General features: G+C 39.9%; 5 protein-coding genes across 9 annotated transcripts; 2 read left to right on the top strand and 3 right to left on the bottom strand.

The window, feature by feature from the left end:
- Window positions 1–66,361: 66,361 nt before the first annotated feature.
- Window positions 66,362–90,781, bottom strand: ZBBX (zinc finger B-box domain containing). Of its 3 annotated transcripts, XM_051626869.1 has the most exons (20): window positions 90,752–90,781; window positions 90,217–90,287; window positions 87,137–87,219; window positions 86,436–86,549; window positions 84,826–84,910; window positions 82,492–82,540; window positions 82,244–82,353; window positions 76,152–76,319; window positions 75,519–75,693; window positions 74,757–74,877; window positions 74,110–74,234; window positions 73,776–73,879; window positions 73,340–73,464; window positions 72,410–72,441; window positions 70,887–71,116; window positions 69,926–70,085; window positions 69,276–69,431; window positions 68,124–68,360; window positions 67,531–67,666; window positions 66,362–66,554 (listed from the first exon to the last, which is right to left on the bottom strand). In XM_051626869.1, the coding sequence occupies exons 3-20, from the start codon at window positions 87,202–87,204 to the stop codon at window positions 66,479–66,481; spliced, it is 2,271 nt and encodes a 756-aa protein (XP_051482829.1). In that variant the 5' UTR covers window positions 87,205–87,219; window positions 90,217–90,287; window positions 90,752–90,781; the 3' UTR covers window positions 66,362–66,478. The 3 variants fall into 3 exon arrangements, with proteins under 3 accessions (XP_051482829.1, XP_051482830.1, XP_051482832.1); XM_051626870.1 differs by lacking the exon at window positions 90,752–90,781 and having other exon boundaries at window positions 69,926–70,079; window positions 90,217–90,509; XM_051626872.1 differs by lacking the exons at window positions 82,244–82,353; window positions 82,492–82,540; window positions 84,826–84,910; ... (2 more) ...; window positions 90,217–90,287; window positions 90,752–90,781 and adding an exon at window positions 79,452–79,626.
- Window positions 90,782–153,681: 62,900 nt separating this feature from the next.
- Window positions 153,682–166,071, bottom strand: PDCD10 (programmed cell death 10). Its single transcript, XM_051626042.1, has 8 exons — window positions 165,957–166,071; window positions 159,897–160,108; window positions 159,208–159,261; window positions 157,810–157,927; window positions 157,231–157,357; window positions 156,234–156,312; window positions 155,838–155,920; window positions 153,682–154,166 (listed from the first exon to the last, which is right to left on the bottom strand). The coding sequence occupies exons 2-8, from the start codon at window positions 159,990–159,992 to the stop codon at window positions 154,085–154,087; spliced, it is 639 nt and encodes a 212-aa protein (XP_051482002.1). The 5' UTR covers window positions 159,993–160,108; window positions 165,957–166,071; the 3' UTR covers window positions 153,682–154,084.
- Window positions 166,072–166,270: 199 nt separating this feature from the next.
- On the top strand, window positions 166,271–211,423 carry SERPINI1 (serpin family I member 1). 2 transcript variants are annotated; one of them, XM_051626040.1, is made up of 9 exons: window positions 166,271–166,345; window positions 190,789–191,056; window positions 192,711–192,941; window positions 195,607–195,801; window positions 196,670–196,874; window positions 203,267–203,364; window positions 208,740–208,826; window positions 210,105–210,194; window positions 211,132–211,423. In XM_051626040.1, the coding sequence occupies exons 2-9, from the start codon at window positions 190,807–190,809 to the stop codon at window positions 211,206–211,208; spliced, it is 1,233 nt and encodes a 410-aa protein (XP_051482000.1). In that variant the 5' UTR covers window positions 166,271–166,345; window positions 190,789–190,806; the 3' UTR covers window positions 211,209–211,423. The 2 variants fall into 2 exon arrangements, with proteins under 2 accessions (XP_051482000.1, XP_051482001.1); XM_051626041.1 differs by lacking the exon at window positions 166,271–166,345 and adding an exon at window positions 166,539–166,636.
- Window positions 211,424–215,936: 4,513 nt separating this feature from the next.
- Window positions 215,937–237,373, top strand: LOC127387808 (protein tilB homolog). The gene is made up of 5 exons (XM_051626592.1): window positions 215,937–215,954; window positions 232,624–232,722; window positions 234,230–234,372; window positions 235,058–235,255; window positions 237,210–237,373. The coding sequence occupies exons 1-5, from the start codon at window positions 215,937–215,939 to the stop codon at window positions 237,319–237,321; spliced, it is 570 nt and encodes a 189-aa protein (XP_051482552.1). The 3' UTR covers window positions 237,322–237,373.
- Window positions 237,374–256,234: 18,861 nt separating this feature from the next.
- On the bottom strand, window positions 256,235–288,031 carry GOLIM4 (golgi integral membrane protein 4). Of its 2 annotated transcripts, XM_051626460.1 has the most exons (16): window positions 287,310–288,031; window positions 274,153–274,227; window positions 272,933–272,982; window positions 272,173–272,226; window positions 271,523–271,673; window positions 270,120–270,202; window positions 269,463–269,546; window positions 266,466–266,633; window positions 265,349–265,678; window positions 263,873–264,111; window positions 262,583–262,662; window positions 262,044–262,156; window positions 260,723–260,890; window positions 260,005–260,073; window positions 258,474–258,554; window positions 256,235–258,152 (listed from the first exon to the last, which is right to left on the bottom strand). In XM_051626460.1, exons 1-16 carry the CDS (start codon window positions 287,494–287,496, stop codon window positions 257,994–257,996), a joined length of 2,091 nt encoding a protein of 696 aa, XP_051482420.1. In that variant the 5' UTR covers window positions 287,497–288,031; the 3' UTR covers window positions 256,235–257,993. The 2 variants fall into 2 exon arrangements, with proteins under 2 accessions (XP_051482420.1, XP_051482421.1); XM_051626461.1 differs by lacking the exon at window positions 269,463–269,546.
- Window positions 288,032–288,358: the final 327 nt, after the last annotated feature.

The raw sequence follows: 288,358 nt of genomic DNA, 5'->3' as shown, positions 1-288,358 counted from the left end.
TGTTTTGGCTTCTTAATTCAAATGCACACCAATGTTTTCTTGAAGCAAACTGCATTTCTTGAAATGAAAATACTTCTACAACTCCCTTTTTCTTCCTCCCCCTCCTTTTTTCTTTACTGATGTTGGCACACACTTATTATCAGACATCCTCCTCTCTTTGATCCTAACAACACAAAGAAGCCCTCCTCCCAGATGAGGAAAATGAGGAAAAGAAAGCTGCTGAAACAAAACCCAAAAAAAGGTAAATTAAAAATATTTCAAAAGTAACACTTCTTCCCATGTAGGATTATTATTCTCCTTCCTCCACACAGCTCCTGAAGCTCTGTTGACCTTTGCAGGGTGGCACCAAGCAGCACACCATGCATATGCATGGCAGTTCAAAAATAGCATTGCACTGAAGGTAATGGGATGGAATTAGGGTGTATTTTGACTTCAGGAACTGCAGCAGACATAAAGAGAGGCCTGGAACTCTGAATCCTTCCCACACAGTGGCCCTTTGCTTTGCTTCATGCCTTAGAAATGCTACAGGGAAGGCAGCAAAAATAAAAATGACAGTTGCTCAGCTTTTCCACTGTGGTTCAGTCAGATTTAAGGCCTGCCCTTTGTTTTTGTGGCAGGAAAATAAAAGGGGTAACATGCAGGAGAATTCTCTGTCCTACCATGAGTGTACTTGTGTGCTGGATTTGATGGTGCTGTGCTCCCTGGATGCCATGTCCCTCCCCAGGAGCAGAGCACCCTGAGCTCTGTGATGGCAGGACCTGCTGGCTTGAATTGCTTTAAGGTCACTGAATGGAAACGTAGTGGCTGCAAATGTCACTCCTTGTTCCAGGCAGCAGCAACAGGGTGTACGAGTGAGGGGAAATTGCCAGCACCCAAGTACCTTTGGTGATTTTAAAGCCAGTTGAAGCTCTATTTAAATTAGCATCAAAAAGTAAAGCTATTAAAGGACGAACATGCTGATCTTGAGTTGTTTTCCACTGCACTCACAGCCACGTCTACAAGGAATCACTACAATATAGGGAAAAAATGTCCTCAAGCTCTTTATATAACCTCAGATTAGATACTCCCTCTCCTTCTGATGAACCTCATCTATCCTTCTTCCTTTTATTAGGACAAATTTTCAGCTGTCCATGAATTTAGCAACAATCCTCCTGCTGCCAGATGATTCTTGAGGAACATATTTAAGCCCTCACAGACAAATCAAGACCAACCACTCAACATGGATCTCAGCACTTCTGACTTCCTTGAGAATTCCTCAGGCACCTACACCTTTACCCAAATAAAAAAGCCAGGCACATTTCTAATCATAAATTTTGTCTTAGCAATAAAGCACCAACTCCCTTTTAATACTGAGAAGCACAGTGGCAGTTCACACTGAAGGTGAAGGTGAAATGCCTCACCAAGCCACAAACACTGGAATGTTCCAAATATTAAGATAAAAACTGAGTACATAAAATCTGCCATAAATCCAGGGAGGATGGGGGGGGGAAACCCACACTCAGAAATAACTTTAATATTCCTTTTCAAGAATTTGAATTCATGTCATTTAACTTCAACTCCAATTATACAAGCAAGGGGTTGATGTAATTTCTTCTTAATTTTCCAGTGTAAGAACTTGAGGTTGGGTTTTTTTAACTGAAAAAAAAATTCCAGTCTGTCAACTGCATGAAACATTTTTCAAGATGGTTGACTGGAAAAATAAATCAAAATAAACTGGCTGTCATCAGCAATTCTGTTTTGACAGATCATCCCATATCAACAAATTTCATGGGAAATACCTGTTAAATTCCCCTCTCTCAGAAGCATTTTTTTCATGGGAGAGAAGTGAACAAGATAAGAGAAGTAACTGATGTATTATCCATTATTATCTTCCATTATTTTCATTCTTATTTAAAATGGCTTTCCTTACTGCTGTTCTGAGCGATTCAACACACACACAAATCACTGATGTCTTCCCCAAGATACCCATCTTTATAAAACCAGAATCATTCAGTAACAGCATATCAGATAGAAAAATCTCAATAAACACCAGCAGGTTTTTGGAGTATGGTAGCTCTGAAAATAAGCTGTTTAATAGCAAGCTTTCTGCTGCTTTGCACCTTCTGAAATACAAGTTAAACACATTTACTGAGTCTGTAGCTGGCAGGGCAAGGGAGGTATTCCAATGGAAGATCCTCACATGTTCTTACTCCATGTAATTCCTTACATTTCTCAAAGTCAGCAGCATGCACACAGAATACTGTTGATTAACTTTTGATTGCACTCTATTAAAAATGACATCAAGGAATTAAAATTCCCTGAAAATAAGACTGTTTTATGCCAGCAGGTCTCTACAGTAGTTTGGTGGCACTTCAAAAACCAGCAGTACTACAGAGAAAGGTTCCAATACAGCTAAACACAAATTTAAAACACAATAAGAACCTGCCATTTTATGTACCAGTTCAAAATCTATAAGCTTATAGATCCCAATGAAAAAATATTATTCTTTTTCCTTTAAAAAGGCCATCTGAAATGAAGCTTGCTTTTAACATCTGGCAGTCTTACTCTATCCTTTTAGAAAACTTCAATAAAAAGAAAAAAGCTTGGATATCTTCTCTATGCCCACAAAGCAAAGGTGCACTTTCTGTTCCCAGCCTTATTATTTTAGATAAAAGGGAGAAACAGCAGGACAGGAACCAGAAGTCCATGAACAGTGTGTGGCTGCACCTGGGCTTGCAACTCACTTGGCTACCAACACACTCAGGGTAACAGTTGCAAATGGATACTCAAGAAAGTGAGCAAAGGCAAAGATCCTGCCCCACTCCAGCATGTTACAGGTTTCTATGCATTTAGACACCTTTGTGCTGCTTGTTGTTACAATTAAGAAAGCCAAAAACAACAATAAAAAATCTCCAAAAAACTCCCCTCACCTACTGAGAATAAATTCATTTGTAAATCAGTGAAGACAACACAATCAGATAAAAAGAATTCTATAAATAAAAAGGCTGTTTCTTGTTAAAACATCAGCCCACCTTTCACTATAAACAGATTTTTTAAGGCCTTGCAGTACAGCCAGGAACCTATATAAATATCTCAACCTTCTGGAACTTAGTGGGATCTAACTGCATTTGAAATTCCCTTGACAAGTGCATAAAAAAAAAAATAAATCTAGACCTGGATGACTTGAGATTAACTGTTCCATTTAAAGATCCAAATCTTCATAGGCATCTAGAGATTGTAGCCCAAGGAGCAGTAAAGATAAAACCATCCTCAAAATGTTGCCCTTCAGACATGTAGTACCTCAACGTATTTAACATTCTGAACCTGCTTAAGTTGATAATCTAATATCATAGCTTTCAGAGTTTCTTCCTGATAATAAATAATAAATTATTTCAGATCTGCTAGACTCTGGCACTGCAGAAAAAAAAATTAAGAAATCAGAAGGAGCTGATTGGAAAGAAAAAAGGTAATGTTGATTTGAAATTTTAAGTTTGCAGCAATCTTTAAAAGTTTGTATTTTCACCAAACCCCAATAAGAAATTAAAAACTAATCAGAGTGTTACCACAGAATTTGTCTCAGGTACTTAAAATTCTTGTCTGAGGAATGGAGCTCATTTTTATATTTAGAAAATGCCTCAGTCGAGTGTGTGTCTTGCAGCTTGTCACTATTCAAATTATTGAGTGATTCATCCAGTTCTGCCACCACTCACTCACATGCCCTGCAAATGTAACCAGTGCAGGTGGAAACCACAAAACAGCAGTTCTAGGTGTGTTAAGGTACTGGTCTGCTTAACACTGGAGGGGCTCTTACACCTCATCAGGTACAGAGTAATTTAATGGATCTTTTACCTTTTGAAATACACAATCTTTAAGGCAGGTGTGCATATATGCAGAGTAGTACTTACACTGTGCCATGAAATAACCAACTGTACAGAAACTATGTGAAATTTCTTGGTGTTTTTATTCTCTTTTTCAAGCTTAGCTTTTTTATCTGAACCTTGGCATTGTGCTTAGCAATATTCCTGACTGACCAGGAAACTTACATGTGGTTTTAGTTCCTACTCAATAGATTTTTATATTCAATTTTCTTTTTCTATTCCAACACCAAATAATTGCCTGTGCATGCATGTGAACAGTTGCTATTTAAATGCTTGCAGAGAGCTCAATTTCTGGCCCATTTAATTGCCTGAGGCTATTGGCTAAGAAGATCTAAGGAGTTCTGTATGACTACATAATTTATTTTGTCTGCCCAGAATGAACCTTCTGGTCTCCTTTGAGACAGTGATGGTGTTTGTCATCATTCCATAATTCTCCAGTGCCATTAATTGTGTACATGCACATTCCCCTTTGCAAAAATGTGCATTCCCATCCCCTTGTCTCTCTCATTTTATTAGCTGCAGAACACCCAGCCTGCTGGCATTAGGAAACATGTCTTACTGATGGATTGCTGGGTCCCACCTGTATATGCTCATCCCTAGTTCATAACTGTGCCAAATACAACTTTTGCTGTGCTGTACTTCACAACATCCTTGTTATTCCCACACTCATGTTACATCAGCCCGTTTGTACAATCCCTTCTAAGCAGGAATAATGTGGTGCCTACACTGACAGCAAGCACAAGGTCCAGGGATTGTGTTTTAAACATCTTTCCTGCTGAGATAAAGATGTTTTGCAGCGAGGATCCCAAGGGGGTTGGACAGAAGGTTTAATTTGGGGCTTTTCTCTGGGAGGGTTAAGCTCATGTCAGTGTAACCTGCCTCATCCTCACCCACCCCTCTCCAGCTCTTGCAATGATTGCCACAAGAGCAAACTCTCCAATCTGGAGTTTCCAGTGCAGTCAGTGAAATAAACCACTCTACTCTGAATGCATTAATCACTTCATATTGTGGCCTACAGTTCCCCCACAGAAGAAAAAGCTGCAATCAGGAAGCAAAGATAGAACAGGGAGAGCCAGAAAGGAAATACCAGAGAAGGGCAGAGCAGCCCTGCACAAAGAGTGCAAGAGAGCTTCAGATTTCCTACCTGACTCCTGCTCATATCCCTCCTGTCAGGGTACCTTGGACTAGGTCAAGAATTTCACAGCTCTGGTTATGAAACTGGGGGTCATCGAGGGTATTCCCAGGATGGGCTTCTGCTCTTCCTACAGAAAATGTTGGCGTGGCTCTGAAACAACAACAAACCTGCCTGGTGTGCCTGAAGTGGGCACAGGATGCTTCAAAAGATCAGGGCTCTCCATCCCTTGTCCCATTACAGTCTGGATCAAACCCTTGTCAACTGCAAGGGCCTGTGGAAAAACAGGGGGGAAAGAGGTGGGGGAAGAAATGAAATGGCAGTTTTCAGATTTAAATAAGAGTTACCCCACAAAAGAGCTTTCCCATCAGGCTGCATATGGTGAGATTTGGAGTTGGTTTGTACCTGTGTGTGCTTAAGCAAGTTATCTGAGGAAAGCAGTAGCTACCTGTCCATCTCAGCTGCATTACCATGTAAGTCATTTAGCAATACTTTCTTAAAAATAACAAAAATAACACTTCTGCAGGTAGTTTTGTTCTGAGTTTGTTGCTCAGCTAGTCAGGTATTTCCTCTAAGTATTGTTTTAATTTCAGATATTCTGACATAAAAACACAGGAAAAATTATCAATCTTTGGCATGTTTAAAAGTGTGTTTTTCTGCTATTGGGGTATTTGGTAGTGTGCACCAATGGACTTGTCACATTATTTTCAGAAAGTCTTGAAAATTCCAGTAGAAGTTACATTCTTACATGTGTTAAATGGTGAATGCAGCCATTTTCACTGGTTTTCTCTGACATGGAACTCTCCGTAAGTTACCAGCCCTTAGAGCAGCACAGGAACAATCAAGATAAATGAAGGGCTGTCTCATTGCCCTTGCTTAAAAACAAACTGTAACCAGGGATCTTCTATTTTAATTATATGTGTTGGACATGGATAAATTAATTATCTTCACAACATGTTCTAAACTTAACTGTATTGCCAAAAGGTTATAAGGAGGCATCAACCAAAAAAAAAAGCATCTGCCTTTTATCCTCATCATTGAAGCTTATATTCTAAAATATTTGTTCACATATAAAGCTGCAGGAACAGGGACAAAATCCATTTACCCTTAGTGAGGTGAATGGTCCCTGTGCTGTGCTCAATCACAGTTCATGCCCTGTCCTGCACCATGTTCCCTATTATGGGACTGAGAGGCTGTGGAGAAAAAATAACACAACATACAAATTCATTTCTTTTGGCCTGTGCAGACAGCAGACAGCTCAGAAGATGGAAAACTTTCTTCTGCTTGGTTCACACTCTTTAGAACTTGCACTTTCCATTTGCCTCTAAAACAATGAGTTGATCCAGGGAGAGCCTGAGCCTCCTTCCTACTCCTTCCACTCCCACAGCAATCAGACCATAGCTATTGCAGGCACTTGGAAATATTTCCTCTGTATTTCCATACTATTTAGGAACTATGCTCTACAGAAGAAACATCTGGGACCAGGTTAAGTATTTATATGTAAATAAGTTAGGGTTTGATAGTTTGATTTCGCCCTCTGCTCCAGGCAAATGCAGTGAATAATGACTATCCATCTATCAGAATAACAAAACCACAAGCAAGCTGAATAGTTTTCATTAAAAGATACTTGAATAAAAAGACTTTGTTCTGAATGGAAGCAGTGCTCTCCTATGAAGCTTGTTTTCATGACTTTTTTTTTTTTTTCCTCTTTTTAAACAGAATTCACAATGTTTCCATTTTCTATTTCTTCCTCCAAAACACTTTAGATTCCCTGAAATTGAGCAACTGAAATAAAAATTAATTAAACTTTGGACTAAAGTGAGATTGTCAGGCTTTGTGAATTCTTTCCTTTGGGATGGAGGCTTCTGTTCAAAAATTTTAAAAGAAAAAAAACTAAACCTATCTCCACAGTGTTTCTTCTGTTAAGCTACTTATCAAAAGCTTTTGATGGAGGAAAGAAATGATAATGTTAAATGAAGCTCATGAGTATTGGTTATTCATTTTATGGAAAAGAAGAAAAAGAGAAGCAGCTGGGTCATATGTGATACACTTTGTTCTCTCTGATATCACTCAAGAGATCCTCCAGATGGAATAAGTTAAATTATTTAGGCAAAAAACATCAAGATCTTGTACACTGGAGTCATTCATCTGCATCTTTCCTCGTTTGCACTCTCAGAGACACCATCCATGCACAGAATACAAGCTAAAAGCACTAACTGTGGAACAGGCCATGGGATTTCCCTGAATTAATTCATCATACAATGACCATCTAGAGATCTCACTGACAAAACAGACATTCCAGTCCATCTCCTAGTGTATAACTGGGACAAAGGACCCATGTACCAGTGCTACCACCTGTGCATTTCAACCTGACAGCTCACCCAAAAAAAGAGAAAGCTCTTTTGGTCTGGAGCCAGTCCCAGTCCAGTCTGGACCTGTACACATAACACAGACTGTACATTGCTAACTACATAAATCTTTAATCTCACAGCCTCTACAAAACTGCTTCACTCCCCTTATTCCAGGTCAGGGTCTGCAAACTGGATTCCTCCACCCAACTTCATCAGAATTCAGCTCGGCTCTCAAAATTTAGAATCGTATTGTAACATGTCTTCTTTCTGAGGCATACAGATCAAGCAGAGGTAATCTTCATTCAGAGACTGTCATACCAAGTTTAATCTGAATAATCTGGCAAAGTCTAAAAATGAACTTGTGGTTCACTGAAAAGCCTTAGACTATCATCTTATGTAACTGGCTGGAACTGACTTTCAGTGTGAGTTGCACATCTGACCTCTAACCTCAGATTTTAGAGGCTGTGAAACTGCCTTTTGCATTGATTCTTTGCTTTTCCATCTCATTCCACACTCTGCTGGTCTTACTAAAGCCAGCAGCATTTACAGTTCAATTTTCCCTTTGCTCATCTCTGGCCTCCTTTGCGAGAAAACACTTTTTTATCTTTAAGTTAAGATATGGTGAATAACTTCAGTCGCTACAACATAACATGAATGTGGATGAAATTGGAATCACTTCGGCAGAAAAGAAACACTTCAGGGATAAGAACCAAGATTCTGATAAGAAAAAAAAAAAAAGCATATGAACCTTGTGTATTTATACAGACACAGATGTCTTTCTTCCTCATTCCTTCCAGATATGTCCCACATGGGGGGAGGACAAGAGCCTATCAAGAACTTTGCAGTAAAGTTTTGAGAGCCTGAAATTCAAAACAAAACATTCAGAATCTTGTATTTTGAAAAGACCCTCATCAACAGTCATCTTCTTCCCACCCACCCCCCCTCCCCCTTCATACATTACCTGATGTTAAGGATATTCTTTTTTTCAATCTGCTTGCTTAATTTCATTAAGTTTTGAGTTAGAACTCATCAGCTAGAGGCCCTACCAGCAATTTCAGAAAACACATCACAGGATATCATTTTTAGTCCCTGAAGTACATCACTATTTTCATCTAGAGCTGTAATTGACTCTGCTTTTAAAGGAGGTGATAGAAGAGTTGCTGCAGCACCTGTAGGTAAGCAGCCCTGCCAATACATAAGGGAGAGAGCACTGCCAATGGATGAGAAAATGGTTACAAACACATTAGAATCATCCTTTGCCACATTCATCTGTAATTTTACTTTATGTTATCTATGAGTCTCTGAACTGTATGTTCTGAATCATACCCAAGGGAACTGCATCCCTGGTGATTATTGCTCAAACTCCCCTCAAGTCAGAGTCAACTCAGCACCATGCCATACATTTTGTTTCTGTAAATACAACGGGCAAAACTTGATACTGACAAAGACAGCCGAGGAAACGGGGGTGTTATCAGGGCTAATACTGCTTCCTGCTGTGTAAGATAAGGAAGAACAGTTTCTACCCTTTTTCACCAACCAAGCATCATGTTTGGTGACAGCAAACAAAAATCCTCTAAAGATACAGACCGGTTCCAGGGCTGAAAGCTGTAGGGAAGGTCCAAAGCAACAGTGCCATTGCCACAGGAATTCAGAGGTACCTCCACCAGTCACTTGAAACCAGGGAGTTTTTGTAACCACTGGCAAAGGCAATTGTGGTGGGAGAAGAGAGAGAAATAGAGAAATGAACAGAAAGTTCTCTAATCCTACCTAATCCATAATTGTGTCACTTTCTGAAACGGGATGTTCTTACTTGCTTCAGCACCTGCTAGACTAGAAACCTGCCCTTTGCATCACAGCCATGGAGCATAACTTGTTGACCTTTACATTCCTCTTTTCCATGGATCATTTGAAAATCACTCAAAAATTAGCAATTATTTCAGCAGGTCAGGGAGGACTCATCTCTTCTTAATCATTTCTATTCTGTGAGGCAAAGATTAATTTCCTTCAATGAGAAAAACAACACACCACAGGAAGGTATGATCTAATTCCAATAGTATTTCCTACTGAATGCCACAGATTTCTAGGAAATGAGGCTTAATTAACACTGGTCCTCTTGAATTTCTTTATTCCTAAACATTCCCAGCTGCTATGGAAAACTAATTAAGGCTTAAATCTTGTGGTTCTGTCTTTAGCACTTGTTGGATGGCTTCATTTTTATGTATGAGCTTCTTTCTCTGAAATATAAGTCTTACCCAAAAGATGAACTGTTAAAGTCTCAAGACAGATATTTGGACATCTTTGTTTCATTTTGTTGGGTTTTTCACCCATAGGACATGAATTACTCGCGGATATGAGAGATTGTAAAGCTCTAGTTGGAGGCATCAGTAAAATCAGTCATGGCAGAGGATTCAGCTGGCTTTTTACCAGCAAGTTCCACAATGGTTTTTGAAGAATCTCCACTGAGGCAAGCCTTGCTGGTTCCCAACAGGAGACCTCAGAAGACTGTGGTGTCACTTAGCCACTCAGATTACAGCACTCCAGACCAGACTGACTCTGCCACTAAGCAGCATGGATGCACCCAGGCACTGAACATCCACAAACACACCCACGTGGTGCAGGTGACTTCTGTTGAAATTCAGCTCTGCTTTGTATCATCAGCATTATTTTCCCTTCAACACCTGAAGACCTGCAATGAATGTATTTTTCATCAATTAACTCTCAATATGCTGCAGTTATAACTCTTTTTCTCCCCTGCCAGTGCCTATTTTGGAGGATTAAAAATTTGACTACAATAAAAACAGCTACTAAGAGAAATAATTGCCACCATATTTTCTTTCTAACAAGCTACATGAGTTCATATTCCATAAGGCTTAAGGTTTCTGACTGTGGATTGTTTAAAGCTAACAGAAAAAGCATTGGAAAATCCATAGACCCAAACTTGGACCTAGAAAAATGTGAGCTAAAGTATATATTTTTCATAGTAACTAACAGTGAAGACTGCTGCAGACTGTCTCTCACTTTGAAATCTTTAAACTGCCATTAGATATCTTTCTGAGGTTCCAGTTCATCTGGGAGATAAAGAATTGAACTCACACAGTAAAGCTTGGTGGGTTCCACTTAGTATGCAACAAACTGCCAAACCAGTAGATCTGTGAAATGCTCAACTTTTCTTACCTATTGATCCTGTCTTCTCACTTATCCTGCTATGGAGCAGGAAGGATCTCAGAAGAAAAGCAGACTTCTGCTCCAACTATAATAATAGAATCACAGAACCATTCAGGTTGGAAAAGCCCCTTGGGATCACCGAGTCCAACCATCACCCCTACTCTACAAAGTCCCCCCCTAAACCACGTCCACCAACACCACATCCAAACCACACTTAAACACATCCAGGGATGGTGACTCCACCACCTCCCTGGGCAGCCTGTTCCAGTCTCTAACCACTCTTGCTGTGAAATTTTTTTTCCTAGTGTCCAGTCAAAACCTCCCCTGTTGCAGCCTGAAGCCCTTCCCTCTTGTTCTGTATCGTGAAATCAAACTTCAGGTCTCATCATGCTTAGGTTTATGCAATGATCCTTATGCAGAGTAAAAGGCAGAAGACCTCAGACCACTGATTTTGGAAGCAGTAATACATTTTAAAGAAGACCAGGGATTAATGGAGCATTCAGCTGTCTCCTCTTCTCGTAGTTTCCACATAAACAACAGTTAGGTGCTATTTTCTCTTTTGTTTTTAAGAAAAAATAAATTTTGGGCTTCTAAAAAAGAAAAATAAAGTAATATAATAGTTCATATGAAATCACCTGAAGTAACATGGAAAGAATTATTAAAAATCCAGGCTGAGAGGATATCACAAAGTTCAGATAAAAAGACACTTTCCTAGCAGAGCATGTACCAGCTTGGAGTTTTACCTACAGCTCTGAACAAGAAAGCTAAGGAATAACATCAAGGTGACAGAACACTTCCCTGAAAATTTTTGTTCTCTTGTCACAGCTTAATTTCAAATCCCACTGCTTCATGGCATCACCTAAGATGACTATGAAAATGTTTTAATGCCATATATTATCAAAAAGATCCCAGGAAGATTTAAGGAGATGGGTTTAAATTCTACATAAACAATTGTTAAAGTGATGATGACCTAAGTAAATTTACTAAACAAAATTAGGAGTGAAAATATAAGACATTTCTAACAATTCTGAAACCAAAGAAATACATTCTATTAAAAACACTGTACTCAAAAGGTATTACCCAATTTTAAAAACAAAGAAGTAAACAGATCACACTGAACTGCTCCTGTCTCTTGCCATTCCATAGTTAAGTATTGTCATTTTTTGCAAACCAATTGTGCACTAGACAGGGAACACTCTCCTTTCTGTTCTTTCTTCTCCCCATATATTAGACTTTATTAAGAGGCACAGGTCCAGGTAAGTGGAAGGTTTTAACAACTACTATCCTGAGCTTTTGAAGCTGTGCCAAAGCTTCTCTATCAAAGACCTACATATATTTCAGTCTTCAAAAGGACATTGCATTCCTCTGTCTGGGAACCTCTGAGCATCAACACCAGAAATATGACTTTAGACATTAAAAAAAGGTAATATTTCAAGTGAAAACAGATTTCATAAAGCCATGGAGGAATGCAGTAACAAAGGAATTCAGGTCTAATTTTTGATGCCAGTTCAGGTACTCCAAGACCACTCCATAATGTTGCCCACAGCATGAAAAGAAGGGAGTATTTGCTTCAGAAGAGCTCCCTGATGGAAGGGTGGACACTCCTGCAGCTGCACCCACAGCTTCCTCACTGATCAGCACCCACCAGAAAAAGCTTGCAGGAGATGAGGACAATCACTCAAGAAAGCCCCCAAAAACCCATTTCCACAAAGAAACTGCTGAATTACTAAACTTATTCTATTCTGTTCTCATGATCGAGTCTTTTTTAAAAGTAAAATATTTTTTTGTCTGTCAAAACAACAGTAATTTCTACTTTGCCTAATCACTGTTTCCCTGTAAAATATTGTTTCCTTAATATTTGAGTGAACAGTAATTGTTTGCACTGATAAAACTGTTGTATTCAGAGGAGAAAGGAACAGCTAATCTCTCCTCTCAAAGTATTGTTATTCAAAAAGATAAACTATGGATATGAAGATGTTCAGACCAAAAGTGTTTGAATTTCAGGTAACTCCCAAGTACCTTTTCCTGTTGGTTCTTCAGAATATTTCAGAATTATGAAAACTGGAACCAGCCCTAGAGAAGGTGCACACAGTGCATACACTTGTTTAACATGATCTCTTTTTGTCTCACTGAAGCTTTAAATGTCCAGGAGTCCTTGGCATTGAGTTTGTAGCATCACCAAGGAAATCTGACCACACTCATTCCAACAAGTTTCACCATCTCTGTCCCTGCTAGTCTAAAATAATAAATTCAGACTAAAGGGGAATGAATTATGTGCACAGAATAAACAAAAATAAGCATACCAATGCTTCCATATTCAAACATTCAAATCAAGTGGGAAAGAAAGCTCCTGCTGGGAGTATTATTTTTTTTGGTATTTGAATCACTTGACCCACACCAGTAAAATCTCCATCATTTTCAAAAGGACATGTAAACAAGTCCAGAAGTACTGAACTTGCCTGGCACTCCAAACCAGAGCATGTCATACTCATCTATCATTGATGGCAACACACTGAGAGCAGCTGGGAATGCACACTGACAATTTACTTAGGACAATGTAATGTAACCAGAGAGGCAAATCCAGGCTGCATTTCCCTGACAATTACATGTGGAGACAGAGAGCTACCTGCTAGCTGAGATATTTATGGTGACATGCAGCTTAAAGCACAGCTTACCAAAAAGGTGGCTAATTTGTATTACCTTGTGGATGACACCTATTACAGGAGAGCCTTGTACTTGTGAAACTCCCAGGACATGCCACAGCAAGCACTGTGTGTTAGCCAGCAACACCAAATGCCAGGTAGGCATTAATTTGGAGGTGACTAGCACCTGCTGGTTTATTTGTGAATAATGTATTGAATGGAGCAATCATTTATTGATAATTTACAAATGGAAAATACTGCACAGCTCTGCTTGCTCTTCCTTGTTTATGTGGCACAAGCAGCTCCTGAAAAAGGTACCAGAATGAGGAGAGACCACCTACCCCAACCAAGAAAATGCATTCCAGGGCAAAGAAAAAAAGATGAAGGTATGTGTATATAGCAATAAAAAAAACAACAGTTATAACATTATTTTTTAAACTGTGAAGGACAAAACAAATCATATAAAAGACAAAAATAAAGAAACAAGATGAGGCATAATTAGTAGGGACTAAGAGCAAGGACAAGTTACAGGTCCCTGATTCTGTATCAATTTACAAAGCAGGTAGAAACTAATGTCGAGAACTATTTATTCATCTCCATTATGGGAACAACTTCAGGCAAGGACAATAATCACAAAGCAGGAAAGTGTCCATTAATTAAATGGAAACAAATCAGAATTGTTCAAAGGACAGCTTGCCAAGGAAATGTTTGGCAAGCAGAGATATGCAATGTTATTCATTGTGGTCTGAACTTTGTGTGACAGGAGCTTAAAGAAAGTTTATCAAGGCTCCTGGCTGCACAGGTAGCTGTTTGGCAACCACATGAAAATATAAATCTAGATTATCTATACATATCAAGTCCTTAAAAAAAACACAGCAGTACTGCAGACATCTGTGAAACCCACGGCTTCCCCACCCAGCTGTGAGCTGTGTCCATAACTACTAGATTATCACATCAGGCTCTCCCTTCTTGCCTACCTCCTCCTGACCTCATCAGCTCCCATCCACAGGGCACAATGTCAACAGCAGCTACGTAGGAAACCTCCCTCTCTCTGAACCCCTACTGTGTAGCCTAATAATTAACATACTCTTCTAGAACAGCAAGACAAGTTTCTGTCTCAGATAAGAAAAGGAGATTGAAAGCAGATATTCCCTTTATTAGAACAGGCATCTTGTTATTATCAAGCACTCCAGAAGTTTTCCTTGGTGGGTCTCTTTGTGCAGAGTCATCCAACTCTGAGCAGAGCTCCAGATCCAGTCCTTCAGAGACCCAGGTGCCGCTGCATGCAGACACACTGTACCCTGTCCTGTACATTTCTGGAGCAAAGACCACTACTAGGCACTCAGAAGAGGCATTTCTGGAGGCAAGCAATGTCCAAGCTGAGGGCTCAGGTTGTGACTTGGAATTCCATTGCCTGTGGATAACAAACTTGTGTCAGAGTTGAAGATTTTTGTCACCTATGTACTTTTTAGATCTGGCCCTTTGTGGGTTCATTCATCACCACAGCTTCAAAAAAGGCTTAATCAACTGAAGCCATTAAAAAAGCCATGACAGTCTGCAAACAGAGTGACAATTTATTTGCCAGGTTGCAGCAGATTACAAAACAAGGAGGCTGAATTATGAACTCCTGAACAAGTGGCTGTACAGTGGGAACCACAACGAATCCTTAATTACAAAACCATAAAATGATGCCATAAACATGACTTTGCCACAGCAATAAAGGAATGGCTCTGCTATAATTTAAGCATCTTCCATTAAATGCAACAGGGTTTGAGTTGGGTTTTTCTGGTTTGTTTCTTGCTTTTTACTACTGCATTATCACTATACTTGTTTTTCCAAGCTGGTAACTTCAGTGCAGCACCAAGTGCTGTGCTGGTCAGGGCAGGACACATCCCTTAGAGCTCTTTGTCACCTGCTCCCAGACAGAACAAGTCACACCTCGTGCCTTGTTATGAGGATCTGCTGAAAAAAAGTCAGGAAGAATTTGATGTATATTTACAACAGCAGCACTGAGATCTTTTCAGAGGAAACTACACATGTGAAATCCTTCAAAACTTACTTTACCTTTTGTCTTGGTTACTGACCATTGTTTCAGAATCTAGGGGTTTTTTTTCCCCTTTCCAGTTTTTTAACTTAAACACAAACTCCTTTTTCTCCTTCCCTCTGGGTAAATATGTAAAGCAAAGAAACCAAACGGGGGAGAATACATCAGATATTCAACACATCAAAACCCCTCTGAAAAAAAACTAACTAAATAAAACTTCACTTTTTGCAAAACCCATTCTGAGCAGAAGCCCCCCAGGCTTTCTTTACAACATGAGCTGTTTCAATCAGCTCAATGGCTACTCTGCAACCAAAAAAATAAGTTGAAAATTTTAAACTACCAGTGTTGTGAAGTCACTTCAAGAGTTTTTATAGAAAAACTCATTTCTGAAAGGTGAAATTAATGTCATATCCACGGGGTGATGCTACAGACCATGTTCAAAGAAGCATAAAATTTATCTCCCTATGACTGTCAATTAATTTTGACATTAATTTTGGTAGCACAAGTTGAACCATTTTTTTCTCTACCCATAACAATACACACAAAGCAAATTCTAGGAAAAAATATGTGAACATTTGCAAACTGCAAAACAATTCCATTATTCTTTTAATTTACAAGTGATCTAAAACATCACTAAGTACCTTCATATTATTCCAAGTTCACACAAGCAGCATGTGCTTGCACATTCCTGTTCTTGAGATTGTGCCTGGTCATTTTGCAGGAGTCAAACTAATACCCATTTAGGAAAAATGCTTAAGAAATTGATGGAAATTCTAAGTTATGTTGATTGAAGCACTGAAAGCCATAATGAAGCTGCATTTCAAATTAACTATACTTTTTTAATCACACAAGGAGATGCAGCACATATTGAAACAAAAAAAACAATACAGCAGATCTAAAGTAAAAATAATTATTTCAAGGACTTGCAGAGAAGACAACCAACTTATCCTTCTGCTTGAGAATTTCATTTTCTACCTTAAAAAAAGATGACTTGCCAAACAAATCCAGCAATGACTGGAAACAGACGAATTTTCACAAATGAACGTTTTTGTATTTTCAAGTACACTTCTGTTAATTAAAAAATTATTTGGCCTTGAAAATACTGAAGAGACTGTTTCCCCTCCCACCCCCACCCAAGTTTATGGGGGGATATTTCTAAGCCAATCTAATTCTCTGGTCTGAGAGGAAGCTGCAGGAAGTAGCATTAGTAAATTTTAAAACAAACAACACACACAAAGCAGTTTTAGTATCAGCACAAAACTGCTGTGTGAGGCTCTAGGATGATGTAGCTCCCACCAAGGAATATGGGAACATGCATGTGTTGAAACTTAAAAACAACAGTGTCAGCACATAGTTTCTCTCTCACAGCATTACAGGCCTTTTAGGACATTTTCATCAATCAAATAAAGAAATGTTCATAATTTCCCAAAAGAAGAAAAGCTGCAATTCAAGACTAACTCTGAGCACTGTTAGTGATGTTTTCCTAACCAAGAAATCCCCTCCTGGGATTTTTGTGCTTTATCTCAGTGCTACTCTGCCCAAAGCTACATTTTCATTCCCACTTCCCCTGTGCCACACAGAATACCAGATGTTTCCTACAATTCTGGGAAAACAAACTTGTTCTGTTCCTTTCATAGGATGCTAGGAGGTGAGAAGGAGCAAGAATGGCTTTGAGGGATTTATGAATACTTTTTACAAGTGAATAATTTGTGGATCCCTCTCCATAAACAGAAATAAATATAAAGGATAATTTACCATTGCTCAATTTACCATAATCAGCTGAGGGAAATTCGGCCTTGGCAGATGGTGCTTCTGATCAAGAAATCCCATTATTCCTTAAGATGCCAACATTAAAGTGTTCTCATGCTTATATTAGTAATGATGTCTCTTTTCTCATGTCTTGTCAATTCCAATCTCAAAAGAAGTTATATTTGGCAAAAAAATGAAAGTCTAGAGCAGTCTTACCCCCCAGCCACGTCCTGAATCAAAAAAAAGAACCCAATTATTTGGCCACTACATCTGCCAAGCAGATGGCATCAGAAGGATGCTCCTCAGCCCAATGCCATAGTCTCCTGTGCCCTACCCAGCCTTTCCTTAGGGAATCTCAGGGCTGGTTTAGTTGCTGACACATGTCCCTTTATTGCCACATAAGATAGCCTGTGGAACCACAGGCAGGCCTCCTGCTGGAGTATCAGAAAGATGTCTATCAACAGCCCCATGTCACATCTATCAGCCCCATGCAGGGTCCCTCATTCAAATAACATCTGGCTTGCAGCTGGGCAGCTGAACTCAACCCTCAGGAACTTTTAAGGGGAAGAACTATGGAACTTACAGACTTAATAGCAAGAAAAAGAAAAATGTATGTTTCATACAGATACACTTTTCTATGCCTCTGTTTTTACTCAAATAGTAAATTAGAGCCAGTGAATGCTGAACAGCCCAAGAAGCATTGCTGCTTAGGAAACTTTATTTTTACACAGCTACAACTTCTGTTGGCTCTGGGGAAATTCCAACATCTGGTTCTTCTGGCCAAGGTACTCAGCATCCTGCTGCCAAGTCAATGCTGCTTGAGTCAATGGCCTGTGGTTTGCACCCCCACAATCTTCTGCTGGCTGGGAAAAAGCAGAACTGCAGGTTACCCTTTTCTACCTTTTTGTGCAAGCATTGGCTGCAGTGTATTCTTGTGCTATTATTAGCTTGCCCTGCTTCATACTGAAAGTCCTCCTACAGTTCCCAGCAGGATGCCAGTTGCTGGCAAGCTCCAAAGCCTGTAGGCTGTACATCTGTTCAGAGACTGACAGGTAGCACAGCAAGTTAAAAAGCCTATAAATTTGCAGCAGGAGGCTTAGCCTAGACAAATAAAATCCCTGCTTTGCTTTGTTTTTCCAAGTGCCAGGTCATGTTATGCCCCTGTTTTCGTGCAGGGAGCCACGTCCCAGTCAGGTGCTCAGGTTGTCCCTTCTGAGGACTGTGACAGACACAGAAGAACGTGGCTGTCAAGTTTTGTCTCCCAGGCACTGAGCTTTCTGCAAGTATCTTCTTGTTGCCTTCACTGTCTGCAGCCCAAACCTACAGTATGGGGCTCATACAACTCTCCTCCCCTGAACAAATGGACTATCACAGCAGGCCTGATCCAATCCTCACCCGTAGCCAGCACTGAGCTCTGAATTCTCTTCGAGAGGCAGATGGTCCCTTGGGAGGGACATCCAAGCAGGTACATAAAGGAAGCCTTTCAAGGTTCTTCAGCATCTGGCAACTGAGATTAATCTACTCTGCCCACTGAAGAAAGCCCAAGCTTGGCCCACAAACTCCCCCTATCACCCAGCCCCAGTGGAGCAAAGCCTTCTGTCAGGCAGCACAGACCTGCTTCCAGACCTCTCAGATCTGCCCCTGCAGAAGCTCAGACCAACAGCATCTCTCCCTCTCCAGCACATGGCAACATTCCTCTGTTCCACTGCTAATGAGAAACTGCCACTGAGACAAGGACTGAAACACAATCAGCATTCTTCTCCTCTCTAGCTAAAGGAATCTCTTTATGATGCACATTTAACTTTTCTGCAGCAGTCACAATGAAGAACAAATAATTTTGGTTAAAGGAGGAAGCAGCACACAGTTTTATCACCAATATTAACAGTTCTCCCAATATGCTACATTTTGGCTCCATGGAAACAGATGCTGTTATTAGAGAGACAGGACACGTCAGGATACATTTTAACTAACACTTGTTGAGCTCAGGTGACATTAGCTTCTCTGTTGAGCAACCATTTCAGATTCTACAGATTATAGAGCTCTCTTAATTCAATGGTACTAGCTGTAGACACTATTGTACCCTATAGCTAAAACCACCTTACCTAAAAATGAAATAAAAGTTGAGGACAGTTTCCTAGGATGACACCTGAACAAATAATAAAAAACCACAAACAACAACCCACAAACAAAAATCCAAAACACCAAACCCCTCAATAAGTATAAATGTACTGTCTCTCATTAATGTTCTTTTTGCATTAAATAAAATCCATCACTCTGCTGCACTATCCAGCTCTGCTGCTGATATTTTAGGGGTAGGAGAGCAAAAGCTGCAACTCTTTAACACTAAATCCTGTCGACAAGCCCAGAATAATGATCTCTAGCAAGCTTGGTTTTACTCCATTTTTAATGCCTTTTTGATTCAAAACTTCATGAACATTTCCTTTTTCAAAACCATGCCTGAAAATCCTCATGTTAACCTGACAAAACATAGAGAAAAATTAAACTTAGAGCTTAGCCTTCCAAAATCAGCATCCCACTGGGATGAATGATGGTAATGCAGATTCCTTGTAGAGTTATTATTTCTATCACACAGAGACTGAAATTTTGCCTGTACTAAGGAATGTTTCTCAACTCCTCGTGGGCATTTTTTTCTAGTTCAGACTCCTCTAATGTTAGCAACATTTGGACACAGACTACCTACAGACCACACCAGTCACCATCTGTGTTTAAAGCAGCATGCCATTCTCTTCTCAAAGATGACCTAATAAAACAGCATGGAGAATATAAGAGTTAGATCATTGTCCTGTGATTAAAAGTGGAAAAACTTTTGGGTCTCACAACAACCAAGACTAGGAATTAGTACTTTGGAAATACACCCCCCAATTCAAACTGAGGTGGCTGTCAAAAACCTGTTGGGTATTACTGCTAACTTCATCACTCTCTTGACTCTCATTCATTCAGCCTTTGATTAGGTATTTTTCAGAAGTGTTTCTGGGCTGTTATACTAATTTTATGAGAGAATTTCAATAGACACCAGTGCCAAATATTAAGCCTTCACAGTATAGGCCTAACTCACTTCTTCAGAGTGGCATATACCAAATAACTGGTGATTTTTATAGTCTGGGATGTGTATGACTTGAATGAAAGGTGGAGAAGGGATAGAAACACCAGAGCAACATCTTTCTTCTGCAGTGTCATGTCCCTCCCTCAAGGCACAGGAAAATGCAATTAGAAAGAAAGATCCAGCTTCTGTGGGTTTCACAGCTAACCCAAATCTACAACTTAGCCTCAAACTGCTCCATCCATGCCAAGAGCAACTACTCTGCAACAACCCACCAGTAGCCAATGGATTGAGTAAATCTGTAATTACTCAATGAGTAACCACAGTGCTGAGTAGAGAGAATGGACAGGAAGACCTTCAAGCAAAACAGCAGAAGTCTAGAACCTGGTGCCTCAAATAAATGTGCAATTCAAATAAAAATCAGATCTTAAATAGTGCCTAACTCCCTGTCCCCTGAGGTGTACTATATGAAACTCCTCTGAGAGGAGTTTCTTATTCTGATATTGGTATTTCATAAAGAAAAAACAACACATACTTTTAGGAGCCTGGATGCTGCCGTTCTGAAGGTGATCAGTTCATGAACATGACAGAAGTGGGCCAAGATATACCCACATCTGTTCTAACTCACAGAATTTCCCTGTCTTCTCTCACACATTGCAAACCAAGAAATACAGGATGATTAGCTGGTTTGTGAAGAAATAAGAGTATCCAGGCAAGGATCAAAATCATTATATGGGCACTTCCCTAACACTTGGTTCACATTCTTACACCACAAATCAATTCATAGGCTTCAAAGGCAGATAGATGGTTATAATCATCTAATTGACCACTTGTGTAATACAGGGAGAGGAATTTCAAATGAGAATTCCTTCCAGTCTCATAACTGCTCTTCAACCCATAAATCATATTTAGAAAGTTATCCAATCTGGATAAATCACAGCCAACCAACACTTGAGAAAGTTCTGAACAAAAACCACAGAAAAGGTAAATATTTCACTCTACTTGGAAAAGTGAGAGCTTTCTGAATTCTACACACAAACCTAGAAATCTGTGTGTCAGTATGAAATAAGTGGCTTCAGGTCAGTGTTGAACTGACACAGAAGAGGACAGGGAACTGCTTTGATTTCTGTGTCTTCAGGGTGGGGTTTGCTGGGGGCCACCAGATGAGGCTGGGGATGGGAGAGGCATCAGTCTGGACTGTAGTCTGCAGGTAACAGAAGTAGGATTCCTGCAGCTGCAATTCCATATAAATTACCACACCTCTTCCACTGTTCCCCAACTAAATTCTTTACTCTTCCATCACATAGCTTCTCTTAATCAATTCCTCTTACCTATACTCAAGAGAAACTTATTCTCAAACTGTTCCTTAATTTAAAATTGACATGATTGGTTGGTTTTTTTCAGTTGCATTAAGCAGGTTTTGGACCTGGCCTCTCTTAAAGCAGTTTGAACTTTTTGTTGGTTTTTCTTCTTTGGGTTTGTTTGTTTGTTTTGCTTAAGGCTAGCTATAAATTAATCTTTAATAATTAGTATGAAAATACCTTTTTATTTGTTGGTCACACATCTGTGTGGTTGTTGTGGTTGATTTCAGGTGATTCCTTTTTCATACAGCTATTATGCATTAACTTGGTTGTTTTTTCTCCATTCTGTCACAAAAGCACTTCATCACTGGCAGCATCACTCAGGCTGCAGATTTCAGCCAACTGTTCCTCTGTGGGAACTGGTGCCTGGTACCAGGAGACACTGTGCCTTCTGCTGCATCTTTAGAAAGTTAAATCTAAGCAGTTATTTGCAGTTTATACCTGTAAACCTTAGTAATGCACTCATGCCATCTATTGGCAAATGGCATATAAATCACAGTTCAGATTTCTGATGGGCACAGACTAAGTGTTTAGTTACAAAGTTGTGTATTCACAAGGGATAATAGATATGGGGAGAAAAATCAGGAAAAAAAAAGCTAACGTTTTATTTACAGCAGTTGATTTTCACAGGAAATGTGTCTAACCTTTGGCTAAATACATCATAGACTATCAAAAGGCTTGAGTAGAAAGAATTATTTAGTAGTATCACAGATAAGCCACAACATCTGCTTCAGTTGCACTCGTTCCAATATTGCTAACCAGCACTTTGCAGCAAAGCTAACAGAACAAACTCTTTTTCATACACTGTGGAAAGATACGAGAGACAGGCAGAGATAACTGATGTCTCTGCAAGTCTCCCAGGAAAAACTGCACGATGGCTTTTTTGATTTAGAAAGTTTTCTAAAATTAGCCAATGCATCTTGGAATGATGTGTTTAAACTTCAATTGCTCTAGTGCACAAGAGTTTAAAAAGCAAACAGACAAAAACATGCAACAAACCAAAAAAAACCCAAACCCATGGATTCCCTGCTCCAAAACAGCCTACAGATTTCCTCATCCTCCACAAAAGCCAGGAAAGCCCACAGTGAGTCCTCCAGGGTTTTGAAAACATTCTGCTGAGTCAAATTTCTCATTTCTTAAATTTCTCCTTTGCAAAAATTAGAAGCACATCATCTATTGGCAGAAGCAGAGTTCAAATGTGTTCAGGTTTGGTTATTTCTGTCCAAATCTTTGTATTTTCGAAACAGCATAAGAGAATAGGGATTCTCAGACACAATATAATAAGCTTGTCAAATAGAGCAAGGTTCTCCAACTGACAAGAGAATCTCTTAGAACAGTTTAAACTCTTAGAATAGTTTCTTGTAAAACAAAATGCAGACTCTGCTCAGCTTTGGGAGCACTGCCATTAAAATGGCAACTCTAAACACTACAGGAAATATTTACTGCTGTCAGCAGAGGCACAGATACTGCTCTCATTACCTAAAGCTAGAAAATGAGACTTTTTTTTCCTTTGAGATAAAATTTTTTCTAGTCCAAAAGGCTTATACCAGAATGCAAATACATTTATGACCACAAGTTTGATAGAAATACTGTGTGCAGCATCTCGCAGATCCAGAATCTGTAACATATATGCCTTCCCTCCCACCCCCCCCCCCCCCCTTTTTTTTTTTATAAAGTAAAGCTGGCTTAAAACCTAGTGCTGCGTGTGGCTGGCTTCACTCTCAGCTCTTTTCATCTTCAATAGAAGCATTTCCTTCTGCACAGGATGGTCACTCATTTAATTGCATGGTGGAGAGAAAAAAGCAAAGGAAAACTCAGCTGTGGAGATAAACCTCAATAGAAATGTACTGAGCACTGCTGCCAAGAATCATTTACTAAACTTCCTATTCAATGCTCACCATCAGAAGTGGGACATCCACAATCCCATCTGTGAATCTGGAGATAAGAAGCTGCTATTCAACCCCCAAAGCACTCTCCTGCTGGCCAGCAGCAAATCCACTACTTCAAACCACCAGTAGCATGACCCAGAGTAGCATTTTGCACTGCAACAACTACAGCCCCTAGGCTAGTGAACTCCCTGCCTCTGGGCCCTCAGATCTGCCCTCCTGTGTGAGCTTAACATCATTCATCAGGCTTGGAGTGGAGAAAGGCAGAAACTGGGGCACCAGCTCAGCCATCCTGATGCTTTACTGAAGCAGCTTCTATCAACATGAGCCCAACTGAGCTATAAAAACACTCAGTGAGGCTTTTCCTCATGGCTGCATTTTTGACTTTTAGAACTGGTGAGCTGAAGGGCTGACCAAGCAGACAGGCAGAAAGAAGGGGGGAATCCAGACTGAGAACCACATCTTAAAACTTCTACAGGATGGGACCACAGAACTGAATTTCAATTATGAACTGAGGACACCAGGGTAGAAGTGCAAGCCTTTTTAATTCATTTCCTCCCAGCTAAGAGATGCTTTTGTTTATGTCTTTAAATACACTTCAGATTGCAGAATACTCTAGGCATTCTGTGCTCTTTTCAGGACTTCCAAACTTCCTTTAGGGCTTGGGGGAAGAAGGAAAGAGAGAAGTGACTCTGCCTCCAGCAGGAAGACACTTTCCCCTCGAAGTATTTTCCCCATGTCCACCACATGTGCATTATGGTCCATTCTGAGCCAAGCAAAGCATTCTTATATTAAACAACACAACTCTGGGGAAGAAAATTTATCTTTGCTCTGCCCTGATAAGGCCAGCAAACTCCAAGCAGACATTTGTACTCTTCCATTCACTCAATGATCTTTCATCTGCTTCTACTTATGCAATGAGAAAACAAATGGCAGCACAAACATTACAATAACAATCAAAAGAAGATCACTCATCCAACGTACACATAAAAATGCACAGCTCAAGGCAGTCTGAGCCATTCCTCTCCCTGAGACACTCCACACAAAATCACTGCAGCACTCCACAAACTTCTGGCCCACGGGCAGCACTGCTGCATTTAAACTGTAGGTGAAGACAGTGAAACAACCGCCCAAATCACTTCTCAAGAAACTTCTATCAAGCCAAGTGCTCAGTCTGTGTTATGATCTGCTCTAGGCAACACTGCCACACACCTCAAACTGAAGTGTGGTCTATAGTGCTGTTCAGAATCAGAACACAGGAGTCTCCTTTCCCAGTCCACACGTCCTTCAAACGACCTCCTCTGTAATCCATAATGTATCTCAGTTAGGCTCGTCTCGTATTATGCAACATCTAGAATAAATCCTTCTGAAGCCTAAGGAGACATCAAGAGGGATCACATATGGCTGTGGAACATAAAGGAAAGGTTACGTGCTGAGTAATGTGGTACGGGTCAGCAACATGAAAGCTGCTGACAAAATTAGATTCTGCTGCCTGAGATGCAGGACTGATGGTAACTCTGGCAAGGTATTCTATGAAATTTATGATCATGTACTGCAAGGGCTGAGCTGAGGAAAGAAGGCTTGCTCCCAGTACAGTGGTTTGTGTGCAGCTTAATGAACAGGAGCTCTCTAATGGCAGACACAGGGTGCATCAACCTATGAATTTCACTTTTCTTAGGTATAAGATATGAGAATTATCATAAAACTAATCCAAGCAGGCTCTCAGGAGAACAAGTAGCATTCAAGTGCAATCAAGGCAATATGAAATGGACTCTGTGGAAACTACTGGTACATCATAATGTATTACACAAATATGGCAACAGATACATCGATTTTTTGTCCCTGAGGCAGATGAAGACAGTTGCTCCAAAAACACAAGAGTGCCTTCAGATCAACATGACTAGTGCTCTGAAATTAATTTTTCCAGGATGGTGTGAAGAAGCAGTGTGTGGCAATGCAAAGCCCCTCAGATCACCACTCTCTAGAGTGGCATTAAGAGGTAATATTGCTTAACAAATATATGCCCACTCAAGCAGTTCCATCCAGCATATTCCATAAATTAAAATTAATTAAGTTGAAGCATTACCTCTGATGGGAACAGAATTTGAACCTGTAAATTTAATAATGAATAAGTGTGTAATATTTTCATCAAACACCTCTACAATTCTATTAACCTTTAATTGACTTGGGGCATCTTAATTGCACATTTCTCAGACTTCTGGGAGGGGAAAACTGAAAACATAAAGGAAAAGAAAGCTTTTAAAAGTACTAGTAATTGAACTTGAATATTTTTAAATCAGAGGTAAATCAGTGCTATATAGATAGTCAGTGGATTTTCTACCAATTTTCTAGGAATTCAATTCCTTTAGATTTAGTCAAGCTAAAGCAAGACTAAATATCAAGAATACTCACTAGCCCTGGTATTTTACTGGCAAAATTCTGTTGACTTTAAGGTGCTTAATGGGAAAGTATAATGATAAAACAGAGTAGAATAGAAAAACCAGCACCTTTAGCTAGATAACTGTATATGTGGATAGACAGATGAAATAGAATTCACACCATTAAAAGATCTGAAAATTGACAGGAAAGATGAAATAAAGAAATTGTTCATATTCTTGCCAAGAAAAGTACTGCTTTCAGAAAGAATCAGAGGTTGATGCCCAGAGGAGGGGAAGAAGGGAATGCTAGGGTGAGTTTGTGGTTGGAAATGCAGCAGCAATACCACCTGCATCAGCTGAAGAGGTTTGGCATCCTCTTCCCTTTCCAACTACTTTTCACCTGCACTGTGCAGGTGAAAGCACCTATGCAGCTGCAGAGTCAGGTAGACCAGGAGCCTATCTGGCTATAAAATACTTATCAAAAGAGGATATTTTATAAAGGATGGGGACAGATCATTTGGATACAGGAGGAAAAAAGAGCAAAAAAAAGGTGAAATTACAAAAGAGACAGGAAAGCTTAAAGTCTTGTATTTGTAACATGAACTCCGATACAGAACGGACTATAATATAGAGCACCACAGAAGCAGAGAAATTAAATTCAGTGTTCCAGTAATTTCTGTGAAATCCAACTGGTTCCTCCGTATTTGCAAGGGCAAGAACTACTGAGGATGAGTGAACCCCTTGCCCTGTGATTTCCCCAGCATTCTAGCACCTCAGAGGGACACACACAGCATGGACCAAACCACTTGTTATTGGCCCTTGTCTAAACAGAGATGGGTGCTTTTCTTTCCTCCCCCCTTTCACTAGCCTGCTGACTTTCATGTCACTATTTTACCACAATTAAAAGTTATATTCCTCACCCCAGTGCGACTTCCACCTCATTACACCCATTCCTGGAACAGTCTTTAGTTCAAACATCATCTCATTCACCTTACCAGAAAGGCCACACCGAGGACACCGTTCCCCTCTCGTCCTTTCTCCGACCTTCTCTGGCAGTAGGAATTTTCTTGATGGTTACTGCATGGAATCTACTCTGCTCCTCATTTCTTTTCAAAATGCCACTTCCTGTCTCCAGCACTATTTTCAGTTTCTCTTTCACACTGCAAGCCTTGATATTTGTGAATAATACCTCTAATAATGCCTCTGGGTAACCAGAAGATTTCCATTCATTATCTCAGCAAGAACTGAAGAAAGAGGGGAAAAAACCACTATCTGAACAGAGCATCACTACCAACACACCTCCACAACAAAGCAATTGCAAAAAAAGGTCACACAAAAGCCTAACAAAATTAATTTTAGACTGAATTTATAAAAGAGAGAGGGGAGATGGAGAAGCAGAGAATATCTTCTGTTACTTAGGTATTAATATACCTTGATTTTCTTAAGAGTATTTAGACAGCCATTGCTTTTCAATTCTTTTTATTATTTTCCATTGGTGTGTAATCTTGAATTTAAAAATAAGGTCTTTTAAAGTTAATATACAATGACATTTTTGAGATAATTGGATGGCTATTATTTCAATAACTGGGGATATATATTGCATGTATTTCTGACAACAAAAGGGATCCTCCAGCACTCTTTAAGCTAGTGCTTTATACCATCATGTGTTGGACAAGATACTTCACATTCTTTTAAAAGGGGAAAAAAATGCAGTTAGTTTGAGAGCATAACATCTGGTATCATACAAAGATAATCATAAAGGAATAACATTCCTTTTATCTTTTGAGCATTTCATTATTTTTTCCACTAGTATGATTTGGAAACAAAAGAGATTTAACAGGAAACAAACACACATCTTAGAGATTGCTTTGATAATGCTAATATGCCCTTTAAAACTGACTCCAGCTGGGAAATTGAAAGGGTGACAAGTGGAACCAACTTGTATTATTAGGTTGGCATGAGCCCAGTCACTGGCATGGCCTAAATGACAGTTACTGCATCTGGGAAGAGGTTGATAAGGAAATCCTGTTACAGTGTGGTGCTAGATTAGTATTTTTTTTCCTCCTTCTTAAATTACATCTTACATGATTTTTATTTTTGTCAGTTCTTCATTTTTAGACAAAAAAAAAAATAGTGTAATCAAAATACTGTTTTGATTAAACAAATGCTTAAATTATAGCTTCCAGTCCTTTTGTTGTGTGTGAGAAAAGAAATTCTACTGTAAACTAATGAGATCACTCAAAGATTTTTGGTGGGCATCCTTCCAGTCAGTAGTTTAGAATTTCTGATAGTAGTTTACAAAGGTAAAGGGAGAGCATAAGCTCTTTAGACGACCTTGATCTCTTCAGTTTTACTCCAGATAATCCCAAGGGAAGAATTCCACCGTAGCAACGTTGTCTATTTGCAGATGTTTTAAACAGAAATCAAGCAGAGGAGAGTAACTACCTGACAACCTCAGTCTTGTGTGCAGACATGGTCTAGAAGTACATGGTGGAGAAGTGATGGATCAAAGACAGCAAGGGTTAAGAAAAAGCTACAGGAATTCAGAGTATCTTGTCAGAGCCTTCTGTTCAGTTTATCCACACTTCTGATTTCCAGTTGGATCTGTTGCTACTTTTGCTTCCTCTCAAACACAAATCTTGGTCTTTAATTAAGCTGTCCTGTGAGTTTACAGGCTTCATGAACCTGGTATGGCTGTCACAACTCTGTCAAGAGAGGTGCAGTGTTTAAAATAGTCCTCCTGCTGCTGACATTTGTGCTTCTGATGAATAAACATGATCCCTGTCACCTATGGCTTTCACGGGCTCCTCTTGATGCTGAATCATATTAGGCTGCCAATGAAGTGCTCAGGATAGATTACCTGGAAATTGATTCCCAGAATCTATAATTTCTCACCACTCAACATGCTAGCTAAAGGCAACATTAAAAATACAAGCCTGAAAGCCAACAGAAAAGAAGCTGGTAAATCACTGCAACGCATCTCAAAGAGCAAATATTGGGGCTTATTTCATCATTAAGGGTGGCTGAATTACCAAGACACAAAACATACTTAAAATATGGCTGACTTTTCTCAGAAAAGATGGTGGGTGTTTTGCAAGCAGGTTCCTGGGGAATTTTTGGAACTGTAAGCCAACTGCAGGCAGATCTGTCAGATTAGATGTATAGGAATGTAATTATCTTCTCATAAAAAAAAAAAAAAAAAACCAAAAAAAACCAAACTATTTAAAAGCACATAAGAACATTGCAGAATGTTAATGTACAGAAATCCTGTTTTGCATAAAAAGATGCAGAGCAAGTTTGCTAAAGAAGCAGAAGCATCTCAGAGTCATCATGATCTTCAGAGTCAAAGCTTTCCCAGCTCCTTAGGATCCAGCCTTCAAACAGATCCTCAGCTTCTCACTCTAACGACATTTTCCTAACTGTGTTCTGGAAAAACAATGGTCCTGGCTCCTTAGGAGCCTACTTCAAGTGTTCCTTGGAATGGCATGAACTGTTTGACTTCTGAGGATTTTAAGGAGCTTCAGAAGTAGTAACCAAAAGACCAAGCAAAATTCCAAAGTTACTTAAAGTAAAATAAAATTCAAACTCTGGTTCTGCAAAACGCCTCAGAGTCCTCCTCTCTATTCTGTTTTTTTCTATATCATATTGATTCCATATTTCAGGAAGCTGGCCATAAAAGCAGGGTTCTGTTTTGTAGCTATGTGTCATTCAGCACAGGACACTAGTGTTTCTAAAAAAGCAATCAAAACCATGGCAAAGTCACTGAGAAGAATCTGAGGAACTCCAAGCAGACTATGGGTCAATATCTTGATTCACGGGCATTTGCCTGAGCACCTACTATGATCAGCTGCATCTTCTATTAAAACTGGGCAGTATTTCCTACTTCCAATTCATTTGTGCCTATAACTCCTGCCAGGTGCAAATTAAGGTGAAATATTACCCAGCATTTCAAACAGGCTGCATGGCTGGCTCTAACTAATTTTCTAGTATGGTTTTATGTAAATGTGCATCCTAAAGCATTGACTTAGCTAAACACTTGTACAGCCAGCACCATTCCTGGCACACCACAGCCATTAATTTAATATTCATTTCATATTACTGTGAAGTAGAGAAGTTATTTTACTTAACTACAGAGATTAAATGACTGGCTCACAGCAATTCAGTAATCTTGTGAAAATGCCCAGACCAGAACCCAGGTCTGCTGATGGACTCTACAGCTGCATCTTTTATATTCAAAAGTTAATTACTTTCTTTGCTTCTCCAACACAATCTAATTTATTTATTTATTTAGAATTAAAAGTAATATTTTGTTTTAATTCACGATAACTTTCTCATTGTTAAATTCAATATTTTGTTTCAAGCAAACTTTTTTTTTAAAAAAAACAAGACCACAGAACTAGAATTCTTTTTCAGAACACCATGACCTGCTTTATATTCATGGAAATGATGGCTTACACATGTGTTGATTATTATCACTAAATACTACCAGCTGAACCAGCTTCCCAGATATTTCTCACCCCTATTCTTACCACAGCCTGTTGTCACAAAATGACCTGCCTGTAGGAGACTGTGACATGTGCCATCTGTGGTTAGACCATGGGTTTTGACTCAGAAGTGGAGTATGAGGCTGCAAAACTCAGGTGCTGTATGTTCAAGGATCCTGATTTTTGGAGAACTACCCTGACCAGCCAGATAACATCAGCATTTTCCTGCAACTGAATGGAAAGCAGCAGAGGTCATGCTGTTGTGTGAGAAGACTGCAACTCCATCTTTTCTCATTTCTGTTCACCTAACAACTCAGATTTCATGCTCCTTTTCAATAAGGAAAAAAAAAAAAAAAGCGCCTTTCTTGTACAATACAGATCTATGAATAAAATGTTAGGTAACAACTAATCTTTTTTGCTTTCCCCTAAAGAAATAATCTAATTATTCAGAAACGTCTGAAAAATTATCCTATACAAGTCAGGCCTTAAAATGAGACATCTCATATCTGGACAACAATTAAATTTCTTGATACATTAAATAATGTTCTAAAACATTAGAATAGGTCTTCTCTTTAATGTATCCTTTTCTATATATAAATATTTAAATCACCTCAATATATTCTTCCTGTCCACGACTATCACAGAGGTGCAGAAGTTACATTTGCTTTTGTTTTCAATCTGAATAAAGACAAGGCAACTGATTGTGTTATTTTCCTCCCTGCTCATTTACCAACTCATTTGGAAAGAGAGAAAGCAAACACACAAAGCTGGCAATGAATATGAAGCTTCTCACCCCCTAAGCCCGATTAAAGGGAGTTGTTCTGAAGTTAATGTCAATGGAAATATCATGGAAACATGACTGCTTGTGGTATTTCCAGTGGAAATACCAAACAAAAAACCATCCAAATATTACTTCTCCTGTAAATATCATAAGGATATTTGCTGCTCAGCTCAAAGGTAGGAGGATAAAATGGAAACGAGGAAGAACACAGCAGAAAAAGGGAAGTAGGGAAACCTGAGGAGGAGACTGTGGCATAGAGCTCTTGGAGGAGACAAACCTACAGAAGCAGGAAAAGTGCTCACAAATTCATACTGAGCTCTAAAGAATGGATAAGACTTAGAACTACACCATAAATGAGTGAAAAGGAGGCAAGACTGAAGTATTAATGTCTGGAAAGCCATGCTTCCCAAAGGGAAAACACATTGCTGGTTCTGGGATGGAAAGAACAGAAGCAGTGGGTGAACGTGAAAAGATGGGTATATGTCCTCAATTTTGAAAATTTAACTCTCTCCTCAAAATTAATTCAAGTAAGGGGACTATTACAATAGAATCTGAATTAACAGCAATGTGCATTGCTAAGGTGCATTCATGAGGATAAATGGTAATATGAGAATATTCTCTAAAAACATGTCAACAGTTTCCTACTGCTGAAAAAAATTATGACAAGAATATGGCTCTTTTTCAACTGTTAATAAATACCTTCCTTCAGCAGATTACTTGAGAGGTGGTCTTTGATTTATAGACTCTTAGCATAGGAATTTTAATCCAGTTTAGTGTCAGTCACAATTACCATTACACTTCAGCAAGTTATGCCTGCCTGAACCAGGGCTATTGTCCATCTCCACAATGGTAAGAAGCAAAATACTGTGAATCTCAAGTTATCTACTTGATTCCTATTTTACCTCCTATCCACTCTTCCAAAGAGCAGGATGATTCTAAAATAGCAGATGACAGCAAAAGTGGGCAAACCAACTACATCAATAACTTCATATACTTCAAATAACTTCAAATACTTCAATAACTAGTAGAGCATTTAAAATGTTAGCTTTCAGTTTAATGCCCAGTTTGTCTCTAGGATAAATATTTAGCAACCTCAAAGTGATTTGAATAATTCCTTATTTTTGCTATTGCATTCATTCACCTAGCAACAGCAATAACAGTATGAAACTCTGCTGTGAATAGGGAGTTACTGCCACATCTGAAGAGTGGCTCTCATAATATTTGAGCTTTCAGAATGATACTACCTTTAATTTAAAACCTATTTCTGGAGTAATTTTCAAAATCCAGTATTAATGGAGGATTAAGTTGCTACAGATATTCACTGCAAAACCTTAGCAAAAATATCCCATAGTCCTGTATCAAAGTAGCAAACCTGACCACAGGTAGGTATGCAAGCTTCCAAGAAACTGGACCCTCAGCCATCCTGCACAGCACTGACTTGCTTGATTCAAAATGAGGATTTCCAGCTCCCCTTGGAACAGGGAGTCTGAAAAGCAAAAATGCCCACAATTCTCCTCAGTTACTAACAATCATGTTATCAAGAGAACCCTTTGCTGAGACATTAAAAAAGTGCTACCTGTTGATTCCCTTAATGCTCTGCACTTCACTTCCTCTTCTCCCAAGCCTTAGAAGATGAGGGACCAAAATCTTGGATGATCTCTGCTTCCCAAAAAATACTAGAAAATAAGATACAGTAACAGTCAGACACACCACACATCTTCACTTCCCACTCGTGCCTGAATTAGAAACTCAGCTGGATGCGACAGAAAAATCCCCCTGTATGTCTGTCCTTGTGTACTTCATAGACTGACTGGAAAGTGACAAATGACAGGAAGTTACAACCTGTTAAAAAAGCCTTTCTAACACAAGAGCAGGGACTTGCTGAGGTGAGGAATCATAATTTCAAAACACTAGGACGAAGGACACGGTGGTGCCTGTGGATTTCCAGTGCTTTGCCTGCTGTATTGTCCGAATGCAAAAGTCTCTGATTCAAGGAAAATTAAGGTCACAGGCAAGAAACTAAGACACTGAGAGGGAAGAGCCACCCTGGAAATTGAGATAAGCAGCTTTTTCAAGTTTTGCAGAAGTAATATGTATTTACACAGACACACACCCCCTTACACATGTATAAGCTTTACATACATCACTAATGCAAACCAGTATATACAGTTTAATACTTTCATGCATATGTATTTTTAAGCACATATATATATAAATGTAATTGTCTTTACGGTGCTTTCTTTTCAATGTAAATATACTGCTACACTTTGCTTGATATATTCTCTGGGTAAATCATCCCCAAAGCCAAAACGTATTAATGAGAGAGACTCTACAGCCCAAACGCTTCTTGATTTTCAGTCCATCCTACATGTGATAAAATTAGCAATGGACATCTTCAGATGCATATTTAAAAGTTGCAGTTTCCAGCTCCTGTACAAAAACAAGACAAAATATGAAGGATGTGGTTATCATTTAATTTCTTTTAACATTATTTTTTTCCAGATTATTAACTCTGTATTTTTTCCACTACAAGTGTGTAAGAAGGCTAGAAAAAAATTTTGCTATGAAAAAAAAACCCTGTAGAGTGAAAAGAAGTCCCTCTCTCAAGTAAAGATTATATTGTTGTAAAAAATAAACTGAATACTTCTTCAATTTTGTAGCATGGATAAACAGAGCATAATCATGCACAAGTTGTATGGGAAGGCTTTAGTCACTTCAAAATCCTTCTAATGGTTGAACAGACTGTACAATGTCCTGGAGAAACCATGCCAGATCCAAACACCATTGATACAGAAGAAGCTTTAGATAGTACAATGAACACTCAGTTACTGAAGAATTGTTTATAACTCCGCAGATTTAACTAAGAAACAATTCTTCCTATCACAGTTCCTCCTGGATGTCTCACACATATGCAAAAATATCCTGCAACCATGGTCAAAAACTCTAAAAGACCATTAAGAAAAAAAATATAGTGGAAGAAGAAAGCAGAGACAAGGAACTTCCTGAAAGATTTCATAAAACTTGCTATAACCAGCAGAACTGAGATGTGTCTTCAGACTGTCAGTTGCCAATCCCATCAAAGAATTCTGCCTCCCAGCTGCTAACACAGGTATAAAATCTAAAAAGTGTGCAATACTTGTCTTTCTTCCTTAAATCTAGTTAATATGATGTATAAAATAAATCTATATTACAAATCGAGTATATAGACAAAATAAATATACACTATAAATGAAATACAAATTAAATCAAATCTTATCCTCATTTCCAACCTCAAACTCTACCCAAACATTGGATAAGACCATCTTGCCCTCTAAATGTTTTCAAGTACATTATATCTTCAAAAGGATTTAACTTATCATGCTGAGATAAAAACACATTTACTTCAATTATATACTTTGGTGTTTTTTCTGGCTAGTTGTCTGCACCAACTTGTGAACATAAACCAGCTAGAAAACAGCTCAGAGATACACAAGCATCTTTAGGATTCCTACCACATAATTGTTTTATTGATCCCCATGTTACGAGATACCATTTAAGACAGAAGTCATTCCATTTTCAAGTACATACTTTACCAGTTCAATAAACGTTTCTATACTTTCAGGGCCAGATTGCATACATTAAAGCAGTAGTTGCTTTTCCATATACCTTGGGGACTGAGATTCATAATCCGTTGATTGAACTGCCTGTCTCATTGATTCAGCCAAATTTTCTAATAAAAGAGATGCCTATTGACCTGATTGAACTGTGGAGTCTGATAACATGATTCACTTGGTCTGGAGGATCTTATTGACATCTCCACGTAGCTCAAGCCATGATAATGCAGCTCCCAATTAGCATTTTCTAGTGCATGTTCAGCTGCTACTTTCTCCACAAGGAAAGGGTGAATGACATGCTCAAAGAGCCAGGCAAATCCTGGAGGTGTTTCAGTTCAGCATAAGCAGCTTGGCACGTAAAACCTTCCCGAGCGTGGCTCTGGCACCCAGTTCAGAGTTCACATCTAGCATGAGCTTCTAGGCCTTCTCCTCATTGCTGCTTGCCAGGCTCAGCAAAAACTGAATTCCTTCTTTCAAATAACTTAGAATCACAGAATGGTTAGAGTTGGAAGGGACCTTAGTATCTAGTTCCAACCCCCGTACATGGGCAGGGACACCTCTCACTAGATCAGGCTGCTCAGAGCCCCATCCAACCTGCCCTTCAGCACCTCCAGGGATGGAGCTTCCACAACTTCCCTGGGCAGCCTGTTCCCCTGTCTCACCACCCTTACACTAAAGAATTTCCTCCTGATCTCTAATCTAAATCTCTCTTCCTTCAATTTAAAACCATTACTCCTTGTCCTTTCACTACAAGTCCCTCCCCAACTTCCACTAAGGTTTTTTTCTCATGTTATACCTACAATTTGGTACATCTGCTAGAACATCAGGCAGTTCTCTCTTTGATCAAATAACTCAGTCATCCTTGTATTTACTACCTGCCCAAATAGACTATATAAACACACAGATAAACATACACACACCCCAGCAATGCTCACAGATCTCTAAACTCTTAAAGCTGAGCTGCAAGATAGGATGACATTTTCATATAAGGGGACAAAATTATCCTGTAAGCCACAATTCAGCCCTCCCTCCTGTAGAATTTGACCTGAACACATGGAATCACTTCCATTTCCCACCTTCATCAACACTGTCAAATAAATTTAAAACGTGACTAGTTAATGGAATGACTAGTTGAGCTGACAGCACATCTAATAAAACAACCAGCTATCACCTATTTTGCAAAAATAAACAGCTTGACTAGAATAACAAAGGCAGAACTTGACAAGAAGTCTTAGAATGTAACCCTGAATTAAAAAAAATACATAGCAGGACAAGAAATATCTGAACACAGCTGCTCAGCTCTGCACAGCAACCAACAAACTACCTTAGTTATGCATATGTAGTTACTAATGACTTAAAACCAGCTTCAAAATAAGCTTAATTAATTAATCCTGAGGCATGATCTATTAGATAATATTTATCTTAGAATTAGCCACAGATGTTGTAATAGACAATTAGGAAGCTGACCAAACTGAGATGGAAAACTGCAACGAGTTGTCATTCCATCCATGATGGTCCCTCATTAACATTACAAATGTGTGAAGGTTTTCAGAGAACACAGAAAGCAAAAATTCATAACAGAAGATCTTGGAGATGTCCTGGTTGCTTCACCTCTCCAAAGGTCACACTCAGTCTCACACTATTTTCAGTTTATTTCCATAGAGGTTCAAATACAAAGACATCACAGGACAAGGGAAAAATCCCACATAAAAATAAATTAATTTTCCTCTTAATTTTTTTTTATCCATAGGTCTACAAAGTTTACCAGATCTAATCAATTCTCAGACAAGACAGAAAAAACAAAGCCAATGTTAAGGAGAAAATGTAAAATATATATAGAGAGAACACCATTCTTAAAAGAATAATTACATAAGACTGTGGCAAAGTTAAGCAAGAGTAAGTTAGACACATGTGCTCTAGAATTAAATCACCATTAATCCTGAAGCAGCAAAACAGTGGTGAGCACATATGGTCGTTTTTAAAAAGAAATGGTTCTTCAATTTTAATGACCCAAAATCTAAATAAGATTACAAAAACAAATCAGGACCAAGTCAAAACATTTGACTGTGCCAAGACCATCCTGCATTACTTGCTGCCCTAGTGTAGCCAAGAAATTTCTTGTGTCATGGTAGGGAGGGAGTTAAGCAATCAGAAATTTAAATGTGCCATGAAGCACATCTCCTCTATGTGAGGCTTCCAAGTTCAGGTCTCACTTTGTAATCCCCCAGAGAGCCACAGCCTCCAGTTTGTTGCTTCCTCACATTTGTTTCTGAGGCAGGAATGGTACTTTGTGGTTGTTACAGCACCTTGTAGAAAAAAATGAAATTAAGAAGTAGAAAGAACAACCTGTTCTGGATAATCTGTCCTGCCACATAATTTCCCTCTTTCTTCAGCAGGAAGCAAAAAGAAACAAACAAAAAAAAAACCCCACCACTTCCTCTTTTTATCTTTTGGAGTAAGAACCACAGTGGGGTTGCACTTGCCTGTGGTGCTCCCAGGATCACATCACACCACCAGTTCACAGCCCATGTAAATTCTGAGTTGGCCTTTCCTCTTTACAAAAGCAGTAAATGCAGCACTTGCAGGCCCAAATAGGAGGGCAGGGATTACAGTGCAAAGAGAGCAAATTTGCTTTCACAGCATTCAGAAGCTTGAGCTTGCACTCCTCGCTTTTTTTATTATTTTATATATATATATATATACACACAAATAGAAACCATGTTAACTGTGACTCATGGGTTGCTATCAGGTTGTGATCACAATACTGAACACAACGTCTGTTCTTCTCCTTGTATGGCTAGCAATCATACCAATTTCTATGCATACATACAACCTTCAGCAAATTCAAGGGCACTTTCTCCTCAAGGGAAATATAAAAAAACAGAGCTCTCCATACCAAGTATATAAACACAACTTCACATTTTCTGTAACTAAAGACACACCCTTAGTAGCTTCTACACAAGCTAGTCCTTGCTCACCCACAGAGAAGCTATTGTTCTAAAACAACAGCCAGCTATGTCAACTAAACACTTACAGGCTTGCAGACTGGGTGCCTACAAGGGAGAATACACAAAGATACCACATTTTTTGCCTACCAGCTCAAAATACATTGATAGTGCCACAAAAATAATAAATAAAAGTTCAAAAGCTACACACAACTGATCAGTAAAAGACAGTTCAGCTCCATAAGGCCTCCTTAAAACACTATTGGCCCCTAAAGATACATAACTCCGAAGTACATTCTCCTTGAGGAGCTCTAAACATTTGAGAGCTATTCACATTTTAAAATTAAAAGCAAAAGAAGTCAATGAAACAGCAGTCAGCCAATCTGGCAGGAAACTCCCATTTCTTTAAAAAAAAAAACCCAAAGCAAACAAAAAACCCCCCTATCTGGATTTTCAGCTACAATATATTCAAAGTTTACAGAACTCCAAAGATCAACATAACATCATTTTTCTTCAGGCAACTGAAGCACATCACTTCACTTTCCCTTGTAATTAATGATTTAGGAATATTAAACCCACCTGACCATTCTTAGCAAACATTTTGCTCACAATAAGTCCCTCAGGTCAAACTGAGCCATTTGGGATCCCACCTTCATCACATTTACTTTCTGATCAAGCCAGTGGATCTTTTCAGATCTACTCACTTGCTCACAAGGGGCTTTAATCCCCCATGGACAAACTCCACATGAATTCAGGAACTGCTACATTCAAGGGTTCCCTTTTCTAGAGCCTGCCATTAACTCTACTGGAAATGTTTGCAGCTTTGGTTTTTTTTTTTTGTTGTTGTTTTGTTGTTGTTTTTTTTTAAATGCTTATTTTTCTAAGACAGCTGGGAGATATAAAATGTAGATGAGGCTTCCATTCATGTATTCCCAAAGTTTGTGAGTGCATCCAAAACTTTGATTCCATTTAATCTTGAAACTGACGGCAGCTTCTTTTTGTATTTAAAAAAATAAACTTTTATTCCAGTCCTTTAGTGGTGCTGATGGCCAAATAATAGGCCATCAAGGTACAAATTAATAAAGCCCTTCATATACATGAGAGATTGTGGAACTGAGAAGGTGAAAACTCTATCATTTGCAAGCTGTACCTTCACATACTCTCTGCCTGAACAATAAACTAAAAACCAGAGGTTCATGTATCAGCAATCCTTTCACCAGTACATGCCAGGCCCCAAATTCCACACTCATGAATATTATGTAAATGAATTTATGAATAAAAAGGAAAAATACCTATTCTGATGCAAATCACACTCGGTACATAAGCAGTGGGAGTGACTGAAGCCTCTTCTGTTTTTTCACAGCACCAAAAAAAAGGTGTCCTCAGTGATGCTGACTTGAAACCATGAGAAATTTAAATAAGAAAAACCAACCCAAACCAAACAAAATTATTTAGTATTTGCTTCAGTTCCTGCTTAACATCAATATGACACCAAGCAGTTGCCCTTGTGATGATCACTGAGGTCTGATGCATAATACCTGCTGTAAGGACAAGCCAATAAACAGCTACTTGGGTCATTTTTATCACTGCTTTTAAGAGGACAGTGCTTCAGTGATGCCAGCTGAAGATGTGAGCAGTTACCTTCTCCATCCCCCCACTCATTCTGCAATGAAAAGCATGAAAATAAAACACGTGAAGGCATTCTGCTGGGGAGGGAGTCACTGCCACAGGACTCCCAAAGCAACTCTGCACTGCCAGGCACTGTACACAGCTCCCTACGTATCAAATCAGCTGCTGGAACCTCAGTTACAAGCTGAAGACACTGCCCCTTCCTCTGCCCCTTCAGCTAAAGTAAAACAATCATTTCAAACTAAATTAGGTGGAAGAAAATACAAGCCCCCAATATGCATCTTTCATACATTCATTTAAGTAACAAAAAAAAAAAAGTAAATAATTCAGTAAATATTACTGATGGCACAATTATTTTTTTCAAGTGGCATCTCAGTAAAAGAAATCACTAGTAGTAGGGAAGTAACCCTGTACTTCTCTACTGAAGAGAGCTGTGCCAAAGCACAGATGGTGTTGTAAACTTCCCAGATAAAAAGAGCAGGTTATTTTTAACTTTGTGCACCTGCGTATTTCCCTCCTAAAATTCCTGCAGAAGTGCAACAAAAACCAGCTCGTTCCTCATGCAAGAACACCAGTCCTAGTCTTTCCTTCTCCATCCACTCTCCCCATTAAATCTGCAAATCAAGAGACATGAACTAACCGAGCTATGAAAAAATGAAGCACACAAAATTTACTAGCTGAACCATCAAAGAAACTTCACTTTTCCTCCTGGCTCTGTGTCTCAAGCCAACAGCAGGGGAACACAGCAGACACCAGCCTGGCTAGTGCTGGGGGGAATAATCCAGAGGAAACTTCTGGGAAACTGGAAACTTGTAGAGGATCTGAGTATGCTGACACCACCCCGTGCAACAGTAACACCAACTGGAGTTGAAAGAACAAATGTAGGTACAGGAAGCAATTCAGCTGGAGAGGAGCATGCTGCCCCATGGATGGGTGCAGTCCTGCCCAGCACCACCAGCCGTTGCTGTTAAACCCACCTGGGCTGCAGCAGTGAGGAGACAAACAGCCACAGAAGATGCAGTCCTCACACAGCCCATGGCCACATGCACCAGTCAGGCAAAGCAAAAGGCTCCGTTTGCCTCACTCCCTCTCCCCTACGTGCTGGTTCCTCCGAGACACTGACTGGTCCCAGGTGATGGAATTCACAATAGTAGACACTTGATTGTGTTTCTCATTCCCTGTGTACTCATAAGCTTGCTCTAGCTAATTTAAGTGAGAAGGTACCAGCACAAACTCCTGTGAGGACATCTTAAATTTTAGCCTAATTTAATGGATTATTACATCTTAAGCTAACAATGTTCCTAGCTGATTTACACTAACCTGAGATAAACAGTTTATGCTGAAATAAGAGTGGCTGCACAGCCTGTTGGACTAGCTTAATGAAACTGATTTGAAATTACACCTTAATTTAAAGAGGTACAGTAATGCATATAAACAAGCCCTAAGTGATGCTCTGAATACAAAAAGAATTACTACAAAAAGCTACAGACATTGCTAGATTGTACATCTCAGCTTCTCAAAGCCCAGCTCTGAAGAGCTCAACATCAAATCTGACTCAGTTGTTAGTCAAGAAGAATAAACCCAGCATAAGGAACAAAGAAATTAATCTTAATTTCTATGTGGATTGCCATTAAATTATGCAAATTCAAAGACTCGGTAATTTTTCAAAACTCAGTGAAAAGGTGGAAGGCCACATACATGAGTCTTCACATACTTTCTTCAGTGTGATATGGGGGAAGTTGTCACTGTGGGCTTGATTCTAATGCTCAAGAAGCTTAATCTGATACCACCAATTTTGTACAGGAAAGCAGTTAAATTAATGGAAACTAAAGAGACTGGGGCCATGTGCTTACTGAGTAGTTATAAGTCATGAAATTCTGTTTTCTAGTAACAGTTTTCTCTTTGGACAAAGAAAATAAGTGTGCAACTGTAAAAGTAGGGTTGAAAGTTACATGTAAAGAAAACAAAATATTAACTACTCTGGCTCAGTTCACTTAACTTATGTTGTTTTTCAAACAAGAGAAGCTGGTTATTAGCCATTTCAGGAGTTTTTACATCCCCCAAGACCTAGTTCATTATGCTGAAATAGACTGCAAATAAAATATAATAAGGAGAAAATGATGGCATAAAACATTGAATTGTACTGGGGAGAAGCAAGACCAGAATTATCTTTCTTTTGCAATGTGCACTCCATTTTCTTCTTAGAATGGGTTCATATATAATTTTAAGAGTTTAGAAATAAAGTCTTCCATTTTACTACCTGTTTATGTCAAGTGCTCACTATTTCACAGCAGGGATTGTGCCAGTCTAAAACTGACAGATACTCATACTACCTTCACCATGTAGTCAAAGGCCATAATCACAGACTTTAAGGTTGATCTCAAACTTCGAGAGCCAACTCTTCTCTTTTATTATGTCCTTTGACTCTGAATTAATACAATCTTTAAACAACAATAAAAAAAAACCAAACAAACAAACAAAAAACCTCTTCCTCCTCCTTTTCATGGCTATATAGCAAATGCTCATTTTTGCCTGTTTGGGCAAAAGCATGCAGATCCAGAATTGAACATTTTTATCTTTCCTAGTTAATGCTGGTCCTTTAACACTGTGAGCAATAGCTCAATAAAACAAATTAAGACTCACCCCTAGATTCAGTCCATATGTCTTAAAACAAACAAAAAATCATCTTCTTATATTCACGACTCCTAGGAGACTTGAACTGCACTAAAATATAATTTTACTAGGTTGGCCAATTAATGTATGTTAGATACGACTTCTAGAAGTTTCAGAGAAGAACCAACATCACAGCAAACTCCAGTCGTCCTGTTTGTTTACTGGAGCCTCCCACTGCTCCACTGCACTAATCCAGGTTTATGGCTGCTTTGCATCACCAGAGCAGCACAAAGTAGCCAGAGCATATCAAGGAATATGGCCTAATACCCTGAGCAGAATGTTCTTAACCTGTTTCGGTGCCTGAAGAAGGGTCTGTGCAACTCAGCAGTGTATTCACTGAACACACAACTATTTGGATTAAAACTAGGTAACACAGCAGGCAGAGCTTATTAACCTCAATTCTTTAGCTCTATCAACCCAAGTTTTAGCACAGATGTTTTCTTCATTTTTTAATCAAGTTTTTTTTCCTAATTCTCTAGTTCTAACTCGGCAGATGATTACAAACAGTCATTATTGACTTCTAGCATTGTAGGACATACTAAAATCCAGACTACCAGCATTCCACATATTGTCCAAAGTCCTATACCCCAGATACCAAAACCAAACAGGATTGTCTGTTCTCCAAAGTAAAGATGGCCTTGAAGCAGTTATAAAACCTGGTTCTTTTGCAGTACAGTTCTCCAGCAGCCCTTCCAGATTGTTTCATCTACACATTAGAAGCCAAACGCCCAAGCACTTCGTTCCCACATAAACTCTGTCCAAGTTCAGAGAGAAAAGAAACTGATTCTCCCAGAGAAGTCCCTGGGGAAAGCTGAAAGGCCAAGTTCAAAGAACATCTAACACAGTGTGTGTGTTATGCTCACAGTTACACCCAAATTTAACCCATAAAAACAGCACTGAGATCCCCACAGAGTAAAGCAGAAAGAGCCACTTACCTTTAAAAGAAAACATGAGAAATGGAACTCCAAAGTGCTCCAAGTATCCCCTTCAGATACTTAGTTTTAAACCACTGCTGCATCTAACCTGGGCTCTTGCAAGGTCTGACCTGCAAAACCTATAACAACTTGGAAATGTAAATTACTTTTGGAAAAAGCACATTTTCACCCCACTCCAAACTTGCTATGCCATTTTAAAGGGCTGTTCTTTTACAAACGTAGTCCAGGTTTGTCTTTTACCAAGGAGGGAAGCAAAAAAACTTGCAGTTAGGCTTCCAAAGAGCCTTTAGTTGTTAAAGTAAAAAGCAGGAGGCCTCTGGGTGTGGCTAATAAGGCAACCATATTAACACTCATTAATGATGGCCCACCCATAAGGCTGTTACCTGGGGAACCTTTCCAGCCCTTACAGAAATCTACTGCAGGAACCAGCGTCCTCCTGAGGAGAAGGCCACCACTTAAGGGAGGTGAGAAGAACACAGCGTTCAATGGGGCAGAGGACGGAGAGTCTCCAGGCAGAGGGCAGAAACTGAGTTCACTGCAGACCTCCTGTCTCAGCTTTATATCCCTTCACAGGTTTTATCTCTAATCTCACCCAGAAAATGCTGTCTGACAACAGAGCAGTGGACAGAAGCCTACCTTTGTGTTTGCAAACTGGGCACAGTTCCACATTTACTGTCTTCAGATTTAAATCATTATTTGTACTTGCTAAATTGGTGAGGCCAATAAGAAGATCAGTCTGAGATTATTTGAGTGTTCTGCTTCAGCTATTTATATTTGGTGGCTCCTCGTTTGTTATTTCTGCCATTGCTGAGATGACAAACATTTTGAGGAGGAAAATAATTAGGGCATAAGGTAAATAATCTTCCTAGCACGTTCTCAGAGTACAACTTAAAGCCTACTCCTGTTGAAAAGCTGACACACTCTGCAGTTTAATCTGGAAACAGATCCAGCAAGGCAAAGCAGTGTCAGAAGTTCAAGGGCTTGAGCTGTAGCCAAGAAAAAGGCAAGTTAGCCAAGGTGGTATAGAAGGACATACACAGCCTGTCCTTTTGTCTGAGGGGAGGTGAGGAGAAGCAGACAGAAAAACCCCACCAGCTGTGTGTCAGCCTAGGCACAGAAGAGCTTATAACATCAGGTGACAACACATTTCTGTCCTCCTGAAGAGATATCACTTGAGACATTTGAATATTTTACATACATATGCAACATTAGATAATGCTCAGGACAACAAAACATGAAACATCAGAGGTGAAGCTAAAAGAGCTAAGCAGAAAAAACAGCCACAGTTGATAGAAATGGTTTACTCTGGAGAATCTGTGTCAGACCCCTAGGGAGGTCTGGGGTATCTAATTCTCAAGTCTTCCCAAAACTCTAGTGTCTGTCAAGATGTATTTATACACAGTTCTCAGTGGGATGATGGATGTCACTTCTATCAGAGTATCATCAGGACCTGCAAAGGCCGAGTCAGCTCACAGCTGCAGCCCAAGCGATGAGCCTTGCTGTTCCTACCAAGAGATGATGAAGGAAAGCCATGGCAAGTTGGACATGACAAGTTCTGCTCTAGAGCTCTAAGGCCATGTTAGCAATGAAGTCATGAGAAAGTTGCCACTGATACCACTTTAGGACCAAATGATGGTTTAAGTCATGAACTGTACGTATGAGACCACTCTACCAAACCACCAAGCACGTGGCCTCAGGAGATCTTGGAGGGATGTGAATCACCACAAGCAGTGTCCCTCTCTAAACTGGCTTTGTTGCCTCCTTTGACAAGTTGTTCCACTTCTGTCAATAGAACACAAAACCTCCAAAATTCTCAGTTCCACACTATTTGCAATCCAGGATTTCTTGTGTGCCCTCCAGTAGTGAAGCAGTGAGGGATACTACCATTTTCTTGTAAGAAATAAAATGTCATCTGAACTCCCAATTTTTCCAGCCTAGGTGAGTCCTCCCCTATTGCCATTTTTTTCAGGAAAATTTTTGCAGCATCCAAACAGCCCTGCTGAAGCCAGTCAGGTTCAGGAGTAGGAGCTCTGCCCTTTGATTTGAACACTGCTTTCTTGTGACCCTCTGTATACCTGGTGACACTGATACTTCCTTTGGCAGGAATAACAAATAAGATGAGGCTTAGAAAAACAACCAAAAGAAAATTTGGCTGCATAAAAAAATCTATGGAAGTTTTAAGAGGCAGCACAGAAGACTTAACATTTCTAGTTCCAAAATGTGTAAAAGCATATAAAAACATCCCACACATTGATCAATCTGATGTCTAGGGCCTTTCCTCAGTAACAGCAAATTTGGAGTAAGCCTGAAAAACATTTTACAATCACATATTTTGGATATAAATTCCTCACACAACCACAAGAGATTACAGTGAGTGGCACATTTCGGAATATAGCCCACTGTTTTCATGGAAAAAACAAAAATCTCAGATGTTTGGTTGGATGCAAGGCATTATCCAAAAGACTTTAAATGGGGAAAAGATGAACATCAGCAACATTGTTAAAGATAAAAATAGACCGTGATAATGGATAAACAAATAGAGTACCTTGGGGTTTTTTGTTATTCCTTTGTTTCTAGCTTATTTGGAGGAACTGTGGAGTTGGATTTAGGTTTCAATTAATTATCATCTGCTCGTAAAGAGGCTAAAGAAATCTTTGATCTTAAAGGAATCTTTCTATTCCAAGTTAAAGGCATGTATGATAAGAAAACAAAGTACATAAAATCATGTTGTATCTTGTTAGTAACACATGAAAGGTGTGAAATCAACAAGCCACAGTTTCATTGTGTGCCACACGCCAGAGCCAAGATTAGGCAGCTGGTTCCCCTAAGCATGTGGATAATGAATCCCAGGCACAATATTCCCCAGAGACAACCACGGCTGAGCTGTTGGACAGCAGTTTTCGTTTCCCCAACTCACACAAAGCTGAGCTGACTGCCAGTCTCAGGGCTGGAACTGAGGGCCCTAATAATGCATCACCGAAATTGCATTCATGGAATATTTCAAGAATTAAAAAAAAACAACAAAGAAACAAAATAAATAAATAAACAAACCAATTACTCAACAATCTCACCCACTAGAACACTGTGACAGGCAAAATGAAACACTGCTTTTAGCTGCCTTACCAGTGCTACTTCAAGCTCTTCAGGCCTTGGTAACACCCATTACCTTGCTTTCCTGGCTTGCAAATCCTAAGACAGCAGATCCGCTACAACTGCTCCTCACTGCATCACTCTTTGCTCTTTTCTAGTACTTGTCATAAAATCTGTACACGATACCTTGTCTACAGACTATCCAGGAGTTCACTCAGCTAACACTAGATGGTGGTGTGGTGCACGGCGTTTTTGGATGGAAAACTGATTCATTTTTCGGGGGAAAATCATAATGAGTTTTCATTCCAGTGGTGAAAATAGGTGGGACAAAAAGAAAAAAAGCACACAACACAAAACACAGCCATAACTCTGCATTCTCCAATTTCTTTAAATGCTAATTTGGTTATATTCACTCTGTCCTAAATTGAGGCTGCTAACCCTGCTAATGAACTTAGAATTGCACAATGGGAAATTAAATTACACTTTCTCTTACATCTCGCCATCCCTTTAAAGTTTTCCATACTGAAAGAATTGCCCCTTCAAATTTTGGAAAAAAAGAACTGTTGTTTTAAAAGTTTTGCTTCAAGTTTTTATTTTTATGCTGAAGACCTGAAAATTATTCAGAAAATTTTTCAGCTGTATGATAACATGGCTCTTGCAAAAGATCCATCTGGAGAAACTGCTGCCATCAGAACAACACTCCAGGGGAGGGGGGGGTGGGAAATAAAAGAGTGCAAATGCATAGAGCACCACTGCAATAGAGGACCACCCTCTTGGCCTCAAAAGAAACTGTTCCAGAGAACAATACTGCCCCAATACTGCCTCTTAGGTCTTCCTACCATCTACAGAAAGATCTCCAAAGAAGGAGCAGCACAGAGCAGAACTATGTTCCTTCCCCTGCCCTTCCTAGATGAGATATTCAAATCTGTTTGAAGTAGAAGGAAAAAAAAAAAAATCTGTCATTCCTTTGCAGTCACTCATTTAGCTGCCACTGGCAACTGAAGGAGTAAAGTCACTTTTTTAAACATCAGCTTTAGTTACTCATAGTGATCTGTTCACGGAAATTTAAATATCATTGCAGATATCGTTGTAGTAAAAATTTGAATCCAAACTATCAAGAGGGGGAAAAGTTTCATTTGACTAGTTTTTTAAAAGTTCATTTGCATGTGTTCTACTTTCTTCTTGAACAAGAAAAGCCTTAAGTTTCCAAGACTGTCAGGTCATTTTAATGAGGTGAAGAAAGTGTTTTCTTATAAATTATTAATCTCTTTCCTCTTTTTTTTAGTTTCTTCTCTTCTTGCTATATTATATTAATATTCAATATCCTCTACAACAAAATCCTTACTTCAAAATTACCACATTTGACTTTCCACCCAAAAACTGTAATAAATTAAGTGCTGTACAGAACCCTGCCTACAATTTCAATGCACTGTATACAATTTGACCCTTTTTAATGTGTCCTCTTTTTTCATTTCTTTTTTCTTTTTTTTTTTCTTTTTTCTCTTACCTGGCATGAGGAGAGAGTAAAGAGAATGAGGGAGGGAGGAATCTGAGATTGATGAAGTAGGCCTGGGAGTGGGAAGGTTCCAGAAATACCCAGGAGCTCTAACTTGTCTGCAGCACTAGCTAATATCACATGCTTCAAGTGAAAATATCTAATATTGTCAAAAAACATAAGGAACTGGCTAGTACAGAAAGAAAAATCACTGAACCCAACTAATGATCTATTCATATCCTGAAGCATGAGAACTAATAGTCTGGTAATTTTATCCCAGCTAGAGAAACAGCAGACTATTCACATATTCATGATAAATGAATTTACCCCACCAGTGATTTCGAGTCTTACTGTGACAAACAGAGATGAAGTATTTGTAGCCAACAATAAATGACTCCATTGCTTTTGGCTAAGTAGAACAGACTCACAAAAACATGTTTCCTCCACAGATTAGTTATTATAAAGACGATGGCAGATAGTGAATCTTTAACACAAAATAAGCAGCTGAGCACTTTCAGTAAATATTAATGCTACTTCTTAGTCCTTCAAAAATCAATCACATCTATCAAATATTCATTGTAAAGGTTGTACTATACAGGAAAGTGATCACATAACTCCTAGGAGGAGATGCTGAGCTGAATTACTCAAACTTGTCTTGGTTCCTTGAAATAATCAGAAGGTGTCTCAAGCTAATAATCAGTCCTGAGGCTTCAACATCTTCTCTTCTCTCCCACTATGAAAATTATTGCATCCTGATCTTTCTGGGGGTTTCTACTCATTTATAGTCTAGGGCTCATCTCTTAAGAGAAAACCCCAGCATGAAGGAACAATGAGTAGAGGATACACACTGAGAAGGGTCTTAGAACTTCACTAGTAAACTACATAGCAACCAAGATCCAAAAGTGACAAAAGGTCAGCTAGAAAAAATAACAGGGAATAAATCCTGGACAGGTTCCAGAAGTGAGGAAAAGAGATAATCGATAAAAGTGTCAAATATTGTAAATCAATGTATTATGATAGTGCTTGAAGCTCAGAGATAAGGCATAGGAAACAGGCAGCTGAAGCTCCTGAAGAGCATACACTTTAGATATTGGAGACATGCAGGGCAATGGAGTGATGAAACTTGTACAAAGAGTAAAATAAGACAAACAAAAAACCCCACCAGAACATAATGACAGCAAACTGCCCATTAAACAAACATCCTGCAAGGAGTAGTTTCATGTATTGTTAGGCTACCAAAGATACAGCCCCCAGAGAGTACCAGTATCTGGAGCAAATCACCATGAAAATTCCCTTAAAATAAAAACTTCATCTTGATCATAATGTTGCTACCTGGAGCATGTTGAAGTAGTTAAAACTATGTCATACTCTCTGCTTACCACACAAGAACATGAGAACCTGCAGAAAAGCTTGCCATAGTTTTCTGAGCCTGCCTTTATCAGGGTGTCTGTGCATCTTAGCCAAATGATTACACAAGTATTATTCTAATTCCATTTCCTTCAATAACAGTAGATCATGAAAGCTGGGAGAGAGCTCCTATGAAAGCAGAGAGACCTCTGCTCCCAGGAGTGACTATATCACATCATCTTCTGAAAACATTCCATTTCAGACTCATGTCAACCAGCACACTCTGTGCCAATGCATTTCAGACTCTCCTATGCAAGTAAAAGCTCCACTTTTATGCACAAACTGAGCTACTAAATCTATGACACAAATTAAATTTCTTTAGATTGTTCACCAACAGGTATTTTTCCCCCTCTCCATTCACTGAACACTTTTTTTTTTCTCCTCAGAAGTGGACAAAGTTCTTTCCTTAGATTTTTGCAGAGCATATACCATCCCTGGCTCTTAACATGTAATTTCCCAGTTTGCTAATAAGTGCCCAAACGCCTCCTTGAGATGATCTCCTACAGTCTGGCAGGCAGGGCTGTTCTGGTTGCTTCTGAGCTTCAGATAGTTTCTCTATTTAATTAACTTCAAGTGCTGTATTCTCCAAGGAAGCGGAGGGAGAGTTTATCAGGAGGTGTGGTATAAATTACATAGTAATTTGAACAGAGTAGAAATTCAAGACAGTTTGTGTGCAAGAAATATTTCTTTAACACACCCACTGCTTGAGAGGCTAAAGGCCAGAACTTGATTTCCAGCTCTTATTTGAGACCACATGGCAGTGTGATACCTCAGCATCTCGAGCAATTTGATCCATTAGGATGTACACAAAGGCAGGCTCCCACAGGTTCTGTACAGATTTGTTGGAGCTTAGATCAAAACTACCATCCAAGAAACCACAGTCTTACTCGTTGCCTAGGTAAGAAATTTACAAAATCTCCCCTTCTGCCTGAAAGCTTTGAAAGTTGCATCTGAAGGATGCAGCCCTTAGGAGCTAGATACATAAATCCCAAGTTTCTAATTAAGCAGAAGGCCTCTTAGCACCCTTGAGACCTCAATTCATTAAGCATGTTCCAAGCACAGCTAATAGACAAGAGCAACTGGATTGGCTTTAAATGATGGCCAGACTATCACTGCTACAATTAGATAATTGCTTAATAATCAGAACGGCCTTCCAAGGGAAGTGAAAAACAGGTCAATACAATCCTCCTCCAGAGAGGATTCAGGACCATATCACCCACAGCTGATGAGGATACCCAAGTGACCATCCTGCAGAGCAGGCTATGCAGAAGAATGAAGAGGAAGGCAAATCTATTTGAAAAATCATCCCAAATTAAGGTGCCACGAGGAAAGAGTGTAAAATTGACAGTGATGCTACAAGCCTTGTGGTTATGGCACCCTTCCAGGAGACAGAAGGGTGACCCAAGGTCTGCTCCCACTGCTGCTGTACACATTTTATGCTGCACAAGCACTGGGTTAAGAAGGAGGTAACTCAGAGAATTCTCTTTGAAAGCCAGGACTAAAACTGCAGCTTCCAACACACTCTTCAGAGCTGTGCCTTTACCACCAGACTACCAGCAATTCACTCCTTTGGAGATGTGAACTTATACTTTAGTTGAAGTATTTATCAATACTGGCTGAGGCAGGTTCAATCACATTTTAAAACAGGTAAGTCCTGTTCAACATTTCTCTAAGAAATTATGTAAATGCATGGTCTAAGCAGAGAGAGCAAATAAGACACTTAAAGAGGAGCCAAGCAAAGTTTACATCTTGAATAGCTTTGAAAAGCAACACCATCAAATCCATATATACTTACAATCTACTCTTCTCTCAGCAATCAGTTAAGCAGAAAAACAAGAAGTTTCGCAACATGAAATGGCTCCATTTTGGTGCAAGTGGAAATTCTATCAGCTTTAGTTTTATTAACCAGATTTATTTTAAACTTAATATTAACACAATGACAAAATGTAACATTTTTCGGGAAGCCTTTCTGAATTGCCAGACAGTAATTATAAATGGGGAGGGAGGGGGGAATCTCTTGCATCAGGTTCATTATTTGAAAGGATAAGTAAATAAATCTATAAAATAACTTACTCTGTTAGTTGCTGGGAAACCTCACTGTTGATATGACAACCATGGCACAGTAAACCAGATTGCAGCCTGCTTCTGAGCTGTGTGTATTCCACATTGTCATTAAGGGAAGTGTTTTCTATCTGCTAGGCTGCAGTGACACCTACAGAAAAAAAATACTGAAAATGGCTGACCTGAGAGGGAATTACATTAGAAATACTTCTTAAGTGCTGCATAACCACACTTGTGGATGCATGCAATAGGTACTGTTTATAACCCAACAAGGAAGCTTTTGAACACCATATGCCAATCTCTCAGGACCCAATTTATAAATGTTTTCGTGGTAGTCATGTCAGAAAATCATGCTAATAGCAAGTTTCCAAGCAAGGCTGATTATTATAATTGCTGGATATATTTTTCTAACACTTCTTCAGAAGCAGTAATTTTTAGCATTTTCCAAGGATCAGCACTTTTTTCCCTGTAGCTCTGCTGAGTTTACAAAAAGGTGCATCTTTAGAGTCTCTTACTGATTTTGTATTGTTGCACTGATGTTGTACAAAGTGTTTTCTCTTGAAAATGCACTCAAGACTTGCATTTGCAAGACTTCTTTTGCAGAAGGAAGAAATATCCCTTTTTTCTAGGCCTCCTTTCCTTTAATAACTCAAAATGAAATGCTCTAGGAAGTTACACAACATCTTTGGAGGCTGACATTGTCCTTCATCATCAGAAGCCATTTTCAGTACTCTAATTCATTTAATATCATACTCTTAAACACTCAAAACCTGGCACTTTAAACACTATTTTCATTTTACTTGTCAACAAAAATCTGGCAGTACAACCTCTTCTTTCTGTTCTCTTCCCAGTGGGTTGTGACACTTTTAGGTGTTACAGTTAATGAAGAGTTAAACAGCAGCATGACATCAAAGGCTTCTATGAAGCAGCCTTTTTGATTTGATAGAAAGTCCTGCGTAATTTAAAAAGCCTCAATTGCATTTCCCAATATAAAATTACAATTATTATTTTTTCAAATTAGTATCAATTTCATTGAGAGGAAATTCAGCCCTAGGGGCAGTACGAAGCTTTCTGTCCTAAACGTGCAACATCCAGAATAATCCTGCTTTTCAAGAACTACAACACATGCTTCCCTATGTATGAGACTGTAAAAGTTATCAGGTGTTAAACTACAACCTTTTGGCACATCCACCAGGCAAACTGTCCTACACAGGTATAAAGAGATGTCAGTGACATCCAGGTTCAGCATGACAGAAATCTTGCATAGGCCCAGAGATTTTAATCACCAGGGATTACAGTGAATGACCATGCTCTGGAGCTATGACAGATCAAGGGATCTACTGTTGCATTGATTTTACAGCATCCTTACTTAATAAAGGTGTCCTGGGTGTAACAAGTACACTTTGCTTATTAATCAGTAACAGTTCCACAACCAGAGGGGAAACACCACCTAAGGTTTTTTCTCCTCCATGTTCAGCGTATGGATATAATTAGAAGCAAAGACCCAAATACCTGGGCTTGGACCTAAATATAACACAACAAACAGCTTTTATAGATGCCTTTATTCTCTCCTATTCATTCAACCTATTCCTGTTCCTTTAGGACAAAATGGGTTTTCTTGAGTATTCTCATTAACTTGACCTCAAGCTGTGCTTTGTCCTAGACATACATTTGCTAAATTGTACAGATGACATTTACTTGTCAGAGCAGCCACTCATTAATCTGAGGAGACCATAAGAACTCTGAGCTGTGCTTGATGCTGGCCTTAGGACTGCAGTCATTGCAGGCTGGCAGCAGAAGCCTCTGTGAGTCTCTGAATAAATATACAGTCAGAAGAGTTTCTATCACGAAGATACTGTTGTAGCACTCCCTGCACTGAAATGTTTATACAAATTCACAGGTGGCTCTTTCAGAAGTACATTATAAACAAAAAGAAACAATAAAGAACAAAAGATGTGGCTACCCCTGCAAGAGAAAAGGATTACTTCCATCTCACTCCCTACCAAACCAAAATGGAAAAGTTGGAATAAATCAGCAAGATGCAGAGAGACATTTTGACACAGACACCACCCGTGAAGGACAAGCAAGAATTTTTTGCTGTGTACAGCAAGAGTTAAAACTAACTCCATTATCTCCTACCTCAGAAAGCTTCACACATTCCACCAAAGTTAAATTGCTCTCTGACTTAAGTAATCATCTCTTCCAAGCCCTTAAGCAATAATAACTGGCTGGAGCTAGGGTGAGTAAAAAACAAATAACACCAGAGTCAGTGGAGGTAGCACAGCAGAAGCAAAGGTATTCCTGATCCCAGAAAGTGTATAAAACATTCCCAGTTTAGAAAGAAATTAGTCCCTTTACATATTACAGACACACTGCAGCTAAACTATTAAAAACTTAAGTGTTGGTCAAGGCATCTCAAAGTTTGTTGTATGATGTAATTAACAATTCCCTGAGACACAGAATAAATAAATAAATAATACATCAGGTAAACCTGTGTTCCTGTGGAATCTCCACAGCCCAGTTCACCCAAAGCTCCCATCCAGACTCCTTGTTCTGATTATCCCATTATCTCTGCATTTCCTATGGCAGTAAAGGCAGCTTTTGGAGTCAGAGATGTGACACGGCAGGCATTTGCCCTTGGGACCAGGAATGAAAGGGCTCCTCCTTCTGCAGCTGCCAGTGCTGCCCCGTGTTTCTCCCGTATTTGAAAGCCCTTCATCATCCATCTGGCACACCTCACTGCAGCTGGATTGTGGTACTTGTGAAGAACAGCACTGCTGCAGTCACTGCAGATAAGTGGCCGAGTGGATGCGTGTACAAAGCTGTGGGTGTGAGCGTGTGCAAGATTCAAAAGCTCTGATGGCACCAGGTGTCCATCACACTTCGGGCAGTCTTGTCTCTGTCAGTAGATTTTTCATTTACTTCAGCACCTGAAGAGCTGCCACTGATTTTGATCAAATAGCAGGGCTGCTTCAGGCCCTACTTTGTGGCTTAACTCTCATGAAAGTTCTGCTGCTTCAGCTTCCATTATCTTTTCTGGCTGCTGTAATTTTGTTCCATGTATGTCACACTGGTGAGGAGCCAGTTATTAGGTTTCCTCCTCACCTCACCCTTCTCTGCAGCCACAAGAAGCAGCTTTTGTGATTGTGTAGTATTTTAAAGTAGTATCCTGCAGCAGTGATAGAATAACAGGGGCAAAATCTATCCCTAGATGTCTCACCTGGCTCTTTTGTAGCACCTTTTGAACTGATCACCTCTGGGTCTGTTTATGGCAGTTTAGTGTGTTATACAATAGGAAAGGAGAACTTGGCATCCTTCTCACGACTCTGTTGTAAAGCAAGTTTTACACTTACTTGGATTTGCTTCCCTTTGGTCTTTCTTTCATAGGCTTTGGAGAGTGGATGCCTGAAGAGGGCTGATCAAATGGCAACCAAAATTTTGGCACCTTTGGACACCAGCATCATTTCATCTTCCCACAAAGCAAATCATCTTGTTGGATGTGTTTGGTAACAAGGTTTAAAGTTCACTTTCTGGCTGTGGTGAATTTTTGTGTCAGAGCAGTATTTCAGCCAGTTCCTATTATTTTTGTCATTCAAGATAGGAATGGGCTTATTTAGTGCAGCTCATGTTCCTTTCTTTACTTCATCTTCTTTTCACAAATCAGATTCTCAAGTCCCATCTCAATATTGAAAATACACTATAAAAATAAGTAGCACTGATCTAAAGAAAATGCACATACAAATCCTGCCTCTAGATTTAACTAAGCACTCCTAAATAGTAATCTTATTCCAGAGAAGTCCAAGCATAGCTTTCAACCTCTGCTTTATATGCTTTATTTGCTATCCATATATAAACACAACATCAGCCACATCACAGGACAACAGTGCATGGGGCATAGAACATATTGCACAGAATTTGATATTATATATTAGACATAAATCTCCTTAGCTTTCAGAAGGCAAATTTCACATATCATACTCCTAACAGGCCAAAACTAGAAGCCTTGAAAGTCACCTACAGACAGATGTGTTTGCTCCTGAAAGGGGAAGTCCAAAAATGTACACACAAATTAAGAATATATTTGGCCACTAGTGCAACAGGTAAGTTCAGAGCATTCTGAGTCTGAAAAGGACCTGATAAGGCTATTCAAATAAATACTAGGACTTCCTAGCAAAAGAGGATGGAGAAAAGTTTCTAGTACCTCAGATAACCTCCCTCCCTCCGCTGCCGTTGTGCAATTTCAGCCAGTCAACCTTAGCCAAGCACTGAGGAAGCAAAAGTAGTTGAATAGTTGGAATCTGATGCGAAAGCAGGAGAGCAGTACATCACAGGCATCCCACTTGCAGTATTGTCCAGAGTCCTGGATAGCCAGTGAACAAAGGGAAAAAAAAAAAAGAATGTAACTATTTGAGCTTAAAGATCAGGGGCCTGTAACACATTACAGGAGAGAAAAGAAAAAACAATCCCCAACACACCTCTCCACCCCCCAAAAAAAGCCCAGAGCCAGTAAAAACATTTTGTCTAAATTACTACACTAAGAAAACAGTATTAATATCATTATCAAAATATAAGGACTGCTTCACTTTAGTGTCTAGAAGACCAGTCAGCCAGTTAGGTTACTTCATGTTTCATTTTCACACAGTGGGACACAACTTCACTTTCACAGGAGATGATGGTAGCAAACAGGACAGCATGAAATGCCATTTTCCTTCTAAACCAGAGTGCAGTAGTCATTCTACAGATGTATCAAAACCCCTATCAAAAATCAAGATGCAGTAACTCCAAATTAAGCACCCAGCTGTTGTGGCAGGCAGAAGATCCTGAGCCAGTCCAAGGGAATCATCATTCACAGCAAAATGGGTGCTCTCAAGATAAAAAACATAAAAATTGTTCACAGGTGGCCAGCAGTAAACTGGATATAAGTCAGATTCCAGAACTGCTAAGTGCAAGATTAACTGTTCTCTGTTGAATGGGAGAAGAAGGTTCTCTCAACAGTTCCATTTGCTTAGAAAATTACAGAAATCATATCCCTGAAAAATACACAAATCATTTATTATTTATTGAATAGCCTTAGATTAGCAAGATAATACAGCCCTCAAAAAGCAATGTAAGATAAACCACTCCTTTAGCTTGGACACAGAGTGTTTCCAGCTACTGAATTACTGGTACAAGAATTTATCCCTGCATAAACTTGAACACTGGATAGCAAGAAAATTATTTGACTTTTACTTAGGGACTTGCAAAATGTTTGCCACATCATACAGAAGACCATTCTTCTGTAGCTATTTTTATTTTTTTATTTTAGATGAAGTTGGGCTTTAGTGCCTGTCTTAAAACCTCATTATTTAAGGGACTTTAATGGAATGTTATCATAGAATAATAGAATCATAGAATGATTTGGATTGGAAAGGACCTATATGAAAGCATCAAGCTTTACTGGAGTAATAAGAAACTGTACAGCAAATTTCCCCCCAAATTTACCAATTTCTGTTGATGAGAGCTTAATTCTTTCTGAAACCATTCCTATCACTTACTTGATGCTTTGCAGTAAAATATTCCAAAAGCACCTTTTATCAAAAGCATCCAAATGGTTTCTTCTAGCTCTGCTAAACGTCAGATTTTGCATCTATGCAACAAAGAAGGAATTTTATGAGCATTATACAGGCAGTGTTTGTGGAATCTCAGAAGTCATTTGCCTCACAGTGTGGATGGCTGCACTGCATCTCTCCTAAACCATTTAGCTACATTACTAAACCATGTACCTAGCATACCTTTTCAACCCAACACTGCTGTATTGATAAAAAGGTGAATTAATCATATGCTATTATGAGGACCAAGGGGGAACTCCTGAAGGAGAATTATCTTTGAGTAGTTTAGCAAAGTACCATATTTTGGGTTTTAATTGTTGCCTCTCATTAGATAAAATGAATTCAAAGCAAAGCATTCATGGAGAGAAAACATCCATTTAAATTATAAATGCTATTAAAAAAAATATTTCTGATGGACAAATAAAATCAATAAAATCAAAGTTAATCTGGAAGTGAGATGAAGGTTTCAACTTGACTCTTAGAGCAGCAAGGTTCTGGAAGCACTTCCCAAACGTGGAACCAACAGCAAAACACAGCAAAAAAACAACCAACAATTAAAAAAATTACACACTGCCTGCAAAATAAGGATTAGACTTGCTGAGACAAGACTGCTTGTTCTAGTGCTTCTAATGGAGATTTCTTTTTTCCTAGAGTAGGCAGGGAATTTGAATCCTCCTCCTACCATGACATCAATAGTACCACTGTACACTGAACAATGTAGCATAACTAGCATCTACATAAGGAATTACATATGTGGCAGCTTGATTGCCTTTCAGCTAACATTTTCAAGGAACTATAGGCAATTATTATTTCCCAACTAACAAATTTAAAAGTCATCCTTGACTTTGACTAAGGTTTCTTCCCACCCACAGATGGTAATTTATTTATCAATATTCAATTTCCTCTGTCATTCAATCATTTCTGCAAGCTTCCACAGTCACTTTTAATTAGAATATTCTGAGTCACTCTGTAGCAACAGCAAATTGTCACCTATTTACCTCCTCTTCCAGCCTAAGTTTGTTAGATGGTGCAAGCCTTGTAATTGTCTTCCACCAGAAAACATGCAATCCTGTCCTTCAGCTCCTCTTTTTTTTAAGGTAAGTTACAAAGGAATAAAAACTCTGCTCTTTAACCCAATGCTTGTTCAATTTCCTAAAAGCTTTTTATAATTGGTAAGAGGCTTTTTGGAGAAAGCCACACACAATATGTAAATGATGTCACCCACATCAACATACTTGTTAACTTCTCCAAGGAACTGCAAGCTCCCAGATACTGTTTATCTTCATAGAAGTCCCAGTGATAACTCTCCAGCGTGTGTTTATCCATTCCTCTGACTTTTTTCTTATGCTGTACTAATAAAGCAGACTGACTTCTCTTTGAATTCAGCTACACAATGAAAGACTAAGAAGGATGGTGTGACAGTTTCTCCCTGCTATTCCTTCTGCACCAAGGCAGATTTCAGTGGTATGCCACAGCAGCAATCTGGTAATTTCACATTTTAATTCCCTTAGAAGTGTTGGGTGAGGACCATCTGGTCTTTGTGAAGTGGTACTGCTCAATTTATTGATTTGTTTCAAAATCTGAGGATTGCTACAGAGAATAAAGCTGTGTTACAAAGGTCAATTCAGTTCAACAAACTCTACAGAAAACTCACATTAGGCACAGTATCATTTTCCTTGAAAAACTCAACTACAGAGGTGGCACCTGTTTTTCTGCAAGACATTGCTTTTTTGCCACCTCTCTAGCCAGGCTAAGCAAGGTAGGCATCATAAGGGAATCTGAGCAAGGTTTTAATACTAAAGATGCTGCTTATTCCACAATCCATTTTCCTTTATCAGGCCATTGACACTGCTTTTATACACATGCACTCTGAAAACAACATGCACATGAGGTTAAGCACCTATCAATGTACTGCTGCTCTTGCAATACTTATACTTTCTATTTAAAATACAGTTCCCCTTTGAAAAAAATATGAACAGTTCCTTAGTTCCACAGCCACATTCACATACTGTACACACCCATACAGTTAACCCTGCTCTGTCTTTCTACCATTCCTTTCCCTTCTCACTTCACCTTCTAAAATACTACCTGGAATCCAGGCTTTGTCTGCTGAATGCTACACTTCTAATAAGCCCAAGTGTGATGGAAATGTACACACCTTCCCAAGTTAGAACTGGTATTGAAGAAAGGCATTGTGTGCATCTTGTGAGAGCTTTTAGTTCCTGACTGCCATACACAGAATAAAGGAATAGCAATTGATTATATTACTTTCCTGACCTGAGATCTACATAAAGTGTTTAGAAGGTACTAAGCACCATCCCTCCCTGCTGAGGGCTGCTTACCAAAGATGAACACTGATGTACAAAACAAAGGCTGGAGCCAGAGAGCCTGCTGAGGAACAGAGGTCAAGGCACTGTCTAGCAGTAGGGAATCAAGAAAACATCAGGAAAACCTTCCCTTGACTGAGCAAGGGTTGGGGTGGGGGGGATGATCAGCTGGGGGAAGAGGCCTGGATGTGTCAGCCCTGGAGACCAGAAATTTCTGTGCCAAGTGCCCAAAACAGAAAACTTACCATTAAAGAGCAACACTGCTGTGCAATTAGCCACACCATTTTCTTGTCTCTTCTTCTCTCCATTTGGTCGTTGCCAGCTGCAATGGGAAGGAAAATAAGAGATTAAGGGGCAAAGTTTGAGGAACAAGCAGTAGGTGCCTCCTTTAACAGGGGATCAAGAAGGTGAAGAAACTGTGAATGTTTACAAAATAATGGTTTGTTTGCTTTGCCTTGCAATATGTTGCATCTTGATTAACACTACTGGAACAGAAGGGGGCAAGAGTAGTTGGAGAACATGAAAAGCAAGCACAGAAGACTATGGGAGGCAACTGGGCTAGATCTCCAATGGTGTTCACCACCCACTTCACATGGAAGATTTTAGAAACATGCAGTTTATTCAGAAAACCAGGTAAGTTTGGCTGTTTACTGTCAAAGAGGATTACTGAAAAAGTAACTTCTAGTAAAAAATATGTTCTTTTTTTTCACTAAATAACACAAATAAAAACAGCTACAACATTCCTCAGTTATCTTTTCTATAACATGAACCTAAGAAGGGAACAGCTGTCACATTTGGCTGACAATTTGGTTGACATTTTGACACATCATTCAAATTCAGAGCATTTTTTTCCTTCTCTCTGGAGCAAACAGATTTTGCTTTAAATAGCCCATTTCATGCAGTGATATTTACAGGCACAAATCCTTGGTTGTCATTCATGAAAAAACTTTTGGCTGATTTGTAAATTATGAGTGACTTTCAGAAGCACAGAGAGACTTCCACATTACAGGACAACAGTATTTGAATCAAAATGAAGAGTCAAATATAGAATAGATATCACCAAAAGAAGAAGACATTCTGCTGTTCAGAATGTCTTTATTTTTTAATTAGGAAGAAGCAGCAACAGCACAGGATTCACTCATGGCCAATATAGCCTCACCATACAGAAATCAAATGCTGCCAGCTCTGTTATGCTGTTTCTGTCAGAAAAATTTCTAGAAGTGTTTCAATTTAATCCATTTGATTTCCTGTGTCACTATATCCATATTTAACTTCTCATTTTGACCCAAAACCTGTTGAACAATAATATGAAAATATTACTGTGCTTTTGAAAGTCACTCAGTATTTACAGATCAAGAATTTTCACAAGAAAAAATCCTCATGCCTAGCCTCAAAAGGCTTAGCTCCCTTCCATTTTTTGTTTACATCAATACAGAGACATTTTAAGGTATTGTAAAACATGTTAAGACATTGTTAACTTAAGGCCTTTAACCTTTGTGGAAACTGAGAGACTTTCAGGACACAGTCACACATCAAACTAGCATGGGCAATGATGGTGGAAAGAGAAGAAACATCTCCTCATCTCTCTGGCCTCTTAATGATCTTTAAGATACATCTCTTGGAGGAAGAATGCAAAGGAGTTGCAACTAGGGCTTCAGGGTTTTTCCAGTGGAGCTGTTCCTCATGCCAGCAGAGTTTTTTCCTGGACAGAACACCTGGCCTTTTTCATCTTCCTGTTGTTATCATTACTGAGCTTACTTAGTTGTTTTCTTCCTTTCCAGAACACACAGCAGAAAGCAGCAACAATCTTAACACCAAGCAGGAAAAATAACTGCATTAATCTGACAGCAACTTTCCTGTGCCTTGGCAGAGTACTTAACACACTTTATACCTTGGAGTGGCCCATAACTTTTGCTGTGTGTTTTAAATTGATGAGCTTCCTCGGCTGCTCTGGCTTCTGAGACAAGTTTTATTTTGACAACATGCTGAGAGTACAGCTGTCTGGGCAACTGAGCTGCAGCTAATAAAAGTCTACAGTGTTTTCTTTTTCTGATATTTGACTAAATGAAAAAAAGCTTTTCTGGAGCAGTAAGCATTCTGTTTTGTCTAAAAACTTGTCAGGAAAGAAACCTCATCATTCTTTAGATGCTTTGTGAAATGGAGATGCCATATAAAGTACTAATGATAAACACCCTGCAGACAGGCTGAAGTCCTATAAGTGAAAAACAAGCCCCACTGATGTGAAATAGTGTATGAAGTGTGATTTCCTAAGCCATACACAATACTTCCTACACACTATGCCACAAGCCATGGCCCTTTTGTTACACAATTCTCATTTCTGCAGCTTTATATTGTTGGAATAATGTAAATAGAAGAGAAATTCAAGTAGAAGTTGAACATCTGACTATAAAAAGTTGCAGTATAAAATGCTGAAGGGAAGTGGAAATAAAATGGCTTAGTGGAAGATTGTTGGTATATTCAAGTGTTAGACACACGAGTTATATAAGCAAACTCATAAACTTTCCCAGAATTACACTGCCAAATAAATTCAGGTAGAAAAATTAACATGCAAAATACTCTCTAGAAAGCTATTTTGAATTTCAGAACCCAGTAATCTCATGCAGCATAAGAAATGTTACTTGGTGATGCTTATCTGAGACAGTTAAGCAAGTATTAATTTGTACTGCAGAATGTAAGTGCATATAACTATAAAACACCATCTTCTGAAGTGTTCTAAGTTATGTCTGTTAAATGATGAAAAGATACTTCATGTTCCCAGTGTAATATAGGGAAAAAAAGGTAATCATGACATTTCTGTATTGGTTTTTGATGAAGCAAACAGCATTTTTAACTGTGAACTCCTCAGAACAGTAATCTCCTTACTCTTTTAAGCGGTTTGTAGAATACCAGGATGATTTTCAATACTCTTTATATACAAATTATATTGTTAGTTTAAAAAATTTTCCATCAAAATAGGTTCTTGCTAACAAGACCTACAAAGTTCCTGGCAAAATTAAAGCTGACTCAGCAACAATTGTGTTCATAATGATGAATGTTACTTACCATTACTGCTCAGCTTTGACCTGGCAAATAAAAATCAAGGTCCAACCAGCTCTTAAACCTTCAGCCTACAGAAGGATTTCATGACCTAATCAGTTTTCCAACCAAGAGCAGAAGACACCAGCTGTTGTTTCAGTACCTTTGTAGGAAAGGTTGTATCTGTAACTGTAGCTCTTCCTGTTCTAAAAAGTGGTGCCATAATTCTTTCCCTCACTCCTTTCTGGTGCTTCTGAGGTCCAACTTTTCTGAAGCACACATAGGCCAGCATACCTGCAAAGAATGTTGTGTAGCAGAATGAGGTTTTAACCTTGCTTAGCACATTCTGATGCTGTCCTCACAGATACACTAACAATCCAGAGAGGGAAAGGAGAAAACAATAAAAAAACAGTGTAATAGTAGCTTAGCCAAGAGAGAAACAATCTGTGAAAGCTTAATGGTTGGAGTTAAAGAGGACAGATGATATGGTACCTCTCAAAACTTTCTGGGATTTTTAAAAAGCTCTTTTGTTCATTCTGCTGCAGAGCTGGTGCTTTAATTGTGCACATAAAAGCTATTTTTACAGCACTTTAACAGCTAAAAGCAAATAATGCCAAGAACAGTAGCTGTGTTTTAAACAGCACATGATGGCTCTAATTAATAATTTAATAGCAATAGAGTAAATAGGAAAATGAGATACAGTAGTGGAGAAAGTATATATATGTATTTGGCAAGCTACTGCAGCCAGACAGAAACAATGCAACTGAGCATCCCTTTTCAGGACTATATATTCATAGCACATTACAAAAAGTGTTCACGTTTTTCAGAGCCACACTCAATTAACTTTTCTTCAGGTTTCCCTATTAAAATGATTCAAACTTAAAATTAAAAAAAAATGCTTTTTCAGGGCTCTGGTGCAGAAACAGCACTGGTAGAAATAGTTTGTGTGCACCACATCATGGGCCACTATGCTTCTGAAATGACTAGACTATCCTAGATGAGGTTTCTGAGCCTCTAGGTCACAGTGACACAGGCAGGCACAGGCTCAGGGACTCTTTCTTTCCAGGCCCTGTGGTCTTAAGTCTCCCTTTCCACTGGAAGGAGACTCTCATGCTTCTGAGACGTATCTGCTCAGACAAGTTGCCTTACAATTCCACCTTGCTGTGGGAAGTATGAGCCCAAAGCTACAGGGACTACAGGGGCAAAGCAAGGAAATACAGTTTCTGCAGAGAAATCCATTAGTGCAAAATCCACACAACAAAGAGGTTTAGACTCAAAGAACAATTTACGGACTACAAACACCTCCCACTCCAATAGATACTTGGGACTGATTTTGTTCATCTCCTTTAGAAAAGGTTGTCCTCTGTTTTCTGCAACCTCTATTTTCCATTGATACCAGTTTCCAAACTAGACAGGCACCCTCCTTGAAAACATTAATTGTTGAGAAACGGAAGCTGCCCCAGCAACAACTGGAGAAATGCTTTCCCTTCTTCTTTCTCCCCTCAAATTAGTTTTCTAGGAAGAAAATCTGTAAAGTGGAAAGCCACGTTGGCATCTTCCATGGTTCAATGTGGGATACAAATAATCATTTTTCTTTCCTCTGTCTCAGTCTTTTATTGCATCAAGCTCCTCCTAGAGAATGGATTTCCCACTTTACAACCATTTATGGTTAAAAACAGAATCTTAAGTAGATCTAAATGTAATTCCCAGTTCACAAGGATCACCTCTACATCTTTATGTAACTGCTTGTTTTGTTAGATCAGGTTACCAAAAGTTATCATACACAAAAAAAATGTGCAGACTCACCCTAGAAGCTCAAAAAAATGAACTTTCACTTGGTTCCCCTGTCTTTTTCCTCTTTCTCTAATGGAACAGAAAAGATCATTCTTCTGTATAAATGTTTTGACACAGATTGAGCTCTAGTCCTCCCTACAACAGGCACAGGAGAAAAAAAGAGAAAAAAAAAAAAGGAAAAGGAAAAAAACCTCAAACTATAACCATTTGCACATTGTATCAAGGCAGAAATGCAGAGCAGCACATTGAACCACATCCATAATCAGCAAGCTTTCGACACTAGATTTTTTTTCTACTTGCAACAGAAAAACAAGCAATAAATGTCACAAAACTGCATCAGTTCAGATGCTCTTTTCGGGCTTCTAGTTAGAATAATGGTTCCACCCCTCAGTCTTGAAAAGAGAAAAGCCACATAAGAAAGACACCTTGAAGGGTGTTAAACCTAGGACTACAAAATTGAGATGCATTTAAATCATCACTGACTAACCAAAGAGATTACTAATACATTGAAGTAAGCTCATTTTTAGTCCAAAAGTTTCTTAGAGGTATAAGAAGTGTTTTTTTTTTTCTTTCAAGAAAAAGGGATGGGAAGGGAAAACTGTCAGAACTGGATGCTGAAAACAGTCAGTGACTTCCTAGTTATCTCTGACAAGCACAAACACAAAGGATTAACCTGTCTGCTGAGGGCTCCAGGCACACACTACAGTGGCACCTGCTTCATTGGTTTTCTAGTTAAAAAGGGCTGGGAACAGCATGGAAGAAGTCAGCCTGTCTGTGCAAGGGAGATGAGTGTAATAGGAATACTTGGAAAAGTAACTCAGAAAGAAAGAAAAGGTCATTCATGACAGAAAAGCACTGGCCTTAATCTACAAAGGTAGAACACTTGCTTTCTGATTCTATTCTTAGAATTTTTGGCAAAGAACTATTGTAATAAAACATCAATATATGGCAAACTCTATAAAGAAAACTGAAGTGGAAAGCATGTCCTTACCTTAAAGGCAAGAAATGAGGCAGGAAATCGAACCAATGGTGTGTTCAGCTGAACGGCTCTAGTTTCTGTGAATTAGGGTTGCTGGAGTACTTTCCCCTGTAAAAGAAACTGCTGAAAAGATTAGTGTCTGTGTTGTCACAGTAGTGCACAACTGATGGAGGAGACAGGCATCAATGGCAGACTGATGACATCAGAGTCCTCTGGGGTGGGGAGAACACAAAACAACTACGTGTGCAATTGTCAGAACCTAAACAATACACTGGAATGTTGCCACTGATACATCAATGGTCACTTGCCACCTATGGGCACAGAACCCCAAGGTTTTTAAGAAGAGCACTCAAAGATATCTTTAAACATTTGAGGTTAAAAACGAAATTAATTTCTTAAAACTACCTACCATTTCCTAATTAGCCAATTTAGAGGTGGAAATAATGGCTTTTAATAAAACGCATCCAAGATGAAATTCTGTAACTTACTGAAAGGACTGAATTAGACATGTAATCCTTTCATTAAAATTGGTAACAACACAGTCAGAAGGACACACAGTTCTCTCTGAATTTAATCTCCTATTCACTCCTCACTTAAAGCAGTCAGAACACAGATGGAAGATGTAAAGCAAGATATAAAAGCTTCTCTTTCTATATGAAAGCTTCTGTGAACAATTACCATTAATTTTAGAGTGGTGTGAGGTGATTTACCTGTAAATGGCTAAGAACTGCTGCCAAAGGATTTTAATTAATCCCACTTTCAAAATATCCCAGCAAAATGAGACAGAAATCTGTGGCTGCAATTTGAGACACTTTTTTGGATGAAAACTGGGGGCGGGGGGCAAGATTTTAAGGTGCTGTGAAAGGCATCTTAAAAACCAGAGGGGAAGATTAATAAAAGGAGGAAAAAATGTGTCTAGCACATTGAAATACAACACAATGAAGGAAAAAACTTCAAAGAAAGCTGAAGCATGCTGCTGTGTATGAGAATTCTAGATACATTACCAGAAGACACCACTTAGGTATTTTCAAAGATGTATCTTTCTGCAACCTCCACAAAAAAAATACTCAACTACTAGGTACAATTAAGCATCTCCTCAAAAGAGAGCAGAAAGCCACCAAACTTTCTTTACAATCAAGTACCACATCAGTATGTAACAGACAAGACCTTTTACTGAAGTTAATAAATTGCATTTAACTGTACATTAACTGGAAAGGGGAGGAGGAAACCTCCTTATACAACACAGCTGCAGTTCAAAAGTACTGTTGAGGCATCATCATGATCAGACAGAGAAATTCAAACAGTTTGGGGAAATCAAAGCTACCCACCCAAGACCACCTGCAAACTGTATTTCCTCTTTGCTCTCCTAAATGGCCTGTAAGGTAGAACCCCACAGTACAGCTGAATTTGGTATGCTGAACAGAGATCCCTCCCAGCTGGCACATGGGATCAGTGAAAGGAGTATAGTGCCAGAAGAGAACTGAATTCCCATAGATGCTGAGCAAAGGCAGCCAGGTGTACTGCTAGGATCTGTTACCTGCTGAAATTAAGGAGTCTAGCAGAAGTAAAATATACTGTGTAAAATTGTTAACTTCTACACAGCAGAAGTCCCTTAGTGGCAAAATATATGACAAGGAGAAAAGTATCCTAGACTTATTACACTTTTTACTATGCATCCCACCACATGAACTCGGCCACGCTGAGACCCCCAATTTAGGAACACTCCATCAATACCCCTTTCAAAGTTCCCCTCAGTTTGGCAACTTGAAATTCAAGCTGCAGGCAAGGAAAAAGAAATTATAGAATAAAATGTCCTAAATAATAACAGCACAACACCAGTTTTCTTTTATTATGTTACCTGCTCATACTAATAAAAAAGCCAAAATAAATGGATTTTAAAGATTTTTTTTATTGACAGTTTTACAAAATTATCCTTAATAAATAATATTTTGAGCAGCACTCGGGGCACTTCTTCATCTGTTCTTGGTTTTGTATGATAGGCAAAAATAGGAATTGCATTACGTTCTGTGCATGTTCAGTGTAATGCAAGAACCTGTTGCTTATCCTCCAGAATTTCTTCCTCATCATCCATTTGGCTTTCATCCCAGCCCCTTAAAAGAAACACACCACAGTGATTTTCAGCAGCTCAAATTCCTCAATCTACTCTGCCTTAAGCCTTAGTGACATGTGTTCACATATGTAGAGATAAAAGGCATGAAAACAGCTTTTGCTGTATATTTTGCAAATATACATACCTTACAAGCTACTATATGCATTTTTTTAAGAAGCAGGAAGTAAATCATATTATCACTATTGTGACTTAACAGAGAAATCCCACATCCTAGTGCAGGAAAGCCAGGAAAGTTGGTCTCATTTATACTACCTGTACTATTTGTAAATATTGTATAGTTTTCTACTGACCTGAAATTTTAATATATTAACACCAACAAATAAAAAAACCCCAACCAACCACTAATCTCTGCATCATCTCTGTTCATATAGCAAGAAGTTAACCCCCCCAGTGTCTCACTGTCCCTTGCTAGTTAGGAGATGGTACAAAGAAAGCAGTGACAGAACGCAGGGGAACTTCCTTCTTTCCAGTCATCTCCTTAGCCTCCAAGGCTATATAACAAATATATCCAAGGCTACATAACAAATATATCCAAGGCTACATAACAAATATATCCAAGGCTATGGTGAGTTAAATGTTACTGGATCACCTGCTCACAACGGCTCTTTTCAACACCTTAGACTATGTGTAACAGGATATTTGTCATATGAATAAAAAAAAAAATCTCAGACCTGTGTATTAACAAATTCTAATGCATTTTAAAAAAAGAAATGTAATCCCAAAAATTAAGTTTGGAGTCTCAACAACAAAAATATATCACTTAATTCCTAATCTCAGCTGCCCAAGAGTCCTGGCTTAGAACACCAAGATATAAAATAGGTCATGCTGACCTTTGTCATCAGCATGTAAAGTACAATCAGAAAGTCAAGACTGTTTGCATTGCAGTTCTGGCAAGATGTCTGACATATTGAGCTTTTTATAATATCATAAAAACTTGCTCAGCAAATTTAACTTACTTAAGAGTATCAGCTCTGCTGTGGTCTTTTAGCTCCAGATTTTTATGGAAATCTGTACTATTTCTACTTATCTTCTCTGAACGTCTGATGGAGGAAGTTACATCTTCAGTAGTTAAGCTGTAATGATTTTCAGGACCTGAAATATTTTAGGTGATTTCAGGAACAAATAGAAACCAAAACATGCAGAATCTGCACTGTCAATTTTTTCAAACTTCACAGCATGAACAAAAACTTGCCATTAAATCACAAATCACATCAAATCTCATCAAATCACATCGAGCTTCTAACACACCCGACGTATTCAAAAAAGGAAAGGATACCTATTTAAAATAAATTTATGATCCAAACAAAATGCAAAGGATAAAAAGGAAGCTGCATGAAAGAGTTTGCTTCTACTAAATTAACAGTAGGTTAAAGTATGATCAAACGGAAATAAATCACTGTTTAACCACAAGACTCTTCCATCATCAAATGGTTTAGTACATTTTTGCATCAAAATCAATTAGAACTGAGAAGGCAAATGAAACAGCTACTTGTTTTCCTTTTGTTACTTCTAAGCATGAGGGGGGAAAAAAACTAGTATTGCCACTTACCTGTACAACTTTGTAATTCCTTTTCCAGAGCAAGTAAGGCTTCTTGGTCAGCAATGCATTCCCAAAGACGTACACCTTGTTTAGCTCTATCGAGGCATTTGTGTCTTGGTTCCTCAGCATCAGCTCTACACACATGCACAGATGAGCTCTTTGGTCTTGCCTGTGTGTTTGTTGGACAATTTCCAGTCTGTTCACAATTTAGTGTGTCTGTTGACCAAGGTCTCCTAGAATTATTCCCTGAAATAACAGAGAAGGTGACAACTTCCAATAATTCAAGATTAATGAGAATTTAATCTCAACTCATGATTGACATTAATTGTGGTTAAAACTATGAATCGATCTGAACAGATTATTCATTGTGGTTGAGACTGTGAATGAATAAATTTTAATTAAAGTTGACAATTCTATCAGGAATTAGCACCTCCTACTTCAGGGGTATCTTTCAGGAGAAAAAAAAAAACTTAATTATTAATGTATGGAACAAATTCGGGGGCAAACAGAGACTAAGAATGCTTGTAGAAAGCTTAAAGCTTTAGTTCTGTCATTTTGTTTTAATTGAGGACAACATGAATATAACCTAGACAACTTCACACGTTTTTCTGGAATTCAAAATTGACAGTTTCAATTTCCATTTGTAGCATTTTTAAAACTAAAACGCCAAACTGATTGCCTACCATGATAAAAATAATGTAAGCCACATTCCTTGGGGTAGAGACAGCTGAAATGGAGGAATGTAACTAAGTGCAGATGCAGTTATGAATCACTTGTTTCCTTGTTTCTTCATGTAGTAAGACTGTCTTTCAGCAGGATGAAGAAATATTTTATTAACTTAAAACCATATGGTACTAGATGCTGCAAAACACACAGCAATAGATATTCTTTTTCTGGACAGTTTATTATCTAAATATTCAAGCTAAGAGGGGAGTAATGGGGTGTAGGCAGGAGTAGAAACTAAGCACAATAGAAAGAAGTATTAGTGACAGGTGGAAACAGGTAATTCTAACTCAAAATGTGATTCTTATGAAAACAATGCCATTATACCTAAAATACATGGATGAATATAAGAATTACCTAAATTCAACAGAATCATCACACACAGCACTTCTACTTTTTATGTATGAAGTAGGACCTGAAAGCTCTTGCTGTCCTTACCTGGGCATGACCTCTGTGCCAGCATCGGGGCACAAATTCTGTTTTGAATCTCCAAACCACTTGAAGGTCTCTTCAACTGACCTTCCAAGACACCTTGAACTACAGAGTCATCAGCATATTCACTTAAGCTCCTTTCAGTAACCCACCTTCCATTTCCTGAAATTAACAAGTATTAGAGGAAGCGATTTGCAGGTTTTATGCTAATATGCATTTACACATTTAATGTGTGTGATTTAAAGAAGTCATTCAACAAAGTTTTTACACATAATGTAAAACAAAAATAAAAATCATATATAACACACAAGCTTAAATTCAAGTGATATCCTTGGTCAAATTAATATTTATGTTCACCAATATTTTTGCATGTTGATTCATAAACAGAATTAAAAGCATGTTTTGGTAATGAATATTATGCACAAAGAAAAAGTAGAAATTCCTACTGGAATGAAATTCTCAGGGCACATACAGCAACATATAAACCTATGGCACTATATTAATGTTAATAATCTCAAGGTATGAACTTTATTTTGCCCTTCCTCAGCACCAGTTGTATGTGTTGGCACAGATTCAAGTTGCACGGAGGAAGATGGCTTACAACAAACAGTGATAAATATGTATATTGTTTGAGGATTTTATTGGTACATTCTTACCTGGAAATGGTATATTACTGTCCACAGGGGGAGAGTCAGCACAGAGTGAAGAACGTGCTTCAGGCATTACTTGTTTAGGGCTTGCACCTCCAACAAAGAAACCTTCCAGCCCCCAGTACTGTGTGGACGCAAATTTCTGTCTTTTGGCTACATCCTGTAACTTGGATAAAACACAGAAATATGAAAATCAGGGGAACAAGAAATGTCACAAGTTGCCCTGGGAAGTTTATAGTAATAAAATGCTTACTTCATAAAACTTACTATTTGGATAGCCTGGTGCAATAGATATTCTTAAGGATGATGGGTTTGCATGATACAGGCTTTAAAAGCCTATAAACTTCTAATGCTAATATTGTGAGAGTGAGTCTGTTCTTCCACTTGCACAGGAAAAGAAGTTTTTCTTTCTTTGTTTTCCCTTATCTTGGTGTACATCAACTAAAGTAATAACTGTTTAATAATTACTCCAGATCTAATGTTTCAAACCTCTCCATGATTTTTTGCATTTAGTTTTAATTTCAGCAAAAGAAATTTAAATAGTTGAGGTTAGAGAAGAGTACGTACAATTTTTGGCATCAAAAGATGAAGTGACCTTGATACTAACATGGGAAGAGCTTCCTTCTCCCCAGTACACTTTTTTTTTTTGTCTGAGACTTGTCTATTCTTTCTTTTGCCTTTTTTGAACATCACAGAAGACTGACAACACAAAGGGAAAAGCCCAGAGGCCTTTATCCCCCATATAAAAAATATAGTAGGCAGTGGCAATGCTCCAATTAAAACTATAATCTTGATTGCTTTGGGGAAGGGATTCTGGAGGAGAATGGGGAAAAGCAGTAGAGTATTTCATGGTAACCATACAACTGTCACTCTCAACTGATTCAGGAACATTGCTGCCTCATGCTAAAATGGGAAAGTAGATTAAGCAGAGATTATCTATTTAGCAATCAAAGATTTAGTATTTTACCACTGAATGCTTTGTAATTACAGGCAAAACCAAACTCTGGTTGTTGCAGACACTGTCCAGCTCTTGTGAATCTTTATGGATTTTCTGCAGTTGTGTCTCAAGGAGGAATTTACTGCTCATTAGCTCAGCAGGGTTAGAGATCTTCTCAGGTAGTTCTCCCATAGTCTGTAGCTCACCACTCTCCTTTTGCACAGCATTTCTTTCAAGATGACTGCAGACAACCATTTTTTCTACAAGAGTAAAACAGAGTCATGAAAGTGGGAATTACTTTTCTTTAATGGAAATGAATATGAATTACAACCTGCAAGTCTACTATATTTTCTTTGTGAACTTAAACCATGAAACCTAAGCCATAAAATTATAAACAAGAACTGTTAACTTTCATGAGCTTCCTGCCCTGCCTGATTTTACCTGAGATGCCACTATACAGGGACTGGACTAGCCAGGGAGTAGCAGCAATTCTGTATCTGCTGGATGTGTTCCTGTACAACATTGTCTGTGAAAACATTAGACCTTGATAATAATTCTAACACGTTTCCAACTACTGCTTCTTGCTAATGTAATTTTTTTTACATTTACAATGCTATAATCTAACCAGAGCCAGCCTAAGAACTGCCATAGCAGCAATTCCATTACATTTCTTTAAAAAGTAGTATAATGGTTTGAAATATGTACTATCAGGCTGTGAATGATTCTGCAAGCTGTTTTCCTTTGTTTATACAAGACATAGCCATTTTATTTTTTTTATCCTGTGCCCAAAGAAGCACATAAATCACATCTCATTAGTCAGCTCTTGTTTGCTTTTTCACATTTTAACTTTAATGAGCTGTTTCTTGAACTAAGCACAAAGAGAACAAGTGATGGTCCCGAAGTGCTGAAGCAATTGTTCAGTACTTGCAAGAATAAGAAATCAGGTACCTTTAACATTCCAACTCATTTCCTAATATTCAAAAAGTGACAACATACTTTATGTAGTTTCAGGGCACAAAGCAAGATCTTTGGGACCCCTTGGAAGTGCTACAAAATAAATTTGCCAAACTTTCTTGGTGATTTCACTGACATGCTATAGGCACTGGAATACTTATACACAAATGATGAACTTTCATTCAGAACAGGTAAGTATTGAAACAGTTTCTCAACCTATCTATTCAAAAGCATTTTTTTACTTAAAAAGAACACACACCATACATTAAATCTAATGCACTAAAGATAAACAGAGATATGTGTAAGATCACTTTACAATGGGTTTGTTTTCAGTACAACTCATACTGGGGCAGTCTCTCCCTCAAATATGAGCTCACAGCTGTGAGACTGCTGTCACAGGTGACACTTAGTATTTCAAAATAACTTGCACAGCCCATGAAATTGTGGCCAGAGCACCTGCATAGCTCAGGGAATGGTACAAAATTTAACAACCTTTAACTATTTTTTTTGACAACCACCGCAGTTGACTACCACATCTCATAAGAATGATAAATCTGTGTACACTTATGTATATTGTACAGATAACTTTAAAAATTTACCTTGAGAAATTTCTTCAGAAGAAATGGGATTTCTGTCACGAGAAAAAGGTAAAAATAATGAATGTTGGATGTGGAAGTTAAATGATAAAATAACTCTCATTATGCCTACAGTTTGTCTTGGCAAAAGTTCTGGTGGTGTTCTGATCTGCAGCTGCTGAACTACTTTGAAATGGAGCAAAGAGGAGAAAGACCAGAAGAGTAAAATATAACAAAACAGATGACATCTAATCAGATATAAATTCTGGGACATCAGAAAAACTGCACGTATATCATTGATTATGAGGACTCAGTTTTGCCTTCAACTACAAGATTAGTTGAGTGAGGGCCAACTGGGCAACACTGCCCAATTATAGATTTGCCTGTATGTTAGTCCCTGCTCCTTCTCAGATAAGAGAATACAAAACAGAAATTCTACCTGTAATTCAGGACATACACATACAAAGAAATCATGGTGAAACATTGGAGTGATTAAGCAAAACAAACTAAAAACATTTAAAAGTGATGTCTCCCTAGTTACAGGCAATTAATACACCTTGGTGGCTCACTGACAAAGTAGAACACACAAACTAACTATTCACTAAGGGTAAAAGTGTTTTATGCCCATTAACTGCCAGACAGTTCTCAGAGTGTCTTACAAGTTAATCCTTAAATCCTCGGGTCATTCAAATGAAGACTTTCAAGCAGAGAACAAGCAGTCACAGACGGGATCTTGGAAGAAATGCAAAGGAAGGGAAAGTAGTAACTAAGTGTTACTTAGTTACACAGTCTGTGTCTTGCACCAAGGATGAGAACATGTGTAACCTCACCATGCCTTAAAACAATTCACAGTCAGGGATTCTCTGCAAATAAAAGTACCTGTTCTTTAGGAATATAACTAAGTTAGAAGATATGATTATTCCCTTTTCCAAATATCCTCTGCACTTCTGATACCTTTCAAACTGCTCCAGTGGTTCATTTTTTCCTTCCTTATTCATTCCCATATTCATTTCATCCCCATTCATTCCATCTTCCATCACCAAAAAGTTAGATGATTCTTCCAAGTCCTTGTCATAATACTAATTAAAAACAAAACATAAAAGCCCATATTTAACAATAGATTAAAACTCTACATCAAGTAATTAAAACCCTGTTGATTTTATTTTTGTATCATTTCTGTACAGTAAGGGTCCCTGGAAACAGCAGGAAAAAAATTACACAGAAACTTCTGAAAGCTACATTTTCCACATTTGTATAGTAAAAAAAATGCACCACTTTCTAAGTAGAGATTATTTAGCTGCTGATACTTTAAATATTTAACAGAATAACATTTGAACAAATCACTTTGGATCACAGTGAAGTCTCATGAAGTCCTTTATTATGTACTTACATCATCAAGGAACTCAATTTTCAAAGAAGATTCTGCTCTTTCAGAAACAGTGTCGGGTACATCCTCTCTAAAAACAGAAGTCCAGTATCTCCTCACCTCTTCAGCTGTGAAATACAGTAAATTTGCTCCATTTCAATTTTTCCTGAATTGTTCAAGATTCACTTATATTAACGCAAACTTTTTTATTTATAGTGAAGTACCATACATTGCTCCTTTCATTATTGTTATTTTCTTTAAGCAGAAACTGCTTAACTACATAAATGTTCAACAATCATAGAAAAAAATAATCTTAAGTATGTAATAGTCAGATTCAATGAATAGAAATCTGTTAAACCTGTTAACTCATCGATGTTATCATCTCCTTCTTCCCCACTTTCAATCACAGCCTGATCTACACTCAGTGTTTCCACAGGCCTTAAATCTTTAACACAACTACCTGAAGTTTCATCAACAGCAGTTCTAGAAAAGGAAAAGAAACCAATCTTAATGAGTCATCATTGTTTTAATATATAATAACACAGTCACTTAAAAGAAAACCAGAAGACCACACTACTTCATGCAGCAGTATTAACTGCTGGTGAAAAGCAGCAACTCTGCCTAATTTCATTGAGATGACCTCGCACCTCAGGGACTAACCAAACAACTCTGTAATGTTTATAGGTGTATCCTGAAAATCATATGGCCTTTTCTCAATAAAACTCTGTCCCAAAATCAAGCACCAAGTATCATTATCAGTCCTCAAATTCTATAATAAACTGCTAGCAAAGAGAATCCCTCCAAATACTACCTCGGCAATAATTCCAAAATACTAAGCCATCATGTCTGGTTATCATAGTTATTTCCTTAAAATAATGCACCATGTCTACAGACACCTTAACTCTTGATAGTATATCTAAAATTTTTAAAGTCACAATGGTATTTTTTTTAATGTTACTAAGTATTTTGGACTTCTTTCATTAGTACCAGCAAACTCTACAATACCTTCTGTATTTCTTAAGCAAGAGTTTCTCCATGTAGCTCAAGCCACCTTTCTTGAACTCAATTTGGACAGGTTCCTTCAGAACAATAAGATTGGTCTGTACCTCACAAATGCCCACAGATTCTGTTAGAATTATTTTTAAAAACAAAAAAAAAACAAAAAACACCAGCTATTCAGATTTATAAACTTGCTATTCAACTACATTATTTTTAAATTAATGCCACATTAGTCAGCCATGCCTAGCTAAGTCTTTGCACAATTTCAAAATGTAAATGGCCAGCAGTACTATATTTATACAACACAGTCAGTAGTGGGAGTAGTCAGTAAAAACTAATTTATTACAGCTTCTCACATAAAGGAAGATCACCACATTTGGGGGGGGGGGGCCGGACTCTACACAGTCCATGACTCTACAGATAAAAATCCCACCACATAAAAAACAATCACTATATTATTTTTTACACAAAAATACACAGAGAATTAACCTCATCCATGGACTAAAGAGACTAGCTTGCATAAATCAAATCACACCAGAGGTTTTTTTTCATATTTTCCCACAGATACCTCAACCAATTGCATCTTTTCACTGGGACAAAGAAGGTTGTTGGTCATTTATAAACAAACACAGAGAGAAAACTTAAGAAGAAACATTTACTGTTCTAACAAAACATTTACCTTCAGTAATCAAAAATCTGCTAACTCACAAAAGTGGTTCAATTTTATTTTTTTTTAATGCAATTAAAACAGAAAAAAACCCACCATACCTGGTAAGACATTACTGGGATGCAGCTGTTCTCTGTGGTCAGCATTACCTTTTCTCCATTGCAGCAAAGCTTCCTGAAAAAACTGTGCAGATTCCTCCTCGTTAAATGTACCATTTAGTAATAATCCTTTGTCCTGATTTTCAAGGCCTGTAGAGGTTGATTCTGAGGGCAGTTCCTAAATCAGTTCCACAACATAATTAATACAGCACTTCTGATGATAATCCTCTCTCCAGTTACATGCAAGAGCAACAATTTGAGTGTCAGCTATGGAAATGTAGCACTCTGTTTTCTGGGTTTAGCCCAGCTACTCTGGTAATCAAGATCACTCAATCTTTATTAGGTCTTGCTGACAACTAAATTGCAATATTCCATCAAGAGCAGAATAAGCAAAAATTGTAATATGCACACAAAAAACACCATTTAACTTAAATTCTGCAATAAAGAGCAGCAGCCCCGGGTAGCCCAGATCCGACGTGGATTTTATGTCTCCAGATAGGAACAAGGATCAGTGGGCTGTGCAAGGCTGACAGCCTGAGCCCTCACTTGGCACACAGTGGAAAAATTTAAGGCCAATCTACTTAAGATGTCGTAAAAAATAAAGAGAAATTTATTTTTCCTTTTACTGTACACTACCTCAGCACTGTCTACTGACAGTAGGCGAGATGAAAACTTGTCTGTTGTGACCTGATGTTTGCTATTTACTTTCTTCTGCTCATGACTGATTTTCAGTTTGTCCAGATCTACTTCCTTGACGAAGTGATTAACAGCTTCCAACCTTGCACCATGTGTATCAGCTTCTGTCTGTTAACAAAACATTATGAAACCTTTTTTAAAAACATAGTCAAACATTCCACCAAACACCATGTTAAGATCAGGTAGGCAACCAGATACTGAAGAGAGATGGTTACTTAAACACATAATAATTTCAATAACCAATGGTGTGCAAACGTGTGAGCAAAAATTCAGTAATCAAAATATTGCATTAGGTACTACACGGGGCAGACTAAGTGAGGCATTTTATGAAGTACATATCTAAACAAATTAATGAGCTATGTACTCTATTAATGAAGTTCTGCTTACTGAACCTTTCCAGTAAACAGAAGCACATCTATAGAGGTCAACAAGAGGAAAACATTCACTTAAGGATCTAACTGGAATATCTGTTTACACACAAAAAATAGTCTATGAAATTTCAAACTATAAAGAACTAGATGAGTTTGACTGAAAATAACAACAGAGGAGAATAACAGTTTTGCTCACACTGGGACTTTACTGATTTGCAACCTTCATTCAAAGGAAGAAAATTACTGCAAAAATGTAATATGAAAGTTTGGGTTGTCAACTCTTGAATGATTACTAAGCAAAGCAAAAAAATATTTTACATTCATTGTCTTGGTAGGTCCCCTCCCTGTCCACAGAGACCATCCTTTGTCTATAAAATCCTCAAGTAAGGAGCACACCCTTATCCCCAAAACACAAGAGCAGTAAAGGTACAGGCAGAAAGAGCCATCAGAGATGTCAAGTAGCAAAACTAGAATCTCCTCACATCACATCTCCTCCTTTCTACCTACTCCACACTATAATCAACCCAGTGATCTTGCAGTTGCTTTGCCCAATAAATGGTACTTGCCACATGCCAGGAATTAAGTGTGGAGAAAAACTGCTTTGAACAGCCCTTACTTTTTTATCCTCTGATTCTTACACTGCATTGATGAATTCACAGGATGAATAAGGTTTAAAGTTTATGGTATGAACACACTTGCTTTGTCTTCTTCATCCATCCTAATAGTCTATAATCACCCATAATTGATAGCAAGTCTATTTTCCCCAGCAGAAACGTGTAACTAACACACTTGGTGACCACAGAAGCACATGCCCTGCCATTTCCTTTGGCACACACATTGAAAAGCACATGGCTAAAGACTGTGTTGATTTCTTTAGCACCACATGAAGAAAACAATCTTAACATTACAGTAGAAGTGACATTCCTTTCAAGAAGATCATTTTATTGATGTAGCTTGATACATCTACTTTCTTTGAGCAAGCACAGTTGCGTTATTCATGCTTCTTTTTGGTAGAATGTATTGTAACAGATCAATATCTGAAAGGCTCACCCTGCTGTGTTATTTGTATAAATAACATCAACATCTTCTCTCAGATTTTGCTCCATTGCCTCAAAGTATTTATGTAAGAATTGCAAAACTGATTCTAGAGAATACCTGCAAAGCTTATTTGTTTTGACCTCATGTTAGGCTTCCAGCAGCTCAACTCAAATGCTAATTTTCTCCTACTTTGATGTCTAACCAACACAGACATCCCTCTCTGCACCCTTTTGTTAGCTCCCTTTATTAACAGAGGCAGTTTCTAATTAGCTTCAGAGCAGGACTGGAGAGAATATAGAACAGGACAAGTAAAAGGGGATGAGGGCATCAAGACAGCTTAAGATGGAATCCTCCTGATGCAGACAGTGATCACAGCACTCCAGTGATTCTCAATTTAAATCCTTGTATTCTTCCAATTAACTGTTCCATGGCCTTAATCCCCACAATAAACTTCCAACATCTCAATCCAGTTTGTTTACCACCAAAAACGAGGTAACTGGCTTATACCTTAAACAAACAAACCCTATCTAAAATAAAAAGCACTACAAATGGCAAGATTTATCATTTTTGTCTTTATATTGTAACACCCCAGTTTTCAGTTCTAGATCTAAAAGATCTGCTACAGTCGAATACAAAATAATCCTAAACACTCTGCATTTAGTGTGGCGAAATATTTTTATATCCATGTAAAACAGCTCATGGAAAATCTCTTTTATCCACTGTGTAACTCAGAATAACACATCATCCCAAAAAGATGATTTCTTACTGTTTTTTCATCAGTCCTTTTGTAACTGCCTTAAATTCTCACCAGAAGTTTTTCCATCAAATGATGTAATCTTTCTGCTAACATACTACAAGGATCATTTCAACAAAGAACTATTTATTTGACCCATAGCTTTGACAATTTATGGCAGTACTAAAAGGATTCTATTTCTGGGAAGAAAGAATGAGATCACCAAATAAATTTTAGCAGGAAAACATATGAAATATCCAGGGACATCAACGAAAAGTAAAATTTGCCTTCAGGAGAACCTCATATAGTAGAACTGAAAGTGTTAAATCAATTTACACTTAATCAAGATCCTATCTTTATTTTTCTATCCTTATGTTAGCTTGCAGCCTCACAATAAATTTGATCCTTTGTCATCATAACAATGATATATGAATCCAAACACTTTTTCATAACAAGGTCCTGACATGGTTTCTTGTTGATTCATTTAACTCCACCTATAAAACAGTTATCAACACAGGAATGAAAGAAACTGAAAACAAGCATAATAATATATATTTGGAGAGGTACTACAAGAAGAAAATCGAGGCGTTTCTCAAAAATCAAATCTGGAATATCCTTAGAAGAAAAGCAGTGTTTTTCTCTGAAAGACAAAATCCAAAATGCATGCAGAGTTTGGTCCAAAAAGAGAGTTGTTACAACCCATTTATGAAATGCAAATACAATACGTAAGAAGCTTAAGTTTGTTACAATTAAGGGTTATACAATAATTCTAAAAGAAACCTTTACTACCCTAATTATAAAACTGTTCTTGTTTCATAACACACGCAGCATAGAGCTGTATGTTAGGAACTGAGTATTACTGAGCTGAATAATAACAAGTCTTCGCTGTGCTATATTACATTTTACTTTCACCAGTTTATTCCTTTGGCAGTGGAATCCAAGTATGAAAGAGCCAGGAATGCCAAAAGTGGCATCTGACAGAACAGCCACACTAGGAATTGAGAGTTCCAAGCTTCCTTACACTTAAATTACAAATAACATAGACTTTTAAACACAGTGCCAACCGTATATAATTGCCTGCGATGAGCAAACACACACCTTGGCCATTTTTAGAACTGAGGTGTGTTTTTTTTTTTTTCTAAAGTGCTTGACATCCAACAAGTTGAAAAAGTCTCAAACAAGGCACTACTAGCAGTTATCTCCAGGAGCCTGCGGGAGCAGCCCCTGCCCCGCCACTTGCTCCGCATCTGCCGCGGGGCGAGGTCAGCTCCGGCTTCCACGCGCTGCGCGCAGCCAAAACCCACCAGGGCCAGGACGGCGTGCTTTGTTATTCAGGAGGTCCTGAATAAAACAGCTACGCTATTTGCTTCTAGGAAAAGCTGTTTTCAAACGGAAAAGCTCTCTACCGAGCAGGAAAGGCGCGTGCGAGGGTGTGAAACGAACCCCTGAGCAGCGCTAAGACACGGGGCTGCGTCACCGCCCGGCGCCAGCCACGACACGAGCCTTTCTGGGATGGAGAACGACGTATTTCGGGAGCCCAGCTCCACCTCAGCTAAAGGGTGAGGGTTAAGCAAAAGGCACATGGCAGTTCTTACTAAAAGAAAGGGGTTTCACCCGCTACTTCTGACGCTGGAGGCGGCAGCGCGGCGGGGAAGGCAGCAGGGCCGGGGCCGCTGCGAGGGGCGGGCGGGCGCTCCCGTGGGGGCGCAGCGCCCCCTGGGGGCACGGCCCGGCCCTGCAGCCCGCCCGGCGGCACAGCCCCCTCCTCACGGCCCCGAGCCCCCTCCTCACGGCCCCCCAATGGCACAGCCCCCTCCTCACGGCCCCGAGCCCCCTCCTCACGGCCCCCCAATGGCACAGCCCCCTCCTCACGGCCCCGAGCCCCCTCCTCACGGCCCCCCAATGGCACAGCCCCCTCCTCACGGCCCCGAGCCCCCTCCTCACGGCCCCCCAATGGCACAGCCCCCTCCTCACGGCCCCGAGCCCCCTCCTCACGGCCCCCCAATGGCACAGCCCCCTCCTCACGGCCCCGAGCCCCCTCCTCACGGCCCCCCAATGGCACAGCCCCCTCCTCACGGCCCCGAGCCCCCTCCTCACGGCCCCCCAATGGCACAGCCCCCTCCTCACGGCCCCCCAATGGCACCGCCCCCTCCTCACGGCCCCGAGCCCCCTCCTCACGGCCCCGCCGCCGCGGCAGCAGAGAGGTCGTGGCTGATGTAGAAACAGGGGTTTTCCGAGCAGGTGGGACCGCGCGTGAAACGCTGGCGTGGAGGAGAAAGCGCAGCCTTTGCACCGCCGGGGATGATCAGCCGGGTGACCCCACGGTATGAATTCCTAGGTGAGCGCTAATGAAGTGCAGGGGAACAGAAAAATTCCAAGCTTAAAACAAAAAGAATCAAAGGAAGCAGAATCCCAGTGGCTTTGGTGCCAGGCAATCTTAACAGAAATTTAAATTCCACAGGTATTTTTTCCTAAGGAAAAACATTTACAAGACACCCAGAAATGAAATACCTGCTCCTTTTTGAGTGTCAGCACTTCCAACTGGTTTAATTTGCCATAAAAGCAATACAAATATATCATGCCATTTATTATGGAGCCGGAGGAGGGGGAGGATGGAAATGTTTCAAGGAGAGGTGCTAGTTTTATTAAGAATAAAAATTGTTATTCAACAATGGAACTACTCTATTTGCACAGGTTACTTCAAAAATCGGGTAGTACGGGGGCTGTATCATATTTTAGAGGCTAGGTTTCTATTTATACTTGCTAAAAGGTAAAATTTCTCCATGACATATAAATCACCTCATGCTTGATAATACCCATTCCCACTGTAACACAGTCAGCAAGTGCCAGCTCAGAACGTACTCAGAATTAAGAATGTGCCCTGGTGCTTCTCAAAGTATTTAAAATTACAAAATATTCATGGACCACTCCATTTTGCCCTGTTTGCCTGCAACCATACATCTTATTTTAATCATATGGTAGTGTTCTTTAAGTAGATCAGTCTTCTTCAGTTCTGTTCACATGCTGGGCAAATTAATAAAAAGACAGCCTAAAGATACTCCCTGTTAAAGAACTGATAATAGTTCTGATAACAGAATCATTTGATCTGTTCCCTTGCCACTCAGAGGGAGATCAGCACATAAAACCTCCCTTCACCTTATGAGCACTAGGTAGTTATCACAGTGAGAAATCCTTGAATTACAGTGGTTATCACCAACAGAGTTTGGAAAACGGGTGAAACAAACACACTGCTTTAATTTCAATTCCAGTAAGATAAGACATTTAAAGAAATAGGATCAAATTAATCTCAGATATGTTTGGTTTTTTTTCTTCAAGTTGCTGCACATCCAATAGTCAATATGGCACCTCAGGCTGACCATCTTAAAGAAGTCTTAATCTTCCCAGCAGAACAAATTGCAAAAATAAGGTATTAATTTTTTTTTCAATTCACCAGAAAAGCTAAGGATGAACGTTCCAAAGAGTTGCTTCACTTTCTAATTTCCCAAGTAGCAATACTGCCATCAAAATTACTCCTTTTCACAGAAGGGATGGAGGCATCTAGCATGACAACATCCAGAGACTGCCACAGCACACCTGCACTGCACAGAGCAGCTACTACACAGAAACCTAACTTGGTATTCAGACCTGCACCTCTTCTAGGCATGTATTTTTATATATAGGTCCTTCATGAAGGAGCCTGGAAATGAATTCCAGGTCAGACTGCTTGTCTCTGCAGACCACACAGCTTGCAGCCTGGACAAACCCAAGGTAACTCATTTTGCAACACACTGTACTCTATAGTGTACATGCATCTAGATACTGCTACAAAGCTCCTAGATATGCATATTACATTCTGTTGCTACAGAGTACCTTTTAAGATACTGACTTACCAGCAGTGCACTCGTAATTTCACACACTCCACATGCCATCTCCTTCACTTTAGATTTTTCATGAGCTACAGCCTTTGCCATTTCATGCTTAAATGTTTTTTTCACTGGCTCTGGAAAAAAACAAACAAAACAAACTTAAATGCAGTACTCCAGTCCCTGATTTCTTTATTGTTTAATTGCAGCAACCTTCAAGAGCCAGATATTCTACCAGAATTTCTCAGTTTTTAGTTTAACAAATATGTCTTTACCTTGAACATGTTCTTTGAGTATTTGCAGCCTCACTTTTCCTGAAGAAACCTACATGGAAGAATATTCAGATTTAGAAACGCTAAGGTACTGGAGTATGAATATTACATTAAATTTAATAGAAGCACAGCTTTTCTAGAATTAAAATGTCACTGTTTCTTGGAGAATAGCTAAGCATGTATTTGAAGAGAAAACACGTATTATTCACGATAGCTGTTAAGTCTGTGACCAGTTTCCCTTTCCACTTGTGCAATGGCACTGTCCTTGTTTGCCCAGCCAGGTACACAGCACATGTATTCCTCAAGCATAGACCTGCAGAACTTTGACAACTATAGTGACTTCAGCTCAAAAGTTAATGAGTGAAGTCTACTGCACATATAATCTGCACATACATCTACCTACAGTTTGGGGGGGAGGGGGGCAGTAATTTGTTTTACTTCTGCTTCTCCTCCTCCTCATTTCCCTTCCATGATCTAGCACCTCAGTAACTGATCATTTTCACTCAGTTTTTCCCTGCAAACAAGTGTCCACACTGCACCTCACTTTCCCACACACATTCTCTTGGAGTTTTTATTTTACCTATTTGAAAATTGTGCCCCATGCCTCTTGTCCTGGGCCACCACCGCTGAAATCTGAAGTCTTTGAAGAAGCAGCAGCAGCAGCTCTGAGTTACTTGTCTCAGAGAAGGGGAAGGGGAGAGCGGCAGGTAAAAGAAAACCTGTTCATGCACTTCTACTCACTGGCAAGCAGGCAATTTTATGGAAATGGAGTGTGTTGGCTGAGAAGACCTTCACACCAAACTGCTGCTGCTTCAAAAGACTTCAAATAGCAACTGTGACAGCTTAGTCTGAAGTTGTCTTTGTCTGTTTCTCCAGACTTAGGAAGTTTTATTTCAGCCAGTTTCAAGTGCTCTCTGTTAATTAACAGCTCTCATTTCAACACAGCAAATGTAGCATGGCTTCCATTAAAAAAAAAAAAAATCGTAAGAGAAAACCCTCCTTCTATGTCCTACTCAGTCCAATTTGCACGTCTCTCCAGACACATTAGCATCTGCTAAGAGAACGAGGAACTATCTTTAGGTTCCATTAGTTTGGATTTGAGCATCCTCCACAGATTTTTTCATACAAATTCACAGAAAAAGTAAAGAGCATAAGCTCTGTTACTGCAATCACTATTTTACCAGCACTCGTGGCTTGCTTCCATGATGTATAAAGCCTCAAGGACAAGAGTCTAAGCTATTAAAATGATTCATTTATTTCACTAGACAATGAAATATTAAATCTAGATTATTACAGTTGGAAGTGGTAACACTCCCTACAAGGTCCAGTCTTCAGTTCCTTGCAAATAGGACTAACTTTTAGCGTTCCCATACATCTGCCTTAGCCTTAATATATTTTGAGAGTTTGAGCAAAATTGCCCTAGTTCTTTCCAGAAGGAAATAAAGGGGAAATAATCCATTGCGTTTTAAAATGATCACAATTTTTTCAGTGACTTCGCAGGAACACTCTACATGCCTCCTCCTAGGTCTTAGCAGGAATGCCACAAAACAAGTCAATTGATTAATCAAATTCACAATTTAATACACTCCAGCATTCAGTCTCAGTCTGAGAGAACGGACTGACTCCAGGCCTTGTCTAAGACAATGCTTCAAAGATCTGTTTAACCCACACTTGACCAACTACCATCAGCCCTCAGGGGATGAGTGTAGGACTTCTCCAGCTACTGTGGACAAAGTGGCAAGTTGGATTCTCAGTCTCCTTCCATACTTACTGAGAGGAAATAAATCCAAAATCATCATAAGAAAGATTATAGGACATGCAGAAGGCGGGGGGGGGGGGGGGAAGAGAAGAAGCCAGAGTCATGTGGGAGTTCTACTGTGAATGCAGATGCTATTACACATAACCAAGTTAAAGACAGAACTTTAACTGTAGTATTTTCTTAATGTGGTGTGCCTTTTTCATTAGCTTTTATCTATCAAGGTAGAAAACTTGTACTCAAAACTTCACATGAAGCCTTATATTTCAGATTCATAGCAGAGATTAGACAAGGCCTAATCAATTTGAAAGGCAGGCTCTCCGATGACTTCCATTGCTACCAAATTAGACTCTTACAATATTAAATCTCTAGAAGCAATGATATTTTCCTATTTATTGCAAATTAGAAAAAAGACAAATCATCAAACACAACGTGATGTTCCTCCAGAACAAAGGAAAGCATAAACTTGGCATGGAAAAAAAAAAAAAAATTATTTATATTATGCTTAATCTTTTATTTTTACAGTATTTAAAATTCCCATGTTCTTCACCATTATTTTTATTATCCTGATTGTTTACTACCTTGTTATTGTTTTCTTTCTTTTGTAACAAAACTTGGGTTTGCATGGTCATTGGTCCGGACTTCCAGTGATATGCACTTGATTTCCTATGGGCCAAGAGGAAGGAAGAACTTCAAAATGATGTCTGGAAGCAAGAGAAGCATCAAGGTTTCCCTTCAGGTTTTTAAATATGAACAGAGCATCACAAAAATAAAATAATTGTCTATAGGATCATCAATTCCCCAAAACACAAACACCCCCCTTCTACTGAAATTTGCCTCACATCTACTTTAATGGTAGAAAAACATCAAGTGTAGAAGAAAGTACTTAGTTTTAGACCATCAAATCAGTCGTTTTCAAATGTAAAAAAAAAAACCTCAGCAATTCTCTAAAATTGGTTTTAGAAGAATGAAAAGGTAAACAAAGTACACTTAAAGATAAATCTTCTCTGTCCCAATTTACTGTAGGGCATTCACCCAGAACAACTAAAATGCTGCATCTTTTAATAAGCCAGGAACACATACCTGCAATTAAGATTTCAGTGAACATCAGTTTAGATATTGACTACTATAATGAACACAGAAGATAGTGGGGAAGAAATTAAGACTAAGGCAGATTAAAGAGCAATTTGCAGCTTTAGCACACTGCAGAATACACTACTGCTTGGTATGTGTCAAGTGTTCAAATAACTGATCTACTTGATTTTACAAAAAAAAACAACAAACAGAACAAAACACAATAAGGCATACAAAACAAGAGGTTAGGAAACCATGTATGAGGGAAGAGGGGAGATCTCTCCACCAGTGGTGCACATGCCAATGATTCCTGCCACTTGAACTCAACCACATTACCAGGGTTTGCAGGTACAAGACCATGAGGACAGTAATCGAACAATATGGTGAAAAAAATGTCAGGCACTATCTGGAAAACATTGCATCAACAGCTCAAGCAAAAGTTTACAGAGCTGCAAACAGCAGGCCCTTAGCATTATCAAGGCTAAGGCACTAAATTAATCCAAGGCACTTGTAATTCCAGTGATATGTCAGGCAGAAGTACAAAGAAATGGAAGCAGATGTTGCAGAGATTTGCTGACATTCAGAATGAGCCAGTAACAGAGCTGAGCCTGAAACTTCCACCCTAGCACTTATTTCATTACATTACACTTACTTTCTGAGCCATGTTTTTCATCATACAGAAAATGGCTTTCTGAGAAGCTACAAGATGCAAAACATGATAAAAGCAATATCAAGAACAGCATCCTCTTTAGAAACTTCAGAAATAAGACAATTATTGCAAAAGAAACTACTTTCTGTCTCCTGCTTTAAAAGTAATGTGACACATTCCATTAGAGAGAGGAAAAAGGGATTTCTGCCACTGAAGGAATATCCCTTCCAGGAAGGATTTGTTAGTTTACTTCTGCAAAAAACAAACTTAAAATTGAATGTTCACATGGGAGTTTAAAATAAGAAAGTGGTAGGGCAGCAAGTTTATCCTTGGTAATAAAAGACTGGAGAGGGGAAATTGAACACTACTGTGAATTCCACACTTTGCAAAAGATCTCATCTGAGGGAGAGACAGATGTGGAGGGAACATCTCATTGGACTCCTTTTCTGAAAGAGAAATTTAACCTACTTTCTCTGTTCTTTTTCTCTGCTCATGTTTAACTGTAGTTGATGTAATTTCTTCTCCATCTCTTTGTTTTCTCTTTCTAACTGTGCTTTTTCCAATTGCAGTTCTCTGACAGTCCTGGAGAAATTCAAGTAGTACAACATTCATTAGGAATTACATGAAAGACAGTAAGTTACCTAAAGAAGTTAAAAGCAGCAAGGCAAAAAAAAAGGTGAAAAATTTGTCATTAAAGGCATGTCACTCTTCTCCCTCCCAGCAAGACTGAAGAGAGTTCTGGAGAACCTAGGGCAGGTCAGGTGCAAACTCCTTGGACCCAAGAATATCTCATTACAGAGAGGTAGGCTGACAGTGACATGGCTACTGCAATATAAGCTTTGGAGTGGCCAACATCAAGCTGATACAATTTTGTCTTTATTTAGAACAGTTTGTTGCTTGATCATATTAAACTAGCCACATGAATCCTTTAGTACTGTTTCACAAGGAATCTATGTTAGATATACAGAGTTATAAGACCTAAAACTTACTCAGAAAATAAGCCTAAGAAAAGTAAGGCTTAAAAACAAAAGCATAGGGAAAATACTAGAAAAACAAACATCATGATTCTTCCTGTTCTTACACAAATAAGCTCTTCTACATGATGTTGCATTTAAACATTAAAAATGGTAAAAAACCATCTCCATCACAATCAGATAAAATGCACTCACTTTACTTTAAATCTTGCTGAGGTTCCAGTTTTTGAGCCTGGAAGTGTTACAAAATCATTGATGTTCATGATTCCTAGTATAATCTGTTTCAAAAAAGAGAATTTCAATCATCTACAGTTTGCAACCTGTTGAAATAGGAATTAGACTGAAATTAAAACTGTAAAAACTGGTTACAAATCCAAAATTATTAGTGCACAGAAAGAGAAATGAAGCACAGGACTTATTTGTATGAAATGCCAATAAAATCCTAGAGCAACTACTAATTAAATTTAACTGAAAAAAACCCTTTTTATTACATTTATGTTACCAGGAAAAAATGTTTGTCTCTGAAGTTCAATGAAAGCAGTTTAATATTAAATAAAACAGCTTTCTTGAACCAGACCCATAGGAAGCAGAGAGAAGGAGACAATTGTTATCAATGGCTGTGAAGTCAAAGCATCTCAACTGATTTGGAAATACTAATTTCTTCTGTCATATACAAATTGATACAAAAGAATAAAATACTTTTCCAACAAGGAAGTTCTTACAGCACAGAGTACAAACTGAAGCTCGACATCCATACCCTCCCTGAGCTAGAATGTTCACAGGATAACTAGTACAGACCAAGCAGGCTGCTGGAAGAAATGTGCCAGCACTTGATTTCAAGCACAGTGCCAAAGCAGAACATTTACTTGGGCTGCTGGGATGCATATGGAATAGAAAAAAAACTTGATAGTCTGGGGTCTTGCTAACAGGACGTTTGGAAACAGTCCTTCAGCTGTTGGCTATCAGATTCCAGCTGAAAGCAGGACCTAACTGAAATGACGTGGAGAAGCTTAATATTTGAAATACATCAAACGAGCTCAAGATCAAGAGCTCAGCTGCCAGTTTGCTTCAGTAACCTGAAAATTACCATTAATACAGTTAAAATGTATCCAAATAATACCTGACCCATGAGGCGAAGTGCAAAACATCTGGTGCCACAGAACCCAACAGTAAGAACACTTCAGTGCTGACAGAAACATCAGATGTGTGTACAAAACCTGTTTCTTACAACAACAAAAACAAAGCAAACACTCCACTCTTGTTTATTATTTCAAAACCATTACTCTTTTAGCACATTTTAAAACAAGATTCTAAGTCAATAAAGTTCTTGTATTGGTGAATGTGTGCTAGCAGGACTAGCCAGGCAGAGATTACACTGGTCTTGATGTAGCCTAAAGACCACCTGATAGTAACAGTGGAGGTGAATGACTGAAGCCAGCTGACCGAGTTCAGGGAGGGAAAGCAGTGTACTCACATACATGATTTTTTTTTTTTTTTTAAATAGAGCTTAACATATTCCACTGGAAGCAAATATTTAAAGTAACCTAAAAGTTGTGATAGTATCAGAGATAAAGCCATCTACAGAGTTTTGGGAATAAAGTAATACTGGGTGGAAAAAAAACAAACATCGAGTTCAGATACAGACAGACTGAATGTGATCAAAAGCCTGAGTTGTTCTGAGAAAATACACTAATTCATGTAATAGGCATTTGAGCATAATTCTGTTTTTCGTGACAACTGTTAAACATCGAGACTGTAACATTCGAAGTTAAACATATCCCGTTTGGGGAATATATAAAACATTAGTTTGGAAAGTTTGTAAACATCCTTCAGTAGCCAAACTCCTGAGAAACTAACTCCGCACTTGGAAACAAACTTGCCATTTAAATACAAACAAAGAGTTCCCTTTTCCTGTGTGCCTTCTGTTTACTTAGGAATCCCTTTCTCTTTCAAATACTTCAGACAATTTTCCAGTGAAACAAACATTAAAACAACCCATCCACATAAACAAATCAAGCATTAGTTATCCACATCCTTTCTGCCAGCCCTTCTGCACACACGAGTACTCAAATTGCACCATTCCAGCAGGTTCCTCTGTGCTGATAACAGTTGTACAGTGGAGCTGAACAAAACCAAACCCGGTGTTTTTGCTATATGAAATTTAAGCCAATTGAAAGTCTGAACACAAAGCCCATACACCCTGTATCTCAGCTGAGCTCAAGTATCTTCCTCGTGAATTTGAAGACAGCTTTATAATTTAAAGACAGTTGAAGATGGCTGCAGTTTATTTTGAACTACAGGAGTTTAAGTGGAGCAAACTAAATTCCAGCAGCTTTCTCACATCAGTAAACCCATAAAATCCAAAGGGCTACTACCGTATATGTAACAGCTCACATCCAATTATCATGACCATGAACATGGATTTCATGCTTGACTCTCCCCACTTACCAATAATTCAAACCAAACTATTTCCTTTTAAGGTTCTTAGTCCGTCTAAGACTTTGTCCAGAGTTGCTCTCCACCCATTTGCTATTAATTGTATCAACTGGGCTTCTGGTCCTTCCAAACAATGCCCTTTAACGTTTCGCTAATTGGGGAGGGGGTGGGAGGCGGGGGTGTAAAAGAAAAAGAAAAAGTTACATTTAAAAAACAACAAAACCCAAACAAAACAACTTCGACTGCCGCGTAAATCTGCTGCTAGCAGCTAGTCTCAATGCAGCAATCAGGTATGTTAACGTAATCTCAGTCCCTCGGGACAAACTCACATCCTCCATACATCAACCATTTCAAACATCGCTATTTTTAGACAAATCATCCGTTTCTATGCTTACAGCATGCAAAAAGTAAGATCCTGAACACCTACTTGAGAGGTCCTTTCTAACCCCTATGATTCCTAAATTATTTTCCCATACTTCTCAACTTTGTCACGCATTTGCAAGATGTATTGTCTCAATGACTCCGACACCTGTTTCTGCCAGTTGTGCATCTTCACTGTTTGGCCAAAAACTGTAATTTCTGCTACATTTTAAGTAACTTCAAACACGAAAACCACTAGCGGAATGGGTCTGTGTCTCAAAAGAGTCTACTAAAACAAAACAAACCAAAAAAAAGTCGCATTACCAAGCATGTTTTATGAGAGAAATGCCTTATCATCCACACTACGTAGCTACAGCAGCTGCCCTGTGCACTCCTGCAGAAGCATCGCCCAGAAGTCAGCAGAGCAAGTGAAGAAGCAGGTGGGCATAAAAATAGATGAACAAGTGGTCAGTACTTGCCTTCAGTGCTTCTCTCAAGCTCTAGCCTGCTAAGCAAGGCTCACAGATTTCAGTTAGTCCAGGCGACAGCTCTAGGAAAACACAGAACAATGCTCAAGAGCAGACAAAACAAACAAACAAGGTATAAAAAAAAAAAACCCGCTGACAAATGAATGGGTTGGTTGGTTGTTTTGCATTTCGTTACCAATGGCTGGTTTTCAAGCAGGCTGGTGAAAGGTGGGAAGGACAAAGAAGAAAACTGCCTCCACCTGCCACCCCACAGCCGGGAGCGGCGGGCAGGGAGCGGAGCGGGAGGTGCGGGGGACGGACACAAGTTCCACCCGCCAGGGCGCCTGGCGAGGCCGTTCCCGGGCACCGTCCGGGGCAGCAGCACCTGCCTCCAAGTGTTCTCGGAGCCCTTCGGCACCGGCTTCGCGGCGGGCGGGGACGCGCCAGGCGGGGCCGGAGCCTTCGCCCCTAAGGCCAAAGCCCGCGGCCGCAGCGCGCCCGCCCCGGCTCGGGCTGCCTTCCCCGGCCCCAGCGTGCCCTGGCTCACCCCGCGGGGCCCGGCCCGGCCCGCTCCCGCCGCCGCCGCCCGTTCCGTTCCCCCGGCAGCGGCGGCAGCTGCGTCACCGGCACGAGCCGCCCCACGGGCGCGTCCATCCGCGGCCGCGGGGGTGGGACGCGGGGACGGGGCGCCCGGGGCTGGGCAGGGCCTGTCGGGCCCGCGCTCGCGTTTGGCGGAATTCAGGCCCCTCCGGGCGGCCTGTCGCGGTTGTGCCCCCGCAGGCTCCGGCCCGGCAGGCATCGCCACGGGTGACCCGAAGAGCTCCGCGCACCAGCCGTGCCTGAGGAGCTGCAGAGCCAGGCCTCAGCACTCCCGGTGCCCCTCGGCTGGCCGAGCCCCTCAGCCCCCCGCGCACGGGCTTCACCCCCTGCGAGCCCCCCTGCATCGAGCGCGGCCGGTGCCACACGCAGCAGCCCTGGGCACCACGAGGCGAGAGCAAGGCCCTCCAGACATCCCGAGGTACAAAACCACTCTCACAGCGCTTCTGTCCCCTGACTTTTAAGTTTTCGAGATGGACTTTCTTCATATTTTATTTTATTTTTTTGTGAAGCGACATGTGTGAAAACAAAAAGGCTTGGCGGGTATTGTGCTGCCGCTGCAGGAGGCAGCGCTTGGATGAACTGCAGCCAGCAGAAGCGATGGGGCGGGCCCTGAACAGCATGGCAACAGGGAAACCGTCTCAAGTTGTACTTGGTAAAGTTTTTCCCATGGTCAAGGAGTGTCTTTCCACACCAGCTCAGTTAGAGCTGGCTTGGATCAGCCTTTCAGTAGGTAAACCCGACTGGTACCTGGCTGTGCGGCAAGGGGAGGCCACGTTCTGCCCCTGCATCCATCCTGCTGCTGCTTGCAAGTCTTCCCATCTCCTTCCAACAGTATTCCCAAAGCCACTGCCAGGCATGCCTCTCTTTGTATCTGGGCTCTTCTATGTTTTCATTCTAACTTATTATTTATTGAGAGCTTAATCTCTGGAGGAACCCCTAAAGTCTTCCTGCGGATTCCGTTCCGCGCTCTAAGCAGCTAAATCTAAGTCAACATAGCTGAGTGATGTGAGGCTTCAAATAGCTTTTCATACAAGTTACCCAATTTTCCATTGCTAACCCTAGCCTTCAGTTAGTGCTCAGAACCCAGTGAACTACAGGGCTTCCTTGTGACATTTAATTTTTCAGAAAAGCTCTGTCTATGGCCACTCTAGATGTGTGCAGTTGTAGATCTGTGCTTGATTATTCCAGAACATATTTAGGTTATCTGCTAACAACTCCCATGCCATTCCCTCAAAGGATACCTAGAGTCCATGGCAAGGTGATAATTTTTTTAATGAATCATATTTTTTCAATGTATTTACTTCAACCCTAGCCTTTCCAATTTTGGTGGATAGACCATACTTTATAATTGATGCTCCTTTAGGCAAAAAAACAGTCTTTACAGAAAAGCTGGCATGTCAGGAGGCAGCACTCTGTTTATGATCCAATCCAAGCTTTAATAAGTGCAAACTATTATCTGTTTGAAATTTATGCACTCTAAGCTGTATTTCATTTGGAAAATTTGCATTTGTCCCATATGTATTCAAGCTAGGAGGCACAAAATAACTTACACAGTTTCTCTTGACTATATAATCTGTCTGGCAGTAATTTTCCTTCATCATCCTGGTTACAGTACAGTTTTCACCCTGACAGGCAATTTGTGTTGAGGGCCTGTGGAAACACATATGGATTTTTTGATCTTAAGAAGGAGAAGTAGTTTGCATAATGTGTATGAATCTAAAAAATATGCCCTGATGCTCACTTCTGTGAAACAAATTTGGAATCACTTTCTGTTTGACCAAAAAACGTTTTAGAGAACGAGTAGAAGTAAATCATTATCTGCTTTGATGAAGTAATTCCAAAGACCCTGCAAACTGGAGCCAACTTAGGCTCCCTTACTTACCTGGCAATAAATGAGCAGAATAAAAAGTGACATCAGGAAAGAAGTTATTTTTAGATGATGTTTACACATGCCTCACTTTTAACAAATACCAGTGGGCTGAAGACAGAGGAGGCTTTATCCTCCTAAACCCAGTGTCTGTATCCTTCTGTCCTGTCTTTGTTGTGATGGAGCAGTGTCTACACTGTAACTGTGCCATTAGCAGCAGCCAACATGTATTCCAGGCCTTATTCAGAGCATCGTTTTGTAGCATTTAACCGTGTTCTTTCCTGTAGGAAGAGAAAAAAAACAAAACAACCATGAGGTTAGCAGCCACCAAAATACAATTCATATCACATATTCTATAATAATGCCCTACTGAAAGGCATTGTGCATGGGATACTTACCTGTTATCTTTAAAGAATATAAAAGTAATACATTTATTCTAGATAAATTACGTCCCAATCATTGTTACTATATGCAAGACTACTTTTAATTACAGTGTTTTCCCTAGGAAAAATGCAAGCCTTTCCTTTTAGTTCATATGTAATTTTCTGCAAAAAAACTGGCATTCAGCTTCCAAAATGTAAATGGTTCATACTGACTTTGTGAGCTTTGGATCAGGTACTTTAGCTGGAAGAATATCAAGAGCCTGTTTTGTATGAGGTTTGGACTATTAGATTTACATAGGTGGGAGATGAAGTAATGCAGAATTTGATGCTGGCATTCTATATGTCACCATATTTATGATTAGATTATTTAAGTTTCAGCCATTTTATCTGTCCTCTCTGGTGTTTAATTCTATTTTTTGTTTCATTTACTTAAATCTTATTTTCATAATCAAACATCATTTGGGGTTTTTGCAATTAACATTCACAAATGTAGAGCGTACAAAATAAAGGAATGCATGCCTCAGTTCTCACACTTTTCTTGAAAGAAAATGTAAAGTTTATAGGGAAAACAAACAACTGAAATTCTACTAAAATCCATCTGGTGGAGTTGTGCTATAAGTTATAAACCTTCTGTGTTTCTTAAGGCTATGACTACCTTTGTTCTCATACTGATCGTGGCAGCAAGGGAAACCCGAGCTGTTAACTCTGTGAGTTCTGTCTGTTCAGTCCATAGTGAAATATTTTACACTTGTTTTTGAAGCTCTGTATTTAAAGCTACAGTTAGAAAGGACACAAGCACAGAGGCAAGAACCTCACCAAGACAGACTTCTAGGGTTTTGTACCAACCCATGTTGCTACTTTGATTTGCAATCCCTTAAATTTGGTTAAAGCTTCAGTTTCAAACAAAATAAAAGTCAGTATATTCCTGTTGTGGAATACTTGGGAGCAGCTGGATGAGGACTGAGGAACTCTGAAACTCTGCCAAATTTTGAAATGGATTCCCTCTGTAACTTTAGATAAGGTCCATAGGGCTCAACTGCCCCATGGAAGAGATGAAAGATGGAGAGCTGAAAGATGCACTGAGAAAGAAGGGGTGTGTTGAATTCAGTACTGGGCAGTTCACAAATTGAAGATCAGTCATTTGGACCTTCTTGGTCAACTCCCTGCATCCCATTCCGTGACCACATTTTCATACCCTTGAGATAGATGAAGATTACAGTGTGTGTGGCCCTCAGGCTTGATTTGGCCAATTTTCCTTCCGTCCAGCCTCCTGCCATTCCCAGAGGAGATGGGTCACTGAGTGCAGCTGCACGTCAGTGTGGAGAGCTGGGCTGGAGAGGAGAGCTGCCAGAGGAGGAGAAGAGGATCTTCTTCAGAAAAGTTAACCCGACTCTTTCTGTGTCTGTGGTGGGCTGTAGCACCAGTGTGCCTTCAGCAATGACTGATTAACTAACTGACAGGGTGACACCACCTCCTGTGAAGGTGAGGCCTCAGACCCAAGGTTTCAAGCTTTCTGAGGTTGGAGAGCTGTAGTTCCCTTAGTACTGAAAATTAAGAAGGAACAGAAAATATAACTGTTTTTTTTCTTAAGCTCCCTTTGTTCACTTTCCACAAACGTTCATGCAGTTCAAATTCCACTTTAATGAGCATTTACCAAAAGCCAGTTTTAAAATCTTATAAATCAGTATTAGCAGGAAATGAATTTTAAATTTGTTCTGGAACAGCTTTGTTCTTGTGACTAGGCAAGAAATGGAAACAACATCCATTTCACTTACCTGAGCACACGCTACTAATACACTTTTAATAAAAGCAGAGTATTTTTAGTCTTCAAGGTAGGGGACCACATTAGTTATTAGTTATTAATTATTTGTTCCATACACTGAAAACCTTGTATTCCCTCTTCTTCCACCATTTTCAGCTGCAGATACATGTGTGGAATGAAACCTACCAATCAAATGGCTGTGAAGCATGTTATACTTTTAGTCACATCAGATCCTACTTAAGATGGTCTGGAGAATTAAAGCTATTTAGATTCAGGACAACCCCTGAACAGCATAATCCCCTTTGCTTGACAGGAGAGGGCTTATTAAGCCTGCTGGGAAGACAAACCCAAGCAGGGTGCACATTCAAGGAAGGCAGTGGTGGAAACACACCAGTTATCCAAGGAGCTTACATGACCCTCGTGGTCATAAAACACTGTGGTTTATCAGCCTTTCAGTAACAACCCCGAGATCAAAGTCTCCCTTATATGTCTGGCTCACTGTGAAAATTGTCCTTCACACTTCCCAGAACTCAGGGTTACATTGTCATGTTCAATTTTTTTTTTGCATTCTTTGTAAATAGAGATTTCCTTGCTCAGCCAGAGCTCCTTGTGTGATTGAAAACCTCATGCTCAACCTTGGGCTCAGCTAAGCAGATGCAGAAATGATCTCAGAACTGCACAAAGGGACAAACAATAAAGTGTCAGCTTACCTGACAAAAAGAGGTATTGTTCACCTTGAGGAGTGGTGCAAAGACTAGGTAATTAATTTGTGCTTACAAATGCCTTGAAGAAAAACACTAATGGCTTTATTGGGCCCTCTTCACCCAAAATTCAATCTAAAGTATAAAAATGGAACTAAGTTTCGGGGTTGTTACGAGACAGGTGAGTTTCAGGTTTCATTACCAAGTTTCAGGTTTCATTACCAAGTTTCAGGCAAGCTCTGTGATCTGCAGCCTGCACCTCTGAAGGTAAAGCAGGCTGCTACCTACAAAGAAAAGCATTTTTCAGTAATAAATGGAAGGGATTATCTTCAGTGCTTCCCAGAGAATACGGCTGCTGGATAGTGTTTTATTTACTTACTTCTTAAGGATAAAAAAAATGAACTTGTCTTAAGCCATCCAGGTTGAAGACAGGCTTTATCTCCCTGGTTGGAGGAAAATATTAGCACTTCTTAGACCCTAATCTTAATCATATCCATTTATAAGTAGGGCTTCACATTGTTTAAAATATTTAAACATGATTAAATGGGAAGACTTAAGACGGCTGAAATCTGAAGAGAGAAAAAAACAACCAAATCCAAAACCTGAAGATGTATCTATGCAGATTAAAGTAGCTCTCATGGCAAAGCCCTAAGAAAATAAAAGAAAATAAAAGATCAGAAGAACAGCAGCCCATGCTAGTGTCTGTAAAAGGCAAATTGAGTTACAGATGTACTAAAATGGCTTAAGAACTTATAAAGACTTAACCTTTTAGTTGCTGTTTCATAACCAACGATGACACAACCATTTTCCTGTCTAATAATTTGTCTGGGTGGTTAGACAATCTTTGTTTTCCATATAGAAGAGTGTTACAGTATTCAGGTGTATTCAAGTATTAAAAATAGAAATGGCACTTTCCCCCAAAGTGTAGAAAAGAGAAAACATAACTTCTTGTTCATATGAGTTATTATAGTGGAAGAAGCAAGAGCGTTACTCACTGATGATGGGTGAGGCCAGGTGGCAACCACTGCCCTGAGGACATTCCACATGTTAGCCCCTTTAAATTTCCACCTCTACCCAGGATCATTCTCCCCTTTTGCTCAAAAGCTTCACCATCATAAGTGACAGTGGTCCCTTAGTCCCAAAACTCTGAGGAGCTTGGATGTGAAAGGCCTTTTATTGAAGGCTTTTCAGTAAAGAATTGGTGTGAAGAGCAGGATGGCAAGATAATCACAGCGATACCTGTTGTTGCCATGGGTTTGCTATAATGTTTAGTACCAACAATAGCTTTTTCCAGGTTTTTGCATCATGAGGTGCAGCTGCCAAGCCTGAAGGTTACCATGTCAGTAGTGTATTCAAACAGATAGACAGCATTTTCTTTCTGGCTAGACAGGGAATTGGCAGTTGGGTTTTTACGGAAAGTTGCACTGAATTTTGTTCTCTCCTCCCCAGTTACTGAGCTATGGTAACATATTTATAAATGCCCAAGGTTATACAGATGTGAGCCTAAACTCACCTTGCATCCATTCCTCTCTTCCTCAGACTCACAGCACTACTTTTCTTACCTGACATCCCATCTCTCAGTCCTGCTTTTCATACAGCCATTTGTAAGACTGTTGCTGCCTTCCCATGACTTGCCATTCCTAGCTCTTTCAGAGCAGCATTTACCCAAACTGAACAGAGCAATTCTGATGTTTGAAGTGATGAATAACCTTTTCCTCCAGATTTCACAACTGCAGCATCTCAGTTTTTCTCCACCCTGGAATGAGAAAAAAACAGGAGTCAGGAGATCGTATGTCTAAGATTATTTTCGTTTCTTAGAAGGAGTGAAACTAAGAAATCCTCACCTGAACTTAATATATAGGCATGGTTAGTTAGTGCACCTCAGTTTGGCAATTTGTTTCTGTAATAGCTTTGCAGAGCTTCTTCAAAGCCTTGCCAAGGTATTTCTATGGTATCATCAATATTTTCTTCAGAAATTGGTATGAGAAATGGTAAATGAGCAGTTTTTACCTGAATAATGATTAGCTTTAACAGCAATACCAAATGATTTCCCATAGCCCTAGTAGAATAGCTCAACTGTTTCACATATAGAAAAAAAAGTTAAAAGTCTAAGACACAAACAGGAATGTAGATCTGAGTCAAGTTTTACAGCCAGAATGCCAACATACCATCTTTAAAAGAACTTTCACTGGGATTGCTTACGAATACAAGGAAACGTTGCTTTTTTAGCAGGTCTGTGTGGGAAAGTGAGAGATGCTCCTCTAGAGAAGGTTTTCAATATAACAATTACAATAATTCCATCAGCGAACGTTTGCACTTTGGCTTTTGCTAGGCTTTGCAAGACTTCAGTCCTGCCAACTTGAGCTAGACTTTTATTGTTCATTTGTTCCAGCTCCTATATATTTAGTAGCCTGTGTGCACAATGTGATAAGGATGGTTTAGTCTGCTTGTATGAAAATCCTTTCATTGCTAAACCCCTGCAATGGCATATTGAAATAAGAAAAAAATCAAAAGTTCAGATCCTGTTTTTCTGGGCTTTTAGGAATGGATGTCAACCCTTAGCAGCACGTGTCATATTGCTGACATTTCTAACATGCTGGATAACTTAACAAGCTGTGCAGAAAGCACTGTAATTAACAGACATGTTACTGGAGCCACTGACTTTTAAACTGGTGCTAGGTGGGTCACAAAAGGTGATGGAGCAAAAATTATTTGTGTATCATCAAAGTCTTGGTTATGTTAAAAAGAGAACTTTCCTGATTCTTGTGTTTAAGTTGGAGGGGAACTTTAAATTATAAAATAACTTTACAAGTTTTTCAGTTATGTTATTAATTCTTGAATTGTTTGCAGCAAAATTCAGGAAGTCTAGAGAAGTGACTTCTGTTAGGTCTGTACAAGTTTGCAAGATGGAAACTTTGAAAATATTTCTCACCTCCACCAATTTAATAACAGATATGCTTGGCTCCCTTTAGGCACAGAGCTCCTAGAGCAGCATCTGGATCACTGGACAAGCCATCTAAATGCAGTGCACAATGCACTGGAGAGGAAAGCATCTCAGGAAGCTGATCTAAAGCAATGATTGTCCAAATTCTTTCATTCTATTGAGACTTTCTTTCTTGTTCTCATCTTAAGAGGTACAAATGTACATATATTCACCTCCAAAATACTGTACTACATATCCCTCCAAAAAAGGCGAAAACTTTGTTCCTTAATCATCTCAACCAAAGAGGTTTTTTGACCTCCTAGGAGACTCTCTTTTCCATAATTAGCAATTTAGATAGGAACATGCTTCTCTCTGCTATTAGCAAGTGGGTTTTCCCCAGTCTCCTTCAGGCTCTGCTTCTGTGTTTTGCTCTGAACTGTCATATTTGGCCTCTTTTAAATTTAATTTAATTGTGCCTGCTTTAATAATGAACAAGAGATTAAGCCTACAGATCTCAAAATGAGACAGTTTTTGGATCCCAGGTTTGCTAGGCAATTGTGAGCAGCAAGCTAATGTCACTGGGACACCTCTAAGCAGAAACTGAACTGTGATGCTTAAGGAACTTAAGTGTCAATATCAACGATCTGTTTTCCATGTTTTTGCGTTATTATTTTGGACTTCAGTACTTCAGTTCTGCCTGAATTCTGCTAGAGATTCCAAAGGTCTCTGCTAGATAGATTTCTTGCTGTGCTTTTCATAGAAACTGTTTACAGAATGGCACAATTTAATGTAATCATTGTCAACGTCAACACTGGTACCCTACAAGTGAGCCCTCTCTCCAAGGAAAATTCTGGTAGAGCCCACAAAAAATTACTGTCTCATAACTACTTAAGGGGGTGGCTGCTGCAATATAGGAGGTGGCTGCTAGCTACATCTGTGTTAAAATTGCAGCCTTGGTCGTGACTTCACCAGAATTTTAGACAAAGCAATTAGCATATGTTAGATATTTGGCTAGAAACAAAGATGTCTTTATAGTGTAAATGTTGTATTCTAGTTATTGGATCACTACCAAGAAAAGACAAGACAGAATATCTATCAGGAAATTGCTGACAATATCACAGAGAAGAAAAAGATTCAACTTGTGTCTAAAAAACTTCAACAAATAAACAAGCAAAACAGCTGTTGCACTAAGTACAAAAGAAGGAAAAAGGGAAAGTAAGCTTCACTGTACAGAGCTTCACTGCAGTCTTTTTTTGTCCCAAAAAGCAACAGAAATTAATCGTCTCTGGTGACATCCCAGAGTTACAGACTAAAACATTAGTCCTGCAAGAAACTACCAGTGAAGATCTCCCTGTCAGAACATTCATGTAAAAGTCATTCCATCAAAGGAATAAGATCAGACACTTTATTTCAATTCCAGCAAACTGATTAAAAAAAATAATTAGATATCAAGTCACAGTGCGCATTAATTAATAAATATGGATTTCAAATACATCTTCGTGATAGTTGTACTAAGATGAACAGACAGCTATTGCACAGGCAAAGAGTAAGCTGCTAGAGAATTTTTATTCTGAAATTCGAGTTTTCTCATCTTTTCAACACAATGAATAAAAACAGTACTTAACTATTAAGAGTTAGGTCATCATTTCAGAAAATTACATCTTCTACCTTTATGTGATTATTCCGTATCGCTTCCAGTTGGGGTTCTAACAGGCTTTTTCTGCATTCCCTCCCCAAAAAAAGCACTTAACTAACGTATTCAAAGGAAAGGAAAAATTACTTAATGCTAATCATTACTGTGAACTTCGTTTTTTCATCAAGTATTAAATGTCACTGGCATTAGAAAATACCACAGAGAAATGTAATGTCACAGAACATTAACAATTCCATTTTCCTTACCAATTAAGCTGGCCTTATCTACCTTTATTATTTATTTCAACAAGAAAAATCTAAACATATAATCTGTGATGAATGAAGAATTAACTTTTCTTTTTCCCTTTTTAAAATCAACTACCTGAGATTCATCTTTGGGTCATGAAGAACAGGCTGCGTTTCTAAGTTTATAAGTGGGATGTATGGTCAAGATTCAGAATCTGCCACCACACTCCATGTTCCCATCATTCTTATTGTTGATGGTGTAGCAAATAGTGACACAGCTTATTAAAATACTTTGTTAAATCACAAGTTATAGCAAGCAAAAAATTATACAGAGAAAAATCTGCCTCAGTCTTAATATGGCTGCTGCATAATGTGCATTTTCTTTAAGGACCTAGCACAAATAATCATTAATAGTAATTGGCTTGAAATAGCAGGTGGTTTTAACTTGTTCCACTCAAGACACAGCATTTCATTTTAAAGTTTATGCACAAGACATATTTTAACTATATTTTGTTTTAACTGTAGTTACTATGCAGGCATTTGGGAAATGGAAGACTTAAAATGGCCCGTTTAAATGACAATGGATATGCTCAAGAACAATGGTTTACAACTGAAAATGTGCTAGTTAAGAATTAAAATTTGATAGTGGCAAACTCCATCATAAAAATTAAGTCCAGTTACCTCCAATTTCATATTAGCATCCTTCCTAGATGTAGTAAATCACTTTTAATGTATTTAAAAAAGCTCACAGGCAGCTTACGGACCAGAAAACTAGAGCGAAAAATAACTTAAAGACAGAATTAACACTCCCAAGGTGTAATGCAAAGCAGTGCCAAGTGTCAGGGCCCAGACCAGGGTTTACTGGTGCTGTGCAGTGAAGTTCATGGTACTTGCTCCCAGTCTGCAATACTCAGAAGTCAAGCAAGGCAGGTTCTCCTTAGGTGCAGAACAGGGATTCTTGTCTTCACTAGGATGAGTTAAAGAGGAACTGGATCTTCTGCTTACCAAAACCAATGGAAAAATTCCCACTGAATTAAGAGAAGCAAGATGCGACCCCAATACCACGAGGATCTGTATAATATCCTTATGTTAAGCCTTTGACTTTTATCTAGTGAAAAACAACAAAAGGAAATAAAAGGAAGTAAGATACCAAAAATATATTGCTTAATAGAAAACTAATTTCTACCTTTTCCTCCTGAATTTCAGTAAGCCAGTCTCAAAGCAGCTGAACTGAAATTCCTTTCTTCTACCACTTCTACAGCTGTACATCATGCAGAAGTGCCAGGGATAAGCTGGACTCCTTTTTGTGGCTGCTGCAAAATCTGATTGTTTTCATGAGTGTTGGAAAAACGGCTGGAATCAAGGCAAAAATTATGGCTAGCAATTGGTAATTAAATCAATAATTATTATTTGATCTATGTGGAAAATGCTATTTATATTAAAATACCAGTTCTCATTCTCTGGGGAAAAATCTCATGTTGATACCTCAGTCAGGGAGAGCTCTTTCTTCCTCAAGCTCCTTATGAGCAGCCTCTGTGCTGACACTGTTTCACTCTCCTGGACAGTGGAACTCACCAGGACAAGCCTAACCAGACCAAAGTCTGTGCTCCGAATTATTTTTTTGTTATTTACCCAGAAGAGCTATAACAAAACTTGCCAAGATAGAGATCACAGCAGTACCAGCCATTATCTTCTAAATAAAATCTAAAAGCAGGTAGGACATGGAATCTGTCCAGAGAAGATGGTCCTATTGGGAGAAAAAAATTCTTTGCTTATGTGAGCAGAAGTGTTGACATGTGGAAATAGTTAGTGCTCATGGCACCAGTTTGTGAGAGATGGCAGTGTGTATCCTTGTAGAGCTGTAGGTTGTTCTTTTTGTATTGCTAGAGGACCATCCTTCAGAGTTTAAAACCCTTTCTAGTCAAAATTTCCCTGCTAAGATTCAGGCTGCAGTAATGGCCTTGTGCACCTTTAGAACTCATTTACAAGACAGGGGCTTTTTGCTTGGTGAGTTCCCAATATCACAACTCCTTAAGCTTTAGAAAATATCATTCTGTCTAACAGTATTAAGAAATGCCTCTGACTGCTGAGGAACTAAAAAAGATCACTGATGTTTTCAGAAAGGCTTAGCAGCTGTCCTGTCTTTTACAGATTAGCTGTGTGTGTGAACAGGCCATGGTGGTGCTGACTTCCAATTCCACTGAGCAAAGTCCTGAATCTGTCATGGATCACAAATTCATTGTAAAACGAACATTAAGGATGTAGGGGAAAGTGGGGAATAACTGGCAAGAAAATGATTCTGCAAAAGCTGGAGAGAATTTACCATCTGTTTTGTTTTCTATCCAGGTACTGCCCGGCTCTGAACAAGCTTGTGTGTCTTGGAAATTCACCAGTTTTGTAACTGTCTGAAAAAAATTTCCTCGTTGCTATGGCAATACCATTCTTTCCCGATGAATCCTGCTTGAAGGTAGCAGATATTGGTAAGATTAAATGTAAATATTTATTTATTTTTGATGGCATGACAGACAGAAGTGGCTGGAGCAGGGAGAATTCCTCACCCACAAACCAAACGTTGCTAGTATCATCTTCATTTGAACAACATAAAGCAGCTGTGATATAGCATTGTTAGCCATCCACAGAGCACATCCACAGTCCCCTGAAACTCCTGGTATAGTGCCACTGATGCTGCTTTGTGAGTGAGTTGCAGGGGTCTGAAATGTTTGTTGCCTTGATGCCTGCAGGTCTGTTTTAATGAAACAGAAAGTTGAGAGAGATCAATAGTGATCTCCCCTTACAAAGAGCTCTTTAGTGCAGTCTTTGTAAAGGTGATAGGTGAGGAAATTAGATGCCTGTGAAAACTGGCAACATCCTTGTCGAGTTCACAGGAAAGAGGACACCTTGTCATTTCATGGCAAGCTACAGCAGGTGGATGCTACTTGCAGAAACAGGCCAAGTAAGGAAGGTTGAAGAGTGTGTGAAAAGAATTTGATAGCAAAGCTCTCTTATTTTTCCCCCTTGTTTCTTTTTTTCATGCACTCTGCCTGTATACCAACACACCTCTGGGTACAGGTACCCCAGATCTGACTCTCAAGATGAGCAGCACAGCAGACAGTCAGACATGATGATGTTTCATATCCTGCCCCCTGCTTGGAGCCCTCCTATAAACACAATCTGATGGCTGCTGAAACTCTTATCGACCCTGCTTGTGGAAAATAAAACAAAGCCACCCCTTCAGCCATAAGGCCTAATCTATCCTTCTGCAACTCAGACATGTGCAGTGATTTACGACCAAATTCATTCCATCCCTCAAATGCACTTAAAATCACAAACAGGCTCAGGGACTACTCAAAAAATTTAAGCATGGCTCAGCATAAGCATGGCAAATCTGTCTGTTAACCTTATGAGTTTCTTCAAAGGGTAGGACCAAATAAAATTAATTTCAAACCAAAACATGAAAAAAAAAAGGCAATTTAAAGGTAGCATACCAATGAGATCTTTTGGTTTCTCTAATAAACTGATGCCCAGGAGCTGAAAATATGAAGTGTTTTGACTGATTGCTTTTCAGTGTGGGTAGCATGCTAGAGGTACAGGTGATTTTAAGCCACTTGTGTGCTTTGGCTGTCATTATTGAGAGCACTCATATTTTGACATCTTCAACATACTGATTGCATATTTGATTCTATTTTTTATTTTTGAAGCCTGAATCAACTGCAGTTCCAAAGCATCTCGACTGATGTCAGTAGCATTACAGCTGGACTGCTTCCTGCCAGTCAATCAGTAGTTCAGCTTATTACAGCCTAGTTTTTCCTCTCCACTTTCCTACTCTGTTCTTCTGATGTTGTTATTTTTACAACCTTTGCAGGGTATGAAATCCGTTTAGTGTTGTGGCCACCTACTGTCAGTGCTCTGCTTGTGCCATATTGTATCAATAGGCAGCCTGAGAAGAGACCTTTCTGCCAGTGACTGCAGGACACTTGGCAGCAGTCAGAGCAAGGCTGTTTAATGCAACTTGTCTGTGAAGTATTTCTGCTGCTGGGGGAAACGTAATGGTAATCACCTGCCTGAATCAACAGACCTGCATCACAGACCTCTGGTCTATGAATACATGATAAAAGCTAAGTTATCCCTTAGTAAGTTAGTATTTCTGTGAGTCTAGAAAGGGCTCTGGTAGGAAACAATGGCTCAAAGCAGCATTGCTGCAGAGTTTTTATTCTAAGTGCAAGTCAGTGACTGTACTTATTAAGATTGTATTAGAATGATGAAAAGTAATTTAAATAGACGTACTGGCTTTCTAAGTTCTGACATAGTCAGAACTTAGAAAACTCCTGCTTTAAAAAAAAGTAATTAAAAAAAATAATATTTTCCATTTAAAAAATATTCTCAGAAACTATAGAAGTGCCTTTTGAAGTACTTACCTAATCTTTTCCCATCTGTCTTACTTTTCTTAAACAAGACAGTTGAAAATACTCTTTAGGGCAGGCTGAGAATGAAGCTACAGGCAATTTCTGACAAAGGATCAGAAATTGACACCAGAAATTTTTTGTGCTAGTGATGAGTGTTTCATTCCCCCAGTAATTTTAGCAAGGAGCTCATGGGTAAAGTTTGCACCCATGGTGTCAAATTGTAACTGCACATGTGGCCATAATCCCTTCACAGGGATTCCTTTGTTTGAAGTGTCCTGGGGAGCTGCAGCTTCCCTGTGCAAGCTGGAACAGAACAAATGCAGCACAGTGGTCAAGGACTAAGGTCTCCAGCCATCACCTGCCTGCTCCCATTGTCAGCAAGGCTGTAGCTGCAGGGTACCTGCAGAGCATCAAACACATTGGTGCTATGCAACAGGAAACCCTCACCTCAGGATTTGATTTTGCCCGCACTGGAGCCAATGGCAGTGGTTCTGACTTCCAAAATGTAGGATCATTTGATTCCAGGGTTTTTTTGGTTTGTTTTTCAACAGTGTATGCAACAGAAGTGTCTACATAATCAGCATGTCTCTGAAGGTCAAAGATGATCATTTTCACAGGTACCTTCAACATACTTCTAAATGAATCTGTTTCTTTTATCATTATTTGCTACATTGATTTCTGGTTGTTACCATGTGAAAAATACTTTAAAATAATAATCTACTCCTTCACACCAGTAGCAGGACATCCATACCTTTGTTACACATACAGACAACAGCAGATGGGGAGATACTCATAATCAGTGTTTGCTTAGCCTCTCATAGCTTGTGTTAAGTGCTGTCCCTCTAACCCCCCCTGCCCCATTTCAAGAACCAGAGCCACACCAAGAAGGGTGAAGGGCTTGATGGAGATCCACCACCAGCTGCACAATGCTCAGCATGCAGGGGCAGAGCTAGTCTCCAAGCTAGGGACACTGCAGTAACAGTGAAAGCAGAACTTAGCTATTAAGTACTGGCCATTATACCATGGGTTTATTGCACTTTTCCCCTCCAAATGATTGAAATGGATTCAATCATTGAAACCAGGAAAGTGACTTATCTTCAAAGTACTGCACTTGTCTGAGAAAATTAGATGAAACAGTGCTGAGTTTTCTGAAGTTCTATTGCTCAGTGTCTTTAGCTGATATGCAAGGAGCATATGTAACAGGGCTTTGTGTACAGCAGCCCCAAAAGTAAACTTCTGCATCTGAAGGGATGTCAGATCTAATAATGCAAAAATCCATATAAGTTAGAATTCTTATTTATGGCTTTCTTACAAGTATCACTTGGCTTAAGGTAATATATTTCTTTAAATATCCCACTCACAGAAACAATGAAAATTGTTTTACAACTAAGAGAGGGTTTCTTCTCTCCTGAGAAACAAGTTCAGTGCTCAGCTTGTTTCCCCGATTTGAGCAGCTAATGCTGTGCACACAAATACTTTATCACTCTTACACACAATACCAAGTCCATACATTATTTTAATTACTGTGAAATACTCTGTTGCAAATGGAGAGTGGCTCTCCTGGCAAACAGGAACCTGGATTTTCAATGGTAAAGTGCCTCCATCCAGAATTAAGTCAAGGTGACTAAAGGTACTGGTATAAATCTGACCTTAAGTAACATTTAAAGACTCAGAATTTTTTCACAAAGCTTGGAAGCCAAAGTCAAGCTTTCCTTTAGAAACACTAGTTTCAGATACTGACTCGGAAATACACTTCAAAAGGATCCCAAACACCCACACACCCTTTTCCTCCATTCAAAGAGCTGCCCCAGCATATTTATTTTCTTTTATGGGAATCTTATTTATCACTGGACAAGCACTACACAAAGAAATAGGATATCTCTAATGTGTTAACCCAGAGTATAAACTTCAATCACACTAAGGAGCTGAAGGCAAGGATTTTAAAAGCATCTCACTTCAGCTCTTCTGAGAATCCTGCACCAAACCCATAATTCTGTTTATCACCTGCACTGTCCTAAAGGCATCATCTGAAAAGGAATAAAACCAATGGGACTCTTCCCATTTACTTTAATGGGCTCTGGATCATTGCACAAACACGTTATGTTTCAGAGACAAATATATATTTAATTCTGTCACGTTTTCCAAAATTGCTTCTGTTGGGATCAATAGCAAACTTACTGGTCTTCTGGGAAAAGAGATGATGCCCACACTCACCACTCTGCAGTTCTGCAAAAGTAACCTGGATTTAGGCAAAGGTAATACAAAACACGATTTTAAATATTTAGCTTTCCTCTGTTAACAGCTGTCACTAACTACTGCTGCAACACTGTCTTGTGTGAATACCCATCACTGATACATTAACTGTTCCCAAAAGCCTTTTAAAGGATTAACATGTAGGACTACCTGGAATACAGTATCACACCTCCCCACCATTTGGTTCTGAATTAGGTTTGCCTTGAGAGCTACAGATTAAAATAAACAATTTGAATAATGCAGCAAAGCCCATGGGAGGCAGTTGCCAGCCTTGTACCATCCTGAACCAACCAGTGTTAGCTGGGCTGCCAGGTCTGCCTTCCCTAAGAAATGAACAGAGGGAACAAGGTTTTGGTTTAATGGGACCTGAAGAAATACTGACCTCTATCCCAGTTCACCTGATATTTTTGCTTACCTTGCAACCACTTTTGAAACAGATTTCAGAGTTCTGTATTTTCAACCAGCATCTTACGCAGTGTTCGTGTTGATCTTCTCCAGCATGGCTCCATGAGGAACTGCTCTGTCCCATGCCCCTTTCCTTTCTTTCTATAGGGAAGGAAATGAAAAGCACCTTCTGAGCTCCTCCTTAGTCAGCACAGGGGCTGCAGTTCCTCTCCCCACACTATGCAAATGCAAAAAAATCCCTGGATCTATCACTAGCTGAACAGGCATGTGTGAACAAAACAGCTTTAGCCTAAAAGCAATCCAGTCTAAACCAGAGAAATATTGTGACATTAAAAGCACTGGAAATATATGATAGAACATCTAGAAAGCTTTTAATCTGGCTGAGTTTGAGATAAGGCTATTGTCACTTATTGGAGTTGTCACAAGCGCATTTCAGCTCAGTAATGTATTACCTAGTCTGTGTGTGCTGTATCTATGCCAAAAACATCATTTGTGGCTGTATTACAAACATTCATTGTCACTCTGTGTATTTTTAATGTGAGCTTCCTCCAGTTTTTAAGGAAGAGAATGCCATAAATAATGTTTTGGAAACTTCTGAGGTTGACCAGAAAAGTTTTTCTGTAGATAAAGGTGATGCTTGTTTAAAGTCCAATACATTGCCATCTCCTAAGACTAGAAGCAGGTGTTGTGGGAGGGCAGGAATCTTCTTTGTTCCAGGGTGTAAAGAATAAATTTCAAGTCCTAAAGACACAAATATTCACAAGGCTAAGTCACTGGTACAAGCAAAGCTGCTGCCCACTTGCACCTCAGACCTGCACAGCTCTGATCTGGGGCAGACGTGCAACAATTGCTTTCCATTTCAGGGAGGCAAGAAAGGGCATCGCCACAGCAGATCAATTTTTAAAAATTGGCCTCTGCTTGAAACTCCTCAGGTCTGAAATTAAGTTTAACTGATATGAAGAAGAAAATGTTTCGTGTGAGCATTGGCAGTCAAAAAAAAAAAAGTCAAAAGTCACCCTCTGCTCCTGCTGTGCTGGCAGATACATCTTTCTGTCACCATAATAATAATCTCTCTGCCTTTTCATGCCCTCTGAGCATGCAGTGGTCAGACAAAGCCCTGCTACACTTCCACCCTCCTGTTGATCTTTTACAAACCTACCTACATACTCACGTGTAAAAGCTCCTTGTTTCATTACACTCTGCCATTTGATTTATTTAATTACCTAGCTGAGTTTCTCAGAGCAAGGATAATTTTTCACCAGTTAGAAAGCATCAAACACCTACTATGCATATAACTGAGGTCTTAAAGTCATTAAGGCAACAATATAGAAGAGTAGTGAAAAATTACCAGAGAAAACATGGACAGAAAATATGAGATACAGTTCTGGGGAAAAAAAAAAAAAGCCACAAAAATTTAAAGTTATGTTCTTCAAGTCTTTGGCTTAATTACTTAACTCTCCTCAGCTTGCTTTACTTCATGAAGCTGTCCACTGATCCTTACATCCATGCCACCAGGTGCTAAAATGGCTCTGAATTAATGAACACATCTTTGATATTACCTATGGGTAATTACCTGTGCAACTATGTTCTCGTAGGGGAAGATTTGATTTTATTTGAAGTTTCCATGATACTGGAAAAAGCAATTTTTGACCTTGTAAACAACTAGGCATGTGAGATTATATTTTTCAAAGTATATGTAAACCTGAGTAGTCCTACTGCATTCAGTGTGACTAACGACTCAAATCTTTGCAGGATTTGATCTGGAAAATTACAGATGCAAATTATTCCACAACAGGATATTTTGCAGATTGACTGAAACTTGAGGATGAGCCAATATACTAACATTAAGATATGTAAATTGGTTTGAATAAAGTCCATTTTCTGGTGAGAAAATATTTTCCAGTAGAAATGATAAGACAATCAACTATATACTGCAGGGAGCAGTGTTTCCTGAGCAGAACCTGCATCTGAGGTTGGCAACCAGCTTGTTGTTTTCTTCCTATAATCTGACCTTGATCCTTAATGAATAGCAAAGCTCCCAGTGGAGAAAGAATTAGGGCTTGAGTTTTTAGAAAAAAGCACCTCTTGAAACATTTCTGTCAGTTTAGGTGAGCACTTGAATAGTCAATTACTTTCCCCAAATTTATCCAGATCAGGTTTTAAGCTGGAAAATGGAGGAAATTAGGTTGTCTGTGGACATTTCTTGCCCTTCAGGTTAAAATAAAACAGTGTCAGAATACTGGGGTTTTTTTTTCATACCCAAAGAAATACTAAATATTTTTTTTCATTTTTTTAGTCCAAAGGAAAAAGCTGTGATTGCCATGATTAGTGTTTTGACATCACCTAATCCAATCAAGCATCCAGCTCAGCTGTTAATTGTAATTTGCATATGGCTTCACAGATTCAAAGGATGTGTGAGATCAAGTTTGGGTTCCATACTTGTTGAACCTGAATTAATGAATGTCAAACCTTGGGGACAGCACATGGTTTGGAAGAAAATGCCTGCAAACCTCAGATTCTTCTCTGGCCTCACACTCACATTTCTCTTTTTAAGGTTAGAACAGGAAATTCTTACATTTCTTACATACAGAAAACCTTACATTTGGAAGAAAGTAAATAACTGACAAATAACTTCACGGGACCTAAACTATTTGGTTTAAATCAGATCTGGATTTGATGGCTCTCAGTTTTAAAACACTGCAATAAGATCTGAATGCCTAGAAGCTTCAGCTGGACCAGAGTCAGAAAAACGACCTAAAACAGAAAAAAACAAAACCCAACCGTAAAAATAACCCCACTGAACTGAGTTACTTTGATGAAAAACACAGGACAAGGAAGGGATGGTGGGATCCTAGTTAAGACCTAAGAGCTGTGTAAGGATGAGGTCCCAAGTCATGGCTGAAAATGTTGCTCCTTATAAAAACTAATAGCATGGAGCAACGGCAGTTTCACATTCTTTATACACACCTTCCTTTGTCAGAGGAGGTCTATTTTTCTTCCAGCTTTGCTTGCTTCTCATTTCTTTTTATCTTGCCTTCCCTGCACACTCGCTCACAGAGGTGCCTTGCTTTTTGAATTTCTTTTGGGAACAGACTCTTCTCAAAAAATGCAGCTTTCAGGTCTACAAAACAGAAGTGAATTTCACATCAAAATCAGTTAGACGTTTGGTGAGGTGCACTGGGAAAGTCAGGTGCTGTAAGAGGAGCAAAACAAAAGAGGCAGATCTCAAGCACTATACTTCACAGAGAACAACCCTGATTTTTCTCCTTCCCCTGCTGCTGACAAGTTGAGCTTCTTCGTAATTTTTCCCCCAGTTAGGGAAACAAGGCTTGTTCAGCCCTGAGGACCACACTGTCTGCACTGACACTTTGAGGTCATTGGCCAGGTCTAGCAAATCTGATGGAGGAGTGAAGATCTCAGAGAACTTAATTCCTGTAAAAAAGGAAAACAGATGAACTGGATGGAGAAGGAAAAGCCTTTCCCTTGGAGAAGTACAGCAAGGTAACTTTGGTGCCTATAAGAGAACAGGGGAGGACAGGCCTTCTTTGGGAATGCCCCTGTTCCTGGGAAATCCTCAGCCAGGACCAGCACCTTGTTGGGCACTGAATTCAACCTCAAAGGAGAAATCTCTGGGAATGTGCCTTCACCAGTGCTTTCATACCTACTTGTTGTATTTTATTTCTTCCCCGCTTAAATCTCTGCATTAAAAATTAGCTAGAGATCCTGAAACAACAAAGGGAGAAGTCTCTCTCCCTCCCTCTACCTGCTACCCCTACCAAAATCCTTCCAGTGTTGAGCAGAACTTGACTTCTTACTTTTTCACAGAGAAAGTTAATCCCCTGCTCAGCTTGGGGAGACTATTTTTTTTTTTTTTTTTCTTCTCCCTCCATTCCTTTAATTTATTATACCTTCTATCCTGCTATTAACACCTTAAAAAATTAATTAGATTATCCTCTATTGAAACAAGACCATTCAATCTGTTCACTGAACATCTGCATGACTGAGCAGGTTTACCCTGCAACCATTTGTTTACACACATACAGCAGCCTGATCTTCAGGGATTCCTCCAGTCCCAGATCAAGGACAAAAGTCTCTCTTCCCATGTGCGTATGTCCCTCCCCCTAAAGTCAGACTAGTTCAAGAATTAAATTAAATTCACTGAGCTGTTACTATAACACCTGATAGTATCTCATTTGAGCAGTGTAGGCTGGAAGTCTGTGCTACTTTCTTAGGGAAATAGGCCTGAGGAATTAATTGTTAAGAATTTCATACCCTCATACATATATTGTTAACGAGGTGAAGAGCGTTAGCTCATCAGAACATGGATGAGCTGCAGAGATCAAATTTGCTGCAACCATTGAAGCTGAAAGTTCACTTGCATTTAACAAGCTATGAACTGGACTGAATTTCATTCCCAAGTGATTGTTACCACTGTGGGGACCATTAAAAAAATAAAGGCATGGAATACTCAGTGAGACCTACTCCTTACTGTTCAGGCAGGAAACAACACCCTCTGAGCAGGTGGGCACCCCAGCAGCAAAACATTCAAGACAAGTCTTTTGTCCAAACTGTAGAATCTCACCTTACAGCTATAATTACAGGGACTTAGGTAGCTCTTGGGAAAGCTACAGGACTTTATCTGCTGGTTTCAGTAAGCTTAGGATGAAAGTTGCAATGATTTAAAGGATTATCATTTTCATGATGTAAGCTGCATTTCTGCCTTCAGTTAATGAAAAGGAACATTAAACTGGAAGAAAAAAAAAAAAGTGGCTAATTAATACATTACCAGGGATAATACTTAATTGGTGTATTTCAGATACAAGAAAGCAATTTAAGAATCACTTAAATGTGAACAGTTTGGCTAGGAATTGTTAAAGTTAGCTGCAAAAAGAATCTGATACCAATTTACTGGTACCCTGATCCCAAAGGCAGTAAAGTGCTGCTCTTAGCTTTAATGAGAGGTGGTTCAAAGCCTCAAACAACAAATCAGTTCCCAGTGCCTCTACAGCACAGCCACTGCAGGCAAAATCTATATAATCAGTGTGCTGGAGGCAGGGCTGTGTCCACAATACATTGAAACTGCTCAGTGGCACAAAGTGGACCAACAGGACAGTGATTTGTATTAGCCATCCAGCTATTTCTGCTCTGTAGTTGGTCACTGAGTAGCCAAGCCCAGTTAGAAATAAAATACAGGTTCACTAACAGCAGTGCTTCTTTAGTTAGGTAATGGTGATATTCACACATAGCAATTACACTTCATTCAAGGTTTGCTTTTCAACTTGCACCACCCACACTATTTGTATGGCCTTATCTCTTTTATCTCTCATTTTGAGTGTCTCACAGGGATGTGGGAAGTGCAAGACTTACTCTTCTTTTGCTTGGCAAGGATGAAATTTGGATAGTTAAAGCTCAAATAATAGGAAAGTTCTGAAATGTGGGGTTTTCTGTATTAAAAGCACAGTATTTTCTTTGTACCTTTCCTTTCACAGGAGAAGCAGAGAGGTGGGGAGAGACAGGGAGGGAGAAAGACACTGCTAATGAAATCCTTACCAAGAAATAACACCCCTTGGTCAGATGAAAACAGGCACCTGGTTAAAAAAATTAAAGCTCATACAACAGTTAATTCAGCTTCGAAGAATTTAATTTAAAGATTGCACAGCTGGCCTTGCTGAGTCAGCTGCCAAGTGCCTAACACCATCAGCTTCTTTCACCTCATTTTTTTCCATGAGCTTAGCAATTGACCTTTGTTATCCATCTCACCCAAAGCTGTCATGTCTCACAGAAAAGCACCAAATACTGACCTTCAAATAGCTGTTATTTGTACCTACAAACCATGATCAATTGAATGCTGTAACGTGCTTGGCTGTTCCTGTCATAGATCCTTCACAGCACTGCCAGACTGTTAGCTATGATCTTCTGAGAGCAGGTTTTCTAAGGAATAGAGAGAAACTGCAAAGTCAATTGCAAAGCCATCAGAAAGCCTCATCAAGGATGCAGAGACGGCAATGAATGCACAAGTCAGCTTTTTAATGATGCAAATTGAGCAGTTATACAAGCTTTACCAAGAGCCAGCTTGACTTGAGCAATGGAAAGGTGTCTCTGAAGAAAAACAACACCTTGGTAGCAAATACCTGTTTTAAGGGGACTGATGATGCTGGCATTTTACTGGGACTTGGTTTGCTTGTTTAGTAGCAACACTGACAGGAGGCTGTTGTGTCTGAAGGTGCTTGGTAAAGACAGGCTACTGAAATAACCGAGTTTTTACAGCCTGTTTTTTCTTACTACATTTACTTTCAAAACATTTCCTACTTTGTTCCATTACATCAAAAATGTCTTTTTAATGAGCAATTAACCCATCACCAGGCACTTACACATTCCACGTTGGTCAGGGAAATGAGGAGTTGTCTCCTGCTTCTGGGTTTTGACTATGCAGAGGAGAAAACCATTTCTCAAGTTTGCTGATGCAGCCTCTTGCCCAGCTTCCACTCTCCCATCCTCAGTCGTTTGGCAGTTGAATGAAGTCTATGTTTTCCAAGGGGACTGAGGGAAGTCTCTCATTAAACATAACTGGGCAGAAATCATCTAGTACAACATCCAAATAACATTTTCCTCTCATGCACTTGGATATCTGTTCACAAATTTTAATCCTTTTTCTTTGGTCAAACTCATTCAGAAGTCAGCATTTCAGACTCGTTTTTTTCAATTAACCTGTAAAAGTTGATCCAGTGCCTGTTAAAAGAAGTTCTGATTTTTCCAATCAAATACAGTGGGTTATGGAACATGCCCTTACAAAGTAAGAAGTTGTTGAGATAGGATTATGTCTTACTACTTACTTGAAGCCTCAAATCACCTGCTAAGCAATAAATTTTAGAGTTCTCCATTGCCTTCGTCTCATTTTAGCACAGATGGTAAAAGCTAGTGACCTTTATATTTTGCCTTTCTGTGCTGAGAGTTGAAGTAATGAGAATATAATGAAGGTCTACTTATTTTCCAACAGACTGGGAGGACTCAGATTTTCAGAGCAGCTCTCCTCTGTCTTTTCCTTTAAGTGTTTCTCAAAGAGAAGGAATTCAGAGTCATTTGTGCCATTAATCTCCTTCAGGGCTCCAATATTCAGTGACCTAAACACACCCTCAAAATTCAGGTGTACTGAAAAAAAAAATGCAGTTGTGCTTCTACAAGTTAACTTTTCTCAGCTAATTCTCACAATATTACTCTGCCAGGCGTATAATGTATTTGCAGGCAAAAAACTTTCAGAATCCCTAAACAGATGTGTAGGATAAATACATGATTCCTTTTTGCTCCTTAAGACAAGCCAATTCTTTACTCTCTTTTAGGGGAAATAAAAAGTTACCATTCTTTCCTAAAACCACCTTCTACTTTGGTTAAGCCAAAACTCTGCCTGCTCCAGATGGGATCCTTCCTGAAGGAAATAAACTCAGCTGGTGGAGTAAGTGCTGGGAAACTGGGCCAGCCTCTTGAAGATAACTAATAGTGTTAATTACTACTTTGTCCTGTGAAAACAAGTCTATACAGAGACAAATTCAGGTGCTATGTTTCATCTGCTGCTGAAATGTTTAGATGTCATTTGAAACAATGATAACTGAGAGAGCCTGTTGGGAATCACTTTGGGCTCCTACCAAAAGCAAAAATGCCCATGAAATAAAATGTAAAAATGTCAGCTGAAATAAATCTGTGCCTGCTCACAAGTCACATCACTCCCAGCCTCCCCAGGCCCAGCAAACTGAACACAAGCATCACCCTCCAGGCCAGGCTCACAGGAGGAAAGTGAACATATTGATCTGGGGAGCAGTTGCCCAGCATTTGCTTTGTACATGCTGTCACCTCCAGTCTTTTTCTTACCTATAGAACTGAGATTAAACTATATATTTGAAAAGCATTTAGGGGGATATAATATAAATTATATATAATGTAATAATATATCTCTTTTAATATTTATTTGTAAATATGTATGTAGCTATATAGGTATGTATATATGGCATGAAGCAGACCTTTAGGGAAGAATGCAGGATAAAAGTTTGATTGCCTGCCAGCCAAGTAGTAAGCTTTAAGCAGCCACAAGAACACTTAAGTAGTGCTCTGCTGTTAGACAGATAACATGGCTGAAGAAAGAGGTTTGAAACTGTAACTATCCTGCAGTAGGAAAGCTCTTAGTCTTTTATTTTACCCATTCTGAAAAGAAAAATTAAAAAGTGACCCCAGAATATTCTGTGCCTAGATATGCACATAATGAGGGAAATTATGTCAAAATAGTTGTGTACCACTTCACTGGTTCATGTTGTTTTGGCATTTAAAAGTTCTTCCTCTTTTTCACAGTAAAAATGAAACACTTTTTGGCTAAAACAGAACTAGGAAGTCCAGAGGGTACCATGTACTCTCTCCTTTTCCTGAGATGGTCCCTGCTGTTTCCACAATAGGATGGAGGGATGGGACACACAAATATGTTTGCAAGTCTATGCAGCTTCTGTTTCAGCAAGCAGAAGCAACAGACCTAGTTGTAGGAATTTATGATCAGATCAAAAGCCCTTTAAATCCAAGAGAAAGCTTCTTCAAGATTTTTGGAGGACTTCAGCTCAGGTAAATTGCCATTTGCAAATCATATGTGACACAACCTATTTGTGTAAATACAAGCTAAATGTTTAGCAAGTGAGCCGGAAATTCAACTTGCATAATAAGGCTCCTAATTATCTTTTTTAAATGAAATTTTAATTAAGTAAAAATTGGTAACTGATCTAGAGGTTTATACATTACCATAAATGTCTCCAAAATAGAGCACACTCTCAAAAATGCCTCACATCACTGCACGATTGGAAAGCAGGACATGCTGATGTGATCCCAAAGCGATTCTTACTAGAAACACAATTTCTGAGAAATCTGGCTCCAACAAAAGGAAGAAGCCCTCATGAGGCCAATTTCTAGTAAAATATTTACAAGAACACCCAAAAGCCAGTTTCTTCTTCATGTGCTTGTAGAAATGTACCAAAAGTGGCACAACTTCATCTGTTGATCTTTAGGCACTTTTACAACTCGGAGAGAAAAAAACCCCTCTGCCTTCCCCTCCCTACAGCAGGAGGAGGAGGGGCTGGCACCTCTCCAAGCTTGCTACCATGGCTGGGAAAAGGCAAAAAATGACAATGCCTTGGAAAAAAACCAGACCTCAACATGGATCTTACTTAGCAATTTGCCATTTTCCTATCAGAACAATAAACCCAATGGTGTTTGGCCTGATTCGGGTCTGATTTCTAACTGCTTTACAGAGTGAAATCTAGAGGGAATGCTCTGAAATTAGATTCTAGATTAAAAGTATATTAAAAATGTTTTTCATTCGGGGTTCTTTTTATCTGCTGCTCAGTCTTCAACAGATACTTTATCCCATATAGAAATAAACCCACATATAACAAAATTACCTTCAATTCTAATTCATTTTGATGATTCAGGTGGTGTTGCTAAGATTAGATTTGTGAATGTTACCTAGAAAGTATTTTCATGCTGTAAGTGTGTCAAGATTTTACGTTCAGAAAAGTTAATGCAAAGAAGTATTTTAGTATAATTACATTTTATCTGCTTGTATTTTGCATAGTCTGGGCTACAGAAGGTTATTGAAGAATGAAATACTTCAAAGCACACCTAAATTATAAAGATTAATACATCCTATTGTCAGCAGGACTAAATATTATCTTTTGTAATAGCATCTAACAAACCACACATCATTTTTGAGAAAATAGAGTCCTTAAATGCAGTAATAAAGCCACTAGATTAGCAAGTTCTACCCTTTCCATTTGAAGGAGACACTTTCTAGCAGGTAGACAAGATGCACTCTGCACCTGTCATCCACTCAATGCTGGGAGATCCCATTTGCTCTTTACACATCACATGAATCCATGTTCCTGACTGGGGAAAGGGGAAAGCAAAGCATGAAAATCTGGAGAAAGCACATGAATTTACTTAAAATATAAGTTCTGTTAAGAAACAAATTATTCCAACTGGAGACAATGTCAATGTTTTATTTTAACATAAAATCTTACAGTATTCCATCATCCTCCAGACTCTTGGGTCTGTAGTGCCCTATTTTTTTTAGCTTTTTTGTCCAATTTTGACATGATGGGTCAAAGTGGAACCACTGCATAAACCAACCTTTTTCAAGTTACTTACACCTAAAATTACTGTTCATCCTCCATACCAATATTAGGAGATACCTTTTAAAAGAAAAAAAGAAAAAAAAAAAAAAAAGAGTATCTTTGCTTTGTCTCTTCATCCTCATCAGCCTTTTTTCTTGTTTTTTGCAACATCCTTCCTGTGAAAGGCAAGATTTTCAACTTGCTGGTTTTCTTCCTAGAGGTACAGAGCAAAGAGTTGCTTGAAGTTGCTTGAATCATTTCTCCAGGCCTTCAAATAAAAGACAGATACTCCTATTTATAAGGTGTTATCCTTTTCCTCAAAGAAAAAGACAGACAAAGAAAGGAAGCACATCTCTCCCTTGAGACATCCCTAGAACTACAGTATTTATTTCTACCACAGCAGTTCTTAAAAGTGTTGTTTTTAAAAGTCAGAAGAACTACTGTACCACAGCTACTTCTTATTTGTATTTCATGTCACTACCCAAGTACTGGCTAATGAGGGAAAAGTCGTTCCCAAGATACTCCAGCCTTGCAGAGAAAGAGCTAGAACAGCTTGGCAGAGCGGGCTGCAGTCAGCAGTCCTGGTCAAAGGAGAAGGCACCTGAACACAGGCAGGAGAAGCCTGAAAGCTTCCTGAGACCCTTTGCTTGTGATCCTGGCCCTGGGGACTTGATAAGGAAATGTCCTACTAATCCCTTTCTGGAGCAGGTGGGAGGAGGAACCAGTTCTTCTTTAGCTGCCTGGTTGAACACTCATTACAGTCAGCACAAGGACTCCTGTGGACTCAGTAGCTTAGACCTGAACTTTGAAGCTTTGCTCCATTTTTCTCTTTGCTAAAACCAAACAAAAGCCTGTAAACCCTGATTCCTTTGCACTTCATAGAATCTTCATAGAATCTTAGGGGTTGGAAGGGACCTCGAAAGATCATCTAGTCCAACCCCACTTCTGCTGATCAAATACAATGGCAGCTACTACTGGATATAGATTGGAGTGGGGGGAAAGAGAAGAACTGCTGTTAGGGAGAAGAAGGAGCCAGTATGTAATCCTCTTGGGAGTGAACTCCTTTCTCCTTCTGGTGTCTAGGATAGTCTTCATTGGTAGTATGCCAAATGTACCCACATCTAGTATAGTGAGAGAATTTATCCAGCGTGTGTGGAGGGCTTCTCTTTCTCTCAGGCACATAAATGGAGATCTACCTTTCATGTTGAACAACCTGCAGTCCTTCTTGTGTCCTTCTTGTTTGTTGTTGCACTTGTCCTATGGAATTAGAGAACAAAAAGATACAATGGACTGATTTCCTTTCACACTACCTATATATTCTTTCACCTGCCTGACCTATCAGGAGCCTTGGCCTTGTCAGGAGCCATGACCATGGATCCAGCTCGGGCACCACACCCTGCCATCAGTACCCCGGGGCACTGCCAAGCTTGCAAAGGAAACACAGCTTGCTCCGTGCTCCTAAATCACGAGTGTGGCCAAATAACAGGCTGAGCAATTCTACGCTGAAGCAACCTCTCCTGTGCATGAACTTACTGTTCCAGACACTTTTTAAATATTGAATGGGACAAATCTGCAAATGAACTTCATCCACATGAAATCCACGGTGCGAGGTGGCTGCTAGAAGCATTCATTCCCCAGAGCAATGTGAAATGCAAAAGAGTTCTAGCCCAAAAAATGTTCTTTCAGAAATGTAACCTTTATTTTCTATTCATGAAAACTGTGATCCAGAGTAAATCTCTGTGTACACAGTTTTCTTAACAGGATTGAAAGTAACTGGTGAAATTGAATATAGATGGGGGGGAGGGAAATCAATAGCCCTATGAAGAGATTTCTTCAAAGTACATAAATCCAGAGCTTTTCAAATGTTTTGTAGACGTACAATGCAGGTTCAAAGACTGCCCAGTAAAACCACCAGAGAATATCTTTTACATTTGCAAGGCAGAAAATAGCTGAAGATACCAATACAAAATCAAAATGTGCTTTGACCTCTGTCCTCTGCAACCTCACAAACGTTAAAGTATATTCACAGGCTATAAATCTGTACATATTATGATTCTATACTTGTTGCCAGGCTGGGTTTAGACTATTTAAATTCCCTATCAGCATCAGTTATGATCAAATCATTTCACATAAAAAGTGAAATAGATCCATAATAAGGCTTAATGCTTTGTTGTTTGAAAAAATATTCCCACATGCAATTAAAAACTCTGATTTAACCCTTTTGCATTTTAGGAAGAGAAAATGAAAGATTCTTACATGGTTAACAAATCAGAGCCATTAATAACCCCCTCTTTTCCCTCAAACTCATTTTATTCATTATAGACAAATTGAGCCAAGCCAGTGTGCAGAAAAGTACTTTAAAACACCTGTCAATGAAATACTCCTTCTACAGTCTAGAAGCAAAAGCCTGGTGATAGGTGGCTGAGATCAGTGGCAGTCAGTAAAGTGGCCTGCAGACATGGTGTGCCTCCTGCAAGTCCTTCTGTAAGCACTCCCACTTGGCTGTTTTAGTCACTGCATGCCTACAAGAGATATTCCCAGCTTTTGTCAAGGAGCTTGTGTTTGTAAATAGGCATTACACAAACTCAAGGCTTAATTTCCCCATTTTTGTACTCAACTGCTTTATGAATCCCAGTCTCTCTTGAAGAGAATTTGCACATCCATACAGTTTTTTTTATAATGAGCTAAATTCTGCCATCCCTCATTGTGGTAAAGAGAATCATATCCTGGAGATTAATCACTGACTTTCAGTTGAGCCATTCATTGACTAATGATCAAACTCAACAAACAAGGCAGCAGATGGTGGCCATATGAGATTTCTAGTGCCTTCTTTAATGAGCACAAAACACGGGCTCTGCCTCATTTGCACATCCCAGCCACTACATCAAGGAGTTGTCTACACAGAAGCAGCTGCCTGAATAGAAAAAGTGTTGCCTAATTACAGGGCCAGATCCTCAGCTAATGTAAATTGGTCTTGCCCCTTTTAGATCAGCAGAGATGGAGAACTTGTATCAGCTAAATACTGGGTTCATGACTTCTGGAGGAGGATTTGTGGGATTGCAGGATCAGCAGCAGGCACCTTTCCCAGGGAGCTCCAGGGCTGTAACAACCAGCACTGGCAATAACTGCACCAGCTTACTCAGGATACCAGCAGCAGCCTGAAGAACAGACCCCTAAAAGCTCCGTAACTTGATTGTTCCTTTGACATATCAGTGACATTCACACTATTATAAACCTTCCTCATTTAAAATATTTAGCTCCTCTGAAGCAGTCAGACACACATCCAGGCTGGCACAGACACGCAGTAGATCACTGATTTATTTCTTACAGCCCTCCTGGGGGCTGTATGTGCTGAGACAACTGCATTCCTAGAAATAGGCATAAATATCTGCACTTATTCTCCCGTCATACTGACTGGGGAGTGGAACCCAGAATAAGAATCATACAGAGAAAATGGCTAGACAAATACACTGAGGACACTTCCTTCAGCTGCATACTTGCTATGATGTCTCCTGTGCTGCACTTGAGAATGGGCCATAATTACAGATTTCCAGTTGGCATGATGGTTTCCTCTATTAGATGTTAGTCTGTAAAGACTGTCAAACCAAGGCATTTCTTAGGTTTTGAGTAGCCTGCAGGGTAGGGCTCTGCAAGACTCAGTTTCATGAGCAGTTACTGTTATTTATAGCCTAGAACTAAACAAGGCAGAAATTAAGGGAATGCTCCTCACCGAAGGTAATGGCATGAAAATGCTGATGCAGGCCTGTCACAGTCCAGAGAAGCAAATAGCCTTGAGAATGTATTGAAATGTGGAGGTGAACATAGTGAGCACCACCTCGAGGCTGCTTTTTGTCACTCTGACAGAGCAGAGTTGTGAATAATCCCCTCTCCCCAAGTCTACACTCAATTACCAGTAATTTAGTAGCACCCAGGATATTCTATGCACAGGAAAATATAATGTCACCTCCAGTTCTCAGCAAAATCACTTGGGTGAGTTGCTTTTTCACCTGATTTGGATTGCAGAAGCTCTGCAGGACACTGTTTAAGGCAGGCATTTTCCATATTGCTATTCCAAACAAATTTTCCACTGAGGCTCCCTGGACTAAACAACACTAACTTTAAATGAATCAGCCGATCTTGAGCCAAACTTACAGGAAAAGAAAACATCCCCAAACCTAATAGGTCATAGAATCATCAAGGTTGGAAGGGACCTTAAAGATCATCAAGTTCCAGCCCCCCTTCCATGAGCATATATACACGTGCTAGATGAAAGTTCACCTTGAAAAGTTTAAGAGAACTTGCATTCCTATACGGGTGTAACACTGGCCACTGAAAAACTAAAAAGGAAAAACAAAACCTAACAGTGCTTTTTATAAAGATCTGATCATTAGCATACTGGGTAGGTTTTCTGAGGAAGAGGAAAATGGGGTTTAAGACCTTTGCTGTTCTGTATATTGTTAGCAACTCCTACTCCCCCACTACTTAACCCTAATATCCTTGGAAGGGACAGGGTTTCGCTTCAGGGTCTAATTTCAGAACAGGGCCAGCATGCATCAGCTGGGGGTGATGCAGAGTTGTGGTGTGAATGTGAAGCTCTGCAGTACAAGGTTTATATTTGGGATGTCAGAAATGCTCGATGCTGACTGCCTGTAGACTTTGAACTAGTTTCCTGCCCAGATTGATTCCTTCAGTCTTTGAGATGGGAGAAACAGGAAGGAGTGCACCTTTTCTCACTGCCCCTGTTAGGCCAGTAGTAAGGTATGTTCTCAGGGGCTTTCAGTCCTACCTCCTTAAAGACAATACAGGAGCTTTAGCTCATGTCTTCTTTCAGTGCCTGTGTAATTGCCAATTCTATTAGCAAAAACTGAACTTGCAATCCCCAGTATCAAAAAGCATCTCTATTAAAAGGCTGAAATGCTTTACCTGCTGCCTCTGCTACAACAAGCGGCCAGGGGACACGTGCCAGATAAGCCAGTGAGTTCTTTAAACAGCTAAAAACAAACTGATACAAAATGAAATCAACAAGGTGTAAAGATTACATATAGCACTAGATTTGACATATTTTTTAAATCTGTTGTGTGCACATTGTACTTTGATGCATGATGTGCTCTACAGAAGGTGTTATGCCCTGCACCCAACTGTCCTTCCTGTCCCTCCACTGTAAAGGAAACATGTCCCTATACACCTCTGGGAAAAAAAATCCCCAATGCTTGTATTTGAAGAAAACTTGTCCACAGTACACAAACTCAATATCAACATACATTTGTCCTTGACTCTTGAAATGATCAGATTTGGTCACGTCTGGTAAGTGACACACCCTGGCCAGTGCCTGGGTCTTCCCACATGCTGCGATAACAAGGGCACGTTCCTGGCTGAGCTGCTGCCAATAAACACTTTGCTGTCTGCAGTGAGAGCACGTGGCAGTAAAACACAGCACAGAGGGTATGGTACTGATAGCAGCTCCTTCAGCTTGGACAGAAAATTGCTTCGTGTTTTCAGGTGGGAGGCTGTAATTACCTTCATAAAAGATTCACAAATAAACCAGTCCCAAAGAAATGGATCTCATCACACCTTGCTGCCAGAGAAGTGTTTTATCAGTATTGTCTTAAACATGATTATTATTTCTAATAGGTTGAACTGAATTTTGAAATGAGCTGCCATAAAAATTCTGTCCACTGACAAATCAAAGGGTAACACAGAAACTGCCACAAATGCTGTTTCTCTACCAACACTGAACACTACCCCAGCTTCCAGCAGGACCTATCTTGTGAGATCTGTGTTCTTATTAGCAGACCTATCAGTGATATTACTAATAAATGTGGCTGCTGGGACACAAATAGATTTATAATCATACAAGTTTCTCGTGACATCTGTTACCAACAAAGTACAATGACATCCCAACCTCAGAGGATATTCAGATCTACAACATGGATATGTAGGTCTTAATACCTGGGGAAGGGATGTGGATCCTTTTGCAATGATCAGTGCTTAGGAAGATGTTGGTACTTACACAGAAGTGTATGAAAGCCAAGGAGGTTTCTGTTAAGCATCTCACTGATAACATTCTTTCCATTTGTTTATCTATTGATTGGAAAGAGACAAACTGAACCAGATAGCAGAATTTATATCTCCCCAAGGGACCATAACAGCAAGATTATATAGGTTATAATCCTATACAGGATACAGGTGGACATGGCAAAGGGAAAACAGAGAGCTTTGTACCTGTGGCAATTCAGTAAGACTTTGCCAGATAGAAACAGGAGGTAGAATAATGAGTATCAGTCTTTTTTAAAAAAAATTACTTTTTGCTTTTAGGAAATAAAAAAAGCAAGTCAGTCTAGTGATACCAGCTGAAAAAGGATAGGCTCGATAGCCAGGTAGAAAGAAAAATAGACTGATCTTCACCAAAACAGAGGCCTTTCAGTCCTGTCTAATGTGCAGACTACAAACAGAATTTAGTCTGTCTGCAATGATATTTTGCATAGTACAGGAATGTTTTATTGTCTGTAGGCTAACATTGACTTTCTACCCACCATGCCACATAAAACTTAACTGTATTTAAAAGAATCAAAGCCATATCTACAACTGGAAATAAACAACTCATTGAAAGGACACTGTAGAAAATAAAACTTCATCACTCTAATTAGAGCCTTAGGTGCCTGTGCAAGAACACAGATGAGTTGTTCTCAAGCAGAAGTCACCTAGGACATTGGCCTTGTAGCACACCATGAAGCCTAGAAGTTACTGGACCCAGGAAGCTCAGATAGAAATGGTTCCAGAAAGGGTACTGGCAGCTGAGATTCATTTCACCTTGTTAGTCACTGCATTTCCACTGTATCTACACAAGTTTCCTGATCTCCTACTATGGTCAGTGGTGCTCCAGAGAGTGCTTCATCCCACCCACAGAAAAGCCAAGAGCACAGTCAGCCTGTCTCTTCTGGACAGAAAACCTACATTTGGTAGAGAAAATAAATACATAAAAAAAGATCAACACAAACATCTAGATGATTGAATTTGGATGAGGTGAAGTTTAGACCCAGCTGTCAACTAAAAACAATACAATAATGAAGATTATTCTTGGTTCATTGCAAAGCTTAGGGATCCAGAGGTTCAAAGAACTTTAGCTACTTACAAGCCATGGTTACTTCACAGGCAGGTGTGAACAGCAACAGTGTGTGCCCATCTTGCAGCTGAGAGTTACTACAGAAAAGCTGTAAGTCCTATAAATACACAATGCAAAACAGACAGAGAAGTGGCAACTCTCCTGTGGTACTAAAAGGCATTTCCCCCCATTCCCAGCATATTGCCAAGGTACTGCATCATTCAGGCTTTTGGCCACTACTGGGTATTTTCCTTGCTGAATTTATATCCTAAAAGGCACAGAAAGGTATTTGTTTTGAAAGTTTCACAGGAGATAAAGACACACAAGCAATTTATCCCTTTTTATTCCTCATCTCACAGTGAGCAACTGCTGTGAAAGTCATCTCTCTCAGTAAAGCAGCGTCTGTGTTCTTTGAACTTCTGAGTTTACAAATGAAATGTTTGCAAATTCTGGGGCAGCATTTGTCATGATAATGGTATAAAAATTTAGCAGAGATGTTCCTTTCATAACTTTGTGCCTCGGAAGATGCTGAACAATTCTGCAGTGAGCTCTCTTCCCTGCTATAAAACCAAAAGAAGAAAGCCTTAGGAAGTCAATATTGTGGCAATCCTGTCCCTTAAACACCAACCTTACAATAACCTGCAATGGACAGACCCCAAGAACTGGGGCCTTAGTGTGCCACAGATATGGGAAGGAAGTGCTTCAACTCTGCTCCAGCTTTTAGAGAAATATTCAGTGATGTGCAGCCAGACTAAATCTTCCTCCTCCACTGAGTTGCCAACCAGCCAGTGAGTTACTAAGCTTTAAGAATCATAGAACTATTCAGGTTGGAAAAAATCCTTGGGATTACCGAGTCCAACCATCATCCCGAGATTAGGCTTTGATAGATTTTTATCTTAAAAAAACTGAAACAAACAATAAATTATAAAAAAAGATCTTTTCCAGCTTTTTCTTATATCATATATATTATCTGTCCCAACGTGTAGTCATTATCATCCTCTTTAGTACCAGGATCTGGGAGACATCAACTGCTCCATCCTTTCCAACATTAAGTTTATGGTGACAGTGAAATCAAACTTCTAATTACAAAAAAAACCACCCTAACAAACAATTTAGTACAGGCAAAGTAGAAAAATGCTCTAGTAATTTCAAAATCAGTAAAACAATGAAGGAATATAGCAAAAAAGTATGATCCAAGCAAAAACAAATTAAGGGACGGAAATTACCACATCACATAATACTATGAGTAAGTCACCTACCTCTCATTATGGATTTTTTTTGCCATCAAGACAGAGAAGAAAAGAGCACTGACAGTATCCCCCATGTTATGGGCAAGGGAAACAGACAAAATTAAATTACATATTGCAGGTCATAAGGTAAGACAGTAAGAGAACTGTGTATCAGAGGCAGGATATAACCCAGTGGTGAGATAGAAGAAGTACATTTTATCCAAATCCCCAAAAATGTGCTTCTGTTAGCACAATTCAATGCTTTGAAAGAAACTCTTGTGGTTTTCAGGTAATCTTCTGCATATCCAGCAATTCTGACATCTCCAGACTATGGCAGACTTGCTGCTCTTACACAGAAGCACCTGTTTCATGTGCAACAAGACAAAGGTGCTGGGTCACTGAGGTTCAGCTCGTGTCACACAGCTCACTCTGGCTACCCACACTGTTGGGGGACTGCAGGACACTGTCAGCTTGGCTTACAAGTTACAGTACTAACCAACAGGAGTTAGTGCTCTGCTACCTCAGCAGAGCCATGGAGAGGTACACGTGGCCTCTCTTCCCTCTCAGGGCTGCAGACACATCTTCAGCCCAACCCTTTGCTGCTTGTAGAGCTTTAGGGATACCTACCATTGAGTAGGCTAAGGAGCAAGGGAAAATTCAGGTCACTGATATGGCCCCTCCCAGATCAATGCTCACCTGTGCTCCAAAATGCTCACATTTTAGGCAATTATTATTTTTTTATCATGCATAACTGAGTTTTCCCTGCACTAGCCCAACATCATGCTAAAACCCAACAAAATAGGGTCCATCTGTTGCCCCAGGCTTTTCCTAGGCTGGTATTTAGTAATTTACAAGCTGGCTTCTACAGATTAAAATAGCTTTTCAAAAGATGCAGGTTGGGAAAATATTGGCAGCACATCTCATTTGAAATGCAATGTAACTCGTGCAGTGATAATTTATATTGACAGTAATTTCAGACATGATGTATTTGCCGTTGAAGATGGATTGCCTTTCTCCTGTTGGTATTCCAGCTGTGCATATTTCATGGCAGGATTCTGTTCCAAAGGTGCTGCTTACATTTGTTTTATTTGCAAGACAGAAAAGCTGAAATAAGGAATTCCCTTGCTGTGTCACCCCTGCTAGAAACACCTGACCTCAGCTTCAGGGCACTGATTTAAAACTCTGTTTCCCTCGTTTGTTCTTTGACAAGCACCATCATTGCACCTGCTTTTTTCTTATTCTAACTAATTAAAATAGGGCTATGATTTTGTCATGCTACTTCTTAACATTCAAAATGGAAGACAGGTATAATATGCAGAAGACCTAATAGACCTAATCTTTTAAGATGGAACTTTTATACTTAGACAAGTCCTAATGTAGCATCAGGAAGAGCCTCTTTATCAGGAAATGTGTTTTATGGCTTCCCACTTCTCTGAAGTCATTTTCCTCCAAGAGCCGAGAGTTTTAATTCCCAGTAAGCTCAGCATTCTGGATAATGGGGAGAGAGGTGTAAGGGCATAAGCTTGATCCTTGTTACAAGACTGAGATCAAGGAACAAGAATGAAATCTTTCAAAGAGTTTGCCATTAAATAAAGAAGGTTCTGCCTGAAAGGTACCACCAGATTCCCGAAATACTGGGAACTGGTATGTTCAGTTCAGACTGCCCTGTTTCCTGCAGCTACACAGCACACCCAACATCCAGCAAGTCTGGGGCAGACTTCCCTCAGTCCTTTTGTCCAGGCCCCGGGATAAGGCAGATATACAATGTTTTCGGAACTAAACCTAGTGAATTTTGAAAGCATGACCAAAAAAAGTGAAACAACAGCAGTGTCTAACTAGCAAGCAGTGTGCTGGGAACTGTAAGACTGTTTCCTCAGCCAGCTCAGCTGCTGAGTTTGTGCACTATTTTTATTAAGCCAGAGCTCTCTCCACGATCACCCTTTGCTCTGCAGCACTGGGAACTCTCTGCATATGGATTTACTGCTAGCATCTGCTGATATGGATGATGGGCTTTATTAAGAGCTAGTGAATGAAATTGGATGTGTCAGAACTTGCCTCCTCTGAAGAAGCCAGCTTGGTTGCTAGAAAGAATTTAGTGTGCATTCAGGTTAAAAATTAACAGTGCTGTATACTGCCCAGGTCTTTGTCAAGCTGATATTTTCACCTAGAGCATAAATGCCAAGGTCCAAGACTAAAGTCTGCTTAGCTCACGTGCTGTTTGCAACACAGCCAAATGTTTGAGATCATCAGAAACCTGTTCAATCGTTACTGCCTTTTAACACACCAGCATTTGGATACACCCTGCCAGTGCAGAAAGCAGCAGGTTATGATCCTTACCAGCATGGCTCCCATTTCAAAGTCTTGCTCATGGAGTGGCAAATGTATTAACCATTCGATGAGTCATCTCTCTAACTGATGTTTACTCCAACTTAACCAGCTGCTCTTGTTTTCAAGAGTCTCATACTCTATAGGGCATGGCATATTATGGGGACTGCTAGAAAGCTGCACTAAAGGCCAGCAAAACCCATTGAGGTCAGATCCCTGTATGGTTTCTGATACAGGCTCTCTCATTTAGCTGACTGGAAATAATTGAATAAGAAAAGCAGAATTTCTACCATATGTCACACAGCCCCCAAAGCAAAGATGCAGCATCATGGCTTGTGTGTACATCTGAGGTTTTAGATGAGCAACAAAAGCAAACTCCACTTTCCCAACAGCATTATGGCTTCTTAGCAAGGCAGTGGAAAACAACAGGCTATTGTTTTGACATGCTGTATTTGGGTAAAACTGCAAGAGAAGCCAATACCTGAAAAGGCTGAAGGAGAAGGATGGGCTTCCCTGTACCTTTATGGTTCCACTCGTGCTCCCAGTTAACAGCCTTGTCTCGCTCACAGCCAGTGCCAGTGCTCAAACTCAGCATCCCCATGACAACCAGGAAACACTTTGATTTTCTGCCCAATGTCAGCAAGAAGATAACAGTAGATCCAGTGTTTCAGCTAATTGCCTAGGGAAAGCACAAACTGCAATGAAACATGAAGTCTTGCTAGATACATCTTCATTACACTAATCTCATACATATGTGCTCTGAACTTAGAAAATACTAAAATCTGAAATGCAAATCACAGAGCAGTTGGCATTGATTTCCCCCCCCCCTTTTCATTTCATTAAAGAGATTCCTGATCCCACACTATGCAAGTTCCTGGGAAGAGAGCAGACTGGCTTCTTTGGGGTCATCAGCAGGGTGACACGGGGCATCACCACAAAGAGCCACAGCAGGTCCAACAGCAGCTGTTTGGTGGGTAGGCTGATCTTCCTCATTTCTCCTGGGTAACCAACACCTTCAGTAATAAATCACCAGTGCATGGAAAGTGAAATTCAAGGAGAATGAGGAGACAGGAGCTGTACTTTAAAATTCATCAGTAAGATCAGATTTATAAATTAGGAGAAATTTCACTTAAAATCCACCGTGACTGTTTCATTTCTGGTTTGGCCAGTGCACATGACCTCACTCAAAGACAACAAACTCCTGCTGTCATTTGCTTTACATTGACATCAGAGTCACGTCTGTTTGCCTTACTTCCATCAAGAAATCATCTTGCAGTACATCAGAAGGGGTCATTTCTAATTGTACTCTTGCAGCTATAGCCCTGTTTTCATAAACTACAACTACCCCTGCAGTGTTATTTCCTCTCTCAGGTAAAAGGTACACACAGCACTGTCCTTTCCAAAAGGAACTCAGGAATTTGGAAGCAAATGCATAATACCACCTTCCAAGCTCTTTCCACAGATGTTTCTCACTATTTCTCTGATTTTTTTTTAAAAGACAACTTTTAAAAGTTGTATTTCTTCATCCTGCAATTCAAATCTAAGAAAATAACCTGGGGTTTGCAGTGAATGCAGACAACTCAGCTGGAGAAATCTCATCTCATAAGCTAATGTTTCAGCTTAACACTTAAGGCCATAAATATGATACTAATCCATTCTATCAGTTACTGGTCAAAACCATCAGAGCTATTTTCTTGCATACTTGTAAAAAAATGTCATTGCAGTGAGGCAATGTGAGGCTGCCCTTTAGAAAGTCTTATTTAATTTATTAAACCTATTTGAGGAGCAATATACTTCATACTTACTGAATTACAAAGACTGCTTCTGCCCTTAGAAGCATCTCAAGGAAAGCAAAGACTCTAATTATGAACAAATTTCCTGTTAATATGAATATTGGTATTTTCTTATGCATTCTAAGCTCCCTGCTGGTTATTGAAGGATACAGAGAGGAAACAAGTTGCTCAGAAAGGGAAGGAAGGGGAAAAAGCAAAGAGATTCTCATATATTAAGAAATAAGGCACTTTCTCAAAAATATCCTGGTAAGGGTAAAGGGAAAAACAGAGCATAGGAGATACCACAGCTCACTACAGATCACTAATTTCAGGATTTATACATATTTACATATATCTATTTAGTGCTTTATGAGCACCCAGCAGAATCAAGAGCACTTCTACAGCAAAATTGTGCAAAAACGAAAGGACAAAACATTTTAAAAGGTTCAAAAAATTAGATTTAAAAAATCCAAGGCACGCTACAAGGGCAAGCAGCAAGTTAATGAAATTAAGAAATCATTCTGTAAATACAATAGGAGTAAGAGGAAAACCAGGGGAAAAGATGGATTCATTAGAGAAAGATTTTGGTAATGTCAAGGAGGCTGGAGTGTTCAGTGAATTAGTTTATTGAATTAGTCTTATTAAAGATGTCAAGTGGGTGGTTAACACCAGTGACAGAAGGGGAAGAGCTCTCCCTGGAACAGGTCAGGTCATATCTGGAGGAGATGGATGTTTTCAAAGTCTGACCAGTGAACCTCAGAGTCTCAGCAGTTCTAACTGAGGAATCATGGAAAAAAACTACAACAGCTGGAAATTTTAAAAGGCAGTGGTTTTCCCTGTCTAGGGAAGGGAGAGAAGAGATGAAAAGAAAAACAAGACAGCATTACTTCCATCCCAGAAAAAACTCATCAGGAATAATAGAATCATATCACTGGTGAGCAGCGAAGGGTAACAAGAGGTGAGCAGTGGCCATCACTCACTCGTCAGGAACAAAGCATCTCATTTCCTTTCTCAGCAGCACAACAGAAAGAAGCAGTTAATTCCATATATCTTGATTGTAGGCAGACATTCTCCTAATTAGTTGTCAAGATGAAACTATTATAGAAGAGAGGTAAAGCGGGTGGATGGTCGTTGTGATTTCCTGGCTACTTCACAGTGTGTCAGCAGCTTCTGGATCCATTCATGGTGACTTCATTTACCATCTGAATGATGGAGAGGATCTGGTGACACGGGTCTGTGGCAGGTATCACCTGCCAGTGGAGACAGAATTAGAAATCAAGATCATTTTAGCTGTTATCCTCTTACGAAACCCAGCAGTTCAGGATATATTTACATATCTACAACACTTGTGAAGTATTAGAACTGGTGAGGCTTCCCCTGCAATGCCAGCCCAGTGCTGGAGAGAGGTCCAGAGGAGATACAGATCAAGGAGAGCAAGGAGGCTTAGGGATGTGGTTATTTTAGCAGAGAGGGGTCTGAGCAAAGACATGATAACAACCTCCAGTGACCTGAAGGCTGTTGCACTGTGAGCAGGGAATTGCCAGCTGTCTGTAACCATGGCAAGCACTGGGGACCTCAAACTGCAGGAAGGAAAATCTCATTAAGACATGAGAAAAAGCTCTTTTTTTTCTTTTTTTTTGCCTTTTTTGCAAACATGGGTCTAGAATGAATTACTTGATAAATTAATGTAGACACCATTACCAGAAATGTAACATGTTAGAAAATGTTTATACTCCACCTCTCCTCCGTGGCCAGTGTCTGGCAGGCAGAGGCTTATGATCAATTCACCCAAGGTAATTTAAACATGAGGCATGAAAGAAAAGTTCACATCTAGTAAATAAATGGGAAAGCAAAAACAAATATCTAAAAAAAAAAAAAAGATAAAATAACTGACACCAAGAAATCTAAGTTCTGTCACTATAAATCGTATAAATGGCACAACAGACCCAGAAAACGTGGCTGTACCCCAATATAAGAGGAAGTCAGAAAGGTGGGGAAATTGGTTCAGGACTGGGCAGTCAGGGTTACAGGTCCAGACAACTTCTAGAGCACGTGGCCCAGCTCTGGCTGAGCCTCTGCACGTGGGCACTCTGTTCCAGCCTGGTAAGAAATGAACGTTTACATGGTACGAGTTTGTCTCTATCAACATCAGACTCAATAAATGTAGTTCCTGGAAGGCAGACACTGCTCAGTTCAAGAAAATCAGTATTTAAAATTGAATGGGTAGGAGACCAAATAGCAGAGGGGAAAAGAAAACACAGGGCAGGGGATATCAGACTTACCAGTGTTAAGTGAAGATGTACGTTTGCAGTCAAGAAAATGTAAGTTTTTTACCTAGGGCAGCCACCTGCCCTACATGTATTTATCTTCACATCCAAGCATGGCTCCAGACACTAAAAAGCAAAACTGACTTTAGTAATAAAAAACAAGCCACAGGGCAAGAAATGAGATTTAAATCTAGACAGTAAGAACCTGAAATATCTGAGGGAGATAAATCTGTGATGTAGATCACATCCATTTATAGATGCAAGACAGATTTGCTCTGTGGAGGAGGCTGATTCATCTGAACAGAACACCAGGCTTGTGCTTCAAGCTTTTGCAAGATGGTTGTTATCTTGCACAGGGGTATTATTTTATTACAAATCTTTCTTGAAGAAACTTTTGATTTCATAAAAATGGAATAAAAACACACCATTTCATGTCAAATCCATGATGCTCATTGCAGCCAGAATTAGCTGTGGCATTTAAGCATCTATTCCCAAAACACAATGAAGCAACATCTTGGATTGTTCCTCTGAGCCTCAGGGTGGTTACATGGAAGGCTGCAGGCAGAAATAGCAGAGAGATTGATCAACAGTACAGAGCAAGCAAACACATTTCTTACAACACATAGCCACCATTTTTTCACAACTTCAAATAGAGAATTTTTCAAATTTTGAATTGAGGCTTTATTTCACAAGGGAATACTCTTGACAGAAAGCCCAGACTATTCCAGCAGAAGGTGTTTCCATTTGGCCAGGGCAAGATTTTGTCCTTGAGTTTTGAATACAGCAGCATTCTAGAATCCTGAGTGAAGAAAAAACAAAACAACAAAACCCTTTCTCCAGTTCAGCTTCTCCATTACTCCTGTTTTAAGCCTGACAAATATCGGTAAGAGGGCCAAAACAGCATATAGTCTAAAAAGATGGAGATGAAGAACCATCACTCAGCCCAGCATCCACACAGGTTTCCAAGTCAGGGGCTGCTCAGTGCTGGTGTCACCTTCTTAGCAGCACCTTTTAGCACAAATTCCTGCCTGTGGTTTAGGTATTTAACTTTTCAATTCTGTGTGAGAACAAACTGATCATCCAAATTTAGGCATACATCTAACTTTGGGATACTGCTACCAGAAAAGGCTTATAGATGTTTGTGTCCCCAAAATAAAAGCATCCAGTGATGCTTCTGTCTTAAGAGAATTAGTCATCCTTGGCTTTTGGGTCTGATTTTGTGGCTCACAGAGCCTTCAACTCTAACAGCTAAGCTGGAAGCATATGTACCTTGAAACAATGTTCTTCTCGCTACATAACACTTTATTAATAAACAAAATTAATTTTACACTTAATTTTCAAAGTCCCTTTCAAGTTTTAAACAGAAAACATCCAGGAATTGATCTGTTGCCCAGGGAGCTTCTGCTACTGCCACAATAAATGCATCAATTTGTTTTATAGCATTAAGATAGCCAAGGAGGAACTTTCAGGCAGTTATAAATGGGCAGGATTTGCACTGGTGAAGTACAAGTCATAGCTGAAAACCAGGTAGGATACTGGTGCTAAAGACTCAGCTTTTTCACAGTGTCATCACGGTTGGAAAAGATCTCCCTTAAGGTCACTGTGTCCAACCATCAACCCCACCCCACCAGAGCATGTCCTGAAGTGCCCCATGCACACTGTTTTTGAATACCTCTGGGGATGGTGGCTCCACCACCTCCCTGGGCAGCCCATTCCAGCTCCTGACCACTCTTTCAGTAAAGAAATTCTTCTTAATATCCCATCTAAACCTCCGCTGCTGTAACTTCAGACCACTTCCTGTAGTCTTTATTTACTTGAGAGAAGTGGCCAACACCCACCTCCCTACACCCTCCTTTCAGGTACTTGAAGAGAGTGATAAGGTCTCCCCTCAGCCTCCTTCAAACTAAACAATCCCAGTTCCCTCAGCCTCTCCTCACCGAAGTTGTTCTCCAGCCCCTTCACCATCTTGGTTGCCTTTCACTGGACCTGCTCCAACACCTCAGCATCTTTCTTGCAGTGAGGGGCCCAAAACTGAGCACAGCACTTGAGGTGCAGCCTCACCAGTGCCCAGTAGAGGGGGAGTAACTTCTTCAGCCACTGCACGGAATCAGGCTGAAAAACATCCCCTTCCCATCCCATTTACCCCAACACCAAGACCCAGTCCTGTGTCTGCTCTTTGGCAGCTCAGTCATGGACTCAGTGCACGTGCTCCTGTAAGATCTCCCAGAAGGTTGCTGGTACCTCCGCTGGCTCCAAGATCACACCACTGTTGTTCTGCTGTGGTGTGATGCATCTGTACTGAGCTACAGACAAATTTCTGCTGTCATGCTGGCAAGTGACCTTTTGATTCAGCTTCCCAAGACAGGAGAAAACTTTCCAATACCGATCGCGCCTTTGGAGCTGGATCCAAACACAAACTACCCTTGGAGGTGATAAATCCAAAAGCTATTTACAAAGACTCTTCAGCTTACAATTTACCAGCGGAAGCTCCGATGATCCAAAAAGCTGGTTTAGCCCTGAGTGATGGCTGACAAAGTCTGAAGGTGTAAATGCAAACCATGCAGGCTCCTCTGAAGAGATTGCATTCCTGTTGCCATTAACGAGACAGCAAAGTAGCTTCTTGTAAATGGAGTTTAAAAATCATTTAACTTCTCTTAAATCTTAAGACCCTATTAAGAAACATTTGCTTCTTTAACCTGAAAACGCTCTCCAGAGGGAAAGGATTCTGAATTGTGCTTTCAGACAGGTGGGCACAGAGAGATGGCTTTGACAGCAAACCAGATCACCGGCTGCTTCTCTTTGTTTATTTGCTTTTCCTGTTTACAAATCAGATGGTAGCACTGCTGCCTGCTATAAACAGTCATTTGCGCCAAACAAAGCGATGAAAAAAGTCACAGTGCCCTGCATCAGAACACAATATGCTCTAAGGTTTGCATCTCAAGCAGGAGATAAAAGATGCTGCTTGGGCTGAGCTCTCAAAACGTTATCAGAGGTTCCCCAGTAGAGCAACCAGGGCTCTTCATTGAGATGCAGGTAGTGCTGTGATACCAAAGACTGCAGCGCATCATTAAAGTGCTGTGAAGACAAACAACACCCAGGCTGCATACCAAGTGGTATTACATTTAACTGAATCATTTCGGGATGAACACATCCAGGTCTGTCACTGCCAGCCACTTGTGTCAAACTGCTGGCAGAAACGGATCTGCTCTCATGACATTTCATGCAAGTTTCGGAATTAACCTCGGGGAGAGGGAAAGGTGGCGATACAGAGGAATTTTATAACCAGCTTCATTTGCAATTGGCAGCCACGTGAAGACTAACTTTCCTCAGAGATAACCCTAGAACTTCCCAGATTAGGAGTTTTATTTCTATTATGGTTGTTACACTGAAGCACAGGACACATGAAGATCTTTTTGTCTCTTTGAAACACTAAATCTTTACCAGAAACTAAACCTCTTTCAAAAATGAAAGAAAGGCTGGAGGACTTCAGCTAATGTGCCAGTGCCACTAAAGTCTGGGAGAAGCAAACTACCTGTACATCTTTCCAGGGAGTATCACAAAACAGTTAGGTTACATCAGGATGAGATATTTTCCTATCCAAAGTAAAGGGCTGTTTCTTTTCATCCCTCTGAACTTCCTGAATTCTCTTCCTAGAATGCACTTTTAAGTCTCTTTCCAGGGAAATGCAGATTGCTTTTTTCCTTTACCTGCCTTTTTCCTTTACCTGCTTCAAGACTGAATTGTTCAGACACAGGTAACAGCTTTCTCACTGACCCTCACCCTTCCACTAGGCTCCCGCTCCTTTTCCAGTGTCATCAGTTCATTGTTAAATGAGATCAAGGGACATCTCTGAGCTTCAATAAAACAGAGAGAACGGAATTTCAGATCTGTGGGAACAAGCCAGCAATCTTCTGGTTGCACAGCTGATGCTGAATGCCCCAGATCCTCAACACCTGTGAACATAATAGAGAAATCACCAATTATCTCCAGTTTTTGCTTCAGAATGGGATTCAGAAACAAATAGCTCACACTGCAGAAGGTCTGCCTTCCTTATTATTTTCCTCATTTGCCACTAAACACAGTTTGGTTTGCTTTATAAAGAACTGTCAACCACCATTTTCTATTATTATGTGTTTTGTATCAATAGCCAGGGCTCTGTTTACTGCTATGAATACACACTATATCCCAGTGATAATCCTGTTCCTGCTCTGGCATGTTGTACTTGGTGGCTTTCACGTTCCTTTACAGAAGGTGCTATGTTTGTGGTGCAGAACTGCAGAGGTGACTTGTGGTCCTGGTGGTGGTGTGGCCATGCAGGGAGTACACCTGAAACAAACCACCAAGTGCAGAGCTGCCTGCACCTGTGGGGGAATCTGCTCCTGAGCCCCCTCAGCCCTTCTGGTCATCAGTTCTTAAGACACTTTGTCTAGACAGGCTTATGGGCTGTAGGTTCAAAGGAGAAGGGGGTGGAAAAAAGCAGACAGGTGATTTATCCAAGGTCACAAAGTAGATAAAGGGCAGGGTTTGCAATCCATCCTGTTTCTGATCTCAACACAATGTCTCAGCTAATGAATCACACTCATTTTCTTCTCCACAGTTCCTGCCTTTCTCACTTGATGTCTGCCCTGAAATGTATCTGGTTTATAATCAGGCAGATGAGAGGAAGCAAAGCTGTTCTGTCTAAACCCCTTGCTCCTGCACACAGAAAGAAATTCCAGTTATCAGACAAAAGCTGAAACATCAGCACAGGCAGACCTACCTTTTGCAAGGGTCTCCAAAGACCTGAGAAGACAATACAAGCAGCTCAGCAGCCAACAAAGCTGGTCAGGAAGCAACAGGGTAAAACTCTCCTGTGGAATCATCCAGGGGCTGATGCGAGAGCTGAGCAGCTTTGGCAGAAAGATCATGGTCTGCTGTGCCCATCAGTGAAGAGGCAATTCCCTACCCAATATTTACTTGGTATGTTGAAAAGGGCTTTAAATGCATCTATGGCAGTAACTGCTACAGGTGATGGGAAACAGGCCATTCTGCAGGGACAACGGGGCTCCAGTCTTGGTAGCACTCCTGAGAACATCCAGCTGCAAGGAATCAGTACATGCAGACAAGCACAGGACACACCCTTCAAACAGGGTTCACCACAGATGTGCCCTGGATCCCCTTCTACCATCCAGAAGAGACAGAGATTTTTCCCTAATGAACTATCCCATTTCTCAGAAAATGACTGGATGATATCCCTGACAACTTAAAAATCTGAACTTAAAAATCTAAATATTCTTTATTGTGGTAATCATAAATAATATTTTTTTGTCTTTTAATTCCAATTTAAATTCCCTGAAATTCCACCAATATTTTCCAAACTGAATCTTCTCTTTCTGCAAGCAGATTTGTCTTTTGAAATCACAGCCACCATGTAACTGATGCCATAATTCTCTCTGATGGGTAATATACTTACAGGTAAAAGAAATGCTGGTACAATGCACAATTGTAGCCAGCATAATAAATAATGGTCAAGTAATAGAGAGAATTAATTTTAAATTTTTGAGCACAACAATTAAAATGACTTGAGAGTAGAAAGCAAGAGCATAAACACCTTGGGCAATCCTGAAACACAGAGCTGTAAATGACACTCTCTCTCCACACCAGCATTACGATGTTAATGACACTGGTTGCACTTGAAATAAAGGCATTTAATGAAGAACTATAGGCAACTATTAAAAAAAAATAATCAAGAATTTGATTCATACAGAATTAGGCACATCATTAAGAAAGATATTAAGCTACACCTGCAGGCTGATACCAAGCCCATTAAAGAAGCTCCCCACGTTAGAACAAATGGCATTAGTTGGAACAGGTCCCAGAGATGCTGGATCCTGCATGGGCCCCAGCATCCGTGCCTCACTTCAAGACTGCTCACAGGCTTAAATGTGTTTCTGGAGCCCTGCCAAGGTTCTCAGCATAAATGAGATATGACACTTTGGAGAACAAGGACGTGTACTTGACAACGTGTTAGATAATGTACATTTAATCCTGCAAGGTGCTCAGTGGCATCAACCCTTAGGGTTCAAAGTTGTAAGAGATCCTCTGTTTCAGAATGGACCCAGGAAGGAATCTGTGTGGTGAAACACATGGCACTGCTCTAGGGTATGTATCACTTGGAGAGTCAGGATCCATACAGAAAGAGGGAATGCTGGCAGCTGCCTAGGGAACTGCTACTTCCAAACCACTGCTCTGTCTTTCTAAACCCAGTTCTGATGTGCTTTCTCTTAAATGACCTCACTTTTGTCCACACTGCTGGGCTAGTTATTCCTCCCTCAGCAAAGCAAAGCTGGTATCCAGTGTTTACAGTAGACACTAATTCTTCTTCCAGAAAGACATGGTTACTCTACAGCATGATGATTTGATCAAAATGCATCACTACCTGAGAAATCCCCATGTTATTTTTCCTACTTAAAACCCAAATGCATTTTTAATTTTTGCTCTGCAGTCAGTATGGAAGGACAAATGAGGAAGTTTAAAAGCCTGACTGTTGCTTGAGGACTCGAATCTGCAAGGTTGTAAAGTGGCATTTATGAAAAGCTGTGTTTCATGAGCTTAGTAATTTGCAGTTGGTTACAAAGACAAACTCATTTCTGACTAAATTGTATTCTAAGCCAGGCTCCTCAGAGAATGTCTGACTAAAAGGTGATGTTAAAGCAATTTCCATAACATCAAACTATGCGACAAATTAAAAACTTCATAGAGGAGAAGACTGGGGAAAAGGAGCAAGCTCAGATGGAGCAGATTTCTTTATCTTAGTGATCAGAAGGGGAAAATCAGAAATTGCTCTGAAAGCTGCAATGCAGCACATTTGCTTTTAAGCTGCTTGACAATGTCTTGCTCCAGTCTTAGAAACTCTTTTTCAGCAGCATCCAGATACTCAGCAACATGTTCTCCGAGGAGCAGACTCCTGGCAGGTCCCCACAGCTCAGCTTCCGTGGCTTGGGAGTTTCACTGCACAGGGATCTGGCCCCCAAGGTTACCTTGTAATAAGCAAGATGAAAAACAACTCTCACATGCTAAATAATGAACTGAATCTGCCTGTACTCCAGCAATCATAGCTGCTCACTGCAGTAACATGATATTCGGAGGGAAAAGATCATTTGATCATTCTAGAAAAAAAAAATAATTGCAGCCTCCCTTTGAAGAACTAGTTGGTCATTCAAACACAGAAACTAGAGCAGTAAAGAAAATAACTTACTTGTCCCTGCGAAAGAAAGACCCAACTTGAGCAGAAAAAACCCAAAGGCTCTATCAGCCTTGCAGTTTCAAACCAGGACATTTATCAAGGTCTTTGCACCAACTGCAGCACGGAGATCCCATCTCACTTACAACCCCCCTTGATGTTCTAATATCACGGCTGAGGCTGTTTTCCTTAGTGAGAGAGAAGGGGGTTTTCTTGTGACAGACTGAGAGACCTGAACACGTACAGCTTGGGTATGTGACAAACAAGGGGGTGACAAAGTGCGAGAGTCATCGAAGGCAGCCAATGTAAAGAGAAAAACCACCTGCTCAGTGTAGCACAATGATTACAAAGGTGAGGAATGGTTTGCAGCAGGGATGAGGGTAATTTATCCTGGATATTAGAAAAAGCTCTAACAGTGAGACTGAATTCATGTTCTGTGCTGTCAAGGGAATGGACTAAATGACATGAAGGGGTTTTTTTCCTCCTGTAATTTCCATCATCTTATGATTCAGTGATGGATTTCCTGCCTCCCTTTGCACTTCATTCAGGTCATGCACAGGTACAGTATGAGAACAAACCTCCTCAGCCAGTGGGTCAGAACCTCTGATGCTGTGAGCAATAGATTATCAAGTCTTTCCAGAAATGTAGTCATCTCTCACTTCACTGCAGTAATGCCAATTGGATATTTTCTTGTTTGATAGTTTGTGTTTTCTTCTTACAGTTCCCACTGGACAGCTGGACTAAAACTAGCTGCCCTAATGATAATTGCATACCTAAATGATTCAAGGTCGATTTATGTATGTTCTTGTCCTTTCACCTGCCTACACTTTTTCCACCCCATTTATCACCTTAACATACATATGAATACCATCCCAACCTCCCTCAGCCTAGAAAGACTTAACAAAAACCCCTCAGGCTTACAAAAACTCAAATACTTTCTGCAAAAGATTATGACAAGAAGAATGAAAAGGAGTCTGTCTTCCCATTTACTCCATGAGATTTTTTCATTTTAAAATTAATTAAAAGCGATGATGGAATTCTTATCAAAAGATATTTGACATTATGTTTAAAGTGTCCAAACATCAGTATCTCCAAATGTCAGAATGCTGATCGTAAGTTTTATATAAAACCTTGTATGTAGCAGTGCTATTATTTAAACAAACCCATTTGTAATTTTTAATTATCAGCACAAAAAAAACCACATTCTTGCCAATCTTCTTTTTAAATACAGAGAGAGAGCTCTGAAGTTGACACAAAAGTGTTCAGACTTAACAGACCAGTCCTGATCTCATCATAAATACTGAAAGGTTGTGCCAATATGTAAAAAGAATGCAGCAAGATCAGTATTTAAAAAAAAGGCACATATATATTTTGATCTTTAGACAGAAGTGATATTTCTGGAGACTTCCCTGAGTTTATTCCCCTGTAAGGGATGAAGCAGATCTGCCACCACTTGCTATAATCTACAACTGCAATGTCAAGAGTGAATTTCATACATTCTACTTAGCTCCAAAAAAAAAGTAATTCCTGTAGTTTTCTGTTCCCTGGGGAACAGACAATGGTGTTGCCTTCTCTGTGGGCCAGTCTTTCTGCCCAAACTCGGAAAGGTAGAAATTAATTCCATTTCTAATAAGGGTCATTTGAGGGCTTTTTTTGAGCTGTGTACAGCAGAGACCAGAAGCTTATTTCAGCTGATCTATTGAGTAGCTGTCAGATGGTAACAATTCTTGGTTGCTGGGCTCAACCTGATCTGATGAACTTGGCTGGAAGCTTCTGGATCTTATTAGCAATCTCCTAAGCAATTAGCCTACAGCACACATCTTACCTCCATTTCTTTACTTGCCCTTTACTAGCAAGAAGGATGTATTTACTTTGTGCAGGGGGCACAGGGCAGGTGGTGGAGAATGAAGGAAGGAATAAACTTCCCTCTGTTCTATGAATATTCACTTCCCTTTCTTCCTGACAAATTCCTGTCAGTACTAGTAAATGCTGACTCTTTCATTTCTATGTTAAATAAAAAGATGAGAAATAAAATGAAATTCAGCTTCATAACTATTATGTAGAACAATCACAACTAATTCCTGTATCAATTCTATTAATATTTCCTTACTGTTCTTTCTGCCAGTCTGTATTTCACATTATCAGGAGAGTCTACCCTGCAAATGATATGTTTGAAGAATAACTTAATTCACTCAGGAGAATGAGGATCTCTGCTTTGTGCAATGTAAATACACCCTGATCCTCTCAGGTGCAAAGCAACCCACACTAACTGCTTTGCCAGTGGGACAGTAAGAGCAGAGACAGAGAGACTCATGTCACAGCTTGGTAGCTGAAATCTGAAATCAAAAGGAAACAAAATCATTTTTCTCATCATACTATATAAAAGCCTTCAAGCTGAACACTGAGTTTTCTTCTAGTATAAATATCTTAATTCAGATTTCTTTTTAAGTCAGTGCCCAAAAATTAAATTTCTAAATGCAACATTTATTCAAGAAAGGTAAAACTTACATCTGCAAGTGTTGAGTGAAGTGATTTTGATATTTATTTTTTTGAAATAATATTGCACCATGTACATTTATTTTGCTAAAATTAGGTACAAACTCTGATCTATTCTTCCAGCTAGTTTCAATCTGTCCAAAGTGACATTTTTATATCCCAAAAGTATTTTGTGGCTGAAGAAGTTCACTTAGCTTTACACAAGAATGGAGCTTCAGTACATCTCTTCAATACATCATCACACACACTAGGTCACAACCTCCTTCAAAGCAATTTTCAATCTATAACACCTCTACAGAAGGATAAGGAGAATTACTGTTGCCTTACACCCCAAAGTGCATCCCACACACCATGACTTTACACTACTCAGGTGCTTGAGCATTTACACCAATAGAACCACCAGCACTGAGGCTGGCTGCAGCCAAATTATTCAATTAGAAGGTCAGAAAAGCCCAGATATTTCCACCTGCCACACACCAAAACAAATGAAAAAGAAACTGCAGCATTCAAGGAAGGGGAGAAGTGAATTTCTGGCCCCAGCCAGTGACCAGCAAAAGCACATGATGCTACAGGGCCACTACCTGTGTGAAAGCAGCCACCCAACAGCCTTGAACCCTCTTCCCTGACATACAGCTAAGCTCAGGTATTTATAGACTTCAGCTAATTTCCTGTCCCCAGAAACTCTCCTGCTCAGTTATACAATGTCTTCCAAGAACTCAAATTCCACGTTAAGACCATTTAGGTTCTTTTTCCTCATAAGGTGTTCAGAAGGACACACTTCTTCCTCAAATAAGGCAACTCCACTCTTCGTAGCTAAGCTAACTGCAGTCATCATGCAGTCACAATAATGTGATCATACAATCATATCAGCTTCTAGCTGAAGCAGCTCTCTTTCTATGTATCACAAATATTTAAGTAGAGATTCATAATCTCTCTTCTGACCTTGATGAGATTTTGAACAAGCCAAACCCTTAATCTCCCTACACAAAAAGATTAATCAATTCCCCTGATCTTCTTAACTGCACTTCTCTGGTTCCATTCTCATCCCAAGCAATCTCTGTGAACAGAGGTAGCCAGAACCATACATGCACTTTTCCAAGTCATTTTAACATTGTCCATTAAAATTATAAAATACTTCTCTGGCTCTGAAAGTGTTGGGGATGCTTCATCTTCTCTGCTTCAGGGATGCTTTCTCATGGCTCTGACACTGGTGACCACAATCATTCTTCACTCAAGACATATCCCTGAGATGCTCTGCATGTAACCAGCCTGCCTAGACTTACCCAGAAATGAACAAAAAAATATTTGCCTCCCTTCCAGAAAGGGACTGTCAAAATGTCACCTTCAGGCTGCTTAAAAGTGTTATTCTGAAGAGAAAAACCACTAATTGTTACTACATGCATACTACAGCAAGGAAGTATTAGGGCAATGATCTCCCAAGATATGCATTCATTTTGATACTGATACATGATATACTTCCATTCTTTGTTTTCCACAGACACAGCATTCAAGCCTTCCTTAGGCAAAGACAAACAACTTGGTATATTCTAAGTACATATTGAACCATGAAGTATGTGCCAAAACAGAGCTGGGTCTGTAAGTCTCACCTATGGGGGTGCTTAATGTAAAAACATCTTCTTCTACCCCTTCTGACACCATCATCTTCCCTTCACTTTCCTCTTTTAAACTTTCATTCAATGTGATGCTGCAAGTTATGTTACTTCTGAGTGATTTTGTTGTGCAATTCTGCCCTAACAGTCTTTATCACTGAAATCAAACAATGAAGCAGGTTAGTCTACAAAGAAGTGGCATAATTCCATAGTTCACAGGAAAGAAACAATAGTTTCTACTTACATTTTGCCAGTGATCTTTGGCAAAACTCTTTCCTACTCCGTGAGTCATATTGTTTTGAAGTCCTAAGCTCTTTTACTGCTAATTTGTCTGTAACTACACAAAATGAAGCTTAACAAGACCCCACTCTGACAACATGCAGTAGTACAAAACAATAAATAATGCTGTATTTCTGGAATAAATTTGAAACAGAGACCATCTAGGAATAATTTATCAAAAAGCTTAAGAGCTACTACTACATTCTTAAGATAGAAAAGATGCTAAAGAAGATCTTTTGTTCAAACTCCTGGTCTTTAGAAAAAAGATGAAGCTCAGAAAGTCTGTTAGACAAATAAAACCTATTTAAGGATACAGGGAGGGTGGGTAAGACCCCCTTTGTGGTTCCCATTTGTCTTTGGCACAAGGGAGCTCTCACATGAGAGAGCAGCCCCTGGAGCTTTGGGTCTGGATTAAAGCAGAGTGCTCAGCCAGCATGGGCTTGGAGGAAGGGCTGTGGGAGGGCTCCCTGATACCACCACTTGAAGCCAGGAGGCAACAGGTTGGCTGCAGGATGTCCAGACAACTTCACAGCCCAGGGAACCCTAGACCAGTTCCACCTGGCACTTCTGCAGGTACTGCAGTGAGGAATGGGCCATTTAAGGCACCTCAGCCTTTCCCTGCTCTGGGAAGAAAACCTGCAGTAGGCATTTTAATGAGACAGCAAAGTTCTTTTGGCTTCCACAAAAACATTTACCTACAAATTACAACTATTCTCCCCCATATTTCCCTCTCTGATTTTCTTCTGGCAATACAATCCATGCAGAAAATTATCTGAGCACTTTAGCTGAAAGACACTGACTTACTTATTTCCCCTCCAATCTAAAATATTTAGAAGATGCCATGTAACTTTTGAATCTTCCTACACTGGAAGTGATTTGCTTTTGCTTACATTAAAATGTTTCTCACTCGAACGACTGTGCAGCACTCTCAAATGTGACAGACCCATTGGCTTGCAAACCTTTCCTTTATGCTTGGGAAATTTTATTATTATTATTACAGTAATGTTGCTGAGATCAGGGCCCCACTGTGTGTGTATTCCTTAAATAATGAACAGGGAACAGAGGCTCAGAGAAACGAAGCACGTGGGTGTGGGTCAGACAGGGGTCAGGAGCGCTGCGACTACAGCCACCGTTAGGGACAAGGCCACCCTTGTTCTCTGCCAGTCTCTGCTCTGGTGTCAAAACCTCACTGAAACCTGAGGCAGAACAACTGATCCACCACTTCAGGGAGGTCTGATGCCAGCCGTGCAGCAGCAACAGGAGAAGAATGAGAGAAATGCACAAGCCCAGTGCAGACTAGACAGGTAGGGCCCCACGTGTCTCCCAGGCTCTGTCCCAGCTGTTTCTCATGCCAGAACTGGTATGAATTCCATCTGCCCACTAGGTCCAAGGGATGCTGGCTGGCAATTCACAGCGGACATTTCCAGCCATAATAGGGTCTGACTTCATTCATTTAAAACAGAAAATAAATCTTCTGCTGCCACTAATTTGCTGGCAGTGCCAAGAAAATGAAGTTTGGTTTTTGTCATTGAGAAGAATGAAGAATGAGGTCTAGGTGGTCAGAGAGTGGCTACAAGATTTAGTATCTTCTAAAGTAAATATAAAAAGAGGGGGTTTATAAAAACCTGTAATAAGGGGCTTGTATTTCTTTCAGAAGTGCCACACTGATGGCCAATCTGACTTGTATGTTGAATACTGTGGCACAAAGGAGAGATTTTTCACAATAAGCAAATGGGCCCTCTAACACCAGTGATCCATGCACAAAAGAACCTGAATCCTCTCTGTGCCTGCAAATGATACTGGATTTGATTTTCCTTTTTAACCTAGAGTTACCTATTGAGTGATGCTCTACACATTGAGAAAAAGCTGATATACTTGGCATATATGGTGCCTGCAAAACAAAGGCACAGCTGTCCTAACTACAGGCAGACCAACACCATGTTTAAGCTGGGAAGCAGTTGTTGTGAGGCTGTGAAGCAGCATCAGGAGTCCCAGTCTTGCTAAAGCCAGCACAGATTCCCCAACCCCAGCACTTCCTGACAGAAACAGGCTTCCAGCTCAACCATGTTTAGAAATATTTTAACAGTGACAGAGGCAGCTCTCAGGAATAATCTTTCAGTGTCACACTTTTTGAAAGGAAAATTTCAATACATACTTTAATACTTAATTATGAAATTTCAAACCTAGTCTCCTAATTTTCGGGTTCCCTTCCCAAGAACTTGAATTCTTTTGTCCAACTCTGAGTTCATTCACTGAGATGGATCAGCAGAAAAACAGCCTTTTATTGCAGGGACTGTAAGACAAAGAATTTCAGGCAGATCATCCCTGAAAGATGTAGATGGCATGTTGGATTTCTGAACTCGGGGATGAACTTTATACAAAATCATCTCTTGAGTTTCTGTTGCTAATTCAACTACAAAAGTCTGAGCTATGCAGCAGCTTTTACAACTCCTCTGCTTCATCTCACTAAAGCAGTGACAGCTGCAACTGATGCTAACAAACCAACCCACACCATGGAAACCCTCCAGACATTCACCTATGCTAATACTCTACAGTCTACCATGTATATAGTGTAGGGACTCCACCAACAGCACAGTCAAAGGCAATCAGCAGAGAAGTCATGCCATCCCAACCAGGAAAGGGTACACATGATGAAAAGCCAAAAATCTTAGCCAGCTTCCACTGAGGTGAGTAGCCACACATTCATGAATGGAGATGGAAACACCTCGAGACATTATCAAAAGGTGTAACTAACCTGAAATCTCATCCCCTGAATTCCCCTTCCCTCCCACCCCCCAAAAAAAAACCACAAATCCAAACCCCACAAGACTCACACTCTCCACTTTGGATAATTTTCAGAGGTCAAGAAAAAATGTAAACATCAAGTTTTTCATTCGTTTTCACCACATCATTCTCCTCCAAAAAGCTTTCCAGAAATAGAGAAGTGATGAGAAGTTTTGCCAGCAAGGCACAAGTAGCAGAAGGTACAGGTTTTGAATTAGCTTTTAAGAAGTCAGAAAACACACAAAACTGCCAACTCCTAAAATTTAGTTCCAGGTCCTTGATTCAGAGAGACCAACCATGTAGACGTGAACAGAAGCAACAGCAGTTTGCAGCTGGACCATTCCCTTAGTAAAATCCATTTACTTCAGGCATTTTTGATGATGAACTTTTCCACTTGTTCCTCAAGTTAGGCTCAAAGGACAGTGACTAATGGCTTGGAGAAGAACTGAAATTGGAACTTGCAGTCTGAACACACAAAATGAAGCCCAGTGACTGCTGCTTTGAAAATAAATGGCAGCATGTAGGTGTACCTTGTACAAATGAACTCCATCCATTTTCAGCAGCAGCAGAGTCTGGAAACAAATAAAAAGTCTGTGCTGCAAGTTATGCCCCTGAGCTAAGGCTGCTGCCTTGCACAGAACAGCTATGGGCAGAGCAGGAACCCAGGTGGATCTCCAGCCCACCTACCCTGAACCCTAGACCCAGAGACATTGGTGCTTGCTCTAAATCCAAGAGCTCTACCAAGAGATACATTTGTGGCTTGGGGAAATAATGAGCAGTTTGGAAACAAAATCATTAAACAGTCAGGAGGATTTGTACCCGAATTTTCTTATGTTTTAGAACTGCAACACATCATGTGGAGGAAGATGTGGCAGGTGCTCAATGGCTGTTTCAAGAACTGGGCAACCCAAGCAGCAGCAGCTCAGCCTGCTGGTTCCTTCCCCCAGCACAGACAGCACAAGAACACCCATCATGTCCCACTAGGCTCCATGTCCTTGCAGATGAAGCACTGCCACAAGGTTACACATCACACTTGACACCCCAGTAAATGAGAATTGGCCAAGTGGCAGGTTTGATCTCTGATTATTCCACGGTGTCAGACCTGCTGTTTAATTTGTGTCTATCAGACATGATTACAACAGGGGTTTTCTGCACCTCAGCTGTATTTTTCTTCTGCATTACTCTGGTAATGCAAGTTGCTTCTGCATATTGGCAGAGAATTACAGAAGCACTACTGCATGTTCATGAGAAAAAGCTCCTGATAGAGGTCAAGGGGTTGAACTTCACTTACTTCAGCATCATCAGCAGTTGTTATTGCTTGTATTTAATGATATAAAGGTCTCTTCTTACACTGGAAGGAAAAAAACATACTTAGCTTTTGTGTCTTGGTGATGTGCACATTTTTTCTCTTTTGAAAAGAACATTGTAGTTTTCACTTAGGTATTTCTGATAGAAAATACTGCCTTGCACAAGGTTTTACTGTTAGAACTTTGCTTTGGTTTTGATATTTAAAACCACATAAAAGATCCAAGTAAAACTCAGTTCCAATTATATTTTCCTCTGCTCCTTAAACTATGTAATTCTTATCAAGTAGAAACAGGATTTTGCCTCCCCTTACCTGCAGCAGCCCAGGCTCTTTGGGAGGCTTCAGAGGAACCTGCATGAAATGTGAGTTGGACAAAATTCTAGTTTGTCAACACTAGTGCTGGGTCAAGGGATCACACTTTGCCTACAGCTGTAGTGTCACTTGCATGGGAATTTTCCTTGGATACAGCTACTGCAGACACTGTCTAGAGCCAGAGGAAGTTTACAGCTAGGATCGAGTTTTGCTTCTTAAGGCTTGGGGGCAATGTTTATATCCTTGCTGCATTACATCCTTGATAGGAATTTCTCATCTCCCATTCCAAGCCACTTAAGCAAATTCTGTCTGTTACTCATTAAGCAGATGTAGAAAAGCACACAAAATTATTAATACTACATGGCTGTGCTAACAGCAGTAAAAAATGGTTACCACATTTTCCTTGATAAGCAAGGCAGAATCCTTCCAATTAACATTTTAATTAGAAAATTCACTTACCATGAAAAAGTGTCCTGCATTTTCTTAAAGGTTACAACTCAGTCCACTTGCAAATGCCTCCACAGCATTTTTCACTGTGGCTCTATCAGAGATGAGATACCCAGCAGCAAAAAGGGAGTTTAAGTGAGTTATACTTGTAGCACAAACCTGATTTTCTTTATTTTAAAACTTCAGGTACTTAGGCTTCTATTTCACCAATCACTTGCCCTTGGAGACTAATATAGCTTTGGGGGGAAAAAAAGCAATTACCTACTGTGAAAAGTCTAGTACTCATCATTATGAAACAATAAAATGTCAAAGACAACTGATTTTGAGTGTTTTAAACTTTTTTAGCTTAGTGAAATACTAAAAAATATTCTCCAAAATCATTAAATCAGGAACAGTGACCCCTTTGATTGTGACACCAAATGCAAATTTACATTTACACAGCAGATCTGAATGTGCATTAGAAATCAGCAGCTGAAAAATCCACCCTTGTCACCCAGAAGGGAATTACAGCACTAAACCCCACATTTCCTTCTTGAATACTGTCATTAAGTAGAACACTTCTCTCCAGGGTGAGCAGTTTAACATTCCCAGTGCTCAGGGTTTTGCTTCCCTTGGTGCCCACGAGTGTCACAGTCCCTCATAGTCCCTACAAAACCAACTCAACTTCCCTCCACAGCCACCTTTGGCTACTGCTTAAGGAAGGACAGACCTAGGAAGCTTTTATACCAAGAGACAAATTCCAAAAGAATAACCACAGCAAAGTCTAAGCAAAGACAAAATTTTAACTGGAATTTCCTGACCAAGTTCATCTCTCCCCAACAATGCACATTTTGTGTAACGACTCCTAAAGTGCAAGTTCTCCCTGCCAGGTAAAGTCTGATCTTAATATAGTTTGGCCTGTGATAAGCAGCCCTGCAAGGTGGCAGAAAAAGGCTGCTCCTCATCCTTATGACAGACATTAAAAAAAAAGTAACGCACTGATCTTGCAAAAGCAAGATGCAATATATGCTCAATTAGAGAAGAGACTCACACATGATCACCTAGGAATCAATCCTGGTGTAAATGCCTCATAAATGGCTTTTCTCTTCCATACTATGCAAGTCCTTGGCATGATGTGTTGCCTGCAGTATCCATGGCCTGCTTCCTGAGCTGCTGCAGCAGCCCTATGCTCAGGTGAGGGTGAAGGAGAAACAGGCATAAATTAAGAAGTTATGGAGAAGATGCTTATGCCTCCAGCCAGACAATTACTACATATTGTACCGAGTCAGAAGGATTTTGCATCATCTCAGAAATCAAGCACTGTCTACAAAATCGTAACAAAGCTGTGAGACAGGAGAGAGGGACAGAGAAGGTCAGAAGGGGCATCACCCCAAAAGACATCTCTAGATGAGCCTTGGAGATACCATTGCCAATGAATTTTGTCAAACAATTCAAGTCTGTGTTACAAGCACAAGGAAAAATTATCTCAGCACCAAAGGAGCAAATTTAGCATTGCCTAAAACCTCTGCTCCTTTAGAGAGGACCAAAAATTTGGGATTATGCATTTTTACAAAGTAGAGCCCAAGAGAGTTTACAGCTCTTCCCAAGACTAAGTGAAGAAGAGTGAAAAAGAACAGTTAGTTGTAGACAAGGTTAGTGAATTCTTCATCAGAAATGGAATTTATGCAACGTATTAAACTTGGATTTTTGAAGGTGGCTTTTTTTCTTTGTCTTAAAGTTACATCTAACAAGAGGAATGAGGACAAAGAAGCTGGCTTTAAAATAGAACTTGACAGATTTATGACCAACATTCTATGGGTTTTTTTTCTCTTCTGCAAGGGGAAGCCAGAATTGATGACCCAGGAGTATCATTTGAGCTCCATTTTTTAGAACAGAGGTTTTGGCTGAAAAGTGGGTCTGTTCCTGAAGCACATGGCCTGCTATTCTCCTCTGAAAGCAACATCTGCCCAGAAGACTATGAAGACACACAAAGCAGTGGAGCAAAAAAATGGCAAAGTGAACAAATTCACCAAATCACAATGCAAAACTCCAAGAGTTCCTGCAGCTCCCAGGCAGCAGCTGCCTGCAGTGCCTTCTCCAGAGGGTGCTGGTTACTCCTGGGGCAGGTGAGCCAGACAGAGCATAGCAACATGATATTCCCAAGGAGAACAGCCAAGTGCTGTGCCAGAGGTGGTGGGTAGCATCTCACACATGGAGTCACATTTCTCTCCCCTTCCTAAAGGAATAATCTAAAACTTAGATTTGTGGCAAGCGTGTCTAGATAACCTTCTCTTCATTCCCCACCCAGTTCAGACAAGCACACAGTCTCTCTGTACAATAAAGAGATCAGATAACCCCTGCAAAATACACAAGACATGTCTGCCCTTGACATAAAAATCCAAAAGGAACACGAAGGGGAATCACTTCAGTGGCAATCTGGGTGACATTAGAGGAAAAGGTAATGCTTAATCAAGACTGACACTGCATCATCTTACAGTCTGCATAAATGGAAGTTTTGACACCAGAACACCAAGAAATTTCATACTTCACACTTTATGTCAACTCAAGATAAAAACTTGTATTGACCTGGCCACCTGGCACATTTACAGACTTTTCAACAAAACTTTTTAATCAGTATTAAAACAAGAAGCTTCTAACCAGAAATAAGTAACTCTAAGCTTTTCTCAATTTCTTCACAGGCTGAGAAAGGTCAAAAGAAGTGATTAAGACATTTCTTGGCTTCATTAACAAATATACAAAGTTTTATTTTGTTTATTAGATTGGTTTTCTGTACGTTGACATTATCATATCAGTGATAACCCACATTCACAGCAGAAATTTTCTAATAGCATTTTTAACACCAACTGCTGCATCAGAAATCCTTAGGAGAAACTTCTCTTTAGCTACTCAGGTGACTTGAATAATAAAGTGCAAAACCACAATAAAATTTGACAGACATATGCCCCAGTGCATACTGAGTGGAAAGTCTGTAAGACCAACAGATATGGATTCACTGCACACAATAGAAGACCATGACCTGAAGACATCAGTAACAAAAAAGAAGTCACAATAAGGTTACAAATAAAACGAAACATATTGGCCAGCCTACCTGAAGCTTAGCCCTATACTCTGTACCTTTATACCCCATAAAGGTTTTAGGAAGAACTGACAAAAATAAACAGTTCACTTCTTCATAGCCCCTCTGATTTTAACTTGAAGAAATCCATTAGCAGGATGTAACAGCATCTTGTTTGGGACCCAAGTAATTATTTTATTTACTACACCTGTGGACATAAACACCACACCATTCAACTCATGACTGCCAGCACTACCTACTGTCCCTCTCAATCCAAGAAGATGGAAAAATCTCAGATTTTTATTGGAATTCAGCCCAATTCACAAAGTATAACTCAAGTTTCGTGTCTCTCCTTACAGCCACTGGTGCAGTCTGCCCAGTACCAAAAACTCTTTTCAAGGAAAATGAACTATCAGAAACTTCCTCTACCTGACTAATTAGTTTTCATTAAGCAATTTGCTGTTACAGCCTAAGTTAAAATCACCTGCCAAAGAAGACTACTCAACTTTTTTGCTTACAGAAGATGCAAATTAGATATTACTCTAATTTAGTCAGACTGCTTCCTTAGTAGCTGCTAACATTGGCTCCCTCCTGCCATTTTCCAACAAATGAGTAGCACTCCAAGCTTTAGTAAATAACAAAAAGCTTTAACTATAACAGGTCTATGCATCCTTTTGTTATGTTAAGCTCAATTTGCTAGTAAACACAAAACACCACTGTCAAAACAGAGAAAAGCCTGAACAGCAAGCTTTAAGGACCAAGTCCTGTTTATAGCTTTATGTAACCAAGAAATTCACAACATACATTCCCAAGAACTCATTTTTACATAATTCTCACCTTCACATTGTTATATTTCACTACAGTCAGTGCTTTCATCAAGAAAACATTTCCATGCACAGATACACAGCAGAACATCCACTGCTACTCTGGAGGGCTGCAGACAGCATTTCCCCTTTTAGGTCATTTTAACAGGTAACAAAATTCAAGGACCCAGCTGATGTACTCTGGATAAGGCACTTGCCCCAAGTGAGCAACACAGCACCAAGCCAGTGAGCAAGAGAAGTCTGGCTGTACCTTTTCTTCATCATTCATACCTAAACCGAGAAACAGTTCTGTAGTAATTGTGTTCTTTCAGTCTGAAGTGATCCTCCTGCAACAGCTTGTGCAGCTTTAGAAGCTGCTTGACATTCTACCCTAAACTTACAGTTATGGCCATGTAAATATTTTGAAGACTTTCCAAAGTTCAGTCTATAACAATTCTCTTTTAAAATAAACTTAAGGTGCACTTCAAAGGGGCATGCTTGATACTCATTAGAATTGGTGAAATATTACCATGAAATGACAATGATAACATTTGAATCTGTCTATCACGAGTCCTTAACCATCTACACAGACAAGTTTTGCCAATTGAGGTCTCACATAATTTCAATCCCTGAAAAGAAAAAAAAGTTGCCTTATTGGCATGCATAGTACAGACACCTCTGGCAGAGGAGTTCTAGCTTCTCTCCTCCTCCCTTCCCAAAGGGCACCAATATAAAACCCAGGTATCTTAATATTTTAAATTCACCCTTTGCTGCATGGTCAGCTGCATATATTTAAAGTAATCCTCTGCTCAAAACCTTGGAGTAGTCTAGGAGTAAAAACCCGATTATTCACCACCAACAAAAGGTTAAGAAAGAACTGGGATTTAGCTTCTATCAAAAACAAAAGCATCTCTCACTTCTGAGATTCTTTATTATTTTGTCAAAGACATTTTAATAGAATTATTCTGGTATTCTGGTCTAGTATGAGATCACAGCCAAAAATCTCAGTTTTAAGGAAAACCCCTCGTTTTATACTGATTTGAACTGCCAGTAGCTTTAAGCACCCAGATAATTTTAAATTTTCCATTTAACGAATGTTCTGCAGTCCTATAAAGATGACTTATGGATTTTTGTTCACATACAAAAAGACAGTCTAACAGATGTAAACTATTTATTGAATATTTGCCACCAATATTGTTAAATACATAATCTTGCAGTTTTCCGCTTTCAAGTTAAAATGTCAGAAACAGAACACCAAATATTTACACTTCTTATAAGGAATGTTACATAATGACACATTAAGGCGTAAATTCTTTTGGCTTATAATTCTGAAAAGAATGATAATAGCAAAAAGTGATGCAAAATCTTCATTGTGAGATTATGATTAAGCTACAATGTTTTACAAAAATATGGTGTAAGATGGCAATAATCCCATTCAAAATCCTGCATTAGGCCCCTCAGAAGGGGCTGATAATTTATACAGTCAAAACTTTAAAATTTACATATAAAGGTACCCTATCCACCATTGAAAAGTACAACTCTCAACATATACAGTTTTCAGGCCACAGTTTTGAAGGTCTGGAGTATCAAGTTGGTTTGATGAATTAGTCGGTTGGCACTTACGAACACATTTATTGCCCTGTTGAAAGAGAAAGATTCCAATTCAGGCATCTTGAGGCACATGTCATTCAATAAATAACCATTAACTTTGGGCAACTACACATACTGGCATCTAGGCTCTGCAAATTGGAAGCATATTGATGTTCTATCATATCGTGATCTACCTGAAGCTTATTGCTGGCAAAGAGACACACTTATTTACATAGCTAATCCTAGGAAGACTATGTTTTATTGGCAGGAATTTAAAGACTTTGACTCTCAATCATCACTGACATATCAATCATTGAGTCCTGGGGTTTTAGCTAATGAAGAAAGAGTGAAGCAGAGGATCATTAAATGCCTGTTATGTTCAGAGCTGAACATTTAATCCTCAAGGAATTTCAGAATTTGCAACTCTTTGCTCAAGAAATACCGAGCATACACATATGGAAGCAACATATTATTTGTCACCTTTTTCTTAATAAAGAGGTGTGGGGCTCACAGAGTTTTCCAGCTCAGTAATGACACCTGTTAGCATAACTTCTGTTTAGTGCTGTTACTCTCTGGTGGGAGCAGGGTGTCTTATTCAACATGCAATTCACATGTAAATTACTCCTGATTCCACAAGGACATGAAACACAAGCCTGACTCGGGATTTCCTGCTCTCCTGCTAATGCCTCACACACTTACAGCTTACACCCACACTAGACAGCACAGCATTCACCTCACACAGGGCTAAGCAGAGCTGGTCTCCTTCAGTGTGGTCAACAACAAACATCCAGCCCTTCAGTGTGGTCAACAAACAACACATCCAACCCTTCCCCCATTTTTTCAGACAAATCATTTTCTCATCAGCTGAGACTGTTTGGACCCAGCTCATGTGAAACTTACCTACACATCTGTTCAGTAACCATAAAGCTACCAAGGTCTAAATTTCTCATGTTGGTATTATAACCAAATTTAGCCCCAATTTCAGTAAGAGGAGGAAAAGAAAAAAAGGCTTAAATAGGAGTAAGGTATTATTCACAGCTAGTCTCAAAACTTCTCTCTCCTTTAGTAATACACTATCCTCTGGGTGCTCTTAGCCAAGCTCAGCAAGACCAAACAGGAAAGGTAGTTATGCTTGAAGCAGCAGCACAGCACTTTGGCACTGTCAAAAAATCTGAAACGGTCACTACAGTGAAAAACACAAGGTAAGGACTGGGGAAAAGCCTTGGTTTGACAGCTAAAATGTTCAAATATAAAAAGATTAATCAGCTGAGTCATTTAAAATATTGCAAAGTGCTGTAAGAAGCTGTAAATGACAAGAGAAGTGTCAATCAAAAAACACTGCACAGATGTTTAGTGTTTGCAAAGGCCACTCAAAGAGGTAGATCACTTATTTCAATAAAGCACAAGTCTTCTTGTGCTGTATTTACACTGAAAAAGCACACAAGGCCAAGAAATTTAACTTCACATATTCAAGTTCAAGGCTAATACTGCACATGAGTGTTGTATGGTGGTACAACTAACAGATTTCCCTTTCCTCAAAGGTGTTACAAAAGGAATAAAAGCATTTTAAAGTAGCCATGATGGTCTGAGGACACAGGTGAGGAAAAAAATTACTTAAGTCCTGAAAAAGGCAGCTTATACCCCAAAGCTTGTCCAGTTTTCCTCTGTTAGTCAACAAGGCCTTTCATTATATGAAATGTTAGTACAAAAACATACTTACTTTCCATCTTTAAAATAGGTTTTCAGAGTATCACTGAAACTTTTGGAGTATTTTACAAACTCTTTCTTTTGGTGCTCAAGTGCCTAAGAAACAAAAAGACCAGGAGCAGAATCTTAGTTCACATGCTATTGGACACAGTGAGAATCTCAAGGTTAAACTGGTTAAGAAAACTGGCTGACATAGCAGCTACAGAAATTGTGGTGGCTTTTTTTACAAGACATACAGAGAAGTCATCCTCTTCCTATGAAACTGCCAAGACATACCATACATCAATCCTGTTGTTAAAGCATTATATCATTGACCAGTGAAGCTCTCCTGTTCATCCCCTGATCAAAACATTGTGCTTCCTTGTATATTATTAAAAATATTGTTTCAAAGAAGAGTGATTGCACCTACCCGTCGGTTCTGGTATTGGTATTTCTTGAAGACATTATTTACTGTGTCAAGAAGCTCCTTTATTGCACTTGCAATGTCCCTGTTTGGCAATAAACAGATAGTTGTAATATCCTTAAGCTATCCTATTTAAATGTTAGGAATTCATCCCCTCCTAGTCATCAAAAACTTAACAGTTTCCACAGAATAATTGTCACACAAAATTCAGCAGGATCAAACACCAAGAGCATTCTCCCCTTTTGCTCAGCCCTGGTGAGGCCACATCTGGAATACTGTGTCCAGTTCTGGGCTCCCCAGTTCAAGAGAGACAGGGAACTGCTAGAGAGAGGCCAGTGGAGGGCAACAAAGGTGATTGGGGGATTGGAGCATCTCCCTGATGAGGAAAGGCTGAGAGAGCTGGGACTGTTCAGCCTGGAGAAGAGAAGGCTGAGGGGAGACCTTATTAATGCCTGGAAGTATCTAAAGGTGGGTGTAGGGAGGATGGAGCCAGACTCTGCTCAGTAGTGCCCAGGGACAGGACAATGGGCACAAGCTGGAACATAGGAAGTGCCATCGGAATACAAGGAAAAACGTCTTTACGGTGAGGGTGACAGAGCCCTGGGACAGGCTGCCAAGGGGGGCTATAGAGTCTCCTTCTCTGGAGATATTAAAGACCCACCTGGGTGCAGTCCTGAGTAATGTGCTCCAGGGGATCCTGCCTTAGCAGGGGAGTTGGACTAGATGACCTTTAGAGGTCCCTTCCAGCTTTGACAATTCCCTGATTCTATGAGCTAAACCAGTGACACAGGAATTCCAACTGGGAATCAGCAAGGGAATTTTTGGTCTAGTCACACGGGGCTCTCACTGAAAATCCTCAACTCTGTCTACTCCATAAGCAAGGATCAAGCTCCTTTCTGGTGGAAATATTGTTGCTAGCATCTGCTACAGCATTTGAACATTCAGATTTAAATAAAAGTTTGACCCCCTGAATCTGCAGAAAAATACATCATAGAGTACTTACTTGATTGTCTGAAGAAACCTCACTCTGTCATTGATCTCATCAGGAATCTTACTAAGAATCTGTTTAAGTGCTCGTGCCTTTTCATTAAGATCTTGGAATTCTGGTTCTGGTCTTTCAATCATATACTCTAACAGAAAGAAGATATTAAAAATTCAATTAAAAGATATTGAAGACATTTCACTAATAAAAAGCAGTAGTAAAGTAACTTAAAGCCTACTGTATGCTCCCCTTCTCTGACAGTGTAACTACTGCTTTTATTTTGAAGCAGAGAAAAAAAATATATTTATACTCCATATATATTTTTTCCAGGTTGCTAGTATTGCAAAGGGTGAACTATGCACCCACGTACAGTTCTAAATATTAATTTTCTCTGTTTCTCTTATTAGTCAAGCACGTTTTTAGGGAGATTTAACCTCTCCAAAAGAGCCATTGGAAAATACAAATATTCTTCTATCATGCTGAAAACCATCTACTAAGAAGCAAACAACCTCTCCTGCAAATAGGCATAGAGAAATGCATGCTCCTAGTCAACAGTGTAATTAAAAACACATTTGTTCATCGTAAGAGATAAAATACTACCTTCTACATCATCAGCTGCCATACGCAGAAGGGACTCTGTGAAGTTCACATCCACACTTTTTTTCTCCAGGATTTTCATAATGATGTCCTGTGTAAGACCTGGATTTTCCTTTTCAGCCTGTATGGCAGAGAACATTTCTACTCTTAAATACGCAAGACCTGAACATTGCAAGCACAAAGGCAGATTTTTGTGTACCTTGTTTCATATACTGCATGAGCTTGCTAGAAACTTTCCAAGTTTAACAGCTTTAGGTTAGCAATTACATTGAAAACCATTTTTCCATTACAACATCAATTTTTCTTAAGATTACACCAGTGGTTTTGTATAAACTTTTCCAATAAAGCTTTCCACTCATTTCCATGTGAATAAGAAAGTTTCTCATGAAATTCTGTATCTACTTCCATAAATGCTAAGCTTTGAGACAAAGATATTGCATCCACTGGGATTTAATTCACTCAAACACAGGTGCTACTCCCCCATCTGCCATACAGCATTTTATAAATGTGCCTCTTATGAATCACATCATATGCTCAAACATCATCTTGGAGTTGCTTTTTCAGAAAAAAAATAAAATTTGATTGATGACATACCTAAGGAAAACTAAGCCAGACTAACACTGGGGGTATTCCCACTACCTGTGCTGCTATCCAAGAAACATGCCACGTTGAATGAGAATAAAGGTGTGGGTTTTTTTACCTAGCACTACCATTTCCACCAATATCTGTCTTCACACTATTTTTGTTCAGCTTAGCTTCTTACTACCAGTCATAAAAACATTTAGTTTGTGTGAGCTCTAGTTGAGACTCAAGACTGTCCATATACACTTAAATCTAAGTGTAGAAACAGGGAAGTATATTACATAGCTCACATGTTTAGGTAGATCGTGTCTAGAATTATTTTTACTTAAAGAATTTCAGAAGATCACCAGTTCAATAAAGCAGTATAAAGGAATAACTGTATTTTCAGTTGTTAGAAATATAAAAGTTAGAGGAGTATTTTTCCATTTACTGCTAGATGCAAATACAAACATTCACCTTATCCTCATCCACAAAAAATCCTGTAACCATTCACATTGTAAACCTTTTGCAATGTCTGCTACCTGCCTGTTTCTCACGAGCACCTATTCTACATGGTCTTGTTATATTTGGACTAAGTTTAAGACCTTATTACCCTCACTGACTGATTCCTCATTTCAGCTTTTGTACTCCATGGACAAGACTGTTTATTTAGAATTGCTCAATATGCTTGTATGGTTCCGATTTTTTAGACTACTAGATCAAGGATGTAGTCTTCAAACACAAAGACACCAGGAAACAAGACAGCTGACTTTTTAGTTTCATGAAATATGGTTTACCCTTTACATAATCAATCATTCTTCAATAGAAGTTACTTCTCACCTTAATAAATGCTGCTCTCAGTGTCTGAGCTGCAGACAGGTTTACTCTTTCTAGCTGCAACAAAAGTTTAGAATGATTAGCAAGTCTAATGTTAGCAGAGCAAAACAAAGTCAAGTCCTTATGACTTGCCTTATATAGCATCATGAAAAAGGGAATTGAAAAAAGTATTCAAATTGCTGATCTTATTTGAGAGACATACTGTAAAGTTTATCCCAAAGAAAAGACTTCACCCCTAAAATAATAAAAACATTAAAATCAAACATGTCACTGGATCTATCCTGCATTTATCCAGTGTACAGCAGAAGTCTGACAGTAACTTTTGAGAACATTTTGACCACCTCTGATACTTGCAGGAAAACCCTATTAAATTATAGCCAGTAGTAGTAAAATTAAAGTATATCAAGCTATTCACAGGTACATGTTCAACTGTATGATACTTCCTGCCATGGAGTGCAGGACCTAGCTTTTTTGTGAAAATCCTCTGTGGAAGGTAAGAAAAAAAGATTAGGGCCAAGGTAAGTAGCTATCCTTGACAAGCCTGAAATTGTCTTCATGGAAAGAGGAGGAAAACAATACATAGTAAGATGGTATTAGACACAAAGCTTTCCCTATCAGGATGAACAACCTGTTTCTGTGATATTTTCCAGTGTAATGGGGATTATTACATTCTAAAGCAAAATGCAGCTTACCTCATTAAAGACAGGATACATAACAGCATAGAGAGGCATGGAAACCATAGAAGTGGTCTCTGCTTCATTCTTCATCTCTTCCATTGTCATCCTCATTCAAAGAGCCACTTCTCAAGGAAAACACTATAGAAGCAAAAAACTCCTCATTCACCGAAATGTTTCTTCTTTCTCCTCGTTGTGCAAGAATACTTGAAGAACTTGAAAAATATAGTCTTTAGGTTGTGAGGGGAAAAAAACAAAACAAAACACAGAAAAAAAACACAATTATGAAGGCTCATAACTGACAGGTTCCAAAAAATGAAAAGGCAGTTTGTTACTAGGAATTCCTAGAAACTAGGAATTGCTTATGACATGAGTTGGGTAATAATTACTACTTTATGTAACTTTGAAACTCTGAAATCTATTAAGTGAACAGATATTTTAAAGAGTAAGGCACTACTTTTTACTTCAAGTTTGCATAGAATTAGTTTTCCTGAAATAATTGGTTATATTTGATATGTATGACAAAAATCTTGCCACCACTTGTAAGCAGCAGCCTAAGAATCCTGACAACTCACATATATAAAAAGCTTGAAAAGCATGACATGCTATAAACCCAAAACCCATACAGATGCCTTATGACAATTAAAACTACCTAAAAATACTCATTTTTGCATATACATCAAGCTGTGATTCTGCTGGAGATCACTGCCTATTTTCTACCCATTTCAATTCCAAATACAACATCTTTGTTTTTATATAAACACAAGTCTTAAGCCATCTTTCCACTCAGGGTGTGTCAACAGTTATGTTAACTCAATGGAAAAGTATTGTTCCAGTAACTGAATCTAGGGTTTGGAAGTTCTCCACCCAGTCCAACTCATCATACCCAACACAGAGTGTAGACCCTGAAGGTACATGGAATAGAAAAAAAGGTCACCTTACAGTTCATAAGAATCTTTGTTATGGCCTGCTATATTTTCTGTTCCTAAGACTCTCTGAAAATACTCTAACATAATTGAGTTTAAAGATCTAAAAAGTTCAAGTTAGGAATGAGGATAAACAAAAGGACATTAATAATTTCAATTTTTAGATTTGCCTGGAGCATTTAATGCACTAGAGGAGGATTTTTTCCTCTCTTAACAAGCTTCAGGTATCAGGTACTTGTATTTTTGGTGTACTGATTTTACTGATATTTTAGTAAGGAGTGAAAAAAAAAAAAAACACACTTAAGAAACATTAGAAGCCCCTACAGTTATCAGTATCACTTCCCAATACCTTCCACAGGTTAGAAAAAAATCAAGACATTCCTCCAAACTATATTCCTCATTGCAGTCTGCACTGGCTGAAAATCTTCTGGATCTTTAAACAGAAGAACAGCTATAATTTTTTTTGCCCAGGGCAGGTATATATAGTAGTTTAGCTATAATTATACAAGTGAGATTTGTTATTGATTACATTAAGCAAAGGAAAGGATGACTACAAATATCACATGTCTCATCTAAACACATGATTAGGCAGCATGAATACACCCAAAAGTGAGAAACCAGATGAAGAACTGGTCACACTGCAGAAATAGCCAACAGTTAAAAGAAGATATGGAAAAAAATTAAACACAAATATAGAAGACTGTTATACGAGTCTTCTGACACTGACTGCTTATTGCAAGATTTCATCATTGCTTCTCTTCCTGTTCAACCCCTTCAACATGATACATGAGCAGATTCCTGCAGCCACAGAATAGGATTACTGAGACTTTAAAAAGGGGTCTGTATAAATAAGGTATATCCACATGGATGGACCTGCAAAAATCAGGACTCCCACATTTTTATCACCCTACACATTGGTCTTTTGCAGCTGTCAGGAACATAGAATACAAATGAATATTCACCATTCCTCAAAAAGTTGAAAATAGTTAAAGAACTTGTTTCAGAGTTACATAAATTCATTCAAGGTCTACTCACATGGGGGGAGGGAACTTGTCAGAACAAGTTTTCACTCACAACTGCAAGTACAAGCTGTCCCATTTATTATACATGCATATTCCCTACACTAAGGACTCTTGGTAAAGGGTAGAGTGGAGAACTGTTTTACTGTTTATATCTGTTTCTGGAAGTTCAGTAAAAATATCTACTCATGCAAGATACTACACTAATAAGCACCATTGAAGACATCATTCACAGATTAACTGACTGCAAGTTTTTATCTAGAGTACTGTATTATCAACAGAGTACGTTTTTAAAACAGTTAAACTGGGTCATTGAACATAGTTCTAATTTACCCAAAAGATGTCTGATCACAGGAAAAAGGTCAAAAAAGGACAAAATAACCATCAGATATAATTATTTTACAGGTTAGCAGTATCCACAAAAAAAAGGAAATAGTAACTGAAATAAGGACTTTTTATCATGATGAAAACTTACTACACTGTGGACTACAACAAAGAACTCCTTTACTCCTGGAGAGCTGTAAGTTACTGTTACTAATCCATGGTACAGTTAAACCCTCAGTATAAAAACAATAATACACCATCCATTACCTCTTCATCAGACACTCTTCAAACAAGACACAAACCCTTGGGTTTATATTAACACAAATGATACAAGTGTTGCAACTGAAGAGGTAGATTTAAATATAAATAAATACAAGGAATACTTAAGGACATCAAATACTTTTGTTGCAAACACATGAAAAAGAATATTCAATATATCAGACTGATTGTTCTATTTTTCCAGATTCTCTTCCTATTTTCCAGAAGGTACTTGCATGACAGCAGTACACTACCTAGTGTATCTGACTGCTAATACTGCCATGCTATCTCTCTTTGCAGCCAGGGATCAGCTTCTTGGCATCTTTCAGATGTAACTTAGGTGCACTGCAGTCTTTCCTAGTGTTAAATAGCAGGGATAAAAAAAAACTAAACAACTTCAAAACCCCCCAAAATTACTGACATTACAGACAGATAGTTTGTCATAGCTGCACACAGAGCTCCACAGACCATATATTCAAAGAAGGCAAATCCTGATTATGGAAGCAAATCATCATGAAAATTCAAGTAGCCTTCAGAACGGTCTGACTAAAGCCAAAGTTTAACTCAAATCATCATGCAGCACTAGAAGCTTTTAGTATTTCTTTTGGTATGTGATCAAAAGCAGCCATCAGCACTGCTGCCAAGCTTACAGCAACACTGTCTTCTAAAAGCTTAATTTCAATTCACTACAATCTCAGAAGAGTCTTTTGAGCTGAGTTTATCCAAATTTTACCTGCCAATTGTGTTGGTTTGTTTGCTATTTTTTTTAACATTCTCAAATAAAGTGGAATGAAATTCCAGGAGCAGGGGATGTATTAGAACAGCACAATGTTGGTGCATGATCAAGAAATCCTAGCAAATGGCTGTAAACTGCAAAAAAGGTGTTACTTAGCTGGCAAACTTGTGCATTGGTCTGAGGGGTAAGACAAGTCAAAATAGGATATGCTGCCTGGAAAAGACAGACTGCCAAGTATTAATCTGCAGGCAAGCCTGATTTTTTTGGTTGTTGTTAACAGTGATCCCACAGATTCAAATCCGTGTATGTGTAATTAGAAGTCATGTTTCATGCTACGCCATCAGATGAAGTCAACCATTAGAGAGAATGTACAGAATAATGCAGGGAACTAACTCAAAGGCAATCTAAATTTGAAAACTATGCAAAGCTGCCAGCTAATACAATCCTGCTGCTCAGCCTTAAACACCCAAGCACATCAAGCTGTATTCCAAGAGATGTACTAACATAGAGTACATACTTTCACAAATAAATCTTACATTCTAACCCTTAAGTTCCAGCACTAAAACATTATCCCAACTGTTCAGCAAACACAGAGTACTGGTACATTTTAGATGAGAAACAAACCTGGAAGGATTCTTTGATAGACCTACTCCTCCATATTCATCCCATGACATTTTAAATCATTCAACTGAACTTTACCAGGGAAAACAACAACAAACAAAACTAAAGTAAGAGAAACTTCCTGCGAACCAAAAAGGGTAAAGAGCAAAAAAAAAAATAAATTAAAAAAGTAATAAAATCACTCTTCCCAAAGTGTACAACTACTATTATCAGTACTTAAGGTGGTATTTTTTTTCCTCTCATCTGTGCCATTTACTGACAGACTTTTGGTCACGACCAAAAAAAAGAGTAGGGAAAGGGAAATAACAAATTCTATCCTGAATTCTGAAGCAAAGAGCTTCACTCCTGTTTGTAAGACCAATGTGCATGGGAGGAGGGAGTTTAGGTAATTTACTAATTATAGTTGCAAATTTTACAGAAGAAAAAAACTGCAGTGTGCTCTTTTAACTATAAGCATACCCCACAGACAGCCTGGTAACTAAGTTTCCTTTCTTAATGGTCAGCTAAATCAAGAAACCCATGCTCCTTTTCCTTGCCAGATGGTAACCTACCTGCCAGCACTATATTTCAGTTGTAGATTGTAATTATTTCCCATTGTATAATTTAGACTACACTGTACAAAGCTTAAAGGCTTTGTGCTTCAGATCCAGAACTACTTTCCTTCTTTTTAAAACTGAGGTGACAGTATGGCTGAATTAATTGGAACTGGCATACAGATCAACTGCTATGATAACAATCTCTGTATTTTAAAATCAATAAAGATAACAAGAAACTTAAAAAGGGTACTCTACTGATTCCATAGTCTTCTAACATGCAGCAGTTTCACTGCAGAGTTAAGAGAAGGAATGTTATCAGAAAATAGCATTGAGGTTTTAAAAGTATCTTCAAATGCCTCTCTCTAGAAAGAGATATGCAGTTTTCAAACATCTCCACACACACAATAGCCACTTACAGTTGAGTTCACTCTGACAAAGCATAACTACTTATGCATTTTATTGCTGTTAGAGCAATCCATATGACTAATTCACAAATAACACGAACTTGCAATAAACCCAAGGTGTCTATTTTTAGAACCACATCAACTGAAAAAAACCCCAAAATCCAAGCCTACTCTTAAGTCAGGTTTACAATGAGTTCATATTCTTTTGCAATGCTGAATTTCAAACTGAAAGCAATTTAGCCTTGTTCTACTACAACCAGCTTTTTAGTCAGCTTACTACACAGGAGAAACCTCCTGGACTGCACCCCAATTTCACTAGTTAGCAACATGAAAGTGATTATATGGTGTAACTGGAACAGGTCATGGTTCTTGGCATATATAATCACAACAACCCATCCCCGTTTCTCTTTCTTTTTCCCCCCTATCTGTGAATGTGAAAGTAAAGCTATTACTCTAGCAAACACTAACAGGTAAGGCAGTTTCAAACACACGAACACATTCCAACGAGTAAACAAATACCAGGGGACAATTAACTCCTCTGATAACAGGAACAGCACAAACCTGGCCCAAGGTTTCAGCCATCTCCCTGTGGCCCCGCGCGTGTGAGCTACAGAAGAAACCAGCCCAACTCACCAGCTAAGCGAGCAGTTTCATGGGACACCCGAGCAAACCGATCGGCTACCAAGAGGCTCACAGCCCCGGGGACCTGCTCTCCCTCCCCGGCGCTCCCCGGTTTGCGGGAAGGAGCCTGTTTCTCTCCCCTGCCCGAGGAGGAGGCAGTGCCCGCGCCGCCGGCGCGCCCCGCAGCCGCCTGACAACGCTCCGCTCCCACCAGCTAAACACACGGCACACGCGGGCCCGCCGCGCCCCCGGCAGCACCCCCGGAGAAGGGAGGGCCCCGAACCAGCCCCTGCGCAGGGACGGGAGGGCCGGGCAGCCGGAAGGACGAACCCTGGCCCCGCGGCGCCCGGCCTGCAGGCGGGGGGGACAGGCCGGGGGCTCCCCCCCCCTCCTCACACGGCCAGGCCCGGGGCCGCGCTCACCCGCGGCGGGACCTGCCGGGGTCCCCGCCCGCCCTGTCCCGCTCTCCCCTCAGCCAGGCCCCGGTGCTGGGAAGAGTTTTACGCTCCCAGCGCGGCGCAGCCCCGAAGGGCGAGCCAGGCCCTGCGCAAGCAGCCTAGCGGCCCTCCCGCCCCAGCCTGCGGAGCGGCCCGGGCCGCGGAGCCCAGGGCAGGGCAGGGCAGCTCAGCTCACCTCCCCCCGGCCCGCCGGGCCCTCGCAGCGCTCAGGGGGCTCCGCCGCCGCGCCGGAAGCCCCGCCAGCAGGAAGCGGCCGCCGCGGCTCCCGCACCCCAGGCGTTGTCCGGAACTAACCGGCAGCCGCGGGGGCCTCTGGGCGTCGTAGTCCGGCCCCGCCGACTACAAGCCCCACAATGCCCCGCGCGGGGCGGAGCTGGGCGGGGCAGCAGGAAGCCTGGCGGCCCAACCGGCGCGCGGGGCGGGCGGCGGGGGCGGGGCCGGGCGGGGAGGTACCCGCGCGCGCGCGGGCGGGGGGGGCAGAGCCGCGGCGGAGCGGCGGGCAGCGAGGCGGGGGCAGCGGCACCGGCACCGGGACCGGGACCGGCACCAGGACCGGCACTGCCGGTGAGCGCCGCGCCCTTTCCGCCCTGGCCGCGCTGGGGGGGCAGGCGCTGGGTGGCGGCTCCGGCTCGTGTCGCTGGGCTCGTGTCCGGGGGCTGGCGGCACGCCCCGGGCTCGCGCCGCGAGATCCGTTACCGCCTGAGGGGAGCGGGGCGGGGCGGGGCGGGGGGGGAGCCCGGGGAGCCCGGGGAGCCCGGTGCCTGTCCCGCTTTGGCGGGCAGGGGAGCGGAGCTGCCGGCGCCGCCCGCCCGGGGAGCTGCGGGGAGGAGCGGGGCTCAGCGCCGGGCCCCGCAGGTGCGTTCGTCTTTGTCTCTCTCTCCACCTGCGGCGGGAACCGCTCCCGCCGCGCTCAGCCCCGCTCGCCGCCCTCTGCGCCGCGGCAGCGCTTCGCTTCCGAGTTGGTACCTGTGGTACCTGTGGTACCTGTGGCGGCGGGAGTTGCGAACGTCCCGTCGGTGCCGAAGGACGTGCCGTGCCCTGCGGGTCTGTGGCTTCTCCGGCCGCTCGGGACTGGGCAGCGGTGCTGCTGAAGCCCCGTTCTGAGGGGCTCCTGTGGCGTGCGGGGCCGTGGCGGGTGGTGCGGGGCCGTGGCGGGTGGTGCGGGGCCGTGGCGGGTGGTGCGGGGCCGTGCCGGCTGGTGCGGGGCCGTGCCGGCTGGTGCGGGGCTGTGCCGGCGGCTGGGTCTGCTCGTACGGAACACTTCGTCTTTTGGCTTTTAAAAAACTTCAGTAGACTTAGGTGTTGTTTGTCGAGGTAATCGCGTTACGGGAAAGCTTTAAGATCTCAAGTGTTAAGTTACATTTAAAATTACCGGTTGTGGAAGCGCTCGGGTTTGGATTTATATCTGCGTTTCTGATGCCTCGCTATGAAAACTTGCCTTTTAAAAACCACTGATGAGCATCAGCGGTGTTAAAAAAGACGCAGGGGATGCAATGGGAGCAGGTGAATTAATGGGGAAAGGATGAAAATTTTCGAACATAGGCTGTAATTTCTGGCAGCAGTGAGATGGCAAAGCGGGAAGACTTTGATTCTGTCTGTGGGAACAGATCATGTGCATGTATTTATGTGTGTTCCTGGTCCTTGTCGCTTACACATAGGTAAGCAAGAGCACTGGGGAGGGGGTTGGAAAAAAGGCATCTGGATTGTTAGACTTTGTGTAGTCCATTTTCTCCTCCTGGCAACACCTTGGTGTGTTTTAATCAGATTGATGTATGATCTCTCATATATCAAATACTCCACACATCTTGGTATTAAAGAGCCATTAAAGCTTACACAGTGTGTATGAAATATGTATCATTAGTCACCTGCTATCTCTGATTCCCCAATTCTTGTGTCTTCATTTTTGATGTCATTGGTACCTTATTCTAGAGGAAAATTATGCTATTCCTAGGTGACTGAAATGTCGTAGCATAGATTAAGTCAAATGCATATCTGAGGTATTTTATCATTTCAATGAAATTAGTAGGTTTTAAAGTAAAGTCCTATGGGTGTTAAATCTTAAAAGAGAGTATGTTATTCTCCTCCATCAATTTTGTGATACCTTTCGAATTGCTTGTTGTTTTTAAGCAGTGAATTCTTAGATCAGATTAATACTTTCCTTTTGTATGTCCACTGTATTTTTCAGAATTGTTGTGGCTTGGTTGAGTGTGATGAGGAATAATTACCAGGGAAGGAGATAGGAGGAACAGTGGTTGGCTTTTTCTTTAAGGTGTGGGTTGTCAACAGAATTACACAGGGCAGCTTAAGGTATAATGCAAGGTGAAGGGTTGTGGCTATGTTAAATTTGCTATTAAATGCAGTCATGAGTTCTAAAACTTATTTTTGTGAGACTGTCTATTCTATGTATTCACATTCTCAAGTCAAGTTTGAGATTGAGTTTGGATTTTAATATTTACTCTGACTTTCTCTTCCCATCTACCATTTTCAGCAAGTGATTTGTTCACACGTATGCGAAAGTATTCATGAAGTTGTCACTCATCTACTTTGATACTCATTATTAAAACCACAGAATATCCTGTGTGTCTGTTGGCCTACTGAATGCCTTAGCTACAACACTGCTGGCTCAAGTTGATTCCAGAAATGGCCTGGGATTAATGCTGGGAGCTGTTGAGTGACTCGCTTCCAGTGTGCTTCGTGTTCCTTTGTAAGACTTGTCTCTTTTGTTACCTCTGTTCCTCTCAGATGGAAGAATGTGCATATATATGATCATGTGTAGCCTAACATAGTTGTAGGAACACTACTTTGTTGTAGTAACTCCTTTGAGATTTATTCTGTAGATGTAAATTTCATGTTTGTGTGGTTTAATTCAGCTTCTAGTTTGTAGCAGTGGAGAGGGGTTAGCACTGGTAGGACTCTTTGCATCAAAATGTAGCTACTCTTAGCTCTTTAAAGTCCTTTTCAACTAACATATGGGTTTTTCTCAGATTTTAAAATTTGCATTTTGCTTGCTTATCAACCATGAAGACACATATTTGGAGTGGATTAGTATCTTCTGAAATAATTTCTGATGATCGGTGTTCTGTGTAGGCAACACATTATTCTCTCTTTGTGAAACATAGGCTAGATATCAATTAATACAGAGTAAATCTGTCTTTTACCCAGTCTCTAGGCTATTTTCTTTATGCTGTGTGTTCAAAATAATGTTATTAGTCTTGCACATGTGCACACATCCTGCTGGTTGTTGACCCCTCAGCCCAGCAAAAATCAGAGGTACATGTTGGGAGCTGTCTGGTGACTGCGTTTAGAAGCATGAACCCTCCTGGTGTAGCAGTCACAGCTTGGCTGTGTGATGGCAGCACTCTGCTCTGCCTGCTTCTGCTTTGGTAGTTGTGAATAGCATCTCATTTGGTGGCCTTAATGGAGTATGTATGATAAAGAACTGTTCTTATGCGGTGTGATTAAAGTATCAACCGTAAGGGCGTGTTCTGCTTTGTTTAATATACTTCACAGCTAATGATTATGAAAACTGCAGACTGTGGCTAATGTGATAAAAGCTGCATGAGTTATCCGCATCCTTTTTGGTCTTTTAGAGTCATTGCAAAGCAGCTGTAGCTAGGAGATGGGAAAAGAGAAAATTTCTTCTTGATACAAGCTAATGGTTTAAGGATGTGTCTGGCTTTCGAGTTAATAAGATTGGACCTCCTGTGTTGTATAGGATTTTTTTTTTTAGTTGAGTTATAATCATTCTTGAGAAATATATTTTCAGATCTTGAGGCTATTCAGGAAGAATCAATAATGACAACTAGTATGTCGTATAAAAGAAGGTAGTTGAAACAATGTAGTTGTATTCAGTTTTAACCAAATAGCTGCCCTATTAATCCGAAGATACCTTTCTACTTATGTACTTCTGCTCTGCAATCTTACAGGTAACCAAATAATTGCTTAATAATTCAAATTATTTCTGATCTGTTGTGTATAGGTGACAAATCTAGACCTGTGATGACTTGTTGGGGCTAATGGGCAATTGCCTTTCTCTAGAACAATCAATCCTTTCAGAACTGAAACTGTACCATGTGTCTGGTGGGATTTCTTAAATGTACAAAAACAAGCACTGGTTAGGTAGGAGTGATCTCTCCAGACCTCAGAAGGACACAAGTTCCTGTGCTTCTCTGTCTTCCTCTGTTTTTGTCATCTGTATGTGTATATATATGCACAGTGAGTTTGGGAGACTTCCTCATCGGAGAAAAGAGAACTGTAATTTCCTTTCTAAGTTCTTTAAACAAGACATTTATGGCTTTGTTTTGCTTTTTGGAATTCTGACTGAATTCTGAGAACTTTGCTCAGACACAACGGGAAAGTAAACACTTTATTGCCTTTGCAGCAAGATAATATGCCCAAGCACTTGCTCCCTAGCTGCACTCTGCATCTGGTACTTTCTGAACAGTGATACTATTCCAGCCCTTGATTCTCCTGTAGAAGTTTGGAGTAAACTGGAAAGCTTGGACACCAATTTTTCAGCATGATTTTTTTTTGTTTTAACTGACCCGGGCATGTTAAGGTAATGTTAGGAGCATGGAGATTTTGTCAAAGCCAGCCTGTCTCAACCTCTCACAATCACTTAGCCACTGGAGATTGCCTCCTTCCTTGTCAGTACAGCAAAACATCATTTTTCAATAACTGTTTCTATGTCTGAGGAAATGTTTGATGCCCCAGTTTTCCCCATACATCTCAGTTATGTAAATTGTAGTTAGAAAGAAAGTAATTTTAAAGATTTAAGGCATTTTTTAATTGGTACAGTAAAACTGCATCTTTTCAAATGCTTTTCTTTTTCACATCTAAATTAAAGGAATTCTTGGAGCATTTAATGATTATGTACTTCATGTAGCAATTTGAGTTCACTGAAGCAACTCATGTTTTCTTTCTTGGAGATATTTTTTTCCAAAAAAAGAGTGTTTGCTCTAGTTTCTGAGCTATTTAAAGATATTAATCAAAGCCTAAGACAGCACAAACAGCTTACTGTAACATTGGGTTTTTGACTTGAGATCCTGTTGATGTAGAGGAGAGATGCCCAGGTCCCTTCCCAAATTGCTCTAACTATATGTAAAGCCTGTAGGTGAATCTGCAAAGAGAAATATGAGAAGTGGGAGGAAAAAGAGAGGGAAGCCAAGTTATTTTTACAGTAAATATGTCAGTTTATTGCCTTGTTAATTTCAGATTTATTAAAAAAAGCAGGAGGAGGAAACAGTAATGTCTGCCAAAGCTGAAGTAATTAGTAGGAGTTGGAAGATGTCTAATGATTCTTACAAGTACTAGAGAAGAATAAACTAGTCTCTTATTAAATTGGATATGGACTTTTAAAATACTGTAGTAATTCTGTTTTGTCTTTAAAAGCATGTGCACTTACATATGGTGAATAAAATCCTCCTTAATAAAGTAACATAGTTTATTCACAGTCATGTTATAGGCAGCAGGTGTTTTTGTTATTTTTAAAAAGTGAAAAAATGAAACTGACTCCTCGCTTCTAAATAAAGGTTCAGATAATATTGGACAGAGCTGATGTTTGAGTTGAAGATGACAGAAGGGACTTTTAGTTTAATGCTTAATGTGTCTACTACACCTCCATGGTCTAGTGTGAAAAATAACAAGTTGTCTTATGACAGCATGTGCTATGGACCTTCTTATTTTTGCCGTGTCCTGTGACTGGCTGTGATTAGTCCAGTCACAGAACTCACAAACACATCTGTTCTCCCACTCTGTCTAGCCAGAGAAGTTATTAGTAGAGGTCTGAACTGAGGAGGTGGGAGGAAGAGGACAGCAGTGTCTGAGAATCTCCTCTTAAGAGAAGTAAGGCAAGGTGTTGAAAAGAACAGCCATCTAGCATCTGCTGTAAACATAGGAGATGGAGAGCTGAACCCTTTCGGTTCAACACTCATTTTGAACTTTGGATGCTCTCATCTCATTTTCATCCTGCAGTAATGTTGATTTAAGTATCAGAGGGATGATAGGGATTATGTGTGGTCTGTAACTGGTACTAATAAAAGTCCAGAGGAATGTTTTACCTTTGCCTTAATTTGTTCCTCTGCATCAGAACTGGGCCTTCCTCTTCATCTGCTTGCTTATTTTATCAGTCTTCCTCAGTGCCCAGGCCTAACTGTAGAGATCTCTCTCTGCTTTGACTGTGGTGTTCTCTTCTTCTGCAGTGTGTGCATGTAAATCTTGGCTTCTTTTAATCTCTAAGGAGCATTCCCTGCTCCCTTACTTCAGCCACCTGAAAATGCCATTGCAGGGAAGCAGAACTGTGAGGACTACTAGCTGTGACTTTCTTTTTAGAGTAAGCAGGGGCAGTTTTATTACTACCAGTTGAAACAGAGAACAAGTGGTCTGTGAAATATCCCACCCCTGTATGAACTTGTTCAGACATGGGCTGCTTTATTACGATTTTTTTTAAGCCAGAGACAAGAGAATAACTTCTTCCCATGTTTCCCCTGCCCCTCATCTGACAAACTCAGGGTGTTTAAAGAGCATCTCTAAATACCTATTGGGAATTCAGCAAGACATGAGATAACATTCTTAATAGAAAGATATACCTGCTAGGATTAAGCAACATGAAACAATCTTTGTGCTGCTTTGTAGCTGTAAGTGTTCTCCTTCTCCTTCCTGGGGACAGGTTCTGAAGCCCCACATGCCCTGCATGTCTGAATGCAGCTGCTCAGTTCAGTGTCACCTGTGTGGTCACCGCATGCTACACTCATGCTTATTCTCAGTTTCCTGTAGGGGAGTACCTTTGATTAGTCCTTCCCAGCATCTCTGAAGCATAGAAAATGTCATGGTAACACAAAACCCATGTGGATTTTGGAGATTTTGGAGTCTCCACTTGCACAGACGCTACTTGGCATTATCTGTAGCTGGCAGTTTCCATCTGTTCTCCCTACCATGCATGTGTGGAAATACTAAAGAAGGAAGGATATTAGATCTACAAGGACATACCAAGAAAAACAAATATCAGAAAAACTAACAACCAGACATGTCTAATTACAGGGGAAATAGAGCAACAGGGTGTATAGAGAATATATCCATGAAAGTGAGAAAGAAACAAATGACTGTAAGATGATTCATTTTGAGGGAATAATATGTGTGAACAGAAAAAATCCCATTGGTAATTTTTCATATACATGTATGAGGGAGGAAAATGTACATGCCATGTCAAAATAGCACACTTGTGAATTGGTTATAACTGATACTGGATCTTCATAGGTGAAGTGACAGCAAAAAAACCTTTAGCTTGAAGAGGACAAGCTTTCACTCAGTGATAATGAAAATTAATTTTTGAAGTGATGTGAGCATATTTCTCAATAGGAACACTAGGATATCTTGTATTTGGAAGGAGAGGAAAGCAACATAAATTCAAATCTGCATATAAGAATTGTTATAAGGAGATATGTTAAATTAGGGTATCCTCTTTACCTGTAGTGAAAGCTCTGTGGAAGCAGATGTATGATAATATGTTCCTACTCTTTGTCATTTCAGGATTAGTAGAGGCTAATTTAATTTATATTCATCATCCTTTCCTAATCCTTATTTATGTAACTATCCTATATTTGAGTTACTATGTAATTTCTTAGAAATTGTAGGACTTTAGAAGAATCCCCAGAAATATTGCTGAAGCACCGAGAGCCAGGGCAAATTTAATTTTTGTTTTCAAAGGCTCTAATATTTTATTGGGAACTCAGAGAAGGTAACACCAAAGGATAAGATATTTTTAAAGGAAAAAAGGAAAAAAGTTTACTTCTTTTTAGATTCTTTGGCAGTGGACGAGTCATGTAATCTATACTTAACCTGCTTTAATCCAGTATTATAGGAAAACAAACTCTTGCTACTCATAAAATAACATTCAGTAAAGAGTGTGAGGCATCTGGGTATTAGTTTGTTTAAAAGCAGAGGTCTATTTGAATGTGATTAATGCTTTTAACAACCTTATTGTATTGCATATAAGCTGTGTAAGCAACTAGGTGGTCATATAATTCATCAGGCATGGTGGTCCTTGCTATTCTTGAACAGCTTGTTATAGATTTTTAGAGATATTAGAACATTCATTTTACATACTGCACGGATAAATGGTAACATCTATCACAGACTTCATTTTTATTTTGTAAATCTTTCAATACAATGATCAAATAACACTTTGAAAGTGAACAGTTAGAAATGCTACATGCTGTTTGAGTTGTAGAGGTATTTTGCACTGACCTGATCAAAGTAACAAATATCATCAAGACTTAGATGATATTTATGTGTTGTGTTCAAGAAAACCATTAGAATACAGCATTCATTTAGAAAATATTTGAGATCATTATCATTCACTCATAGAACAATTCAACGTTGAGTTGAATTTCAGTCAAGGCTGTGAAAATACTTGATATCCTTTTAAAAGAAGAAATTGTGGCATCACTGAAGTCTTGCAAGGCTGCGTATATGACAGGAAGCAGGATATTAATGTGAAATTTCCATCTTCTTTCATGCCTAACTGGAGTAGATCTCAAATTGGTTCATTCAACAAAACAGAAACTTGCAGCCACTTTACAGAGCTTATCTGGGGGAACATGCTCGTTCTAGTTCACTTTATATATGAATTATGGAGACTACTTAAGTTTTTTTCCAATTTAAATTGCAACTAGTTTTATTTTCTTACATTTTACCTGGCTGACTAGAGAAATGTATTTCTTCTGACTGTATTCTGTCTTATACAAAATATTCTTAATTAAGACATACTATACTTTCTCCCCAGAGTCAAAGTGTAATGTTCAGCTGGCTGACTTGCATGAAAAATCCATCGCTGTGAATCATTAATTTAGAAGACAAGCTGTGGTAATTGATGTCTTTATGCAAGCTATGGAAATGCTTAGGGAAATCACTTATTTTTCTTGTTGGTACATTTTTAAATTTGTTTTAGAATATCTTTAGGCCTACGTGGTTGTTGGGCTGTAGTATCTGAAACAGGTTCACCTAAAATTAACTGTTTCTCTGGGAATCTGATCTTTTAATTGTTATGAGTAAATCTGAATATTGTTACTCTGAAAAACTGTAAAAACTGTAATACTTAACCTTGGGCTAATTTTGTGTACATATACTGGATGAACCACTGTTTAAGTTCTGGAAGTTTCTAGCAAAAAGGCCTGGCATAGTGATATTAGCAGTAGTAGTAAAAATGCCTTTCAAAAATCAAGACATTATTCTATCTGGTAATGCAAACAGGGATTGCAAGCAGTAATACTGGGTAATTTTGTCTTTAAACCTTTCTGTATTCCTGTATTGCAAGAGATTAGCTGGTGAGATGATTACCTGAGATAGAATATTTCTGCATCAAACTAAGCATGTCGAAGGCTGATGATACGTTTATTTTGTTGGAAGACTTACCCCTGAAGATAATTTAGCTCACAATTCTTGAAGTTCATTTTATATGTTAAATTTTACTGTAGCCATCATGTCTGTATGGCAAGAAAAGTTACCAATTCCATTTCCTTTTTAGGAACCTCTTTGCTTTAACTCATAATTGAAAAATTAGAGCTTGCTAGTCTAGGATGATACATACCAATTAACAATTGTTTTGTTTATCTTCAAAACAAGAAAGGTGCAGCTAGGTCAGGTGTGAATGGGAGCTGACAGCTGGGTGGTATTTCATTAGCACTTCAGAAGTGGAATATCAGTGACTTTTAACAAAGGCATCAGATTGCCCATGCAATTGCTGATGGCAATGGTTTTTGTATTACTACAGATCAAAGTAGTTTCAACTTTTTTATTGTCAGTATTTTATTTGAAAACAAAATGTCTACTCCATCTCTAAATAAATTCCTCTTGTATCAGCAGCTAAAGATGTTTGTCTTCAGCTTGAGACTTCCAACTCTACGTTGTCTTGCAGGTGCAGAAAGGTTATGTACTCCTCCTCAAATAAAATTCACATTTTTCATTACAAACTAAAATGTTATGAACTTACTGAGGGTTTTTTTCAATTTGTGCATGCAGGTTTCATATATGCAAAACATGGTAGAATTAAAGTATTTCAATTTACTTCAGTGGATCTTAGAGTAGAAGTATGTAGTACTGTGATGTTTTCTGTTCCATAGAGGAAATTTCTTAAATACTTGTCATGTGTTTGGTAACTAAAATGAGGCAGTAGAATGTATATTTGTGAGGACATACACATGTATATACATCTGTGTGTGTATACATGGATATTCTGTATGAGTGTGTTTCTTGATCATGGAAGATGAAGAATGAGGAATTTTGAAACTCACTCCTCTAGTTCACCTACTTTCCCAAGTCACAGGTGACTATCTCGTGAGTCCTGGTGTACTTGTCTGACCTTGTTAAAGGGGTCTAGATCTGGAGACCTCACCAGGCAACCAGAGCTTCATTGCCTTTGCCAGCAAAATGTTATTATAAGTCCAGCCTGATGTGTGTTTACTATGGTTTGAGGGTTTTCTTGTCCCATCCACTATGTGCACACAACTAGAATGTTATTTTAATTATTATTTTTTTTTAAATTTTTCTTCTCTCTCCACAATTGGTGTAAAAAAAAGAGACTGAAATGAGACATCCCCAAACTGGCAAAATTTGAGCTTTTTAAGTCCACATTACATTCATACTTGGCTACGTGAGGTGACATCATCCTTAGTCCAATTAAAAAGTAAACACCTTATTCTTAAAGAATTCTTAACTGGTCTGGTGTCACAGGCTTCAGAGAAAATCATTTAGACATAGAAAAAGCTTTTGCTTTTTGAAAGGCACTGCTTAGGACTATAAGCTTTTATTTCACAGTAACCAGCTCAAACTCTGACAACTCTTTAGCAATACCATAAACCAAACACAGTGAGACATCCACAGTTTGAGCAGGATGTTACAGGGAAAAAATTCTAGTGTGCATTTCTGACTAAAGTAACTCAGCAGTTGTTAGAAGGAGCCATGAGTTGCTGCTGTCAAGTAGCAGATGAATATGGTTTCAGTTCCCTTCCTGGAACCATTTGTCAAAAAGACAGTGATAAGACCTACAGGAATCTGAACAACTTAAAGACTCTGAGGTAGTTAGTGTTCTAATTTGGTAACACTATGGTCTGACTCTATATAAACAGGTTAAACGAGTAGAACCTTTAAAACAAGAACAAGGAAATATTTGTTTAATAAGGCCATAGTAAAGATTTTTTTTTCCTAATGCAGATTCACTGAATGGGAGGGTGTGCAGTGTTTGAGGTTAGGGATCAGCTGTGGCCATTCAGGGTTATAATTACAGCTATGGTAAGTGTTTTCAAGTCTTGTTGTACTGAGATAATATATTATTTTACTAGGCCTATCATTGGCCCTCCTAGCACATTGTAACAATTCCCAAAACTCTGTGAATCATGGGAAAACAAATAGTAAGCTATTAATTTCTGACTATATAGAGACATAAATTGAAGTCTTAGCTAGGCAAGTATGTGGTCATGTTTGACATCATTATTGCATTTATTAGGCACAGTAAGCATGCAAATATTGCAATTCTATATACAGTGAAAACTGAATTGCTTAAAATCTAGATTTCTAATTTACCATTGAGGGGGAAAAAGTGCAGTGAATTTTCATGCCATTATTATTAATAGGCTCAGTTACTGCAGACTGGGAGATAGAAAAGATGTATCCCATTTGAGGTTTGATGTTTGCTGCAGTTGGTTTCTCTGTATCTTTTTATGAAAACAGGCAGGAAGCTGATGTTTCAGCTGGTTACTGTTTGCTTTTTAAGTCATGCAGAAATCCATGCCAGTAAATGTCAAACGGGATTGGACACTTGATACAGTTGAGCTGCTTTTGCCCATACACCAGCAGTTTACTGCTTAAAATGACAAATCTTTGAGCATTGTTCTTTGCTCAGAGAGCCTTATCTTCTGCCTTTGACTTTGAACAAAGAAGAAAAAAACTCAAAAAGAACTTTACTTACTGTATGAAATTATCCAGCTAATGTTTCCCATTTAAATTCTAGCACCATAGCAGCTTTCTCTCTATGATTGCAGTGATAAACTTTATCTGATGATGAGACAGAGGTGGCTGAGGGACACCATCTCGCTTTCACAGGATGTACAGTTGATCTCTGTGTTTCTTCAAGGGTTATCAGGTTCTTGGTGGGATTAGAGATGAGCTGTTGTCCATTTACATATTGGGGTGTACTTGGATCCAACAGTATAACTGTTCTTTGGTGAATAACTAAATAAATGTGCATGCTTTGGGCGACACTTTGCATACAGCTGCACCAACTCCAGGAAGTCTGCATGAGGCAATGGATTCTGTTTTTTTGTTGGCAAATGAGTTTGCTGCTGAGCTATATTGATTGAAAATTAAAGTGTCTTTTCTGCTGTGGCTATATTAATGGAACTGGTCAGCACAAGCTGGGTCTAAATTCCTTGCTTTGAGGTCCAGCTTGCCTTGCCTATTTAACAACCTAATTTAGACATAATAATCAGATGACCTGTGGAAAGCTTGAAAATTAGGATCTTATGTACAGGCACAAGAATTCAGGTTAGTCTATTTAGTTTTCAAAGCTGTGCTAATTAAAAAGATTAACCTATTTGTTTTATCAGAATCTGTATATTACCCACCAATTTAAATATTAGATGCACATGAATCGGAGCTTATAAAAAGAAAAAGGGAGTACTAGTATAGTCTCTCTAACAAAAAGTAAAATTAAAAAGAACTTGCCGTAGGAAATCCTAGAGGAAACACTTAAGACTTGCTGGAAAACAGGTAGTCTACTTTTGGGAGGGGGAGAAAATGATTTTTCAACCCTCAGTTTTCATTCTGGGTGTTGGAAATTACTTGAATAATATCTGTAAGAAACTGGAGGTTTGGAATGATGCTAAAATATATAAAAATAAACAACCCTGCAAAAACAAACTCACAAAACCCCAAACCCAACCAACCAAGAAAACCCAAACCCCTTCTTTGAAAAATGCCATTAATGTGTTAATGAGAGATTGCACAGAGATGTGAGCCAGCAAACTACAGAGGTGGACTGTTTCTTCAGTGCTTCGTGATTGCTCTTGTTCATGTGAACTGCTTTTGCATTTAGAATCAGATACAAACTTCTCTGTGTGGGAGAATGAGCAAGATTAAGACAAATTCGGCTCCCTACATGTGTTGTTTAAATGGCTCATCATCGAGAGGATACTTGGAACAGCATCAGTTCTCATGAACACAAAGCAATGAGGCTTGAACAGTGAGCTGCAGAAGTGCACTTCAAGGCCAGATTCCACCTCCCAGGCACAGCTTGAATACTGGACTCTGAACTGAGCTATTTTCTCCATGGTGAGCCAAGAGGGGGGTATCGACAGCTATGGGTCTCCAAGGCCAGGATAAGCAAAACTATTAGAACAAATATGTGAATATTTTATTCTTCCCCCACACCCCACCCTCCAAGTAAAATGAATCTTTGGGGTTTTTTTGCCTCCTACTGAAGAAGTGATATGTCTTTGGTTTTTGCCACAATCTTCTGTTGTAGGTGAGATACCTGCACAGCAGGGATTGTTTTGTTCCTTCTGCCTTTCTCTTTCCATTTCCAGCTTTCCCATTTATCCCTTGAAACTGTTGGTGTTCCTGATACACTCTCTAAACAATTTCAGTACCACAGGCATAGCATTGAATTTGCTTCTTGTCTTCATACCCTTCCAGCTCACCCAGTTAGCAGTATAAGGCTACTGCTCTTTTTTTTTTATCTCTTAAGCTGTTAAGTTCATAGATGCTTATGAAGAAGCAAGAGGGAGGAAGCACTTGAATGATCATATGGAGAAAAAAAATGAGGATTTTAGTGGCAATTCTGTCCTTTATGGCATGCTAGCTGATTCTTTCTCCTGTCCAGATAGTATGTGTGTGGGTTGATCAGTTGTCTGTGTTTTGGTGCCTATAATTGGGCTGAGGCACTGGTTGCTTTTTTTAGACATTTGCAGAGCTGCTCTCAGGTGGAAGCAATGTAATATTGGAGTTCTGGGGTTGAGGAAATCATAGAGATCAGAGAGAAATGAAAATATATGAAAACTACTAGCAGAGCAGATAGCAATGGTGCTGAATCCTAAGAGGCAAGAATTGGAATTGCCTTAGGGCAGGAGGAGGAAGTTTAATTTTCTTCTCCATGTGGTGTTCCCAGGCTTCTCACTCCTTTAGGAAGACTAGAGATCAGCATCCTTCACATCAAAAAGAAATTCTTACCATATGCCTTGTTTGGAGTTTTCCACTGTGTGGAACAGAGAATCACAAATCTTACTACTGGCTGAATTTTGCATCCATATTATTCTGTAGTTTAGAAAAAATATAACAGATGTTATACTGTTATTTTAGAGAAATATTTGGAGTGGTGAAGCTAACATAGTAGAGCTAAGTTTTTCTCCCAGTATTACTGATTTTGATGAAATTGACTCCATTTTGCCGGTTCAGAAGTAAACTCCCTCAGACTGACTCTTCTTTTTCATTCTTTTGTCTCCAAAGTTTGCACACGACCAACTTTACAGGCTGTTTTAATTTGGATTTTTGTTTCAACTGTTGCTCTGTTGTTCAGGCTCAGCACACTCTCCAAAACAGCTCTTTCAACTGTTTTTTAAAACAGTCTTTCATAAGTGCCGTGCAGCTTCAGCTGCTGTGCCAGGACAGCTCTATTAACTGGATGGCAAAGGCCTGGCCACCTCTGCCAGCAGGGTCCCTGGGCTGGCTCCCGAGCAGCTGCCAGCACAGCTGCTGCCAGGGCTGCCGGGGTGGCTGGGGGAGCTCTGCTGGCATGCTGCTGTGCTCCAGTTACTGTGGGCCAGTGTTCAGTGCTGTTCTGTTGCTGGCTGTCAGGTCTGTGGCTGTCATGGCAGTTGGTCTGATACATGCAGTTGCTTCTGAGAATAATTGTAGCTGGCTGGGAGCTCAGCAGTGGCTGCGGCTGCTGCAGTCTTGCACCTTCTGTGTGGAAAAGGAGTATGAAGCTGGAAGTGTTAGAGAAATAATGGCTGTGCATTATAAGGAACAATCGTTGTAATAATTAATTGCTCTTTGTAATTAATCAGGATATAACATCTACCTTAATGCTAGGGTTAGTTGCTTTTGTTTTTTTTTTCTTAGAGCAATCTGTATAACGTATTACTGTGCTGTAAGAAACTGATTCTGATATAAGTAGTATTAACATAAGTGAATAATAACACTTCTGGCAATAGTGACATTAAACGTAAATGGAGCCCAATGTTGATTGCAAGTTGGAAGACAGTATTGTTTTGTAAGAAAGCAAGCTGCTTTGTATGTCATACTTGCATTCAGTTTATGAAATGATGGATTACTTTTCTGAAATCGTGATACATTTTAATTAATTTTCTTCATCTTCTTGACATAAATACATCCATAGTCTGATCTCTTTTCTTCTGTAGTCCATTTGAAGGAAGCTGAACAATGTTTTGAAGAATTAGCTTCTGCTTTGAGCTTTTGAAACAGTTTCACAGCTAATATATACCATCTATTTAATTATTTTGATTTCAAGACTATCCCTCTTAATTGCATTTTGTTAATGACATTAAAAAGATTTCCCATGTTGGTTGGTGGGCTTTTGAAATGCATGCAGCAGATCTTCTCCAAAGAGGCGTGATTTTAAAGTACTTTTAACTGTTCCCTGTTCGTGTGAATCACTGAATAGTGAAGGGCTGCTCTTCTGTTTTTGTTTATCCCTAATTAGTTGTGTCCTTCAGTCCTCCAGCTTTGGAAGGCTTAAAATTGGCCATGAGAGTTCATAGAATGCTAGGCAAGGTATATAGCCTAACATATCTCAAGTGACTTTATACATAAGTATGGTCTTGCAAGAAAAAGTGTATGACACTCGAGACACTGTTCCAAACTCACTTGCTATAAATGCTTTCACAAAATGTATTATTAATGTTTTTTGGTTCTGCTGAAACTGTAATATCATAATGCATTCCAGCAATGTCTGTGACATAAATGACAGCTTTCATCACTTATAAAACTATGCTCCAGTACATGCAGTAACACTGCCTTTAGGCTTAAACTGCAGTGATTGCATCTGGCAGTTGCATGTGGTGAAGCTTAGCTATTGCCCTTTTAATTAAATTGTAGTTGGGAGCTTTCTTCTGGGAGCTTGCTAATCAACTGAATTTCACAGTAAAATAACAGAAATCTAACTTATTGTAAGTAAGAGAACTTGCAGTACATGCAGGAGCAGGCAAGAAGTTGTTCTTGTACCTAAAATAACTGATTGTAGTGTGCCATCTCTGCAGCTTCTGATAGAAAATTATTACTACAGAGTCAAATCACACTTTTCCTCTTCCTTCCTTTCCCAATCCATCCTAAGGAAATCTGAGGAAGAAAAAATAATGCTACTGTCTCATTTGAGGTATCTTCCCTAGATGCTTGCGCTGTGACTGGAGTCCTACATTAGCCTTTTCATTTAAAAGAAAAAAAAAATTCCAAAAGTAAAAATTGGTTCTTTAGAGCCTCTGGCTAAGACCAACTGCACCTCTTGTGTCTAGACTTTGTCACTCCTTCCATAGTGAAATCAGTCCTAAGAGGAGGTTCCCACTACCAGGCTCTCAGGTCTCCAGTAAGGAAACTTTGAGGCACCTGCATGGAACTTTGTGATTGTGTCTTCTTGTGGGAAATCTAGCCATTTTACTTCAGAATAGAAGATTATGCCCCCCATTTCATGCATACTGCAAAATGTAAAACAAAAAAGGAGTTGAGATCCAGTCACTGTTTTAATGGTGTATTAAGTTTTAACGTGTTAGTCAAGTAGTGTACACAGAAAGCTCTGTAATAATAAAACAAGCATAACCGATGCCTCTGAAATGAAACACTTGATTCTTTCAGCAGTTCTGCTCTTGGCAATAGTGAATTGAGGGTCAACATCTTCACCACAAGATGTACGTGCATGGGACTGGCAACCATCACTGAAACAGAAATATAATATATATTTCTAAAAAATCAATCTATGCCTGATTAAGCTGTGTCTGTGGGACTTGATGGTTAGTCTTCCCTCCTTTTGTTCTGTTGAAAGCAGATCCAAAGTCATATTCCATCTTGGAGAGAGAGAGAGAGAGAGCCTTGGAGCTTTGACTTTCTCAGAAGGGTCACATGCATAGTCCCAATTCTGAGCCTTTAGAATCCCCAGATTCTCTAATACTTCAAACTTTCCCCTCAGTGCTGCTTTGTTTTGTGTTTCCTTACAGCTTTTACTTTGTCGGACACTTGTAGCTGTCACAAATAAAAGCACCCTGCCAAACAGTTTCTGAAGTTGTTTCTTCTAGGCAGAAGAAACAGAGACATTGTATATGGATCCTCACAATTGCAGGCCTTATAGTAGTAGTTTCTGGAATAAGACCACCTTTTCTTAATTGTCTAGACATAGATTTAAATGTTTGCTTTAGGCTATTCAAATTTAAGTATTTTGGACATGGCTTCTAATCATCTATTCTTATTTTTTAATTGGAGCTGAGGGATTATACTTGAGGAAGCTCAATTAAGACTATTTTGGCTTGCATAATTGCCTCAGCAGGTTAGTGACTCAGTGCCAAGCTCTATGAAAGTTTAAAAACATTTGGGATTTAACGGTAGAAAGTGTCAATATTAAAGTTTTCAGTGTAGCATTTTCCTTTTAGGTTTTCTAGATGCTACTAGTGTTATGGAGTCAGTTGAAAAATAGAAATAAAGAATCCTAAGGAGCATGCCTTGCTGTGTGTTGGAGAGCAAGGTTTAGATTGGTCCAAATACTTACTATAGAGGGACTCTACTTTGTCTCAGTCAGGCTATACTAGCACTTTAAATATCCCAGTATTTGATACATTGTTATTATGCTACTTTCTAATGAAATTAACCTCAAGGTTTCCTGCTCTAGAAGGCAGTGACTCCATAATTGACACGATTATAAAATCCTGTAACTTCATTACCAATGTTTGTGCAGATTGAAATATGGATATCACTGCACATCTCTGAAACAAAGAGATTCAAACAAACTTAATGATTCTAGATGCGTCTGTAGAATCTCTGTTTGACAAGGTCATATGCTCACATAAGCTAAGGATAAACATTTTTTAGGGATAAACTTCTTGTAACACAGAAAATGTAAATAATATGAAGGAGTTGACTTGCTAGCTAAATGTAATGCACATCATAGCTAGCATTTATGTTCTTGGCTGGTATCAAGAGGGCATGTATGATTTCCTATTTTTGTCACCTCTTCTGGGAACAAAGCTACTTCTAATAACCATGGTACTTTGTAGGTACCTTAATCTACTGCTTGCACTGTCCATGATGGCTGCAATGTAAAACATTTTATGGACATCTAGTTATTCTCCCATTTCCTTGGGTGAATTCTTCTGGCTATAGGCAATAATACCTCATGAATTGCATATCTGTTGCTCCGAGAATTGTGCTTTCATTTACTTCCTGTCACCTTCAGGCTGGCTGCCCTGTATCTCAGCTCCAGGTATAAGCATGCCCTAGTGGGTTGTGTAAGCAGTTGGTAGGATGTAGATTTCCCATTTGAAAGCTTGATTGCAGTGGTTAGCCTTTGCCCTGCTGTCCCCCGGGTGCCTGTTTTCACTTGTTATGTAAAAGTTTATTTTTCTGATTAAGTCAACTCAGGTTACAGGTTTGTTTCACGGAACACTGTCAGTCCATGTGCTGGAGGGACAGAGTGCCTGAGTGATTGGCAGGAAAAGGACAATGAACAAAGTAAGAACTGATGGGAGGAAGTGCCACAGTACTTCTGTGGGATTTTCTAGAAGTAAACCCACAATGATCCAGGTGTGGGAATACTTTTGCTCCAGTAATGCTGGCTGGAGATGCAATTTTTGCCCAATCTTTAAATAAATAAAGATCTGAAAGTTTGGATTCCTGGACAAAGCAGAAAAGACTGAAGAAACATGCTTCTGCAGTACAAACTGATTGAGTGGATTTGAAAGAATCTTGAGATTGGTGGCAGTGGGCAGGGACATTCCCCTGTTGTTGCAGGGCAGCATGCCTGAGGCAAGCCTAAACCAGCCTGGGAGCTCTTCCTCACTGATCTGTTCCTCCTTTGCAGAGCTTTCAGGGTAGCCATGACAACCACCGCCTGGGCCTGGTGAGCTGCTGATGATCTTGTTAACTGCTCAGTGCATCTCCTGCTCAACTGGTGTTCACTGGTTTCTTTTTGCAGGGAAAGTTGTCCTGATTTTTCTACGTGATTATTATTAGTTACGCAGTCCCTCCCTCTTTGATACTGTTTGAGAAGATTGCCAACAAGAAATCATCTAGAGCAAAGGTGCCTGTGGCAATTGTCATGTTTACTAACTAGCAAAGTGGTAGTGGCTGAATTTCACCAAACTTGCCTATCCTTTAATAATTAATCTGTCACATTAATCTGTGTCAGGGTTTGAGGGGTAGGAGGAGGTACCCAGCTCCTACCTAGATAGGTAGGGAGTGGATTTTTGCCTCTGACCAGCAGGGTTTGCTCCCTAAGTGGATTAGTATCTTGCTTTATTAAATTTTCTGCCAGACTTCTGTCTGTTCCTGCAGATGCTCTTCTTTACAGGAGAGAATGAAATCAGTCCTGTTTCCTGTTACTTCACTTGCTTTTCTCCACAGGCTTTTCTTTTGAACCTTGATCAGAAGGAATCAGCAGTTTTTCTTGTTTGTGCTTCCCACACTTTTGATGTTTAGCTTACTTGAAGCCAAGAGTGATCTTTAAGGCAACTAATCTTAGTTTAGTCTCTGTGTGCTGAGGAGCTAAGGCAATGTATCACAGTTTTATTTTGTAGGGTTTTAAAGCCATAAATGATTTTCTTTATATAACCCACAGCCTGTAAAGGTGTAAGAGACAAGGAAATTATAACCACTTTTTTCAACCTGTCTGGCATATGCAAGGTACTAGAACTCAACCCTTTACTGAATTTTTTGCACCTTCCTACATTAAGTCTGATTCTTGCTGTTTCAAAATTCTTGATACTTCTTGATTATGAACTCAGTTGATATGATATCCCCCAAAGTATCTTGGCTTACAGGGGACGCTGGCCCCTTTTGCATTTTGTTGAAAGCATATGTAATGAGCTGAATAGTTCAGAGTTTGTGGGTGTGAGGGGGTGATGTTGTTCTACTTCCTCTTAGTCATTCCAGCCTTATGCTTGTTGAAAGCCAAGAGCTATAGTTAATCAGCCCTGTGTTCTAGTCTAAGTGTTTTTCTTCAAACATTATCAGTAGTGGTGCGCCTTCTGCCCATATACACGAGTACATCTGTGCTGGTCACAGGGCAAACGAACAGGAATGCTGCCCTTAGACTGAGCTGGTTGTGACCTGCTGTGGAAATGTGCTAGGCTGAATTTCAGGACTGAAGGAATCTTCACAGGAGTCTGAAGTTTTGAATTAAGAAGTTTCCTGGGAGTTGAACTAGTTATGACCTCAATGCAAGTACCTACTGAACAACGTATATCTGGTATCTCTTTTTTTTTATTATTATTTTAAGTAATGTGGGGGGGCAGTGACAAAAAATAAGAAACAGTCAAAGAGGGGTGCCTTTTATTTAAGTTGTCTCCAAGAAACTCTTAAATTCTATATAGAGCAGTGTCCAAAGGCAAAAGAAGCCCCCAGACAAAATAGGCATGTCTCTGTACCCAGAAACAGAAACACCAGAAGAATTAAAAAGGAATGTCAAACTGAGTACAGCTGGTATCCAAATCAAGATGTGTATGTATGTTAGAGATGCTTATTTCCATTGAAGTTGTGGCAAAAGCTGCCAAGTAAGTTAAGGGTGTGACTGCAGTAATGGCTTGTGGTAGAAAGTTCAGGTGTTTCTCAGGTTTTTTAAGTGATACTGCATTGGTCAATATTTTGTTTGTTTTTTTTTTTTCCCCCCTGAGGACAGTATCAAGCAAAACCATAATATTTTGACAAAGCTCTGTAGCTAGCAGTGGTTTGTGATACACAGTTGTTTTGTGAGAAGAGGCTCTTACGAGGAGAGTATTTATTGATTTGATTGCCTGGTAGGAGAGTGGTTCGTATTCATGCATCAAGTAAGAAAAAACAAAACAGAACTTAGGTTGTCTGAGAATGACCCTCAAATGAGAAATTCAAATTAAGAAATCTTAACAGCTTTTTTACGTTCATGTGGGTAGCCAAGAAATGCAAAATGCTTGTAGTAACATTTGAAACTGATGGTTCTTGACTTTTTAAACATTATTCATGTGGACTTTGACTCCTTTTCAGCTGATGCAGTATTATTTAACTAAATTTCTTTCATGCAGAACAGCAATGACAGACTGTACTGCGGATGACTATGAATAAGAGTCTAAAAGAATGATTTAAAAGTTTGATGATTCTCATGGGAATTGTTTAACTACCTTGGATGTATATTACATAATGTTCAGCTTCATTTCCTTCACTTAAAATTATGTTTGTGAATAGGATACAATTAAGAGTCAAATAAAAAATGCTCTCTGTACTGCTGCAGAAACAAAACAGGGTGCCCTTGACTCTTACTGAAGAGAGATGCTGGGAACATGCTGCACCATAGTAAGGGCTCAGTTGTTGGATCAAGACCTGCTGCATGAAGTACCAAAAGTAATGTAGCCTAAAGTGAGGAAGAATCAGAGAAGCAGTAACTGTTATGCTTAGAATGATAATTAAGAGGTGGATTCTCAGTTGTCAGTAAAACGGTATATGCTTGGACCAGAAGTGCAAGAATAATTGAACAGAAGAATTTACCCCAGACATCTGAGATTAGATGGATAAGATTAGGCCACTTTCAAATTGGCAGGCTAGGCTTGATCTGTTCTGTTTTACAGCCTTCTCCCCACTATCTCCACCAGACCTTCAGTTGCTTTAAAACATATTCCCTTATGTTGTACTCCTATTTGCATACATTGTGAGAGAGTTGTATTTTTGCAAATATCTGAAAAGCTGGTTGCTTCCTTAGCCTATATATTTAGGTGCTCATTCCTGCCTCCCTAGCTCTCTTCCTTCTCCCTGGATGTGTGAATGGGAAACTTCACTGTGAACTGTGTTAGAAAACCTCTCTAGACTAACAGTTATGTGGAAGAAAATCTAAATTGTTTAGCTTTAGTTCATTCCTACTGGAAAGTTCAGTTCTGCACAGCTTAACCTCTTGCATCTCCATCAGTAGGATTTAAACATGTATTTAAAAACTAAGGTTGAGTGTGGTGCTTTGTTTTGTAAGTTCTTTTGAGTATAAATCTTGTTCCCATCTATGTAGTTATTCTATTTTCTGTCCAATTTACTAGCATTCAAATATTCTAACCTATATGTTAAGCACTTTATTAAGATGTGTAAATCTATCCTCTTCCTCCCTCCTCCAATTATTTAAGCCTGTCTGACAATAGCATGTATTACGAGGATCAGTGATGGAGTGCTGAATAGCTGCCTGTGTAACTAAAAGGTTGGGGAAATTTCCTTTTTTAAAATTGAAGATTATCTTATGTCTGTTGCAATCTTGTCAGCTCTCAGAGTGAGCTCAAGCAATTCATGATACAGGGGGGAAAGTATGGCTATCTGTATAATTGCATCTGCTTTGAGAAACACAACTTGTTGGTTTAGATTAGGATGAACGATTCCTCAAGTTTGCAGGCCAGTGTGAAAGCTGCAATGATGTTTAGAACTCATCCTCAACAAAAGAAACATCAGCTTCTGCTTATCTGTTTTTTTTTGCATACTGTTTTTGACACCACTACAGATCTCCTGAGTGATGTAAGTTTATAAGCCATTCTCATTTTGTGCAACTAAAACCTGAGCTCAGTCTGTCACAGCAGTGTGCTGAATTAAGTCTTACATTCTGTAATTTTGGGAGAGATGTGAGCTCTTTGTGGTTTTGTTGTTTGTTTTTAAATAAACAAATCTAGAATGCCCAAGATCAAAAAGAAAATGGAGAAATCCAGTTATTTTCTGTAACAGAAACTTTAATGTCTTAAAGTCAATAATTAATACACTGAGAGGATGAAGAAAAAAACACTGCTGTAAAGAAAAGTAGTAATTGATCAAGTTAGTGTTATCTAGATAATGTTTTGAACAGTAAAAAGATTGTGAAATAACAGTGATGGTTATGGCTCAGACTGAAGTGTTTTCCATTGGACAGCAGTAGTTCTAGAAGTGTAGTCAAGAAGCACGGTATGAGGCTCATGCTTTAGGTTGATTCTGTGCCATTCTTAAAGAGAGGGTCTTTGGCAGAGATTTCGTATATCTTGCTAAGAATCAGAGAAAGATTGATCAAGTAGTTGAGAGAGATGAAGTGATGCCAGCATAGAGGAGAGCTTATTAGAAATTGAGACAAGGGGCATATTTCATAGAAATATGGAAGCAATCATCAGAAAGGAGATATGGGGCTGGGGAGAAACAAGACTCTAGCTGCTGTGCCACACCAAGAGCCTGTCCTTTTCCTCTGAAGCACCTATGATTGCTGCACTGCTCACCTATTTAATTTTCTCAGTGAAAAATAAATAAAAGGCTGACCTGCAGCTAGGGGACAAGAGCAATCTTTACTAGTGACTGCACTGGTTGCTGCCAAGGCACGTATGTGTACCCTGTTGCCTTTTATATTTTCTCAGCTATAAAATGTGAGTAATAATGCTTAAATTATGTATCATTCAGTGTTGTGCGAGTTAATTAGATAATGCTACATAGTCCTTTAAAGGTGAACTACATAATATGAATGTTGTATGAAGCTTATGAAGGGTCTCTGTGTCAGTTATATAGAAACTCACGGTAACTGCAGAGACAGGAGAGCTGGGAAGCATAAGGGCAGAGGTACTTGGGCTGGCTGCACGCAAATTGGCTTCAGTCGAGCAGTAGGATAGCACATTCACACAAATTTGTCCCATGCTGATGAGCCCTGCAGACTGGCATAGCATGTAAACGTTCTGCACTGAAACTTAGTCTTGTACTGTCCAACCTACTGCTGCAGGAATCTTTGCTGTGTGATTAGTTAGATACTCAAAGTGACAAAAAGAAGGAACCGAAATCCAAGCTCTGATGTGATGTTTCTGACCCAAGACGCTTGGCAGTAGTGGGTCAGATGCCAAGGGAGGATAAAGTTCAAAGGAAAAAATGGAAGGATGAAGACATAAGTACACAGCTTGAGGAGCTAGAATGTTATTAGTATCAGTAGTTGTGTGATGAGCCAAACCGGGATAGAGTGAGAACTGTTGCTTGATGAAGCATATTAGCTAAGCTTGGTAGATGGATTAATGAAAAACATTAGTGCCAACCCCTTTTTCTATTTAGTATACTTTCTTCTTTCCCCTGTTGAAACTATCTCGCTGATGTGTACAACAACTTTATCCTCTTAAGATCTCTGAGAAGGTGTTGTCTCTTAGCTAGCATAACTACCCAACAGTTCTCCATTATTTACTAACAAAAGGGATTTCATTTGGTAACTAGGGCAAGTTTTATTTTTATTTCAAAGAGGTTTTGGCTCCTAGCCGTGTGTTTTGCAACTAAGGAATATGGTACAATACTTTTGCCACCAGTGTCAGCAAGCTTTTTTACAGTACTTTTAATAGTTTTACCAGTTTGGAGCTTAGAGTAACTTAGATGAGTAAGTTGCAGCTTACTGGAAGGTCAAAAAAAACCCCAATGTGGATTTCTAGGTCTCCTTGGTGAAAAAGTACAGAAATACCTACTAATTCCACATCAGCATTGCTTATCAATGACAGAAAAATGAAAATGTGAAAGTTGGAAAGGCCTTATTATGTCTTTGGGTCTTCTTCTGTAGAAGCCACATTTGGTAGTCTATTGCTGAATTTCAAAAGCATAAAATCATATAATGAAGTAGAGTTTGTTGTGTTTTTTTAAGTAGAACATTACTTCTGCTTAAACATTATAATTCTCCTCCAAATAACTGAATTGTGTATTGAACTCCATAACTAGCTTTTTTCCACACAGATTTAAGACTAAAAGTTGACTCTTCTTTTTCTCTTGATTTGAATCTTTTAATGCTTAAACAAGGCTAACTTATTTTCTCTAAAATTCTCTTGCAGATCTCTAAATCTCAAGACATGTATTTCCTTGGACTGTTGTCTTTGCTTGTTTTGCAAAGCAAAGCCTTCAAGACGAATTTTCCTCATGAAACCATTGCTGAGCTTTCTGTGAATATTTACAATCAGCTGCGAGCTGCAAGAGAAGATGAGAATATTCTTTTCTCTCCTCTGAGTATTGCAATAGCCATGGGAATGGTAGAGCTTGGAGCCCATGGGACCACTTTGAAAGAAATTCGACATTCCTTGGGTTTCGACAGCTTAAAAAATGGTGAGGCCTTTTAATCGTCTTTTACTGTGGTGTTTTTTGTCTTAGAGGTGGCAATGCCTGAACAACAGTGGAAGCAGCCTTGTTGTGTCCATGGGTTATTAATCAGTAGGCTCCTTGGCATGCTGTTTGATGGCCTGGGCATGCTGAAGCACACCTCAGTGAGTTCTGCACAGGCTGAGAGATGCTAACATACAATCCTGGCTTGGGCACCTGAATCTTAAAGCAATTCCAGTTAACTGTTAATCTTGATTTTCATCTGCAAAATAAGCTTGGCTTTACCTCTAGAGTTAGAGGAAGATTTTTAGGAACGTAATTTTTAGGGATTATAATCAAACCTGAAAGGGAAAGCAGTGGTTTCACAACATTACTTATGTGAAAGTATGCAAATCTTAGGGACACTGCCAGTTAAATTACTTACTTTCACACAACTTGTTTGGTTCTTGTAGGTAAAACCTGTGGCTTCTTGACTCATTCTATGTTGCTAATGTTCTGTCTGCATTGCATCATGTTGTGTGCAGATATACAAGTTAATTTAGGCAATATAAGCATCTTGGCTGTTTCAGCACAGTGTGCCACGTGTTCCCATCAGCCTTTCAGAGAAACAGGATTCAGTTCTTCAGCAGGGAGCAGTGCTACCCTGTTTGTAGTATGGGGTGAACCAAGGCTTGCATCTGGATGTAGGGCTGTGCAGTGCAAGCAGCTGTAGTATGACTGCAGATGGAGAGGATGAGTGAATGGCAAAAAATGATTCTGAAAAGGCAATTTCTGTGAATCTTTATGTCAAAGCAATTGGTTTGAGACCTGAATAACATTTCTTATTCATACAATGTACGAAACTTTGAAGCCTTCACTGAAAGCATCTTGGGGAGGAATTTCTGAATACACTGTTCAAGATGTGTTCAACAGTATCACTGCACAGCTGATGTCTCTGTGGAGACTACAGCACATACCTAGTTCTACAGTTTATCTCTAAAATATTGAAAAAAAATTAACCCTTAGCTATAAGTGAAGAAATTATGCAGTTGATTTGAGCTGGGCCATACACTGTTCTTGCACATATACTCCAATATTTTTCTGCTTGGAATATATCATTGCATTCCATTTGATTTTTTTAAATTAAATTAGAAATTTCAGCTTCAGGTAGAAGACACAACAGTACAATGCAAATGATTCTGCACAACCTCACACAGGATCCTGTGAAATTTTAGACATGTTTTTCACAGAGAAAAGTCTGTGGAGAAGTCAAGTCCTTAGCCTCAAGACTTGAAGTTTGTTTTTCCTTTTAACAACTGCCTTTTAGGTTGTAATAACTATTCTGTTAAGTGTTTGTGGTGGCAAGACATAGAAGTGTGATTTACAAGAATAATTTTTTCAATTTTTTTGTTGTTGAAACAATTATCATTGATGGCATTGTCTGCAATGGAATTAAAATGTCTCATTAGTTATGCTAATTATAGGTAGTAGAAAAAATAAGCTCTGAATAACATTCTGCTGGTAGATTGTTTTTTCAGATCTGAAGGTCTGTGTAGATTTAGAAACAAGTTTATTTAAAAAAACCCAACACTTTCTTTTTTCTTAATGTCTTTGTGAATTTCCAGCAGAAAAAACATGGAATAAGTTTCTTTTCTGAAACAATCTGATTTTCTTTCCTCAGGTGAAGAGTTTACCTTCTTAAAGGACCTTTCTGATATGGCATCTACTGAAGAAAGTCATTATGTTCTGAATCTTGCTAACTCTCTCTATGTGCAGAATGGATTTCATATCAGTGACAAATTTTTGCAGTTGGTGAAAAAATACTTTAAAGCTGAAGTAGAAAATATAGATTTCAGCCAAAGTGCAGCTGTAGCTACCCACATCAATGAGTGGGTGGAGAATCATACCAACAGTAAGTCATTGTGATTCTTTTATATATTTCCTGCAGCCTGTGTTTCCAAAGTTATACAGTGTGTTTGAGTTGTTGCCTTGGCTTCTGTCTGTTCCATTTGAGACTGAAGTATCTTCTCCTATAAAAATTCCAGTATCAGCACTTTGTGAAATTATCTTTTTTCTTGTGCAGGCATGATCTATAGCAAGTCATATTAGCATTGCTAATCATATAGTAGCATCTGTGTACACAATTTTTCCCCTGTCTTACTATCATAAAGTACTTGTAACATTTATGTAAGGAGAGTGTTTCAAGGGTAGGCATTTAATAATATTTTAATACTGTTATTGGTATTAAAAGAAAATAATAAGTACTTTTACTAACTGCAGGTAAGTTGTCTACAAAGGAGTTACTGACCTGTGCTTTGAATGTGTGGAGTATCACCAGTTCTGAGGAACTCAGAATAGTTACAAGGAACTGAGAAATAGAATACTAAGGAATGCAACGGATCATCTTGAACCACAAAATCAGGCCCTATAAATCTTATCTTTTCCAATGTGAGGAAACTAGATAGCATGTTGAGAGTGTATTTGATTTTAGGAAGACTGTCAACAGAGTTTCACAACAAAAATTAGCAGCGAGGGAGTAAGCACAGAATTGCTGATGTAAATATGCATATTCAGGTCTGCATGATGTGCTTGCTTCACTCGTGGATTCCCAAAGATATGACATTTTCTGAGCGCATGCAGAGTCTCAAGGCATGGGAGTGAAGTTAGTCCCCTGTTGTACAGCTCTAAGCATAATCTCATTCTGTGTCATCTGACCACTCTGGAGGTTTTCAGAGTGATTCAGCAGAGCTCTGGCTGTAACATCAATCATGGCCTTCTAAATGTGAAGGTATCAAAATCCCCTGTAAGGTCTTAACACATGACCAAGTAGTCTGAGTATTAAGAATCCATAATGATTTATGGAAGTGTATGGCAGCAAAGTGAAATACACTTCTTTTATTCCACTTGGAAATTATCTGTTTTTTTCCAAGGGGAAACAGCAGCTATTATGTTCATAATAAATTCTGCCCTGTATCTCAAGCTGCAGAAATACATAAGTGGTGCAGCAGATTGAGTGTTTTCAGAGAAGCATGATGTCTGTCTGAAGGAAAAGTAGAATTCTCTTTTAGAAAGAACAAGTTCTCCTGCTTAATACCTGCTGACTGGGCTGGTAGCCATTGCCCTGTAAGGAGCTGTGCAGAGCCAACAAGCAACTGTGGGTCTTTTAGCATTAGGTTGTGATAGTAACAGGTCCTCAGCCCGGCCTCTGACCACTAGATCTCATTCTTTCCTGCCTGCCAACTCTGATGGAGGAGGCTCATTTTCTCATTAGGAGAGGGGTACAAGACAGGCAGGTTTCCAATTCCAGTTAGGCATGATGGGAGGCTCAGAGCACAAAATATTAACTGTGAAAGGTTTCTCTGGCCAGAAAAATTCTGAATATGTATTAACAAGATGAAGCTGAAAGCTGTAAGGGAATATGAGGTACCAAAGAGAAATGGAAAAACTGAAAATGCAAATGGAAAAAAAAATCATTCTTTTTTCCCCCTTTTTTTTTTTTATTTCTCAACCACAGAGAAGTGAGTGAGGCAGTTGGGGTCATATCTCGTTTCTAAGGAAGTTCTAGATGGAATGAAGTACAAAGAGCAACCCAGAAGAAATACTGCCCTATGATACAGAAATTTCACACGACTTAGTCAGTGTCATATGCTCCAGAAAGCAGCATTAATTAGTATTTTTAACAATAGATTGTGAAGTAATAATCAGACGGTGGAATGTGTTTAACACCTTGTTTTGCAATGTCAGTTAAGCATAGAAATAAGCAAAAAAACTATCTGAAGTAGGCTGTAATTCTTCAAGAATAGTGACAAATCTGGTCAGTGTACCAAATTTGACAAACTCAACATTATTTTGCAGAACAGCAAGCCATTGAGGATGAGCTGAAGCAGGTAACAGGCTGTTTTCTCATGTAAATGACTTAGTAAGGAGTAGGAGCAAAGCAGCTGCCATGCTCAGCTGAAGTATCTCCCATGAATATAGCAGATGCTGAATGTTTTTTCTCTTTTGCTTTTAGATGGCTAATGTCAGTGGAACAAATGCTAGGAAGTTGGGGGGGGGGGTTATGATTAGTCCTTAGCTTGTTTAAGGACTTCTCTTTTTTAGTGTCTTTTGGACATTACTTGATTAGAAACTGAAAGCTTCCTTCAGAATTAGCTCGAGTGAAGTTCCAAGGAGCATACTCACACCCTTTAAATTAAGCACCCATGTAAGTGTTTCTTTGGATTGGAGCCAAAGTTTGTGGAAGTTCTGACCCTGAGCAGATAGTGCTGAACTGTATTAAAGCACCAGTGTAAACATTCCTTAGGTGACCCTTTTTCCACTTGGTTTCATTGTGTGGTATATTTAACTAGCAATTAAGAAACTGTTGACTAACGTGTACTCAGTGGAAGGGTTTATGCACCTACACTGTGATTTAGGTTTACAAAACACTAGCAGTTTAATTTGAGATGTAATGGGACATCTGAATTGGAAATTACATGTTAGCACAGCTTTTTATTTTCCGGCATGTTTCGAGCTGTCTTAAATTTTGATTTAATGCTCAATTTGACATGCAGACTGACAGTTGGTTTTCTTCTTAGATATGATCAAAGATTTTGTGTCTGCAAGAGATTTTGGTGCTCTAACTCATTTGGCTCTCATCAACGCAATCTACTTCAAAGGCAGTTGGAAATCACAGTTCAGACCTGAAAATACAAGAACTTTTTCTTTCACTAAAGATGATGAAAGTGAAGTGCAGATTCCAATGATGTACCAGCAGGGAGAGTTTTACTATGGTAAGTTGGAGCTTTAGTACTTGAAAGCTAATCAGCTTTCCCTTAATAGGCTTGTTGCAGCAATACTAATTTGTATTGTTGTCTGTTCTTTCACCCAGAATTTTAAATATGGTGTTTGTCCAATGAAGAGACTCTGATTTTGATGTAATTTTGTAATGTTTGTGCTTGTGTGTTATAACTAGATAGCAATGTTTGTAATAACCTCTTGATTTACTTTTTTAGGTACCTGTTGGGTGCCACGTGGTGGATTTCAGAATGTTTATCCATTATATTTAACCTCTTCATAATTCTTGAGTTAGTCCTGCTTCTCACTAAAATTTTTTTCTTGTGCTGTGCTAAATATTAAATTTGATAATGTTTGCTCATTACTGTTGTAATATCCTTAGAAAGGTAAAACAGGGGTTCTTGGAACAGCAGAACTAATGATGTTTTTATCTTGGGTTTCAACTACAAGTGAGTTCCACGTTCTTTAGCAGTTGCCAGTATTTGGCTTGGTCTCATAATTGAAAAATTATCTCTCCTGCATGAAAAAATACCTCAGCCCATTTCCATGAGTCTTGGCAGCCTTAACAGCTTTTAGACTTCTCTGTCTGACCAATGGAAGTTAGGTAATAGGTTCAGAAGTATCATTTACAGACTGCGTGACTGTGTAAGCTTGTTTTCTTTAAAAAATCAGATGTGTGTAAGCCTCAAATCCTGTGAGGAAGAAACAACTATACATTTCATATGGAACGAAAAGGTTCATTTTTACTTCAAGTATCTGGTAAAAACTGCCTAATTTTAGCCTCCTGTTTTTCCTCGATCTACAGTGAAGATGAAAGAAAATACTTCTAATAGCTTTTTCGTGGTGGCTGTTTTTCTCTTGCAGGAGAGTTCAGTGATGGCTCCAATGAAGCAGGTGGCATCTATCAAGTTCTGGAAATACCATACGAGGGAGATGAGATCAGTATGATGATCGTTCTGTCCAGGCAGGAAGTTCCACTGGTGACATTGGAACCACTGCTGAAAGCCTCGTTGATTAACGAATGGGCAAATTCTGTAAAGAAGCAAAAAGTGGAAGTGTATTTACCAAGGTGAGAATATGCTCTCATATTAATAGAAAGGGGAAGATAGCATTCAGGTTGATTGGAGTGCATGGAACATTTTAATCCAGTCTGCAGTTACATAGCACCCACCTGAAGGTTGCTTTAACAAGAAAGGATGTGCAGTGCAGAATGACCTTGGTTGGACAACAGGTGAGCACTGCATTTGCATCCCTTTCATACATAAATTCCAGAAAGCAGAATTTCATCATCAGGAACCATGTTCAGAGTATTGCAGAACTGGATAAGGAGTTACAGAAATATTCCAAGTCTGAATTAACAAAAGCTAAAATGTTTCATATAGGTCCTAGTTAGATTTGTGTTGCTGATTTTAGAAGTTCTAATGATGTTTGTCTCTGTAGGTACAAATGGTTGAGATTTGAAAGGCAATTCTGGTCAAATTGTGTCTTGTTCTTAGTTCTAGTAAGTCCTGGTTTCTTCTTCCTTAGAGAAATAACAAGATGTTACTACCAGAAGGAATAAAACTATTGTAATTTATTTTGTAGATATAGCTGTGTGTGCTCAGCGGTGTATTTGCTCACATGTACTGCTTAGCTACCTTTGGTAGAATTCTGTTTCATCTACCTTCAAATATTTTTCATCCTTACCCTGCACATGACTTTGTAACAGAATTATTTACTACTAAATGTAATTACTAATGTGTAGTTGGTTCATGACATCCTTCAAGTGATTCATAATGGCCTCGTTTAAGTGTTTATATAACAATATTGCCCAAGTTTGATGTGGGTCACTACTTACTCTACTTTTGTGGCACTGTATTCTAAGTATATGACAGCAGAAAATATAAACTGTAGTGAATCCTTCTAATCATTAAAGTAGTTACTTGTTTTCAGGTGACTTGGAGAGTTGTGGTTGCTGTATTTTACATGTACAGAGCAGGGCAAGCATCTCAGCAGTTTTATCAGCTTCCTCTCCAAGCAAGTGACCATTTTCAAGAAGCTATCTGCAGCTGAGCACAATAAAATGAGGCTAGTCAGGACAAATTAGGCTGAGATGGAATGGTGCTGTCAGCATGCTCTGATTCTACTTGAGATGGTTTTCCACTTCTCTGTAAAGCTGTTACGCTGAGTGTCAGAGTGGTGAGGGAACTGCAGCATTTTAGGGTTGTTTTTCTCTGTCCCATAGTAAGAGTTTCTTCCTTAAGTAGCATTTCCTTTGAAGAAGGAGAGCAGCAAAGAGCTGCATTGCAGGTTTTATACGAACAACCTACTGTACATTATTCCTCTGATTTTCTTTTTTTTTTCTTTTTTTTTTTTCTCCTGTGTTTTTCTCTTGGAGCCTCAGGTCCCAGGAGCTTTAGCATTAACTGTCCACTAGGGACAGGAGGACAGATGTTTCTCCTTGGCTATTTCTCCTGCAGTCTTGGGCAAACCTTACCTAGATGTTAATGAGAAGTAAAATATGAGGATTCTTCCAGCCCTTAAGCTTTCCTTTTATAAGCAGAGCATTTCACAGCCTATGCTTCAGGTGCTGAAGCTAGATATCTTCTCTCAAAGAATTTCTAGAGTGTGAAATCCACAACAGAAGTTTCTCCTCATTGATTACACAGGGGATCTGTGAAAGCTGGCTTCGGAATTTAAGAGGCTTAGGTAGCTAAAGGTAAATACATGAAGGTGATTGAAAGCATATTTATTATGTTTATGACTTGAATTAAGCTTATAGAGGTAGTTTCAGGTTTTGTTTGCTTGTAACCAAAAGGCGAGATGCCAGGATTGTCTGTAGCCGTGTTCTGAAACATGAGTTTGAGGCTTAGGTTTAGTGTGGTCATAAAATGTCCTGATTTATTCCATCCTCAGGCTAGTTGTCATGCCTGTTGGTCTTATCTAAGAACCTCAAAGAACTTTGTAAAAACTTGTGAATTAACGCTATACAAAGGCCAAACAGGTGCAAGAAGATACTAATTACCTTCAGTATTTTCAGGTTATAAAAGATAACTATCATTAACTTGAAATTACTTATAGTAATACTGCCATTTCCTTGCAGAAATTGCATGTATTAATTGTATACTCCCAAGGTGTTGGATTTCCATTAAGGATTCAGTGGTGATCTGCAGGATTTTATCAATGCTCTAAATAAACACTTCATAAATATTTTATGCTCTGACTCAGAAAGGCACGTTATGAAATGTGGCCTGCAGGCTCTGTCCACTGAGAAATTGAAAGCAGCAGTGGAATAAAATTAAATTTTTATGTCCTGATAGATGCTATCCAATTATGAAGTGAACATTTTTTAAGCTTACACATTTGTAATAGAACCTGAATGACTACCAAAGCAGAGTTAATCACAAGTTTCCAATTTCTGTCTGCATTATCTTTGTGCAAATGAAATTGTGTATTATTCCTCTTAATAGCAAAAGAGAGATTTGTACAGAATTGTTAAATTATACTTTCTCATTTTCATTTTCAAATCATTGTTTGCAGCCTAACCCAGACTAAAGTGATCAACATTTTAATCCACTTTTTGCATAGGAGCGAAACAGACCATGAATCTAATTTGCAAAGCTGTCTCTCTAACATAAATTATTTGAAGAGCATAGGAGAAACTAGTACCTAACAACAGTGCAACAGTCTGCAGATCTCTTAGGGATTGTTCTAGTATGTCTCGCTCTCTGCAATGGCCTTCTAGCTTTTTTGTACATTTAAAGTAACTTAAAAATGCCTTAGATGGTGTTGAAATAGTAATTTTCTTGAGCTGAAGGTTGTTTTCTGGAAAAGAAAAACAAATTTTAAAACCCCCACAAAATCCAAAACCAACCCAAAACCCCCAGACATTCTCTTTTTTGAACATGCCCTCTTGAGTCCCCTTTTCTTGAGGAATGGGCCAGTGCTGATTGTTCCTGTGATGCAATCACAGAAGAAACATAAAACTGTCCTGCTGAAATGCACACTGAGCCAACTTCTGCAGCCCTGCTTAGCCTTGACTTAGAAGGATGTTGTCAGAGAAGGAATCACAACCTGCCTTGCTTCACATATTCAGAGCAGTTGTATGGGTTTTCAGGCTATTAAAGCATGCAGACTAGTTCTAGCACCTAGGACAACCTAGCTGAAATTCCAACCAAAATGTTGCAGTTGATATCAGCTGGTAGCTTTGTGTTGTAGGCTGCTTACTAGGCTAAAACAGCAATTAGATCCTGAGGGCCTGTCCTCCAGACAAGAACACTGTTGATTTCAAGCAGTGGAGCCATCCCTTTGTTTGCGTTTTGTTCTGCAGAATGTAATGTGTTAGATCCAATCTGAAAACCTGCAATTTCCTGCTTTTTCTCATTTAGAACTCTTAGTAAGTTTTGAAATTAAAATCTTTGGGATGAAACACACTAGGCTGGAGTTCACTTCAGTTGTGTAACTAGGAAGTGTACCCTAAACCTTGGCTCTGTGGATCCTGAGGGTCTAAGGACTTAATGAAAAATTCAGCATTTCAGAAGGATTGCACAAGATGGAGCCATCTTTTTTTTCAGTAAAATAGAAAAAAGATGGCCTGGTATGGTTAGCTCAAGTTAATGGTCTATCCAGAACCTAAAGCTTCAGAAACGTAACTAGGGAGGCTGTTGATGACATAATTGCATCATTTTAATCTAATGGTTGTGTAAGTCCTACATTTCATAAAGATATTGTGATTCTCTGCTGAACTCTCCAGAGAACTGTTGGCTTCTCAATGTAATTCTACTTCCTAAACATCTCATTTTATCCTTCATTTTGGTGGAAGTCAAGGGAAGCATTTTTGTTCAGCTATTTGGTCTGCATTTTATATGTAGGAAGTAGAGAGACTTTACAAATAAACACTGTAAAAGTAAATATAGAGCTAACTCACATCTTCATTTCTTGGCTTTGGCTAACAGCTGATAGGCAGAGCCATGACCCCTGCAGTTGGAGAAAATGCTTTTTTTGCAGTTGTTTTTCTTATTTGTGACCTCAAATTTTGCTTTTCTTGCACACTTTTCTTGCTAGTGTGTTATCCTGATACTCTTTACGAGTGTGACATTGCTGCTTGATAGCTAAATTATTTGAAAAGCTTAATATTAATTATAATCTAATACTAACATACTAATTAATACTTGTTTTGGTGAAGTAAAAGCCCAACAAGGGAAAAATATGCCACTCTGAAATTTGTATAAAATGCATTTTAACATTAATTTGCCTTTACTGCGTGTTTTTAAGGCAGGTACAGTTGGATGTGTATTTCAGAATGTTATGGTTTCAATACAGAAGGAAATATTTCTGCATTTATCCAATGTGCACAGGCAGGACCTCTGTACTGTTTAACTCTGGTTAACTCTGGTGTGAGGAATCAAGTCTTAATTCATCTTAGGGTTTTTACTGAAGTTTTCAAAATAGATCTGGACTTAGATTACAACTGTATAGTGATACTAAAACTCATGTCTAGTTCTGGATCCTGTAAGCCAGTGGGAAATCTGGATGAATGAGCAACATGCAGATTTGTCTCAGTTTAAAGTTTAAAATCTTGCAGAAAGGCCTGTGAGCTCCTTGCTTGTAGTTTTTGACCAGTGTGAATATCCATAGCTTTTTAAGAGGAAAGGAAGTGATGTTTCCCCTTGAAGAAGGAAACGGGACACGTTTCCATTTCCGCCAATGCTGTTGGCTGTTCTCAGGTCATCTCCTCTGTCTACATCTCGTTCACTACAATAATGCCACCTTGACTGATGCAGAATATGCCAGAACACTCTAAGCTTCCTCGAGTACATAAATCTTTGATCTTCTGATTCTTTTGAGAACTGCCAAAACAATTAGATCACAAGAATCAATTTGTGGTTTTATTCCAGGCATATCCTGAAATTTATCTGGTGCCACCAGTGATTTATAGATCCTGAACTATGTCCAGTGCTTATTTTAACTTGTATTAAATTCTTCTCTGGGTAATGACTAATACCTACTCCATGATAGATTTTCAGCTTCTAATGACATTCTGCATTCATTAAGAATGTAGATTATGTATTGGATTGTTCTCATACTGTGTAAATATAAATGAGGAAGATCCACTTGACTCTTAACTAGTTGTCTTTTGATAGCCAGATTCTTCTTTTTCAAGCTGCCAAGGCTTATATGTGCTGAGGGATCATAGATCTCAGCTCTCCATCAGCTGTTTTGATCAGAGAACTCTCATCGGAGTTTTGACCTATACTTTGTGCTAGAAAGAACATGTTCCTCCATATAGTCAAAGACTTGTTAGTCCTGAAAAAGAATTATTACAAGCAATCACACAGAAGCACATTTTATTTTTTGTTCTAGCACAGGTAAGACCCTTCACTGAGCACTGCAGTGTAATTGTAGAGTTGTTTCTGACAGTGGCTTGCTGGAGAAACTGTAACACCTCATGGACTATGTATTTTGTGTTAGACAATTATAGCCAGTAGCTGTTAGCATAATGTAAACCACTAATATTTTGTTTGGTCATTCTACAGAGAACCCATAACTCATCCATAAAAACCATATTTATAAATAGTCTCTTGTGATTTGTGTAGACTCTGATATTTTATGGTTGGGGCTGTTATTAATATTCTCATGTATTTCTTTGTTTCTCCATCTGTCCAGTCTGTTTCTGGCCATACGTAAAGGACTTGATGGATTTTTTTTGTCTTACTGACACCAGGCATAACTTGTATCGTGTTTGAAAAGAAGTCTTTCTAAATGGAACAAGCTTGTGTCCAAAATCTTGCCCTCAGGATTAATCTCAATTTGTCCTTCCAGTAACATAGCCTAGAACATGCCTTTGCAAGCTAAAACTGAAATCCTGCCAGGTTGTACTCATAGTTGTGCTAACAACTATTTGTTTTCCCTGTTCTTTACTCATAATCAAAACCCAATTAAAATTTTGTCATCAGAGGAATTAGAAGCTGAGTCAGAAATGCTTTATATTCATTTTCATAACTTCTAGTCTTTGCTTAAACTGTCTAAATAAAAAAGGAGTCTCTTCCTTAATTTCCTACAACTTCTTTGCCAACAGCTGAATAGGAAGTTTGTGCTGTCCTTTGCATTATTTGATATTCTATTCTAGTATGTGTACAAATAAGTTCAGGTTTTATAACAAGCCTTTTTTTATAAAAAATAACAATTTATATTAGATACTGCATCATTGTACACTGAGGTTTTATGGTCAGGGTCTGTATATTCCAGTAGCATATTTTTGATTGCTTCTGCATTAGAAAAAAGATCTACTTGTAAAGTAAACTTGTAACTTGTCTGTAAGCATTTTTGCTGTTCTACTTGTCCTGAATTTACATAACCCTTATTTTACATTACATTGTATAACCTCCGTGTTTCAGTTGTCATTACCTAGAACTATTAACCTAATAACAATAATTCTGCTTACATTCTGGGCTTTTTGTCATTTTCTCCCATGTTCTTCAGGTTCAGAGTTGAACAGGCAGTTGATCTGAAGGATGTCTGGAGAGGTCTTGGAATTACAGAGCTGTTCAGCAGCAGTGCTGACCTCACTGCCATGTCTGGTAAGAGGTTCTTGTGTTGTCTCTCAGGGTATTTGAAGAAGTACTAAAATCACCTAAAGATAACCAACTAGCTCTTCAGAGTGGTTGTATACAAGACAAAACAAAGGCTAACAACCCTGAGAGCAATTTTTTGATCCTTTGGGATTTTTGCTTAATGTGAGCATTCTCACTGCACAAACACTTGGGCCAGGGAAGAAATCCATCAGGAGGTGTGTGTGGAGTTGGGGGATTTTTGACCTAAGAAAGTTCACTCTAATACTGTGCAAGAGGCAGATCCACCTTAGAGCAAATGGGATTCACACAGCAAGAGAGTTGTCATCTTTTGTCTCCAGAGACTGACTGTTCACAGCATTAGGCTGTTGTACAATTTAGTCAACTCCCCAGATACCTGCTTTATAGAAGCAGCACAGGAAAGAAGGAGTTCTGAGATAAAAGCAATTCAGTCACACATGCTGTGTATTCTAATACTTTGTCAACGCTTTATTTTCATAAGTTGAAATATCCAATACATTTAGAAATTTAGGTAGAAATGAGGTTTTTTTATACTCCTAATATCTCCTAGAAAGTGGCACAGAAGGTGGTATTTAGGTCATCTTTGCCTGAGAATTTGTTTCATTTTTACTTAACAAAAGTAGCCACTCAAGCAGTGTATTCAGTACGGTCTGAAGTTGGGCAAACCCACTCGTTCTCTGTAGAAGCACATGCCAGTGTGACATTTCAGTTATTGTTCTTGAAGTTTATGCTTATATGCCCCTGTCTGTAGGTTTCTGCTCCATGGGTTGCTGCCTAGTAAGGCTCCTTGGCTGATGTAACTGTTCTTAGTTGTCTGTCTCTGAAAGCAATCACATATCTTTAAAGTTTTATATTTTTTACAATTTTACTGTACAAAATCAAGCTATTATATTTTGCATAACTGAATTCACTTCTCTGCTAATTAAAGGTTAAGTTAGTAAGTGATGTAGAGAAGTCTAGTGAGAATTCATGACTTACTGTAACATTCTTGCTCTTCACTTAAAGGCATGTGCCACCAGGTGATGAAAAGTCATAAATTATGAATAAGAAAATGGTTTTGAAATAATGTCTTTAATGAAAACCCTGCTGTTGGTGGTAATGCGATGAAATTTTAAGTATTTAAAATACAGATTGTTTTCTATTTCTAATTTTCATGATGTAAAATTGTGAAAAAATGTTGAAAGCTTGCTCTTGCAAATACCTGAGTGTTGTCAGGTAACAGGGAAGCTGAAGCCAGAAGTTTATATGCATGTCAGCATCAGCACTTTTAAAAAACTTGGCACTTCATGAAACCTTAAATGCACATACTCAAAATTTTGGTCTGGACACTTTTGGGGAATATACAAATCATAAAATAAATTCTGTTGTGTTTAAAAATACTCTTCTCCCCCTCTCTTGTTGCTCTTGCCTTTGGATTATTGTCAAGGAAAGCTGCCTGCAATTTCAACAACAGCCCTAATCCTGTAATCAGATCCAGGCACAGATTGTTGAGTTCAGTGAAATTCTATGTGGGTTTAGTGGATATAAATCAAATCACAGGATTACAGACTTAGTTTTCAATATTTAGAATCTGTTGCTTTTTGCACTCAATCTGAAAAATGGAAGTAGATGGGTCATCTTTGCCTTCTGGGATGTCTGGATTGTGACCAACCAAAGGGAAGTGTTAATCCAGATGCACATTTTAAATATACTGTTGCAGAAAGTAAGTTCTTTGTTAGTTAACACAGATGAGCAGGAGAACATTCCTATTTAGCTGTTTAATTGCATGTGTTCTGACTCTCAGCAAAAGACATTTCCAGGTTTTACTTGCATCTCTGATTCCATCAGGTGTTCAAAATAATCTTGAAAGAACTTCCGGTATTTGAGACTTTATAATTTACATAGCACGTAAACTACTTGAGTATTTTAACAGCACCCAGGACTTACCTTTGAACTAATCTCAATAGTAAAAGTTCCCTTCGATTTCCAATTATTCTATTTCTTGCCATTTAAAGTATTATAAAATAATAACTGCTTTTAACCTCAAGGTGACCTGCATTTCAGTAAGCAGCTAAGTAACCTTCATGACTTACTTTCACAATATAAATTGTTAGAAGAGCTGCAGTAAGTAGTCCCTCAAAGGCTTTACTGAGGTAGATATAATTTTTCTGGGTTAACCCAAGCTAGAAAAGCCAATAAACCTGCATGTTTTTTTTATATGGGATTTGCACAGCAACCAGTTGGCAGCTGTGAGTAGGAGTCTGCAAGCATATGGAGTGTAATAACAAGTGAAATGTGGTGCTAACGGAGTCATGTACTGAGAATTAAGTCTTCCATTACTCCCACTCATTAATGGGTATCTAGGCTAGGGTCCTGCAGAAAGCTTCAACTTTGATACTAAATCTCCATGGAACTCTTCTGAAATGTTAGCAATCCAGTCATGTTGGTTTCCGTGAAAATCCGTATTCAAAGAAGCTGCTAGAGAAAAAATGTTATTGTAGTCGATATTCAGGTAAGCCCCACCTTATTCACAGTGAAAGCCATAAAAGAAAGATGTATAATAATGAAAAGATGTGTATGATATTGAAGTATTGCAGTCAGTGATCTGGCAATCATAAAACAGAGCAAAGAGAAGAATGCTTGAACACTAGGTGACAACATTATGCTTCCATATGAAAATAGATTCATTCACTTCAGAGAGAGATGAATGAGAGGGATGTGATAGTGGCAATGTAAAGAGAAGAGTCTGAGGAAAGTAACTTGGGATGTGGAATTGCTTTTTTCACCTCCCAAGGACAAAGATATCCAAGGAAGTTAAAGGCAAAAAACTGAAAGCAAATAGAAAGCACTTCTCTTATGGAAAGCATAATAACCACAGAGATCCTTGCCAGGTATTCCTTGAGGTCTTCTGTTTGGTAGGGTAAAAAAGAAAAAAGCTTCAAAGTAAATCAAAACTATCTATACTACATTGAGTAAAGGCATTCTATACATTCTGTGGATTGGAAACTCTGTTTAGGATGTAAGGCACATGCTGGGTGAGAGCATATTTGTCTCTGGGAAGTTGTGCTGCAGTTTTAATCTGTAAGGCATCTTGTATCTCATTCTGAAGCTGGAGCATTGTGCTAGACTGATGGGGCATACTGGTCTCATCTGCAGTGGCACTTCATGTATTTCTGTCAACAATGTTGTTCATTCTTTTTAATACCCAGATCCTGAATATATTTCAAGTGGGCCAACTGTTAAACCTGTTGGTAAATGTTAATGTTTAGGCTGTCTGAACTAGGATGTATGAGCTCATCAGATAGTCTTCTAAGATACTGAGTGTTCTCATCAGAAATACACCTCACAGTAGCATAAGCACCACCGCACTACACAAAATAAAGCATTCAGGATGAAAAAAAGGGGTGTACTGTTTGTTACAGGTCACAGGAGCAGGCTTAAGGGCTGTAATTAAAAAAAAAAAGTGATTGAAGTACGTGATTAGCCTAAGTGGGCATTTCTTTGTCTGCTGTTAAGCATTGAAATGTATTTGGATTTAAGATAAGGAGCTCCAAACCATCATTTTTCTGTGAAGGCTACAGAACTATAGGTTTCTTTGGTATGTGCTGTTTAGCTCAAATGCTCAATAGAGCTTTGAAAGGGGCTCAAACAAGGACAGCAAAACAGTTGCCTGGAAGGTTGAATTTGCAGAAATGACCAATAAACTTGCTAAGAATCCTGTTAACTGAGATGCTTACAAAGGCAGCACACACCTCATGTGAGCCATGCACAGCAGGATGTGCATGTATCTGTCACCCTTGTTGCCGTAGGTAGCTCTCCGTTATCTCACTTAAGTGAATTTTCTTGAATGTCCAGTGTTTGTTCTAAAATGTTTTCTGAAAACTTGAGTCTTAATGTGTCCATAATGGAATGGAAGCTTTAGGGGATGACTATTTAACACTTGACTGTATTGTTTTAGTTAGCTTGTGATTTTTTTTTTACAGGTAATACTTGAGGCTTAAAGGTCATGTTAGTTTTAACTGCAACCACATTTGTTTTCAGATGGACTTTCTGTTAACTGTTGAGGAGACAAAAGCAGTGAGAACTGTGCTTGGTGTTCAAGATGAGTAGATGCTGCTGCCTGTCCCATGTTTTAGAGTAGCAGAGTGGAAACTTTATCCTAGCTTTTAAGATACCATTACTGAAGGCTTGGAACTGAAGCCTAGAACGAGTACAATATTAAGCAGTCTCGTATGTTTTTCACTACACACAATCCCAGGGCAATGATTTGGGGCTTTTGGTGCTGACATTGAAGTTAAGCAGCTGAACTAGGAGGTTTACTTCAGTTTTTCTGAGTGTATGTGGCAGAAGTGAGATCTGCTGGGGACAGACATTTTAAACTGCTGTCTCTTGTGGTTTTGGCTTGCATAGTATTGGAACTACTGGCTATGGTTGTGGAAGTCAAAATAAATGAGTAACAATTAGATTAATAGTCCCAGGCTTTCCCTTCTTTGTCAGCCTTCAGCTAAAATTTTGGTGTTGAACATTTTGGGAAGGATCAGAAATGCAAAATGGTAAAGCTGTCTCACTGGGGTGGTTAGATTAGATTGTCATGCTTGTGTTATCTCCCTGTTGAGAGAGCTTTTATTACTCTCTTAACTCCCAGTTGTGCTCTGTCATTACTGTGTTTTTTATGCAGGTACAATAAATGTATATCTAATCCTTGTTATGTCTTGCTGATGAAACTTAGTCAAATGGATTAAATGGTGTTACGTGCCTTGCTTCCTGCTAGGTGCTGACTGTTCTAATAGGTCTGATCATTTAGTCACCAGATAAAATTAATGAAACATCCTCTGACTTAAGCTGAAGGGGGCTTGATCCAAAATTAAAATACTGTCAGTGAAGGATGGAAAACAAACAAGACTGAAAAACCTACTTCCATGGTGTTTTTCCCAATAACTCTTTGCATTCAGCTTCTTTTAAGTATAATGACAAAAAGAAAGAAAATACCTGAATTTTCTGGAGGAATTCTGTTTTCTCCTAATGCAGAAATAAAACTCCTTGTGTACAAGTATTTGCCATATAATGTCATAGGCCTTTTCCCCAGCAGTTGTATTGAAAATTCTGTGTTCAAGGATTGTCTTTTACTCTGTTTAGTATACTGGTGCTCTAGGCAGTGACAAGCTATTTTGATATCCATCAAGCAGGAGAGCACTACAAGTTTTAAGCAAGGTAAATGGTGCTATTAAAGGTATTGGCAGAAGGTATTTTAATGCAACTCCCGTGCACAAAGCTCTTATCTTTCCCTGCTTGGTATAGAATGTGGATAATAGTGGTTGGGGGTTTTTAAAATACTTGGATCTTGCTGTTCAGCCACTTGAAATATGTTTCCTTTTCTTCTCCAGATAACAAAGAGCTTTACCTTGCAAAGGCATTTCACAAGGCGTTTATAGAAGTTAATGAGGAAGGATCAGAAGCTGCAGCTGCCTCAGGTACCTGACTGAAAAGCAGAACTAAATCAAATATCTGGTTATTCTGTGTTAGTTATTTCTTGTAAAACTGACTTGCTATACAGCCAGGAAAGCTAAATAGGATATAGCACAAAAACACAGCATAGCAGGGATATGCTGTTTTTCAAAAGAGAATTCTGGAAATGAAGTTGTTAGCATCTTTTTAATGTGGTGTGTTTCACAAAGAATTTTGAGCATCCTGTGGAAAAACCTCTTCTTCCTTATTTTGCTTCTTATTGTAGGGAGGGCACAGACTGCAATTTGTGTTTTCTTTATGGAACTTACATGTTAGTAATTTTTGATCTGCTAATTGAGATATTCAAAGGTATTTTAAATCCAGAATAGTTAGAAGGAGATGAGGGTTGTTGCAATTGCATTTTAATAAGCTCATATACAGAGATGCAAAATGGGTAGTGCTAAGTGGAAAAACATAGTTGACCCCTGTTAATGCTAGGAGACCAGGTGGTTGTTTTACTTGGTTGTCACCTGCTTTTCCTGAACTTACATTAGTTGCCAATATGTATCATTAGGTGATTTCTGATTGCCTCTACTTGTTACTGTTCTTTGAGGAGAGGAAGAATTACTTCCCTTGTCATGAATATCATTGACAGGGTTTGATTGTGATACTAACATGGGCAGAGATCAGTGACATACATGAGTCTTTATCAACAGTGCAGTGAAAATGTAGAAGTGGAACACTGGGAAATAATGTCCTGGAGAAATCCATGCATCTCAAAAAAACCCCAAACAAGAAACCCAAATTTTGCCTGATTCCCAGTTAATTTTATTTTCAGTCTCTGCATTATTTAAAGACATACTGAAAAGCTGCAAGATCAGCCCATTGAGTTGTTACATATTTCACAGTTATTAAGAATTACCTTTTACTATTAACTACAGGCCTGGAGCTGGTTGAAACACACTAGCAGTGCTGTCTAATATAATGCAGTTTCTTTCTAAAAGTGAGCAGGAGTCATAACTCCTCTTAAGGTTCTGGATCTTATAATTTATAAGCTGCTCCCCCAGCCTGGGAATTAGTGCCACTCTCCATTGTTAATCATCCTTACAGTGTGAAGAGACATGCAGTTCCTCTGTAGGTCACTTGCATTTTCCATTAGATTTTTCATGCCATTTCTTGGTGACTCTTAGTGCTGAGAGAGTGGGACTTCAGAGTCTGCTGATGAGCTTAACAAGTATCTCATGAAGAACAGGAGAATGTGCAGTGATATTTAACAAGTTGTCTCTGTTCTTTCTTTCCTTTAGGAATGATTGCTATTAGCAGAATGGCAGTGCTGTATCCTCAAGTTATAGTTGATCATCCCTTTTTCTTTTTGGTCAGAAACAGGAGAACAGGTGAGAACACTGCAAACTCTTCCACATTTTTCACAGTACATCATCAAATGTACAAAAGAAAATAGCTTGTTTTCATTTATGAATTGGCCTTGTATTGTGAATTTTCCTTAATTTGTCTTATAATACCTAATATTGAAAGAGTGAGCTTTTCTATGTCCCCCTAATGTTTCTCCAAGTAAGACACCAAAATCAGACATAATCCTGAAAAACATTCACAATTACGTGATTTGAAACACCAGGGTAGAAGAGTCACCATTTTCCTTCAGAGAACACAGTGTTAGTGCCCTGATGAATATCCATAATCATCGTGTTCCATAAGAGCTTGCCTGTAGTTAGACCAGTGAGATGTTCCCAGTACCAAATGATTTGCATAATGGACAGATATTAGGGCTATGAATAATTCTGCTGTGCTCTTGAAGTGTTCTGGGGCAGACAAGGGATGAGACCAGCACTCACTAGCAAGTTGGGCAATGATTAATTCCTTAATTTCATATTTGTAATTTGCCTAATCATCTGGGTGTGACTGGGTGCCAAAACATGACTTTACACCCACAGATCATGTGGGTCTGTGAGTTGTGGTATCTTACATGTTCAACAAGAAAACTCTAGTAGGTTCAGTTTGAAGGGTTTTTTCTGTCTCTGAGATCCCCTTTGTAGATATACATGTTTATTAAACCATTTAGCTTGCAGTAATGCTTAGAGTCTAGCTAGGTAGGGTCACTTGTGTGCAAGGAATGATACCAACTCAGGGTTTGGGGTTTTTTTGGCCAAAACTAAGTTGAGTGTCCATGCCTTTCATGGCTACCAAGTTCTCTGAGACACAAGTTTCCATGGAAATTGTGCACTTAGTGCTCTAGAACTTAGTGTTTGTCATCTTATAACCTCAGCTTCTCCTTTGGCTCTGACATCTTTCCTTCCCTTCCCCCTTTTTCCACAGGTACTGTGTTATTCATGGGAAGGGTGATGCACCCTGAAGCAATGAATACAGGTGGCCATGACTTTGAAGAGCTTTAACTGCCATCAGCTACCAAAAAGAGGAAATAAGCACATAAAGTTTGAAGTTAATATATTTAAGGTTTGCTGTGTTTTCCCCCAAGATATTGTTTAAAATGCTTTCAGATCTAACTGTGTGCGAGTCAGTTTCCAGAGGAAAGCTTCCAGTATTAAAATAATGGTTCTGTTTGTCATTGTGATTGCTGTGTCCTTAAAATAAAATTGTGTACATGTCACCAACTGTTTCTTGTTCTAGTGAATTGTAAAGCAAAAAACCTTGCAAATCCATTACCCGTCATTTATTTTTACAGTCCAAAGACTGACTTGATCAATGAGACAGGAGCAGAATGTGTGCAGCTCTGAATAATGCAAATGGCAAACTTTGATGATAATTATTATAGAGTTGAAGAACTACATCTGGAAATGGTGATCTGTTCCTATAAAAGTAGTAAACAGGCTGTGGTGTGCTGTCTCATCAAAGTTAATGGAACAAATTAAGCCTAGTGGATTTTATTCTATAAGATAACTGTGGTAGACTTTGTGTGAACTCTCCCACATGTGATTCTAAAATGTTGCTTTTATGAATGCACCTGCATGCAACTCTGCAATTCCCCTTCCACAACTGTTGATGCCAATAAAATTTGATCGCATGAATATTTGAGACTAGTCAGTGTAGAATAGCTGTGTATGTGACTGAAGTAAAATAGTTGAATAGTAATGTCACTTGTATGCACATATTTTTCTCCCCAAAGCAGTTGCTCTGCTTTAACACAAGCTTTGCAGGATGTCACTTCAGGAATCTAGAATGATCTTTTTCAAAGAAAACAAACAAAAAAATCTTTAATTTTAAGTCTCTAAAGTATTCTACTAATAAATGTTTAAAGGAACAATATAACCCTTTTTATTCCTCAACTTTTTACTGACAGGAGAATGAGACATACCACAAATAAATATTAGGAGGGGAATTAGTTGCTGTTTCCATTTTCAAGAGAAGTACCAGTTGTCACCAAAGAGGCATATAATTATTTCCTCCTTCGTTGTGCAAAATACAAAAAGAACAGAAGTTATTAAAAAGGTAAGAGGGAATAGGAGAAAAGAAAGGAGCAGGTCCTTTGAAACAGATAATAAATACAAACTTTTGGATAATAAGTTGGTTTCTTCTCAGTCAATAGGAGTTTTGTCTTTTGATTTCTATGGGAACAAATAAGTGTTGGCTGAATTTTAGTTACAGGCTTCTCTAGCAAACATTCACTTCAAAACAGCATAGATATTGCTCACAAAGTTATTCATGCAAAGAGAACCTCCAAAATTTGACACAACGTTCACTCTTTTATATACTGCCAGTGCAAATCATGCAGTTCAAACTGCAAAGTGATGGATGTTCTCTGGAGGCTGGGTATGGTCCCTTGGAGAAAGGGCATTTGAACACATTTCTAGCCCTGTCTCCTTGAATTGTTCAGTTCTGTTGCACAGAAGGAAAGTGGAGCTCCATAGGGGGCTGGTGTTGCTTATTACCCTTAGTGTATTGTAGTCTGGATTTAGTGAGACAGTTTTTGTATTCAAATTTAGACAAAATTTGTCCTTTTAGTTCTGTGTAGCTAAAAATGTTATGATTGGAAGCAGGGGGAAAAAAAGGGAGTACTGCTAAGTAGGAGCCAGGGGCTAATTTTACTAACATAATGGAACTAGTCTCACTGCTGGTAAAACCAGCTCCTTTGACATGGAGTTACACAGGAGCTGGTTCTGTATCTTTAAATGATTCTGTGAACATCACCTAGTGTCTGTAGAAGTGACCCATATGCCAAGGACCTCTTATGGTTTTAACAGTATGGGAGCCTGATTTTTAAGCTATTCCTTTTTTTCAGGCTCAGTTTAAGTGTTCCCTATGATTTGGAAGAATGTGCAAAAGCAGAATGACAGCCCTCAATCATGTTTATTTTCACTCTATTGAAAGTTCTTCCTGACCAATTTTGTGTTTTCTTTGCATTAGTTCTTTGCAGCATAGATGTTTCTTACCAAGGGGAGGACTGAAGATAGAGGTATGGAATTATGGAAGGACAGCTGCCAGTCAGAAGTATTTATAGATGATACCAGGCAAGTGCACAGACTTCCCTAGCAGTTAGACTGAGCACAGGGACTGAGTGGAATGATGCAGAACAACCTATTCCAGATCTTTTTCTGAGAACTGCCTAAAAGAGGGAAATAGGAAAGCCAGCAGAAACAAGTGCAAACACTGGTTATTTCACTTCATACTCTCCTTGTCCTTACCGATGCAAAATAGCCTTTTCATGTTCCTTGAAAATTGAAAATTACCTGGTTTTCATCAATGTGAATTGATTTGTTACCAGATTATGCAAAGATCTCAGTTGCAGACCACAAGAACAGCTCTCAATACTGTTTTTCAGTAATGATAGTATCCTAAGTATTGTTACAAATTTATTGAGGTATATTAATACTATTCCATTGTGGTTTTTTATCTGGATTTTGTATGGTGTTCTCTTCAAAGATGCTATTGCTTTTTTGAGACAAAACTAGCAAAATAATTTTGTCTTTGTATTTTTTTTTTGGTAAGGGGAATTTGTCAATAGTGGCTCATATGTGAGTTCAGGTGTACAGTCTTAAAAAAAATTAAGAATTGTATTTTGTGCTGGAGGCTATATCAGAAAATAAATTACTGAAACTTCTGTAGTTGTGCTGTGTAAGTGACCCATGATATGACAGTGTCTACTGAGAGCCTTTTGTTCTGCCAATGGAGTTGAAGTGTGAGATGCAATTCCCTGATGCTGGCATTGTAGTTCTTGCATACATCTGCTGGAGCCTGGAGCTGTGATTGGAAAGAGTCCTCTCCATACAAATCCTGTTAGTAGTGGTGCTGCCACTGGAGACTGACTTCCTTAACTAAGAACCACTCACTTTTACACGACCATGGGCACAAAGTGATTTTTTTTTTTCCCTGTTAGTGCTACATTCATACTAACACAACCTGACAAATTTTTGTATGTTTTTGTTGTGGTTTCAAGCACTAATGTTCATTAACATTGCAAAAGCCTTTTTGATGGTTGTTTAGCACAGTAAAACATGTACTTAATGGGAGCTAGGCTGACTTTAAAAAAAAACACAAACAAAAAAAAACCAACCAGAAACATCACTTTCTGGGAATCAGCTCAAACAAATAGGATCTTAGTGGTACGCCAGAAACAAACAAAAATTACTCAAGGTTTTAGTGTCTACTTTTTATTTTTCAATGATGGTCAAAAGAAGAAACCACAAGATGTCACTCTATCCTAAGAAGCTGAGAAGTACTTTCCCATTGACAGTAATCCTATGGGAGTGTTGGTAAACTGAATATCCTGAATGGGACTCAGCTACATGTAGGTCCTCATAAAATCAGTGAGAATTTCTGGAGTTTGAGAGCATAAGTAAACCCAGGTGCCTGAGATTAGTTATTGGGGCAGTGGGCTCAAAACAAATGAGAACCCTGCTTTGTGTTGCAAACCATTCTCTGACTCTTGCTAACAGGTTGCTGGATTGAGTTCATTGTTGATAGGGAAACCCCTGCCCACTTCAACCTGTGTGGTTGTCTTGTGTACCTGGTGTGGGGTAAAAAGCAAAAGCTTGTTCTCTTTAGCTCTACTGCTGTTTATGGAGATGGGTTAAACTGGTTACTTCAGGGTGTCAGTGCTGCAAAAGAGACACATTTTCTTAACTACAAGACAGAAATAACTAGGGTTGAAGTTATTGATGTGCTGAGCCTATTATTCTGTTGTTGTTCTTTTGCCCACTGCTCTTATTTCCTCCTTTCCTTGCTGCCTCACATACAGTCACTGGAATTCTTGCTTGAGCAGGTTCCCAGGTGCTCTCCCCTTGTAGTGAGGTTACACCACTGAAAGTTGTTCTCCAGGAGAGGAGGCAATATTTAAACTTTGATAATTTTCTAAAAAAAGACAAGGCATTCTCCAAAAGCAGTGTTTACAAGCTAATTTTTGAGTTGTTTCTGTCCTTTTTAGTGGATAATCTTTGTTTTCTCTCTACAATGAAAAAAGAAAATACAGGCATTAAAAAGACAGATGATTTACCCCCAAAACCCAAGGCCAGGGAGGAGGAAAAGTGGTGCCTTAGTAACTCAGAGAATACTAACAAGAAGTGAGTTCATTTCTCCTGTGAGCTTCTCTGCATCTACTGACATAGCTGATGAGAAATTGTAGATTAATTTGTGAAACTGTCTGCAGTCCCCAAGGATTTTGCATCAAGCTGTGGTAGTTGCAGGGGTCCAGACAGAATGAAGACTCTGCCTGCTTGCTGGGGACCTTTTTGAGCTGGTTCAGTAGCTTGTCTTTGGCTTCCGGCTGCCTTTGGTTAAGGGCTATAAAGCAAAGTTTACACATGGGAAACCATTCACAATACACAAACAGAGCTGGTACTGCAAAACTCCTCAAGGATAGTACGTAACTGTTACCTCCAGCAACCAGGCTTCACCAGGGCTTCTCAGGTGATTTCTCTTTATAATAGACCTGCTCTTACAACAACATCCACGTGAATGTTTTTCATTTCACAGCAGTAATTAGAAGCCTGAGCCATGGACCAATTTTTCCAGGCATTAGACAAACTGAATAAAAAGCTAGATAAATGTCATGTAATAGAACGCAGTTTAAATTACAGTTTGTGGACAATAGTATAGTGCAACAGTCAGGGCTGTAAAGCTAATGAAGGATATCAGCCCTATTCACAGTCACTCTGGCAGGTAGCTAAATGGAGAAAGATGGTGAGGTAAGTTATTATCCAGACTAGAGGTGAGTCTCTGCTCCAGTTGCTATTTTAGAAGTTGTTCAGATTTTTTCAAAACACCTTACAAATGCAGCCTCCAAACTTAGTTAATGGCTTTGTCTGCAGGTCAGACAGCTAATGATTTTTAGAAAGATGCAACTACAAACAAACACAACAAAGCTCAAATTGTTGGCAGCTATTCCCAAAAAACGTATGCAAAAGTCTTCTTAGCACTCTCTGCTTTTGACTGGGATCAAATAGCCTGGATTTTTTCTTCTTAATGATGTGTTTGCAACACTGTGTTCTAGAAACTATTCTGGCAGATAATGGTAGTAAAATTCTAGGTCTACCAGGACCTGGCTGAAGAAAAATATCAGAATTGTTCCTGCACCTGGGGAACTTAGCCCATTGCCTGAGCTTTTATCTTTTCAGCCACACAGAATCACAGTATGAATGATGTTTCAGATATGACCCATGCTTCACTGATAACAAGTTGTTTTTCTATATATCTCTCATAAACACACTTCTCTTTCCCATGAAAGAGTCATCCTTTGGGCCAACTGAGGGAAGAGTTTGTACAGGAAAATTATTCTGTATTTGTGTGGAAGTGCTTTTAAGGAAGGAAGAAAAAAAAAACATACAGAGGAAGTCTGAATTGTGTCTGAATCATGTCTTCTATGCTCTTGTTAAGGGTTTGGAACTGGCCATGGATAAATCCTGTTTTCTTTAAGAACAATTTGTTTAGGTAGGTTTCAACCATTCCTTCAAGTATTTTAATGCTACCAAAACAGTTTAGACCTAATAATAGTAAAAATTTTTGTTCTACTGATACAGATTTGTAAAGAGTCATGTTTTAAAACCAAGCAACTTGGAGCTGCTTGCAATGCTTACAAGCAGTAACTGTATGATAGCATTGGCTGAACAGAGTGAAATAAATATATCAAAACATGCTAAGAAATGAAAGACATCAAGAAGTCCATCTTGTCCTGAAACCTGTGAGGAGTATGGTCTGGACAATGCCAAATCTCACCAGTCTGATACAAAAAGCCAGTATAAGGCTTTTGTCATTGTCAGTATACTTTGTAAATGGCATATATCTAAACATAGCAGCCAGAAAGCTGGCATAGTTTGACACAGAAATTAATAAAGTATCTTAAGTTTATCACAAGACAACTCCTGGTCTTAAAATTCATCGGTGGGAAATGTTCTCTTTGGGTCAGGCTGCAGCTTGGAATTGCTGCTGTGTAGTGACAGTTGGTCATTTTCCAGATCTTATAAAACTCTCCTGCCAACTCTGAACCAAGGATATGTTTTCATCAGCTGAACTGCTATTAAAGCCCTCAGTGAAACCCAAAAACTTGTAAATTGTCACAGTATTTCAATGCTGATCTTACTGCTACAGTTTCATAGGGTGCAAGTTGAACAGGCTAACCTTGAATACTTCCAATTCATTTATTTTCCAGTGTCCTTCCAAGTTTAACCTGTATGCATCTCTGGAATAAAGTGTTTTGAGGAAGCGAACTCTTGATTCCTATTGAGCTATGCCAAACGTGGAACAGAAAGCTTAGAACTATGAGTAAAATAGCTGGCCTTGTATCCAGCACTTACCAAAGCCAAGGATGTTACCAGTTCTTCCTCTTCACCATGATGATTGCAACAAGGTAGGCAGCAACCTTCCTCAGAGAGAAAGTGCACTTACTTCTGAGTAGAAATTAGGAAATGCCTAGTTCCATAACCTTCAATGTTTTAGTCAAGCAAACAAACACAACAAAAGTTCATTATCAGAAAAAGCTAAATTTCCTCAGAGTCATCTGGAGCCTCCTCCAGATCCCTTTGTAATCCATGACAATAATAATAATTTTAAAAATTGCCATTAGTTTCAGTCAGTTTTAGATCACATGCAGATTTCTCTCAGGCTATGTCCTGAAGCATGAGGACAAAGATCTGGGTGGGAACTGACATACCTGGGATTTTCTGTTATTAGTAAGAACTCCATTTTTTCCCTGTTTCCAAAAAATTATTCCTGCCATGTACCTGAAAAAATGAATCAGGTTTTGAATCACAAGACTATAGGCATGAAAGATGGAGAATTTCTGAAGTTGTATTTTCTTCGTGTACACATGCAGGCACTCCACTAATTGTGGACTATGAGAAGCATTACTATGAGAATCACTGATACTGTTACTATTTCACTGTTGTGTTACAGTAAGTAAGCAAAACCTAACCTGAATATCTTTGCATGAAGCCATAAGATAGTACAGTACAAAATAATTTAGCCACTTCATGCCCTTTGGTTTAGAGGCTGGAGAACTTTTCCTTGGTGCAGGATGCCTATAATGGAATGAAAAGGTTGTTTGTCCCTCTCGCTTTCTCTGTAACTGTTTAGGGAGCCTAGCTTGGCTAGGTTCCTGTCTTTCAGTCTAAAGTTAAACGAGGTGAATTCAGGCCTCTTGAGACTGTTGGCAGCATATTTCTCTGCCTACAACCATTGCACAGAGAATTCACAAGGTAAATACAAGTAGACAGATGAAGGGAGAGAATCCTGGGGAAATAAAGGAGTTTGACATAATGGGCAGTGGCAGAGCACCCAGCCACTGTCAGCACAGAGGGCCCTGAAGAGGAGTCATGACCCCTATTTGAAGAGCTGGCAGAACTGATGCCCTTACATGCTGCTTCTGTATTACTTTGCATCTATTTTCTAGATACAGCAAGTTGTTACTAGATTTATTGGCAGTGCACTAAGAAATATCCTCACGATAAGTTAATTCAGGCTGTCGTAACCTTGATAACATCTGCTTAAATATTCTTCCTTCTATGACCAACAAGAGTACAGAGATTATACTATGATAGTTCCATGACAAGTTGAAAAAAAGCAACCAAAAACCAACATAGAAGGCTATTTTTCAGAAGGCCTGTTAGCCATCTGGCACCCCATGTTCCACCCTTCAGTGTAAGCATGATAATCTGAACAGCATTCAAGAAGACGTAGATAGAAGTCTTTGCTGTTTCCCCAGGAAGTGCATCCTGACAACTCCACAGACTGTCTCCTTCAGTGCTGTGAAGCCCTGCATATTTTTTAGTTTCTGTACAAAACCTGTATTTTAAATGGAGCTTGGAGATTATTAATTTTGCAGGTGTGTACACATTAAGCACAGACATATGGAAGACACAATCTCCTAATAAACCAAGGGGCATCTCTGACAGTGTTTGCTTTTGTGTGTCATGCCATTGCAAATGTAGCAATAAGCTGCTGTAGCACTGTCTGAACCTGCACAGACACAGCAGTTAGGACTCAGATTTCCCCAGCACAGTTAGCAGAGCAGCATAAAATCAGTGTCTTTACTCTGTTCTCAATTGCAGAACTTCAGAATAGAGCCTTGCGGGTTAAAATTTTGCTTCATGTGGGGCAAGGCTGTTGTTGTGCAGGCAAGTGCTGTTTTACTGACTTGTTGGCTAAGATCTGGGATCCAAAGAGAGATGGTGAGCTTGTCTCTGCTGTGAGGCTTGTGCTCCTTTTGGCTTCTCCTTGGCTCTTCTGCCTGGGATTGCTGACTAGCATGGGATACGCTCTAGCAGTTTCCACACTTGTGTTTCCTTCCCATGGAGGGGAAGGTGCAGAAGGATGATGGTCTCAATCATATGGGTTTGCTCCAGTATGCAGCTGGAGCACTGCCAGGGCACACACTGGACTTAGAACTGGTCTCTGGTCCAATTGTGTGACTGTAACCCAAGTGACTCCTTGCACAGCAAATACCATTGCCAGAACAGGGACGTAACTCTCATGCTGAGGGACCAACAGGTACAGTTGGCCAAATGCCCTTGGGGCAGGAAAGAAGGAATCCTGCTAGTTTGGCACTGGGTTAGGGTCCCTGCCCTTTTAAGCTCTCATGTGTTTCTAAGGCTGAAAAGTGGAACAATATGGTGCTGTAAATTGCTGTTCATAAAACAAGAGGGAGACTGTTGTGCAGCTACCCACTGTGTCCCAAGCTACTGCCCAAGTCACAGCCTTGTTGAGCCAAAGTATCAGTGGATTTTTTTGTGGCAGGAAAGTCCTGTGAACAATCGAAGCATTTAAAAACAAGCCAACAAATAGGAAGCATTTGGGAATAGCAGAAGATATTCCCTCAGAGAAGTCACACATGATTTCTATAACCATAAAAATACATTTAGTTTTGTTTATTTAAACCAACCTGTGTTTTACCATGAGCATTAATCACCTGGTGTCGCACTAAATGTCACACATTAAATCACATCTCCTGCAACACCGTTATGAATATTCTGGATGTACTCCACAGCCTTAGAAAGAAGTACTTCATGCCTTGCTTGCTACAGAGCAAACACACTCTTGCAGCTTCATTTTGCATTCAGTAGCTCTACAAAACAGCAAAGGCAGCATGCAAAATGAGGAGGAATACTGTTGAAGCTCAGCTGCTGATCTTTCACAATTCAACTGCAAAAACTATGAAGTCTGAAGGAAGACATTAAAGTACATGTATCAGAAATATTAAACTACCTTAATCAAGAGAATTACATGTGGTCACTTAGTTTTCTAGTAAGATCTGTTTCCCTGAAGAAGCAATGACAGCACATAGTATTTCCTGCTGAAGACAGGATCCCCTTCTTTCCCTGGTGTGAGTCAAGGAGAAAAGAATTTCCCGACTGCTGGAACAAAGCATGGAGCTGGCAGAGCAAGACAAGGTGGAGCAGCTGAAAGATGGGTTTGGTTTATGTTTGAGACTAGTTCAGTGGTCTGACAAGTCTGTGACTGGAGAATATAGTGCTATAAACTGTTTAACAGCACCTTCATAGCCCCTCTTTAGGCCAGCAGTGGATTCAGCCTCTTTGAAGTCCAAAGATCAGGATGGAGCTGAATAGTATGGTTTTGTTGTTTTTTTCCTTAAAGAAAAGTTGCTGCTTCTATCACCTCATTTCTGTTAAAACAAAGATGTGAGAAGGGGGAGACAAACCTATTTTAAAATAAATAAATAAATAAATATACATATATGTCTTCAGAGAAGATTTTGGATGAAAACAGCTAAAGCAGAGAGAGAAACTGGTTGAGGTTCCCTAATCAGGGGTTACAAACACATGCTCCAGGAAGCCCAGCCAACAGATGTGGTGTCCTCAGTACCAGAAATGGGTTGGAAAGACAGCAGACCTGATTTAAAGTAGATGTTTACATCTGTGCCTTGTGAATGCAAAGTGCTTGTTAATCAGAAATTCCCCATTTAGTGAAGCCAGCACTCACACCTGCATGGCAGCAGGTACAGATACTTAGCTGAAGGTCAAAGCAATGGAAAATCAGTGCCAAGAATGCTTAAATACCCCCAGTAATGCCTAGAGGAGAACGTCCTATGGCCCTCAGGTCACATATACTGTGAGACTGCAAATGCAGTCCCTGACTTTGACCAGAAACACATTTTCATTACATTTCATTTCTTTTGGCAGGACACGCCAGTTTCTAGCTTTACATGCAGGAATTGTGGACAACTACAGTGCATCTGTCTCCTTCCTATGTAAGAAGCACTGGAGACAAATAAGGCTGTTTCTCCTTTCTTGTAACACAAGGCTGCTGTTTTTTCAAACTGAAAGCAAGTGGGAACAAATTCTTTGGATTTCCTGACAAGAGCTGCATGAACAAACACCTTTAATAAAAATAGGTAGTCCTCATAATGCTTCTCACTTCTCCATGCTTATAGGAGGCCCTGCTTTCTGTTTTCAGCTAGAGAACATCTTTATTATCCTTGCAGACAGTGAATAGCAAGACGTTCAATTGAACTACATTTCTTCCTGCAATAAGACTTGGGGAAAGAATAGGGATAAAAAAATCAGAGATGTCAACAAGTTCTGCCAGTAAATACACTTTCACAGTTCTCAGTTCCTCCTTTGGTTGCAACAGGGGCAGTTGTCTCTGAATTTTAAACAACCAAATTATGTTTGTCACTCATCTGTATTGCTTGTATGTGCTTTCTGGTTCTTACCCCCCTCTCTTAGCCCATGTAGAGCTGTGTGGTTTTTACTATCTTGGCCATCAATGGAGTAACCTCAACCAGGAATGTATTTTAGTACAACATACTGTATCATTGAAACACAAGTAAGAATGGATACATCTTTGAAAGAGAGTAGATATGTTTTAAGATATATTTGGACTGAAATTCCATGAAATTTTCATCCGTATAAGAACAGTTTCACTCTGCTCTCCTGCCTGTCTGTGCACAATAGTTACATGTAAGTATGCTTGTGGGTGTAGATATATACACAAGTGTACACACAAATATATATAGATGTGCAAATATCCCTATCTGTAAATATGCATGTAAAATGGGTTTGCTGTGCAGGTGGAGTCTGGTATATTGTGTGGTTTTGCACACCCTAAACATATTTCAGTGTTGTGAATGAACAGATGTACATGTGAGACAGGAATATACTGGGGAGAAAGGCAGGGAAAGGTGCAAAGTATTTCAGACAAAAGGAAAGGCTGCCTGGAATAAAAATATCGAGAACTTCTGGAATTGATAAGTGCAGAGCGAATGAGTCAAATGTATTATGAGTAGTTTTCCTTTTCCATACTTTAAGAGATTATTCCTATTTATCTTAAATATCTAACATATGACAACTTTGTAAAGCCAGTTTAATAAAGTAGTGCTGTAGTGACTCGTAAGCATTCCCATATTTGCAAGATCTGAGTTTCAGGAAGGCAAGGTTTTGATGGATTAAGTGAAATTATTTTTTCAGTACAATTCAGATAATCAGTTCTCCACCAAAAAAAAATGAAACATAACTCTTCAGCAGTTTTCAGCAGTTACATAAAGAAATATAACTATTTGTGGAAATACAGCAGCATCTGCAATGATGAAAGTCAGACAGGAGAATAACCAGAGATACTACTTCAAATGACACAGCATAAAAGGAAGCTTGCAAGGCTGCAACAGGAAGCTGTTTATCAAAATTAATTTAGAATTATTTTAATATGATTAAAATTACCTGATGAAGCTTATATTCAATAAGTTAGGAAGCACTTAATGAGTGTTGTATTCCATCAGGAATTATTAACAACGTATGAAAAGATGAAACATGAGATTGATAATCAATGTGTGGATGGAGGCAAATGGGGCTGCCCTCATATCAGAGTTTTCATCTCTGGGTGGCTTCATCAAATGTCTGTTCTTGTTTGTCTTGGCAGCTCTGGATAAGATGTTTCAAATTTTGAGAATTAGGCAGAAATGGCATTTGTACAAGTTAGGACAGACAGAAAGCTCATTAAAATGGATGGCAGTTTGCCTATCAGTTTCAATGAGCTCTAAGCCATGACCTCTGTAAAAGAAGGCTGGATTCAAGCTCTTCTGAAAAATCTGGCAGGTATCTGGCAGATACCTTCTGGGTTTTTTCTCTATGCACATACAAGTTTGATTCTGCTCCAGTTGGATTCAATGGCATAAGGTTAAACATATGCTTATGTGCATCTGTGGATTAGGGATGCAATAATTTCACTCAATATAAAAAGTTGTGTTTTAAGGTGAAAGGGGAAATATCTCAGTGAGATATAACGGGGGAAATCATTATTGCACATCAACCCCCAAGGATGCTCCATGCCACCAACTTCACTTGGGATATGGTTTTGTTTTATTTTTTTTACACCCACAGATAAATTGGCAAACACAAGAGAAAGAGACAAGTTTTGTTTTGGTTTATTTTAAAGAAACTTTGAGGAAAAAAATCTCAAAACATTACTTACATGTGACTTCATCCAGAAATTGCTGGCCTACATTTTATTAGAAAAGTCAGATTTCATACTAAAATAAGTCCCTCCTAAACCAAATAAAAATGCCATTCTTCATTCCATAAACATCTGTTTTTATGGCTTGATCCAAAGAACATAAAACCAATGGAAAGACTCAATCTCCAGTGCCAGATATGTCATTATGACTTGCAAGCCCATTGTTTTTCCAGAAGAGAGGACCAAGTTCCAGTACTTGTTGCTTGGTTACAGCCCCTCCAGCCCCCTCAGAAGTCATGAGTTTATAACAGTTTAGAAAACCAGACATAATATAGTTTTCGCTTCAATTATTTATGCAGTTAGTTGTTGATTCCTTTTTGTCTGGTAACCCTGATGAACTGTTCCAGTAACTTTGCTCTTCCTCTATTCATGACATTGTTCTGCTGTACTTGGCTTTTACCTGGGAATGCTCTCCAAGTCCTTCCAGCAGGAGTCAAGTAATTTTCTGGAATCCTGAATGGGCAGGACCAAAAGAAGTTTGTTGCCTAGGTAATTCAGCAAATAACTAGTTACTTTCTGCAAGTGTGCCTGCTTATCTGCTGAAGCACAGATGAGCATTTCTGTGTTTAATACTGTGTTCCTTTTCTAGTGCTCCCTCTGAGTATCCATGCAGATTATACTAAAGAAATATTAAAAAAAAATTCTCTTTCTCTAACCAATTCATCCAACGTGAATGCCATAAATTTCCAGAGACAGTCAAACCAGATAAGATCAATATAGCAATTAACTTCCTGCTGTTGCTATAATGTTGATAAGCTTTTAGATCTGATTTTACCGGTGGCATCAACTTAATGGTTTGATATCACCAATAGGCATCAAGCTAACACTAAGTAAAGTGAGGTTTTTACATAAACAACATGAAGTTACACCAACACACTGATTTTTACAAGCTGCTGTATTGCTGAACTGGAAATTAAAGTATTCTTCAATGATGTTTAACATAATGTCAGCTCAGAAAAGCTCAGCCATTTAATTGCTCGGGCTTTAAAAGCCAGATTGCACATCCAGTCTGATCTTAACCAAGTCAGTCTGGCTGCACCCTGTACAAATGCTGACCCTATTCACAGTAACAACATTTTTGCCATTGACTAACACAGTGCCAGGATTTCATGGTCTGAGCATTTCAGTTATTTCTGTATAAAAGGGGGAGGGATAATATTATTTTTTCCTTACTCTTTGTCTGCTCTGTTCAGTTAGACTATGAGTTCTCTGGAGTAAACAGCATTTTACCAGCTTTCTGTGGCACCCAGAACAATGGGGCCTGTTGTGGCCCACAGCAGTCTTAATAATTTGAATTGTTTCTGTCATTAATCACATCTTGGGATGAGACATAGTATGTCCAGCTCATACATATTTCAGGATTGAACTACCTGTATCTGTAGGACATGCAGGGAAGCACCTGATCAGCAGATACAGATGGGAGAGAGAACAGGCTGAGTCTGATGCCCACCTTGTATTTGCCCCACTTAACCATTTCAAAGACAAAATTACTTGTCAAATTTGGATAAAGTGGGGAAAACCATTTCTTTCTTGCAAGGATGGGATATGCTGCTGAATTTCTTGGCAGAAGCACATTTTTATGGGCAGTTGTAAATACCTGAAAACCAGTGTTTATAATGGAAAGGCTGACACAATCTTAAGTATGTCATTTCACTGAAATAGCATCTAGATAATTTTTCACACGATTTGTAAGGAATGGATTTGCTATAGAAGTTCTGAAGCCCATTAGGCAGCGACGTGGAGTAATACCTTTCATTATATACAGAGAGGAAAAACAGTGAGTAGAAAGGCTCCAAATTACAATCCTGTTTAATTTAGAAATAAGTTATGGGGGTTTTTTGTTAGCAGGTAAAGGTATGCTCAAATGACCTGATGAAACTCTTAATACCCCATCCTCTGCCCACCTTGCAATAAACTTAGTTCATACTACCTGAAGTTTTAGTGAAGCTTGTGTGGAATTATTACTTTGTTAAATTTCAGATAATGAACTGACAATTCAATCTCTGAAACCATAATATACCTTTGCATAGGACCTGACATTTTCTGATAAACATGCTTCTGTACATTTCTGGCACAATGAAGTTTGCCAGCAGAATTTCTAGGAGAATGTTTTGGAGACTTGAGTCACTGTTGGGGAAAGCATGTGCTTTTATATACAGAAACATTTTATAATGATCAGCCTTTATAATGACCAAGAAGAGAAAAGAGAAATCTGAAGGAAAGGGAGGATAGGGAATAATTTTCTGTGAAGAAACTGAAAGGTAGGAAGGCTGAACCACAGAGGTTTGTGACTATATGGTCTTTCCAGTTGAATATCCTTAGAGAGAGGGATTCACTATGTACTTTTTTCTTAACATATTTAACCCCTTTTCTTTCTGGATGGAGCTCAGGAGCTCAGGAGAAGAGGCAGCTCTGCCTGTGAAGTGGGAGGTACAGATCAGTGGGGCATGATTGACTGCTCCATTATAACCTTACACAGTACACCTCTGAGACTTGGTTCCTGTAACTACTGCTAGAGTTAAAAAGCCTTCAGCAGGGAGTAGCCATTGCCCAGAATGATGTTGGGCTGCTGCAGTTCCACCAGTGGCACATTGCCAGTGTCTACACTCTGTCTGAGGGAACCAAATGAACTTCATATCACATGCATTTTGTAGCAAATAACTTCAATAGACTCATTCTCAGAATGTACAGCTTTAATGTTTTAAAGAAAAAAAAAAACACAAAAACAAAACAGAAACAAAACTGACCTGTTAGTTCCCACCAAGAGAAGAGTGTCTTATTTGCATCCTCAGGTGCAAACTCGAGGAAGGAAGCCTGGAAGATGGTGTATGAAATGGCTGAGCATGTTCAAGTGGGCCAAGGACATTGAACAGAGTGAAGAGATGCTCATGAAGAATGCTCATGGCTGGTACAAAAAATACGAGGCTCTTTAAGCATCAGTTTTCATCCAGAGTTCTTGAGTTGATTAATAAGATGTTCAATAATGAGGCAGGGGATCTTTTGAACAAAGAGAAAATGAACTTCAAGTGAGAAAAACGTGAAAACAATTCAGATAAGTGAAGTTGCTGAAGTGAGCACACCAGAGATTGGTCTGGATGATCATGTATCTTGCTACAGATATCACCAACCTATCTTTAGCCACCTTCTGGAAAGGCAGTTCATTGATACCAGCTAGATCAGCACAGGAATTTGTTTGATGTGCTTAAGAGATTGGTAACAATACCTCCTAACGTGACTGCGTTGCGAGGTGACAGTGTTTCCTTGGAGACAGGGAGTCCATACAGCCCCAGCCAGGATCCTTGCAGGTTACCTCTCTTCAGAGAACGTGGAACTACCTCTCTATGCAGGGGCAAAGATGGGAAGATAAGCTTTGACTGTAGACAAATAGCCTTCTGCAAGATGTGAGGATTTTACACAACAGCAAGACATGTCTGAAAGGTAGGAGGGTGAAAGAAGAGAAGTAACTGTAGTCATTTCACAGCTGGCTTGACATGCTTTGACAACAAAGATAGTGTTACAGGATTGAGTATCTTTTTTAAATGTACCAACCTGTATTGCTGGTGGAGATTGTTGTGCCATGAAAACAGGAAGAAAAATGTTTTTTTTTTTCTTGGTGTCTTTGGCTGATTACTGAAAAGCAAGATTACTGTCTCAAATATGTATTTAGTTGTAAAAATGTGTGAAAGGCACATTGATTAAGAGGTGGAATTTGTATCATTGCAGGTTAGATCCATGATGAGCTGCATGGAATGCTATTAATATGCTAGGAATGTGTAATTATGGTGATAAGACTTAATTATGTTAACGAAGCCTTTGGGGGGAGCAATTTTATGATGTATAAAGCAAGGTAATGTATGGTACAGCTAACAGCAAGGATGCATTGTAACCATAACTTAAAGGTGTGTTTGTCACTAAATTATGCTCAAAAATAACTGCTTCAAAGTGTTGCATAATGTCCCATAAAACTCCCATACAAAATAATGGAAAGATAATAGAGCATGGAAACACCATGTCCAAGTCCTCTACTATTCTAAGTTCAGACAGCTCTCATAATAAATGTTTGCACACAAGCAACACTTGCTACACAGTAATAAATGGTGTACATTTTGACCAGGGCACAGCCTGAATTCTCTGTCCTTTAAATACCTCTACAAATTGCCTTTGTAAGTCAACCCTGCAGCTTGTTGCTGTTAATCAGCTTTGGCTTGTGCAATTGACTGAGACAGCATAAATAACTGGGGGTTTGTATCATTCAAGCAACTATTTTTATGAGTGATTTGGACAAATCCATAACTAGCTCTCTTACAGCCCAGGTGAAATTAGCAGCTTGAAGCTAGATGTAAGATCCCTTTTCTTTGGGAGGGTTTATCACTCTTTGCTCTGTTATTTGTTTTTCTTTTTCTTAAAGATGATCTTACAACTAATCAGGTTTAGTTCCTTTAGAATGATCCATGTTTTTCACTTCCATGCTAGCAGGACTGAAAGGGCTTGGAGCACTTGGTTGTAGAATAGCAATCTAAGCAGGCTTCCACTGAGGTCAGCTTCACAGGAGCACGAGGGCCTTTCCATCACGTGTGTGCTCTGATTTGGTGAGATATGAAGCTGTAGTGGGCACCAGAGAAATGCTGACTCTGATTATGTGTAAGAGGTAGTATAAATAGTTCTACTGCTTCAAATCCCAACTGCAAGAGCTTGCTCAGAATCTTATTTTTACTCCTCTTCCACTGAGCTTTCCATTTGCCCTGATCTGTGAAGCAAAGCTGAACCTGTGCTCTGAAGTCTAAGATGTTTGTTTGTCAAGGCTGCTGTTGTATCAGGAGAAAGGAGTCTTTTGACTGACAGTTTTTTCTTAATGGTCAAATATCTAAAATAATATATGTTTTTCACTCAGAGTATCTTTCACTGGTGTAGTTTCAGAAGTAGCTCAGCTATAGCTCTTCAAAGTATTTTAAGGGTTTTTAATATATTCCAACATTAAAGTCAGCTGGACTCAAATGTACTTGCAGTGCAGTTAGGAAATGTACAGCATTTTGTTGCCTACGAACATTTTGCCAAGATGTCAGTGGGAGGAGAAGCAAACCCATTTCATGGACACACAACTGACACTGACATCTTAATGAAGTGTGAGTGTTATCAGTGTATTCTGTAGGGGTCCATGATCTCCCAAGATATGGCCTGATAGCTCATAAATTATGTTTTGAAAAATGCAGTAGCTGTTCTGTATTCATTCCTTCTAGTTCACAAAATATTTCAGCTGCTTTCGTTCCCCACTGGGACTTCCACTGAGGAAAATGCATAGAATACATGGAGTTAGCCATGAGGACTTTCATTTACCCTCACAGTCCAGGCTACCTCTGTTGAACTCATGTGCAACATTCTAGAGTGCAAGGTGCTAGCAAAGAATTGTTTAGTACCATTTGTTTGTTTGTTTAATTATTTAGATGGAATGGCAATTCTATGTATTTGAGTGGTGCTACAGTGAATAGAATTATTTCCTTGAGCTGTTTTGAAGTGATCAGAAGTCCTACTTCTTCCTGATACTTCAAATACCCACTTGTCTCCACTGACTCTGGAGGGAGCCAAGAATATTTGCTAAGCCTAGCTTTGCAGGCTGGCAACTGCAGCTAGGTGGGAGAAATCATATTTTGACCAGCTGGAAATTGTAGATATTTAATGTTGCCTTGAGTATTCTGAAATTTTGTTGAGTTGCTATCAGTGGCAAAGCTGTAGTCAGGATAAGAATAACTAGACTGAAGGCCGGGCTCAGAAATTAGAACCTGGTCACACACAAGATTTTTCCTCCTTACCATTTTATGTTTGCTTTCCAATCCTGTGCTGTAGGATTCTTCAAATATAGTCAGGTCTCTCTGCTTCAAGGCCAGCACAGACACCCCCACCCCACTCCAGGAAGAGGGAGAACAGAGGAATGCTATTGCCACAGAGGGTTTCCATTAGTGAAATTAATTCCTCACTCATAAGAATTTAGGTCTATGATTTATGATAACCACCAATTTCGCACTGCAGGCTAAGTGAGAGGAAATGAGTCAGCCTGGACAGACATCATGAATCTAATTTTTTTCCCTCTAATGCTTGACATAATCTAGTGTGCTGCTCCCAGAGGTGTCATTGGAGATTCATAGCCAGCCGAAGGGCCTCACAATCAAGGCAGAAAATTTTGTTGCTTTCATGTATTGTGTGATCTGTAGTTGGTTGGAATTGGATCCTGCCTCATTCATTGCCATTTCTTTTGCATCAATTCTGCAGCAAAATAAGGGAAACAAAGCAAGAGGGAGAGAAAAGCAGCGTTGTCATTCCTCCTTCAGAAAAACCTTCTGTGACACAATGTTAGGGTCCAGCTGGTGCTTATTAAAATCAGGCAGTTTTGAGATGAAAAATGTTTCCTTCTGTCACTCTTCCCAATAAAAATCTCACTGCCCACCTGATTGGAAGTGTTATCTATCCCATATTGATTCTGGAACTGTATGTTTTTATTTTCTATCACCAATACAGAATTCTGTGAGTGGGCTTCTGCCAAACATTCAGAATAGATACCATGTTAAATGGTTCAGCTAAAATCCTGCATTTCAAGGGACTAAGAGTGGATATTTATGTCTCAGCAGAGGAAGTAGTATCTAGCTGAGAGGAAGGTAGGTTTTTAAAAGTCTTGCAGTTATAGTCATTTGAATACATCCTAATGATTTGCATCCAAAGCTGAGGATACTTTTAGGCCTTTTTCTGAAATATGGAAGAATTTATACCTATTTATCTGCTAAGACCTCATTTAACACACAAGGAAGCAGAAGCAAACAGACACCAAGAAAGGGACAAGCACAAGTTCCCAGCACCTTGTTTTTTTTAAATATTGACCAAATGTAAAACCTTTTGACAGGGTAGCTGTGTGTGTGGATGCCTGCTGATCTGTACCACCACACACACATGAAAATGGTCTGTTTGCCTCAAGATGACCTCCAAAAATGCCTAAGTAGATAGCTGTTATTTTCAGAAATGTTGAGCTTGCTCAGCTTCCTTTCAGTCACCTACAGTTTATTGTGGCTGGTTTGATCCTGTTAAAAAAACCATAAAGCATGAAGGAAGGAGCAGTTCCGTATGTCAGTGCTGTTCCCTGCAGTTTGTGTGCACCTGCAGCCAAAAGCCAAGAAAGATGTAATAGTGGGTTTTGATGTTGTTTTAAAAAAGGCAAAACAATCTTAGTAAGGTCAACAGAATGCCTCTCTTTGTGATTATTTGCCAATAATCTGTAAGTGTCAGTTTTAACTGACGTTCTGTTTAGCTTGTCTGTTACACTCAGTATTAAACTTTCATTACCATCCTCACTAGACCATTTTAAAGCTGCATTTTTATTCTCCATTTCTGCTCCTGACTGTAATTGTTTTAATGATGTTCACTGACAGCTGATACTTTCTGGCAAGCTCTCACTGAGCTTGTATGCTAGAAGTCAAATTATAGTGCTGTGTGCACACACTAAGTTAAAATTATTTATTTTTAAGTATTCCATGGTAAATTTCTAAATTGCAGCTGCCAGTTTGTAAATTATTAAATCTCTCTAAGCACAACTGGAGAAATTGCATCATTTGGGGTATATAAAATGTACTGCTGAATGTGTTCTTAGTCAATGAACTGGCAAAACATAGAAGCACATAACTAAGTCTCTACTGAGCAAAGTTCAACTCTTACCAACCTTGACATTCTACTGAAACATACTCAAGGGATTAAAATAAATATGCAGCTGAGATACTTTTTCATACAGCCTGGATCCATAAAAGCAGGGTGGAACAGGATTATGCTGTTGAAGACTGAGTTTTTCTAACAAACTGCCAGTAAGTTCCTCTTGCTAATGTTTGGATGTATCTGTGAAAGCCTTGTGTGTGTGTGAGTAAACAGTCCCCTAAGGGACTGCAGGGGATTGCCCAGCCTCTGGTTTCATCTCAGGAGCATGTGGCTATTGTCTGGTGGGGAGACCTACCCCTGGTTACACTGTATCTTCTGTTATTATTTTGCATTTCTCTGAACAAAATCAATTGCTGCTTTAACATCTCCTCTCTAGTTCCTCAGGTCTGACTACAAGCAACGAAAAATTCTGTAAAACCTGTTCATCCTGCTGCTCCATCCTAGGAGTGCTAGGAAAGGTAACAATACAGATACTCTGTGAGAAAACCTCTCTCCAATATTTGAGCCAATTCATAGAAGTAAGCCAGAACAGGCTGTGATAAACTACACCTGAACTGTGAACCCCCACAGTATGTACCAGCTTCTGGCTGTGTATAGCTCAGCTCTAGCTGAAGAGATGACTCAGGTGCATGCTCGGTCTCTCCACCTCCTCAACCCCACTAGCATGGTTTCCACTGAAGGAAATGTCAGAATTTGGAGCTGATGACCACGCTGCATTGCTCTGACAGGTTCTCCCTCTGCAGACAGTCATGGTGCTGTGTCTGTTGGGCACGACACAAATCACACCCACGCCTCACGCTACAGACGAAGTTAGAGGCTTTGTTCCTTGCTCCCTCCTGGGAGACTGATTCCCTGGAAATTGTAGAACATTTTTTAGTGGAAAGACAGAATGGGCAGAAATCTCGTATTCTCAACTGCAGTGGCGGGTTTTCTGTGTTAAGGCTTCTTGCCTCTGTTGCACTCAGGGTATGTGGTATGTAAGTCTGTCTGGAAATGTGTTTGCATGAAATACTTCCACAAATGCATGGCATTGTATCTTCACTTCCATACATCATTTTGCTGTTCACCAGATGGTATGAAGGCAGAAAACATTGTAAACATGTATGAATCTTCTATTGCAATAAGGCCAAAAATGTGAGAAAATACAGTGTCTTCACTGATTCCATTTATTTTGCCCTTTTTAAGCTTCCTTCTGATTCTTTAAAGTATCTCAGCTGGTGTGACATAGAGGACCATGATGTTCGAGGAAATCAGCTTCATTGTCCACGAGTGAGAGAAGGTAATTTCAAAAAGGCACATCCACATGTAAGGCTTTACTCTATTTATCCCAGTAGTATGTCCTTAAATGTTATGAGATTAAATCTGTCTGCCTATTAATCCCAGTTCCAGCTGTTGTCAGTGAACTGCGAGCTACAAACCTATTCCTTTCTCAGGAGAATTAAAGGATAACTACATAACCCTTATAGAAATTCATAGCATGTGAAAAAATATATAGAAAGAGTATTTTAGAACACAGGTGCTTATGCTCAAACATTTAGCTTTTATGCTGAGCTGTAGAAGAAATGTCATTTACCAACCATGTACCAAATCATCACGACTTTAGATTGCTGAATTATGGGCCCAGAAATGGTAGAAAAATCTTCACATTAATTTACCTCTTAGAAACCTGGAATCCTATGTACCTATAATATTATATATATTTCTTCATTTCAGGTATCTTCCCAGCCATATATATAATCTTTGAGTGAGTAAATAAGTGCCAGTTTCATATCACATCCACTATTGTACATCTTTTTTTTCTGAGCAGGGCCTACAGAAGAAGAGCTATTTTTGAGAGGAGAAGAATATATTTTGAAAAAAAGAAAACAAGTAACTGAGACAGAGAAGTGGCAAAAGAAACTGCAAGAGAACTGGGAAAACTGTGCTGTAAAACTTTCTCATTAACATTCTGTACTGTAGTAGTAAATAAGCCAAATAATAATGTGCTGGCTGCTCATTGCAGCTGGCAGTTTTAAAGCTCAGGTTGGCACCACGACATTGTAAAGCAGAAATTTTTACAAGCTGGGAGAAACACTAGAATATACCATCATTTGGGTTCTGACCCAAAAGAGTAAACTCCTGTGTTGTGATAGGCCTTCGTTTGTGCTCAAACATGTAAGAACTAGTGACATTCTTTTCCTGCTTGGTGGCTTCCTCAAAAATTGATGATAAATGCCTGGTTAGAGAATGGAGTCATTGCATTTTATCTCTTTCACTGTCTTCTCATGCCAGGCTGAGCTGTTCTTATGGCTGGAGGTACAACATTATTGCTGGTTCTGACCAGCAGTAAATTATGACCTCCCTAAGATCAAGGGGGAAGCCAGGTAGTAACTTCATCTAACACTGAGTTCCAGGACTCTGGATCACACTTCTCCCTGTGCATCAACATATGATACAGACTGGGGAACATTGACACCTGGCTGCTGCACAGCCCTTTTTTTCCAGATGATTTTAGAGGCCAAGCCAATAAGCCACCAGCACTTAGTCCTGCTTTCTCCACCCAGAGCACATCCTGGCATCCCCACTTAGAGAGGAAGGAGGGGCTGGACAGTAAGATTCACATGCTTAAAAGGGAGTTTCTTTCTTTACTTCCAAAGAATTATCGAATTCACTGTGATTCTAAGCTGAATTTGTCAATGGGCACCATAGAAGCAGCATAATAGAATAAATTCACCTTTTAACTAATTATGACACTGAAAAGACTTAATGCTATAGGTATGAGAAAGCAAGAAGAAAAGTAAGTAAGTGATTTCTCATATTTTTCCCTTCCCAGGAGTTGAACCTTTCATTTCAGGACCTGGGTGATCTTTACCAGGTGGAAAACTTCAAAAGGATTCTCAAACGATTAATTCGGGTGGAAAAACTTTGGTTGGTGGACAATTCTTTGACAGACCTAAGTGCCATAAGGTTGCCAAGGTAGACAAAAAGTCCTGTTTCTATTTTTGTACAGTATCATAGAAATAAAATTATTTACTTAAGTAATAGCTGGACCAGACTATTGAGAACTGCCAAAATATTATATTTTGGGGGGCATTTTATTGAGAATCCATCAATATATGGCTATTCTGAGTTCATGTCACCCCCAGATTGAAATATTCAGCCAGGAGATCAGACCATGTCCCCATTACTCCTAAATAATTAATAAGTCTTGTCAAGTTCAGTGACATCTGTGCCAAAAGGGAAAGTTGTGGAACACTGAAGGAATCTATTTGAACAGGTGGTGGAACATAACCCAAGCAGAGAGGCCAGATGGGACCAGCTATGTTTTTACAATCCATCTATTGCTACTTTATTGCTGTATTGGTTGTACAGAAAGATGTCATGTTGAGAACAGCAACAATGATGTATTCATTGTACAATATAAAGAAAGCTGAGAGTATAAAGTCTAGGGATCTGATCTTGCAAGTCCCTGGGTAAGCAAAAATAGCACAAACTTAAAACTAGTGTGCAAGCAGGTCTGAGGAATCAAATTCTTGTCGCTCTCATTGGGAGCCCTAACTTGCCATGATTTTGACTGCATGAAGAGCCATCCCTGTCTTGGTTTATGGGTCTGTGCTAGTATGGATGTGAGCAGTGTTACCATATGCTTTGTATTTTACAGATGCAGAGAACTAAATGTCAATAAAAACCACTTCACATCCTTCAAGCATCTGCCAAAGATACCTCAGATTCAGCACTTATCGCTTGCTGAAAATAACATTATGACACTGAGTGGAATATCAGACTTCAGACATACTCCACTTGAATCCCTTATACTCAAGAGGAATCCCTGTGAGTTTCAAGAAAGATACAGACAACTGTAAGTCTTACCATCTCATGGCCAATAAAAAGTTGATCAACACAGAAAATGTTTCTAAGAGAGTTCAAAAGGAATAGGACCTCTAATACAACAGGTTCTCCCAAGCAATCATTTTGTTTTCCCATAGTCTCCACTACTATAAATGCTCCAGGAGCATGGGCTGGTGAGCCAGTTCCTGATAATTGCCACAAAATATTCAGAAACTGCCTACAAGGCTTTTTAATCACGACTGCCAGTTCTTGAGCTGAACTAAGTTCAAGTTCAAGATCAAGTTTAGAAAGAATCAACAGAGCAGATAAACTAGATTCCCTTTTATTAATAGAAACTACCTATTACTCAAACTCTCTCCAGTCTCATTGCATCCCTCATGTACTCTGAACAGAGTCTAAATTGCATTACATGTCAGAGATGGAATCAGAAGGATGTGTGGATAGATTGGAGCTAAAGCAAGAGAAAACTAAGTTACCTCTGTTGGATTTTTCTGGATTCTGTCCTCCCTCCACGGCAGCACTGTAGAAGTTGCTCTGCCCTGAACACCCCCCGCAGTGCAGGTGGATGCAGTGTGACTTAACAGAGCTGTGTCCCACACTGGAAATGCAAAGTCAGATCTGTGACAGAGCAGAGAATTCAGGGGAAGATAATTTGGTCTAAATCTCACACCGTTATTTCTTCTATTCTAGTTGCTTAAACTCCAAAACCCTGTTGCCAGGAAAAAAATTACACACAGGTCAGAAAGGGGAATGAAATGTGTTCCTTCTGAACTCTTCAGAAACCTGGAGCACTGTTTCTTGTTCCCCACTGCAAACACAGCCATGTCAGCCATCTACAGAAGGCATTGTTGATATTTTGAGATCAGCCTTACAGCATGTGTCTAAGAAGTCATCTCTTCCTGGGAGGAAAAAAATGAGACGTTTAAAAGAAAGTATTTAATGAAAACCTTTCTTAGTTTCCAGTATGCTTTTTCCTTCAGCCTAGCAGGCATCCCTTTGCCAGTGTGATGGTGATGTTTGTGCTTTCTGAAGGCAGATAGGCAGATATCAAAGTGAGAGTTAAAAAATAAATTTAAAATCATGGATTTCACGTTTTAATTGCATATCAACAGGTCCAGGAGAACAAAAGCTGAAAAACACTTTTTAAAAATTACTAATTATGCTTCTGCTCCCAATCCTACCAATTCTTAGGACAATTAAATATTGGTATTACTTTGGCATTGCTTTATCTGGCAGTCGAAAGACAGAAAGAATAATTTTCGAGCACAGCTAAAGCTCTGAGTTCCACGCTGAGGCTGAGCACGTGCAAAGGCACAGGAGCAAATCCCAGTGCCTGTGGTTAACATCCTGCCTGGTGCTTGTGGAGGGGCTGAGGCTCCTTCAAACTCTTCTGAAGAAAGAAAGAGCAATCTTCATGGCTGAGGTTGGAGATACTGACAGGCTATTCAAAAGGGACAGCAGAGTAGAAGGTAGAGCCACTCATTTTGGTTTGGTGTCATGCCCACCAAACAGGGACTTCTTTTTCTTGGGAGAAACAGAAGTGCTAAAAGGTTTGCAGAGAGCCTGGTTTCTCTGTCACAGAGGGGTAAAAGTTAAGTTGCACTTCTTGCAGTCTGAGTCTTTGCTTTTCAACAGTTGAGAAAATTCAGTCTAGGCCAACACTGTGTCCTCTCTCTTGCATTACACAACTGGTTTCATTCTAGTCTATTAAAAATGTAGATACTTGCAGTGCTTTACTGAGTCTGAGGATGTAAAGCTTGTGCAACAGAGTGAAACTGAATTTTTTCATTAGCTCTTTATCAGATAAAGTCTGCAACAAAGGACAAAACAAGATTTCCAGAAATTCAGAGGTATTTTGGATATGCTTGAATCCACTTTTGTTTTTTATCAGTGTCTATTTTGTTCTCAGCTTTCACCAAAATATTTTATCTGAGTGTCTGTTTTTTCTTTTGTCTCTCTTTAAGTGTATTCTCCAGTTTGCCAAATCTGAAAATGCTGGATGGTATCCCAAAACTGCCAGAGGACTATTCACCCCCAAAGATCAGGTTTATTTTCAAAATGTGTACTATCCTCTAGCACTGTATTTTTGCAGGACTACAGCTGTGCTAGAATCATCTCACATGAAAGATACAATAAAACCTATTTATGGAAGTTACTGGGTTTTTTCTGATTAAAAGGATTTTGAAGGAGAGAGACAGTTTTTTAATACATTTGTGATACCACAGACTTCAAGTGAGTATGGATAAATGACATGTAAATAGGACATAATGTGTATACTGAGTGGCATAAGTTTGGTGTATTAAAATTCTTGGATGACTTTCTTGTCTAGGAACTTTATGTAGACAACAACTCACAACTCCTGACTCCTATTGCATTTACTTAAAACATGCCCAAATTCAGACTACATATCCATTATGGGAAATGGTACAAGGATTAGCATCCAGGCAGTGAAGAAAAAGAAAAACAAAACAAAAACAGAATAAAGGAACAAGCTATGCCATTTCCTTCTTGATGTCTCACCAATGTCCTAAGTGCTCTTTAATGCACTTTGTAGATGGGAAAGGCAGAGTCACACCAATCATTTTGACACTTAGAAAAAAAAAATAAATAATGCAAAAACATCCTTGCTTGGGAGTTTGGTATGGCTAGAGAGCACTGGGGAGGTCAATCATGAAGAAGGAAAGAAGTCCTTTTGACTCATTGCTGGCATTGATTAGTCTTGTTGCTTAATAGGGGTTCCTCAAACTGAAGCCACAATGGGGGTAGAGAGCTGTGGAAGCTGAAAAGGGATTTGTAAGGGCTCCCCAGGATATCTGAATGCAATTATCTTTCAGAGGTATCTGTCCTTGTCTTTGATTCATTTGCTGTTCAATTTTAGCTTTTTTTTCCAGGCAGCTCATGCTGGCACACAAATAGCTGTGCCACTAATGGCTCAGGAAAAGAATGACAGAGTCCTGGAAGATGAAGACAATTAACAGAATTGCCTAATTCCAGAGACAGTCAATAAATTCTCTGCTGTGTATTAGCTGCAGGCTCGGTTTGGTTCAGTTCCACGGGGAGGAGTAATGACTGCTCAGCCCTGTAGAGCTCTGCAGAGCAGTGACTTCTCAGCAGAAAGGTCGCAGCAGCTCTGTACAGTGTCTGGTTTGGATCTGAGCAACAGAAATTACTGGCTTGAAAAATTTCCAGGCTCTCCCTTAAGACTGTCCTTACCTGTCCCACAGCCTAACAGTCAATGCAATTGAACAAAATTTTGCATGAGCTAGACCTCAGGATTTTGAATGTATAATATCTAGCTCAAAGTATTTTCTACAGCTGAAAAAAGAAAAATACAATGGATGACTGCAAGGAGGGCTCACACTCAGGAAATATTCTTGCAATTCATAGGAGCAGGCCAGTTCCTTCCCATGCTCCCAGGGTTTAATACCTAGATCCAGCCAGGGTAGTCCACCCCAGCAATGGGAACAGATCCCACTATGCCAAACACCTCCATAAACATATCACAGAGTCAAGAGGGCACAGTCCAATAATACATGGCAAGAAGGTGTTACAGAGCCAGGGAGAGATGATGTGATTTACACAGAAACAACAAGGCAACCAGAGCTTTGAAACAGGAAAGCAGGATGTTTTGTACAGCATGGCAAACTGGTGCAGAGGAATGGGAATCTTTCAGGTGGGGAGGATAAGAACAGAGAACCTGAAAGCTTTTTGAGGAGTCAAGCTAGTACTCTGCTTCAGATCTAGAAATTACTGCAGATATAGTATAATACAGTAATCCATGTAAAATACCCACTGCTGTGTTTGGGAATGGAAAGATTAAAAACAACAGATGAAATATACTTTTCTCAACTGAGGATGTATGAGAAAACAGCATCTCCTCAGAAGCAAGGCAAGGAGCTAAAGCAGAGGGGACACAGGGCCTGAAGGAGCACCCTTCCTGACCCAGCCAGAGCCAGAGAGCTGCTGAGCACTGACTGCTGTGAGGAGACAGGAAAGGGAAGTGTTCCTTTCCCAAGGTCTGAGACACCAAGGACCACTCAAGTCAGCAATGTTTAAATCACAACCAAAAGCACTAAAGCACTAGGCTCTCTCCCTGGAATTCTGCATTAGAAAGTGAGACTGAGATGGGAAATTGCTCCAGTCCCATGGGCAGACGTTTCAGTTACAAGTTCCTGGTGAAGCTACCACCCACTTCTTGGACATGTGATTGGGAACTAGTCGAGTCTCTCCTGTGAACACCCTCAGAGGCTTTGCTCTTTAGACCTGAGTCCTGAGTCAGTCACAAGAAAGAGGCACAGGCAGGGATTTATTCTTTCCAGACAGGAAGTTGATTCTACTCTCATTATTTTTCCTTTCATTATTTTAATGCTCCAGCTTTGGAATCCCAGAGAAATATGAGGTAATATCTGGAGAGTCTTGCTGATTTTATTTAAAGTGCATCCAGGAGCAAGAATGTACTGGTGAGGTCTGAGTCACTTTGCTGCAATGAGGTTTAAATGAGATATTCACCATTAGCAGTGTCACAAGGGAAACTGGGAAAAAAGAGCAATTAGGTTCCAGCTGGTTGGCTGGACCACAGCCATAAGACCAAGGAAGCACACTGGATACATTTCAACATTAGCAGTCAACTAGAAACTCCAGCAGCAGGAACCTTTTGAAACTGGACTCAAGTTCATGCCAAACCAGGGATAAATTAATATGCATTTTTGGGTTCTAAATTAGATTATTGTTATCTAACTTTGCTTTCCTGCCAAATTTACACTCAGCTTCACTCAAGAAAAAGTTAGCCTGTGGCAAATTTTACTGCCTTGCTTTTCCACAGTTATGTTATGGAGTGGTCTGATCTAAACCTATGACTTCCAAGAAAATCTGGGAGGAATGGAACAAAAGTAGAGCCTTTATTTTGCTAGAACTCTTGAGATTCCATCTAGTGTGATGGCACTCTGAAATCTAAAATAGCAACTACCACCTGTCAGCTCAGTATCAAAGGGTCATGAAATCAAATTCCAATTATTCACAAAGATTCCTTCAAACCTGACGTTTCATGAAAAGTTAGCAGCATGTTCCCAAAGTTTTTCCTAACATCATGCAACAGGTCCAGGGCTGACAGCTCACAAATGAGTGCCCAAGTCTGATTTGAACTCTCCATTTATCATTGCATCTAAATCTGTCAATAAAAAATAAAAAGTGAGCAGTATCAAATCAAAAGGAAAGATTCCTGAAAGGAACAGAGGGAAAACAAGACTTTTCATTTGATCAATTTATCATCCTAGGAATTCTAGAGTGGGGTTTAAAACATCTGAAAGTATTATAATACCTGGATCATGAAAGCAGCCAAAGCTGTAATAAAAAAGAAATCATCAACTACTAATGAGCAGTTCAGAGAAGACCCTTTGCTCATATACATGTTAACCTTGTAGAACATAAAGCACAAACACCCTATGTTGATCCTGGTATAAATTATTTAAACCACACAGGAAATAAAGACTTTGAGCCAATACCCTTCTCCAGGACTGTGCATTGCAGCCCCAGTATTAGATGTGAGTACAGTGAAGAGGAAAGCAGTGGGTTTCCTTGCAAAAGAAGACCTTGCAAAAATATCTACATTTAGTTCCTTACAGTGAGCTTCAGAGGCTGAGAGAGTGCATCAGGGGCAAATCAGTGTTAATCAGTGAAGCCTGTAATGCATCATCACAAATGGTAATGCAAATGGCTCAAGCCCAAATATATGCACCCAGAGGGAATAAATAACTTGTCAGGGTAGTGCTGGAGCACAGACAGTAATAAGAACCTCGCAAGTGACTTCCTGAAGTTCTTGTCAACTCTAAGGTCACTTGATCTGTAAGAAATTTGCCTGGGACACAGTTTGAAATACGCTGTGGGAAAGGACCCTGGTGGTGTGGTAGCTCATGGTGCTTCCTGGACCACCACGACCCAGGGAGCAGCTGGTGCTCAGCCCTGGCAGCTTTCTGGCACCTCACTGCATGGCAGGCTCTGCTTGGCTGCTGCTGAAAACACTCCAGCTCTTCCTCTATGGACCCACATCCATCTTCCTGTGGCCAGGAAGGGGATTAGTTTTGTTTGCTTGTTCTGCCCTGGCATCTGTTTGTGGTATTTGTGTGGTAGTGGTGCCAGGACAGCAGAGCTTTCAGTGCTGGCTTTGTCCCTCACCGAACACAAGTGACTACCAAAGTCCTTCCTGCATTGAACTGAGCAGCAACACCATCCCTGAATGCAAAGCTGCAGCAGCACAGCTTTATTCTTCTGTGTGGAAGGAAGGAAACTACTCACAAATCAGGGATCAGGTTACCAAAAAGGGCACTATGAGGCTGTTAACCCTGGAGAAGCAGAACACTCTCCCCTTTCCCCGGAGAACCTCTTCCTGAAGATCAGAGTATATTCATTTGTTCTACTGTTTTGTTCCTGACTGATTAAAATCAAATACTTTCTGGTCTATGCAAGGCAGCTTTCGATCACTGCCACTTAAGTTGTGCTGTTCAATAAGGAACCTTCAGCACTTTTGATGATTTCTTTGCTATCAGCACTAAAAGAAGATAAAGAATTTAGTGAACATACTAATAATTCAAGTGAGGAAAAAGGAACTCCTTTTTTAACCAACACTGCTGGAGACTCGATGCAAACAGTGGCAGCTCCAAGCCTGCACTCCACTGAAGTAGAGCTAGTCCTCCAAGACCAGATGCTTGGGAGCTGCAGTCCCAAGCAATGAGACAGGCCCGTGCAGAGGCAGGTTTTTTGCCTGGGGATCCTGACCAGGACCAGGCTGGTGAGAAGGTGTTTGCTGGAAGAAACCAGCTGGGTTGTGGGGACACGCCAGTGGGGGAGATGGCCAAGGACTGTGCACACTGGGAAGAGAGGACTGAGCCTAGGAGATGGCTGGAAATGTGGTGTTGCAGCAGAGCTAAAGAAGCACATTTCAGCAGGAGCCTTACCAGGTAATGCCTTGGTGGTCTAGAAAGTGTATTGTGAAGCCTTTGTTGTGACTGATGCAGTGCACAGTTATCTTCAAGTTTAGAACTATAAACATGGCTGGAAAGGTCATGTCTTCTGTTGTATTTACCAGAGGAAAAAGTATAGATAAGTAATAGAAGCCCCAGATATCCCAGACATCTACATTCACAGCCAAATATAATGTGATGTAATGAATGTGTGTATTTAATGTCAAGCAACTTCCCAGTGTGTGCATCTAGAGAGGACTGTGCACATGGCAGGTGAAGGACCAGGGGCTGGGGGAGGTGAGGTGGTTTGGTTAGTAAATGTATGTGAATAGTCATCTCTGAAAGAAACTAGGTTGGTGTTTGGTTTTTTTTAAATAACTACAGTGAAATGTATCACATGACAATATTAGGAGGAAACAAAAATCTTAGTTTCAGTTTCTAGTTATGAACATCTGTGTACAAATGAAAGCCATTTCCCCCTCTGTAGGCATCTCTCCTCCTCGTGCCTGATTCCTCCTAAGAACAGACACTCAGTATGGGTGCTCTGAGGCCCATCATTAAGTGAGCCAGACTGCTGATATCCTCATATTCCAATTGCTGCTCATCTTCCTGTTACTACTCCCTCTCCATCTTTCCTGGCCTGTAAATTAGAAGCTGTGCTGCCCTCCAGGCCTGGGGCCCATGCAGCTATCTCCAGATATAAGGCAGCCCTCCTAATGTGGGAAGGGCTTTTGTTAGGCTCTCTGAAAAGCTGAGGACAGAGGTCAACAGTCTTCTAGAGAGCAGAACAAGTGAGGAGTGTATAAAGATAAGGAACACAGCCAGCTGCAGCCAATGAACCAAGGCAGCTGTGGGCTCTGCCTAACAAGGTAAAACTTGATGAACTGAGCCTTAGAGTCCCCAAAGAAAGAGCAGATGAAGGGCTAGGATGTGCATGGAGTAGCAGGTAAGGAGGGAATCACTGAGAGTGAATTTGTTTTGTGTAAGTGCTTGACATGCAGGACTTACTGTGGTTTACTCCTCCAGGAGATTTGTTGAAGCCTCAGGTCTTCCTGATAGTCTGAGGACAGCCAGCAGCCTACAAGTGGAAACAAAGAGGGAGACAACAGGGTGCTAAAGAAGGTAAGCTAGTTACTACACACCTTTTTTTGCACTGTAAGGCTTGGGTTATTAATTCCAGAATGTGACTTTGCTGGAGAAAATCAGCTGGTAAACAACTTTTTTGGAAGACTATACATTGCTGAAGGTTAAAACTCTGCTTGCATGTATCTACTTTCTAAGAGTACTGCCTGCTTTCCAGCAAGGACAGCATGCTGAGACATCCTCTTTGGCTGCTGTGCTGTGAATTCTAGGAGTGTTTCATGTTGTGCAAGGAGAGTGTCTTCTGTTCTGTCTGCTGCAACTTTACATCTTCCAGAAGCAGTCTGCTGCTGTGTTCCCATTCAATCTCTGTTCCTTTTTGTTTCTAAATACAAACTGACTTTGGACTGAATGATTTCTGTGCTTGGGAAGCACGCTGTGGGAAAGAGGCATCTACCTGAGGAGAGTTGTGCCTCCTGGGAGTAACTAATAGAAATGTTTGTGTTGATGATGTATGGTACCTAAAAGTTTGCTTTCAAAGTGCAGCTTGGACCTGGGTTCCCTTAGGACTGGTATGAATTTATTCTTCTTCTCCAGCCTTCTTGTGTTGTTGTAATTTAGCTCTAATTCATCTCTTTCTTTAAAACAAATTGTTTTTCTTATTTACTTGGGGATATATCCTTTAATTTGAGGTGGGGTTATGTGGATGGAAAGCTAGCTGCAGCAGAGCCAAGGTGCAGTCTTTGAAAGAAAATGAATAGGGTTTCCCAGATATGTTTGGCTTTTCTCCTTTGCTAGAGAGGTGAAGGACAAGTCTGCTTGTCACCAGCTGCTATGTGGTATATTCCTGAAGTATGGGACTTTGTAACTCCCTTAATACTAATTTTAGTCACTCACTATAGAATCTCCTTTTAGTAATTTCATTGTATAATCCTGTTTTAACAAAGCCCATTGATTGGAAGATAAGATATTCACAGAATTAGTGGCTTATCTATTAGATAGATATCTGTAGGAACACTGAAAACTGTCACAGCAATTAATATTGTCTTGGGAGAAGTAAAACAACCTGATCTATCCAATGATAATAGCTGTAGAGAGCAGAGCAGTCACCAGACCCTGGCCAATAAACTGCAGTGCAACTGCCAAAAGTTAAAATTAATTGGAAAAATAAGTTGGGTTTTTTCAGTGGAAGGAACCTCATGTTGAGGCTTCCATACCTCAGCTTGTGTTAGCAGGTGGCCCCTCTTGCTGCATGTTTGCACCCATCCTGTAATCAAGCCTCATCAAAGGCAGCTGGTTTGGTTGCTGGCCTCACAGGTGGGTCTTGTTGCTGGAAAATTTTGTCGTGGTCAGGGCAAGGCAATTTGGTGTCAGTTTGTGATAGAAAGGTTGGGATGAACATCAGTGGCAGGAGAGTTCTGGCTGGGATGAAACCTTCTGGAGATCATCTGGTCCAGCCTTACCCAGGTAAGGCAAGATCCTGCACCCAAAAGGGTTCCTTGCCCAGCTTGGTGGCACAAGCTGATGTCTTGGATGTTTGGGATTCAGTACTGGTTATGCCTGGGACCTGTGTTTTCATATAAGCTTCATACTAAGGAGTGCATTAGAAATAACCTGCAAGGAGTGCAGCACTGAGCTGTGGTTTGAGAGCAGTCTAAGCAGTAATAGCAGAGAAATGATACAGTCTGTTTTGCTTGGCTATCAGTTGTCAAGCTGAATGGAACTTCAGACAATAGGTATTTACCCAGCATTTTTCCTAGATGAAATAATATCCAATACAGCTTTTTCATCCACTCAGCTGCCAGTGGGGATCAGTCTGTTACATACAGGGAAAAAGAGTTCTCATAGTCTGTCTTTAAGGGCTTTGTCATGAAGTTTTTACTGTATAATGGAGAGTCCAAGCTGCTTCAATATTGTACAATGTCTGTGTTTCCTAAACCATTCACAATGAAGCAAATATTTTTCCCTTTCTTGAGAGATACCAGAAAAGCAAAGTTAAACAAAAAAATAAAATAATAGCATGTATAATTAAGTCGAGTGCAGTAATACTGAGAAGGCATTTCAAGGAGAATGATGCTTATACAGAAAGGTGACTCCAGCCAGCAACTTCTGTCTGCAAGAACGGTTTGAAAGTATTTCCATGTTTTTCATGCTCTTTTCTTTGACCTTTAGTTCAAGGCCATCTGTGCTGAGCAGCTGACTTTTCTTGGTCCCTTAAGTGGCTGCTGAAATAGGTTTTAGTATACATAATGAGGAACAAAACCCCTTGCATGAGTACATTTTTAAATCTTCTCCCTTCCAGATAAAATATGATAAAACTAATTTAGCCCTAGAAGGAACAAGTCTATTAGCCCTTGGATAGCTACTTTAATTCCTGATAATTGATTGTGCTGCATGAGTTGGAAAAACAGGTTCAAATGCCTTTTGGAAGGTACTAAGAAATCATTATAAGGGGAAAAAAACCCCACACTATTGAAAAGGAACAAAACTTGAATGATTAGGCAGAGGGAGCTGGAAGTGCCTTCCTGGCTTGGGTTGTGTAAGGAGGCTGGCAGCTTGAAGGGGAGAGCTGAAGACAAGAGCAGCATCAGGGGAGGGGATAAGGCAAAGAAACTGGCTTGAAGGAAAATTTGTTCTGGATTTAGACTGGTTTGTCATCTCAAGGTTTCAGGAGTTCATACTTTTCAGTCAGATAAAAAGGCCTGTTATAATTATGTGAAGATGTAGGGGCCAGTGGTTATATCTGAGTCTGTTTTGTTTGTGTTTGCTGTTTGTTAGGTTTTTTTTTTTCTGGAACCTCAGGGATTGATGTAATTTATTTTTATCTATTGTTCTCATAGACTTTTATCTCTAGATATGGCCACAAAGTGCTTATTTGTGTAGATTGCCTGTTGGTTTTTATTGTAGAATCTGGAGGATGGCACTGAACTCCCGAGGTGAACAGCCAGCATCAGAGCAAGTTATTTGTATGATAATTCAAAAAGAGATAATTTATTGGCACAGGCTACGTTTCTGGCCTGCAAAGCTAGGTAAATGTTCTGCCAGCTAGCTAAGGGAGCAGCAAAGCTACTCTTGTTTGCAGGACATCTTGCATATTAACATGCATTTTCCCTCCAGTTCAGCCATCCTACCAGTTGGATGTTGGATGGATCCTACCAGTGTGGTCACCTGAGCCCACATCTCCAAAATGCACATCTTGTCCTCCCTTGATGCATTTTGTTGCCCCACACTTGCTGCCAATGTTATTTGGTGACTGCTGTGTGTTCACAACTTTCCTCCCCTAAAACCAGCAAGCTAACCCTGCATTTTTGGGGGACCAGACATGCTATGGTGCATCTCCAGCCTGTGGTTCCCTGTTGAAGGACAGGGCTGCATGTGCTGGGATCAGCCACGTCAGGAGTGGAGCTGCTTCCCGAAGGGGCTGGTCCAGGGCATGGAGGCAGCACCATCCAAGAAGCCAGTTCTTAGCAGAGGCAAAGCTGTCAGGTTGTTAGAGATTCATTTTTACTTATGAGCCGTGAAATAAAGCTCATCTCCCTGGCAATTTACTACGATGCAGTTCCATTGATTTTTATAGGAGTTGCCCGGTGTCTCATAGCAGAATGGGATTGTTGTGGTTTGTTTTATTTCTTGGACATTTCTGATTTGCTTAATGGTTCAGCCAAAAGCCCACTGAACTTTTTATGGTATTTAAATGGGAGACATTAGCATAGCATGGATGCTTTAATGCTTTTATATATGAATTTTTAATATATTATTATTGATCAAGTCCTTGTATGACTGTGCTGTCCTCCCTATTTACACAGACTGAAAACTGACACACAAAGGAAACAAACTGCAAATGTCATGTGCAGGACTGAGCAACAAAGACTCAAAAACCCTCCAAACTGACTGTCCTCAAAGGGTCATCCCTTTTCCTTTGAGAAGGTTTTTTGCTCCCATTTGTAGGTGTCAGAGTTCTGCACGGGAGGAGTCTTGTTGTCTCTGTCTCTCTTGGTTATTTGTTAGCACAGCTGTGTTTGGTTTGGTGAGGCTTAATCTTGCTCTGTGCTCAGCCTTGATTTACAATTAGAAGAGAATTGTTGCAAAGGAGCTAAATCAGGTTCTAGGATTTAAGAAATCCTAAAGGTAATTATTAATTTACGAGGGTAAATTGTTGGTAAGATTATGTGAGCATGTGGAAACAACTCTGGGGTCATTAAAACCAAGAACAGCTTTATTGACTGATCAGGTGTCAGTAAGGTTCCCTTACAAGTGTGGACATTGTATCCTGTGAGGCAGTTAGAGCAGGCAGGGGAGGTTATCTGCTATTGCTAATACAATATTAAAGAGAAATCCTCTCTACTTAATCCTCTTATTAGGTATTGCATTACTTTGGATGTTGGCCTGTTTGCTACCTGTTGGTAGGAGCAAGCAGTGAAGTGACCTGTCATTTTTTTGAGCACGTTGTAAATGATTTATATAAAAAGGGATAATACATCAATCAATTTGCATCAATACTATGCAACAGATGATACCCATATGGGCTCAAATCTTGGAAGGGCCAGGGAAGATTTACTACCAGTTTCCCATTTTGTGTTCCTGACAGCTAGATCTATGTCCTGTCTCGCAGAGGACGGAAGCAGCTTGCTGGCTGGCAGCTGAATTATTGAGAATGGGCCTGGCAGCAGAACATGAGGAAGGCCTTTGTCTGCCTGTGGAATTGGAAGGCACTGGACAAACCAAACCCCTCTTGGGAGGGCTGAACCTTGTTTCTGTGTTTCTCTGTTTTCCTTGTGTGCATTTGCTGTGATGAATGAAGTTTGTGGGCTTTAGAGGCAGAGAGGAGGGGTGAACTCTGTGGTGTTACACATCCAGCTGCTCAGGCCAGGCTTGCTATGGGAAGGAAGAGGGGGGAGCTGAGTGGCTGTACAGATGGGGTGTCAGGTGGTGGCTGAGGGATCAGGGAACATAAACAGGCAGGGCCCTGCAGAGTCCCCTGGAAATCCAACCTGGCAGCTGCTTTGGCTTCTGGGCACATCTGTCCCAAGAAAACAGCATCAGAAGGAAAAACACCATTTCATGAAGGCAAGTAAACAAAATCTACTGAAAACTGGAACTTGACTCTTTGCTTTTACTTGAGATGAATGCTGCTTTCTGTAACAGGCATGTGGTAGCAAACTTCAGCTGACTGACCAGACTAACAGACTCTGCAGTATGAGCACATTGTGCAGAAAGGGTTCTGTGCAAATGTGTATTTGGCTATAGAAAATGTTAATCACCAGCAGAACTAGCAATTGGTGGAACTGCAGTTGTTCTGTGTTGACATGAACCAGCTGAGCAAGGTGTGAGGTTGCACTATAGAACGAACAAGGGGGACTGATTTTGATTTTTTCTTCCCCTGATGCTTAAAACGCAGCCAACCCAAGCCAGGTCTTAAAGCACCCCTGTGATGCTGTACCTGCCATGACAGAATCCACACCTGTAGCACACTAAAAAGAACCAAGGAACTTTTCCAGAAAGAAAAAACTCTTTGAAATATCTGTGAATATTTTGCAGTTCCCCCAAATGAAGAAGGTTTTCAAGTAATCTTCTTTTTAGTTTTTTCCACTATTACCTTTATAGTTCAGGAGATAAGAAACACTGGCTATCAAACAAGGCAGAAATGCCCCCATCTTTCCTCCACTCCTTATGACACTGATTATAATTCCAATATTGGAGCTGGTCCACTAAAACCATGGATTAGATTCGTGCAGCCTGTATTTTGAATTTGTTAATCTGATGGTGACATTAGCTGCAAAAGATCTTAAATCCATGAGGCTCAGTAAAGCATTTTAGTGTGGAAGGGAGGGCCTGAGCTGTTGATGGAGATTTACATGGAGAAGTGGAAAGCCTCCTAAACACAACTGTTAAAAGCAGGAAACCTAAATGGTATAAATAAAAGCAGGCTAGGAAAGCTCAGTGCCACATTAAATTAGTGGTAGAGCAGCAGTTCTTTGTGTTAACTGAGGCAGCATGACATGAAGGTTTGTCTGGATGGGGTGGAAATGGCCACTAAGGTAAATTGCAAATTTAATGGCATTTCTGTAAGCACAAGCCCTAAGGGGAATGTCTGCCAGTGTGGAACCACCATGCAGAATAACCTGGTGAACTACTAATTACATTACAGTCAAAATCAATATGGAAAATCGAAGCAAGACCAGGAGCTGTGACATATTCTTTCCTCATACTTGCACTGAGTCACCTTGCTTTGCAACAGAACCACCAAATCCCTCACACCATCTCTACATTTTTCTGGTTTTGGGCTAGCAGAACTGAATGTGTCTCCTGGTGGAATTTATGAGCCTCTCTAGACAACCACCAATGTGAAATTCCTTTCTGATTAACTTTTCCATTAGTTTTAAGCTGCAGAAGGGTATCATGTTGTACAATATTCTGTATTAAAAGAAACTTTATCCAGTATAAATCTAGTTGCCTTTTCAGGAATATCATGATTTGTGGCTTCACACATTTATCACTGTGAATTTTAACACTTCTACAAAGACTTTCTTCAATTACAGCATTATTTTCAACAACTTTATTTTAAAACCCATCAAAATATTGATCTTGAGATTGGAGACATCTCAGCATTTTTCATTATTGCACCACATCCACTAATTTTACAAGCAAATCGATCTGAAAACCTGACATATTGGCAACACAAGGAGTGGAACCATTTCCATGTCATCTGGAGCATTTGGAAGCCCAAGGGGAGTGTTAAGGAGTGCAGTTGTCTCTTCTGTGCCACTTTCGTTACTGCTCTGCAGGGAAAGGTGCTGGTAGGATGTAGATATTCATAAAGGTCTAACTCAAATTGCAGGAGAAGGGTGGTAGCTGGGAACTCGGAACTGAGCTCATGTACAAGAGTCTTTTGGCCAAGTTTCAGGTACAAGCTATTTCTGTGTAGCCTTTATACATATCTGCACCATTTCAAGGTAACACAATTTGGTCCATGGGCACCAGTGCCAATGAAATCTCATGTTATGCAGGTTTATGTCCTTCATCCCTCCACCTCTTCTGGCACATGTTCTGGCCATGTCCCCAGTTACTCCAACCCAGCACCTCTGGTCCCAGATCCCAGCAGTGCTCCAGCATGGCTGGTGCTGAGCTAAGCTGCTCCTTTGTGTCTGACAAAACAGCTGTGACACTTTGTACTTGCCATGAGGTCCCTCTGAAACCTTCAAGGTGTAGCTGCTGCAATAGGCTTTTGCATGTGTTGGTTTCTAATACCTGATTTTTATTCCTGGGATGACAGAGAAAACTCCTTTAATCTTTCTTTAATACCCATTTCCTGGCACAGCCCTGGGTCAGCTGTGACTTCAATAAAGCAGTTTGCATTGGCTCCACTCTTGCTCCTAACAGGCCGTGCTGGAGCTGTGCCCAGGGCTCTGGCCACGCTCCACCTCCCATTTGTGCTCTGCACCAGCTTCCAAAAAAGGACTCTGATCCCCAATATGTCTTCCCTAATACTGATTTTATTCTTTGGCATTACAGTATAAAATTACTAGTGAAGCTAAATCCAGGTGGGATTTGTTTGGCTGTGAGGACATCTTTTACTACTATAAACCCTCCCAGCTTAATGTTAGAGGAGCCATCACATTTCTCACCTGTCACCATAAATGGCCAGAAAATTGGCTCCCTGGAATGCAGAGGGTGTTTGCTTTCCCCTTGCAAAATCTCCTGTGCACAAACAGCTTGGGGCTTCTGCAATCAGGAGTGACTTGCACAGGGCTGACCTGGGTTATTCACCACAATTACTACTTTTGAGAGGTGCTTTGCAGCTCCTGCCAGGAAAGACTGAGCTTCTCTTTTCTACGGGTCAGGGAGAAACTGCAGGTCTTGGCATTTCTCTTATTCACAAGTGGAATAATGTATCTCAAATAGTCTGTGAATTAATTCCATAATCTCATTTTTCACAACTCTGGCTATTTTGCTCTAATGAACTGCTAACTATTTCATTTGTTCATTAATTCAGCAAGTTGCCTGTTCCAAAATGCCATCTAGGACCCTTTTTGTTCCCTTGACATAAGGCAGTGTATAAAATTCTCTGTGAAGTTTAACCTTTCATTAAAGCTCACCTCTTTATCTGTCTCACTTCATAGTTAGGGTCTTAAATTGCACCTTGTGGACAAATGTAAAACAGTTGGCTTTGCTAACTTAGTTGTGATGGGAACCCAAATGAGAGGCATTTCCATAGGACACTGTGCAAATTCATGGTCAAAACCAGCAGCCTTGAGAGATGCTCATGTAAACACAGACCCTCCTGGTCATTTGACCTCTAATGCATGAGCTCCCCCAGCCTGCCTTCCTGGCAGTGGGTTATATTGTAGTTATTTTTGTTCATTTGAGGAAAGGCAGGCTGTGGAGCCAGGTCTCTCACACAGTCATCCTGGTTGGAAAAGACCTTGAAGATCATCAGGTCCAACCATAATCACTCATCATCAGTGTCCCCAGAGGGAGGTACTGGGCCATGATCATCTTCTTCCAGTCTTTGACCCCATCTTCTGCGTGAGGAAGAGAAAATGCATGAGCCTCCTGCATAATACTGAAGACTTGAGGAGTCCCTGCAAACACCTAGGAAACCGTAACTGTCATGGTGCTTGTGGTTTGCTTGACAGCAGGGCTCTGACCTGTGGCACACCAGGAACTCAGCCCTGATCCTTGGCCATGAATTTTTACTTTATGACGGATGTTTTTTCAGCAAGCACATCCTTGCATTTGCCTTATGCCTCTTGAAAAAGGACAAAGAAACTCAAATCACAAAACAGCTTGTTGGGTACCTCTGAGCAGAGACGTTTTGGTTTTCCTCATTTTGCTTTTTCTGTAGTATCAGAGGCTGGGAGATGTTCCCAGGTTTTAGAGCATCATTCCTAAAAACCTCTGTTACAGCAGGTTCTTATAAAGCACAGGCAGGGAACCACAAGTGCTGGCTGACCACTGAGGGCTGCAGGCTTGCCCAGGCTTTTCAGAGGGGTGGTGATGGAGCACATTGCCTGCAGAGCTGCAAAAATGAGCGTGCTCATTGCTCAGGGTGATTGATGGCCCCTCTGGAGGCACATTTTCAAACAGAGGAAGAGATGAACCCAGAGTTTAGGTGGTGGGGGTGAAATCTCATGTCAGTGCAAAGAGCTGAGCCATTTCCTGCTGCATCCAATCCCATTCTTTACCTCAAAATCTTTTACCTGTGCCTGTGACTCACATGTTTGTAGAAATCCAAGATGCTTCAGTTGAGTCAAGCACTGACTGTGGTATGGTGATGGGCAGCAGGAATGGAACTGGCTGAATTATCCTGCAGGCAGCAATGGTTTGTCTTCTGAAATACAAGAAACACCAGGGAGAAATTTCCCAGGTGCTGTAAGTCTGGAAGTGGCACCAGGAGATAGATGAGGTAGCACAAAGCCAGGCAGCCTTCATGTGTGGCTGTGGTTGATGGGGAAGGGGATCCCTGCCTGAGTTGAAGCAGCAGAGCTTTTTGTGGGCAACCTGTGGAAATCTGTAGGGCTGTGAAAATGCTGGGAATTGTGTTGATTGATCACTGAAGGCAGCTCTATGATCCTGACAGCTTTTCTGGCTATGGAGCTCTGGGCTGTACTTTCCCTGCAGGGTCTGCTCCCATGGCTTGGAGGACACCAGGAGTGTTTCCAAGGCATTTTCTGATGCTGTGGCTGAGACACATAGTGTTTGTGATGAAAAAATGTCCTGATGGATTTTCCACCTCTGAAATTTTGGCTGAGAATTAATTTGTGGAGTTGAAGGCCCTAGCTGACCCCAGAGGTGATGGAAAGGAAGGCCCGGAACTAGTACAAGGAAGGGCTGTAAGAACAAAACAGTGAGAGATCACTCCCAGGTCGAAAGTCTGTTGCAAAGTATTTTTGTAACTGATAAAATAATTTTGTATGGCTGAAAACATGTGGAGGGTGTAGACTAATGTTGCTCATCTCTATCAGAAGGTACAGCAGGACTCTAGGGCTAAGCTTATCCCCAATCTGGTCTCAGGTTTCCTCTCAGAAACCTTTTCCCAGTCGCTTGCCCTGCCTTGTTCCTGTGCCTCTCTCTAAGATAGGGTTTAACACTTTTAAAAAATGGCTTGAGATCTGCAGATAAAGAAGCTTTGAGAAACAGTATTTATTACAGTGCAATGATTGTGTTCCAAGGAATCAAAGGTTATTGACATCAACGTGCCTGTGAATTTTCTGTTGTGTATTTCAGCGTGTAGGAACACGTAAAGGCTGAATCTCTGACTGTTACAGAGCTGATAATTCCTTTTAATATGCTGAATTTCTAATAAAACCTCAAAAAGACTTTCTTTGGAGAAACGGCAAAATTTTTTGTTTTTTTTAAATTCCCTTTAGAGGTGGTGATGATGATAAAATAATGAATAATTTTGCATTTGATCCAGTAAGAACTGTTAGAGCAAGGAGTGCAGCAGGGAAGGGAAACCTCTTTGAAAGCTGATGTGTCAGGTGCACTGAAGGCAACTTTTTTATCTTGCTCTGGATACGCAGCTTTGGGTTTCTCATTCTCTTCACTCCGCAGTTATTTTGGCTGCAATAATAAAAATGTATTTCCTGCATGTAGCACTAGGAAGTTCTGTGCACACAGTAAACAGATTTTACGTGCTCAGACTTGACAAGCTGAGTGAAGGTTGTTTTTAGCAATTATTTGTCATGAAAACCTGCAGCAAAAGCGGATAAAACTTGTCAGAAACGAGTTTGTGCTTCAGTGACAAGTGTATCCGTGTGTTTCACTCCTAATCACAGGGATTTTCCTAATGTTTACTTGAAAGCAGAGCTGTCTAACTTGGTTTTCAGCTTGGTTAGATCATGCTTTAAGTTAGCAGGTTGGCATTTAATGGATTTGGACAAAAGCTGGACACGAGGTGTGCTGTTTGCATGCTGGTGCTGCCTGGTGGTGCCTTCCACCCTGCCAGTGGTTTCAAACTCCCTGATGTCCGTGGAGCTGTTAAAGGCAATGGGGCAAGGAGTCATTTTACTGAGGTGACTTGTGGAGCCATAATATTGTATCTGATTCACTGGAGGATTTCCTGACCTACAGAATTAATTCCACTGGGTTTTATTTTTTTCCACAGACTTTTGCTGTGTTGTTTTCTAAGGCTGGAGCATGTTACTGTGATCCTCTTGACTGAACTTGCCATTTATCGTAGGCTGTAGGACTTCTCTTGTGATGCCCAAGCTGGGCCTGAACTAGAAAGTTTTCTTTTAAAAGATGTCTAGTGATCAAGAATTCATCACAGCCTCTAAAACAATTGCTGCAAAGACTAATTAACCCCATTACTCAATATTTACACTGTATTTCTGGCCTGAATTTTACTGTGGGTCTTTCTTTTGTTTTTCACTGGGAGGCTGAGGACTCCAGGCTCTCCTATTGGCTGCCTCTCTGTGTTCTCCCACCCAGTCACCCTGACACTTCTTTCCTGAGCTGATTGCAGCATGAACTTTCTTTCTACGAGCCATGTTTTCCCCTCGCTCTCGCCCTGTTCCCTGAATGGTTTCCAGTCCTCTGATCAGTGGATCCTGGACCTGGTCACAGCATGCCAACAGCTGTCGTGCTGCTGCCAAATCCAGAAGTGATGGAACTTTTCCCTTTGAATTTGTACTTTCACTCTGTTGCTGTGGGTCTCTCACTGGTCCCTGCTGCAGTGTCATGTTGGCAGCCACGCTCTGTGAGCAGTAAAACACCCAGAGCCTTTCCCTCTGCCATCCATCCTGTGTGCCCACAAAGCTGGAGCCACCCCGTTTATTTTTAGATCACATCCATATTATACTTCTTAATTTGGCAAAGCATTCAGCATTCCCTGTATCCCAGAAGACATCCCATGGCAGTGAGGGTCAGCCATGTGGGTCCCCCTTCCCACCACCAGTTCATCTATCAAGTGGAACCACAGGGTCTGGCACTAAATGACCTGTGTCAGGCAAAGAGCTCAGAATCGTTTCAGGGTGAGCAGCTACAGAGTAGGCAGTGTGCAAGGTCTTGTGTGGTTTGCCTGTAGCCTTAGCAAAAAGATAGCAGAAGAACCAGGGAATAGTGTTTTGAGTCATGCCAACCTGAGCTCCAAGACCCTGGCAGGGAGCAATGTTGGCCAGGGAGTCGTGGGAAAGCTCCCCCAGTGGTGGGTAGAGTGGTGGCTGGGGCACGTTACACACTGCACACTGCTGCTGTCAGGCAAGCCACAGGGCTCACTCGATCTTCAGTCAAGGAACTCCTGCCTGAAGGGAATAGGCCCCTGGTGAAGGATGGAGTGGGCTTCCATTAGGACTTTCTTGGCCTGTTCACATCAGATGTGCACTTGTTATGCTTGGTGAAGTGAATATTGCATCTGCTATGAATCCTGGCTTGTACCACACACAATAGGAGCCCTTATTCTGCAGCTTCTCATTCTGGGTGGAGTTTTGTTGTCTCTCTGGACTCTTGCTGGAGCCACAGGTTAGCAAAGTGAAGCCCCCCACCCTGGCAGTGAATAAGAGAATCACCAAAGCAGCTCAATAAACAGAGTCTGTGCCTAAGGGGAGTGGGGGCAGCAGGGCCCAGCAGCAGCAGGAGGGGCAGCTTCTTCTGGTGCAAAGATGTGCTGGCAGGTACCTTGTACCTGCAGGTGGTTTTGGAACTGGCTCTCACTGCACTCCAAGTGTGGCAGCCACACACAATCCAAGTGTGGCAGCCCACATTCTCCACAGGCAATGCTGCACCATTAACAGGAACTCCTGAAGTGTAAAGCTCATTGTAAAGTGTGAGAGAGACTGAAAAGCTGGAGCCCTTTGCATTCTGAGCTGCACTTCCACAGTGAAGTCTCCACTTCCCTGAAAATGCCACCGTGGCTCCCAGCTTCCCCCTTTCCCTCCCAGTCTCTACCATGCTCTGTTGAGTATGAACACCTCATTAGGGAAGGGAAAACAAACCATCACACTCATGAAAGATCAGTAACTATAGCCTAGTTTATTGACTGCAGTCAAGTTCTATTATGCCTCAAATAATTAAATATTGCAACTGTGACATTAAAAATACAGGCCAATTTACCAAAATAATTGTATTTTAAAGATTATGTACATATTATACATTTTACAGTATCATGTAAACTTTTTTTTATACATAAATCTGATTTATGGTAACTAGAAAACCCAAAATACTGACAAAAATATTCCTATGAAACATAAGCACTGTCTGGAATATTTAGGAAAATTGCAAAGAATGGTAACCAACTATAAAACAATGCAACTGAGTTAGTAGAAAAATGAATTAAATTACATTCATATAAAAAAATTAAACTAAAAACATTGCTAGGCATCATTATTAAAAAGGGAAAAATCCCAAACCCTCTCCTTTTATATATTAACACACTTTCATGGGGAGCTACTGTATGCCTCATTTCCAGCAATGGGGCTTAGCCTGGGAAATCCAGATTCCCATTCTCCTTTTAACACATTAAATAAGGAGGGTCTGTACCAATACAAATATTGTATATACTCATGCACTGTGGTTATGTTCATAGTAGCCACCAAGGCACCGTTTTTGTGTCATTTCCCCCCTCCCTCCCCACCCCTTACATTTCAACATGCAGTGCTAGAGATGTCTGCTGTTCAAAAAAACTTCTGAGGCATTTGTCTCTAGTCTGATTTTTTTCACCCTAGGGGACACAGAAATCCTTCCAGCATAGACTGAAAAATAAATAAGTAAAAGAAGGTAAAGGCCTTAGTTCAACATCTTGCACCAATCATGTCAACTTGGTTAAGATGCCTTAACCCTCTCTAGTCTCCAGAAAGCCTGTCACTGAGGTGATGTAATTATAGTTCTCTGGTCAAACATTGCATATATTAACAAGGACAGCAAAATAGCTCCTTCTGTACCTCTTCACTCACGTGACAGCTGTAGTGTTTTCAGTTGGCATAATGGATCTTCAAGTCTAAATTGGTTTCTAGCTCGCATCTCAGCACATCCCCATCTGCATTCCCTGCTATGTAGTGTATGGAGCTGAAGTACCCAGGTATGCTCATTTGCATAAATGCATAACTTATCTGTATAGAAACAGCTGCAAAAATCAACAGCTGCCAACCTGGCTGCATTTTGAAGGCTTGTAAAACTTGCATATTTTATAACTGTTCCAGACCTGTAAAAGGCCTGGTCCTGCAAAGAGTTAGGCATGTGCCATGTTATCCTCAAGGATTGGAACAATCTCTTTAGATTGTAACGAGTTCAACCGCCCCTGGGGCTCTACGAGCACCACAAATGGTGGCTCAGAGGGGCAGTGTGGCCAGTCACCAGTCACATGTGTCAAGGAAGACAAGAGCTGGAGTGACTAATGCTGGCTGGGTTTAGGCACTAGATATTCCCTCTGGTGTTGAATGTATCTGAAATTAGACCAAACATCTGACAGACTCGGACAAGGTGAAAGTGGATTCCAAGATGGCCTTTATAAAACATGCCCAGAATTATGAGAAATTAAACCTGGATAATGTCTGTTTATGTACAGCTTTAATAGAAAAGAAATCCTAATCTAGAGTATCAAAATACCGTAGTCATATAAACGCATGAGAGCATCTAATAGAAAAGTAAAAAGTGTAAAACACAAACTTTTTTGGAAATTAAATATCCTAAAAAAGTTGGGCTTTTTTTTTTTTTAAAAAAAAAAACAACCAAGAAACCAGGAATTTGTGTGCTGTAAAAAAAACCCAAAAAGGATTACATTTCCCCTCGTCTCCGAGTTTTTGCTGCAACACCTCTGCCTTCCTCTTCCTCCTCCTCTTCCTCCTCGTAATTTTCTTCATGAACTTCTTTCTGGTTGTTCTCTTCTTGCATTTCTTGCTCTTGGTCTGCCCCTCCATTATTCTTTTCATCTGCCTGATTGAAAGGAAGGCAACAACAGATTTAGAGCAACTGCCAGTTTCCTTATAGTTTATTTTGGGGCAATGAGATACATTTAGGAAAAATGACTCAGCTGGAGCTGTTAGAGCTGATGGACAGAGACAGGAGATTTCCAAAGGCCTCCAGGCAGCAAGAAGGGATGTGGGGGTGGAAGGATGAGCAAAAGGAAGTTGGGACAGTGTGAAATGTTAAGGTCTATGATCTACAGCAATGATTATAACACGTCACTGTGCCATGAGGGCACCTCTGCCAGGTGTTTAATCATGTCACAGGGTCTGTGGGTTCACCAGGACTTACATTGTCCTCATTTTCACCATATGGCTCTTCAGGGTTGCGTTCCAGTTCTCGTTTCTTCTCTTCAGTCAGATCTTCCTGGATCTACAAAGCACAGAGATGATCTCTACATTTTTATTTCCTTTAAAAAAGTAGCCTGTGGCCTAAAAGTACATGTTTTTTACAGCTAGGCTTTTACAGAATAAAGATCCAAAAGAAAGGAAGGAGGGGGCACAGAGAGGTTAAAGGAGGAAAAAAACCCCAACCACCTGACAATCAGGCAACTCACTTCCTGTGAGAGCACATTTAACTTTCAACTGCAATTGACCTTATAGCACCTTCCAGTACTTGAAAGGGGCTACAGGAAAGCTGGGGGAGGGGCTTTTCATCAGAGAAGACAGTGGCAGGACAAGGGGTAATGGTTTTAAACTGAGAGAGGGGAGATTTAGGTTAGATATGAGGAAGAAATTCTTCACTATAAGGGTGGTGAAGAGCTGGAATGGGTTGCCCAGGGATGTTGTTGATGCCCAATCCCTGGAGGTTTTTAAGGCCAGGTTGGATGAGGTTTTGTGCAACCTGGTCTAGTGGTGGGGTTTCCTGCTCATGGCATGGGGGTTGGAGCTTGATGATCTTTAAGGTCACTTCCAACCTTAGTGATTCTATGATTCTTGACTGCTCGTTCAATCACTGCTCACTTCCCTGTTTCCAGTAACACACTGGTTACAGCTCTTTGTGAAATGTATTAAATTGCTTCCTGTAAGCCAAAGAATAGTTGCCAAAGCCTAACTATTCCCAGTTCCTAATGACATGGCTTGATTTAAGGAACCTTATTTAGAACTGGAGAATTCTAAGTGCATACCAGGTAATTTAGACAAAGTGTTTCCCATAAGGGAGTAATGAGGAGCTGTTTCTATTGCTTTTGGTAAATCATTATGTATGGAGTAGAAAACAGCAATTGATTAGGGATGTATGAAAGAACTGCAGGGCAGCCTGTGCCAGTGCATGCAGAAGGAGCATGCCATTTGACATCCAAAGAACAAAGCCCCCTCCCTTCCTTTTCTCTCCAGTTCAAAGCAATGTGCTAACAGCTTCCTGACTGACTCCAGGACCAGCAGGGGTTTACACAACTTGGATTGCTGAGGATGAGCACAGATAAATCAAAGCTGGAGCTAAAGAGTGTAACTGGCCAAGCAAGCAGTTTGCTCAGAACAGCAGTAGCTGATTAGAGATGCAAAGTTAATGAGGTTTTCTGTGACCTTCAGAGGGCTTGAGGTTTTCAGGAATTTTTCCTTCTGTTGTGCATCACTTAATCTTTTCATTTATTGCACAATTAATGCTGTGCTGCATGGAAGACCAGTGGATTGCAGCATATAAGCACGAGCAGCATTAAGTGTGTCCAGAAGTAGAGAGCAAAGTAATGGCAAAGACTTCCTACCTTTCATAAAGTCAGACAAACAGATTTGGGATCATTTTGCAGTTACAAAAGGATATTAAATGTTACTGAAGATGTGCTGTGCTACCTGAGTCCACAAAGGCCTTTTGTCTGCTTTCTTACCTCCTCTTCTCCTTCTTCCTGATATTGTTCATCCACATTATCCTCCTGCTGGTCAGGATTTCCTGCCATCTGCAGAAAGATCATATCAAAACTTAGCTCCCTGTGCCTGCCTATTAACTTCAGAAAACCAAAGGTTCTTGTTCTGGAACTAAAACTTTATGTAAAGCTAAAGTAACAACAATAATAGCAAATGAAGTTGTAGCGTGTTCATTAGCTTTGATGATAGCCCAGCTACATGATTTAGAACTGCCCTAAATTAAAAAAGGAGACAGCAGAATGATAATAATAAAAATCCCTTCAAAGAACAAAGCCAGACTTTCTATACTTAGCAAGAAGACAGTGACACATTCACACCACTACAGACTCGTGCCACGAAAATACAAGCTCTTTCTGCCTAGAGGAGTTCACAGCTTAAACAAGGTTGAAACGTGCAGTGTTCCTTGGTATGGCCACAGAAAGATCTGAAGACTGTATGGACAGGGAGACTGTTCTTGGAGGGGTTTCTGTGAAGGTAAATACAGGGCCCCTGGACTGAGAGACTACAGGACCTCACTGAGTGGAGCCAGTGATGACAGACACACCAGGAGCAAGTCACACTGTGACCTGCAGATGTCGTAGATGGTTCAAAAGAGATCTTTAGAACTCAGTGTTCTCTCACCAAGCTACCCTATACTGTCCTTAAGGAGGACCTATAGTTGCTTCCTTCGCCTTTACTGACCACTAGGTGCTCTTCCATTCCTGGATGTCCTTGTTTCTGACTGGTCTGCTTGTGCTTCTCATTTTCATCTGGTAGATTTTCTTCTCTCTCTTGCTCGGCTTCCTCAAATTCATCTTCTCCCTGATTGTTGGGGTCATCAGCAGGATTCACATCTTCCATGGCAGCCTTCTGTAATTTTTAGAAGTGAATGTTAGAAATAATTTTATCTCACAGTCAAATTCCATTTCACTGGAAAGCCACCCTAGTGTGACCTGTGTTAGAGCCAACTTCATATCCACTGAAATCCAGCTGGGAACTCTCTACAGGCACTAAGGGACCCTACATCAAAGCCTGGCCAATACAGAAGTGTCAGGTCCTGAAAGAAAAAGTACTTCAGCACTGACACAGAGAGCTGCAGTATCTGTTAAAACCCAGGCTGAATCTGAGGACTTTTTTCACATAGGCTGTTCAACTGTTTTGTTTACTGACAATCTGACAACTGACAGTGCCTGACAGAACCAGGTGAAAAAAGGTTAAGAGTTGAAATGCCCATGGCTCAAAAGAGCTGTTGTGATCTTCCAGTATCTGTCTGTCCTGCAGTATTGGCCTTGTCTATGTTTATAATAAAACAAAAGAAACAGCACTCACTTTTCATCATACGTTGCCATTCAGAAAACAAGCATTCCCTTTCTGCTTATCATTCAGTAAAAACATTTCTGGTAACTTGATGGCTGACAAGTTAAAGACTCCTTAGAAATATTCACTATAAAACTCGATTTGCTGAAGGCAAGATGTTATGGATGTGTGATGTTCCATACCATCAGCTAAGATGGACCTTGGGGGAAGGCACAGGACAATGTGCATCCAGATCTCTGTGCAGTGGTTACCAGGGCTGTGCTCACTGCTGAGCTTTGTCCTGACTCAGGATCTCATGCTCTGTACTGATTCCAGCTGATTTCAGTGGCTACTGAGTTGACTCTTAACTATGAAAAATACCATTACCACTGTTTTTAACTGACCACCAATGAGTTCCTCCTGCTACTTTTTTAATCCAAGTTTTCCTGTTCCAGGCCCAGCTAAGTCTGAATATTTTATTCTGCCTAAAGCCTAAAAAAGATGTGAAAAGCAACTTCCTTCCAACAAGGAAACTTTTTTGGATTTCTTCCCAAATCAGTAAGGACAACATTAAACTGATCTTAGATGTAGTTTTAAACTGTCAGACTTGTTTTCCTAGCAGACCTCTGGTTCAGCTGATTTCTGTAATGTGCAATTATGTTAGATGAGATTCTGGGGTTTCACTTCAGTAATGACTGCAGTCTGTGCCCTCTTCATTCATACTCACCAATTCATCAGCCTGCTGGTCTTCCCCCTGATGTTCTGGTTCCTGCTGCTCATTTGCATGATTTTGATCATCCTCTTCACCTTCATCCTGGTGCTGGTTGTCACGTTCATAACCTGACAAAGTTTTGATATTGTCACTGTATTACAGCAGTTTCTAGGCAGCCTTCACCTCATGAGCTAACCAGATAATGCCCACAGAACTGTTCTACTGCTGGGAAGAAACCAACACTGAAAGATTACGTGATTTGAAAAGATCAAACAGACCCACAGGCAGAACTAGGAATGTGATCCACAAAAGCCTTATCCTAGTAGCTCAATCCAAAGGACACACTTCCTTTCAGGAACATGAATATGATCTTAGTAATAATACCTGTATTTCAGTCAGTCACTTCAGCCAGTGTTATCTGAGCTTCTAGCTTTAAATTGTGAGCTTGTATTTCACTTGCATCCAAACTGGATATGAATTTAGTATTAAAATCTTGCATGCAAAACAGTACATGGGCAACCTGTGAATGTGACAGGGACAGAAATTTATCTTACCTCCTTCCTCTTCCTGAATACCTTGCTCTTCTTCCCCTTGTACAATATCATGGTCCATGTTATCGTAATGAGCCTGATGGCTGAAAAAATTAAAATACATAATTTCAGTTTCAAAAAGTGTTTCTGCTCTAGTAAATAAAAAAAGCCCAACATCCTACTGCATCTCTGCCTCTCCTAGCTCTTGGCAGAATGGAATCCAGTTTAAATTCCTATGACCTAGTACTTTCTTGTATAACCTTTCCTGAAATGCACTTTATAGAACAAAGTCTTTCTTGTCCTACTATCCTAACTTCTGTGGTTTTATTTCTCTATACATCAATGGGATCTGCCTTGTATTTTCAAAACTCCTAAGGTAGTATATTCCATAACCAAAGCACAAACACCATGAACTGGAAGGAAAGAACTTCTCAGATAAAGGGTCTTAAACACAGACTACATGGATCAGTTATTTTGTTGAATAAGCAGGTTTAGCTTTCATCTTGAAAGGGGTTTATTTGTGTGGTTGTTCTCATAGGACTGAATATTTTGACTATCAATTTATGGAAGGCTTTCTCATACAAAATCCTTCCAGAACACAGGTCGAGTTAATTATTAATGTGTCAATGTTTCAGCAAAGAAAATTCAATGGACTTAAGATTCTACATGCCAAAAATTTGTCACCAATGATTTTAAACTAGCAGAAGCATAAAGAAATATGAAAAGGAGGTTAAAAAGCATCTAGAAGCTATAATATCATTAATATAAATGAAAGCACAGTAACTTTATGAAAATAACAAGGTGTCTGTGTCCCCTGAAATCATGCTTTTGCCTCTGCAATGCAAATAACACTAATTACTCTTGTCCAGAAAATCCTCATGGAATTACATAAAAACAGCATCTCACATTTAAGAGGAATTTCAGCCTAGGTACCTGAACGCAGATCTTATACTGGAGCTCCTCAGTACTACATGATAGTAATTACTGCTTAGCAGAAAACAATGACTAATTTAAAGCAAGCTTTAAGAGCAGGGGCATTGTATGCCAGAGGCTCCTAAGCTTCTCCAAGGATGCACGTGGCAATGTGCACTTCCTGCTCCAGACTTCAGAGGCTTCCATAGTAAAAGGAGAAAAAATTAAAAAAAGGGAAGAAAAACCCCCTTAGAACAGCAATCAGATTTATCCTTGGAAAGAAGATAAGGCTCACTGGTTCCTAGGCAGTTCATATTTACAGCCTTAAACCACCCTGTTTTCAAAGGTGGCAGCCATAAAACCCAGAGCACAGATGACAAACTTGTGTAAAAAGAATTTAACCTGAGCTGGTTTTTATAGAGTTTTTCTTCTTGTTCTTCCTGCTTCTGCAGCTGAAGCTCTTTTTCTCGAAGCTGCTGCTGCCCTAGGAGCTGTTCCCGCAGCCTCTGCTGCTGCAGTGAGGCCTGATGCTCTGGCAGTTGATGGGCTTGATCTGCTCTTTGGGCTGCAAGATGTTGCTGCTCCAGCTGCCGTTCATAGACTGGCTTGTGTCTTTTTGCTGCAGCTTTTGTTGATGTGATCTGTCAAAGAAATGTTAGCTGTAGATGAATCATCATGACCAGAAACAAGCACATAGAGAGACCTGGGACACCAGGGATAATTCTGCTGCTGCTGCACACAATAGGCAGAATTACAGCAAATTTATTTTAAGTTTTCTTGCCTCTGCTTCAAGTTTAATTACCTTTTTGAACACAAAAGGGGTGCCTGTGAAGGACATGAGGAAGGAAGAGGAGGTAAAGGGCTGGGGAAGCCCTGCTTTTCTTACACATCAATAATAATAACCCCTCAACATATTACCAGTCCAAGCCAGTTTTGATGGCTGACAATTAAGACAGTAAATATCCTTCCATTGATTTAACTGGTCAGGATTTAACAATAGGGGCTATTTGAGTGCTTTAAATGAGACACTGCACACTTTTTGCAGCCAGTAGTAACTTAAACTCCAGTTTCACAGCTTAACCTATTGCTGCTGTTTTAATCCACTGCACCTCTTTGACAATGGCTCCTCATCATACTGGTTATAACAACAACCTGCTGGGAGAGTGTGTGTTTACAGAGCCTAAGGTGGGATCACTAAAACACATTCTGGATTGGATCTCCAGTGGAAAATGTAAACCCAGGGTTTGCTGGTTCTATTTAGAGCTGCACAGAGCAAGACCTGCAATTGCTGCATGCTGGTTTCCCCTGACTATTTTAGTCGTGCTCATCTTGAAGCTAAAAATCATGCTAATCTTGAAGTTAAAACTTCCCATCAAGTGACAGTGACCATTTAGATGGCAGTGTGCTTGCAGAGGTAGGTACACCTGACAAGGAATCCCACTGCCATTTGCTAAGATGCACCAAATTAGTAAGGCAGGACAGGTCTCCAACAAGGCCTGGAAGATAAATCTCATTCTCACCAACTCTCTTCAGATCAGGTACCAGCAGCCTCAAATTTCACGCAGGAGATGGGATTCAACCAGACTGCCCTTTTTTCCATCTGTTCCTTTTTCTCAGCAGAATTAACGTTCATTAAGCTGCATTTGGCAAGCACTGCAGTATGTGTGTGCTGAAGCTGAGCATGAATCCTATGCATCCAAGTGCTTTGAATCCCAAATTTTCTATAAATCTGACAATTTTATCTAAAAACCAGTGAGTGCTCTGAATCCCAAGCTTTCTAGAACTATGACACTGATTTTCCCTAGAAATAGAGGAGTGCAACTTAGGAATCATAAGAATGAGAAAATGCCTCTAATTAAACAGCAAATGGCTCCATACCTCAGAATGAAGCTGATCACCCAACATGTTGGTTTCTTCTTCTTTCTGTTCCTGTTTTTTCCACTCATGCTCTTCTGGAACTTGATCCTGCTCCTCCTCCAAGTGCTCAGGCTGACCTGCCTGCTCCATTTCTTCCTCTTCAAGTTCTTTTTTGCGTTCTTCTTCAACTTGATCTACACGTTGCTCTTCATCCTCTCCAGCTTCTTGTTGCTCCTGAATATTTAGCTCCCTGGCATGCTGGCCTTCCTCAGCCCTTCTCTGCAGATGAAAAGGCTCAGCTCTATCATCTTTTTCCTGGGTCATTATTTCTTTCTCATTTGGCTGCTCATTCTGCAAAACGTACAGAAGATTATGTGTGCACAAGATGTTATGGATTTCATATTTTCAAGAGAGCCAAGGACCAGACATGGATGCTTTTATTCCAGGCTGGCAGTAGTGGTGGGCAGGAGAGCCAAAGGCCTCCTTTGGAACAAGCAGCCCCTCAATGCCCAATTCTCAGCCCTGCACAGCTGCACCAGGTGTTGCACAAGTGCATCCAAGCAGGTTAAACCACATTTTATCTGAAGTGGAACAAACCTATTGCCATTCTCTATCTACAAAGGAAGCTTTGTATTTTTATTTCCTGCAGGTTCTGCTGGCCAAGAACTCTTGTAAAACAAAACCACAGCTGATACTATAACTTGCTAGACTTTACCCACAACTTTATTTCTTTTTTGAGGATCAGAGAGTGGGCCAATACTATGAACACTGACTTCAAGTGTGCCACTGAAACTTCATAAAATCTGTGAAAAGACAGTTTCTTCTGAACTTGTTAAAGTTTGTTTCTGTAACACATGAGGTATCTAAAATTTTAAAGGCCACTTATTAAAAAATCAAGTTTTTTACTAACTTCTTAAAACAGCTACCATAAGTCAGTTTTAAATGCATTTACAATTACAGAAGAAAAGGTCACAATTGATATAATTTTCAACTACCATTAAATTAAACTGTCCCTTACTACTTTACTCACGACCTGATGTGCAAATTAAACACAGCTTCTAAAGGAAGTTAAGCACATAGTATTTTGCTGAACAACAACCATTCCCTATGGAGCCTGTAGCTGGTCAGGACTTTGTACCTCCTTGTGCTCTTCAGCCACAGCTTCGTGGGGCACAGGGAGGTCACTGTGGGGAGGTGGGGCTTGCACCTCTGGTTGCTCATCTGGTCGCTCTAACTTCTCAGGCTGGCGGAAACTTGGCATTTTGTTGAGTGTGTCCTTCAGCTGCCTGTACTCCTCCACCTGGGACTAAAGTCAACACATTAATTACAGTGTGTCCAAAGTGATTTCTTAATAAATATAGTCACCTCGGAGTGAACAGGCTGGAAAGTCATATGGTAGAGACTTGATATTCCCATCAGAGCAAGTATCAGGGAGGAGAAGGGACGAGAGCTTTTCAAATCAGTTGTTTCCACGTGCTAAATAACATGGACTCATGACAATCTTCTCAGCCACAGTGCACATGCATGCAGAGTGTATCAGAAAAATCTCTCAGAGACTAGGATTTGTTTTGTTCATGCCAAGCAGGAGAATTATCAGAAGGGGACGATGCAGTTGTGTTGGCAGACTAAAGTGAGGGAAACTGAGAGCACCCCAACTTCTCCTTTACTGGTAGAAAGAAATGCAGTTATTTCAGAAACAGGAGGTTCAAAGTACATACACCCATCATGAAAATGCCAAAACCTCCACATTTAGATGGGTGTCACACAAGACAACAGCTGATGTACAGAACTGAGGCAAAGAGAGTCACAGTAATAGCACACCTTTGGTGAAGAACACGAAAAAAGGGAAGAAAAGGAAATATGTAAATTTCTAAAGTATTCCGGAAATGTAACAGTAAAATGTTGTAATTTTATTTGCTTTTTAACTTTGTAAAGGCCAAAACTGTGTGAGGAGACAGACTGGTTGGTGCACCTGCCTACTCAGCAGATGTACAGGGAAGACCATCTCACAAAGAACAATTTTTGAGATGGACAAGATTTATACAAGCTGACCAGGTGCTTATAGAAAAGGTGGTGCCCCACAGAAGTGTTTCTCTGTTGCTCCAGCGGAGGCAATGAGCGTGTCTTCTGCCCATGCTGAAGTCAGAGGTGCATTCCATAACCCTTTTGAAAATTCAGGTTGAGAACTGGCTACAGCTGACACTGGGTGGCTCTGTGTGTGACTTGGTGTGTTCTGTGGGATCATAGCAATCAATAGTACAGCAGACAGGCAGGATGCATTGATGTACAATGCAAAATACTCATACAAAACAAGATCCACAGTGCTACAGATTGACATGATGCAATGCACAGCAGCCCCGCAGCCAGACGCACCTCGAAGCATCTCCCAAAGCCTAGGGCATCCGATAAATGGGACAGGCCTAAAAGCAGAGCAGAATGTGCAGTAACTACTCTTGTCATTCCAGAGGGACCCTTCTCTTTCCTGATTAGCCCCTGGAGAGTCCAGTAGGAAATCTGAGTGGAAAAAAATAGTATTTACTTAATGCAAGACTAATGCACAGGTCTCTGATTGATGTTTTTTTCCCCACTCACTGCCTGTGCAGAGAGACTAATGTATCAGGATATGGAAACAGAGCACATCCAGATCAGGAGTGAGGTGCTCCCTTCCACTGCACGAGCCATTCTGAGCTGAACATTGTGATTCCAGGCCACAGCCTAAACTGTGTTAATACTGGCAGAAAAACAGGGTTTATGAAAATATATATAATGAACCTGTCTGGCTGCTGGAGCTATGGAAAAGTACAAAGATTACAATGCCTTTAAGATTCAGGTCACAAATTCATTAGTGCAGTATTGGCTACTGATATTTAAAGTCTAGAACACACTTAGAAATAGAGGGATGGCTTATTGAGCTGTGTTCCTAAGCAGCAATTCCTTGTGAACTTTCTGGAGCTGGTTTGCAGGAGAAACTGTGCAGCGGTGCTAAATACCTTCTGTTCTGAAAGAATGTGCAAGGCCCTTCTGGTGCAGAAAAGGTTCTCCAGATGATAAATGGCACATTATGATTGCAGATAGAAAGGCTTTGTGTGACACAGGTTTTCTAATTAAAGAACTGAATCAGAGCCAGGAGAAGAATAAGCAGCTTCCCTTTGGATTTGGTGAACCTTTAATCAGACCCTGCATCTGCCCTTGTGGAATTTCAGATGTTAGCAAATACATACCAAGTAGCTAACATGGCCAGTGGGAGAACAGCTTAGAATTAGCTGCCAGCATGTTTTAGTAGTGGAAATTAAGACTCTTCATATACTTAAGTCTATGTGGGACTTCCCTGGTCTTTCCCAATTTTTTCAATTTCTACACATATTGACATGCATGACAGGCAGAAATGGGGGGGGAAGACCCAATGCTTTTAGTGCTCCTAATGATTTTGTGGACCATGAAAACACTTAAATGAAGAAGACTAGTCAGGAATAAATATAATTTCACTGTGCCTCACTGCCTTCCCCTTTGATCTTTCACTAGTAGTCTTTCTCTGCTCCAACATTACTCCTGCTCTCCAATTCCCTATGGCCTACACAGCTTGGCCTGGCAGAGCTGACTGCATCTGCACTGCTCTAGCAAAGTCTGTGCTTTGGGGGTGGTTCACTTGAAAATGACATTTAAGAAAGGTAATGCTGCTGCTTCTTTCTAACTATTTTGAGCTCCACCTAGAGTTCAGGTTCCTCCACATATACCCTCCCTCTGTTGCACTGATGTGTATCACCTTATAAACCAGGGCTTTATAATGATACATGGGAATGTCAGAGTGTGGGAAGTTAAACGAATAGAAGTTCTATCAGAAAAGACAGAGAAAGAAAGGTATTTGACAGCTCTCATGGAAGCAGATACTGTTCTTATTGGTAGTACATGCACCCTTGGATCTGTAATACAGCTTTTTAATTTCCAACAGCCCTATGATTTGTTGCAGCTTCTTGTTAAGAGCAGCCCTTGATCTCATGCATTTCCCTGCAGTGTGCAGCATGGTGCCAACTGCACATTCCCCATGCCAAAGGCTACATGCATCCCATTCCAGTCAGCTGCACTAGAAGAAACAAGTTTTAGGAAGGTAGAGCTAGAAGCTGCTTTCCTTTCTGACCTGTGCAGCTGCTAGTGCACTCTTGTGGTCTTCCAAAGTCACTACAAGCTGGTTGTGTTGGGAGAGTAAATTCTTATGCTGTTGCTACATAAAAAGAAGAACATGACATGTTTCACAAAAAGTTCATTCTAAAGGTAAATGAGGTTGCCTGGGGGATTTTGAACTAGGAAGATAATTAGATTTACTTCGAAAAGAAAATCCTGAGTTGGAATGACAGCATTTATTTACCATGGAATGAGAATTAAACATGCAAGCACACCAGGAAAGAAAATTCTGGAGGCCAGAATCTGTGTAACTAAAATACAGCTAAAAGTTGGAGGAGATGCCAGTGACTGTTTTTCATGAACTTCGTTTGCCAAAGCACAATTCTTAACGTGCAAAGTCAATTTTCCAATTTCTATGCTAAATACTTCTCTTCCAATTCTTTTGTGTTTTTGTTTGTTGTTGGTTTTGTTTGTTTTTTTTTTTTCAAATAAGCACATACCCACAATGCAACCAGGAAAGGACTAGAAATGCAGTTCAGCCACATTTCTCCCCTTTTTGCCCCTAACAGCAACTACCATTCTTCAGTTTAGGCCACCTCTGGCTTGTTAAAACTTGGGAAAATTTTTTACTTTTCCAAATGGTCTTGAAAGTTCTACTCAAAGCAAAGCCTACCTTGACATCTTGTAGCTGGGTGTGAATGTCTTGGTGAGCTTTTCTCAACTGTCTGTTCTCCTCCCGTAAGTTATACAGGGATTCTGGTTAAAAGAAAATACATATAGAATTTAAACCCTGTCAGATTTAGAGTACTAGATTAAGCACCAAAATTAAAACTATAAGACAAACTACATAAAATCCTACACAATGGATACAGTAAAAATAGATCAGAATTACTGTCTGGCTGTTTTACACCTCTCGCCAGCCCTGTAAAAAAGCCTTACATTTTCAAGCAAAAAATTGTAAAATTTGGTTAAACTTTCTATTGGCACACCCAGACTGCAACTGGAATTGTGCATCATTGTTGATGCTGGGGACTGCAGATGGCAAAGTTCATTCTGGTAATCTGAATCTTTAAAATACAGAGAGGAAGCTACCCTCCCCTCTCCCGCCACATTGCATCTGGGGAGTGAGAATTTTTTATCATAGGACTAAACTATTTTTTTGGAAGAGGTGCCCAGAGGGCCAGCAGCTTTAAAAAGCTTTCTGTTCTGGGACCAGGGAGAGGGCCTTCTCTTCTCACTTCTTACATGATGCAAGCAGACACAGGCAGGCTCTTCCCACACTCCAAGTTGCTAAGGCTGCAATCCAGCTCAGCCCAAGAGCTGTATGACTTCATTGGTGTGGTGCCAAGGCAAAACTAATCAACACAGCCCCTGCCTGCAAAACACTGTGCAGACAGAACTGCAGACAGCTCCAAAACTAACTCATGTGTTACTGACACATGGCAGAAAGCAGCTGAAAGCCCTCGGTGGGGGGAGCCCCCTCCTTTTCTTCTATGCAATTGTGTAATTAGGATTTAAGAGGTCTGCAGACTGCAAACAATCTCCGTAATAGGAAACTGGATGCCAAGAGTGAAAAATGAATACTTCATCATCCAAGAATACAGGTGCAATGTGTTTCAGAGAAGCTGATACATACAGAGAAAGTGAGGTCTAAAATGTATATAAAGTCACTTCATAAAGAGGCACAATTAAATCTCTGACAGAAGTGGCAAACATGCTTAGATTCCTTTGATTTACAAAAAAGAACAGAGACAAATAAATTCTTGCAAGTTTATACAAGTCTTAGAACTAAAATGGAAAGATTGGATAAACCAGCCACTAACACAATGGACTTCTAAGTGCTGTTTCTTACTATTTTCCTAATCTAATCCCTAATAGGAACACAAAGTACACACATTAATAGATTTCAGAAAGAGGCCACAGAAAATCATCCATAAAACGTAACTTATCAGAAGGCATAAGATGCATGAATGACCTGTTAGTGAGAAGAGAGACAATGCCTTTCTGTCTCACATCACAGAAAACAGTGCCAAATACACATTTTAATGTGGGCAGCCAAATACAGGTTGCACATACCCTTCAGCTTAGAGATCTCCTGCTCCTTTTCCTGCTGCAGTTGCAAGTATCGCTCCTTGTGATCATTGAACGTTCTGCTAAATTCCTCTCCTTGTTTTCTGTGATCTTCCTCAAGGTCAGCATGTTGCTTCTTTAGCTCTTCATGTTGACTCTGCAAACACCAAGTTAGACATTAGAACAGTTCTACATCTGCATATCTGGCTAATACTGTCTTTGGCAATTTGTTAAACAAGTCCAGATGAATGGGAAGCATTCATAACAAGAAGTTTATTATTCAAAGCATGCATGTTGCAGGTCCTCTCAAACACAAAACCATCTCTGTGATGAGTAGCCTCCTGTTCTAGGGCCACGTCACCTCACCTTGCAGTTGCACTGTCCCATTGGGAGCTGCTGGATGTGCCTAAGAAATTCCTTACATGCAGTCTGATAATGCAGTGTCCCATACAAGTGATAAGATTCAGTTACCTACAGGTAAGCCTGACTAGGAAAAACTGCAGTGAAGCATTTTTTAAATGGTACTGCTGCAGGAGGAAGGCAGCCTCATGCACTGACATTCCAGAGTGAATGATCAGCAGCCAGGGAGGCTGTGTCCCCCTGCCACTGCCATGGCAGAACCCAAGTTCTGTAACACTGGGACCCTCCTTACCCACCTTCAACATCTGGTGCTGCACACTCAGGGCACTGTACCGGCTGTTGGAGTCTTGCTGGAAAAGGAAAACACCAGTGTTCAACAGAACAGTGCTGTCATCCCTCTAACCCCTGTACATGCAGTTCTTCAGGAGTCACAAGCCAAGGGACAGACTCCCCAGGAAACAAATCAACCTCTCCACTTACTGCAGCAACACTGTATTTAAATTTAGGTTACTCAGCTCACTAACTGCTCCCCAGTTTCAACATGAAGTAGCCATAAAATCCTGATTTACTTGCTTTATAAAGAGCTGTCTGCAGGTCTCTGGGTCCTTTGCCAGATACAGCTTTCCTTCTGGCACTTGGTGTATAAAACAAAGTTTCTTGATGTTTTTATACTTTCCAGTTCAAAGACCACGTGTTAGGAAATTGTCACTTCTCCCTGACCTTTTCTCTGTGGACTAAGCTACAACAACAAATGCTAATGGCTTATTATTGCCCTTTCCCCTTAAAAATGGTAACATTACGTTTGAACTACCATAATATAAACAGGAGGTTATTTTCTAAATTAATTTTCTGGAAAGATATTAGGATCTCCTATTACAGCTCAAATAATTAGGAACTGCAGAACACTTACACATGCAGAGTAGAAACTGAACAATTGAGCACTCTTTCCACTAGTATTCTGTGAGAGCTTTTTAAGCAGTTATATTGCATATTCCTTTTTCTTGCAACTCAAATACCATCAACTGTTAAAAACTTGTGCTAGGAATGACAACTTACCCTTCCTTTATTTAGTGTTTCCTGTGCTTCTAGTTTATAAACAAGGAAATCTACAACATAAAAGGGAAAATACTAATGAAAAAACCCAGAAAGATTAAGAGTCTTTACTTAAATAACCTAAGTGTTGTGTACACGAACTAAGATCTGAATACTTATGCAGTTAAAATTTTCCAGAAGATCCTGAAAAAAAACAACTATGGCCAATTTGAAAAACATGCTCAAATTTTAATAAAATGTTTTCATTAAAAAGTTTCATATCTTAGTGTGAGATATAAGGGGGTACAGGAGCAAGACTACAGATAGGGAATGAAATCTGTTACATCAACTCTCTCAAGAGAGGCCCAGCAACATCATTCAAAAGGAAAAGGACATTGGGCCTGTTTGCATTAGGATTAAAAAAACAATCACTTTGAAGAAGTGTGAAAGTCTAGATTAAGTTTAAAGAAAACAAAAATTTCTCCTTTTGCTCCTTGAACCTCTTTCAGGAGGTGGAAATGCCGACTCATCTCGGTGAGTCAAGGAGACAGCTCGGCACTAGATGGCACCAGAAAGCTGTCGAGAACTGCACAGTAAGAGGAACTTCTTACACGTTCTTCATCTTCGCTGAAGCAGTAGTTTTAATTCAGCGCCCAAATCTTCAGTCTTGGGAAAAATACACGCTTTACTCTGAAAGTTGTAGTGAATTTAACATAACAGAAGACTTGGAGAAAACCCAGAGGACTGCACTCTGCTGGAGCTTCACAGAGGGCAGATGTGCAAGAAATAACAATGTGGGCCAACGTTTCCCCCTCACACACACCTAGAACCTAGTTTTAATCAGAAGATACATAAGCATGTGTTTACCCTTAAGGAGGTGTAAAAATATTGATTCAGAGTCTAATTTCACACTGATGGAATGCAGGAAGAGAGCCTGTGTTTTTGGCACACGTTATAAATCCTCAGCATGCTGAGACAGGATTTACTCATCCCTCCGCGTACCTGGGAGGTTTCTGTACACTGATACAGACACAGTCTCTATACACACTAGGCCATTTTGCAGTCATCTGTAAACAGCACTAAAGATGTTTACTTTAAAAAATGAACTAAGAACATCTGACAAGGTGGTCCTGCTAAGGTGTTATACATCAGTAACTCATTGGAAGTTGGACAAAAAATATCTGAAGTTACTTTTTTAAATATTCAAGGTATCTCAAATGTCAAAGTGAAAAGCAAGTTCTTACCTTCTTTTGCTTTCTTATGTTCAAGTCTCTCCTTTTGTAGTGACTTCTCTAATCTTGACCTGTGCTCATATACAACTGAAAAGACAAATTTTGGACACTTTGTAAGTAACAGACACAAAACCCACCCCCAGCACACCCAAACAGCACTGGTATGGAATGTACCAGGAAAACACAAGTGGAATGAGGTCACAGGATAAAGGACTGTTTGCATTTTTTGGGATAGCAAATTTTTTTTCTTCCTTTTTTTGTATGCTTTATTGATCCTGGGTTATTTTCGTTGCATAAACACACTGTGATAACTGTGCAAATTTGTTCTTGGAGACTGCCAGCTGTGGTGGAGCTACATGAAAGCTCCCAAAGCTCTTTCCTTCTCAGGTATGCACGTGCACATTTCCCAAGCTTCCATTCTCTCCTGCCCTGTTGATAAACAGAGCAGCTCAGTTTAACACAAGTCCTTCTCACTGTCCAAAGTATAACTTGCACTCTTTTGAGTTGCTAATTTGTATTAATTCAATGTATGATTTTCCCTTCAAATCTTGGAAACTCCTTTTCTAAGAAGTAAACTGTTGGTGAGCAAAAGCCTTCAACAGGAAGCATCAAATAAAGATTTGCATCTTGGCAGCCACAGAAAACTCCTCTTGCACCTTAAAACATGTTCTTAATTCCACCAAGGTGCAGGGTGGTTTACCTGCAAGTATTTACATTTTGGCTTAGAAGCTGGATTGCTAATCAATCCTTGTCAGTCATCTCTATTGTGCTATTTATCTTCTAAAGTCAAGGGCATCAGTCAAGATGAACTATGTACCAACAACCTCTGCAACAAAACAAGCATGTAATGAATATTCACAAAGTCACCAGCATGAAAGCTTTCAGGGAAGAAAAAGAACCCTGCAGCACTACAGTCATGGTTTTATCTGGGCACCGAGGACTGAGGATGCTGAATTACACTGCAAAAAGGAACAGTGGTTGTAGCATAGCAACTCAGGAGAGAAATGAAATCCATAATGGGTTTCCCCTCCCATGCAATCAGGAGTAGAAATAGGCTCTTTGGCAAACAGACTAAACCACAAGTCCATTGAGAGGTAACATTTTCCATTTCCCTAGTTTGTCTGCACGTCTACCTTCCTCATCTCCTCCTTGTCTTTTAAGTGTGTGGGAGGAAACCCTGCACACCAAACCCATAATGAGGGCACGAAGAAAGGAGAACACCATAGTTGGGGTTCCAGGGACTGAGATGCTCTGTACCTTTCCCAGTTAACTGCATCTCTGCCCAGCTTTGGCTTTCCTGTCTTCCCTCTGCACTTTGAAGTGATGTCTCTACACCTTTCCCATGTAGTGCATCCTTCCTGCTACCTTTTGTGTGCTTTGAAATGCTGGAACAAAACAGGCAGTATTTTAAAACAGCCCTTCCCATGGCCCAAAGGACTAGGAAAAGCTTCCTCCTACACCTCTCCTAGTTCCTCTACTGGTTGGTTCAGCAACGCTTTGCTCTGATAAAAGTGCAACATAATGAAGATTTTGATCAAGAAAATAATTGATAAGAAAGCCTAACTTCAGTATTTTCTCACTTGTTCATGTGGGGAGTAGGCTGCAGGTCAGATTTTTTAAGTACATATAGGAGTTTATCTCCCATAAATGTGAGTTATTCTCACCACCTGGGAACTTCCTAGGCAGGAGTCCGAACTACAAAGCTCTTGTTCCTACAACAGGGAATTCCTCCTTCTTCATTACCAGCCTGGGTGTAAGATGTCTGGGCAAGAAACTCAAAGAGATAACTACACTAAAAAACATTTTCTATTACAGGTTTCCCAGATGGGGGTGGAACCTATGTAAGGAATCTGGCAAATTCCTGCTGGTGTGATGCACCGACATGGCACTTCACAGATCATTTATTCACAGGTAAGTTCTTCAAGTTGTACTGAGTTTTTCACAAATAATTGAACATTTTCTAGAATGGCAAAAAAAAAAAAAAAAAAAAAAAAAAAAAAAAAAGGTAAAACACCCCACTGTCATCTAATGGCCATTATGCACTATTCCAAAGCTGGAATAAATGCACTTATCAGTTTCATTCTTTAGGTTATCTATAAATGTCACCTACATGAACAAAGAACAACAAGGATCCACAGGGAGGTGATCCAACCCCAGAGAGCAAAGCCCAGAAACAGAACCAGTAACATCACAGATCGTTAAAACACCTTTTGCCTTCCACAAGGAAATACTTAACAGGTCTTGAATTGATCCCAACTAAATGAAGGCCTTGATTTAAGATTCTTCTCATACAGAAATGAAAGTGGAGGAAAAAGAGCAAGGGTGAAGCTCTAAAGCTTCTGAGACAATTACACCACTCTGACCCTTGCTGAACGTTAATTGCAACACAGGAGTCAAGCCACATGATGAAAGCAAGATTATTTAACAGCCACAGTTATTTCTCTTAACTTGGCTTTGCAGCTCTAAGCAGTAAAACTGTTATTAAGCCAACTAGCCATTATTGTCTATTTAAAAGAAAATATCTCCTATTTTACATCATTAGCAATTTTGCAGCTGCATTACTTTGGTATTTTGGTCTGACATTAGCATGATTCCAGACTCTAAAACAGTCCTGACCCCACTATCTCACATACTGGAAAATTAAGATTACACTGGGATTTAAATATACATGATGCAAGAGATCTTATTAATTTTTATTGTTTCTTATGCAATTCTGCAACCTTTCTTTGAGCTTAAAGTAATACCTTTCATTTAAACCCAGCAGATTTCACTAGTCTTGGCAACATTCAATGTTAATTTCTCTCAGTGTTGTAAGTCACACTGGCACTTTTCTAGTGACACTATGAAGGTCTGTAGAACATAGACTTGTATAAAAATACAGTTCACTTCCAATGCTTGTGACTGGAGATAGAAGCATTAAAAATGTGAACCCATGCACATAGCTTTCCTGCTAAGAGAGTAAAGTATTTCCATAAGGCAAGGGGGAATCCCTTCAATACGGGATGCAGGATAGATTTTCTAGTCGAATGACGACAATAAATAAATAAAAAGTTATCTCAGAAGAGGTTTCTTGACTTATCTGATGCTAATGTTTCAAGCTGGGAGAGCACATGATTCATATAGCAAGACCTGCTCCCCAAGCTTCCAGCTTTGTACATGATTAAGTCAGTGAATCTGGCTTCCAACAGGAGATCCGGTATTTCACTACTCATAATCTTATCAGAAACAAACTATCAGACTGTGGGTAGCCTGGAAAATGATCAGGAGTCATAAGACACATTCCTTCCACCTGTTTCAAAGATTCTCATTTGAAAGTCTAGCAATAAATGGGTATTCCAGGGACACTGCAAAAATCTAAAAAAGAATGGAAGTATTCCCACAATAAAGACTAGGAAAATTAGTACAGCACAAGAAAACAACATTACAGAAACCATGTATTTACAATATATTGACCAAAATATTGAAGCTATATTTTATGCCCTTGAAGTTTGCTGGTTTGACTTTATATAAAAAGGCCAGAAACAGAAGCTAAGATAATGTGAAACTGATTGTGTACAAAACCAAGCATTTTCCTGGCTTAATTATGGAACAATTTTGCATACAGGCAGGGATTGACTGTGCTCGTTTTATTCACTGAAAGCCACAACTACCACTGTGTGTAGTATCACAACTGCATTTACTTTAAAAGAAACTCCTACACTTTTCAGTTTACTCACATGAAGAACAATCAGGTAACAGCTTTGTCAACTTACAACCAGTCACTGCAAAAGAGCAGAATTCCTCCTGGCAAACCAAACCGTGCTTTGGTAGTTGTGCTTAAAAATAACCACTGCTTTGACTCAATTCTCTATTGATTTATGTTGCTCAGAGTATTAATCATTTTAAGAGAAGTTTGTATTTAACATCCAAATATTCACATTCAGGGTTTATGTAGTGTTTGGCACAGACCTATTGCTGATTTCCAGTGCACAAGGAGAACACAGTAACGTACTGCTTTCAAAGGTCCTGCACCAAAAATGACCCCTTGACTAAAATAAACCCATGCCTCTGACTTAGTCAGTACTCCAGTATGAAACCAGAATTGAAGACTGGAAGCAAATTCGGAAGATTTGGGTCTGACTAGCTTCAGTGCAGACAAGCTGCTCACACCAGAGCGAGATCCCACCACATGGTGCTCCCAAGGTTCTACAGGAACAAGATGCACTACTGCCATGCAAACAGCTCCACACAGAGCAGTGCATGCAGACTGATCAAGTGCCTGCACCCAGGTGAAAGTTTAGCTATAAACTAGTTGATGTGACACTAAGTGTTTGGAATTCATTAAAACTCACAAGTCACTCCTTAACTAAAGCTGTGACTCTTGCTTTTGGCCCAACAAACTCCAGCTCAGTCCCTGGTGTCTTACCCAGGACAAGAATTAATCACTGATGCTCTCTGTGGAGCTTGCCTTCTACCAAGGGGGCTTCCCACACTAACAGTGCAGAGCGTGGTAACAGATTAGACAAGGTACCAGAACTTCTAATCATGAGAGAACTTCAAAAAGTTCTGGAACACACAGAGAGTTCAGGTAAGAGTATAAGGAAATTCACATGCTTATCAAACCTTGAGCTTTGCATTCTCAAAAAAGAAAAGAGGAAATCTGAAGCACAGCAAGGAGAAGTGGTGCAGATCTTGAAATTTTTGCTTTGATGGCAGTCCTGGAAATGGGGGAGTGCTGGGTAATTGGACAAACTACTGCAGTTTGTCCCAGAAACACTTAAATTTCTAAGAAATAGCTGTGGCCTCTAGTCAGTTAGAAGGATGACATGAAAATTAATTTCTAAACTGGAGTAAACATCTACATTTAATAGAATCCTTTTATTTCACCTTGCCTCATGTATTCCCTTTCTTAAGTCAGTAACACCTCTAGGAACAACAGATTTAAAATCAATGGCAAGTAAAACAATGATAGGTTGGGATATAGGGAGGTATTTAACACATTCAAGCAGTCAACTGTAATAGCTGCTGCTAAAAATACAAGTTTGAGAAGGGGGATTAAACGTGATTTAATATTTAATCCCTAACAGTCAGGCTTCAGACATGACTTTTGTTAGGAAGGAGATCACGTTTTTCACCCAAGAAAAGATTTCCTGTGCACTCCACAAAGTACTTCTTCCAGCCTTCAGGGCCACCCACGATTATGACACGCTGGGTCAGATTAGCATCTCACCTTGTATATGCATTTTTCTGTACACCTATCTATGCTAAAGATTATTTTTAATTATGATAAACGCAAATAGTTCAAACAAAACCTGTTTAGTGATGAGACTTAAATTCTTAAGGTTAGCAGATTTACTTTTAAAAAATTCCACTCCCTTTTCATGATTTTCCTCTCTCCACTATCCAGACCATTTTGAAGAGAACACACAAACATTCAGAAGAGCTGCAGAGACAATAGCTTCCTTCTCACAGAATCTCTGTTCTTCCTCTTCAAAAATTGTGTTAGAATTGTTTTGAATTTTATGCAGAAGTCTAGTGATTCCATCTGCACGGTGTTAGGATCTGTATAAAAATATATATTTGGAAACTAGTGCAGAAATTGACTCTGAAGAGAAACAACTTAATCTATACACACACGTTGGCTTAACAGCCTCTCCTAACTGAAACATCCATTTGTGTTTTTTTCAGGATGGAATATGGCAAAAGCTGATGTAATAGCTACAGTTATCACCTTACAAAACTGCTAACCACTTCCTTAAATTAGTTCTCAGGAGCTCCAACACAAGGGACTTTGGAGTCGGCTCCAGTTGTACATTTGAAAAACAGCACACAGAAATCAATACTTTGAGTTTGTGGCTCATACTTTTTTTTTTTTTTTTTTTGCAACAGAAGATCCCTGTCAAACCTCCAAAGACATATCTGAGTATGATGGATTAACTGAAACACTGAAAATGGCATCGCTCATTGTGGTGGGATGGACAGGATTGACTGCTTACTGTGCCCTCCAGGAGCATGAACAGGCCATACTCCTCTCAAGGTCTCTGTAATTAAGAGCTGAAAAGGACTGCCAAAGTCAGGGATCTGAGTCACCTCAGAAGAGTAAGATACTGGGATGATTTCAGATACCTGGGGGGGGAATGCAAAGGAAGAGGTGGAGTAATTGCAGTTTCTTTTCTTTCTTAATTAAAGATACATAGTAGAGAAGCTTGGGAAGTTCAATCACCAGAAAAAGATCAGAATTGCCTCTAGTTCAGAAGACTCTTCTTTAAACAAGGAACAGCACCAAACCAGACTGAATTCCATAGGTCCTTACCTCAGGCTCCAACAGTAGAAATTCACGTCCCTGAATCCTAAAAACCCCAAGAAAAATCACCCAACAAAAGATTCTGCCTTAATTAGTTATTCTGTATAGTTCCTGTTTTCAGCAATCTGAATTATTTAGCTTTCATTACCATTAAACCTCAAAACAGCATCTGGCTTTTAGCAAGAGAGGTTCAATTACATTTTGTATGCAGGGATCCTATTCCAAAAGGAGCCAAGTGAACTCTATTGGTGACAATATCTTCACCACTATAGAAGAGACTCTACAATGTGAGCTCAAATCTCACTCTGGGTGGAAACCTTACTCATAAGGTTGCCCCACCCAACTACACAAGCTGACAAGACTGCATCCTGCCCAGCAAAAAACATCAAGCCCGACCTGACAACGTGTTTGGAACATCATCTTTAAATCCATTTTGCTTCGGTTTTAACAGTAAAGCAGCAATCTTAGCTGAAGCACTCCAGGAGTGCCTAACTCTTGGATCTTCAGAGTTTTGTCAGCACAACTGCAAGGCCTACCCCACCCTAAAACTCTTTTATCACTTAAACTATGCTGTCAACTGCAGGATTTCAGATTGCAGACAACTGTCTGATTGTGATCGTGGCTGTTTCATCATCTACTTTTCTACTGGCCTCCCTCCAACAAAGCTGAAGATGTTTTAGGTGATGCAGAAGCTGCTGTCACACCTTGGCCTGCTGGGACCACATAACAGAATGAGACTGTTGAAGAAGCCAGAATGCAAACTCGCCAAAGCACCCACCCATCTTGCAACCCCCTCCTCTACTCTCAGCTCTGAAGTGACACAACCCAGACAGATCAATCACTCACTCACAAGCTGTAAAAGGCTTACATCGTTGGTAACAAATGGTCTCAGGATATTGGCTCAATCTTACATCAGTCTCTTTGCTACCAGGCCCAACATTAAACCGGGGGGAACAACAAAACCCAAGGAATGAAACCACCCCATTACCTCATGCTGCTTAGCACTCCTCCAGACTATGGGCTCTGTGATCTACAGCCCAGATTCCAGCTTGGGTGCAGATGTAATACTGCAACACTGCTAGAAGTTTATCCTGGAAGCATTATGTCCACAAGGAAAGGGATCTAGAGGCATTCAGGCATGGATTAAAGGAATAAAAAAAAAACCACCATAAAATACAGGCATTTGCTTAATTTATCTTTCCAGTCACAGAATTCAGCTGCTGGGACTCTTGGTCACTACAGACCTGGAAGCAAAAAAAGAACAGTGCCCAGAGTCAACCGAACTGAACAAAGCTCTGGCATGTTTACTGTGTTCAGATTATAAAGAAATCCTGATAATTGCAGATAACAGGAAATCTTCAGGTTGAGCTGCAAAACAGCTATCTAAGTTTTATACACACATACCTGTGCATACAAATGCATATACAAAGATATTTATAGCATATAGATCTTCTGTACTAAAAGTCTGCACAAGTAATTTCAAATGCTTAATGTATTTTTAACTTTTTAGGATGTTAAATACCCAGTGGAAAAAGAGAATTGGAAGTACAAAAGACACGAAGTTACAAACCAGAGCATACCATTCCAGAACAAGACAAGAGGACACCACAATGGCAGCAGAATTAGGGATATTATAATTGCAATGTAATGCAGTATTGCACCTACGTGCCAGCAGCACACAGGGAATCAACCTCTGCTGTAACAGCATGTACTGGTTTGGTGGGTTTTCTGGTAGTGGGGAAGGGGCCCCACCGGGTGCGTCTGCTAAGAAGCTCCCTCAGCTCCAAAACCAGCCAAGGAGCCATTAGAGACAGTTGATGCACGTCTGCAATTAACATATGACAGAACTGATAGACGAGCTGAGTGAGCAGGAGGAGCTGAGCTGGAGGGGCAGAGTGGTTGGTGAGGAAGAAGGGGAAGAAGGTGCCCAAGCAGAATTTTTCCTCTAACCCATGGCGAGATGGCAGCTGCCCCTCTGCGCTCATAGAGGAACGTGGTGGGACATTCCCTAAAGGTGCCAGGAGGGGTGAACTCTGATTTGCTGCCAGTGGGTTTGGATGATGCAGCTCTGGAAGACCCCATGGCAGGAGAGGGGACTGTTCCCAAAGCAGCCGTGACCTTAAACAGTGAAGAACCCTCCCTGGCCTTTGACCCGACTCATGAGCTTCTAGTTGGCCTTTGTCCTCCCCAACCCAGTGTGTGTCTATGTGGGGGGGCAGTTGAGTGAATGGCCACAGGGCTGGTTCTTTGTTGTCCTGTTAGGCCACAGTGCTACCAAGGATCCTTCAGATCTCAGATAGCAACCAAAGGCAATCAGAAGCAGCACTGTGGTGTTATGTGCAATCTGAAACTAACAGTAATCACAGGAATTCAGATGGCTGTTGTTATGGGGAACAATCAGATCCCACAGGAACAGCACAGGTGTAGCTCTACTTGCATGATGCATGTGAAAATTAAACCATCAAAAGTTCTGTCAGTTCTTCCTAGCTCTGCCAAATTTAAATAGAGCACTAGAAAAAAAAAACAAAGGGAAAAGGGGTGCAAGGTGATACATCCACATCTGTACATACTTCACTAAGGACAGTTTTGGCCTCTAGTAGTCAGCATGCTGACAGACATAATAAATATTAACCACTGCAGTTACACAGAACTATCATCTAGTGTTGTGATGCATTATGTAAGTCTCTGTACCTAGAGCTGCTGTAGATCTGATCAACTTCTAGCAGGTCATCTCCAAGCAGGGCCTCAGTTTAGGACAAACAGTGTAACAGGCACAGAGGAATTCTGCAATTGCTTTTCAACTGGTGCTTTCTAGTGCTGGAGGAGATAGTTTTGAGGAAACCCACACCTTGTCTACAACAGGGCAAACTCTGAACTCTCAAATTCAGAATCCCTGCAGGATTGACTCCCAGGATTACAGCATGATCTAAGGCTGCACAGAGATTACCTGAAGCCATCAGATACGTTACGACTCAAAGAGAAAGAGCAGGAAAATTCAGGTAGTAAAAGGCACTAAATTTAGGCTGTTATTAGGATTAGGGATTAAAACAGATTAAAATAGTACAGAAGGGGTTATTTAATACCCAGAGGATGGTAAGACAGAAGCTGTAAAGCCTAAAAAGACATTTATAGATACGTTCAGCCTTTAAGCAGACAAAGATAAAATCAGGTTCATCTACAGCTGTCAGTGCATTATCTGTTCTAGCCACTGAAGTCTGTTCCTGTACAGCAAATACCTTAAGTCTTAGTTTGACACATCTTTATAGGAGGCAAAGAATGTCAAGTTTTGTTTTTATCATTTTAAGAAGTACTAAATAAGATTATCTTAATGTTTCAGACATATAACGCCCAGAGAATGAGATCCTAAATAATCAGCTCACTGGGAAGATCAGCTTCTCTATGAAAGAGCTTACAAACAACAACGACTCCAGGTTTTCTCAGGAGCCCAGAATTTTTGCGTCATCTCTCAACTTTGCCTCCATTATTCCCTCTGTGGGTTACAACACCAGCCCTACTTTCTCCATGCCCATCAGAACTTTGTTAAAGAGACAAAAATGCCAAAGTTGGACATTCTTTTCTGTGAGAAGTTTAGCTTTCAAATACCCAATCTTCTAAAACATGAACTGTCTAAAGGGAGCGAGCTTCAGATCCCAGCTTCTCCAACCCAGTCATTCTTAACCTGTTTCCCAAGTGTGCCATCCTTCCAAGCACACCCTGGTCTCATTTCAAGAGGCACAAAGACTTCTCAGCTGAGTACCTGAAGCTGCAAACACCCAAACGAGCAGAACTCCCTGCAACAACAGTGACATGCAGCCCTCTTCAGATCAGGTGCATGGGCTCTTCCTGCACTACTTTTCAATGATCTGAATATTCTGCCTTGGTAAATGACAGTGCTGCTTTCCTCACGTGTACAGAAGATCCAGCCTGGTTCACGTGCTAAGTTTGAGCAAAACAAGGCAATGAAAAAGATAAAAATCTAAGACAACTGGCTTTTCAAACAAAACCAGAAAACACTGCTCATACAGGCATGAAGAACTGGCAAATATTAAAAAGAAGGGGTTTATTACCTACATAGATGAAAACCCTAAAACTGTGCAGAGACAGAAAAACAATAGAGGGGATAGAAGGAAGTAAAGGGAGGCTACACTCCAAGCTACATCTGAGGATCTTTCTTGAGATTTTGGGCAGACCAAAGGCACCCAGGCATATAACTGTGACCTTATACATAAACTCAGGAGTTACCCACAATCCTTAAGCATTTCACAAACTGACTCAAGTTTCACCCAGAAGCCATAACAATGTTCCTCTGTGCACAATCAGGAAAGCAACTATCTTTATAGGCCCCAGCAGTCACAATAAAAGCCAACAAAGTTCAGAAAACATGAGATATTTTGCTGCCACCTGAGATATCTGAAGTTATTCCAGAGCAGTATCCACAGAGAAACAGATTACTCTGCAGGGAAAAGGTAAGTTTCACTGCTTTACTATTGCTACATTTTGTGTTCTCATAATAACCCTGAAAGAAAGAATCATCTCTCTGGTGTTGTTAAGGTCAGCAAAGAGCTGTAGCCTGGGTATTCTTAGAGGTTGTTTGGGTTTGGTTTTGTTTGTTTGTTTAGCAACAGAAACATTGTTGATTTAAAATAAGCCACTTAAAAATCAAAAGTTCAAAGGGCAGGCAGATACTGCACCTGCAAATACAGGCTCTCCTATCAGTATTTTATGGTCTATTTCAAGGTCTCTGTTTAAAGCAAATTCCTTCCTGTTGTTCTATATCAAATAATTAAATAGGAAAGGTTCAGTTTAGGTGTTGTATGTCACCAGTTAGCATGGTGCTTGTGTATCTCTGCCTGAGTTGGGCACAGGCAGAGGTTCCAAATTCTCTCACTGATAATCTGCTACTTCAAAAATCCAAGTGATGATACAGGGCAGGCCATCCCAGGAAGAGTAATTAAATGTACAGAGACAGAAAGTCCTCAGGCATGTAGCTTCCATTTACTTTAGTGGGAGATGAGGCATCTGATGCTTGCTGCTGCTTTTAGTATGTTTCTGGCCTCACCCTCTTTTAGGTATATGAGCTATTGCCATAATACAGGAAAATTTTAAACAACCAATTTTATTGTTATATTATGCTTTTCCTTGTATTCTGTGGCTTAATAGCTAGCAATTTATTTTTAAACAAGGTTTACTGCTACCATACTAGGTACAGATAAGATCTCCTCCTTAATAGGCTTGATATACTGGCACAGGTCCCAGAACCATGTGAATTTATTGCATTGATAATCAAACCTATTAACGTTTTCAGACTCTGGTCCATATTTTGCATTTCTCATTGGTACACTGACACAAGCAAGAGAATGCTTCCATAAAATGCAGCACTGTCACTGCACTTACCAACTACTAGTTGCCTGCTGCTCCCCTGAACTTGCTCAGATAGATGATGGCTACTCAAAATGTTCAGAAGTGGGAAGTTTAAACTAACAGTCCAGACCAAATATACCTGATCAAGAGAATCTCACCACTGTTAGAATAAAATTTCTTGCATGCTCCTCTTTGGTATAGCAAGAGCAACAGGAAAAAGCTAACTTGTTGAATTTTAGCTTGAGAACAAGATGCTCCTGTGTCCTCTTCAAATACTGCTGGCAAACAGACAGACTAGCAAAAGTAGCCCTTTAGCCATCTGCCACATATTCATCTTTCAGCCAAATATTTTGTGACCAAAATGAAGGTTTTTGTCCATTTTTTCCACAGTATTACCTGGAAATGGCCTGAAATTAAAATACTAAGTAATAATGCTCTCAGATTGTAGCTAAACACACTCAAGTAACAAATCACTGTAAGAATCTACCAGTATAAGCCCAATTCTGCACTCTCTGCATAAAAACTGTGTGCTTCCAGGCATGCTTTTATCTAGAATTCTACAGTGAAAATTCTGGTTGAAGATCACCCTGAAGTTAAGTACTAGTACAGCCACCAGAGCAGGCCACTCCTACTTGTGTTTTATTCTGAGAAACAAATCTAAAGAGTTTTGGGAGTTGGCTTTGGACTTTGTATATGCCAACCTCATCACCTTGCAGTGACAATTAGAGAGGTGCTGAGGTCTTGCACCTTCTAGAACACTGATGCTTCATGTATGTATCTGCTGCTTTGCATCTGATTTCTGGACATGCAGATCTCAGACATCAGCATCTTTTCATCTTCAAGCACAGGACTCCCACCTTTGGTGCATCCTTAAACCAAGATACACATGGATCTGTATTTATGTGGCATCCTTAGGCCAAGAAATTAAGAGTTGCTCCAAAAGTAATAGAATAGACTTTTCCAAAGAATCTATTTGAACTTTCTTTCAAAATACCCTTTAAAAAAAAAATGCTTTATTAGAGTACTCCTCTATTTCCTGGAGCTATTTAAAGTTTATGCTGCCCAGGAATGGCAGCCTTGCACTTCTGCAGCTGAATGTTCTCTCAGAAGCATAAAATTAACACTGCTAAGACAACACAGGAGCATGCAGAAGTCCCAGAACTGGACATGGTCTGCAGTGTTAGATGAGCAGCAGTATGCCTACCTTTTCTGTTTACACCAGGAATTGCCAAGTGATGTGCTGTCCTTTGGGAGTAAGAGTCACTCCATAAAACGTGTAGGAGCGAGGGGGAATTAGAGCTCTCGAAAAGCCCGTGACAAAATCTCGCACTGACTTCAGCAGGGCTGGGCTCCTACCCACGGCTCGGTGCCCAAACCCCACAGGCTGGAGGGAGAGAAGGGGAAGAAGCACGGAAGGAGCAAAACTTTGTGAGCGGTCGGACAGCCAGAGTCCGGCCTTGCCCAGAGAGGGAAGGTATTCTACAAGCCTCAGGAAAGGAGCAGAGGGTCCTGCCGAGGTAAGTACCTTGTAACTGAGCCGAGAGGGACTCTTGGTGCTGCTGGTACTTGAGCGCCGTGGCCTCCGCCTTCCTCAGCTGGCCCTGCAGCTCGTAGTAGAGCATCGCCCCGTAGAGGAAGCCGAACACCACAGTCAAGAGCAGGAGGCTCTGGAAAATCCGCTTCTGCTTTCGGGAGCACATCCCGTTGCCCATGTCCCCGGCGGGGTCCCGAGGGTCCCCGCCCCTCACGAATCAGCAGCGGGCAGCTGGAGGCGGCGGGCGAGGAGGCGGCCACATCGGAGGCCCCGGGCCCGCGCCGGGAGGAGGAGGAGGAGGAGGAGGGAGGGACAGAGGGAGGGACAGAGGGCGGGAGGGGCGGGCGAGCGGCTCAGCCCCTGGGCACCGCCGCGGATGCCCGGGCGGCTTCCCCCTGCCTGCGGGACGGAGCGGGGCCGGGCGGGCAGCGCAGCCGCATGCTGCGGCGGGAGGGCCGGCCCCGCCTGCCTGTCCCGGGGCCCCGCGGCAGGGCCGGGCCGGGCCGGGCCGGGCAGCAGCGCTGGCACCTGCGGGAGAGGGGCTGCGGGGCGGCTCTCCCCGCTCTCCGCAGCTCGGCCCCGCCGCGGGGGCCCGCCCGGCGGGTGGCTCCGCCGCCGCCACCCGAGAGGAAGGGAGGCGGCTGCCCCTCGGCCCCGCACTTACGTGTCAGCCCCGCTCCGCCGCGGCTCCCTGCCGCGGGATCCCTGAAGGAAGTCCCGCTCCGGGCGCGGCCTCATTGGGCCCGGCCGCGGGTCTCTCCCCTCCCTTCGGGGCGGCAGCGCCGGAGCGCATTGGGTGCCCTGCGCGTCCGTCCGAGCCGCCCGGCGCTGCGCTTCCCTCCGCCCGCCCCTCGCCCGGGGCTGCGGGGCCGCGCTGGCCGCTCCCTGCCGCGGGGAGCGGGGCGGCGGGCCCGGTGTGTGCGGGGCGGCGGGTCCGGTGTGTGCGGGGCGGCGGGGCCGGTGTGTGCGGGGCGGCGGGGCCGGTGTGCGCGGGGCGGCGGGGCCTGTGGCCGCGGGCTGTGCCCGGCCCCGCACCCCGC

This window comes from Apus apus, chromosome 8, assembly GCF_020740795.1.
Source record: "Apus apus isolate bApuApu2 chromosome 8, bApuApu2.pri.cur, whole genome shotgun sequence".
Classification (NCBI taxonomy): Eukaryota; Metazoa; Chordata; class Aves; order Apodiformes; family Apodidae; genus Apus; species Apus apus.
This window is presented reverse-complemented; position numbering and strand designations above follow the sequence as displayed.

Bases quoted from the DNA above. Each gene is read 5' to 3' on its own strand.
- SERPINI1 (XM_051626040.1), top strand. From the start codon at position 190,807: ATGTATTTCCTTGGACTGTTGTCTTTGCTTGTTTTGCAAAGCAAAGCC. The intron at 196,875-203,266 runs GTGAGAATATGC...CATGTTCTTCAG, and splicing joins GTGGAAGTGTATTTACCAAG to GTTCAGAGTTGAACAGGCAG. The intron at 203,365-208,739 runs GTAAGAGGTTCT...TTTCTTCTCCAG, and splicing joins TGACCTCACTGCCATGTCTG to ATAACAAAGAGCTTTACCTT.
- LOC127387808 (XM_051626592.1), top strand. The intron at 234,373-235,057 runs GTAGACAAAAAG...TGTATTTTACAG, and splicing joins AGTGCCATAAGGTTGCCAAG to ATGCAGAGAACTAAATGTCA. The intron at 235,256-237,209 runs GTAAGTCTTACC...TCTCTCTTTAAG, and splicing joins CAAGAAAGATACAGACAACT to TGTATTCTCCAGTTTGCCAA.
- ZBBX (XM_051626869.1), bottom strand. From the start codon at position 87,204: ATGAACATCAATGATTTTGTAACACTTCCAGGCTCAAAAACTGGAACC. The intron at 74,235-74,756 runs GTATTGTAGAGT...TTCCTTTTCTAG, and splicing joins TTGCTTAAGAAATACAGAAG to AACTGCTGTTGATGAAACTT. The intron at 70,086-70,886 runs GTAAAATACTAA...GTTTTATCCAAG, and splicing joins TAATTACAAAGCATTCAGTG to TTACAGGATGTAGCCAAAAG.
- GOLIM4 (XM_051626460.1), bottom strand. From the start codon at position 287,496: ATGGGCAACGGGATGTGCTCCCGAAAGCAGAAGCGGATTTTCCAGAGC. The intron at 272,983-274,152 runs GTAAGAACTTGC...TTTATGTTGTAG, and splicing joins ACATAAGAAAGCAAAAGAAG to ATTTCCTTGTTTATAAACTA. The intron at 271,674-272,172 runs GTGGGTAAGGAG...TGGTGTTTGCAG, and splicing joins TGCAGCACCAGATGTTGAAG to AGTCAACATGAAGAGCTAAA.
- PDCD10 (XM_051626042.1), bottom strand. From the start codon at position 159,992: ATGAGGATGACAATGGAAGAGATGAAGAATGAAGCAGAGACCACTTCT. The intron at 157,928-159,207 runs GTGAGAAGTAAC...TCTGCCATACAG, and splicing joins TGAGAGCAGCATTTATTAAG to GCTGAAAAGGAAAATCCAGG. The intron at 157,358-157,809 runs GTAGTATTTTAT...TCTTTCTGTTAG, and splicing joins GGCAGCTGATGATGTAGAAG to AGTATATGATTGAAAGACCA.